This window comes from Thermobia domestica, chromosome 18, assembly GCF_964235325.1.
Source record: "Thermobia domestica chromosome 18, izTheDome1.hap1.1, whole genome shotgun sequence".
Classification (NCBI taxonomy): domain Eukaryota; kingdom Metazoa; phylum Arthropoda; class Insecta; order Zygentoma; family Lepismatidae; genus Thermobia; species Thermobia domestica.
In genome coordinates, this window is record NC_137471.1 from 52,594,726 (window position 1) to 52,883,083 (window position 288,358).

The 288,358-nt window shown below is 36.9% G+C and overlaps 2 protein-coding genes across 7 annotated transcripts; one reads left to right on the forward strand and one right to left on the reverse strand.

Moving 5' to 3' along the window:
- Window positions 1-29,973: 29,973 nt before the first annotated feature.
- On the reverse strand, window positions 29,974-191,231 carry AP-1gamma (adaptor protein complex 1, gamma subunit). Of its 2 annotated transcripts, XM_081745019.1 has the most exons (19): window positions 191,061-191,231; window positions 186,097-186,190; window positions 159,712-159,773; window positions 104,292-104,475; window positions 76,783-76,929; window positions 74,202-74,440; window positions 70,937-71,013; window positions 66,140-66,235; window positions 63,877-64,056; window positions 62,568-62,714; window positions 57,896-58,114; window positions 55,932-56,144; window positions 51,640-51,767; window positions 46,873-47,137; window positions 45,519-45,633; window positions 43,022-43,141; window positions 38,926-39,086; window positions 32,484-32,576; window positions 29,974-31,056 (listed from the first exon to the last, which is right to left on the reverse strand). In XM_081745019.1, the coding sequence occupies exons 2-19, from the start codon at window positions 186,114-186,116 to the stop codon at window positions 30,955-30,957; spliced, it is 2,568 nt and encodes an 855-aa protein (XP_081601145.1). In that variant the 5' UTR covers window positions 186,117-186,190; window positions 191,061-191,231; the 3' UTR covers window positions 29,974-30,954. The 2 variants fall into 2 exon arrangements, with proteins under 2 accessions (XP_081601145.1, XP_081601146.1); XM_081745020.1 differs by lacking the exon at window positions 186,097-186,190.
- Window positions 191,232-215,446: 24,215 nt separating this feature from the next.
- Window positions 215,447-253,940, forward strand: tral (LSM14 family protein trailer hitch). Of its 5 annotated transcripts, none has more exons than XM_081746874.1 (8): window positions 215,447-215,724; window positions 227,635-227,792; window positions 230,028-230,268; window positions 235,854-236,025; window positions 238,991-239,238; window positions 241,947-242,091; window positions 243,539-243,777; window positions 252,503-253,940. In XM_081746874.1, exons 1-8 carry the CDS (start codon window positions 215,604-215,606, stop codon window positions 252,508-252,510), a joined length of 1,332 nt encoding a protein of 443 aa, XP_081603000.1. In that variant the 5' UTR covers window positions 215,447-215,603; the 3' UTR covers window positions 252,511-253,940. The 5 variants fall into 5 exon arrangements, with proteins under 5 accessions (XP_081603000.1, XP_081602998.1, XP_081603001.1 ...); XM_081746872.1 differs by having other exon boundaries at window positions 215,448-215,724; window positions 252,500-253,940; XM_081746875.1 differs by having other exon boundaries at window positions 215,448-215,724; window positions 235,866-236,025; window positions 252,500-253,940.
- The last annotated feature ends 34,418 nt before the right edge of the window (window positions 253,941-288,358 follow it).

The following is a 288,358-nucleotide window of genomic DNA, read 5'->3' on the forward strand; positions in this document are numbered from 1 at the left end:
TATGGCACTAACCACGCGCCAGAACGACTCTGCATAAGGCCCAGGTTGTTAGTCAAATGCTAGCTCCTACTCTGCTTCGAGCAGAGACCTGCACGGACCGAATTTTTCGGCCCGAGACCAATCCAGCCCGAATGTACCTAGGCCCGGCCCAGCCCGGGCCCGAAAAGTTTTGAAGATTTTCAGCCCGAGCTCGGCCCGGCCCGGCCCGATAAGTTTTTTAAAATTCTTGGCCCAAGCCCGGCCCGGGCCCGATAAATTTTAGAAGTTTCATTTTGTAACATTTTTAACGGGCACACTTCTTCAACGTTTGCCTTTATATTGTAGCAAAGGCTATACGAAGATTATAGCCTCTTAAATCTTAAGAGAATGTAAACATAGTTCTACATCAGATTCAATTGATTTCTTTCATTAAAAGATCAAACTTTCCTATGCTACTGTACCTAATTTTGTACTTATCGATGGAAATTAGTAACAACGAACTCGGTGCTGTGGTTCGCTCATATGGAAAAGTCGTAAACATAGCAATAGAATCTTGGTCAAGTACACTCTCCTTTCCCATTTCCCATGGAAACTGAATTGTACAAATGTGTTTAGGGAAACACTCTCTCTAAATTTGTGCTGCAAGGTTGTCGAACAACTGTTATGTGTTAAGGTCAGCCCCACTTGCTTGATTTGTCTGACTTTTACACACGTTGCAAGCACCTGTCCTCACAAAATAAACGCTCAGGTGCCTTCTGACCCTTCCTAGTTTTAAGGTTATATTTAACGTCCACTAAACCAGGCGATGAAGTCACCGTCACCAATGTTAACATACACAATTAATAAAATTAAAACAAACATAAAATAAACAATTAAAAAAAACTAAACAAATACAGATACAGTCTGGTTAATGGACGTTACAAAATCTAGAGAATGGTGCATGTCGATTGTACATATTGTTGTTAGTTTCATTGTTAGAGGCCACCATTTTAAATAAACTTTATCTGTTACACTTTCTACCAGAAACTGACCAAATTTGACACACCCATTTATGAATGAAATATCTACGGAATGATGTATGTTGATTTCACATATTGTTGTTAGTTTCGTTGTTGGAGGCAACCATTGTTAAATAAACAATGAACTTTATCTGCTACACTTTCTACCAGAAACTGACTAAACTTGGCACACCCATTTACAATTGAAATATCTAAGGAATAGTGCACGTTGATTTCACATATTGGTGTTAATTTCATTGTTGGAGGCCACAATTGTTAAATAATATTCAACTTTCCGCTGGAAAATGCAAACCATTGTTGCTACACAATTTCGATTTGCGGCACCAGTCACAATTTTAGTTCTACCCTAAGGGATGCATTGGTAATTAAATTGATTGGTAAATGCTCGGCAAGGCGACTAACTATGCGTACAATGTAGGCAGTTGATTAGCTTATCTTTTCCCACTGCTCGGCCTACTGTTTGTACTACTAGGGTAGTAAATGACCAAATACTACTTTTATGGTACTGAAGTTTATGGTACGTATTTGATAATACATTTCTAACGTGATTTATATACATAATGAATTACGAAACTCCATCCAAAATATTTTGTCTGGAGTGCTGAATAACCTTTCCTGTTCTTTCTTTTCTTTTTCTAAAGCTATTTTCAAAGAAATCGGTGACAAAAATGGCACTACGTTTTAGCCCAGATCAATAGAGTCCTCGAAGTGAAATCGATTGCAGACATTCAGGATGCAATTCAGGACAAAGAACTAACTCTCGAAATCATTAGCTGCAATCAAAAGATATTTGATTCTCATATAACAATCGAGGAGTTTCTACCTAGGTAAATAAGGATTTCGGGAAAATGTTAATAGTTAAAAGAAAATTTTACGTTCGTAGCTTATCCATAACTCACTTCAAGGATTAGACTGTATTTTCTTTTGTTTTAGAGAAGAGCAGTTCAATACCATAGTTGTATAATTCTGTTGTTGACACAGAAGGAATGTTAGCAACCGATGAATAAATAGTATGTGCATGGTGAGTCAGAAAGATGGAAAGCACCTTCCGCATTGAGTATGCAACTCATCTCAGAATGTCTTTCTTAATTAGTTCCCATGTACGAGAAAATACAGTGTTAACTGGTTATGGAAGCAGCAATCTCTGTGTTCCTTCCTCCTGTTGAACAATTCATTTCTTTTCTTCTGAACAATGGAAATGAAGCATGACTGAAGTTTCCCATTTACAGTAAAACGTGTCTTTAGCGGGATCGAACGGAACTCGCAAAAACTTCGTGAAAGATAGTTTCCGGTCAACAAATATGGACTTATGAAAAAAATGCATGCATATAATGGACATACCGAGATAAAATTAGATGCTGCATCTTAGACAATTTATAGTATTTATTTCTACTGCGAATTAATATACACAAAGCTTCCTGTACATACGTTAACTTTACTTTTTCGCATAGTTGAGGAGGATTTCCTGTACGCATTACTGCTTGTCTGCTCGATTTTCAACAAATACTTCAGGTGAGAAACCACACTACATGTCAGTGTCTTTCGACGTAAGAGAAATAATTACAGTTCTTATAACGTTTTGACAGTGTCTTGATACGTCTTTAGCCTAAACTCTTCTCCCAACTCAATGCCATATTCCTCTGTTTTAACCACCTCACCTTCTTTCATATTTTCCTTAAATTCTCAAGTAAGACATCTATACCCATTGTGTCTGTTTCCGTTAGCACATCACTATGTATTTCCTGACAACGTAATTTAGGAGTTCTCATATGATATGCGACCAATAAAGTATTTAAGAATAAAATCCTAAAAGGAATATTCGGACCCAAGAGGAATAGGAATGGGGAATGGCGGAAACGTCATAAGAGGACTTACATAATTTATACCGTTTACCAAACATTGTTAGGGTCATCAAGTTTAGGAGGCTCAGGTGGCAGATTAGTTATCCAGAATGGAAGAAAATAGGAACGCTTTCAGTTTTGACCGGAAATCAAACCGGAAAACGTCCATTAGTAAGACATAGGTACAAACGGCAGAACGATGGATCTCACAGGTATAGGAATACTAAGTAGAAACTGGATCCAGTTGGCTGAGGACAAAAGTCAAGGGAGAGCTTTTGTGAACGCGGCCATAGAGTTGTTACTACTACTACTACTACTACTACTACTACTACTACTACTACTACTACTACTACTACTAATAATAATAATAATAATAATAATAATAATAATAATAATAATAATAATTATTATTATTATTATTATTATTATTATTATTATTATTATTATTATTATTATTATTATTATTATTATTATTATTATTTGAAACATGAAAGTTTGAAGATGCAAATACATGAAAGGATATACAGAAAAATTTGCAACGCCTTAGTTACATGCAAATTTCTAAAATAGAAGCGAATTCTTGCAGCCAATAAATATCAACCTAAAAGATTTTCTTTTTCCCAAAATGTATCAGAATGCTGTTTCGTGACTAGGATGTTCTGTTTCACTTGTGCTTCATTTCCCATTCCTCAAGAAAGCATTTCATTACTTGCTATTACCACGCCTTTGTGAACCATATTTTATACTCGTGCTTCTTAGTGTTTCTTTCGTCTCCGCCCAGCGTTTGTTTATGATCAGAATACGGTTGCTTAAAAAGAAGAACAAAAGGGAATTATCACTTTGAAGTTCGTAAATAGCTAACGCCAAAGGGAGTACTTGGAGCAAAGGGAATAAGAGTTAAGACAAAATGCGTTTCTAACATTGGCATTTTATTACCGTATAAGAACAAACACGAAGCATTTGCATTTATATTTCTTCTCCTTCTGAAGATCTTCCAGCAGTGTTTATGCGTGCCACTCCTGGTTACCATATTCCAAGGTTTTGAAATTTTCCGTTGCTTTTTCTCCTTCTTTTTATAATGTTTTTATTAGATTACTTTTTCTGTTCGTTAGACTCGAATGTTGCAACTTAAATTTCGCATACTTCTTTCACATTAATAGAGCTCTAAAAGTTCGTACACGTACTTCATTCTGATGATAATACAATATTTTTTCACATAATTTTTCGCTCTAGCTTATAGTTTTACTGTAAAATAAATCAAGTTAATTAGGCTGTGTAGGCAACGCCAGACATTTCCTCAACAAATGGCAGAATCAGTGTTCGTAGGTTACCTTAAGAAAATTTCTCTTGATTAACAAAATTTTCCATTTTCTTATCAAATTTTCCCTAGTTTGTTGAGTGTGCAATTCCTATGACAGAAGTTAGGTGATAAGACTAATTTAGCCAGTGGCGTCTCGTGACATAACTTTTTGGTAGTTCACAGCCATTAGAAAATTCTATCAGAGAATTCTTTAGCATTCTAAATAAGAAAAACTACAAAAATCAATGAACATAACCATATATATATATATATATATATATATATATATATATATATATATATATATATATATATATATATATGAAAAGTACCCATTCATAAACAAATGTTCCATTTCATTCGTATATTAAACCAATTCTGATGTTCTGGGCAACCAACTTGTCAATAACTCTTCTGAAGTTTAGTTTTTACAATTGTTTTCCCTCTTGATAGTATATCTAATTCACTGAGACTATTTTGAGCTAAGGCACCCCTTTAAATGATTTTATATTCTTTAATATGGTAAACAACTTTAAGCTTCTGAAGTCAACATCAGATTATTTACTATGATTTTAATTAATTTTGTTGTATGCCATTCTCTTTCTACAGACTCACCAACAATTTCATGACAATATACTAAATGGAATCTCTAGTAGACTGCAAATATCTGCTGACTTGTATATTTGAATTGAGAGGTATGCTCTTTTGTGAACTGTTAACAATATACACGAAACATGCAATGTATAAAAATATACGCTAGTTGCAGAGGCTCCTTTAATTACTAACATTTTGTCCAAGTATTTTTAGATTGTTGTCTCGAGACACTTCATGACTGTTTATTTTGTATTTACGTTCTCCGTTCGAGGGGTTAGGCTATATAAGACGAGATTTACAGTTTAAAAAAGAGATTATTGTAATGTATTTGATGCTCTCCTACCTGGAATTGAACCCGGGGTCTGTTCACTAAAGACATATACTAGTCACTATAGAAATGAGGAAGGCAGGACACTTCATGAAATTAACCCAACCACGGAAAACACCAGAGCTTAGAATCTTCGGACTTCTAATGAAGACATACAGTATATTCAAACACCCCAAAATCTGATTCAATCAATCAAAAATGAGCAAATGTGACTTTTTTCTACAAGATTGTTATGAGTCTTAATAGAAATGACCATGCGAACGAATCCTGATAGAATATTTCACGTAATTACCAGACGCGCACCCAGAAAACTTTGTTGGATGAATCCAAAGTTTGGGAGGAGGGTCTAAAACTATAAGACACTGCATCTATGTACGATTGATCCGATATAATTATACAGCCGAGAAACGATATCTAATTGTTAAGTTCCGCCATCTATATTTCAAGAAAAAATATAGAATTAGATTTTTTTTAAAAAAAGAAAAGAAACAGTACAGATGAAGTGTAACATCAGATCTTTAGGCTACATCAGTCATTTTTTTGCTAATCAATTATAGCTTTATTATGAAAATGTACAAACGTATGTCGAGTTAGGAAGTTTTGAGGGGGGATTCAAATCCGGTAGATTCTTCGTGTGGGTGCTCCTCTCGTGCTCACACCAATGAAATACAGCATAATTTTAATGTGTTTATTACAGTTCTCATACTTCTTTACTTTTTTCAATCAGATGTCGCAAATATATTACACAATTCAGGTCCTGCTAATTCCCTTCATATAATACACGAGGAAAGCAAAACAATCATATTTTCATTTCATAATCTATCAGCCATTTATTGCATTAAATCAACTTTGAAATTTCGACACAGTTTTGTTTTCACCTCCAAATAATAGTTAACTTTGGTCGAGTATGTTCTAACTTCTTTCTCTGTCAGTGCACTAAAATATATACAGTAGTTTGCAATCACTCAACAGAGTCCTCTACAAAATAGGGTAATGATAAGGTTTTTCTTACAAGAAATTTTTCGAAAAATACTTCCGTATCGAATAGGCATTAGATTCACTAGTATTGAGAAAATATTTTAGGAAAACCTAACATACAAACCTATCGAGGAGGGTATACGCAGTGGCGCAAATCCCGGAGGCATGAGGGGGACGTCCCCCTCAATCTTCGAACTGGGGGAGACTGTCCCCCAATAATCCGATTTGAAATGCGTTTTTTTTTTTTTTTTTGAGAAAGATCATTTCAGTCCGACTGCCACTTTATCTACATCGTCTGATATATAATATACAACAATTTCACCTCAGAAATCAGATTCATCTACCGTAATATGAGTATCCTACCCCCAGAATAAACCTTAAATCTGCCCGCCTCCCAATGTTGAAGACAACTCTGCTCCACTGCTCCTCTACAGCATTGTTTTACAACTTCATAAATATTTTGAACATCGCTTAAATAAAAAGGATTATGGGAACGGTCTTACCTCCCACGTTTTTGTCCATGCGCTGTTTTTGTCCACGCTGTATTTACACGCGCTGTTTTCGCCCATCGCTGTTATTGTTTGCTCGGTTTTGACCTAGAACCGTCTCCCCAATGTTGAAGACAGATTTGCGCCGTTGGTTATACGGGAATATACGGAGTATACCCACCTTAATATCTTTATAATTCAGCATATATTTACTTTAATTGAGAGACGTAATTGAGGTATAAGGATGGAAATAAGCTATAGCTTTGAAAACGGTCGAGAATAGGCTATATCTACCAAAAATTCTAGCTGTACATAGCCGATGGAAATTATGGCCAAGAAATAATAAATACTAGCAAACTCGTTTATAAATCAATCTATATACACTACACAACACGTTTTCACTTTTGCCACTTTGAAATACACTGAGTAGGGATGTGCGATACTTCGATATATCGATCGATCGATCGATATTTTGTGAATATCGAAATTTCGATATTTTGTAAATATCAAAATCGATATATCGATACTTCGATATTATTCGATATTTCGATACTTCGATATTTTCGATATTTTTCGAAACTTCGATATTTCGATATTCTTCGATAATTCGATATTCTTCGATATTTCGATACTTCGATATTTTTCGATACTTAAATATTTCGATATTTTCCTATATTTCGATACTTCGATACCATTCGATATTTTGATAATGGAGGTGGTCTCCATAATTACTAGAAAACATGTTTTAATCACAAAAACTAAACATAAAAATGTTGCGTGCAGTTTGCCCGTAAATAGATGGCTGAGCGCCGCAGATCAATAACTGATATCAAGGCATATTTTGAGTTCTATACTGAAATGGCTGTAACATATTCTGTGTGCCAAACATGATCAAAGCCCAAACAATATAGTCAACATGATGCCAGAATCGAGAAAATGTGGCGATCCATAAGGGCGCATATAATCTGCAAGCCTTATCCTTAGTTTTCTCGAAACTTCCTTGATGTTAGTCAGTTATATGTGGCGCTGAGCCGTTCAAACACGACATTGTGTAACAGGAAAAGAGCTGAATAATGAGTACCTGCTGTGTTTATAATCTCTGGTATAATTGGATAAAATAGATATATTTATACAATATTCCAGATATATTTATACAATTTCTACATACTACTACTCTTATGTTGCCGGAAACGCAAAAATTACGTGAACTACAACTAAACTTGCACACAAACTTTTATAGTATACATACTACGAATCTTTGTTTCTTACAAATGAGTATAACTGGTGAACAGGAAACTTATTGAAGTGAATATACAAGAGAAAATGAGATTTTCGTAAAAATAATTCTCACCATCGTGATAGTAATAAGAATTTAAGTAAATGCTCAAAAGTTGCACTAAATAGGAATTAAGATTAACTTTCTCTTCCTTACACAAATCTCATTAAAAAAAAAAAAAAAAAAAAAAAAACAATAATGTTATACCACCGGACTGAATAAGCGAAATCTTACTTAAATGTTACAGTGCTATCTTTAAAAATTACACAATACTCTTCTGAAATCTAACATGTTTTTGTAAACCTGACAATATTTCAATTCTTTTTTACGAGTAGGTAATAAAACTTTACCAATTTTTATTTTGTAAAGTATCATACAATTATCTATTTGTCATATTCAAAATATGTTATGACGTGTTCACAACTTCAAAAAACAAATATTTTAATATTTATAAAAATGATAGCTACATTTTACTATATACCAAATAATTCAATCAGTTTGCTTAAAGAAATTAGTGATGTAATATAGGCAAATAGACTTGTATGTCAGTATATCCATAAAGTGTATAATTTTACTTATAGGGTGTGACAATGAATCGGGCCATTTTAAAAACGTTATTAAGAAGAAATGATGAAATTTATTTGGGTATAACAAACTGGAATATAAACTAGATATGAAAGCATTTACTTATTTGTGAATTTAAGTCACCAGACAGAAAACAATGTTGCACAAAAAAGAAAAACAGATAGCACTTTCTTCTTTAAGGGGATCTTCTACCTCATCGCTTAGGTTTCTAACTCTCCATTTGATAACACGTAAATTTTAATATGGTAATTTCTAACAAAGTATTACAGGTAATGACCTGAAATTTTTAATACAAATACACAAGACCCATATAAATCCAACCACGGTCTCCAATTTACGTTACATGCGTTAGATTAATTGTAATATATTCTTCAGAAAGTTTGGCAACTATGCTGTATATGCATATGGATAGATCTTTTTGAAGGTATTGAGAGTCCTCTGAACCTCTAGCCCTACTAGTCTTCGCGACAAGTGGTAGTGGTTTATGAGCGCTTCAGGCTAAAAACCAATGTCGCCTCTGTTCCTTTCCTTCTAATTTTCTTTCTTTTTTTCAAAAATTTGTTTTGGGCAGCTTTGCCCTTTTGTCGGCTGTCTATAGAAATAGCAGTCATACTCCCTGGAATTGTTGATTCTCGGTTGGAAGAGTCACTTCCTCACCGTCGTGAACCTCAGTGTTAGATCGACAAACAAAAAGAAACTCGAAGACAGTAAATGTAAAAAGACAACAGCAGCAGTAGTTTGTATTAAAAATTTGGAACGAACAAAAAAATTGTATCTAAATGACGTATTTGTGTTAAATGTACTTTATCATGATAAGAAGTTCTATATTCTTCTCGTATAAGATGCTATAAATGCTCTACTTTGTAATAAAACTTAAAGTAATGTCTTTGAAAGATGGTATTAGACTTGGCAAAAATTGGTTTTGTGGGGTCAATGTAATATTTCACACATACAATATTTTTATTCAATTTTCAGAAATTAGTGTATTGGTAATATACAAAGTGTACAGTACATGTAATCAGTGTACAATATTAAGATATTTTATTGATAATTGTTTTTTGGATGACAACTTCAGGCATATAATCATTCTATTCTTTTCTATAATGTAATTAATATAAATGTGTACACAGAGTATGAATGTTGTTTGACAATAGCAAGGTATTTTGTTGAAAAAAAAAATGCTTTTTGTAGGATCATTTTAATTTTAGATATATAGTCATTCTACCTGTTTTCATAAAGTAATTAATATAAATGTATCAACAGTATAAATGTCGTTAGTGTTAGAAATGTAGTGAAATATTTCGTTGATAATTGTTTTTTGTAGAATCATTTGAATTATAACCTTATAGTCGTTCAATGGGGTTCCATAGTCTAAAAAATGAAATTAAATCTTTAAGTTTTACGTCCCACGGTTATGCCGGTTAGGCTAAAGAAGACTGTGACAATGAGAGATGAGTGAAATGGTGGAATGAAGAAAGTGGGAGGAAACGGGAGATACCCCGATAAAACCCACGAGCATGGTGTTTGTCCACCACAAAGTCCAAACAGCGCGAGCTGGAATCGAACCAGGGACCCAAGCAAAGGGGGTGAACGCTCTACCACTGAGCCACCGCGCCCCCGTTCCATAATCTAGTGGTTAGAGCGTTCGACTCCTGATCGCCTGGTTCTTGGTTCGATTCCCTGCTAGAATACTCAAATTATTGGCGTCTGCCCATCGTCGTGAGGCAAGCTGGGTAGCTATGTGATTAAAAAACATGACAGTCTATATAATTAATATAAATATATACACAGTACAAATGTTGTTTGACAGTAGTGAGGTATTTCGTTGATAATTTATTTTTGTAAGATGTATACTATTTTTAAAATGGTAGAATGTGTGCATACTATTTATAGGATGTAGACTTATACATTTCTTTGTATAGATTTTTATAATGTATAATGAATTTTTATAATCAAGAGCGAAAGTTTAAAACCTTAGAATGGGCAAATCTTGCAACGAAAGCGAGATGTACCCGTAGAAAGATTAATAATAATAATAATAATAATAATAATAATAATAATAATAATAATAATAATAATAATAATAATAATAATAATAATAATAATAATAATAATAGTAATAATAATAATAATAATAATAATAAGGGAAAGAATGAAGACGTACTAAAGGAAGCTAGTGAAGGACGAAGAAACAAAGGTGTAGGCGCCAACAAACAATTTGTGCATTAAAAGATCACTGTTTTGCATTAGGTAGCCTTTAATCAAGTTGGCAGAGACAAATTAAATCATACAACAATAGAGTTGAAGCCAAAATGTTAAACCAGATTCTGAAGTTGTATTGTAATCCACATGTCTTAGTTGTATAACCCTTATCTCTGACCTTTGAAATTTCCCACACAGAAGCAAAATGCCCTATGTGGCAAAGAATAGTAATGATATTGGTTTGCTTCATAGAGAGAGGTTTCCACCTTTGCTGCAAATGTTAAACTTGTCTCTCCCCTCCATAAGGCTAAAGACAAGCAGTGCTTAAATACAGCGGGTGCCTCGAAATGCTGATAACCATGAAGGACCCCGGCACTTTTTTTCGTCGTGAATTTAACAACTATAAAAGTCAATCAGATGCGGTATTGCATTTGTTAAGGAAGGTAGAGAGGCTTATTTCTTATATTTATGTGGAAGAAAAGCAAAAGTTTTTATCACGTAGAGGGAGGTAAAAGAGTGTTTGTTTCATGACTTTTTTGTGTAAGAACAAGAAGAAAGAGCCAAGAAACAACTTGGACTTTAAATACCCAGTGTTTTTATTACATATTCTTTCATCATGATCGAGAGAAAAAAATAAAAAAAAAACAAGAAACAAAGGAGTCTCTTTTTAGCAGTACTGCTGTAGTTTTAAAAGAATCGATTCTCGTTATCAGTAAACAATTTCCCTACTAAAGAATAAAAGGTTTAACAAATGCAGTTCCCCACTCCGGTGATATTTTGCTTCTCTTTTGCCCTTTGAAGTGAGTTTGTGAAGGGAGGGAAGATAAATCTAACAGCCTTTCTATTACCACGATCCCGTCCTACAATCCCTTGATATCTTTAACCCTTAACGAGTTTTCGTAACCATTTGGTTACACATTTTTTGATCTTGCATATTGCGTTTGAAGAGTATTATTTTCAGGAATTGTTTGTTGTGGTTATTTGTGTACATACTTTCCGCGATGGTAGGGCATCTATTGCCCTCTGGTGACAATTCTCATGAATTTTACGCCGGAAGTAGTCTGTGGATATGTTGTTTTGCAAGCAGTGCCGAAAGCAGACTGAAAAGTAGTGAACCGTTAAGGGTTAACCGTCAGATAAGTTAGAAAAATGTCGCGGCAGTAGCGCTGAGCGCTCACTTTACCCAAAATAACACATTAGTACTGTGATCGGTTGTATCATCCCGTTGCCTTATCTGACGGTTAAGAGATATCGAGACATTTTATTAAAACTGGCCCTGAAAGTGGCTGGAAAGCTTAGAAGCAAGCACTGTCATGCCCTACTTTCTAATATCCATAGCATTTTTTCTTTGATATTTTTCGATACTTCGATATTTTTCGACACTTCGATATTTTTCGACACTTCGATATTTTCGATACATCGATATTTCGATACTTCGATATTTTTCGATATTTAGATTTTTCGATATTTTTCGATATTTCGATACTTCGATATTTTTCGATACTTCGATATTTCGATACTTGGATATTTTTCGATATTTCAATATTTTTCGATATTTCGATACTTCGATATTATCGACTGATATATTATCAAACCTTCGATATTTCGATATTCGATATATCGATCGACTTTCGATATTTGGTCGATATCGAAGTTCGATATTCAAAACCGGATATCGCACAGCCCTAACACTGAGAGAATAATGTTTGGAGTTCCTCCCCCCTCCTCCTCCTAAGAAAAACTTTCCGCGTTTCTTAGAAGTGTTATAGCTGACCGAACGTTACTGCAAATACTAATACTTGTCTTTTTCTATTTTGCATGTATTAAAGATGAATGTCGAAAAAAAAATCAGTTCCAAAATTTCCTTCAGGTTCCGACAATATAGAAGGTAAGATTTTATCATTGTAGCAATGTTACCAAGTACGGTATGTTTTGATAAGCTATTCGCTTTTCTTACAAACGTTTAGTTTATTTAGGTAGGAAAATCATAGCCTAAAGAAAAATCAGAGATTATACGTATTTTTAAAAAGTTTTGAAAATAAATTAAAATTTAATTTTGTTCTGGGTTAACTTAGGAATGTCTGGGGAAGGGTTCTAAACCTCACATTCCCCTTGGTACGACCTCTGAAAGACGTGATATTGCTTGTTCCATTAGGTATTTTCATTACAAGAAATTGAGATAAAAAGAAATGTAGGTAACTGATTGAAAGAATGAGTTATATACCACTACTATATTCTTCTATTTTAAATTGCACTTCATTCTTTAATTATGTTTAAAGCGCCACATTACTGGAAATTAGTCAACAATAGCCATAATTTCAGGAGACCACAGTTCCTCCCCTCAGCTGCTCGCTCTTCCCTTCTGTCTACACACAGAGCAATCTATCACGCTCGCTGCTCTGTTGCGAACGTGGTGTAATGATGGACTGCATATACGTAAAGGGTAAAGCAAGCTGAGATTAGAAACGAAACGACAATAGGCCTATAAAAATATTCCAAATATTATTAAATATCTTAGTAAGCAACAAACAATGCACAATATTTGGTGGTTCATGTGCTCCTGCGAACTGCACAAGTCGACGCCACTGAATTTAGTCGTGTTAAAGGAAATACCAACATTTGTTTTATTCATTTACTTTTTTTGCTTCTATTTTTCTTTTTCTTTATGTTTTTTTACTTCTTCCTTCACTTTCTTTTAAGCAAAAAATACAAATACACCCAACCAACAATGTGTTCAAATTGTGTTGTTTTGAACACGCATACAAACTATTCGTGTTGTATCGGTTTATTTATAAAGAACAGCAAGGGCGCCCATGTTGTGGTTTCTAAAGGGGGGCAAGTATAAGTGACATTTCAAATGTAGTCTCAAAATTTGCGGTAACTGTTCTAAAAAAAATGTATTGGGTTTTCGATCTTCCGAAGTATAATTTCCTCTAGAGGGGGCGAGCGCCCCACCTTACCCCCCTCATGGGCGCCCTTGAAGAACAGAGAACAAATTAAAGATTTATATTGGTTAATCAGCCAGCGCTAGAGTTTCCTTGCTTTTTTCAGGTTTTATCGAAAGATTTCCTTTTCCCCTTTTTGATAAATTTACCTATGAAATTTCCCTCAAACTACGAACATTTGGCAGAATAGCTCATTGGTGGTTTGATACTTTTACGTAGCGCCTCTAACGGAGACGTTAGGAATTATCGCGACAAATTTCCTATCAAGCTCCCGGATAGACTAGATACTTTTTTTTTTTTTTAAAGTGAATGAACTGTTGTAAGTTTTGTAGAATAATCTTAGAAAATAAATTACGTATGTAAGCTCACATATTGAAGTCATAGAACACTTTCAAGTTACGACTGAAGATTATACAGGGTGATTCTTTTAAAACTCACGGATTTCATTTGGGTCTAGAATTTCTAACTGAAGTTCGATTTCCATGCGGTTTGTGGTAAATGATAAAGGAAGGATGGAAGATTTATGGGACTATGTTTACTTCTTTAAATTCGTCCGGAGTAATACAAACAATGCCTCAAGAAAAACAGTAAATTTTCGGCAGTGTCCCTCATAATTGGAATGAGGTTTTGGATTTTTGAAGCGAAATTGCAGAATACAAATTAAATGTTAGTGAGAATACAAATTAAGTGTTAGTGGTAACACCCATAAATCACATGTTGAATAGCTATAGCCGGTTTCATGCACATACGACGAGATTTCTTGGGCGACGTAAGAGTTGATATCTGACATCTTCCACAATAGCCGCTTGCGGGGTCCGATGCTTCCCTGTCTCACTCAGAAGCCATCCTGTTTCTTCCAATTTATTCACTTGCGACCACATTATGTTCCTGTATGCAGCAGAACATGAAACAAATTTGTTTGTGAATGTTCTTTGCATACCAACAACAGATCCGTTTCCCAAAACTTTCAACGGAAAACTCAAGTTGTTCCAAAGAGTACACTATTCTCGCTATGCCCTGATCATACTCACACGGTAGCACAGAACAGTACAGCACAATTCCAATGCAGTAGCCCAGTTTCCTGTTTATTATTGACCTTGGCTAGGTTGCCATCTAACGAAGAAAATTTACATCTTAACACCGCACCGCACCTCATTCCAATTGTAAGGCACACTGGCGAAAAATTGCTGATTCTCTTGAGGCGTAATCGATATTACCCCGTAAGAATTTAAACCGTAAACACAGTACCATAAATCTCCCATCCTTTCCTGATCATTTGCCACAAACCTCACGAAAATCGTACTTCAGTTAGAAATTATCTAGACGCAAATGAAATCCGTAAGGTTCAAAAGAATCACCCGTTATAATAACGTTAAGAAACTTGCAAAAAAATTCTTTTTCAAATAAATGCACTTTAAAGATTTATTCTAGTGTAAAATGAGGAAATACCTAGGTATAACTAAGACTTAAAGGATTGGGTGCATAGTAATGTTCATATAAACTGCAGTGACGGCTTTAGCGGATAGGCCGAGTAGGCACGGACCTACTCAAAAAATTTGAAAAATATATAAAGATACACTTAATGGTAGACAATTATTTAACAAATAGCATCAGCCACTACTGTAAAAGTAATTTCCTACTATCATTAATCAATCAAATGTGTATATGTATCTATAAGCGAGGAAGAGGGCCTACCCAAAATTAAAATCCTAAAGCCACCTCTTATAAACTGTTTCATTCATGGTAACGAACTTCTTTCCTAATGTCTATAAAAACTTTGGGCTTCATTTTTAGGAAGAATGCCCAATGCTTTTAGCCTTAGTTCTATTTTCCTTAATTTCTCTTGTCTCACATAAAAAAAGAGAACTTTTCTAGTGTCTTTTATATAAGGATTATTTTTATAAGGACCACGCAAGCGTTAGTAGTGTTAGTACGTACGTCAGTTACTTCACACGATAGCTCTTGAACGAAAGCGAGTTTTTGAATTCTGTTTTCTTCACTAGATAATTAGAGCAATTATTTCGGTTGAGCTCGTTAGTGGAGTCAATTCGTTATCATCTTCGTGGGTAACGATAAATTTAATGGTAGATATCAATATCTCATTTTCTAGTATTGAAACAAAGGTAGTAGAAGTTATACATTTCGCCGTTAGATGACAGAAAACATCCTCCAGCCGTTGTCATCTACCAGATGAAATTAAAATTTCTAGTGCATAATACTTTTTTTTCTGTCTACCAAAGTTTATTTATTTGTTTATTTTTTAAATAAGATTACTAGTAGTCCTTTCAGCTAACTGAAACAAAGGTTTAACACATTTGACCTCAGAACTCTGAACATCAGCCAGGGGCGTAAATAAGAGCCCCGCAGACCCCGCATTGCGGGGAGGCCTCAGGCCATCAGAGGGCCCCCAAATCGTAAAGTGGACGTAAAGAAGGGGCCCCGCTCTATGCTGTCTGCGGGAGGGCCCCCAAGCCTTTAGTTACGCCACTGACATCAGCATATAGCCTACAATAGGAAGGCATGACATCAAATATGATATTTATATTCGGTAAGTTTACGTTGAGAAATAAAGTACTTCAGAGGGGAACGCAATTTTTCTAACACTTACTTTGAAGTCGATATTCAAAATTTCAAATGCCTGTTCAGTGGTAGAGCGCTTACCTCTGGTGCCTGGGAGTTCGATCTCCGGCCAAGTAGTTTGTGCAGGACAACCCCGTGAGTTTTCGCGGGGTACTCCCGTTTCCTGCCTCATTATCATTCCATTAATTCTTCCATCATCATTTACTTGCTTTAATCATAGTTTCCCTTAAAACACTATTGTAGGGTGTTAAATTGAAAGAATTCATTTAATTCTTTTAAATGACCGTATCAAAGTGTTATGACCTTATTCTATTGGTCAATAAGGAAATATGGTGGTAGTAGTAGCAGAGGTAAAAGTGCGGGGGGACGCATTCCCCTCACCTCCAGAAAAAGGTACGGTGTCATACCAGTTCATAAAAAATTACAATGGGCAAAGATAGGCAGGGGGACGGTGTGACTTCATGACGCTGCCTACCGTCCCCTTACCTTTTCAGACTCACTTTTACCCCTGAGTAGTAGTGAAATATGTGTTGAAGCAACATATTTTTTTTTTTGGCAGTTTCTTATTCTTGAGTTACTTTCTATTTTAAGCTTTTTCCCATCTTTGCTTATTTTAGCTCATTAATTTATAAGGGGAGCACCGTAGCTCACACGGGAGGGTCCCACGAGTTGCCGCTAAAATCTGATTGCTACATAGCACATCTGATAGAGCACCATGAGAAATGAACATGAGCAAACTTTAAGGTGCTATGGACCAGAAGGATAGGAGCTAGGGGGCTTCAAAATTTGAATAACCAAAGAATTATATCATGGAATTATGTACGTTTAAAGTATATATCTTGAACACCGTTAAAGCAATCAAAACAAAAGTTGCACAATATAATGAGAACAAAATGTCCTATCGAAAAGCATAAACAGTGTTGCCAACCTAGCATAAAATATTTTATTATAAATTGCACCATATACAAGTGCGCACAGATTTAAAATGCACTATTATTACTAAACATAACAGTGAAGTGTAGTGGTACAGTGTTGCACGCTATTGGAGCTACATGTGCTGAAAATGTAACAATGGAGAAGTCTGATATGTGGGAACAAAGGGTAATAAAAGAATGCATACTTCTGTAGTCCCGATGAATAAGCAGACAACTCCCGGAAACTAAATGATACACGCGAGGAAAGAAACACTTGTTTTCTAATTCCGTAAACTGATTCTCCAGGTTATCTTATCAGTATTTGGAAGAGTACTTTTTGGTTTGGTCTTTCGTATTAAGTAAAATTCTTTTACTTCCTCTCCTACATACCATATAATTATGTTTGTACACCGTAATATTACCATATTAACATTGGAAATATAATTATTTGGTTACTACCTCATTTCGTTTTTAGTCGGACCGGATAGCGGTGTGGTCTAGAAGACTAGACAACCGACATATTAGGTATCGCGGGTTCCAATCCCGCCTCGGACATGTTTTTGTTACATTTCATTGTTATCTTTCTTATTCATAGTGATTCGAATCCCACTTTGCACTCCTATACAGCTTCAAAGCTGACACAGGATGTAAAAATGGCATCACTCAATTTCGTTTTTCAAATGCATCAATATTTTGTGACACTGTTTACATTTTGCTATGTTATACTATCTGTGTTATACATTTGAACTAAATTCATAGTATGAGATCCAGATTCCTTTATTACCATCTGTTGCCACATATCAGACCTCTCCATTGTACACTTTCAGCACACGTAGCTCCAATAGTGTGTAACTCTGTACCACTACACTTCGCTGTTATGTTTAGTGATAGTAGTGCATTTTAAATCTGTGCACACTTGTATATGGTGCAATTTATAAAATATTTTTATGCTGAGTTGGCAACACTGCTTCACCTATGGCAACACTGTTTATGGTTTTCAATGGGGCATTTTGTTCTCATTATATTGTGCAACTTTTGTTTTGATTGCTTTAACGGTTTTCAAGATATATACTTTAAACGTACATAATTCCATGATATACTTCTTTGGTTATTCAAATTTTGAAGCCCCCTAGCTCCTATCCTTCTGGTCCATAGCACCTTAAATTTTGCTCAAGTTCATTTCTTATGATGCTATATCAGATGTGCTATGTAGCAATCAGATTTTAACGACAACTTGTGGGACCCTCCCGTGTCAGTGGTAAAGCGTTAACTCTAGTGTGTGAAATCCTTGGTTAGATTCCCGGTTAAGTAAGTTTGTGATGGGCAACATCGTATACATGGGCTTCCTTGGAGTACTTCCGTTTCCTCCCACTTTTTCATTCCACCAATTCATCTATCATCATTCACTTGCTTTAATCATAGTCTCCCTTAGTCTAATGGGCATAATCCTGGGATGTTGAACTGAAAGAAGAGGTTTTTGATTTATAATGGAAATTATTTTTCTCTTTTCTTTTGAAATGAACCGGAATTCTAACAACACGATTTTACTAATGTCTTCTAGTGTAATTAAATGCCCCTTACGTTTCTCCAAAACGAACTTCTATTATGTATAAATGCAACATTGTTTCAATTATATTATATTAATAAATATCAAAATTACATAATCGCACTAGGAGATATCGGAAAATAAGTTTCTTCTCCTTTGTTTCCCACCAAAGTGTAAATCACTGGGGAAAACAAGACATTGCGAGAATCATCCATACGTCATTTGGTGACGTGAGACAATGATTCTACAAATGGCGCTATCGCAGTACTAGCAGAAAGTAGGTATGAATGGCCTATTTTGTGCCCTGCAAGTGTGAAGATTGGAACAATCAATGTTCAGCGGTATCGCTAGACAAGACTGAAGTGTGCTATTTGCAGGCAGGCTGGCCTTCTCACGTGTGAAGTTCTTGTGGAAAAAAAAAAAAAAAAACTATACTCAGCGGTGGTAACACAAAACCATCTTACCACCCTCAATTAGGAGGGTCTTTCATGTCCACCATACAGCCCAGCGTAATATCTTTCCGGCATTGCAGAAGGCTATCATCGGCATGGACTTAGGAACCAATGATGAAGTGAAGACAGCCGCGAAAGGGTTTTCCGTATGTAGGACACGGACTGTTTTCAAGATTGGTTTTTAAACCCTGTAAAGCTGTACCAGAAATGCATCAATATCCTTGGTTCTCATGTGGAAAAATAAAGTAAGTCTTGTTCTTTATCTTTGCAGTATACTGTTTGTCTTGCATGATTGCCTTGCATGACTGCACTTTGTCCTTGCCACCAAGGGAAACTTACTTTCCTATTTACCATCTTAAAAGAAAATGAAGTTTTCACGAACTAAGGGAAATTTAAATAGGACTAAAGAAAGAATCAGTAGAATCAAATCACTATAATTCCAATTCATTAAAAAAAAAAAAAAAAAGTAGTTTCCCAAATAAACCAAAGTTTATTTAACATCGTTAAACCTTAAATGAAACAGATGTCATGTTCCACGAAAGTTGAAAAGTTCATTGTTGTGAAAATTCTTCCGTTTCCTAACATTGGAGATTGAAATCAGCGCCTACCCTTCCTTGATTACAATATCAATGAATTCGGTAGACTATATATGTATATATAAACCTGTAAAAACAATGTTTAACCAAAATTGAAATACTTATTTTAGATTATAATGGACAATTGTTCTATCATTACTACAGTATATACGTGGGAATCACGGTAGCTCAGAGGTAGAGCGCTCACGTCTTATGTGAAAGCACGACAAAAGACAGGAGAACATTTTCGAATTTGGACCATTGATTTATCATATTTCTGGCCGTGAACTGGGATTTGCAATCAAAGTTTCCATTCTACACTCCAAATTTCCACTCACAGGCAATATATACGATACAGATACTTCCACCACGCTGAATATCTTAGCCCCTATACTTTTTTAGCGCTTTATTAATGAACTACAACAATGCTAACTAAATTAAACTAAACTCCATGGCACAACATCCACGTAGGGCCTTCCAGCGGACTTACTTCAAACTCGGGGATGCGTAATCAGCGCAACGACATCCACAGTCCTTAATGTCGGCTTTCTAGACCAGAGTCCGCTACCTCTTAATTCAAGTAGCTCCCCAATTGTCCTCACGATGCTGGGTCAACGCCAATATTCTTGAATGTCCCCGCTGGAAATCGAACCCGGAACAATGCGCACCGTAGGCACGCATGCCAACCATTCAGCTAAACACAATACTAATCAGCGAAAATACAAAGTTACTTGTAGTTTTCCAACGTTATTTGTATTTCGACTATTGAAAGGCGTTCCCAAAATAGAAAAAATGGTACCAAAATTGCTAGTAATCTAAAATTTCACAATAATTCTTTCTCACATATAAATGAATAACAATAAAGCTGCGCTCTTAGCATCTAGGTTACAGCAGTTGAACCTTCTGGAGGACACAGTTAGGTATCAACTCTACGCGATCGTCAAAGAGATCTTGCAAAATATTTCTACTGCATCGATGAGTTAGTATTTTGCAATGTTGTTCCACGTTTGATGCAGAAACTGAAGATTCCGTACAAAGTAGATTGGAGACTGTTTATAGACGCCTCCAAAACAAGTCTGAAGGCTGTGCTCCTGTACAACAGTAAGGAGACATCAGCATCAATCCCTGTTGCTTATGCACCCCTAGGTAAAGAAAGTTATCCCATGTTGAAACGCGTTCTGGTTCTTATAAAATTTCGTGAACACAACTTGTTAGTTTGTGGTGATTTTAAGGTGATCGCAATTTTGCATGGTCTACAGGGTGGCTATACAAAGTACAGTTGTTACATGGGATAGTCGTGCAAGGAATGTTCCTTACACTCAAAAGGAATGGCCACGACGAACAACTTTGTTGCCACGCGAAATAAATAAATAAATAAATGTACCTCTCGTGAACCCACAAAGCATTGTGCTACCACCATTGCACATCAAACTTGGCCTCATGAAGGCATTTGTGAAGGTCTGAACAGGAATGAACGTGCATTGGCATACTTGTGCCAAAAATTTCTGCGTCTAAGTGCGGAAAAGATTAAGTAGGGAGTTTTTATTGGTCCGCAAATACGCAAGCTATTGCAAGACGAGGGTTTGAATCTATTCTCAGTGCTGATGAGCTCCATGCATGACATTGTTTCCTCAATGTTTGTACCAGATTCTTGGGCAACCACCGAGCCGAAAATTACAAAGAATTAGTAGAAGAATTGCTATCTGTCTACAAGAAACGGGTGCAATATGTCACTCAAAATGCACTTCCTCCATTCCCACCTTGATATCTTTCCAGTGAATTGTGGATCTTTCAGTGGTGAGCAAGGAAAGCGATTTCACCAGGACATTTCTGTGATGGAACATTACAAAGAAAAGTGGTCAGTTTCAATGTTAGTGGATTTCTGCTGGATGATTCCAAGAGATGCTCCAGATGTTCCTCACAAGAAACAAATCAAGAGAAGCCGTGTTTAAAACAGATACTTTAGGTAACTTTTACCAACACAGTTCTTGTCCTGTAGAGCTATATGCAAAATGTTAAGAGTGCTATTACACCGATAGTGTGCCAGGAGGACGTTGTATTTTTGATATTCATATTCAGTGTCCAAACATTTATAAGAGACAGATATTTTTATTTCCGTAATTATGTTAATATTTGTTACTTTTACCTTTACAGTTTTATTATTATAGTGTTATATGCAAAATGTAAATTATGCAATTACTACTAAATCTGTGCTAGGAGCATATTATCATTGTCATTTTATTGTTCGGCGTCCAAGAAATTATAAAGAATAGCTATTTTTATTTCCGTAATCATTTCAATGTTTTGTGACTTTTACCTTTACAATTTCATTACGGTATTATAGCGTTATATGTAACATGTAAATTGTGTAATTACAAGTAAATCCAGGTATGTAGCCAGGAGCACATTTTTATTGTCAGTTTCGTGTTCAGCGCCCAAAAATCAACAAAGGATGACCATTTACATTTCTGTAAAAAATTTCACTGTTGCACAGTGTTATCTTTTATTTTGATTTCAGCAGAATTCCCGGAGTTAAGTTAGTTTTAAAAGAGGTATGTGAAAACCACGTGTCATAATGTTTTAACCAGAAATCCAGAAGTTTTATAGCGACGGGGTTATGGTCTTGCTGGAAAAACGGCAGTCATCGAACAAAATTTTTGCGTGTGCTGTTTCATAATGTTATTTTCAAATGATAAAAAAAGAAAATATTTTCAATTTTGACCTACAAAGACAATACTTTTCAGATAATCTGATATATTTCTTAAAATCCCTACTTAATTACAAAATTAATTAACCAATCAACATACGTTTAGCTGTAAATAAAACAACAGAGGAAAAGGCACCCGGTCTGGCTTATGAATCGCGCACCGGATCGTAAAATCGAACTGTCCGGTTGAAAACCAGATGGTTGATAACACTAGTCAAGGCACAGTTGAAAAAGTATTCATTTAGTAGTAGCAGTATTGCGACAGTGTTAGAAGTACGGATGCTACCAGTTACGATTAGAGAAATAATAAATTAATAGATTCAATCTGTTACTTCACAGGTACTTTTTTACATATACAATACATACACAGGGTATTTCAAAACAACACCGACAACGTTTAAGAGGTGATTCCTGACCAAGATAAGACGAAAAGTATAGACCAACCTGGGTGCACAAATGCTTCCTTTCTAGTTATAGGTTGCCGAAAATATGAAAAAATGAACTTTAAAGGTCCATAGTTCTAAAACTATGGGACTTACCGTAGTCGGGTCAAGACTTTACTTAGGAATTAATATGTGCGCTACCCAAAAATACATGTTTCAGAATCCTAAGGTACTCACGAAGTAACTTTTATAGAGGGGGCATGGCTATAATTTGAAGTACTCACCAACTACCTCTATAAAAATTGTTGCGAAAGTACCGCAGGATTCTGAAACTTGGATATTTGGATAGGGTGCATACTAGTTCCTAAGTGAAGTCTTGACCCGACTACGGTAGGTCCCATAGGTTTGGAGCTATAGACCTTTAAAGTTCATTATCTCATGTTTTCGACAGCCTATAACTTCGAAAGGAAGCATTTGTGCACCCAGGATGGTCTATACTTTTTGTCTTATCTTGGTGTCAGGAATCACCTTCCAAACGTTGTCGGTGTTGTTTTGAAACACCCCGTATAAATAAATAAACAATATACTCCAGGATTAAAAAAACGTCAATTATTATTGAAACGAATGACATTTTTTGACTATAAAATTAAAGTTTTTCTCAATTTTTCGGAAACTATGAATGAGAATTCACCCTCAAGCTGTATTGCAATCTAACTATTATGGTGTATAATTGATATATACGAGGTGTGCTAAGAAAATAATGAGACTGGCAACACTGTACAGGAAGAGACAATGCTGCTGCCTCCACCTTTACACAGTAGTTAAGTTAACCCTTGCTACTGATTCAGTACAAGTTCGAACTTGCTCCAGTTGCCACACGATTGTTGAAAGCGTCTGAAGAGGTGTTTGTGGGGTGCGTTACGAAAATGGACTGGGCAACGTTGTACCATCAAATTTTGTGCATAAACTTGGCGAACCCGCTACTGACTTACGGAGAAAATTCTCTATCCAGGGTTCAAGTCCTCTTTAGAAGACCAAGAACAAGTTGAAAACAAACATCAAGCGAAAGAACTTCGACCACAAAAGGAATGACAATATGGAAAGAGTGAAATCTCTTGTAAGGTTAGATCGTCGATTGACGGTAAGAATGATCAGTAGAAAGTTATAGTTGAACCTGTTTACTGTCCAGCAAATTTCAAGATAGAATATGGACATGAGAAAAGGATGATACGTGTGAGACAAAGCATAGCACGCACTTTAATATTGTATCACGATAACGCACCATGTCACATGGCAGTCTTCATCAATGAGTTTTTTGCAGAAAAAAAGCATTCTTGTGATTCTTCAACTCCTATTCGCTGGATCTCAGTCCCTGTAGCTTCTTTTTATTCTCCTTGCTCAAAACCCATTTGAAAGGGCGCCATTTTGAACTTTGGATGATATCCAGAAGAGTGTAACCGACAAGCTTGGAGGTTCCAGCAGAAGCTTACCAGCGTTGCTACGAAGAATAGAAACATTGACTTTCCATCACATCAGTAGCTACCCAAGGGGACTATTTTGAAGGAGATAATCTTGATTTGTAAATATAATAAAATACATCGTCGTCTCTACTTTTTTTAAACCCATCTCGTATGTACCATCTTTCTTGTATTTTAGTTAAACAAAAATTATAGTTTAAGGGTTTTTCTATTGCACAAGCTTTGCTTTTAGAGTTAAATTGGATGGCCAATATCTTATTAATCATCTGTGTATTGTTACCTTGCAAGTGTCATAATAAAAAGCTTGATGAGGGCGTATACTTCATTATCAGTTTCACCTGAATACGTGCAGTGTTCATTAAAGATTTTTCCTGACCCACTTACTGTTGAGATAAACAAAATTTGGTACAAACATTACAACTTCTCTATATAGGAACCTCCAATGGCCAATACTTTTCAAATTGCTTTATGCACTTGTGAAGATTTTGTTTGTGGAAATCTGTAGAATGTTTCAGCAGACATGACTTCACCCCAGAAATCTGAGTTTCACAGTCTTGGAAATGTTTTCCCTTCAAAAATGACTTCACTATTCGGAAGAGAAGAAATCAGATGGTGCAAAATCAGGAAAGTATGGGATGGAGATTTTTTACCCGCAGGATTGTGCTTCTGTCTGGGCAACATGCGAGTTGTGACCTGCAGCGTTGTCTTAATAGATACAGACACCTTTAGACAGCATTCCACGCCTCTTGGTTTTGATGGAATCCCGTAATTTCTGCAGCAATGAAGCATATTATGTCCCTGCAAATGTAATATCCTTCGCCAAAAAATCCATCATCACTACTCCATGCTGGTCCCAAAAAACCTGTCAGTATAACCTCGCCCGGTGAGAGTTGGACACGTGCCTTCGTTGAAGTTGGTGAGGAAGTATATGTCCATTGTTTTGGACTGGGTCTTAATTTCTGGGCGTCAGTTATGGATCCATATTTAAGTTATTAATCTATCAAAAAATGTCCTCTTAGTGTTCGTGGTATTGGGTTAAGAGTTCCTGGGAGTGACTTGTTTCTGCTTTTAAAAAAGAAGATGTCAGTAGCCGGGAATGTAATCAGGTAGACACTTTATGTGTGTGCAAATGCTCATGAAATCTTTTTCTCACACATCCCGAACTTATCTGGACATTATCAGCTTGTTCGTGAATGGTTAAGCGCTGATCCCGCAAGATTACGGCTTTTATTTGTCCAATGTTTTTAAGATTTAGGATTTCGATTTCTGGGCTTTCGGTATCTATGGCAATGTTAGCCTGCCATGTTTGAGGGATGACGTCCCTCGGCGAACACATTATCTGGGGAAAAGGACGAAAGGAAGCGTCCTGGGGACCTGTATGTTAGGTACCACTCCGACATTTAACTGCTGTGAATGAGGAAAACCCAGGAAAACCTCATTCAGGATGGCTGGTCTGAAAAAGCTTTTGACACTTTTCCGACCAAGTCTTGGCCAAAAATTATGAGAACACCGTCTGAGTCCGCTCAAATCCAAAATACAGTGAATGCCGTGAGGAAAGCAGTAACACAGGACACACTTCAAACACAGAAAAGTTTGGCCATACGACAAGATATTTCAAAAGCCACAGTTTTTTTCAACATTATCCAGAGAACTTATAATTGGAAGCGCGTCACAAAGAGGGCGAACACCGCCTTACAGAGCACCACTCCACGAGAGGTTCACTAACGCCAGAAAACTCTATTAAATGTATCTCTCAGGGAACAAGTGGGAAAGGGTGTGTACTTTGGAAGAGGAGTGGCTACCCTAGTTGAGACCAACTGAGTACGATTCATTTCCCAGCGTTAAACAGATAATAGTCTTTCTGAGTTTGTGCTACAGTGTAAGGAAAAGTTCTCTAAGGCATTTCTGGTGGTGGAGGTAGGATATTGCAGTTGGGGAATGTTACTACTGGTCGATGTGCTTTCAAACAAACAAACAAACAAAAAAAAATCAACTAAGATTACTTTCAGGAGAACGTAATTGATTCTCAGTACGATACACACATTTCCACCTGTACGATAACGAGGTCACAAATTTATGGATCTACATTAATAAGATCTCCAGCCATACTGCTATATCATCCCAGGCGTTCCATCTAAGAGATGGGAATCTCATTTACGTTCAGCCCTGTGAAGTTCTCGAATGCCTTACGGGCACTTGCTCGACTCAATCCCCGTACCTTTGGAAAGTTGCCATTTTTCTTCTCATTTTATGCAAGAGCTTGCTACAGTGAAAACTATGCTGCCGAGTGATGTTCGGATCCTTAGCCATGACATCAAATACAACTCATAATGAAGAAAGGAGGTTTACTAGCCAGGCAAATGGATCAAAGTCGACTATTTTTATCGTGGGCAACTTTCTGTACAACGAATTCAATATAAAGTGTTTTTAATCCATCCACATACAGACAATAATCAGAACTACTGGCAGATAAAAATTGGGAATACTAACATCAAAAATCATGGCACCAGACTCGTATTATCCAGTCTCCATGGAGACCCGATATTTTCGAGCTCTGGTTTCGTTTATCTTCGGTCATTCTACCCCACCCCTCCCCGTTAAACGATAACAATATTGTAAAATTCATGAATGTGAAATGAAATCTTTTAAGTTTTACGTCCCGAGGTTATGCCGGCTGGACTAGAGACGGTGATGATGAGAAATAATGAAATGATGGAATGAAGAAAGTGTGAGGAAACGGGAGAACCCGAGAAAACCCACGCACACGGTGTTTGTAAAATTTATTAACCAGATTCCAAGTACAGCGGAAAAACAGCTTTATCCGGAAAGAAACAACTGAAGATGGGAAGTTGGGCACGACCCATCTTGGAAGTTAATAACTCAATTGCGAAGTAAAAACACAAACCACTGACGTAGCTGTATAGCCTTTACAGTCCATGTGAAGCATTGGGTGACCAAATGGCGAATGTTCATTGGGTTAGTGCATTACCTCCAATGTCCATTGTTTCTAGATTTATTTAAGAAAGTCTTCAATTGCATTACAATTATGGATCAAAACCGAAAATTGTGCTCCTAATGGGAATCAAATCCAGATCATAAGCATAAAATAACCTATCTTCTGTAACTTTAATTATGTAATACCTACACTTCCTGTTAACCACGCTAATACATGTAAGATCACATTATATTTTTCTTTGTAGAACATGTTTGAAAATCTGCTATCTTTCATATTGTTACTTATTGTGATCAATACATTAAAATAATAGGCAAAGAATTGAAAAAGTACTAATATGCACTTTCAAGAAGTTACCCGACACTCCTTACCTAGCACAACGATAAAGTTGCTGACTTATCTAATAAAATGTAGTCTCAATTTGCTTGGATCACAGTATGTGTCCTCTTGGGAAGGCTCTCCACCAGTTTTTGATAAAAAGGCGTTATGGCAAGGTGGGTGAATTGGGACGATTTTGAAGGGACCTGAAGCGCGTTCTAATTCTTCTCACAGGTGCTTGACTGAACTGAAATAGAGTAGGCCAGCCCAGACGTTGCAAAAAATTATCGTCACATCATCTCAGCAATGACAAATCGGAGTCAGGGAGCATTGTCATCTTTCATTTATCCATTTCGTAAAACTGTACTAGTGTGGGAAGCTCTAAAGTATCCAAAATTTCTTCGCACTATTTATGATACCCGGAATGACAAGAAGTGGACCAGTTGATAGCAATAAAAAGAATCTCACATCATAACACAACTACCATCGGATTTCAATGTTTATCTGACTGAAAACACTGTATCTTGATTCATCACTCCATAGCACGGTAATCCATTGATCCACATCCATGTTTTATGGGCGTTACACTACCAGTCAAGCCGTGTTGTTAGGCTTGTGTGTAGCTGTTCTATAGAATCCACAGGCGTTGAGCTCTGTTCTAACAGTATGAAGCGAGAGGTATTTGCCCGTCGCCATTTGGAGTTTCTTATGAATGACATGCACTGGTTGACTGCGATTTGAACGTACCACTTTTCAGCACCTTCCTGTCCGAGTCCGTCTTTGTTGTAGGACGTCCAAATCGTTTCGCGACACTGGTGATAACTGCAAGTGTCCAATTAAAATTTATTCGATTTTTACAACTTAAAACAATCTCAGGAAAAGTATGATAATGAGAAGTATAATTTCTTTCTTATAGTTTTCAAGGACGACATACGGTAAAGAATTAACAGTGGTTTCTTGTATACTTAACGATCGAAGTCGCTATTATGTATATTGATTGTTTCGAAGTTTCACTGTGCACTATTAAACAGTTTTTTTTTTTTATATTAAAGCAAGTGTGAAGAAAGAGATTTAATATATATATATAATTAGTCTTTACAGCAGTCTTTATATTCGATGTCCGTTGTCGTCTTCTATCTCTCAGATCTAATGCAGCACACGACGCCTCCGATGCTATATTGCATATACTTTTATCATTCATTAACGTAAAGGAATCATTCTTTCTGTGTAATTTTAAATATATTCTTGCGAGACAGTAGACTAAATTCCATAATCTAATTACGAATACTTTGTCAGTTACGAATTACAGTTTTTTTTTAAGTATGACTACTTATGACTTCATAATTCTTTGGTAATTCATACAGTTGAGAAATGAGAACCACCACCAATTTTTCCGGGCACCTAACTTTATTACATTGATTTTCAGAGTGAAAATGCATACCAGACCCAAAAATGTTTGACATAAATAGCGATATGGACACACTATGAGCAATCCCTTTGAATAACAAGAGTAAATAAAAACAATGGCATGTCAGTTTTGATTCTGGAGAGATTTCTCCTATAACCATCCTTCAGAGAGTCTTTGCATTATCCAATACCCATGAACCCGGCATATCCCGAAATGACAGGAGTGACCTTAAAATAAATTAATGTTTTCAAAGCATCAAGGCCCTTCCCTAAGACAATTAGATAGTGATGGCAAATTTGGGACGAAAAGGAGGGGCAAGCCGATCGCGTATTCTACAATGATGAATTATACACACATTACTGGCTACACATAGAGCAATTACATACTTGCCACCCCACTCTCACTGCTAATAAGAGTATATATATATATATATATATATATATATATATATATATATATATATATATATATATATATATATATATATATATATATATATATATATATATTGTTATGAATAACACGAAGACAAATAATGAAACGAGTATTGCATCTTTTTAACTGTTATTTTTTAGATTAAGGCCGTTTACTAATTTTTTCCTTGCATCGACGTTTCACTCCCAACCTCCTTGAGTGCTTATATATAAAAGTGAGTCTGACTAGGCCAAGATAGAAAAATGAAATGAAATCTTTTAAGTTTTACGTCTCACGGTTATGCCGGCTAGGCTAAAGGAGACTGTGATGACGAGAAATGGGAGAAAGTGGACAGAAACGGGAGAACCACGAGAAAACCTACGCACACGGTGTTTGTCCACCACAAAGTTCACTTGCCGCGAGCTGGGATTGAATTAAGCACTAGACTAAGATAAAATTCGGCTTACAGTGTAGGTGCATTAACCGTTACGGTATCTACTCCTCCCCCCCCCCCCCCCACTAGCTACATGGTTTGAATTAAAGTGTATGGGTGTGAATCTAAAGGAGTTGCACATTTTCGCTCTTTGAAAGTCAAAGTTTATCTTTCCAAAAAATTTAATGCTGTAAAGCTGGTTGTTACCTTCATATCCAAAAAATAAGTGTCTTCTACATCACTAAACAGACAACAGGTACTACGTAATAAAATAATGTTGTATAAAAGCCATATGCTTTATATTTCAGGCATTAATAATTTCTACAAACTGACAGCTATACATTGGTCACTAAATAATTCATACATGTCATACCAAAAAGGTATACGATGTAATAACCAATGCATTCAGCTTTTACATATTTACATTTATATATATATATATATATATTCATTTATTTATGTATACGCTTACAAAATTCATCTTATTGGTGCTTAAGTTATTTTCCGGGAAATAACCCTGAAAAATTCTCCGAAAGAATTATTCAGAAGATGATTCTCATTACTTTTTTTTAAATTCATTAATACATAATTAAAGCCCAGTCTATTATTAATATAATGGAATGCTGTCAAATGATTGTAAAATTAAAATCGATATTTTTCATGACAGCTGTTTATAACTCTAAATAATAAATTTCTTTTCTTCTTGGAAACAGTTAAAAAATACAATTCAAATTTAAAGATGAAATTACAACAACGAAAGACTTTGGTCTATTTACAATTTAGGGTCGGATATATATATATATTCTCGTATTTACAGAATAAAGAGTAACAGCATGAAAAATACACATACCTTCACCACTTTTTTCATCACACATTTTTACTTTATTTTTACAAATTGTAATTATTAAAGATTGACTCACACTTTATAATAAAAACACAAGTAATTCTCCTCACACAACTTGGACAGTTAAGTAACAGTAGTTCCACTAACCTGTTTTAGTTCTTTAAATATTCGTTAACAGTGCATTTAACCACCTTGTGTTTCTGTTTGTTGCTTGTTTAAAATCACGTCAATCAACTTTTGTCTATTCACTGAACACTGATGATTCTAAGTACGTGAACCGAAAGTAACTGGCGTCCTATCCCACACGCCATAACCACCGTGCACTCTCCCTTTCTCTCTTCCTGTAAGGCAAATGTTACTGGAGCTGATTCTTTCAACATCACGTTACTGAGCTAAAAGCCGCGAAAATCACCATCACTGCCAGGTTTCAGGTGGAAAATTGTTGACTTCCATCTGATCTTGGAATGTGGACCCATTGCTATTGTATGATACACGTATTCGCATCCTTAGGGGGTTCTGCAAAGATTTGTATCATTAAGCATGAGGACATATTAATCTTACATTTATAACAGGCACAATAATCTAATATCTTTTTAAATCTTCATTATCACGCAAACGGAAGTCATTTAGACACCAAACCAAAATAAAATTCCTACCTTTACCTCTTCCAAAATTAATAAAGTTGAATAATAATAATCTCATATTTTGTCTGGTACTACGAGACATCTGAAGTGAAAGAAAGAAAGAAAAAACGATGTAATGGACATTCACTGGTAAGAGCTTCTTTCATGTGTAGTGGAAAGTTGCCGGACTTTTTACTTTTTTTTTTTTTTTTTTTTTAATCTTTTCAAGCCGCTGCATTGCTTTACAAGAAAATCCAACCACCTAACATACCATATATTTTTTTTAACCTACGACCGTCTGGAGATATCAAAACATTAGAAATAAATATGGAATAATGAAACAAATTTGGTCTGCATCAAATCTAAAAACTTATATAGTATTGTAATCACATAAAAACTGAGCGTGATTGGTACGGGCGATCTGAAAACTAAATGAGATTTCTAATTTAATGCCCTACAATTCAGGGGTACAGAAGCAAAACCTGTTAAATCCATTTTTCAATTTTGTCAGGAGATGAAACTAAAGTAACTCCCTTATGTTTCAGAATTGTTGAACAATTTTTTGTTTAGTGCTCACTACTTAATAGAGATGAATGAAATCTACCACTAAAAAAAAAAACAATTCTTAAACAATTCTGAAACATAAGGGAGACACTTCTGTTTCGCCTCCTGACAAAATTGAAAAATGGATTTAGCAGGTTTTGCTTCTATACCCCTGAATTATGCTCTTTCGGCTCAAGGGACAGATGGTTAATGGAAGAGAAAAATGAAATGAAATCATCTTTGAAATAAAAAAGCTTTACATCCCATGGTTATACTGGCTACGAAATAAAGAAAGTGGAAGAACTCCGAGAAAACCCATGAACACGGTGTTTGTCCACCACGAAGCTCACTTGGCGCGAGCTGGAATCGAACAAGGACTCCATGCACCAGACGTGGACGCTCTACCCCTGAGCTACCGTGGCCCGATTATGAAAGGGAATCAATTGGTTTAATGATAATGTGGGAGAAAAAGGAGAATCCCGAGAAAACCCATGATCTCATGACAAACTCTCATGATCTGGGATCTAACATGAAATCCTCGCACTAGAGAAAATAAATCTACCACGTACCCCCTCCCCCTTAAACTATTAGGAAATTCAAACTCAAGTCCTGTTTTCGTTGCCTGAATAGAATGCAAACCAACATTTGAAACTTGAAAAAATCATACCATTATTACTAATATCAGTAGTCGTAGTAACCCTCAGCATGCACCATATGCAGCATTACTATGAAAGAAAAAGCTGAGGTTGTAACAATAATAAATACATAAAAGTATACCTTGTTTGAATTGACAATCTTGACGATTTGTGTGATCTTATCTGCAGGCTGGATAACCGATCCTGACGGCGACATCATTTGTAACTGGAATGTCTATTAAAAAATAAGAAAAATCCAAATTATAAATTTTCACTGTAGTCGAGTTCTTCAGAATAAAAAAATGTAACTAAATAAGTTATCCAAACATAACATAAAATTCCAGCTGAGTAAATAAATAAAAATAACCGCATACGACTTGTAAATTGTTGAGTTCTATACATATAAATAAATAGCTACAAGGAAACTTAAATGACAACATTTTTCAGAAAAAACAATTTCATGAAATATTTGGCAAAATAAATCACATTGCTACTCAATGCTTAATGCTACAAATTTTTTAAATACTGACAAGCTCACGTCTTCTCAATATAGCGAAATGGTATTTCAAGTGCGTAACTCTACAGCAATACAATCGACAGATTGTCTTTCAATTTGCCTTAGTTACCTTAGAACTCTTGTATATTTATTATTTCAACATTCAAACTCTTATCTGCAAACACAGTTATATATCCTCAAATGCAAAAGAAAAATGAAGTTTAGAACGGGCAGAAATGTACCAAATAGGTAAGTTAATACAGGCCGCTGGCAAGTATGCTCCTAGCAATTATGGTCAGGCGTTATTATATCTCTGCCTCTACTTATTTTATCAGTGATATCTAAAGCAGTGGTATTCCGTAAGTACACTGTTCTTTATAACATTAATCTGCATATAAATTGAATAGCGCTGTGACTAGTAACTCGGTTAATTTTGTTGAAAATACATGAAAACAGAATACATGAAAATACATATAAAATTAGAAAAGAAAAATATAAGTCCGTTGAAAGCAATTTTAAATTGAAAACATAATGCTACAACTTATTTAAGATATCTGTATGCTTTATGTAGGACTACCAACGTAGCAAGCGATATAAGAGGTCTGACACTTAAGTTTGCGAACTCATCCATGTAAAAGTGCTACATGTATCATTATTGAGCATCACTACGGTCGCCTTCAAAGTATTCTTCCTCTTGGGAAACAATGCATCAACGCCAGTGCCTATAGTTCATTCATCAAAGCAATTCTGGAACTCTTTCTCTAGAATGGTCATTGAAACTCTAGTTGTATTACCCTTAATGTTTTGAATTTCATCAAAATGTCTTCTTTTATCTACAGTCAGAAAAAGACGTTATTGAGAGTCAGATCAGGTGGGTAGAAAGGATGTTCCAATACAGTTATTTGTTTACTAGCTAAAATCTTCCTTATAGTCAGTGCCGTGAGAGCTGGTGCATGGGACCAATTTTACACACGTACACAGCCTTCTCTTATCAAGATTATCAATTAAGATTTTTCAAACTATTTCTCTATCGATGTTGACTTGATCTTCCATGTTTCTTTCAGTCAGCTGATGATTTTGACGCACTAACTGACGAATGTTTGCCATGTTTTCGTCAATTTTGTTTATTAGTGGGAATACTCAAACTACTTCTTTAGCGACGATTTTTCTCACATCAAAGAAGCGTTTATATACATACATACATACACATATATACATACACACACACACACACACATATATATATATATATATATATATATATATATATATATATATATATATATATATATATACTGCTAGCTTCTGCATGGCATTATCCACATAACTTTGGGCTAACGTGTCTCTACTTTCACTTCTACTCTTGCCAAGCTGAACAACAAATTTAATAATTGTTCATTTCTCCCATTCCAGCTCAGATATTTTTATGACAGCGCAAACAAATAAAAATGCACGCCACTCAGCATCAATCCATCACAAGTCAACGCGAACACTGCTATGGAACACTGAAACAGATAGGTACTGAATTTCTATAGAGCTGCTTGTATAGCTCTGCCCTCAGTGCCACATAGTGGCGATTTCACGAACTTAATTGATACATCTCGTTATTAACAAATAGATCAACTTCTACCTGTTATGCAGGTGCTTCTCATTCCTCTGGCGCATAGTGATCCATAACTGCCAAAAACTCCAATATTGGAATTTCCATTTGGAGTCTTTCAAGATGCTAAATAGTTAGTTCTATCATCTTTATTGATAGAAACAACCGTTTTTGAGGGCTAAATGCATAGCTGGTTGTCAAAATTATTACAATCTGAGTGTGTACTCCTCATATCAGGATTTCGCTCAGAAAGCAAGTAAACGTAGTTTTCAATCGTTCTTCATTTACTTATGTTAGTAGTTATTGTATATTTTACAAACGGAATCAACAACTGAAAGGAAACAAATTTCAACTACCAGGTAACCAAAAAAGTCCTTGCCATTCTAGAGCAGTGACAAAGAACAATACAGTGGACGATACATGTCTTTAAGTTTCGAACTAACCTTCAGCATCTAACCCCCCTTGCAAACGTTTCTGCAGTTGCACAATACCCTAGTGATAAACCTCGGCGGTCGTGGAAGCAAAGAAGTCAGTGAGTGCGTTCTGCAGGTCTTTCTCATTTGCGAAGGATCTCCCATGAAGGTGGTTGTTGAGCGAATGAAACAGGTGGTAACTTGTTGGCGCAAGATCCAGTGAATATGGTGCATGACATAGTGTCTCCCAGTTAAGTTGCTGAAGGATCTCCTGGGTTCTCTTTGAGCAGGAAACATCCCACCCTTGCGATTCACCAATTCTAGATCCTTCTACTGCAATGCACTGTGCACTATTTGCAAATATTGAGAGTAGGTCAGCAGTGATGATCTGATCCGGTGGAAGAAGCTCGTAATGCACCATTTGCTGACAATTCCACCATACAGAGACCATAACCTTTCATGGGCGCAGAAGTATCTTGATATGTGAGGAAAAAGGTCACGTGGCACCAAGCAATGTCTGGTACGCTTACAAGTGACATAGAGGACCTACTTTTCGTCACCAGTGAGCAAGCGATCGAGCATGGGTATGTTTTGCCGAGTGAGCAAGGACAAACAGGCTGTCACTCGTTCATCCTTGTTAGTTGCCAACGTGTAGGGTACCAACTTGCTTAACTTGCATGAATTCCCTATCCCATGCAGGTGCAGACTGACTGTTTCAGCGGAAACCTGGAATCTTTCTGCAAGTTCATCACACGTTAGACCACTGTTCTCCTCGATTGCTGCTTCCAGAGCCTCGTCATCCAACACATGTGGTTGTCCATTGCGAGGTTCATCCGAAAGGCTGTTATCCCCCAAAAGAAATTTCTGGAACCGATGCTTGGCGGTGCGTTCGTTCAGCCATTCTTCCCAAATGCCTGGCATATGCGGCGACTTGATGCGGCAGCTGACAGCCCGACTTTAGTCATACAACAACCACACGCGAACAAGCTGCTTCCATACCTCCATTTCTCTTCGACACTAGACGAGCTATAACTGCTGTATGTGCGAAGTGTTTGCATTACTGAAGGTCGAAGGTCAGACTAACTCCTGATTGCTTGCTAGCCACGTACATCATTTTATTTCTTCTCTGTGAGCGCATGATTAATGGAACGTCAAAAACGACACGAACTTTTTTTTTTTTTTTTTGGTTCCCTGGTACGTAAGTAAAATGCAACAAAATTTGATATATTAAATTACTAACGCATTTATAATACTTTGTTGTTGTTGTTTTGTTTGTTTGCTTCCCGCTTAAATCGCAAAAAAATAATATGAATTCAAAGTCCCACGAGATCGCGCTCTCAAACACTTCTTCCCGACTTTTTAAATAATTCTCCACTATTGTACAACAAAAAGTTGTTGCCGCGGCTTGCTATTTTAATTCGATTTTTTTTTTCTGCGATGCTTGAATTCACTTGTTAGACGCACATTGCACTTTATTCGTGTTAGATGCACAATGAATAAAAATATTCAGTGGAAAGTACTAATGAAATTATTTTGTCTTTAATTTGCAAAATTTAAAATCAGAAATCTAGAAAATGTCAAATGTTTCTTGCAATCGAATTATTTTAATTTAATACCGCCACATTGAGTGGATCCGCAATTTTACGTTTCAACATACATACAGGGGATAGACAAAAAAATCTAAAAACACTTCATACAGGACATATAAGTTTGGCCCTCCACTGTACAATGTGTTGCGGTTGCCGATTGTTTTTTGTTTTCAATGTGTCATGTGGACTTTCCTCTTCCGTCAGCAGTAACCAGTTCACCTGTGAGTGTCGTGGTGTGAAAGTGGTGCTGTAAAATGGGCGACCTGAGACTTCCAAAGAGGCATGATCCTTGGTGCCCGTCTGGTTCGAGCTTCAGTGGCAACAGTGGCAAACATTGTGGGGGTATCGAATGGCACTGTGTCCAATGTCACGAGGGCACACGCAATTCATGGGCAAACGACGTCTGCAAAGCACAACAGTGGTCGAAAGACAATCCTGTCAGATAGGGATTGGAGGGCATTAAAACGGATTGTAGCAGCTAAAAAGAAGACCACTGCAATGAAAATTAAGTCTGAACTCAATTCCGGCCTACAGAACCCAGTTTCATCGGAAACAATGCGACTGGAACTTCATAAAATGAAATTTCATGGCAGGGCCGTTATCGCCAAACCCCTGGTCACAGCAGTAAATGGGAAGAGGCGTATCCAGTGGTGCAAGGACCACAAGACGTGGACTCATGAGCAGTGGAAACACGTAATGTGGTCCGATGAATCGACCTTCACCTTGTTTCCAACAACCGGTCGTGTTTACGTATGGAGAACACCGTCGCAGAGCCATGATACAGACTGTCTGCTCCCAACTGTAAAGCATGGGGGTGGTTCTGTTACAGTATAGGCAGTGATATCGTGGTTTTCTGCAGGTTCCATCATAGTCGTGCATGGAATGATGAATGCTAAGGCGTATGAGGACATTTTGGGGGACCAGGTTCTACCCATGGCCCAAATATTGTTCCCTGATGGTGATGGCATCCACCAAGATGATTTGGCACCCTGTCACGCTGCAAAAACGGTGAAATCATTGTTTGAGAAGCATGCCCAGGAGCTATCACACCTCCCCTGGATCCCGCAATCACCAGATCTGAACATCATTGAGCCTAGTTAGAAAGGCGTGTTCGGTCTCATTAATCTCCACCAGAATCCCTTAAGGAACTGGAGCATGTTTTGGAGAAACAAAATTTCACATACCACGATTCAGGAGCTAATATACGTCCATTCCACGTTGGATCCAAGCTGTTTTGGACGCAAAAGGAGGCCCCACATCATACTAGGTATGATTTTCACACTTTTGCAAACGCTTTTTAGATTTTTTGTCCACCCCCTGTATATATAATTCGAAATCAGTAACCTCGGAATCTACCCAATACCAATTTTTACAGAGAAATCGAATTATATTTCGTTATAAGTCCGCCAACGAAAAAACCTTTATCTACTGATGCTGAGTTTTAGAAAGATTAAATTACATATTCGACATTTAGCCACGTTTACAATAACTAGACCACTATCGGGCGTAGCAATCCCTACAACAACGATATTAATAAGACGTCGATGCTTAACAATCCATACGATCTGAAGTTAATATGATCTTATAGGAGGAAGATATGCATTTACGAAAGGATTATATAATTACGTTTTGAATAGGTACACAATTTACACATTACCACGCTCTGTGTTATATTACAAATTACATTAATTTTATCACAATATTGCGAGCGGTGATTATATTCAATGAGCAAAAATGCTACTACTCACCGCAACTGAGCACGTTCATACCTCGAAATCCGCAACAGTTATCCAGTCTAGCAACGCATTTTAGAGATTATAACCATCATATCGTGGAATTATGTATAATTGAAAAAGCAAAAACAGCAACGGAACGAAAAATTAAAGAATCATATTATATTCACAAAGAAAGGCCCTCACTTAACCTGGCTAGAGAAATAAATATCAATCATTTGGAGTAATCTTTTCACTACTTACTTTCACCACATGGAAAGCAAGAACAGAAAACAGTGAACAGCAGTGTACAATGTCAGTGTGTGTCTATTCCCGTGTGTTTTAACGTTTGACAGAAGATTTGTTTATTACATATCTTAACCTTTTAATCATTTTTTACCCTTCCATGTTTTTTTTTTTTTTATTTTTTATTTTTTTTTTTTTTGGAATCTACCGGAGGCTGAAGAAGGAAATAGCATCTTCCGAAAGCGCTACCTGTTACATGTAGAAGAAAATTCTGCTACATATTTTTTGCGATGAGTAGTAGCCTTTTTGCTTTTTCTCATTGACATTGATTTTGTTTGCTAATTTGTAGTACATGTTTCTACTAATTCCTTAAAAATGCACAAATCAAAGTCACTATTTACTTTTTAATTACCTCCAAGGAAAGGTGCTAATACATTGTGGAAATAAAATATATAAACCCGAAGGTACTCTGCTATTGTAACTTTTTAATTAAGCAAGGTGTGATAATGACTACATTGCATTACTTACTTTAGGCACAGCAGCTTGAAATAGGAAATCACTCATTGGCACAACAGTTTCATTTAAAGCTGTCACAGTGATCGTTAATGTATTCGGGTTATCAACTGGACGATCAAATGAGAAGTTTATTCGCAATCCATTCTTCTCGTACGCTGTGATGCTCGGTAAGTCTGCAAATTAAATATTCACGGTTTAATATTGTATTTCTATGCACTGAAAAGAAACACTATTAATCAAATAATAATAATAATAATAATAATAATAATAATAATAATAATAATAATAATAAAAGAATTACAAGGCACTATCAAAGAAAATTTATATCAGATGAAAATCAAGTGCTTCAAGGGATAATGAACCAATAATTTCCTGATTTCTCAGTCACTAACATTTCATCAATCTCTTGCAGAGACGATAAATCATTTTTACATCATCATCTCCAGACGAGATAGTTTCAACTCTTGCTTCGTAGGCGACCGTATTGTCCCCTAACAATGTCAGACAAAAAGAACATTTTTCTAAGTTCAATCGCTTTTTTTAAACACACAGAGACGCAGTCCTTTATGTATTTTTTTCTTCTACATGTACACCATTTTTTTGTACTGTTATTCATTCGCTTCAGCATTCCTACTTACGTTAGCAAATGGCATAAACTTCCTCAACAGAAAGTAAAAGAGTTTCATTGTATATTTATCACTGTACTGCATATTTGTCTTTTTACTGTACATTTTTGTCATGTTTAGTACATACTTGCATGCATATTTTGACATTCTTCAGAGCATATCGACCCGAAGTCTAGTGAAAACTTTATTTTTATTCGTTGTCTTAAGTGTGTAAATATATAATATGATAACCGTACGAATGGTTTTGTTATTTCACATTCAGCAATCTACTTACTGTCCTTAGAAGACTGAAAGAAAATACTGCCAAAATGATTTAACTCTGACAGGTAAGCACGAGTCTACAACAATGTTGCCCATTCGTCATGATTTTAACCTTACGCACTATATAAACAAGAAATACAAAAGAACACACTTCAGCGGTGAACTAGGTGAGTATCGAATTGCAACAACTCTGGTGTTTAAGGCATCGTAATAATTGAGTGGAACTGGTGGAGATGTGTTAGAATACGAGCGACCCATGCTTTGTTGCTCTTGTATATGACAGGGCTAATAATGGAACGGCCGAAATTTATACATGTCTATTACAAGTAATATATGCATCACTGTTAGCAACATGTCTCCTACTATTAGGAGTATGTGTCACTGTTCGAAGAGAAACAATACACAGAATCAGCTACTTAATTAGTGTTTCTTTTTTCAACTATATAATACAAATATACTCATGTCAAAACTTAAGGGAATGTGCAGAGAACAGTGACGATCATGAACAATTGGTACAAAATGTTTCTGCTCACTCAGAAGCGAAGAACAGATACTTTTGAACATAACGAAAGCTTATCACGAACATGAACACTGAAAACTGACTGAATACACTTATGTGCATCATCATCTGTTGGCCGTCACTAGTTCGAATTTTTGTTGGCAGAAATGTTCTATATGCGGTGTGGTTACCGCGAACAGTTTTACAGGCTGCACAGCGTGCATCTATACTCGATTAGACCATCAAGCAGCTCTTCAATGGAATTAAAATCTGATGACCATGCTCTCTACTAACTGTGCTCTATGAGTACGTCCATTATCAACCATAAAACGAAATTCAGAAAGCCACGATCATATGTACTATGGAACATCGGGCATAATGTTTAAGGATGACGTTCCCGTAGATCTCAGCTATTCCCTTTTGCTGCTGGAACATATGAAGTGGCGTAGGAGTCCAGGGGGTCCCTAGCATGATGCCGCCTCATACCATGACACCAACGCTTCCGTACTTCTCCCTTTCAATATTTCAGAGGTAGTAACACGTTCCTAGTACCATCCAAACAAACAGATGGTGAGATTCACTTTCCAAACTGATTCGTGACTCGTGACTGAGGAGTACACTATTCTACTGTTCTGGGGTTCACTCACTGTGGTCTATACACCACTGTAGGCGAGCCTGAAGCCGCTATTGAGTGAAGAGAATTTACCTGGCGGGTGCGGCGAATATGAATTCGTGTAACCACCGGTACCTGCAGCAGCTGTAAGATCTCGACCTAATGTATCTGCTGTGCTCGTTAATCCTCATCGAACATTTAAAACCAGATATCACGCGGCTTGTTTCATGTTGACGCCTCCACCAGACTGCCTTTTATTGTTTTCTATTGCCACGAAACCATTCTACAGTCGCAAGACAATATTGCGAAGTGCATTCAAGTCCCTGTCTACACATTGTTTACTTTACACTATTTCTAATCTATTGTTGATTCGTTCGACCGCGCATTACATCATTTACATTTGTCACCTGTGCAATTGTGTGTTCTAAGACACGTTCACTATAATCGATTTGCACTACACAGATCGAAAACTGTAACTCACTGATTTACGTATTCCTCCTGCTACAGGCGTTCTTTGTGTTATCGCAGTCATAGAGGGCACCTGTACCTATCAAACCGGCTGCGAAATACATCATTTCAATTAGGCGTCTAGTATTTAGAGCATCAATACACTGAATAGACGGCTAGCCCGATGTCTGGTATTTAGAGTATCAATATGACATAAGTGTTCCAGAAAAATTAAAACTATTTAGCAACGAACGACGTACTTTTTCGCGCAATAAAAATCAATTTTTCTCGGAAACTGTGCTTTGTTTAAATCATTGTGATCTATCCATTGATATGTCTCTCATCTTCGGACAATATTATAGTAAAACAAACAAACAAACAAACAAATCAGGGCTAATCTCATTAACCATACTGTATTCTGTCATAATGAAAAGCTTAAAGACAGTATACTTCATCAATGTCATCTTAATCAGTTGCGTGGCTATCATACATCAATTTTTAGGTCTTAGGAAAACTACATTCAGAACTTGCACTTACCTACATCATTTTGTTTGGCTGAATGGGATCAATTGATATTTCTCCCATCTTTGAACTTTTTTTCGTAACACACTAATAATATCGTAGAACTAATTAATAAAACATTTCAGTGTAACGATTTTATTTACTTTTAAAAAAGAAATATCATGACTAATATTTAGAAAAGAAATATTTCAGTTGATTCCATGACCAAGATTTCGATTTCCCACTAAATAATTAGTTTCACATATAGAGTGTCCCAACAAGAACAGCAGATTTAATATGCCCCAAAAAGTACTTGATTTTTAGAAACTGTTACATACTTACATCACGTAGATGTTCTGATTTAAGAATGTCGGGTGCAAAATCTTTATCCAACCGCTGCATCCTCAAAAATCCATTCGGTGAAGTTTCTTATTTGAAAATGATCTGATTAATTTTAGTTTCTGTGTTACATGAATTTTATTCGCACGCATGTTTAGATCTTCCGTGAAAATAAGATGTAGGGAACTTTTTAGAATGCCCATCTGTTTTGAACGAGGCCAAACAGATATTTTGGGACTTGCAATAACAGAAATAACAATCACGTACAACAGCGGTGTTTTCAACAGGCTAGCTGGATCGAGAACGTGATGATTTAATATTTGCTGTCGAATCTGTGTCCTCAAATTTCTTTACCAATCTGCAAACTGTTGTTTCGTTAAGTGCCCTTTCACGTCCAAAAACTGCACGAAACTTTCAAACAGTCTGTGAATAACACTTATCATTCTGTGGTAAGTTTTCGTAATCAAAACTCGCTGTTCTTTTGTGTAGTACTTCATGTTGACTAAACTGCAATGAAACTGCAAAATGAATTGACGGTGATAAAATTCCAGCGTTACCAGGTCAAATCAAACTCGACATTCTTTAAATCGAAACCTTTACTTGTTGTTAGCAAGTAAAAATAGTTCCAATTTTCTAAATGTATAGCGTCTTTTTGCGTTCTTGTTGGGACTTCCTTTACGTTATGTCGAGAAAAATATATTCACACTTCTTGCACTAACCCTAAACGAAATTGCGTTACATGGACGAGCAATTGTAAATCATAGTACTTCATTTTCTTGCTGACTTACTTTGAAAGAAGTAAAACAGAATAATGATACTCACTATTCTCCACCAGCTGATTATCAAGTATTCCATCCATGAAATCCGATGTTTGGTTTGATGTAAGAATATTGTTTTGTAGCGGAACTGGATACTGACTTGAATTACTTAAATCTGTGCCACCTACAACAGTGAGAGAGAAAATATAAACTATTCCGTACACTCGGACAGTACATATGCAGGGAACTTTAAAAAATTGTTTGTTCGATAAAATAAAATGTTTAGACACTATATATAAAAAATGAATGTACAATAACGTTAAAAAATAAATAAAAAAAAATAAAATAAAAACTCCTTTGAAATCTCTATACCTGCAACATTTGGATTGCACCCAATATTAACGGATACTTTTAGTATTTTTGACGTCTCTCGTGCAAATTAGTGTGCCAATAGATATATCCAGTTTCTGTAGTTGAAAGTGGAGAGCGTATTGCGGTAAGGAGGGTATTCAACTCTTTTCTTTCTTTCTTTTGCAGAACATGACTGCATATTTCCGGTTTCTTTACGTTCCAAGAGTAGGTACAATAAAAACACGTATTTTTTCTCACGTTTCAGCATATTATATATATATATATAGCGCAAGACAAAAGATTGTATATTTTTATTGTAATTATACGCCTTAATTCAATGTACCTTACAGAAGATGGAAAAAAGCGATACTAATTACTGAAAGGACGCAAAATATGAACTTTAATTACTGAACAATCAAAACCAGCTGAATACAATAAATATATATGGATGCGTAGTAGAACTAATTCAAACTCGGTTGCACATGAGGACGAAATCCGACATATCAAAGGTAATCTAGAATAGATAACGCAATTTTATATATAACGTTCGAAATGATCCAGTTGCAGCTGCCATTTCGATTGACGATGGTAGGATCAATCAGCTAAAAAGCACAAATGACTGATACAGAAGATGCAAATGAAAATGAACGAATTCATAAATACAAACTTTTGAAATACTTGTACAAATTTATCTCTTATGGAAAATAGAATACTTAATATAAACCATCACTGTATTACTCTCTACATAACACTTTTTTTTTTTTTTTTTTTTCATTTTTATGCTGATAATGTAAATTGCAGGAAAATGGGTTTAGAAGTAAATGCAGAAAGCTAAATACATGGAAGTGCGTCGGGACCGTAATACAGCAAATTATAGATGCGTTAAAATAATAAATTTGGTAAAGTGGACACTTTCAAATATTTAGGATCAATATTAACAGACGAAAACCATATCCACGAAGAAATTAAATTTCGACGGAAAGTAGGTAATTCATGTTATTATTTAGTTCAAAATCTTTTGTCGTCGCGAATTCTGTCGAGGAATTTGAAGCTTAAAATATATAAAACGATAATCATGCCTGTTGTTCTATATGGTTACGAAATATGGTCGCTTACTCTGAAAGAACATAAACTGAAAGTATCTGAGAACAAGATCCTGAGATGAATATTCAGACCCAAGAGGAACGGGAATAGGGAGTGGCGGAAACTTTATAACGAGGAACTACATAATTTATACGGTTTATTAAACATTGTTAGGGCCACCAAGTCTAGGAGGCTTAGAAGGGAGGTCATGTAGCTAGAATGAAAGAAAGTAGAAACGCTTTCGAAGTCTTGACTGGAAGACCAATCGGAAAACGACCATTAGGAAGACCTAGGCGCAGATGGGAGGACAATATTAAAATGGATCTCGCAGAGATAGGAATACGAAGTAGAAACTGGATCCAGTCGCCTACGGACTGAAGTCAGTGGAGAGCTTTTGTGAACGCGGCTTTGAACCTCTGGGCTCCATAAGACATAGAGTTAGTTAGTTAAATAATAATAACTAGTTATTTTCTCCAAGCCTTCCGTTTGTCTATTGAGAATATCTAAATATTTTACCTACAAGTTCATGCACCCTGTAATTCTTAAATGTTTTGAGATTTGCATAACATTGTAGGAATTAGCGTCACAGACACGTCAAGGTTTTGTAGCACTACTTTATAATCAAGATTGAATTTTCTTCGAAATAACGGAAAAAAATCAATTACTCACATACATAGAACATAGTATGGTATTGTACTAAACTAACTCTAATACATGCGTTAAAGTTTTCACTTTAAATACATTATTTATTTACCTTATTATAATTAATACCATTTCATCAATTGTGTATCTTGCTCTTACTGAAAAAAATTACTTGTTGCTGTTGTTGGGAAAATAACTTACTGCAAACAAAATTTGCTTGCTACTTTTATCAATGATCAATGATATTTCCTACTATTTTGTCTGTGATGACATCTCACACAAATATAATTCATGGAATTCTAACGGATAACATGTCATCGTGACAGTCTAATTATGGAAACACAAGGTGAAGTGAAAATTGAATGAAATTAGTGTGGCAGTTCGAAATATCCTTTGCCGGGTTTCGAAAACCTTTCGGTCCCAAACCACTTTCTTCAAGAAAATTTAATTCTGCATTTACAGTAATTAGCATATATATAACTAACCTAACAAGTCTAGTAAGTCTTGATTATTACTGGTTGTTGACTTCGTTTGCGTTATTGACTGCCCCACGGTATTGTCACTGGTATCTGATCCACCTAGCAGTACAAGCAAGGCATTCTGGAAGAAGAAAGAAAAACATCATTTTTATCTAACCATTACTAATGTATCTAGGTAGAAATGACTTCACAACTGAATCGAAAAGTGTAACACTAGACTTTTCGCGACTGCAATCACATTACGGTAGATACATCAATTATCAAAGGAACAACAGAAGTAGGAGGGGAGAAAGTAACAGGGACGAGTTTTCTATGTGTGAGTGTACAGGGTCCGGCAGAAAAACTTGACGATTTTCAAAATGAAACTGTGACCAGATTGATTATTTCCCATGTGATCTTTCTTGCTTACAACAATTAGTTATGAAACATACCGCACCTATCTTTTGAAAATTACATTTTTCAGATTTTTTTTTCTTCATGTATAAGAGGCATATTCACGACTGATGTAACAAAGCCTTTTTTTTTTCTTTCTTTTGAAGATCAGTTCTGTGTAGACGTGATTGTTGAAGTTGACCGTGAATTGCAAGCTCGATATGACATTTCAGTCGTCATGGAGAATTGGTCAAAAGAACATCGAGCATTTACCTTGGGAGATCTACTCAGCGTGAATTTCGTCGGCAATTCCATTCATCAGGATAGTGCTGCAAGCTGCAACACCATAGTGTTTATGGTTAGGGAATTTTGAGAAACAGCTTGACCCGTAAACAAGAGATCTTTAAAAAAACTGTGTCCCTTTTCGAACTACCAAATCCATGCCGATCTGCAGTAAAATATGCTATTGCCCTTGGAATTTCTAACCATTCCGTACGCAGAATATTTTATATGGACCTTAGCTTCAATCTATACAATAATTAATTAGCTAACTAGCTTCTGCCTCATTCACTAGAAGGCTCTCAAAATACAATTTAGAAATTAAATACTATTTCTTACTGTAGATGTAAGTACTGTTCGTAAATTCGACTTATATCGGAAATTTCTTACGTAAGTATACACGCATAACTTACTTAAAATACGTTCCCATGGAGATGACAGGTATTATGAGGGCATCGAAATTACAGAACATGAATAAAAAAATTATTCGCAATTATGCAAATCAATACTTAAAACACGTTCGCTTCCACACTCAATACTGGGCGGATTTGAATTGAAGTGTGCAGCCTACCATACCAGACTAAAATCAAAGACTTTTCTGATTCATAGTATACGACTAAAACCAACTTCAGTTGAGGAAGTTTCATGGGTGGCCTGTGCATTTAAATAACACGTGTTAAAAAAGATTTAACAGAATCGTGTCACTTACTGAATCGTTCTGTTCCAAGGAATTAATCCTATTATTGTCTAGAGTTGTCGTCTCTTCTTGCTCACTGCTCATATCTAGTTCTCCAATATCTCCATTTTCCAGTACTCCTCCTCCGGTGCTACGCAGTTCCATAGATGGCATACGCTCCAATAACGCTGAGCGAAGATGATCGTATTTTCGGAATAATTGTGAGAATTCTACTCCTCTCTGCTGTAGTTCGATATGTAAATGACTACCGAAGGTATCAATAATTTGTCGAATTTTGCTGGAATAAAACAGATCCAAGATATAAGTAAAGAAACTCCAAAAGTATGTAACTTAGAGAGATACAGCCGAAATTGGCTTTTGGCAAGAGTCAGTCTACGATGGAAGAAAGAAAGAAAGAAAGAAAAAAGGGACTTTACAATACACAGTACTAATTTCGCTATCTTCATTTTCGAAGTGACATTTCTTTACAAGTACAATGCGCTTCATTATTATAAGTATCTGCTTAAGTATACTTTATAACATGCATAATACACAACCAAAGAATCTGTTTCAGCAAAATAGAAACTATCTATTATTACTTGGAAGGGACAATAAACTTTTTAGTGTCATGAAGATTCGCTTTTGTCAATTTTCTTAAAAACTCTTAAAAGCACGAAGGGCACAATTTCCTATTAAAATTAGGCAAAATTGAAAAATGAACGGGTCCTTTGGGTTGTACGCTTAGCATGAAGAAAAGTTATATTCATAATTCTTTCAAGTTTCGAGTCAGAACTATCTACTTATCGAGTCGAAACCTACTTGTAAGTGTACAAATATTCATCCTTCTCAAATTTTGAGAAACACTACATGCTGTATAAACATCTGCTTGGCCCATATTTCTGTTCTTGAAATATGTAGTTAACTGAAATTATAGATCACACTTAAATTTGAAGAATCTACTAACAATAATTCTTGGACAAATTATGACGGTTATACTTATTGTTAACATCAGACTTAATTTTTCGCCTAAGGGACTTTGGTTACTGAATATCACTCAACTACAGAGTACGAAACGAAAAAGTGTTTAGCATTGGAGAACCCACTGCATTCAGAATTCACATTTTATCTCAATAGAATTGCTCATTTTCTTTGATTCTTGCAAAACTTTTGAAGTTTCTACTCCGCCATTTAACAGTAAGACATGTAACATGACCACAGTTTATTAGTTGTTTCTCTTATTTCAAAATAAAAGAGAATCAATGTACACAAAATGAGCTACAATATCTTACGAATCATCATATGGAAAGAAGGAAGGCACAGCCAGTGTACTCAAGAATCTACGAAAAATAGTGGAATACACACGAAGTATCAGTCACAGATTTAAGTATTGCCAAATGAATAGATCTTCGTTTTACATTTTCAGGGTTATTAACGGTAATGGAACCTATTTTTCAATAAGCTGGGCAGAAGCTGAGAGATTTTTCTAATATGAGAGTTGTAGTGAAAATTTCGGAAATTTAGTATGGGGAACTTGTAATATGTTGGATATTGTTATGTTTGTGAAGTATAGTATGTATTCAATATACAAGTAACTTCCCACCTGAGAATGACTGTTTTTGTTTTATAGGAACAGTTTGAAGTGAGGATGTGGTGAAAAAAAGAATGTCCCACAATGATTTGTTATCACTTTCGACAGGGTTTAACTTAACAACAACGTGCTAGTCAAATGATGTGAAGCCCTATCTGAATCAATCATCTGTCATTGTTTTCAGGAATATAAGTTTGGCCGCGACAGCCATAGTGCAAGAGAACATTGACACTATGTGTGAGATAACTGAGCATGACCGACATGTGACATAAGGTGAAATTAAACACATATTGGTGTTGGCATAAGTCAAATACAAACAATTCTTTATGATTGTTTGTGTGTGAAAAAGTTATGTTCTCGTTGTACTCCCCACGATTTAATTCAAGAGCAGGACACCTGAGTGCTCCTGTGCAAGATTATACTCAAACGGTTTAAAGCAGGAGCATAAAATCTTGTGTGCAATATCATCACACGTGATGAAACGAAGATCTAGTCATGTGAACCGAAACTAAACGATAATCGCTGTATGGATGTTAAAACATAAGTTGAACTCAAAACTAACAAAAGTTGTTCGTTCAAGTAATGTTACGAAGCAAATTGTTGTTTCATTCTTCGCGAATTCTGGACACATCTCTACTACTGTCTTGGATTATCGAAGAACAGTTAATGCTGAGTAGTATAGTACCACTTTTTGCTAAAATTAGTCAATACATTTAATTTCTCAACTCCAAACGTCGCATCACTTTGGATCATTGTAATGCACAAACTCCTACACAGCAGCTCAAACACTGGAGTACCTGAACAGTGAATATGTTGAACACCTGTCTCACCCTGCTTACTTAGCAGATTTAGCCCCCAAAGGTTTTTTTTTATTATTATTTACGATCATGAAAAATAAAATGCGTGGGCAGCAATTTCTAAGCTCTAAAGAGGCTGTACAAACATACAAAAATGTATGTTTCTGAGGTTTATTCGAATGGACAAAGCATTGCCATTAATGGTGAATATATATAGGCCCTATATATATTCTAATCTGACTATCATCTTTCCGTCAGTTTCCCGAAACTCAGTGCAATCCTCGTAAAAACCGTTCCTGACTCTGTAATGAAATGTTTTCCGAAAAAAAAATAGGTTCCAGCCCCGAAACGGAAAACGATATTGAAGTGAACGAGAAATTATAGAGAAAACGGTTTTATTTGATTCACCATTCAGGTCCATTAGCATTAACAACCTACTTACTTCCCCAACGTCATTCATTTTCTACTGTTTGTAATCCACAGGCCAGAATCATCATTTTGTTTAGGAAATGAAAGCAGTAACTTGCTTTCAAATTACAGCATTTCTACTTCATTCTTCAAAACACAATTTCCTAAAATTTAGTTTCTGAACTTTTTTTTTTTTAATTCATGCTTAAAGGATTTATACAGTGAAACCTGTGTATGTTGACCACCATCGGTTTCATTGAAAAGTGGCCAACTTAGAGAAAATAAGTGTGATTGCTGTATTTTTTGAATAGGATTTCTAGAATTATTTGATTGTAAAATTTTAATAAGCACTACCAGAACAACTACTTTTAAATAATGTATATAGAGTAATCGTAACAATACACAGTACTAGAAAAAATACTACAGTATATTTAATGTATGTCTTTTTCTTCCTGAAAACTAGTCTGGTACACTGAATTATTCGGACGGAAAACACAATCACACAACCATAAAATCGAAACATATGTACGCAGTTTATTGAAATTGGTATTGTAGCACACTGAGTTATTCAGATTGAAAACAAGAAAAGCGAAATTATAAATTCAATAATTTATATGCAGTTTATATGATTTTTTCGGCAGTGACAAATATTTTCTGTAGATACCTTTCCAAATCAGCTATTAATAACAAATTTATTCATGGTGGTTCATTCTAGACGTATGTCTTTTATATATATATATATATATATATATATATATATATATATTTTTTTTTTTTTTTTTTTTGCATATATGCACATTCTAATTTTGTAGTAACTACCTCTTGTTAATGAGCTACAAGTGTTTCCCTTGGAGCAAAAGATGTTTTGAGAAAATATTAAGGGAATTCATATTTGAAAACCTCCGCTATCTTTCGGCAAGCGGTTAGGTGCCAATAAATGACAACTGAGATGGTTAGTTTTAACCTTGAGAATTTTCCGGAATTACTAAAGCTCCACACTGATAAAAGGAGCCGATATAGCTAATGGTTTTACCTAAAGAGACAGGGTAAACAAATACGTACGACCATTTCCTGAATTCCTGTACGTGCTTTTCCTTATTCGCATCTTCCTTCACCACTCCTTTGTCAGGATAGTGTTCTGGCCATTGATCTCCAGGAACAAATCGTGGGAATTTATGCTTCTCTGTCCCCAGTAACAAATACAGAACATTTGGCTCTCATACGGGAATACGAAAAAAGTTTTTAAAAAATAACAAAACGTATTTGCGTGGCCAAGATACACAGGTAAATTTATCATTATCAACATAGGATAAACATTGCTTCAGTGCGGCCAACTTCCAAGATAGACAGGTGGCCAACTTACTGAGTAATAAGTAACGATTATCTTATGGGAAAATACAGGTTCAAAACGAACCAGGCCAAAATAAGTAGGTGGCCAACTTAGAGAGGTAGTCAAGTTGACAGATTTTACTGTATTTTGTTCTTATACTATTAAATACGCTTCATGTTTCATATATGAAGTATTTTATTCTAAGAATCCTACGAAAATATTTTTATCTAAGTCTTTGTACAGTCCGCAGCAAAAAAAAAAAAAAAACCTGCAACATGAGCATGTAAGTTTATTGTGAAAGTACGGCTAACAGCCCAGGGAATCAACATAACTTCTAAGCGGCACGATCACGCCAGGAGAAACCTCGGTGTCCTCCCCTGCACACTTATTTTGGAGCAAAAGACTTCGTCGTTTTACAATAAATTTACATGCTCATGTTGCAGGTTTTTTGCTGCGGACTGTACAATGAAAATTCGACCAATACTTTTAATAACTTTTTTTTTTTTTTTTTTTTTTTAAAACTTAATCCCTACTCATCTATAGTTAGACTTCGACGAAAACAGCAGTTTAACCCTGTTGAAATATCAACCGAACTTACCTTGAAACATCTAAGGTAAGAAAATTTCTATTTATGAATTACTTTTGCTCACGGAGGAGTAATAAAATTACCAACTTACTCAGTTCCTGACTGGAAGCGAGTACTCAATTTTGTGAGGGATAACAATGCATACTGCTTCGTTACAATACTATTTTGAGGTGACCATAGAAGTCGTTGATAAACGTCGATAACATCATCTTCAGATACCTGAAAGAAAATACGATTCTGATATTACTTAATTATTCAACACAGATTCAATCAAAATAGTATCAGCAAGAAAAATTACACTGAATGCAAATATTATTTTACCACATTTTGTCGTTCCTGCAATTGTGTAAGACCTCCAGAATAATGGAAATTCAAGGAATGAAAATGTGAGGGACTGAGCCAGGAATTCAACCACGGATTCCGGCCTTTCATGCTGCTGTGCTACACCCCACGTTGTTGGAAACTTCCCCAGTCCAAAAATACCTTCTGAGTTTTTTGTGTGGGTAAAATACATATAAAAACCCACAATAACCTCCCCCTCTATTAAAAAAAAAAAAAAAAAAAAAAAACCCTTGAAATGATAACTTTTATGTGATTGTAATTACATTCTTCAATCGGTTTCTCAGTATACGCCTATAGTTTCAAAATTGGTTTAAAATGTTTATCAAGAGATCATGTCCAGAAGAATATATATGTTTGGGAATCATGCATAACGAATTTTGTTCGTGCTCGATCAAGTTCGCTGCACCAGTGTTCAATTGTAATTTTGAACGGAAAGCAATGCGACTACAATCTGATTATTTTTGTAGTACATACTCACGTACTGCAACAAATAAATAATAAAATGTCTTTACGCATGTTTCAATTACAAATTGAAAGCGCTTCAATTAAAAAAGGAAGTCAACGCTACACCTGGGTAGTACTGATCTTGAGGTTCTATTTAAGTATCCACCTGGTGTGTTTAGAGGGAAACTAAAAGAAACCTTCAGTCAGGACGGTTGATCCAAGGATTTGAATTCTGAGTGTAATAAGAGATTTTATTCTTATTTTATACTATTAAGAAGTTAGGTTTACCAAAATTTCTTTATATATTTACTCTGTTCGTGTGTACGTCAGGGAGTAAAAAAACTCCAGAACTACTTGACGGAACACCATCAATTTAGCCAAGAATGTGAATGGTCAGAAATTAGGAACAAAGTTCCTTGATGAAGATGATATTCAAACCAGAAGTGGTAGAAATAAACCATTTTCCGGTATTGATGTTGTTCGCGGTTTTCTGCAATTGATTAAGCGTCCAAAGAATACTTTTCATCTCCATTCTTAACTCTCTATTAAAGCCGGAAGTGATAGAAATCCACTACAATTTCCGGTTTCAATATTTATCTGCATAGATCAAAAACGACGAGAGATAGCAAAAAGCTTTTTCAAAGCTTGATTTAACGTTCTGAAATCTGGTACCATCTCTCTTAACACTACTCAAACCAGAACTGGCAGAAATCAATCATTTCCAGTTTTACGTTGATCGCTATAGACTAAAAACGGTAATATATACTGAGTAAAGATTTTCTGCAATCAATTAAGGTCCAAAGAATACTCTTTCCACTAAAACCAGAAATGAGAGAAAATTAATACCATTTCCGGTTTCAATATTAATTGAAAAAATATCACTCCCCACAAACCAAACTCCTCCTCATTCTGTGTTGTTTGAATAATAGTGTAGTAATATTTATAGGTAAATACACAGCGAGAAAGGATAAACTTTGTTTCTTTTACTTTTTTTTTTAAAAAAAAAGGTTGCATAGTTTAGTATAATAATGACGGACTGTAGACTTACGTTGCAGCAAGGATCTCATTGGTGCCTTAGTTCATTGTATCGCGCTTCCTTGTTGGGCTCCAACGACGGTTCCGACTGGAGAATCATTGTGCATGGGCACCACCCACCAAGTCCATATGGCGTTATGTCGATCAGTTCAATAAGACTGGTAAAGTTATAGGACTTCAAAGACGGGGGAGGGGGGGGCTCCAGATCAATTGTGCGTACAGAACAGCATATTGCAGTAGTGAGAGCATCTGTTGTGAATAGCCTGACTAAACAAATCTCTGCGACGTTTGTCAGCAGAAAACGCAATATCCGTAACATCATGTTGGCGTATTCTCCGAAAAGATCTGCAAATGTTCCCTTACAAAATGAAGGTGCTTCAAAAATTAACAGATACTGCAAAAAGAAGGCGTCTGCATTTTGCAAATCAGTTCAGTGCATTAATTGTTGATGACCCAGGCATTATTGAAAACTTGTGGTGTACAGACCAAGCTTACTTTTGTCAGTTAGGTGAAGTAAACAAATAAAATATAAGATTTTGGGTAACAGAAAAACCGCATGAAGTCTGCAAAAGTTTTTGGTTTGGTGTGCTGTAACAAAACATGGCATAATTGAACTTCTTCTTTGATGGCTGTCACATCAGAAAATTATTTGGAAATGCTTGAGCATTACTTCTATCCTAGTCTTCGTCGTAAAAGGTGCCCACTTCGTCGGCAATGATTCCAGCAGGATGGAGCTAAACCGCACACAACAGAACCTGTCCTTAATTTCCATCACACAAAATCCCGCAATCGTGTGATCTCTAATCGCTATCCATTGTTTTTTCGAACAGGCTTAGAGTGAGTCCATACAGCCCAGACGTTAACCCTTGTGCTATTTTATGGGATTACCTCAAGCAGGAGGTATTCAAGCTTAAACCCCGATATTTAAATGAATTAAGAGCAAACATTGAGCAGACTACGGCAGCAGTTAGTCACTTCACCCTTGGTAAGGGTTTTGATAACATGCACATCAGGGTCAGGAAGGTGTCCAATCGTCAGGGTGGACACTTCGAACATGTGTTACTTTAGTCTTTCACTTATCATACCATGTAAATTTCTCTTACTATGGTCATCAATAAAATACGTTGTTACACTTCAAAATCACGGCTTTTTCACTGAAACACCCTTATTATGAATACTTTATCAAACAGCAACAATAAAATTGGAAGGCACTTAAAGGCAAAAAGAAGTTGTCATTGTTTTCTGTCTCTTCTGAAAATTTAATAAAAATGACTTACTTCCCTCTGCCTTCCAGGTCCAGATATATATATGGTCGTCCAGAAAGTAAAGAACATTGCAAATCGCACGCCGCGCCAACCCACCACCACTGCGACTGCGTGTGGTAGTAGTTAGCACCTTCCTTCACCTCAGTGTTAGCGAAGTCGAAATGCTGTGCGGTCACGCTGCTTGTTTTTACAGCGATTTAAAATGGTGGCGCCGATCGAAAGTCCCGCCAAATGTGAAGTACGAAATGTCAATCGCTTTCTGAACGCGCAAAATGTTAAGCCTACTGAAATGTATAGGTATAAATTAGACAAATAAAGAATGTTTATGGTGACAGTGCAATGAAGGAATCATCAGTTTGGAAACGTTGCATTATGTTTAATCAAGGAAGGACCAGCATGCATGATGAAGATCAGAGTGGAGGCTATCATTTGTTGCGGAAGGACTGAAGGAAAATGTCGAAGAAAAAAATTCAAGAAAACCGACGTTTCACTTATTCTCGAAACTTAAGGAATTTTTGTGTGGAAAAGTTCGCAAACAATGAGGAACTCAAGCAAGCAGTGACAGCCTGGCTCAAATCTTTGGCGGCAGAGGAGTATAACATCGGCATTGAAAAACTGGTCCCACGTTGTAACAAGTGTCTTGACAACTATGGCGATTACATAGAAAGTAGAATGGCTTTGTAAATAAGGTTCTGTGCTGATATCTTTTGTTTTTATTTAATCATGCCAGAATGTTCTATATTTATAAAGGTTTTTACAACCTTGGCTAAATCACTACTCCACCAGTCAGCTCGCTGAACAGTTACACACGAACATTCGTACAGTGCAGCAGGCAAGATTATTTTTTCTTTATTTTAATTTCTTCGAACAGTCATTATTTGATAAAAGAGAGCGTTATTTTTTATTCTTCTTTCTTACGTCTTATTTAAATTTATTCACTTCCTTTACCTCATTAATTCAGGCATTTTCATGGCTTCCTTGAATACGGTCTCTACTTTAACACCTATACACTGCGTCATATTTATATTCATTAAGTAGCTTTGATATCAAGCCAATATTTCAATATAAAATGAAACTATTTTACCTTAGAGGTGTACGTGTTTTTCTATTCGGATCAATTTATGATGCCTATAATTTATCTGCTAAATCTTCTGCGAACTTCTTTGGGGCTTACAGCTTCTTATGGCAGGTAGGGACGAATTTCTTATATCTTCATTTTGTTTTTATTTACTGTCTTTGCTAAGTATGAATTACATTTAGCAAGATCATGCAAGCCAATTTATTACGCATTACTTACCACAACGGAATCCCCTCCTCCGTTCCCACATAATAAAAGGTCTCCATATTCCCCGATGCACCAAGTAGCCACCTGCGTGAGCGGCTGCCTGTCTGCCGTATCCCGTTCCAAGGCACACCAAAGTTGCTCGACAATATACGCTTGCTGAGAAGTGGAATCTGACACAAGTTGGATTGTAGATGACACGACATCATCACGTACGTAATTTCCGGCCTATAAAGAAACAAAAAATAGTATATTGTACATGTTAAACGTGAAACAATCAAGAAAGAAAAAAAATGAAAATTTGGGAAGGAAAACAGCGACAAGACTATCTATATACATTTGCTTTTCTGTCTTGCGTATTGAGATTGGAACCGTTATCACTGGCTAATAAACCTGAATCTCAAAACCTCTTAACTACAGAAAATTTCAATTTGTACGTTACATATACACTAAATTATTGGTAGCTATCTTATACTTTTTCTAAATGTAAGTGAATTATTAAAAAGACAAATGATGATGCATCTGTAAGTTTTCCTGAACGGTTTCAGCCACTTGTGTTGCAATGTTGTTCACGAGCACGAATAATTTCATTCAGTCCTTCACATGAAGATCGAAATCATTTTATAAACACATTTTGCACTTTTAGTATAAGGGTTCAGAATAGAAATAACAAACAGTGTGTGTATGTTAAAAAACTTGTATAGCAGTGCAAAATTGCGTTTATAAAGTGATTCAATCTTTATGTGTATGTCAAAATGGTGAACAAAGCCACAAGGTCATTTAGGAAAACTCACACATGCAATCTACGGAGTAGGTGTTTTCACGTTACACGGTTCCCATTTATTTAGTGAGCACGAATTCCTCGACTTTTCCGAATTTTCCAGGTCACGATTTACAAATTTCCAGATCATGTAAAAAAGCAATTGTATTTTTCCCGACTAGAAGTTTGTCATCTACTATGCATATACAAGTATATACACTGTGTATAGGTACAGAAGTTTCGCAAAAACTAATTTATTTTATAAAATCTCCCCTACCAAATAGCCGGGTAACGCAAAAAGAAAAATCCAGCTGATCTACAGTTCTCAAGTATTCCGAAAGAAAAAAGCAACTATAATTTTTGAATTATAATAAAGTTCATATTAATATCCATTTTGAGACATAAACCTTGCTAGGGCTTCGCTCGCTACAATAATGTTCACAAACTTCTAAAACTCTTGTTGCTAGATCGTAATGCATGTAAAGACTTGTCGCTAGGTTGTAATGAATAAAAAGGCCCAGTAATTATGCTTTCCAAAAACCGAAACATACCAGTTGCAAGAGTTATCATCTCTTCCAGTAGCAAAGTAAAGATTTAAGGTTGGTTTAAAGAGACAAGTTTTGCCAATAGATGGCACTACTGTCCGTATCTCTCCCATGTATTTTTTATCTTTCACGAAAATTCACGATTTCTCTTACAAATTTCAACTTACAGACTTCAAATTTTTAGAAAAGGAACTTCATAATGTATCGAATGCAATAATCCGTGCCGATTTTTTATTTACAATTTTCCTCATTGTTGAAATCGCTTGATTGTTCAAATGGATATCCAAAGCTTTAACAATAAAACTGTTTCAACAATGAAGAAAATTCTAAATAAAAAATCGGCATGGATTGTTCCCTTTAATAGGTTATGAAGTTCCTTCACTAAAAATTTGAAGTCTCTAGGTTCAAATTTATAAAAGAAATTGTAAATTTTCGTGAAAGGTAAAAAATACATGGGAGAGATAGGAAGACTGTAGTGACATCTATCGGCAAAACTTGTCCCTTTACACTAACCTTAAAGTAAATCAATAGGCTCTGAGAAGTAAAATTTAAACTTAAAATTCTCTGACTTTCCATAATTGTGGGAACCGACTTCTTTTTAATAATTTAATCAAAAACGTGTCAATTTCTTTCTACAAATAAATATATGTTATGTAATTAATATCATCATTTACCGCAATGAGTACTTTGAGAAGTGTGTCCAAGTGCCACCGTTTATTTGGTGAATACCGTTCTGCAGCTAAAACAATATTAGAGGAACAGTGGGCCTTGAACTCTGGGTCAGCTTTTTCCAAGAAGGACAGCAATTCCTTCATAACTGTTCGAATATTATTACTGTTTACGAGTGCGAAACTTAGTTCCATAGCTCGTCGACGGATAGATACATCAGGATCCTGAAACAGAATATAAATACATTGGTTAAAAATATATCGAAACCTTATCTTGTCAGCTTCAGAAAATGACACATATACAGTCATTTCGGGAATAAATTATACTACTTTATTTTGAGTTCAATGTAACAAAAGACTGATCACCATACGCAATTTTATTACATTTAAAGGTCTATAACGCAATTTTATTACATTTAAAGGTCTATAATTGCCTACTTGGAGATGCATTTTGGTGGATATCTTCACAAGGAACTGGAAGTTTACTTCAGTACAATATGTCTTCCTATTGTTTGGATCGTCTCTGTACACTCTGTATGTTCTATAACATGATTCACTAAATGACTATCAATCATAGTCGACCTTTATTTTCTTCAATGGGTGCCCACGCTTCGGCACTTCTAACATAAATCACATCTCGAGTCTCGTACTTCTTTTTAATAGATCCAACAGACCAGTAGTTTTCAATCTGGGAAGGGAAAGGGGGATGGTAGGTATGAACAACCATCAAGGGGGTACAGGCTACTGGAATGAAATGAAAGACTAAGGATTTTATTTTAATGTACTTATTTATGTTATGTATTTTTGCCACGATCACTTAAACTTTGTACTGAACAAAATTCAAACACTGAAATTTTGTTTTTCTATTGCAAATGTGTTTAGCAATATTGGTCAAAGGAAGAGAGGAAAATCTAATGGGTGCTCAGCATCCAATAAAAATCTTCAATGGGTGCTTGATCCCCGGAGCATCCATGTACTCGGTGCCTATGCTGTCAATAACAGAGATTGCACATGCGTGCTAAGCAGGTGAAGATTGGATGAGTTTCATCGATTGCATGTAGTGAAATTTCTTTCTTTTACTGAGTCCAAACCCAACTTTGACGCGAATAAACCCGACTAGACATAACTCAGAAACCAAACGTCTACATACACTATGTATACTAAGCCTGTCGAGGTCTATCAGAATGTCCATTTTGGTTAAGATTGGATAAGTGTCATCAATCGCGTATGAGATTTACTATCCTTGCAAATGAAGGACGAATGAAGGAATTCAAAAAACCAAACGACAGACGAAAATTACATGAGGTACCTACAAAGTACACCAAAAAAGCAGTCGTTTTCCACAGTGATTTGTCCGACATAATATGAATAACTACAGTAAATGATAATCTCTTTATTGCAAAACTAAACCAAATCTATTTTTGAACCTCGTGCTGTTGTGACCCAGATAATTAGCGAACAAATTCATCAAACAATGGACCAAACTATTTTTAAAGTAGATTACCTGATGAAAGTTGAATTTTCGTCGTTTTGCTTGTATTATAAATAATAAAATAATAACAAATCTGCTATCAACGATTAGTTTTTGAATGCGTTATTATTTTCACTTCCTGAATTACATGCAACTAAAGTGATATTGAAACACATGAAATCGGCCAATATCCTCTGCAATGGCGTACAAGTTCTATTCTGGTGTGTACGTCGCGATTTGCCATGCACACCAAACTCTATATAACTCTCTCTGCACACACAAACCTCTTCGAACACCTCAGAACGAAATACTGAACCAATAAAAGATCGACACACTGCTTTTACATTTATGAAACTTTCATTCAAGTTGCTGGCTAAGATAAGAGTACCGACAATACCCTGTTGTAATCAGCGTATCATATTCCAATATCCGTTACTAAAATTTTAGTGTCGTAAATCCACCTTAATTCTTCTTTCTTTGTAATTCTTATCGCAACATAACCTGAGTGTCTCAAACAGAAAATTTTCCAATTACTGAACTCCATTTGGATTGAATTCGAGTTTAGCGTCCCTTTCAACAGCAAGACTAAATGAGACATGGACTTACAGCGTAAGCTAGAATCCGAACCACATGAGCTCCCACTGGGAATCGAACTCGGGTATTCCAAGCCACACTGGCCTTAGCAATACAAGGAAGACACTGACCAGGTAAAGTAGTGTTTTGTTGTGTGCCATCTTGAAAGTTGACAAGTCTTTAGTTTTATTTTTTTCAGTTTTTCTGAATTCAAAGTAAACACAGTATAGAAACATCACTGAACTATTTTTTCAATTACAAAGAACAAGCCTTTAATTTTATTTTTCCTGAATTCAACGTAAACAGTATACTAATATGACTGAACCATTTTTTTTTCAATTACAAAGAACAAGCCTTTAGTTTTATTTTTTCTGAATTCAACGTAAACAGTATACTAATATGACTGAACCATTTTTTTTTTTCAATTACAAAGAACAAGCCTTTAGTTTTATTTTTTCTGAATTCAACGTAAACAGTATACTAATATGACTGAACCATTTTTTTTTTTCAATTACAAAGAACAAGCCTTTAGTTTTATTTTTTCTGAATTCAACGTAAACAGTATACTAATATGACTGAACCATTTTTTTTTTTGAATTACAAAGAACAAGCCTTTAGTTTTATTTTTTCTGAATTCAATGTAAACAATACAGTAATATGACAACCATTTTCTCAATTATATATTTGAGTTGTCATTCAACCAGCAACTTAGATACAGTTATTTAGTATGAGACATTTGATAAGAGGCTTTATTCTTTACAGATGAATATTGACAATTTATACTACCCTCAAAATCACAAACCTATTTTTCTCCACATCTGACTATCAGCCAACACTTTCAAATCAATAATCTTGTTTGTTTTAAAATTTCGATTCGAAAAACTTTTTCTTATGTTTGATTTTCTCAATTACAAAGAACAATTTTAAAGTATACTATTGTAAAACTACAATAAGCACAAAGAAAGTGTAGTATTCCACGTAAATACCAAACACTGCAGTTCTGTTCCAGAGTATATCAATCCAGTATTTAATAATTTATGGCAGTTTTACTATGACATAACACTAAAATTTTAGAGAATCTCCCACTTTAACACCGACTAGAAAACAAGTCCAACATTTCTTTTTCATTATCTGCAGAATGGCTTCACACATGAAACGTTTCTCTACTTATTCTATTCAATTTCTGCACAGAAAAAAGTTGAATTAATAGTTCCAGCGTCATTGATCTCATTTATAATCTATCACCTACTATTAGCACAATTCAGTCTTCAAGCATGGAGAGGTAACTACACGAAATTACCGTATCCACTAGTTCCTTAACGAACGCACAATGTTTACTTATTTATAGTGTTAGCAAGGGAGCAAAGTGATTCACAGGGTAGTTAAGTTAAATAAATACATTTTCATTAAATGCCGGAAAGGAATGTAATCAAAATCTATTATCAAGGTGACGACAAAACTTGGAGATCCGTGGCCTGGATCAAAGATCTTGACTGCATTCAAACAAGGAATTATAAAGATCAAATCTACTAAAAAATATGAATAGGCAAAGTAAACACGATGTTGTGTAAGCACTTTTGTTTACTTATCTTTCATACATTTTAATACATTTTTCACTAGCTGTAAGCACCCGTCATAGCTGTGTCTTAATTCAGAACCTGGATGAAAAAAATAAGCCCGTTCTTCTCTGGTCTGAATTCAAGACTTGGATAAAAAGGAAGGCGAATGTTTATAAAACTGCTGCTTTACCCGGGTATTTATCCTGAACGTAATGATGGTTGCATATAGGCCAGGCGTTCTTAGAAAACAAAGGTTTCGTAGCGATTAGATCTAGTGATGATCTATCTGTACAAAATTTGGTGACTCTCAGTGATTATTTTGTATGCGAAAAGAAAAAGCTGATGACAGACATAATATTAATTTATTACTAGCTGAAATAACCATTCTTTGCATGGGTCAGATAAAATATCTATGTACACAAACTGAACAACGAAAGGAAAAAAGTATCGGTCATTCTCAACTACTTTTGCATATCCCGGTAAACGCCTCCTGAAACCCCCTGGCTCGAATTTACAAAAAAACAACCTCTAGTCCCCAGCCGATGGGGGCTGTATTTGGAAGTCAGCGCCTGTGGGAGTATCATCATTCATCCCAGCGACCGCGAAAACTATGGATTTGACACTAGTATCGGTCATTTTCCACTACTTTTACATGTCCCGGTAAACATCCCCCTGGTTCGAATTTTGAAGAAGAAAAAAAAAAAAGCTTAGTCTTGGTCTGGGGCCTGAACCAAGGAACTCGTGACCAAAATTTGGTATATCTCGGCCACACGTCTGGTCTCCAGGCCACACTCACACACACAGACACACACATACAAAAGAACTTTATTTTATTCATATTAGATTATATTATTCCTATAAAATCATTTCTATAAAAAAATTAAAGTTTATATAACGATTCAGATTAAAGTATGTCCACATTTTGGAATTTTAGAATATGATAATCCTACACTAAATTTAATCATATTAAAAATTCACAACAAAATTCCTAAAACTTTGGAAATATCCCTCGTACTACGCCCATTTTGAAACTAAGAAAGGACCACCAGGTAAGCTTCAATATGAAGTGACTCACCTTAAGACATTCCAATATTGTGCTTCTATGCCTCTGTACAGCACTAGTATCAACATATACTGTCTTCAACAACGTATTTAAGGCTACATAACGAATATTTTTGTCATTATTTAACAAGAACCTTCCAAGAATGTTAACTGCTAATACCTGAAAAATGAAATGAATTTTCACTTTACAACGATACATTATGAAGGGAATGAAATAAATGTATTCATGTTATGTACACATGTCTTACAAATCACGAATGGACTTGGAAAAACGACAGTGTGCTACTGAATGATACAACAGCAGCTTTCAAAACAATTCATGGAATTTGAATTTTTTTTTTTTTTTTTTAATACAATGATGAATGATACCGTAGAGTGGTCCGCAGGACATTTTAATAAGGAGAAAATTCCAACTAGAATGGCTGGCCGGAGAAAATCTTCCACATTTTCTATCTAAATTTTTTTTTTAACGGTATCAGAAAAAGTTTTAGTCGAATTTTAATAAAATTCTTAGAACCACTTCTAAGATCTAAATCAGGCATTTGGGAGTTGAGACAGGGAGTGGGCCAAATAGAGGACTTACTAGCGTTGAGGGCCGTACGACACACTGTGTAACTGTTTCACAATTCTATAGTAACATTCAATGGAGAAATTTGTTCATTGTACACTATCGTCACAGGAACACAAAAACTGTTATAGCCGTAACCAAAATATTTACTTACTAAAGAAAAGCAGAAAAAATCACTCTATTTACCATTTTAGGCGGAAACTTGAACCTTCATGTTCTGAACTAGTCTCTCAATGTTTGGTGGTACACTGGACATCAGTTAGCCAGCAAAATTTTTTAATTCAGTTTACGAGGTTACTAAGAAATAGGAAAGGGTTCAGTGGGTCGGAACCGGCTGTTGCACCTAACTTATCTAAATTATGCTATTCCGATCTGTTTCTTAATTCGCCACTGAATGAAATTTTGTAAAATCACTTTTTCCTTTACGGAGACGGGTTTCGAAAAAAATTATAAAAATGTTTACATATTTTTGAGATAAAGTTTACAATCAACCAAGAATTGTTTATATTAGTACAAGAACTGTTTATATTAGTACACTGCATATCAGTATGTGTGATGGCTGGGCGCGCTATGGGTGAAACTCATCCCCGTGAATTAATAATCAATTCACGCACTGAAATCAGTACATGAAATAATTATGACAACTTTGAAAAAAACGTACCAGATCTTTCAACTTTCCTATACGAAGTAGACCTTGCAAACATAAAATAAACACTGAATTAATTATAATAATATAAATTAATAAGAAACTTACCCGCAAACCACTTTCAGACTTTATATCCATTATGGACAAAACAGTTTCATACAGAATTGTATTTCCTACATTTTTGCTAGTTTCTGTATTCGTCGCTACTTGAGCAAGAATATCATTCATTGCTTCTGAAGCTTCCGTATCATTTTTACCTAATATTCGCAACAATCTTAAGATTTTAACCTGAAAAATGTTATAAAAAACACCTTAAACATTTTGTAAAACAAGCAAATATGCACTTAATTATTATTTCTAACATTTGCTTAAATAGTGCTACTGATTAAAGGTATCAAACTCTGAACATCTTTACGAAGAAACAAAAATTATGGATAGTTTTTGAAATAGAAGAAAAATTCAACATCTTTCAGTTTTAAAGTCATTTTGCTACGAACTTTGATAATATTGCAATACCTTTCACAAAATCATATTTATTCACTTTGGTTCTGAATAATAATAAGATTCACGTTTCCCTAGAATAATTTTGGACAACAAAGTTTTATTGCTTTAGAATCAACATTTACTACTATGTTTACTGAAGTTCGATGTAAGAAATCGTGAAGTAAATTAAAATAAGCTCTTGCCACTCTTAACCAATTAATTAATTTTTATAATAATTTCGCAACCAGATCAGGGCGCGAAATTTCAGGTTTGAATCCACTAGCCAGATCAGAGTTTGATCACAAGGCAAACAAAATAAAGGCCAACTGCCAATCGCCAAACTAAAATGTTTAATCGAAATGACGACTACAAATTTTGCGTCCTATTGCTATCTATATTTCAAGTCTTGTTGCGAAAGGAAATTAAATTTTTAGTATAATCTTCTGTAGTGTAATCTAGTAACCTTTAAACCAATTATTACCATTTGATTGCTCTGTAACGTTACAGTTTCCAGCTCCCTTTATAATAAATCACATGGTGAGGGGAAGAGCTGCTAAATAAACTGGCTTATAAAATATAGTGGTGACAAATAACGGTAACATCGATAGCGTAGCCGACAGTTTTGCAGGCATACTACTTGAGGATCTATGACTACACGTACACTGCCAACATCTGCTTATTCATTCTCCTATTTTATCCCCCTCCTTTGCTCATTATATTTCTCTGTTTTTTACAGATTGTAAAAGTTCGCTACTATGTTGTGTTAAACATCAACCAGTTGGAAATGACTGTTTTAAGCTAAAAGAGATGAATGATTAATAAAAATTAATGTGGAAGAATTGATGGAATGGCGAGAAAACTCACGGATAGTTGCAAGATTAAACTAAAGGAAAACCCGAGGACCAACAGCATTTGTGCAATTGGTGAAACAAATTTTTGTAACTCAAGGTTATGGCATGTTATTACCACCGTTATTTCTGACAATTACTGTAACAGCCATTACTACACATTACCATTAGTACTAATTAGCTGTATGCTGTACTGAACTAAACAAAAACAACGCAAACCATTAGCGATTGTAGGCGCCTGCATTATTATTAATAATTTTGGGAGATCCTCGCAGTTGAGCAGTCTTATTTTCCACAGCAGTTTTGTGGAAAAATTGATAGGTCATTTGAAGTTCATCTAAATAAATTTCGACCATCACAAGCTCTGTTGACATTCTGTTCCTATCATCTCATCACTAGACACTCATGATATTCACTTTCATTTGACATGTGAATTACTGACTGGTATAGTGAAAATGTATTGTTTTGGACAGGTTTGGTAGATGTGCTTTCTTAAAAAAAGGCACTCCACACTCTTTTTTTCCTTCCTATCAAGTACTAACATTACAGACTTTGAAATAAGGATTCATTGAAGAGTTTAATTTCATAAACTATTTTTTTTTTTTTTTAATATAAACAGTATTGTTGCCACGTGATAATACTGGCACAACAATGAAAATAATTTAAACTGAGCCTTTCGTTACAATTAAAATAAAATTCTTGTATAAGAAATAAATTATTAATTACACAAATTTAATATTTAAGTCTGTAGATTTAGTTCGTTATCCCGTAGAGCACTAGAATGTATTTCGAACCACTCCCTACTAACGGACATAATACTATCCACCAATGGATCTCTTCAGTCAGAGATAACAGATCTACCACCGAGTTCCATGACGTCCTTCTTAAGAAAATTTGTCGTTTTAAACGCCTGCAATCTTATGCAAAATGGATTAGTCTAAAATTTCACGACTTTTCAATCGAGAACTCGTAAAGTTACTTAAACATATTTACAGGATACATAGCAAGAATATAGATTAATGAATCAATACGACACCTACCTGTAGAAATGGATCACTTACACCAGAAACATCATGTTCAGGAGAATATCCTGCTAGGATTAAGTTTTTCAGAATTCGTACTAGATTCGATACAATCTATAAATTAAAAAAAAAAAAATCACCTTGATTACATACATTATAAAAGAAAACAAAATAGATGCTTTAAAGAAATGTATAAAACCAAATTACATCAGATTTTCGTCAAGAGTTGTACTGCCATCATCTGGAACACAAATTAATTAAATGGGAAAGAAGATAGTAAAACCAGGTTTACACAAAATAAATAAATAAATTTTATATTATATTATATTATATATATATATATATATATGTTTTCTAAAATTGAAGCCTGTTGTGGTTTGCCATGAGAAGTAGTCTCATTCTCTTATAGAATACAACAAAATGTCGCTGTGACGAATGCTAGTATAATGAAATGTTTTGAACCGTGAAATTATTTTTAGATTCCTTTCCTTTTCCCTACTTAATGTACGTTAAACATTTTAAGGAATTTAGAACTTTCAGTATAACGAATTTAGAACTTTCTTCTTTTTGCCATTTATTTTTTTTTCAAAATATAATTAAAATTCATCTTGTTTTACAATATAATTAGTATTGTAATAAGACCGTTAGTCTTTCCTCAACAACCTTCTTTAAGTGGCAGTAGGATCTGCCTTCGTATCGCTATCCACCATTGTTAGAATTTAGTATACCGAACTACACAAATACCTCTTGCAATTGCTATACCTCAAGCTCTCATCTAATGAGTATTAAGCTTATTTTGTCTGTAAATTCGTTTTGAACTAATATAGATCATGCAGTGGATGCAACAATAGGCGAGCTTTCGAAAATTGACTTATATTAGTATAACAAAATTTCATTATAACAAATTAATTTTGGAGGTCCCCAAAATTTCGTTACATTGGTATTCTACTATATAGAACACAAGTATGGGGTGGTCCAAAAATAGGTATACAGTACCGTACTGATCAGTCATTGCATTTTGTATCATTTCTTATTGTTATCCATCAGGTAGACTTAGTTGCTTTATTATCTGTTCTTAATGTGTTTTTACTTACATCTTAAGCTCGGAAGAGCCGAAGCAAACCCATAAACTAGAATGTTATACTTGGTCAATGCAGTGGTGTATACCTACTTTTGGGCCACCCTGTATATGATATTCTGATTGATATTTTCCGATATTAGAAAAAAAAACATGGTGTATACATTTTTAATGTTAATTCAATTAAGTTCGTTACTTGGATCTATATTTAGAAATGATTTTGCACATTTTTTATGAAGTCTCAAATACAAATCTTGCGAGGATTTTTTTTTTCATAATTTTGCTCTATACGATTGCCACTATCTTTCAAATGTTTCGAAAACAACTGTAAAGTCATTATACCTTGCATCCCTGTAATGTTCTTTATTCTGATATTTATGTCTCATTTCGTTACACCAACGTAACACTTCGCACAGCTGGAAGTAGCTTAGTAAACTTCATTTGCATTCAAAGGAGTGGATAAATGTTAACACTCTATGAACGCTGAGTTAACCTGACTTCATCTACTTCGAAGGCTTGTCTATGGTGTGTATTATTTTACTAAAACACATATTGATATCCTCGTGTTTGCTTTATAGTTATTAATTATATACTATTTCGTAACTGGTATAAACAAGCAAATTATACTAAACACAAATAATTCTGAAATTCACAAATGGCCACTAACGAATCGAAGAACACAAGTATGTGGGGGGGGGGGAGGGAAGTCCGAAATATGGTTCTATTTGTATGGTTACAATTTGTGAATTATTGTAAACTCGAGAGGAAAGCAGGAAGAGTAGTTAAAAAACGTGAAATTTCAATATTTACACTTCCGATAAATGATGTGACCGAGCTTGCATCATTAGTCAAGATGATGCTTAAAATACAGCAGCAAGTTGTAGTCGTGTAATTTTTGTATAAGTTATGGTCAAACGGTAAACCTAAAGTACTAACTTTTGCTCCTCCAAAAGATTATAGAAGTTTGTTCTCAACAAAAACAGTTAAATTTCCCTGGCTCCACATTTAACCGCTGTTACGTCGCGATACATTGCAGGCTACACTGGGACTTATATTTGATAATAGGATCAAGTATGATGATCCATTTAAGCACAATCCGTAGAACAATGACAGCTTCCTGGGAAGGATTCATTTGTGGACTTTACGCCGGCCACTAACAATAGCCATTTAACAATAGTGAAGTGGTAAGGAAAAAAAAAAAGTTTATTCGTCAGCAAGGTTGGTGTAGGTTTAATCATCAGACGATAAGCCAACATGTCCCAGAAATACGGGTCGGTTTGAAAGTGTCAAGAATACGGCCTCAGACTGCTCGAACCCAGAGTACAGTGGCAGCGGATGCATGCTACAACACGCCAAAAATATTCTGCACTGGTGAATCGAAAGCGGGCCCTGCTGCAACTGGATAACACAAAACCATACTCAGTTCGAAAGATGCAACACAAAAATGCAGAAACTTGATGGCATCAAACTGATGCTACCCTGCAAATGGCCCTGACTTGCCTCTTCCTACTAGGGATGGCCACAAAGTTCCGGTTCCGGCGGAACCGGTTCCGCGAAGAACCGTTTCTCGGAGATCCGGTTTCGGACCTGCATCCAAAAACCCGGTTCCAGAACCGGATCGACCTGGATCCAAAAACCCGGTTCCAGAACCGGATATTAGGAACCGGTTCCAGACCTGGATCCGAAATCCCGGTTCCAGAACCGGATCTTAAGAACCGGTTTCAGACGTGGATCCGAAATCCCGGTCCCAGAACCGGTTCCAGACGTGGATCCGAAATCCCGGTCCCAGAACCGGATCTTAGGAACCGGTTCCAGACCTGGATCCGAAAGCCCCCAAAGACCCGTAAAGGAGGCACAAAGTTCACCTTAAAAAAAATGCAAAGAGGACCATGCGCTTGTGCCTTCCCCGCCCAGACCCGCTTGTGTCCCCAGAAAAAATTTTGGTCCACCAGTGGGTGTTTAGCCAAATGAGTTGGCCAGTTTGCCTGTTACCCAGTTTATTTAGCCAAATGAGACAAGCTGCCGCCGCCTGCCTATCGCTTCCATTTCATCTAGCATACTGTTCACAGCCTGCCAGCTGCTTGGGTTTAGCGTAGGGATGATCACAAAGTTTCGGTTCCAGCGGAACCGGTTCTTAGAGATCCGGTTCCAGACCTGGATCCGAAGAACCGATTCCAGACCAGGGTCCGAACCGGTTCTAGACTTGGATCCGAAAAAACTGTTCCGGAACCGGATCCGTTCAGACCCGAAAACCGATTCCACCAGGAACCGTTTCTGGCCATCCCTACTTCCTACTACCATCTGTTCGGTCCATGCTTGCACTTCCTGAAATGACGATGCTTCACCAACCAGCAAGAAATGGAAACAGTACTGACTGACTTCTTTGCCTAGAACACGATGTGGTATCGAGACGGAATCCAGAAACTGGCACGAAGTGGATGGAGACAGTCCAACACGAGGGGTTATACTTTGAACGTTAACCTGCTTTCATGGTACTGTAATTAAAGGTATGTTATGTTCCAGAATATTGCAAACCTTGTGACTCATACTTGTAGATAGATAGAAGCGTTTTTTGCAATCAACTAAGCGTTCCAACAACATATTGTATCTTCACTCGAGTCCCTCTACTAAAACTGAAAGTGGTAGCAACCTACTAAGACTTCCGGTATCAATATTGAGAAAATATCACCTACATCAACCAGTATCAATAGAGAAAATATCACCTACATAAACCAAACTCTTTCACGTGGGTACACATAACACCCCTATTGTTTTATTTTTTTCAGAAAAGATCACATGAAGGACAGTGACGTGAAAACGGGATATTACGAAGGTTGATAGTTTTGACTGGATCGAACTGACCCACGATAAGATCAAATGGCGGAGGGATTGTGCTTTGACCCTGAGATTTTTAAAGAATATATACTCTATTTATGGTCTAATTACTTCAAATAAGAAACTATACATATTTTCCTTAGATTGAAAACTAATATCACAGCACGTTCTGATTACTTCAAATAAGGCACAAATTATGCATATTTTCCTTAGATTCAAAACTTATTACAGCAACATTAAATGATTACGCATTTCAACCAAACAAAATAGAATTACTGCTTTACGACGAAAAGCAATCTGAATTTACTCTTTGTACTAGGGCTGTTAACGGTAACGAAACAGAAAATGCTCTAGATTCCGGTTCCGGAAAAAAAGAAAAAAAAATCGATGTGCTTCGGAAGGAGAGCCGAAATGCATTTCGACATATCGGTTCTGTTCATAAAACCGAAAACCACAATCGGATGTTTTCAGAAAGAACTGAAATACATTTTGATATTACCATTTGCAAACATCGTTCTAGTTCGAAATCGTTACAAGCTACAAACGTTGTTGAGAAAATGTAAAATGGTAACTCAAGAGAACCAACCACCTTCAGTGATATTGTTACAAAATCTATTCCCCTTTTCTCTGTAATTTCGCTTCTACTTCAAGAATTCGGTTTCGGTTCCAGAATCTATTTACTCAGAGAAGCAACTCTGGTTCTGGATCCAGAACAGATTTTATCGAAGAACTAGTTTCGTACCGAGACCGAAATCTCTTTTGCGGGAAAATCTGACACAATAAAATTTATTTCCACCAATTGGTCCCGCTACGGTTAACAACCCTGTTATACACTTCTTCACGGCTGTAGAATTTTTTCTCCATGTACTACTTACTTTCATGGATAAATGTGTTGATCTTACCTTCTTAAAATGCTGTAACATATCTGGACTATGCTCACACATTTCTGTTATTAACGTAACACCAGTTATCAAAACACCTGTAATAAATAATTAACTTGTATAATAAATAGAGTTTCAACAAGTCATAATAAATGGTAAAAATCGGTATTACCCGATCGATAAACAAGATATTTTGCGAAAATAGGAATAATATGTGCAAGCACATTAGTCTAGTGTTTTTCTATTGTTTCCGAACTGAAATCTGCCCTTATATATTTTCCAACTCCCAAAACATCCTCCTTAGTTATATAAATTATGACAACTTCTGCTCTCTCTCTCAAATAAGAAACGTGAAACACAATGCTTCAAATTTCAATCAAATTACTTACATGGGCGGATCAATAAGTAATGCACAGCTATTTTTCAAGCGATATTATACTGATCTGGGAGTGAAAACTGAACGAAAAGCACTTTGAAATTCGCACTGTAGTCGGTAGCTGTTCTATCAAGTGTACTTCTAGCGCAAGAAGCGTGAACTACTGAGCACAAATGTGTGTTACAGCCGTCTACTTGTTAAGAGTAGATAAATGTAGTTCGTTTATTTAGGTAAAAGGACAAAACCCGGTTGAAATCCACAGCGAAATGATGTGCATATGGACTGGACCAACATCTCAAGGTAGTCTAAATTCTTTCAAGAGGGCCGTGTGAACCATTGCGAGTGGATTTGTCATATGCCAGGCGACCAGTAATAGTATCAAGCGAGCACAATGTCACTGCTAGTGAAGAGCCAAGTCAAACACAGGCGAATCCATTTTCGAAGACTGTCGAACACGTTTAACATTTCATACAGTAGAGTGTGTGTGCTGCATAACAAACAGAAATTTCATGAACTGGTAGCTTGGTAGGCGCCAAAGAATATCACAGACGTCCATAAGGGCTAGCAACTGATGACATGCCTGGATCACTTTGAACGGTACGCTGGAGAAGGATATGCTTTTACTAGAAGATATCATTATAACTGACAAATACTTGGCGTACCACTACAAGTCTGAAATAAAACGGTCATCCACTAAATGAATATACCGATTCCCTACCAAAAAGAAATTTAAGGTGATTCAATCTGCGAAAAAAAGTGCAAGTGACTGTGTTTTGGGACACAAAGGGTTCTGACTGGATTTGCTAACACGTGGAGCCATTGCGAGTGCTGAATCATATGAAATGATATTGTCAAAGTTGTGTCGTGGGTTTTCTGACAAACACCCTAACATTAATGGTGGAAACGTCAAACTCCTTCAGACAATCCATGTCTCGAACTTGCTGCTTCTATTTGTGAGAAATTCCAAAAGTGTCATTGGGACAAGCTCGAATACACGCTGTACAATCCTGATCTGGCATCATCAGACTACCATCCATTTGGAACGATAAAGAAATTCTTGTCCAGTCGACGTTTCAATTCCAATGACAAAGTCAAATGAGTTATGCGCAGACGGCAATACTCCCAAAAGACGGATTACTATTAACAGAGTATTTTGAAACATGCCACGGTTATGGGAGAAATGTATAGACGGACTTGGCAGCTATGTTCAAATGTACCTTTAATATGAGCCTTCACTTTGTGTAGGTATTATTGATATGTTACCTATTACATTTTTTTTTCTACATAAATTGTGCTTTACTTATTAATCCAATTTCATCATCAATTCGTGATGGAACACACACCATGATTGTTTTTTAGATCCTGTGGCTTCACAAAAATCTTCGTAAACTTTTCCACAACAACAAGGCTATTAAAAGAGCATTCCAGTGCAAGACAAAATTATAAGAAGTGAGATGAGTTGCCTAGATATGAACGAAAGTGCCAGGAAACACCAAAACGGTACATGAAATATTAAACGCAATAAATGAAAGAGTAACTAACTCACTCACTCTATGGCCTATGGAACCCGGAAGTTCAATGCCACGTTCACAAAGGCTCTCCACTGACTTCTATCCTTAGCTAACTGCATTCAGTTTCCACTTTGTATTCCAATCTCTGCGAGATCCATCTTAATATTGTCCTCCCATCTGCACCTAGGTCTTCCTAATGGTCGTTTTCCGATTGGTTTTCCAGTCAAGACTTTGAAAGCGTTTCTACTTTCTTCCATTCTAGCTACATGACCTGCCCACCTAAGCCTCCTAGACTTCACGACCCTAACAATGTTGGGTAAACCGTATAAATTATGTAGTTCCTCATTATGAAGTTTCCGCCATTCCCCATTCCCGTACCTCCTGGGTCCGAATATTCGTCTCAGGATCTTGTTCTCGAATATTTTCAGTTTATGTTCTTCCCTCAGAGTAAGCGACCATGTTTCGCAACTATACAGAACAACAGGCATGATTATCGTTTTGTATATTTTAAGCTTCAAATTCCTCGACAGGATTCGCGACAACAAGAGATTTTGAACCGAATAGTAACACAAATTCCCTGCTTTTAGTTGACATTTAATTTCTTCGTGAATATGATTTTCCTCTGTTAATATTGATCCTAGATATTTGAAACTATCCACTTTATCAAAAGTATTATTTAATATTTTAACGCATCCATAATTTGCTATATTACGATCCCGACGCACTTCCATGTATTTAGTTTTCTCTGCATTTACTTCTAAGCCCATGTCCCTACAAGCGTTTAATAAGATTTCTGCATTTACGAAAAATGATAAAGAGTACGTTTGATAAATGAAAGAGTACGTTTACAAATTATTATAAAGTGTTTTGCTTTGTGATCTTCACAGTTTACCTAGTTGTAAATACAATGTAAAATTACTGATTCTCATAAGCAGTTATGTGTTGCTTAATTAATGTTTAATTTTGCAATGGTTCATACGACTTGGAATCGAAGGCCTACCACAAACTCCTTTTTCGATTAATGGGATAAGACGATAAATGCCAACATAACGTAAATATTTTGCAAACAACCGTGTCTCAGTAACAGTCAATCATTTTTCAATATGGTCTAGGTAATGCTTTCAATTTCGGGGAAGATTTTTATTTACCGAAGAAGTGCATGAAAGATGACAGTTTAGTTGCCTGTAAAAAGCATGCATACAATTCCATGTGTTTTTCCCTCAATAAGTTGGGATAAAATGAATCACTTTGAGCACAGGGTTTAGTGAGATACGTTCTTATAATTCTCGTTGGACTTGTCTGGCATATAAAGTTCAATGCGAAGCTTGTTTCTGAGTAATAATTTTTCGCATTATTATGCTAGGGAGTGCAGTTACTATGCTACATATAGAATACTCACCATGATTCTTCTCAGACAGAAGTGATCTTGTGGCTGGAAGAAAGATTTCCATCAGTTCAGGAACTTTACGGATTATTCTAAATGCACACAAAGCTGCCTTTTTCTTGATGTAGGCATTCGGAGATTTCATTAACCTCTCGACTTCAGAGGCAAGATCACGAGACATTTCAGGAGATGCAATCGCTCCTAACGTACATAACGCAAGGCCAACAACGAACTGGGTTGAACTATTCAAGTCACTGTAAATCAAGAGAAACAAGCACAATTTACTATCATCTGATGGCACTGCTGCGGCTTGGTAATTACTGTTTTTAAATATTTTACACATATGAAATTATTAGGAAAAGCATCTGTTCAGCCTTATGACGTGTTATCACATTCAATACATGCACTCTTAGTTACGAAGTACGAGGTAATAAATTGCTGTAATACCCGACGAAGAGTATCTGGTATTGTGGTCTGCAGGGCACGTGTTATCTGACTACAAAAAGAACACATTATCAACAGAATTACGTGCAAGGTGAACAACTTAACCACAGCAGGTTATACTGGTCATCTGCAGCACAGCTAACGAAGAACAACTTTGAAATATTTGTACATTCCTGCGACAATTAGGGAGGAGGAAGCTCTAAATTGTAACACGTTTCAAACGTGGATAGCTGCTCTTTCTAAAGATAAAGGTTTCATCTGTGTGAAGTGGTAGGGCTTGTTTTGTTCAGTTACGAAACCCAATCATTCATTTATGAATATACAGTGTGTCTCAAAAGTCCGCAGACAGAGGGTAACTCAGTTATTATCAGAGTTACAACATATAAGGGGGGAAAACCGTCTCCAATTATGATATTTTCAATCTAAAGTGAAGGACTTTATATAAATAAATCGGATAAGCCGTTTGGGCTGTCAACATTTACTGTTTGACATGGGAGCTGGCGATCGACACGTTCGCGTAAAAGACAGTAACTTCATTTACTTATGTTGTGGGTTCAGGTAAATGGCAAAGTTGATTTTTTATTTAACATTGAGCGTATAAAGAGTGCACAACCCAAACGGCTCATCAGATTTAAAAAATCTTTCACTTTAGACTGAAAACATCATATTTGGAGACGGTTTTCCCTCTTACATTTTGCTGTAACTCTGATAACAGAGTTACCCTAGGTCAGGGAACTTTTGAGATACCCTAGTAAAACTTTGAAATAATGGACACTAATGGGATATGATTATTTGTTCGTAAATAATAGGTATCTGTTATAGAGAAGTTACACAAATTTAAGTTACTCACAATTCACGGAGTAATTGTGTACAATATACAGTAAATACAGGCTACTGTCGAAATACTGTATTCAGTGTTCGAATTATTGAAGAAATGAAAAGGAAATCCTTCTCTGTGTAAAAACAAAAGTATCGCTGGCAGATGTACTTATACGACCGTGCACTGCAAAATATATGCATGTGTGGTACTGTTCTTCTCAAGTACATGTCATACCCCTGTAAAATCCCTTAATTCGCTTATTAACTATACTAAAAGTGAAAATAGCCCAATATCACGACGGTGTATGACGTTACTGGAACAAAACTGACAGTAGTTCTCTCTCGTGAATATTCTGGAAATACTAGTTTCTGAACGAAATTTGCTTGTAACTGCTGATCAACTGAAAATTCGTTTTCAAATTGCAAAAAGTAATTTTAATTAGCTGAATCTAATTTCTCTCTATTGTGAAGAGGACACAATTTATGTTGGGGGTAAAAGAAGAATGGCCATCTCTGTGTCCATAAGAGAAAGGGTTCTGCCTCATAATAATACATGTATTTTGTAGGGACAAAAAATCCGCAGTATTATGGAAGTATTCATTAAGAGAAGTTTCACTATACTTTATTTTAAGAATATTATATATCAGGATTTTCTTCACAGGAAAATACATCGATTAGCAATTTCAGACTACTACTTTCTCAGTAATATTGACATGAAGACATGTGACAACTGTACACTGGACAACTGTTATACGTGTTGTTTCAGAACTCCTGTAACAACTTGACTTAGAGCGCATCTGACAAATTTGCACTAACAGAAACATTGAAAAGAGCGTACTTATCAAAACTCTGCTCAAAATTCTTATTTACGAAATAAATTTGAAGGCATGACGGTCTCTTGTTCAGTCGTAGAAAAAAAAAATGAGTATTGATAAGTTAACGTTTCTGGCAACATATCTACAATGGACAAAAATTAACTTATAACATATTAACGGTAATTACTGACACAGCCAGTTGTTAGTTACAATAATAACACATAAAACTACTAAAAACTTTCCTAAAACTTAGCTAATAAATGAAAAGCAATCCAATGTACACATTTTCAGGATTTTTCATAACTAGTGTCATATGGGAAGTGTGTTTTTGTGCTACATGGTATCCTATTTGATTAACCCACGAACTGTTGAGCTCATAAACCAGAAACAATACAATTTCGACTTCACATAGACTTTATTATTGTAACACTAATGGTGCAACACCCACAATATATGCTTCAATAGATGAAAGGGTGCCACTGATATATTCAACGAAAAAAGGAAATCAGTTTACTTACTTTTTTAGACAATTGGTAATAAGAAGATGAACGTCTTGTCTCTCATCCAAGAGAAGCATAGCTCCAAGGTAGCCAATGCGTTTATCAGTAAACCTTGGGGACGCTATCAGTTTTAGACATTCCAGTTGGCCAAAATGAGCTGGATACCTAAAATGAAAGAAATGATCTGAGTATCTTGGAAAGTACAAAATTCGGAACTTGTAAGTAATCAACAAAGAAATGAAGTGAGATGTAAAGTTTAATTTTGCTCGGTTATGCAATGAAAATTAACGAAGATGAATAATAAAACAGCCATGACTGGCTATGAAAGGTGAGTTGGAATAAAAACTAATACACCCTCCATTCCAAAAGAAACCGAACGTTTTAAAAAAACAAAAAAGCAATGTACATTTTGGAACAAATCATTTTTATTAATCAATGTATTCCCCTTTTGCATCGATACACATATTTGCACGCTCCAACAAGTTGTCAAACGACTTCTCCATGTCCTTTATTGGAATGATCTTTAGGACGGCGGTCGTCGCCTTCTCAATGGCATCAATCGATGCGTGCCACTTTGCTTTCATCGCCAAATGCAATTTCGGGAACAGATAGAAATTGCACGGAGCGAGATCTGGTGAATAGGGCGGATGATGCAACCGAATAATGTGATTTTTGACCAAAAATTCAGTTACAAGTAGCGAACGATGTGATGGTGCATTATCGTCCAAAAGAGTCCAACTGCCGATTTCGCGATATTCGGGCCGAATACGACGAATTCATGCCAGCAAACGCTTCATGACGCCTAGGTAAAACTCTCCAGTGACTGTCTGGCCGGGCTGAACAAATTCTTAGTGGATAATTCCTTTTGAATCGTAAAAACAAATCAGCATCACCTTAACTTTTGACTTCACCAAGCGACTTTTTTTGGGTGTTCCTTCATCCGGCGCTCTCCATTCAACACTTTGCCGCTTTGTTTCGGGCTCATATTCAAAACACCACGTCACGTCACCAGTTACAATCGATTTCAAGAAGTTTCGATCCTGCCGAGCACTTTTAACGATGTCTTTGCAATGCGCAATTCGATCAACTATTTGGTCTTCGGTGAGTTTGTGTGGTACAAACCACGAATTAACCTTCTTAAGGCCCAAAACTTCGGTCAAAATGCGGTATGCGGTTGTTTGAGGAATGCCTAATTCCATTTCAATAACTTTCACCGACGATTTTTTTGTTATGTTTGATGAATTCACGCACTTTTTCGATGTTTTCTTCCGATAATCCGGTTCTGGGACGGCCTGATCTTTCGTCATCATCCAGTGTCTCTCTACTCGATTTGAATCGCCTGAACCACTCGTAAACTTGCGTACGGGATAGACACTCATCACCATATGCATTTTGTAGCATTTGGTGCGTTTCACTAAAAGTTTTACCCAGTTTAACACAAAACTCAATTGCAGCTCGTTGTTTGAAACTCATTTTCCGACCGATGTACACAACACACTGACAGTTGAAACGCAATAACTTTGTTGCCGTGCATCCAAATATCATGACATTTATACCAGTTGTCAATGAGGGACTACGCCATCTACCGGTAAAATATTACAACAGATGGCACTAGTGGTACTATTTGTTTTCAAAAGTTCGGTTTCTTTTGGAATGGAGGGTGTAGAAATAACAATTACTTAACATGAATTTAAGCGCAAATAATCAATAGATTGCAGTTTGTTTACTCTATCTTTCCAATGTATTTTCTATGGAGCAAATATCGAAATGAAATGAAACTCCCACTTTCCGTATTCCGTCCCACGGTTATGCCGGCTAGGGCAAAGGAGACGGTGAGGATGAGAAAGGAATGAAATGGTGGAATGAAGAAAGTGAGAGGAACCGGGAGCCCGAAAAAACCCACGCACACTGTATCCACCACAAAGTTCACTTGGCACGAGCTGGGATCGAACCAGGGACCCCAAGCACCAGAGGTGAATGCTCCACCACTGAGTCGCCGCGGCCCCGGAGCAAATATTGAATTACGAGGGCTGTCCAGAAAGTAACAGACGTTTTGGACTGTCGCGGCAGTAGGCAGGGCTACAGTCGCCATCTTGGTGTCAAAATGTTGCCACACTCAGTACGCATCCAGCTGTGGTAACGTGAGGACTATGACGGTCTTACTATGGTTTCTGTGACCTGTTACAATGTGAGCTGCAATAGATAATCCCGCCTCTTGTGAGGTGCGTTCTGTGATTAGGTTTTGGTTGGCAAAAATCCAAAAGCCAATTGAAATACATCGTCAACTGTATAAAGTGTACGGACATGGAATAATGAGTGAAGGCAGAGTCCACACACGGTCAAGAGTACCGAGAGCTCTTGGATAGTTTTTGGTGGGAGGTGTTCAATCATCCACCATAAAGCCCGGATTTGGCGCCGAGCGACCTACACCGATGAAAATATGGCTCGCTACACAACGCTTTGATACTGATGCCAAACTGCATATGCCGGTGTATGCTAGTGGTTGAAATCACAGACGACAGATTTCTACCGCGACAATATTAAAAACCTTGTACCACGGTATGATAAAGTGCCTTAATTTGCACGGCGATTATGTGGGAAAATAACTTAAGAGTGTACCTTTCAAATGCATATAACACACTTTGGTTTGTTCATTCTATTACTTTTATTATTTCAAAACGTCTGTTACTTTCTGAACAGTCCTCGTATTAAACAGGAATAATAAGGCAATTTTCTAATATTTGTTTCTTCCATTGTTATGTGAATTCCATTGTTGGAAACTTTTCTGAAAATCAACATTAAATGCTCCCATCGAAGGATGATCAAGATTATTAATAAGTTCATGAATTATCCTCTGTCTCTTACGGAAATGAAATGAATCTCAGTTTTTATGTTCCACGATTATGTCATGTAATGTAAGAAAGGGAATGATGATAAGAATGAATGAAGTGGTAACTGGCGAAAGTGGAATTGAACTTAAGAATCCCGAGAAAATCCGCACACACGATATTTATCCACCATAAAAATAACTTGGCGCGAGCGGGGACCAAACCTGGGAGCCCAGACACCAGATGTGAACGTTTTACCACTGACCCACCGCGGCTTCTATCCTCTGACTTGTCTTTAGACAAAGTTTGCATATTGATATCTTAAATTTGATTAAATTATTGTGAATATTACCACTCCTTAGAAAATATATTGGAAAGATATAGAAAGCCTGTTACTATCTATTGGCGACAGTAGAGTCTTTACACCAAACACTTCAAACTCAGTATCTAAAAACGCGGGTAACAAAAGTCATAATGAAATATATATATATATATATATATATATATATATATATATATATATATATATATATATATAAAAGTAAACAATCTTACATAATGTACCCACTCTTCGTTTTAACAGACTTAAAGGGAGCAATAGCGGTCCGATATTGCATACTGCTCGTAATAGACTGGAATAGTGGTGACGTCATTTCCTCTCCGTTACCATGGTGATCGCCATTTTGTTTTCTATACAAACGTGAGTGTGTAAATGAGGTGTTGAGTAAACAATGGCTGTGAAATTATTTAGAATTTTTAAATACTTTGAGAACGAAGTAAAGTTGGTGGAAAAAGGCGAAAATGCTATTGAATCAAATCACGTGTCTTCCGTAATGCATGATGGTGAATTTAAATACTGTATTTAAAAGACAGAGTGGAGGCAAACATGAAGAACTGAAGTAGAGGTAAGTTCGTATCAATTATTTGTTAATATAAATGCACAGAGAAGGAACAAACTTTATGTAAAAATCGTGTTGATTTGATAAATTTTACGTTTACGATTAAGAATTTTATGCTGCCTACAGAATATCGAAAATCTTTAGTAAAGAATTCTAGGATATTGCTTGTTCCGTTTCTGCTAAATTACATTAATGTTTACAATCAAATACATAACACATCACCATTTATGCGTTATTTCTCAGCCGTCGCTCGTGTTTGTATAGAAAATAAAATGGCGATCACCATGGCAACGAAAAGAATGTGACGTTACACTATTTCAGTCTATTTGTTATGCAAAGTCTGCAATGGTTAACACCCACAATTACATCTCGGAGTTCTCCCGTTTCCTCCCACTTTTTTCATTCCACCATTTCATTCATCTCTCATCATCACCGTCTCCTTTAGCCTGACCGGCATAATCGTGAGACGTAAAACTCATTTTTTTTTTGACAATGAACACCATGTACACTAAAAATTACAATACAATAAATTCAACATATTTAGTTTATAAACGGGATTCTCAGGCTGACTCAGGTGCTCGATTTTGTCCCTTGCTTCAGAAATCCATTAAACAAGGTCCGCAGAGCCGAGGAATGAATGTAATGTAGTCAGTGGCGTATTTACGATTTTGTTTCAGGGGGGCTTTACTAACTTTCGGGGGGGGGGGGGCTTTGCCTGAAAATGTGAAAATTCTGCAAGATATTTCATATACTTTCCTATAGTAAGATTTCGCGGGGGGCTTAAGCCCGGAAGCCCCCCCCTAAATACGCCACTGACTGTAGCCCTTTAAAAAAATAGAAGGAACAGAAGGAAATCATGGTTAAGTGAGTTTACCGTCCCTTTCAGCAGTGAGGCTATATGAGACGGGACCGACTGATTAACGTGGAATCCAAACCACATGAGCTCCCGCCGGGAATTGAACTCGGGTCTCCCACAAAGGCGCGTACAGAAGGAAATCCTAGTAGTACAGTGCTGGAAATTGGTATAAAGGCAGAGGGACATTTCATAATAGAAGGAGGCAAGAATGCCGAAGATGGATAAAGATGATATATTTACAAAGTAACATTGTAGACTGTACAAAATCAAAAGCATATTGTTTGCTAATATGTCACTGGCACGCATAGTTTACACAAAAAGAAAAATGAGACGATTGTCGGGTGGAAATTGGTATAAAGGCACCCAAGATTACTTGTTGTTTGGCGCCCTCTACACGTTCAGCATTACTCCTGATGCCACTTTGAGAATCAGCTGACATATGCGATAAGAGAAGTGCGGGTGCGAAAGCCTTTGAGCTGCTGTCTAGGCCATGCCTCGTGGAAAATTGTTGTCGAGTGAGGAGCAAGCACGTGTCTGTGCGTACAAGGACATGGGCCTGTCAAATAGGCAAATTGCAAAACAACTAAATCGTTCAAGTTGTGTAATTGATAATTACGTTCGACTGGGCTCACAATACGGAAAGAACGGGGAGTATGGTAGAACAAAAAAACTTTCGGAGGCTGCGAAACGATTAATTGTGCGCAAAGCAAGGGCCGGAAATATGTCATCTTCCCAAATTGTTGCTGCTTGCAACTTACCTGTCACATCCAGAAGAGTACGTCAAATTTTGAATCAAGATCCACATCTTATATTCAAGAAACGGAAGTGTAAATCCCCCCTTAGTGTGACGCACAAGCAGGCGCGACTCCAGTTTGCGGAAACACATATGTCGTGGACATCCGAATGCAATCATGTTGTGTTTAGCGATGAGAAGAAGTTCAATTTAGATGGTCCGGATGATTTTCAATACGATTGGCATGACCTTAGGAAAGAGGAGCAAGTGCAAATGAGCAGAAATTTTGGCGGAGGAAGTGTTATGATTTGGGCAGCGTTTTGTGTTAAAGGTACATCCAACATTACATGGCTCAACATCAAAATGAATCCATCTACGTACATAGAGATGTTAGAAATAGAATTGGTGCGGATGTATGAGGAGTCAGACGATCAGAACTTGATTTTCCAGCAGGACAACGCTGCTATCCACAGGGCAGCAGCAACCCGACTGTGGTTTGAAGGTAAGGGCATCAAGGTTATGGAGTGGCCAGCGAGAAGCCCGGATCTTCACGCGATAGAAAACCTGTGGGGAATTCTTGCGCGCAATGTTTATCGCAATGGCCGGCAATTTGGGACGGTTGCTGAGTTGAAAAACGCGATACAAGAAGAGTGGTCAGCTACTCCACTGCAACAACTAACATATCTCATAAACACAATGCCGAAGCGTATATTCCAACTCATTCAGAAGAAAGGAGAGTCAATCAAGTACTGAACATCTATTTTCCTTTCTGTACCGTACACTGTATTTTTATTTTTTTGCCGAAGACAATGGGTGCCTTTATACTAATTTCCACCCGAAAATGATCTAATTTATATTTTTGTATAAACTACGCGTGCCAGTGACGTATTAGCAAACGATATCCCTCTGATTTTGTTCAGTCTACAATGTTACTTTGTAAATATATAATCTTTATCCATCCTTGGCATTCTTGCCTTCTTCTATTTTCGAATATCACTCTGCCTTTATACCAATTTCCAGCACTGTAGATGGATATTTATTGTTTCTTTCCCGCTACTGGCATTTTTTTTTTAATGCAACCAGCTTTCGGATGTTCAGAGACTTGCTGCTCCAACGATTTTCAAAACTGGGATCAGACGAATGTCTGGTCACCTGAATTCTGCTGGGGACTTGTTTCTTTTCGTAAGCGACAAAAGTTATAGATACTTTAAAATATTTTCTGGGGACGTGAGTTGGACATGCCTGCTTTACACTCACTAAAAGAAATAATTTAAACATTTTTTATACTACTTAAAAAGTGACAGCATAGATTTGATTGTTTATTGCGTTTTCAAGATTTCCTGAACGGTTTCCGTTACTTACCTAACTATACTGTGACCTTTCTCAACAGGTAAAGTCACTCACATAAGATAGAATCACTTCATGAAAATATCTTGCTCTTTAGGTACAAGGGCTCTAAAATTAAAAACTGAATAACTGACCTGTTGGTAACTTGTGTTTTTGTAGAAAATTATTTTTACAAAGATTCTTTGGTGAAAGACTGGAGATGATAAAAATCTTTTATAAAACACGAACTATGTGTAAGTAAGTTGGAGATAATACTTCTCTGAGTATGTTCTGGTGTAACAGTATCACAAGTTGTTAACGTAAAAGTCAAATTTGTATGGACTTTTATATAAAATAGTTGTAATAGTGTCAATTAAGCGAAATTACTAACTTTCTTTTAATCTTGTGTAAAAATTCCGGACAAAATTATATCCAAAAGAAATACTGTCCAAGTGACACACACAGTTTGTATTTCGAATTGAAGCAAGATCCTTCGCACCAAAGGTAAGTTATCTACTACTAAATTACCATCCTCTCATTGATGGAAATTTGAAGAAATAGAATACATATATAGAATAGAATACAGAATATAAAAATCAATAGAATAAAGAACGAAACGGAATGAGATTAATGATTATCTTAGTAGTTCCGAATAGCCAGATTGCCTTCAACACGACTAGAACCTGCACTAAAAGGTTTCTTATATTTCTGAAAACATTTTTCAGAATAATTATACTCTCTACCTTAGGCAGTTCTTCCAAGATATATAGCTCACAATTATCAGAGTTCTTGTTTAATTTATATATATACAAAAAAAAGTTTGAATTAAATGAGTTTTTCACCATATTGATTTCTGTACCAATCTTATTTCCATTTTACCGACAAATGGGCTGTTATATGGTGTACGACAAACAAGAAAGAACTGGACAAAGAACATCAATAGGAACTTCCATTGTATATTAGGGTGTATCGAAAAAACTTTTTTTTTTTTTTCGAAATCTTGTTACCCTTAGCGGCCATTTTTGGCCAAATGTGTTTAATATAACACAGAAAAAATGTCAAATCGATACCTCAATTTTTTGAGGTGCCGCCATTGGCTTGAAATTCGGAAAAAATGACAATCGTACACTTTTAAACCAACAAGTGAAATATTTATTACTTTATACAATATTATTCTTAGTAATAATTGCTTTCCAAATAGTCCAAATATAATGAGGAAAGAAATTTAAAATCGTTGGCTCTTGTTTATCATGTGCTGCCACCGCTTTGATTTGGAGGAAACATCGATAAACTTATAATATTTGTGTGTGGCACCTGCCTCCCCTCCAACTCAATTATCTAAACAAATAGACTGACCTTACTCAGACATAACAATCAGTTTCAGATGAGTTATTACACTGAGTGTCGTGCTTCTGCTAGTTTGACAGCGTTGACGCGTGATACTGTTTTCTTGCTTGATCCTATTGTTCATAAGCTTGTGGTTTTCTCCATATATGTTTGTAAGTGCGCAATTTTCTTGCTTGTATCATTGTGGAGTTAGAGAATAAGACTAGATTACGGTAGGAGGACATAAAAACATTCACGATGTTATTGAGTCTCCAGAAGAGTTCAGTTGTGTTAAACTGCCTACAATAAAAAGTGTGCTGAAACAATTCCTATGGAAAAGGGAAAGAAAGAAAAGGATTTCCAGTTCTAGAAAAGGTCCGTTAGCCAGGGACATTGCTTACATAGTTGCTTCTAAAATAATTCAAGTCTGGAAGAAGTCATCTATATGTGGAAAAGCTACTTTAAATCAACAACGAATTGTAGCCTTAATTCTTTAGTATCACAAAAAAAGTTCGTCAGCAGTAGATGGGAGACACCTGACACCCGGTAGCTGAAAAATCGCCTTTTTGTCCAGGGTCTCCTGAGAGCAAGGACTCAATTTTCCAGTGTTTCACGATACGCTATGACCCACGCCCCGTCAACCCACGATCTTTTACGACCTCCATGTTAGGGGTGAATTTGTTCCCTTTTATGAGCACTTTTAAGGGGGTGTATTCGTTCCCTTTTACGAGCACATTTTAGGGGGTGTACTCGTTCCCTTTTATGATCACTTTTCCACCCCCTACGAACATCAGACTACGTAACACATAGAAGAGCAGATAACAGATAAGAATACGTAACATAATAAGGGTGTATTCGTTCCATTTTATGAGCATATTTTCCAACCCCTATTTTAACATATGAGATAACACATAAGATTACGAACACATAGAAGAGCAGATAACACATAAGACTACGTAACACACAGCAGAACAGATAACACATAAGAGTACGTAACATAACAAGGGTGTATTCATTCCCTTTTATGAGGATATTTTTCAACCCTTATTTTACCATAGCAGAAATTACACTGAGACTATGAACACACAGCAGAACAGAAAATACATAGCACAGCTAATAAAAGAGCATGGCTTATTTTCCAACCCCTATTTTAACATAGCAGAGACTATGAACACACAGCATTTTCGGGGTGTACTCGTTCTCTTTTATGAGCATATTTTCCAACCCTTATTATAACATAGCACAGAGCACATAGCAGATCTAACACAAGAGTATGGCTTATTTTTCAACCCTTATTTTACCATATCAGAGACTACGAAACATAGCGGACATAGCACAGGGGGTGTATTCATTTTCTCCACCCCTAATTGAACATAGCAGAAATTACACTGAGACTACGAACACACAGCAGACCAGAGAATACATCAAATTCATTCCCTTTTATGAGTACATTTTAAGGGGTGTACTCGTTCTCTTTTATAATTACTTTTACAACCCCTATTTTACCATAGCAGAAATTACATAAGATTTTTTTCAACCCCTATTTTAAGACAATGAATACCTATGTAACATAGCGATTCGATACGCTCTTTGAACCGATTTGGATGAAACTCAGCATATGTGGGTTTTCGACCATGCTGAGTACGAATATCATACTTATTTTTACCTGGGTCCTTTAGTTTATGTGGCATACGCCCTTTCTATGACAATTTGAACCGATTTGGATGAAACTCGGCATATGGGGGTTTTCGAGCATGCTGAGTACGAATATCATACTTATTTTTACCTGGGTCCTTTAGTTTATGTGACATACGCCCTTTCTATGACAATTTTAACCGATTTGGATGAAACTCGGCATATGGGGGTTTTCAACCATGCTGATTACGAATATCATATCTATTTCTACCTGGGTGTTATAGTTTGTGGGATACGCCCTTTGTATGACACTTAAAACCCAATCACTCATAAACGAAGCAACATATTGAGGTGGTGTTTCCACATTTAGTAATCGACCACCAACTACTGCAAGTTCCAAAATAATGACCATCGAGGTCAAAGGTCAACATACTTAAAACCTAATAACACGAAAACTGAGACACATATTGATTTGCTGTTTCCACATTTAGTAATCGACCACCAACTACTACAAGTTCCAAAATAATGATCACCGAGGTCAAAGGTCAACATACTTAAAACCTAATAACACGAAAACAGCCACATATTGAGGTGGTGTTTCCACATTTAGTAATAGTTCATCAACCACTGCAAGTTCCAAAAATAATGACCATCGAGATCAAAGGTCAAACTCTCAACGGAGCCACATATTGAGGTGCTGTTGCCACATTTAGTAATTGGTCATCAACTACTACAAGTTCCAAAATAGTGACCATCGAGAGCTAATAAACGGAGCAACGGATACATTTTGTACCAAGCAGAAAAAAGTGAAGAATGAATAAATTTTAGTGACTTATTTGCTATTGTACTAACGAGAAAAAAATCAAAACAACGCCATTTTTAACTAGCTCAGAATTTCTGTACAGTTTTGGGTTATTCAAAATAAACGAAAAAAATAATTTGGATGGACTAACGAAAAAGAAAGCAAAGATATGCCATTTTAGCTAGCTGAGAATTTAAAGAAACAAAGGGAACCTACTCAATTTTCTATCAACGAGAAATGCCATTTCAACTACCTCAGTCCAAAAATAATGAACGCCCAATGAACCAATGAACGCGAATAACTCTTAAACAGAGCAACGTTTTGAGGTGCTGTTTCCAAATCTAGTAATAGTCATCAACTAGTACAAGTTCCAAAATCATGACCATCGAGGTCAAAGGTCAACATACTTAAAACCTAATAACTTTAAAATGGATCCACATATTGAGGTGCTGTTTCCAAATCTAGTAATTGGTCATCAGGTACCACAAGTTCCAAAATAGTGGTCATCGAGGTCAAAGGTCAACATACTTAAAACCTAATAACTTGAAAACGGAGCCAAGTATTGAGGTGGTGTTTCCACATTTAGCAATAGGTCATCAGGTACTACATGTCCCAAAATTAGTGGTCATCGGGGTCAAAGGTCAACATACTTAAAACCCAATCACTCGTAAATTGCGCCACATATTGAGATGGTGTTTCCACATCTAGTAACTGGTCATCAACTACTGCAAGTTCCAAAATTAGTGGTCATCGAGGTCAAAGGTCAACATACTTAAAACCTAATAACTCGTAAACGGAGCCACATATTGAGGTCGTGTTTCCAAATCTAGTAATTGGTCATCAGGTACTACAAGTTCCAAAATCATGACCATCGAGGTCAAAGGTCAACATACTTAAAACCTAATAACATGAAAACTGAGCCAAATATCGAGGTGGTGTTTCCACATCTAGTAATTGATCATCAGGTACCACAAGTTCCCAAAATAGTGGCCATCGAAGTCAAAGGTCAACATACTTAAAACCAAATAACTCTTAAATGGATCCACATATTGAGGTGCTGTTTCCAAATCTAGTAACTGGTCATCAACTGCTACAAGTTCCAAAATCATGACCATCGAGGTCAAAGGTCAACATACTTAAAACCTAATAACATGAAAACTGAGCCACATATTGAGATGCTGTTTCCACATTGAGTAATAGGTCATCAGGTACCACAAGTTCCAAAATAGTGGCCATCGAGGTCAAAGGTCAACATACTTAAAACCTAATCACTCGTAAACGGACCCACATATTGAGATGTTGTTTCCACATCTAGTAATTGGTCATCAGGTACTACATGTTCCAAAATAATGATCATCGAGGTCAAAGGTCAACATACTTAAAACCTAATAACACGAAAACTGCGGCAAATATCGAAGTGGTGTTTCCCCATTTACTAATTGGTCATCAGGTACTACATGTTCCAAAATAATGATCATCGAGGTCAAAGGTCAACATACTTAAAACCTACGAAAACTGAGCCAAATATCGAAGTGGTGTTTCCACATCTAGTAATAGGTCATCAGGTACTACATGTTCCGAAATAATGACCATCGAGGTCAAAGGTCATCATACTTAAAACCTAATAACTCGAAAACGGATCCACATATTGAGATGCTGTTTCCAAATCTAGTAATTGGTCATCAGGTACTACAAGTTCCAAAATAATGACCATCGAGGTCAAAGGTCAACATACTTAAAACCTAATAACTCGAAAACGGATCCACATATTGAGATGCTGTTTCCAAGTCTAGTAATTGGTCACCAGTAACTACATGTTCCAAAAATACTGACCATCGAGGTCAAAGGTCAAACTCGAAAACGAAGCAACATATTGAGGGGCGGTTTCCACATTTTAGTGACAGGTCATCAACTACTACTTGTCCTAAAGGTACTTACCACGGAGGTCAAAAATCAGCCTAGTAAACGAAGCAATATATTGAGGTGCTGTTTCCACATTTAGTAATAATTTGTCACCAGCAAATACATGCCCCAAAAAGGTCAAATATTTAAACCAGAATAACTCGTAGATTGAGCGTCGGAAAATTTTTGTACCAAGGAGAAAAAGAGAAGGAGGAATAAATTTGAGTGCCCTATTGAGTATTGTACCAACGAGAAATCTCATTTGCAACTAGCTTAGAATTTCTGTACCTGTTTGGGTTATTCAAAATTTGGATAGACTAAGAAAGCAAAGATATGCCATTTTAGCTAGCTGAGAATTTAAGGAAACAAAGGGAACCTACTCAATTTTCTATCAACAAGAAATGCCATTTCAACTACCTCAGAATTTATGTGCCTTTTTGTGCTACGGTCTGTTTTAACTCTTCTTGACTAATTAAATAAACGAAGGAATATTGTACCAATGAGAAATACCGTTTTTTCTAGACCATGTTCTAATATTTAAACAAACGAAGGGGTGAATTTGAGTGACCTATTCAATTTTGCACCAATGGGAAATAACGTCGTATTTTAAATCACTTTGTACTATTTAAATAAACAAACAATCGGATAAATTTAACCGGCTCAGAAGTGTACTATTTAAACAAACGAAGGACTGTTTTCTAACTCAGAATTTCATTTCATTTTGTAATACTCAAATTTGGATGGAGTGTTTAGTTTTGTTCGAACCAGAAAAATTTGATTGGATTATTTCCTTATGTACCAACTGGAAAAAGTGAAGGGCCATTAATCAAATAAACGAAGGAATAAATTTGGGTGTTCTACAGAAGAAAACGGGGAAGGGCCATTTTATTTAATTTTGTAATACTCAAAATATACAAAGATATAAATTTGTATGACCCATTCAGTTTTGTACTAAGCAGAAAATTTGTTGGCTTTTTTAGAAAGACCATTTTATCTTTTGTATTCAGATTATCCGGCGACTTTTTGTGCTCTACAAATAAACAGAGGAAAAGCAAAGAGAGACCATTTTTAACTAGCTTAGAATTTATGTGCCTTTTGTAACGAAGAAACAAATTTGAAGGAGGTTCATTTTAACTAATCCTGCTGCGAGTAGTTCAATTAGTACATAGTAAAAAAATAAAACAATATGGCATTATTTCGACTTTCATTTTCGAATACATACGGATTAAGCCACTATGGCAAAAAATACTACTCTCTCCTTATGCTTTAGAAACCCGCTAGTAGGGCGTCGATTCGGTAAACCATATTGGAGTATACCTCTTATACAACAAACAAGCTTCTTAGTCCCACTTCAGAAATTAGAAAACAAATTCTTTCTTCTACTGTCTTCGGCACGCATTTTAGACCAAGGGCAGCAAGATTCGATTATCTCGATCTTCTGCTTTACTTGAAAATTATCCTCATCTTAGAATTTATCAGGTTACATCTAGTAAAAGAAAACGAACAAATAATTTTGAGAGAGTTCCATATGAGTAAATACAGTATTAGTAGAAACGATAGTTTTTAATTAAGTAGAGATAAGGAGAGAGTGAAAAAATGGAAAATTAAATTTTAAATCATTATTATTATTATTTTAGAGTGTTGTACCATTGTATCAATTTAAGTATTTTGTACTATTTAGTACCACCGAGAAGGTGTAGAATATTTAGTTTTGTTGGCTTCTTTATTTTGTATTAACGACTAAAACCTTTAACACATACTTGGTTGTGTGCATTACAATGGCCGAAGTTTTTCATTTCCCTGTGGTACAACGTAATGGTCGACCCGCTTATTCTAGGTCTACAGTTAGATATTTTCGATTGGATAATGGTATAAAGCCATGTTTTGTTGAGCACAATGCCCACTATATAACGATGTGGTAGACAATTATTTGATGGTTAGATATTTGTTTAATAGTCGCTATAACAAATGGTATATGGTAGAATTTGTTAAGCATTTATCGCAGGTAGATATTAAGATAGACTTTTTGTCGTTGGTTACTCGTTTAACCTCACACAGTTCTCTTTTCCAATCAGCTACCTTTTTTGCCATGAAAACTAAGGGTAATAGTTATACTGTGATAGCTTTCTTTCGCTATGGGGGAACGCAGGACACTTTGGATGAGTTATTAAAGTTTTGGAATCATGTGTGCGAGTTCAGGCCAAGTATCCAGATTGCGGATTTACTTGGTTGCTTTACACGATGTGGTAAAACTGGCCTTTTTGCGGTATCTCCTGATACCTATCTGTTGGACCTCGCAGTATTTGGAAACTTGGTGAAAAATAATAACAAATGTTTTTTCTCACAATAAAGCTATACATATAGAATTATCCATTATGGCAAAAAAAATACTACTTTCTCCTTATGCTTAGTTGGAGTAGACTTCGATAACAAGAACGATACATTGTGTAAGAATTTCCAATTAATAGCGGTATTGCACTGTACTTATAATAGTCTGTAATAGTGCAGTTTATTGTAGTCTACCAGCAATAATGATCTCTAAGAGAGTTATTAGGTAAAGATAACAATTACACCGCCATTCTGCGAACAAATTTATAAGACCATATTCTGCTACTCAAACAAACGAAGGAATAAGCTCAGAATTTCTATACCTTTTAGTTTTGTACCAACCACAAAAAAAGGGAAGAAGGACCATTATAACAAGCTCACTATTTTTATACCATTTGTATTACTCTATTTCATTTTTGTAACAATCAGAAGAAAACAGCTCAGAATTTTATACCTTTGTGGTGTTACATTTTGTATATTTTTGTGTCATCCAGAGAACAAATTAAATTGACTCTCCCTGACAATTCAGCTGCCAGTGTCCATGTTAGTTATCTATTAAATTCTTAATATCACTGTACTACAAATTGATTCATTTAACAGTTCAAGTTCTTCTATTTTTACACAATCAAATGCATATGCTACAGTGGGCTCAGTGTTCATTTACAGAATTAAATAATTGTTTATCTTTTTCTAAAAACATTTCTACTATTTTGTTGATATAATAATCACACTCTGTAATGTATTCATATACCAGATTAAATTTTTTCTCCAAAGTACAAGTGTTCTTAATATTACAACTTTTAAAATGCTTCTTTATATAAAGTTTATAGATTTTCTCTCTCATTTCACGTTTAATTAAGAGCGTCCACACCTTTTGCAATAATTCGTAATCATACTGCAACAAACAGTTGTGATCTTTTTCATTCTCATTACGTTTAGAACATGCTTCACATAATAATACTGAATTTGGTGTATACTCATTAAATAAATGTATAACACATGTATGACTAATACTTTCACTAGTACACTCGCACTCATTAGCTCCCAGTTCAAAACAGGTAATATTTGATACACTGTCATCATCACTTTCCGGGAGTATTTCATCATTATATCTATTATAGCGTCTAAAAGAATACACTTCTTCTATTTCTTGTGTTGGATATATGATTCTCACTTTATCACGTAATTCATCTGGCAAATCAGGGTCAGACGGCTGGATTAACAGTATAGGTTTTTCGTTTTCACGCTGAATTTCTTTTTCTCTAGGTGAAACATAAACAATTTCCATGCTAGTCATTTTTCTGCTCTTCAGCAAAAACAAATCAAGTGTGACACATCTACAATAAAAGCATTCTATGCATTCTCGGTGTTTAATAATATGTTTCAAGGCAATGCAAAATAATTCGTTAATATAACGCCGTGATGTATGTTCTATTATTTCCAAATATACTCCATAATCTTATATTCCATTATAATAAAATACATAAATGCAAAAATATATATTTGTCTTTTTGGACTTAGACGAGGAAAGAAAGTTTAAAAAATAATTGAATCGTTGAGCAATACAAGTATTAGGTAACGCATTCGTAACGTTGCTTAATTATCTGCAGCACTCTTTATAGATGGTGTGGAACATGGAACATTAAAAACTTTTCTTACTTTGATATGATTTCTTCTGTTGTGATCGAAAATGGCAAAGTATGATGTCATGATTTGTCGTCCTTCATCAGTTTTCTTTAGTACGCTAATTGCTATGGATTAAGTTATAATTGAACTATGACGCAATTTAGTTAGTGACCGGGAAACTTTGGACTTTAGCGTCGCCGTTAGTATTTTGTAAACCTAATTCGCTAAACACACGTCAATTCCCATATAGTGAAGGGAGAGTCAATTTAAATTGTTCTCTGGATGACACAAAAATATACAAAATGTAACACCACAAAGGTATAAAATTCTGAGCTGTTTTCTTCTGATTGTTACAAAAATGAAATAGAGTAATACAAAATGGTATAAAAATAGTGAGCTTGTTATAATGGTCCTTCTTCCCTTTTTTTGTGGTTGGTACAAAACTAAAAGGTATAGAAATTCTGAGCTTATTCCTTCGTTTGTTTGAGTAGCAGAATATGGTCTTATAAATGTGTTCGCAGAATGGCGGTGTAATTGGTTCGCCACTAGCAAATTGTTATCTTTACCTAATAACTCTCTTAGAGATCATTATTGCTGGTAGACTACAATACTCCTTTAAAACCTACTCTCATTCGAAAAATAAACTGCACTATTACAGACTATTATAAGTACAGTGCAACACTGCTATTAGATTTCTCGTTGGTACAATATTCAATAGGGCACTCAAATTTATTCCTCCTTCACTTTTTCTCCTTGGTACAAAAATTTTCCGACGCTCAATCTACGAGTTATTCTGGTTTAAATATTTGACCTTTTTGGGGCATGTATTTGCTGGTGACAAATTACTAAATGTGGAAACAGCACCTCAATATATTGCTTCGTTTACTAGGCTGATTTTTGACCTCCGTGGTAAGTACCTTTAGGACAAGTAGTAGTTGATGACCTGTCACTAAAATATGGAAACCGCCCCTCAATATGTTGCTTCGTTTTCGAGTTTGACCTTTGACCTCGATGGTCAGTATTTTTGGAACATGTAGTTACTGGTGACCAATTACTAGACTTGGAAACAGCATCTCAATATGTGGATCCGTTTTCGAGTTATTAGGTTTTAAGTATGTTGACCTTTGACCTCGATGGTCATTATTTTGGAACTTGTAGTACCTGATGACCAATTACTAGATTTGGAAACAGCATCTCAATATGTGGATCCGTTTTCGAGTTATTAGGTTTTAAGTATGATGACCTTTGACCTCGATGGTCATTATTTCGGAACATGTAGTACCTGATGACCTATTACTAGATGTGGAAACACCACTTCGATATTTGGCTCAGTTTTCGTGTTATTAGGTTTTAAGTATGTTGACCTTTGACCTCGATGATCATGATTTTGGAACATGTAGTACCTGATGACCAATTAGTAAATGGGGAAACACCACTTCGATATTTGGCTCCGTTTACGAGCTATTAGGTTTTAAGTAGGTTGACCTTTGACCTCGATGATCATTATTTTGGAACATGTAGTACCTGATGACCAATTACTAGATGTGGAAACACCACTTCGATATTTGCCGCAGTTTTCGTGTTATTAGGTTTTAAGTATGTTGACCTTTGACCTCGATGACCACTAATTTTGGAACTTGCAGTAGTTGATGACCAGTTACTAGATGTGGAAACACCATCTCAATATGTGGCGCAATTTACGAGTGATTGGGTTTTAAGTATGTTGACCTTTGACCCCGATGACCACTAATTTTGGGACATGTAGTACCTGATGACCTATTGCTAAATGTGGAAACACCACCTCAATACTTGGCTCCGTTTTCAAGTTATTAGGTTTTAAGTATGTTGACCTTTGACCTCGATGGTCATGATTTTGGAACTTGTAGTACCTGATGACCAATTACTCAATGTGGAAACGGCATCTCAATATGTGGATCCATTTAAGAGTTATTAGGTTTTAAGTATGTTGACCTTTGACCTCGATGGCCACTATTTTGGGACTTGTGGTACCTGATGACCTATTACTCAATGTGGAAACGGCATCTCAATATGTGGCTCAGTTTTCGTGTTATTAGGTTTTAAGTATGTTGACCTTTGACCTCGATGGTCATGATTTTGGAACTTGTACTAGTTGATGACTATTACTAGATTTGGAAACAGCACCTCAAAACGTTGCTCTGTTTAAGAGTTATTCGCGTTCATTGGTTCATTGGGCGTTCATTATTTTTGGACTGAGGTAGTTGAAATGGCATTTCTCGTTGATAGAAAATTGAGTAGGTTCCCTTTGTTTCTTTAAATTCTCAGCTAGCTAAAATGGCATATCTTTGCTTTCTTTTTCGTTAGTCCATCCAAATTATTTTTTTCGTTTATTTTGAATAACCCAAAACTGTACAGAAATTCTGAGCTAGTTAAAAATGGCGTTGTTTTGATTTTTTTCTCGTTAGTACAATAGCAAATAAGTCACTAAAATTTATTCATTCTTCACTTTTTTCTGCTTGGTACAAAATGTATCCGTTGCTCCGTTTATTAGCTCTCGATGGTCACTATTTTGGAACTTGTAGTAGTTGATGACCAATTACTAAATGTGGCAACAGCACCTCAATATGTGGCTCCGTTGAGAGTTTGACCTTTGATCTCGATGGTCATTATTTTTGGAACTTGCAGTGGTTGATGAACTATTACTAAATGTGGAAACACCACCTCAATATGTGGCTGTTTTCGTGTTATTAGGTTTTAAGTATGTTGACCTTTGACCTCGGTGATCATTATTTTGGAACTTGTAGTAGTTGGTGGTCGATTACTAAATGTGGAAACAGCAAATCAATATGTGTCTCAGTTTTCGTGTTATTAGGTTTTAAGTATGTTGACCTTTGACCTCGATGGTCATTATTTTGGAACTTGCAGTAGTTGGTGGTCGATTACTAAATGTGGAAACACCACCTCAATATGTTGCTTCGTTTATGAGTGATTGGGTTTTAAGTGTCATACAAAGGGCGTATCCCACAAACTATAACACCCAGGTAGAAATAGATATGATATTCGTAATCAGCATGGTTGAAAACCCCCATATGCCGAGTTTCATCCAAATCGGTTAAAATTGTCATAGAAAGGGCGTATGTCACATAAACTAAAGGACCCAGGTAAAAATAAGTATGATATTCGTACTCAGCATGCTCGAAAACCCCCATATGCCGAGTTTCATCCAAATCGGTTCAAATTGTCATAGAAAGGGCGTATGCCACATAAACTAAAGGACCCAGGTAAAAATAAGTATGATATTCGTACTCAGCATGGTCGAAAACCCACATATGCTGAGTTTCATCCAAATCGGTTCAAAGAGCGTATCGAATCGCTATGTTACATAGGTATTCATTGTCTTAAAATAGGGGTTGAAAAAAATCTTATGTAATTTCTGCTATGGTAAAATAGGGGTTGTAAAAGTAATTATAAAAGAGAACGAGTACACCCCTTAAAATGTACTCATAAAAGGGAATGAATTTGATGTATTCTCTGGTCTGCTGTGTGTTCGTAGTCTCAGTGTAATTTCTGCTATGTTCAATTAGGGGTGGAGAAAATGAATACACCCCCTGTGCTATGTCCGCTATGTTTCGTAGTCTCTGATATGGTAAAATAAGGGTTGAAAAATAAGCCATACTCTTGTGTTAGATCTGCTATGTGCTCTGTGCTATGTTATAATAAGGGTTGGAAAATATGCTCATAAAAGAGAACGAGTACACCCCTAAAATGCTGTGTGTTCATAGTCTCTGCTATGTTAAAATAGGGGTTGGAAAATAAGCCATGCTCTTTTATTAGCTGTGCTATGTATTTTCTGTTCTGCTGTGTGTTCATAGTCTCAGTGTAATTTCTGCTATGGTAAAATAAGGGTTGAAAAATATCCTCATAAAAGGGAATGAATACACCCTTGTTATGTTACGTACTCTTATGTGTTATCTGTTCTGCTGTGTGTTACGTAGTCTTATGTGTTATCTGCTCTTCTATGTGTTCGTAATCTTATGTGTTATCTCATATGTTAAAATAGGGGTTGGAAAATATGCTCATAAAATGGAACGAGTACACCCTTATTATGTTACGTATTCTTATCTGTTATCTGCTCTTCTATGTGTTCGTAGGGGGTGGAAAAGTGATCATAAAAGGGAACGAGTTCACCCCCAAAAATGTGCTCATAAAAGGGAACGAGTACACCCCCTTAAAAGTGCTCATAAAAGGGAACAAATTCACCCCTAACATGGAGGTCGTAAAAGATCGTGGGTGGACGGTGCGTGGGTCATAGCGTATCGTGAGACACTGGAAAATTGAGTCCTTGCTCTCAGGAGACCATGGAAAAAAAGGCGATTTTTCAGCTACCGGGTGTCAGGTGTCTCCCATCTACTGTCAGCTTCTAAAAATCAGTGAAAAAATCAAATCCTACATGTGATACTACAATAATGCATTATCAAAAATTTGCCAGAGAAACATTTGATAATGCTTGGTGTAAATGAGCTGATCAACTAATTCATTCTAAATGTGAAAAAGAAAGACGAGTGTCAAAGTTAGAAGTACCATTTCTTGACATCAAAACTTGTTGTTCTAGGCTGTGATGGAATGCCAGTTAATACTGGGAGAAAAACTGGAGTAATGGCCAATATTGAAAATTATTTAGGAAAGCCAATACAAATTAACTTCCACTTAGAATTTAATCCACGATATCGATGGAAAGACTACGGAGCCCAATTCATACGGACAAATTGGACTGACTTTACAAAACTGCGAGTCCTTACCACTTGTTGATTTTGAACCTGTAGCTGTTCATCGGATTCAGAACTTCAGTGCTTTGAATTTAAGCATGGATCAAAAATATCTTCTGAATATTTGCAAGCTGTTTCGTTGGGCCATTGTTCTACAAGTTCGACTAGTCAAAATCCTGGAAAGCTACATCAGGCAAGATGGGTAACAACTGCTAATAGAATTTTGCTCCTTTACAACGGAACGGAAAATCCGTCAACAAAGTTCAAGATTATGATTTCCTACATAATGAATGTTTATGCTCCTGTATGGTTCTATATTAAAAGCGAACCATTGTGTACTCAAGGAGCTAAACATTTACTGAAACTTGTCATTTTCCAGATTTATGGATTCAAATATTAAATTATACATGGATCGAGTGATAATGCGAAATATGTGACTTAGTCATCCTGACAATTTACTTCTGGCAATGATATCTTACACAGATGCGAACATAAGAAGGCTTGGTTGGAGAAGAACTTTGAAAGTAAGAATATTATCGTTATCTGTCAATGTGAGAGAATGCAAAGTTCCTGGGGTCAAATTAGACGTGAAAACCTACATTAACATGACAAACTTGTCGGTGTGTGTCTTGATGGAGCCACCATTAACAAAACACCAAAGCAAAGATGAGTTGCAACATAACATAAAAATTGCCACAGTTGCTAGTGAATAAATACGTTTTCTTTGCCACATTTAAGCAATAGAGTGCATGATACAATTAGTGACAGAAGCGGCTAGTTTTGTATGTGATGCAGACGCTCGTCGTGGACTTATTTTGGCAACTTTAAAATCTCGGGAGAGGATACCGCCGTTCACAAAGAAATCAGAAAACAAATAAAAAATTAGCTACTGAACGTAAATATTAGACATTTGAGAACCAGTAATCTGCAAAAACAAAAAGTCCAGGAATGAAAGAGTAGGCGAAACTTGAACTGAAGCTAACTCTTCGTGGTGAAATGTGGGTTATTTCGAATGTAATAAATTTCCTTGGAAATAAGCTAAAAGGTACAGGAATTATAATGTTGTATACATCGCGACAAAACATAACCAATTTTTTCCTCGAAGGTCAAGATCTAAGGGTTTACTTGTCCCTACCATAAATCCTTCATTGTAACTAGATTTCGGCGTTGCCGCACCAACTCAGGTAGAACTGTATAAAGCTCTCAGTATGGCTAACCCCATTACGGTTATCATAGTAGCCCGAGTCCGTGCGGACCTCTAAAGACATTACCCCACAGAAATGAGTGCCATAAGTCCAGGTCTTCTAAAGGCTGTTGCGCCAGGAATTTATATGTAATATTAGTAATAGGCTTAATAAAGATTCTGTCTGTTTATCTGCTCTGCTTGTAAGTATATTATTTCTAACTTTAAGATATAGTTATACAGGTCAATATATAATTGATCAGTTTCTTTCTAATCTGATTCTTCACGTGTATAAAAACTGGACAAACTACATATTAGGATACTATACACAGGAAATTAATAATGATAGCTTTATTACTCAGATATTAACCTGCATACATTAATACATGTGAGGTTTTAGGTACTTAATAGAATGGTTTTTAATCATTTCTTTTTTTAAAGAAAAAATTTTAAATTGTCATCATAGACAGATGGTCTGTCGAATAATAATAATAATGTTTTCCCAGGACATTGAACAAAGTTATCGTGTCTTGCAAAATATTTTTGATGGAGACAAAGATCATGTCATCGAGATAGATCAATCGTTCTCAGAAACTGAGGAAAACGAAAACGATGACATATTTTGAACTCTTGAAGTGTTAAGTTCCAATTGTTTATTTTATCTATTTATGTGAGAATTTTCAAAATAATGTTCAATCAGGTCTGATGTAGTGCTTTATGAGATTGATTCTAAGTTCATGAAGGGCATAAACAAATAATAATAATAATAATACTATTTATAAAAGACTAACATTAGTGCATCACGCTAACTCCTAATAATAAATCATGTTGATGCTCATTGCAATAATATAATGCAATAATTTAGATTTGAGCATTTATATTTATGTATCCGCAAGTTCGTTGGTCGGTTAACAAAAAATTTGCAAACAATTAGACTTATACCTATAATTATACCAACTTTAACCTATAATTAGTGCTTGGACTTTTCGGGTAAGCTGTACCCGCCCGATACCCGTTGCGTTTGGTTTACTCGATCCTTAGACCTGATAAACTCGTTTGACCCGTGTTTGGCCTGTTTGGAGCGTTTGACCCGATAGACTCGTTATGAGTTCGTACATGATAATTAGAACAATTTGTATTATGATAATAAAGTGAAACAACACATCATTTACAATAATGACACACGGGATTATCAGGTCATCCCTATTCATACGGTTCAATCGGGCAAACCCGATTCATACGGGTAAAAATACAATATCGGTCCAACGTGCGGTCCAGGATCTATTCTATTTTCCGAGCATTACCGAAAATGCACAGTAGCCCGAAACTGCTCGGACGTAAAAACTATCATATAATTATTATTATTATTATTATTATATTAATAGGAGAGAAAATTACTTGTTGAATGACGTGTACGTATTTTATCCCTATTTTAAATGGTTATTCTGGTTTTATGTATCTGCTTATTGGTTTGCAACACTCAGAAAAAAATAGTTCGAGACTTCATTGTTTACCCTGGCGACAGGGACAGCGGCTAAGCTTTTGTAATACCGGCAACATCCAACTGGTTGACAAACCGCACGTGGCCGCTAACAACCATATGGCAGTTTTACTGCTGATAAGAAAACTTGGTTTAGCTTTGAAAACCACTATATCTCAGCTAGTTTTCTGCAATTTTTAAAATGTTATACGTTTTCCAATTATATAAAGAGTTGAATACATTTCATTTTATTGATTTCTGACTCCATTATGTCTGATATCTGACAGAAAAATCATTAACATGCTTAAATATTTTTTACGGAATTTTTACAAATATACATTAATATATAAGATTTTAAGATTTTTCCTCTCATAGGTGATAGAGATGTCGGTAACTCAAAAAGTTGAAGCAGAGTCTTAAAATTTTTTCACATTATATTGGGACTGTCCGGAGAACAATTGTGGAACATAGTATAAAGTTAGAACTATTTTGCTTACTGTCTTCAAAAAATCTACGATTTCATCATTTTTTAAAAATTTGAAGCCGATGGCGGCATTTCAAAAAAATGACGTATCGATCTGAAAATTTTTTCTGTTTTTTATTAACATTTGCCAAAAATCGCCACTAAGGGTAACAAGATTTCGAAAAAAACATTTTTTCGATACATCCTATTGTATATCTAAATGAAACATTTTTTTTAAAGACATAATTCCGTTGCTGATGTTTACTTTGCGTAAGCTCATTTTATCGTTTCTGATTTATTTATGAAAATCAAGAACAGTATATACCGTATGAGTTCAACTGAACTCATTCGATTTGCATCAAGTTTGGCAAAGTGCCACACCTTGACCTGCTACGCAAGCTTGTGAAATGTTATGGTGAGCAGGATTTTGGTTCCCGAGCTATGGATCATCTAATTTGGCATTTGGACTTAGTAAAATTTCTGCAAAACAACTGTTAATAAAAATATGTTTAAATAAAATTAATGAAGTACGACGTACTTCCCCAATTTGGAAATTTATACCAGTATTAAACTTTATTCCCGTCATAATTGCCTACAACTTTCGTACTGTAACTGTCTCGCGGATAAGTTACACAATCAAAAAGAATGTGTTTGAAATACTTTCTTCGATTCGAATATTTTATCCTTGGCCTATGCATCAAAATTTGCTATTGAAGGGAAAGTGAACAGCTTTCAGACATTGAATGTTTTTGAATAGAAGTATTCAACGTCATTACAAGAAAAAGAACTACGTATTACTAAAGGTAATGTCCACAAATGATTATCAACGCACACATACATTCAAAGTTCTATCAAATGTCAACAACAACATACAAGCAAACACAAAAACTGTGTTGTAAACAGAAGATAATGAAGGTAATTTTCTGTTACATTTCAAAGCAAAAATGAAAACTAAAAGTATCTCAACATAGAATGCAAGTCTTTTTCTTCTTTTCTTTGTTGTCCTAACCATCTACTGTGTAGAAAGAAGAAAAAATGAAAATAAAATACTTCAATTTAACATCCCATGATTATGCACTTGAGACTATGGGAAACGCATGATTTGGGCAAGTGAATGATGGTGGAATAATTGGTACAATGAGAATGTGGGAGGAAACGGGAGTACCCTGAGAAAACCTCCGGACATGATGTAGTCTACTACAAATTGACTTGGCCGGAGATCGAACCACGAACCCCAAGCATCAGAGATAAGCGCTCTATCACTGAGCCACAGTGCCCCTAAGAAAGAAAAAAAAGAGAACTTGACATTTTACTTTCCTTTTAAACTTCCCGTTGAATTCTACCTACTGACAACCAATACGATTATAACAACAAATTTAAACACCGAGTATTTCTAAAATGCACATGTGATAATTTGGATCACTGTTAAGGTATATCATAGAAGATGTTTTAATAATAATATCACAACTGGTTTCAAGCAGAAAATATCTGAAAAGCCGTATACATTTAAAAACGTCAGAACCTTCACCATGTGTATTTAAACAAGGCGTCCTCTTAAAAGCATGCTCTCTCATAGTGGAAAAGAAACTTGATAGCTTAACTTGGAATTGAATGTCCCTGTTCCGTACCTTGACGTGGACCAACCGCTTAACGTGGGAACTGAATCATGTAAGTCCTCACCACGAATCGAAGTGAGTTCTCCCAAGCCAAAGGAACAAATGGCATCATACTGCTACGAAGGAGTTCTATTTACCAATATCATTTCACTGATCTGACCAAGGAAAATCCATACGATCTCTCCTCAACTGAGGTCAACAACTATTCGATTGGTTTGACACAGAGATGTAAACTATTTCATATCCTGAACCAGTCTTTTCATTTACTTGTATTTTTTCTTCCTCATATTGTGTACCATTTAGTCCGTGTACTTTAATCATGTCTCTTCCTACGTATTTCTTCCTTCCTCCAAAACTACCAGCGTGATTTTCCCAATTCTCATACTTAAAATGTATAATCATCCTATCTATTCTTTCCATGAGGCAGCCGTGCCTCAGTGATAAGACACTCACCTCCGGTGCATATGATCTTTGGTTCGATCTCAACATACATAAAGTGAAGTTTTTGTTGGACAAACATTGTGTACATGAGTTTTATTGCGATTCTCCAGTTTTCTCCCACTTTCTTCACTCCACCATTTTCCTTAATTACCATTACTACCGTTTCCTTTTGATTCGGTGCATAATCGTGGGACGTTCAACTTCCTTCTAGCATCATGAGAATGGCCTAGATCTCGAGCTTTCTGTTTCGCATTCCCAAATGAATACCACAAATTTAATTTGTTCAGGAAAATGAACATAAGAGACTTCATACGTTAACCGTACACAACGATACAAGTAAATGAAACTGGAAATCAGATTAACTATCTGCTTGAAACCAAGAATATTCTCGCCTTCTTCCTCGCTCCTTAAACATGCATTTTCGTAATTCTACTGCAGAATTTAAATAAAAGCAAAAAGCTAAAAAGTTACGAGTACGCCACCTGTATTTTCAATTGGTTTTTATTAGGACACTGCTGGCAGCAAAAATGGGTACACTAGTCACTACTTTTGTTAGAAAGTTCATAACGATTTAAACTCTTTGAGTAAATATTTATTACAATTTAAAGAGAACAAGACTATCAAGTTACAGCAAACGGTAACTCAGCTCACACTTTAAAAAGTATTTTTGAAAAACCAACGCGTATAGATCGCCACTTTTACTGGTGAACGTACTAGTATTGTTGAAAACCTTGCCAAAGCATGTAAAAGCACTAGTAGGTTTTTTAAACAACTTACTAGTCCATACAGTCTTTTTAAATACATACTGACTTAACATATATTTCATCGGACTTATTTTCTTTCTTATTCTTACTTTTACATTCATCTCTTCTTTATATCTGAACATCAACAGTTACAGTAATAATAATAATAATAATAATAATAATAATAATAATAATTATAATTATTATTATTATTATTATTATTATTATTATTATTATTATTATTATTATTATTAATGCTTTGTAAGATACAAGAAGATGGTTAATTAATAAAAGTGAATGACTATGAAACGGGAAAACTCCGAGAAAATCCATGGACACGACGTTGCCCACCTCAAATTCACTTAACTTCGAATCGACTCAAGGACCCCTCGCACTAGATCCGCTTGCGCCCCAATTGCTGCAATATTTCTAAGAGTTTTATATATATAAATCACAGGATCACTCAACACAGAATACAAGGATAGTCTTCCACTGCGCGTAAACAGTCATTACAACTGCTTCTGTAAACAAGGTTCTGACTATGTTTAACAAATATTCATACAAGATTAAGAAAGTGTATCCACTTGAAACTTACCCTAGCATATGGATGTAGAGCAACTTGGCCACATTTCTGCAACGCCATACGCTGTCCTCTTCTCGAAAAGTGGAACGGATATATGCACATTCTTTATTAATAACGGCTCTTTCCTCCGCTGCTGTCCTTGCTGCTCGTATCTGCCGAATCAAGTCTCTTAGCCTCATAGGTGTTGGCATCCTAACTGTTGAGTATAAATTATGATAATATTAATACTCAAAATATATAGAAGATTTATGTGACATTAAAAATTTAGTCTAAAGATATCAACATATAAAATACATTTAACAATTTGATTTCGATATTTCCAATCAATATAATACAAATATATACATTTGTTTACAGTACCTGGATAAGGGATATTCATGATTGCTGATACATTGCTCATAAATCTATTTAAGATAAGGGCAACTGTCCATTTAGCTTTCTCTTCAATATATTCTTAAATCAAGCTTCACTAGAAGCAAAATTCGTTCGTCTTACAAAACAGAATCAGAAACATATCATAGCAGTAATAAACCTTCTTGAGTCCCAATATCAGTCTAGTGTAAATTATCTATTACGTGACCGTAACTTAAAGCTTATCTCAAATAGAGGATGGCTTTCAACGTAGTAGTTTTGTTCCACTTCCCTGGAAGAACTTCTGTAAAGTGATTTTTAAACTCAATGCGAAAAAAAAAATTCTCCCACAAAAAGCGAACTTTTGAAAAAAGTTAGGAAATTTCCGGTTTCTCGGCTTTTGGTAACTTTTTATCTTATTACCTTTGTTCTCCTGTAGTGGATTCTGCAATTAAAAAGTGCCTTTAGAACACTCACTACTTGTAAATCCTATCTCAGGAACACAGTGGTAAACACTTACCTCTGGTGTTTAGGGTCGCTGGTTCGATCCACTACCAAGTAAGTTTGTGGTGGACAACATCGTGTGCATGTTTTTTTCCCAGGATACTAGTTTTCTCGCACATTCTCATTCCACCATTTTTTTTCATAATTGTTCACTTGCCTTAATCGTCTATCTCCCTTAGCCGAAGGGGCATAAACTGAAAGACTTCATTTCATTTTTGAATCTTATCTGCATCAGGAGCTGGCCATGGTTTTCGAACTGGTATTTCTTTGGATGCGAGGAAGTATAAGTTATGCAACCCAACAAACCCACGATGTCAACTTAAGCACTTAATCCAGTGCCTGTAAATTATACATCTTGCCATGTGTTTTACGGGTTGTCTAAATTCGAACTGAGCGGCAAGAAAACCGCTCAGGAACTAATACAATACAATATCAAACCAAGTAACTTAATACAATACCATTTCTAATTTCGCTTGCATTTTGCTCTTCGTTGGGAAACATTGTGAGCTTCAATTATACTATTAGAACCTAGAATAATATTTGTTCAGTTTACAAATAATATATGCTAACGGCAATTTTGAGTATATTAGATTAACGGTGGTAAAACTTCATTTTTTACAGAATTACTTCTTTCCTTACTGTTATATCGTGTAAATATGTTTGAGAGAAAACTTTTGAATTTTTAACTGCCCACCCTCGAATTTTAACCTCAATAAACAATATTATATAGTCTTACCATAATACTATCCCGTAAGTACATTGACATAAAATTGTAGATATTTTAATATCCTAATAACATGAGTTACATGGCTGCATTATGAACCAAAATCACAAATAATTATTAAAAATGGCCAGCATTAGCATGCACATAGTTGTTAAGTCTTTGTGGTCACTCATCAATTGCATTACGCAACACATCAAATGGAAAATCTGCAGCTGCCTTCTGAAGAGACTGCTTTAAACTTTTAATATTGGGATGGCTCTTCTTGCAAGCCATCTCCTGAAGCTTGGAGCACATTTTGTCCAAAGGGTTTAGGTTCGGACTTGCAAACGGAAATTCTGAAGTAGCAATGAAGTCCGGAACATTTGCCTCTAGCCTCCTGGGTTGTCTGTGCCTTGTGTGCTGGAGTTGAGTCCTGCTAGAAGCTCCAGTTCTGTCCATGGAAGAGGGTGTCAATGTGATTCTTGACTAGTCTCTCAAGCGCTGTCTCCTGGTACACTTTGCCTGACATTTTGACTCTCTTCTCAGAAATGGGAGCTCAGTTGTGCCCTCATAGCTCACACACCATCACATTATAACTGAGGAAGGAAGCTGACTCCTCTGAATCCTTGGAGCCTTTCCACCAGTTTCTCTAGAGGATGTGTCATATATCCTGTCACTTTGGGCATTAAAAGTCTCCTCAATTCTGAAAATCTTTTCATCAGTGAAAAGGATTCGACGACGCCCATTTGCTGCGTAATGCTTAAGTAAGCGCTTTGCTTTAAGGAGCCTCTGGTGCTTCAGTTTATGTCAGGAGATATCCTTTGCGTTGCTTGTAAGCATGGAGTCCCAGGTCACAACTTAACGTGCGAGACACAGTTTAGATACCCTTAGCTCACGAGTCATAACTGACTGTTTCCTAACTAGATTTCGCCGGACACGTGCCGCTACTGCTTTCACAAGTTCCGATGTTCGTACTGTGCGTGATCTTCCTTGTCGCGGGCGATCTTTCACAGTTCCTGTCTTAACAAAGCACTGGATAGCAGTGGCGGCTGGTACTATATGTTACATGGTTGTGCAACCGGATATTTCTTTAATACTAAAGATATTTTTAAGTATTAAAGTAGGTATCAGTAAAAAATAAACCTTTGCTCTTGAGCGCAAAACAGTATTGATGCATTTCTAAGAAAATAATTTTAAAAAACTGAAAGAAAGAGAGTGATATACAAATCCAGTGGCAGCAAGCGTTGCCACTGGAAGCAGTAACATTGAGCATATGGCAGAGAGCTCCTCTCTCTTAACATAAGGAAGTGGATTTATTCTTGCATCGCTGCTATCCTCCCGTATTACGCGTTTGCAACTGGTATATAGTCAGCTTCTGTAGTAGTTACGAATTCCTCCTTTTGGCAGCGCTTGACTCAATTGATAGGTTGAGTGAGATATAGACGCTTGGAAGAAAGAAGTTAGTCACCAAACAGAAACTCGCAAAGAGCAAATACAGGTGCATCTGGTGGTAGGGGCGGATCCAAGCTGAATATTTGGGGGAGGGCAGTCGTTCGAAGTCAATAGATTTTATTTTTAAAATAAAAAATATCCTATTCTGGGGGGAGGGGGCGATCGAGACTCGAAGAAGAGAATGTCTTACCACTGGTCTAATTCCTAGCTGTGTGTCGCTCGTGCACATGATCCCGTGTTCAATTTCCGGCGGAGAGCATAAAAAATTAATCTCAAATTATTCACTTTCAATACTCATCTGTCTTCTTTAGCCTAAATTGCTGGAATGTTAACTATTATTATTATTTTTTTCATTTTCATTTTTTTCATTTTCATTTTCAATTTCATGCTTCTTTATAATAGAACAGCAGACAAAAATACGTAGTTACTGAAAATGAACTCTGTTCCTTATATTCATACAAAGAAATGCTAACAAAATGCATATTGTCGGAGGAGAGAGGTGTTTCTGTACCTTAAAGAAAATAAGCGGAAAATATTTGCAGTAGCGATGCTTTCTATTCAGAAAAACTTGGCGAGCAGCATTTCAGATTTCAATGAAGTCATAGAAGAATTTGAAGCTCGAAAAGAACGAAGAAAGACCTTCCATTCTAAAATAATGCATAGTTTACTTATTTAAATAATTTTGTTTAACTGTGTGCATGAATGTATGCAATTTTCTTGCTTTTCTTCTTCTTTTTGGGTTAACGATATCATTCATGGCTTACAGCACATGCTATATATTCGATTTATCTCTTGTTCAATAACATGAACGTGGAAGTTTTTGTATATAAATAGTGTATAAACGTACATTGATAGTGGTTGTTTGAAAAAAAAAAAGGAAATAACTTATATATTAAATCAATATTAGAGAATACACTTTAATCAATAAATATACAAATGGAGCTTATAAGGACTTTCCTCTTCATATTTCCTGAATATTTTTTGGATAAGACTCAAGAATGCTGGGGGGAGGGGAACACTTGCGCGTAACTACATACCTTTGATATTGCAACATTGTAACCGGTACTTCTACAGACCACGAACCGCTACTGCTGGATAGTGCAGTAAACATTTTTTTTAAACCAATTTGCAGCTTCTGAAAATCTTTCCTGGTGATTTGCCTACCTTGTGCAATGTTATCACGACCACACGATTTTCATACTCGCCCCATCCCATCTTGAACACTTAGAACTGACGCCTTTACATTTCTTCGGCTCATCCAACAGTGACTCACGCTTCACGATACCACTCTTGACGTCGCTCGCTTGTACGGGTGGAAGTGAAATTTGGGACTCTATATATATATATATACAGTGAAACCTGTCAACTTGGCCACCTCTCTAAGTTGGCCACCTGCTTATCTTGGCCTAGTTCGTCTTGAACCTGCATTTTCCCATAAGACATTCGTTACTTACTACTCTATAAGTTGGCCACCTGTCTATCTTGGAAGTTGGCCACACTGAAGCAATGTTTACACTATGATGGTAATGATAAATTTACCTGCGTATCTTGGCCACGAAAAATAAAGTTTTGTTATTTTTCTTAACTCTTTCGTATTCCCATATGAGAGGCAGATTTTCTGTATTTGTGACTGGGCATAAAGAAGTATAGATTCGCACGATTTGTTCTTGGAGGTCAATGGCCAGAACACTACCCTCATAAAAGGGTGGTGAAGGAAGGTGTGAATAAGAAAAAGCACGTACAGGAATTCAGGAAATGGTTGTACGTATTTGTTTACCCTGTCTGTTTTGGCAAAACCATTAGCTACATCGGCTCCTTTCATCAGTGGGAAGCTTCCGGAAAATTCTCAAGGTTAAAGCTCAATTGTCATTTATTGGCATCTGACTGCATGTCAAAAGGTAGCGGAGGTTTTGAGATATGAATTCCCTCAAGATTTTCTCAAAACATCTTTTGCTCCGAGGGAAACACTTCTAGGTCATTAACAAGAGGTAGTTAACTACAATATTAGAATGTGCATATCTGCCAAAAAGAATAAAGCAAATATGTCTAGAAGGAACCACCATTCAGTAACAACTGAAAAGAAGTCATATAAATTGCATATGAATTTCTCAATGTATAACTTAGCTTTTCCTGTTTTCAATCTGAATAACTCAGTGTGCTATAATATCAATTTCAATAAACTACGAACATACACTTCTATTTCATGGTTGTTTGTGTTATTGTGTTTTCAATCCGAATAATCCAATGTACCAGACTAGTTTTCTGGAAGAGAAATGTATGCATATAGGGGAAGGTAGTACACAGTGGATCATTGTACACAGTGGATCAGAAGGCGTTATTCATTTATTTATTGCACAAATTCACCTAGCGCATGTCAGTTATTCTGTTTTCACATTACACACTTATGAACGATATGTCAACAACAATGGATGCTTCTCATTTGTGGTGAAGTGAAAAATCTGTTTTCCTTATGCTGAAGTAAAAAATGAAGTAATAGGAGTGAATGCTCTGACGCTGTGATTTATCTTGTAATTTAGGATATCACGGACACGGGAGGTAGGTAAGAATGTATTTGTAATATAGCATTGTTTATTTTGTTCTTCTACTTTAATAATTCCTTGTTGTGGGAAACTGTTTGGGTTGACACCAACAAGTACACAGTGGATCACATCGGTGTGGTACACAGTGGATCACATCGGTGTGGTACACAGTGGACTGATCCCTCTGTACCTCATTGTGTTTATAGAAGTCAATGTATTTGGCATACTCGTTTAGAAACAAGTCATACTATTGGCATTTCACGGAGCTTTTAATATCATGTTACACGTTACAGATTAATGGTTTAACCACAAGGAAATATACGCAAGGCAACATGAAAGACATTTATTTAGATGAGAGAAGCAGTGCAATTAGTGGTGGAGCAGGGATATTCTATTAGCAGCGTTGGTAAATTGAAGAACATTGCTTACACAACTTTGAGCAGATGTGTCAAAAAAAAAAAAAAAAAAAAGTACCAGGTGACAATGTTAAAATGACGTCAAATTATTCTGTACGACAAATATTCACTTCAGAGTTGGAGCATTCATTTCCGAAATACATAAAAATGTGCAACAAGATGTCTTAGTCTACGTTGCCGTGAGGCGTTTGGCATATGAAATTGACAAGAACAATATATCGATACCTGCTTAGTGGAAAAAAAGCAAAATTTCAGGTCTAGAGTGAATCGTAATAAAGATCTTAGTATTCGAAATCCCGAAGATGTGTTGAATAGCGTCAATCTTAGACTCTCAAGATTGATGTCATTCAACAAACACAATGTTGAGGCATTCTTTAGTAATTTACGTAACTTATCTACGAAATATCCCAAATTCTGTAGCCTTTCACGTATTTTCAACTTGGACATGAACTAGAACAGGGCAGACATCCAAGAAAGTAATAACAGAGAAAGAAGCCAGTGAATAAAAGGATTCAAATTCAGCAGCAATCTGAAGCAAAACGGATAAAATAAAGAAAATGATTTTTAGATTTCGTTTCTAAGAAGTGAGAAGATACACGAAAGTTTCGTCCACCCAAATAATCCAGATATTTCACCCACACGCAATATTTGAATAGTAAGACGGATTCCAAAACCTCTTATTGTGAAGAATAAAATACTGTCTGTTAATATCAGGTTGCCGGTAGAGTTCCATGGAATTGATCTCCGCTAATCTTTTGAAGTTTCAAAGGATGATATTGTCGAGCTGGACATATATTTTTGTCGTCATAGTGAAGCTAATAATTTGCATAATCAGACTAATTGAACTCAGTACAGAAAGTTAAATTCTCCATTTTATAACAAATTGATTATGCTATTGTGCATAACTACTAAATTTACTAATCCAAAATCAAAGATTCTTCGTACAAGATATCAATTTAATTGTCTAAAAAGTTTGTTTTATAACAGTCGTTTGTATTGTTTATTTTGGTAATCAATTTCTGAAATTAATACTATGCTATTAAGATGCTTGTAATACTTCGATTCTAACTTTTATTTAGAATTTTAAAATTTATTTTGTATTGTGAGTAATAAAGATTTTGACAATAATGTTTACAATTTTATGTAGATTTGGAGATTTTCAGATGATGGGCCCCTATCATACGGTTTCTATTCATTACTTTCAATACATTGTTCCTTTGATCCACTGTGTACGCATGTATGATCCACTGTGTACGATGGTGGTACACAGTGAATCACTTTACAAGCATTAGCGTTAACTGTAACTGTAAAATACAGAGCAGCGCTTCATATTAATAAATTACTTACGAATGTAGTGGAGACATGTGTCCATGTTCTACACTAAACAAATTCCAGTAATAGTTGCATTAAATGGATTTATGCTGAAAGTTTTAAAAATTGATCCACTGTGTACTACCTTCCCCTATATTAAACATACTATCAAGAGAGCCGACCCTTGGGGGGAACCGAGGGGGCCCGGGCCCCCAAAGCTCATGTGGCCCCTATTTTATTTATGAGTATACAATATTTGGTATAATTTGAGTGCAATTTGTCTTAAAATCTTCATATATATACCTTTTGCATCTGAATGCCCCCCCCCCCAATTTACAGAGAAATCGGCGCTCTTGCATACTATAGTAATATTTTCTAGTACTGTATATTTTTATTATTACTCTATATACATTATTTATAAGTAGCTGTCGTGCCAATGCTTATTAAAATTTTACAATCAAGTAATACTAGAAATTCTATTCTAAAAATACACAAATCACACTTATTTTCTGTAAGTTGGCCACCTGTCTAAGTTAGCCACTTTTCGATGGAACCGATGGTGGCCAACATAGACAGGTTTCACTGTATATATATATATATATATATATATATATTTATAGGGTGACTGGTAATTCGATGCATTCCTTCATTCCTTGCAAGAGGATATTCTACAAGTACTTTGGAACATTTTCACCTATATGAACCAGGGGGTCGGAAATCAATAGTTTGAGTAATTTGCACATGTGTGATACCTTTGAAATTTGCCGAGGTGCGCGAAACTTTTACCTTGAACCCACTTCCAAAGATTGTAGAGCGATGAAATTTTACATGTGTAATCCTGCATACCTATGTAGGTAATGTGGTAATGTACAGCTCGTAACTCTGCACCGTTGCTGTGTTATAAGTCCGCACGTGAAGTAAGGTGTAGTGGTCCAAAATCCATTATTCCTCCTCAAAAGTAAAATGGCTAAACGTCGTAGAAATACTTGCCCCTAGGAAATGACTGAATGGTTGAGAAGAGGCGGAATGAAGCCGGTGTGTGGTCAAGAGAAAACGCGAACTATAAAGGATTTCATATTCAGGGTCATGCATCTGTTTGACCAGCATTCGAGCAGTGAACGGGTGCGTTGTTTTCCGGGAGGCGGACACCCTTCGTCAGCATGCCACGCTCCAGGATTTCACAGAATCTTGCAACGGACCCAGCAATGATGCATAGTATATCCTGGTAATTGTGGTACCCTTTGCCTGGAAATCAAGTAGTAATACCCCTTGCTAATCCCAAATAAACGTTATCATCACTTTGGTCGATCAGAGTTGCACACGGATTTCCGCGTTTTGAGTTATTAAAGCGATGTATTCGATTGTCATTCCTCTCTTTCCTTCTTTCTTTCTTTATGCAATGGAATGACTCAGGGAAGGATTCAGACTTCCAATTTCGTGGTCACATCGGTATTTTATGAGGATCTAGGATTTGAGAAGGAACCGGCCTTGGCCTCCTAGAAGGTACCACCCCTTCCTTCGCCTAGTAGGAGTGAAGAAAACTAAGGGAAACGTAGTCAAACCAACGACAGCGTGCAGACATACCACCACCAAAGACATTCTATGTTCAACTCTGAACGACTAAAGTGATGATCACGTTTATTTGGGATTAGCATGGGGTATTACTACTTGATTTCCAGGATATACTATGCATCACTGCCGGGTCCGTTGCAAAATTCTGTGAAATCCCAGAGCGTGGCATGCTAACGAAAGGTGTTCGCCTCCTGGAAAGCAATGCACCCGATCGCTCTCGAATGCTGGTCAAACAGATGCATGAACCTGGATATGAAATCCTTCATAGTTCGCGTTTTCTCTTGACCGCACACCGGCTTCATTCCACCTCTTCTCAATCACCCAGTCATTTCTTAGGAGCAATTATTTATGCGATGCTGCCACGCTGCTTTCTGAGGTGGAGTAATGGATTTTGGACCACTACACCTTACTTCACGTTCGGACCTACAACACGGCAACGGTGAAGAGTTACGAGCTGTACGTTACAACATTACCTAAAAGTTCCTCGCGCACCTCTCGTTAGCCGGCAAATTTCAAAGAAATCACACATGTGCAAATTACTTAGAAATTATTGATTTGCGATCCCCAGTTCATATAGGTGAAAATATTCCAAAGTACTTATAGTATATAACCTTGCAAGGAATGCATCGAATTACCAGTTACCCTATATATATATTTGTTCCGTGCAATCTCCTACATAGAACGTATCTTTAGCTCCTAAAACTTGACTAACTGATGTTTTAATTTATGCCTAAACTGTCGACCATAATAATGTTCCACATAATCCAACTACTACATTTTCAAAATAGGTATTGATAACATCATTAAGATATTTACTAAAACACTTTTGCCGTTGTGAGTTATTCTTTAAAGCTCTACAAGCAATTCGTTGGAATTAAAAAACCACTGCGTCCACTGAGTTTGACTTTCTCCTTTCCTATCGAATACGGTAACTGATATTTCTTCGATTCTTGAATTTTTCGGTTATTTTTTTTCTTTCTTTTTCTTTCTTCAAAACACAGTAATTAAATGTTACTTTCTGTTATAATGAGAAAAGAAAAGAACATCATGTTATTTCTTCATCAAAATCGAAATCTTTAAAATAGTCAAAAATTTCTATCAAAAAAAATCACACAAACTTCCAACATTAGTTCCGAAAACAACTGATACTAGTATTGAATACATAGTTTTCGGGGTCGCTGAGATGAATAGTATCACTCCAAATGCCGGGAAGTCCAAGTTTAGCTCCATCATCACGGATTGAGAAGAGGTTAAAAATAAAATATTAAAAATAAACTAAATTAATGCCGAATCCACAGCTTTCGGGATTACTAGGCTGATTGCTGAAGCAACATTGTCTGTGATCGCATCACGTGAAAAGGTCTGACCCGTTTAAAATTAATTTTGAAACACAGTTAACCTTGAGCTAGGTTATCATGTCACTTTTGATTAAAAGGTGTATGCTAAGGAAGCGTGTGCTTCTGAATTTGTGACCACAATGAACTATATATTATTATACTTTTATTGAAATGCTTACACTAAATTGGGGAAGAGGAGGGGGTCACATTTTGCATAAACTTATTCACCCCATACAACAAACGGGCATTTTAGCTAGTGAAATCATAGAAACTTCCCTCCGGCCAAGTCCCAATTATATTCATAAATCCATTTCAAACGGTGCATCCGTTATTATTATTCTTTGCGAAAATTTAAAATATTCGTTGTTCCCTTACGGCATATATTTCAATCAAAATATAATGATAAACTCAGGAAGACCAAGCTGCTAATTGTTGCAGAAATTTATTTTACACAAATTCCTTACTTTTGCTATCTTATGAATATAAAATGGGAAATTAAAATACAGAACTGCCTCCCTTAGGAACAGAATTTTCGGGGGGGGGGGGAAAGCTGGGATACATGTCCATTTTTTTAAATTCATGAAACGAGCTTCATCTCTGTAACATTTCCAACATACTTTATTTTGACATACATATTGAACCCCCCTCCCTTCCTTAAGAAAACACATTTTAATCAAAATGACATGACAAAAAAAAGTTACAGGTAGGTACTATTCCAAAATACTTTTCAAACGGTTCCACGCTGTGAATTTGTACAGCTGATAAACAAACAAAACACTACCAACTATTTAATTATATACTGATTATTTGCTATGTTCCTTCCATCTAGGATTGAATGTACAACTCACTGTAGAACTCAAATCAGCATCTGCAAAAACGACGTGTTTGTACAATTCATCCGAAAAGAGCGCTGCATATCTCAACGTGAGCGGTCGGGTTATGAAACGTCAACGCGGTAGAACAAAAATGATGCTATGAATATAAAACGTGGGTTACTGATGATTCGAAGAGAACTGATGATTCGAAGTCAGATTTCATCTTGTTTCCAACAACAGGTCATGTCGATATGGCGTATGCCCAAAAAGGTTCCCTCTTCTTACTGTTAAACAGAGCTTTATGTTGGTGTTTCGCAATTTTACTATATTCCATCAGTCTAATTATGACTCTCAAAGGTAGAAGTACTATCAATGTTTACTGGATATTTTCGGTGACCAGGTGCACTTTATGATACAGATGTTACACTCTCACAATGACGCAGTGTTCCAAAATAATAATGGCCTAGATACACAGATGTAGTCTGAAAAACATCAAGATTAACAAAAAGACATTTTCTGATTTGCTCAATCCTGAATGTTATGTATTTATTAGAAATTCTTTGTAACACATGGTCATAGAATTCAACAATAATGTAATGTGAATGAAGTTAATTGGTAAAGGGTAAATGATATTTTATTAACCTTGATATTATTTTGTATATTTTCATATTTTAAATGGAAATAAAAATAATTCCCAATCTGGTGCTGTTAGGTCGTTCACATGTGTAGAACAATTAAGGAAGTCTCGTAACAATTCAAAACTATGTCTGGATAAAAAACATTCCTTTTAATAGGAAATATAACTTACGTTATGGGCAGTGTGTCAACTCAATAACAAACACTTCCTACTTCGAGTCATGAGGAAATTCTTGTAAATGTAATTGTAAGCGGAAGAAATGACGATACCAAAAACTAGGAATAAAAGATGGACAACAAGAGTAGTGAACTCGAGAGAGTTTTGAAGTAACCATCACAGAAGGACGTTCGACCTCTTAATTCTTCTCCGATCAAATCTCGGTGAGTACATGCTGGTTACGAATCGATAACACACTTCTATTATTTGACTTCATTACCAATTTCACTCATATCAAAGTTCTAACTCCTAATTTAATATGACAGTCATTATTAATTTTGTCATAAGGCCACAGCACCAGTTTTGGGTAATTATCTAGTCTGATGTCTCCAGTTTTATTATTCAATTAAGACACTACTATCTTAACAAATTATTGCTCTACCTAAATTAAATGGTTAAGTTCGTTATGAGACTGCACTCTAAACTGCCCTCATGCTAACATGTTTATTATATGAGCCAAGTGTGGATATAATCTCGTATGTTGACGTCCAGTTTTCGATCCAGTAAGTTGGCATACGTTATGATGGAGGCGTCGGATATCGATCCCGGTACCTCTCGAATACCACCTCGTAATGTGCACTGTCACGTTTGTTTCACTTGCGCTATTAGTATCGTAGAGAGCTTCAAAATTACGATGCTTGTGCTACTGTAGCATCCTTAGTTTGTAACACTGAGTAACAAATGTAGAACTGCAAATTTTCGTTTGGTATGTAGATTTAAAGTGTAATAATCTGACGTAGTAGCATTTGAAAACATACAACTTTATGTTAGATTGCAACAATGTTAATCTGGCAGAGTACACGGTGATTCTAAAATCCTATCCATTTCTACGAAATTTTGGATTTTTTTTCTTCAGATAATGCGACAGAATACTAACCAAAGAAGAATGAATCGCCGTATTCTTTGCCTGTCTGTGTGGAATGACTTATCCACAGGTGGGGAACGACTTCACCCGTAGTTTTGAAAACCCGTCTTCGCCATGTTGGCTATCAAGCATCTTGTCCAATTTCAGTGCACTCAAGGTGTTTGAAACGAAGAACGTCCTGGAAGACCGCTTATTACGCTAGTCGCTCTGTCTATTTCTGTTTATTCACATCCCCACAGTAAAATTTTGCCTCTTCACTGAGCGAGATGTGCTCCATCAAATTATCAAATTCATAATGCTCAGTTTCAAGCCCGTACATAACTGGATGTGGTACGCACGTTTGTGCAGCTTATAATGGAGAGTTCTTCACACAGTGCTTTGGGAAATGTCAAGCTTCCTCCTAAGTCTCCTGTAAATGCGGTTGGTCTAAGTGTCATCACTTCCTCTTACATTTTGCACAGTTTCTACAATTCTGGACGTTCTCTGTCTGCAACATTACCAGTACTGGAATTTGTTGACAAGGTTCTTGATAGCCAACTTGAGACTGGGTTTTCGAACTCTCCGGGTAAAATCGTTCCGGGTCTGCGTATACGTCATTCCACGCAGACGAGCAGGAACAACAGCGATTTGTTCTTTGGTTAGGATTCTGTCACATTACCTGCAACACGGAACAAACAAAAAGTCCATCAATATTTCAGAAATGTGTACTGATTTTACACGACTTCCGCAGCCGATATTTGCGTGCTGCAAAATTACAGCGACTTCTACTTATTAGTTTAAAAGTCACAATGGCGTATCAAGATAAATTATTCACCCTGTACATGACGGAGGGAATAACTATAACTTTCTTAAGTTTTATTATTACTACTACTTTCACTATTACACTTATGAATCTCGGAGTTGTTATTCTACCTTAGAATAACGAGAACCCACATGTAGCTTAGATTACCAGTATCCGACTTGATTATGAAACGCTAATGCACTTTTCCCTGACGATGCATTGTCAGATTATCATTTGTTCCATTCAATCCACACTGAAATTATGGTATCCACTAACTACGTAGTATCATTTATAGTTAGGTTTAGAAAAATGATTATCATAATCGACCTCCACCATCTCCATAGCTGGTCAATACACTTTTTATTTTTTAAATACAACGTAAGTTTACTCCCTTATTGTCAATACTTACTATAAATCAAACTTCCTCTATCTGAAATACAAATAAACACTAAACAATAATTGAGGAGTTTGATGTAAAAAGGGCATAACAGAGTTTACGCCCTTTTTGCATCAAACGCATTTGTGGCTTTTGCCACGCTTCTTTAGCCTCCTGGTAACATTTCAATTCAATATCGGAATAAAATGCTGCATATTACATTGTTTTATGTAAGAAAAAAAACTACTTAAATTTTCAACATCGTTTTTCTCCAAAAGCATGTTTCAGACTTACGCCCTTATTGTATGAAACTCCTCAATTATACCCGAACGATATCTTCTGTATTTTCGCGTTCTGAATACATTTATAAACATAAAGATCTACCATAATTTGGAATATCTCTGATTATTTACAACCAATGAACATTGAATTTTTTAAAATTTCATTTGTCCTTTTTCTTTTAAAACTAGGGTTCTAACACCTTTCAGAGGTCCTTAAGCTTCTTTATTCCTAAAGCTAATTTCTTTCTTTCTTTTTTTTTCGGGCTGCTCCTTATCACCTTCCTTTCGGGCTGCTTCTTATCATCTTCCTGTCGAATGTCTTGATTCTTTACGGGGTTCTTCGTATCTTCTGTAGGCATCTAGAAAACAAAATCCCTGATTCTTCTGTGAAATATAGCGGATTTCCTGGACTTTCCTCATATTTTGAAGTGTTTCTCTGACACATTTTGGTTTTCCTGACATTCAGGTCAGTGTGAGTCCTAGAAAGCTTGCATCCTGAACGATCTCTTTAGTGTACGCTCCGCTACGCCCATTGTCTGCGTGCGTTAGAGATAGGTTATTGCTGGTGATTAGGACAATTTCTGATTTCCCAGGTATTTTTTTTTTTTTTTTTTTTTCATGTAATCGCCTCTATCTTTGTAGATTCAAAGTCCGACAGAACCTTAATGGGCAGTGTTGGGTGGAAAACGTTATTGTATGCAACATATCCTTGTAATACGTGGAGCTGATACAAGGGTATTTTCAAGTTTCCAACCTGACGCTCACATATCGCATCACTAGTAGTAACTCGTTTACGGCGTATACTGCTATCTATGGAAGAAATAATGTACCAGTTTCTAATGTCTGGCTGTGTCAGTTCATTAGAAATAGTAATGTGAATTAGTCGCTCTGTGTTGAGCTTGGATACTGCATGACAATGCTCCTGTCCACACGGCTGTCGTTACCAAGGCTACAGTGCTAAGTTTGGGTTGTAGGGTGAGTGCTGAATCTCCTGGAACCCAGTCTTTTAATGCAACCTTCGTAACAACACATAGTGTGGACTGGACCATTGTTATGCAGTACGCAAGCTCACCACATAGTAACTGATTCAAATGATAGCCTGTGGCCCCGCGTAGCGTAGTCACTAACGTTCTCGCCTTCGGTGCGAGCGGTCCCGGGTTCAATTCCCGGTGAGGGCACTGTAAAACGCTTTTTCAGGCCAGCCACCCTGAATGAGGTTTTCCTGGGTTTTCCTCATTCACACCAGGTAAATGCCGGGGTGGTACCTAACTTATAGGTCCCAGGCCGCTTCCTTCCTTCCCCAATCCTTTCTTCCTTCCCTTTCCCCGGATTGTGTGCTCGCCGAGGGACGTCATCCCTCAAAACGTGAAGGGCTAAATGGCCTTAGATGCCGAAAGCCCAGAAATCTAAATCCTAATCAAATGATAACCTCCAAGGAACTGACAAAGCTAACAGTTGAAATTGATTTTATTTCTTTCATAGACGGCACTATACGAAGGGTATCAAAAAGTTCGTGCAATCACCTGGAAGGTGACAAACTACGAACCCCTATTTCATGGTTAGGTCTTTTTGTATGTTGACCATGCAAATTACAGACTCGTTAGAACATTTTTTTTTTGGGGGGGGGGAAGGGTAAATCACTGAAGGTATGATGATTGACAAACTTGAGAGACGGAGTGTCATTAAGTTCCTCCGTCTTCAGGGAAATTCAGCAAAACAGATCCTCGAAAAGTTGAAAGAAGATTATGGGGATGAATGGCCATCATATGAGATGGTATCCAAGTGGAAACGGCAATTCCAAACTGGATACACGATGACCACGGGCGCCTCTAGATCTAAAAGAACATCTTTCCTTGATAATGCCGCCTTGACGGAGAAAGTTGAGATCATAATGGAAGACAGGATAGATCATAATGAAAGAGAACGATACAGGTCTGTCTGAAATATCGTTCACAGCCAGCTGCATCTTCAGAAAGTATAACCAGAAAGTGGGTACCACGACTGCTTTCAAAAAGAGAAATCGCGAAGATGCTGCAAGAGAAATGTGCATCGCTGTAAGGTGGATGAAGAGGACTTTCTCGGCAGACTAGTGACAATGGATAAAAGTTGGGTTTTTCTTTATGACCCAGAAACAAAGGAAACACCCCTCCTCCCCTAAAACAACAACGAATACAGACGTCTCTCGCCAAGGTAATGCTTTCCGTTTTCTGGAACTGTGAAGGGGTCACCATGACAAATTACCTTCCACAAAGGAAAACTGTTACTAGAACCTATTATTCCCCATCTCTTGACTACATTACGAGAGGAACTGAAGAAGAAAGAACAAAGGGGGTGCTGCTGTTGGCAGACAATGCATCAGCTAATTCCGCCCATGCATCCATGATGAAGACAGTAAAATTAGGATATGAAATAGTGCCCCAACACCATACTCACCAGACACAGCACCAAGTGACTTCTTTCTCTTTCCAGAAATCAAATGTCCACTAAATAGGACGCAATTGTGACAGTAGGAATGACATCATTTCTGAGATTTAACTGCAGTTTCCAAGCCAAACTGCAGACTTTTACAAAACGGGCTACAGAAAGTGAAGAACTAACAGGGGAAAATGTATCGCTAGGCACGGTGACTACGAAGAGAAGAACTAATACAATCATGGTGTCAGAGTTCTCCAGGAAAGAGTTAGTAGCTTGGAAGTGATGCTCTGATTGACCTATCAAGATCGTCAAGTGTGTTTCTGTTCAAACATAGAGGCCCATCTTGACAAAAAGATACTTAAAAAAAGGGTTTGGTATATACAAGAGTAGAAACGAGTGATTCATCATCGGCCAGACCACATTACTATAGGTAGAGGTTTGAAATGTGTCACGAATAGTCCTCTTGTAACGAAAGCAAAGGTTTTCTGAAATATCTTAAGTGAATTCGTTCTGGCAAGAATTGAGTATCTCCAGAATCCCTAAAGTTAGAGAGATGAAACTCGACACAAACTCATTAAAAATAAAGGGATACACAATTCAGAGTTTTCGAGAACTCCGTCGTAAGGGAAATAGGGGTATATTTCTAAAATACTAAATTTCAAACTGTTTATACAGAAAGTACCAAAGATTAGCTTAGTCTGGAAATGTAAAACTCGGTACACAGACTTTTAATTAAAAGGTGAATTCCAAATGTAGACAGGCAGGGTGTGTCAAGATGATGTCACAAATATTCATCATATTGAAATATAGTGTTCTAGATACAAAATGATGAGACCCATATTTTTTTGTTTCGGAGAAAAAAAATGTTGAGCCGACTTAGGCTGCTTCAAAGTTCGAGGGCCATTTTGTCATAAGTTTTGGCGCCAAAAAATATAAATGGCGGTTTCTCAGGAACTATGAAAGATATTTTAGTCGGGTTTTTTGTATTTGAAAGGTAATGTAAAGGCCTTGCAAATGCATGTACAACAGACCTCATATGCAGCGTTTGGGATGTGCTATTAATGAAAATACAAAAAAATAGCCCCCTTTTGGAGCCCCAAAATCTCGAAAAGGCCACCCTCAAAAATCATGTAATTTGCAGGACAGTTACAACAATACCTCATGTTGCACATCTATAAATTTCAGAGGGTGTATATTTCTGGTTTCAGTTTTACAAACGATTTGCATAAGCACATTTACAGGCCGAAACGTAAACAGAATCACAATTTATCAGCACGCGATTGCAGCAGATTGTTAATGGATAAACAATACCCGAAGTGTAAATTGAAACCAAACAAAACGTAAAGAACAGCATTATATAGATTATAAGAACCCATAACGAAAATACAATCATAGATGTTTATGTAACATGTTAGTTGGTGGAAAAATAATTGCGGTTTTTCCCATTGGAAACTTTGAGGGGTATCGGGTCATATACCGTTGTTCAGAGCGTATTTCACTCTACTGAAGCAAAGTAATGGTTTGGGTTAACTGATTTTTTTGGATGTCTTAGGCTTTCCAACCAATGATGGACAGAAAGCAAATACGAGCGATGTTATTGTATGAGTTTAAACTGAGACAAAAAGCAACAGAAACTGCTCTCAATATCAACCATGCATTTGGGCAGGGGACTGTCAACAAACATACAATTCAACTTTCGTTCCTAACATTTCGCCAAAGAGATGAGAGCCTTAAAGCTGAAAAGTGTCACAGACGTCGCACTGCGATTGACGATAACCAATTTGAGGACCATAATTGAAGCGGATCCAGGCAAAACAACGCTCGAGGTTGTAAAGGAACTACACGTGGATTATTCAACAGCTGTTCGACATTTGCACTTAATGAGAAAAAAAATATCGACAAATGGGTGATTCATAAGCTGAATAAAAAAAAATAAATTTCGCCGATTCGAAGTGTGCTGCACGATTCTTATTCGCAACAAAACTGATCCCTTTCTTGATCGTATTGTGACCTGCAACGAAAAATGGATGGACAACTGATTTCGTTCCGCGCAGTGGCTGGGCCAAGATGAAGCACCAAAACACATTCCCAAACGCAAGCTGCATCCACAGAAGGTTTTGGTTACTGTTCGGTGGTCTTCACGTGGAATTATTCACTACAACGTCTTGAATCCCGGCGAAAACATCACATCAGCTAGGTATTGCCAGAAACTCGACAGAATGCACCGAAAACTGCACCAGTTATGCCCAGCATTGGTCAATCGCAAAGGACCAATTATGCTCCATGACAACACCAGACCTCTTGTCTCAAAAATGATTCTGCAGAAATTGACTGGATTCGGATATGAAACTATATCGCCCCTAGCGTACTCCCCAGACCTCTCAGCAACTAACTACCACTTTTTCAGACACCTCGAGAACTTGGAATAAATTCACTTGTGCCTTGTTGGCAAAAATGCATATAGATTGTAATGGTTCTAATTTTTGATGAATACACTTCATTGTAAGCTAAGATAGACTGATTTAATGTTGATACTCCAAACCCTCAATTATCTTTACAGCAACCTAGACATATTCACAAAATATTTTATTCCTTTTCATTGCAGATTGCTGGTAATTAAGTCTGTGGGTCAGTTGTGAGTTGTTATAAAGATGTCTACAGGTGGAAAAACAGTGTTTTCTGAGAAAAGAAGAAAGTGTCCTGACTTCGAGAAGAGGCATAAAAAATGTGTGTATCAAAGCAAGACCTGGAAGTTCAGACAACTCGAACAGATGGCAGCGTTGCTCAGAATGGATTTCAAACGTGAGGACATTAATGATGATACCTTAGTTTGTTTTAACTGTTACCGTCGATACTCGAACATGTACTCTGTGCGGACTGACATCGACGTTAGGGAAACTGAAGTATGTGGAGAATCCTCGGAAAGTGCAGTGAGTGAAGAAGAAAGAGGAGGTGTAGGAAGAGAATTACGAGTGTTGGATGATGATAAACTGTACAATGATAGTCAGGAAGAGACAGACATATTGAATGCAACAATATCTAACCTTGCAATGAATATGAGTCCTTTGAAAACACCACGTCTTGTGAGGGCAGAAAGAAGGAAAGCCTACGCAAGTCGGAAACGTCAGCAGTTGGCAACAGAATTTGCGACTAGTACTGGTGCAAAGTTAACGAAACTTTATGATATTAATGTTGGGCCAACTACAGACAATAATTTGGGATCGGCAGAATGTGGGCAATGTGCAGAATGGTTACAGAATATCACAGAATCCTTTGGTGCATGCAAGTCGTATCATGACAAAGTGCGGCTACTAACAATTGTCCCAACAGGAATATCAAAAAACCAGGTACTAACTACAATACCACACACTACAAAATACATGATAGACAAATCACGGCAAATCAGGAGAACGAAAGGAATGTATCACACACCAGATCCTTACCAAGGACACCCACTCCCATCTTCAAGTATTGATTTGGCAAGAAGCTACTTCCTAAGTGATGATGTCGACTGTTCTGTTCAAAGTCCCAATGCAAAAGATGTAATTTCAATCCGTGAAAATGGTGTGAAAATTCCGAAACCAAAACGTTATCTCTCTCGGACTATAAAGGAAGTGTACAGCAAATTTCGCGAAGACCACCCAGATGTTAAAATAGGTCGTTCCAAGTTTTATTCAGGGCTTGCTAACTTAACATAACTATAACATAACGAAATAGACGGAAGTAACGTAATATATTTGTTAACACATTATGTTATGTACCAATTGTAAATTCATATATTTGTTACGAAACACTAATGTTACTATACTTATCAAATAACTATAATGGTACCGTCTTAAAGGAGCAAACTACTTTCTGTTTATCACTAAATAACTTTATGAAGAGATTGATAGGTATATAGTATATTGTAATAACGTTATTATTTTATACGTTAATCCCAAGGCTTGCTGATTTAACTTAACTTTAAAATAACGAAAAAGATGGAAGTACAGCCAAGTATAGCAATATATTTGTTAAATATTTTGTTATGTACCAATTGTAACTTTATATATTTGCTTCGAAACAATTATGTTACTATACTTATCAGATAACTATAGAGTAACGAATTACATGATCAATCTACTTTCTGTTACCACTAAATAACTTTATGAAAAGATTGATAGGAATATAGTATATTGTAATAACGTTATTACTTTATACGTTATTCCCAAGGCTTGCTGATTTAACTTAACGTTAAAATAACGAAAAAGATGGAAATCCAGCCAAGTATAGCAATATATTTGTTAAATGTTTTGTTATGTACCAATTGTAACTTTATATATTTGCTTCGGAACAATAGTGTTACTATACTTATCAGATAACTATAGAGTAACGGATTGCAGGATCATTGTGCTTTCTGTTACCACTAAATAACCTTATGAAAAGCTTGATAGGAATATAGTATATTGTAATAACGTTATTATTTTATAGGTTATTCACAAGGCTTGCTCATTTAACTTAACGTTAAAATGACGAAAAAGATGGAAATCCAGCCAAATATAACAATATATTTATTAAATTTTTCGTTATGTACCATTTATAACTTTTATATTTGTTATGAAACAATAATGTTACTATACTTTTCAGATAACTATATAGCGACGAATTAGAAAAAATGAAATACTTTTTGCTATCACTAAATAACGTTAAGAAAAGATCAACTGAAATATAGTACATTTCAATAACGTTATTATTGTATAGCTTATTCTCAGGACTTTCTAACTTAACGGTATCATAACTAATAATTACCGGAACAAAATGTTTTTTTGTTATGAGTGTTTTATCCAGGCATGTGAGAAGAGGAAAATGTCCTCTCCAAAGTTGTAGAATTCCCGTCCCCCCCCCCCCCGCGTATTTTAAAACAACACTTTCAAGGTTTGGGAGGTGATTCCTAACACCAAGATAAGACAAAAAATATAGACGAAAATGTGTCCAAAAATGATTCCTTTCGAAGTTATAGGCTGCCGAAAACATGAAAAAATAATCCTCCAAAACAATGGGAAGTACCCTAGTCGGGTCAGGACTTCACTTATGAACTAGTATCTGCCCTATCCAAATATCGATGTTTCATAATTTGTGGTACTACCTTAACAATTTTTAGAGAGATAGTTGGTAAGTACTTCAAATTATATGCCCATAGCCAAACACCCTCTATAAAAAATGTTGCATGAGTATTTTAGGATTTTGAAACATTGATGTTTGGATATGACACATATTAGTTCCTAAGTGAAGTCTGGGGCCGCGGTAGCTCAGTGGTAGAGCGTTCACCTCTGGTGCTAGGGGTCCCGGGGTTCGATCCCAGCCCCCGCCAAGTGAACTTTGTGGTGGACAAACACCGTGTGCGTGGGTTATCTCGGGGTTCTCTCGTTTCCTCCCACTTTCTTCATTCCACCATTTCACTCATTACTCATCATCACCGTCTCCTTTAGCCTAACCGGCATAACCCTGGGACGTAAAACTCAAAGATTTCATTTTTCATTTCCTAAGTGAAGTCTTGACCCGACTAGGGTAAGCCCCTAGTTTTGGAGCTATGGACCTTTAAAGTTCATTTTTCATGCCTTTGACAGCCTCTAGCTCCGAAAGTATGTATTTGTGAACTCAGGTTGGTCTATACTTTTTGTCTTATCTTGGTGTCAGGAATCACCTCCCAAAAGTTGTCAGTGTTTTTTAGAAAAACCTTGTATATATAGCTAGTTTCAAATTTAACGTTCAGTTTATGTTTTTCCAATTTGCGAGGTTTCAGTCAATGTCCTTTTCCATATTCCCCAAAAAGTCACATATGTTTTCATGGTACCATTTTTATGTGTTCAATATTATAATCCGAAAAACTTACTGTTAGTGGTTTACTGATGAAAGTGTCAGTAGCAACCTCTCGTTTGAAGGATAATTATGAGTGACTAATCGAGTTATTTGGAAGCATTTCATAGGTATCACAAGAAAGTGATGAAAGAAAGCCTGTAAGCATTCCTGAAGGCAGATTTTGAAGACTATGATAAGCTCCATAATGAAGTTGTGCGACCATATGTGATAACATTGTTAGAAAATTTTGATAGATTTGGGGATACCGTTCGAAAAGTTTCTTTATCGTCCCAAGTGTTCAACTGTGGTGACATTATGCTTATGGAGTGGCCCCGTGTAGCGTAGTCGCTAACTCTCGCCTTCGGTGCGAGCGGTCTCGGGTTCGATTCCTGGTGGGGACACTCGGTCGAAAATGAGGTTTTCCTCATTCACATGAGGCAAATGCCAGGGTGGTACCTAACTTATATGACTCAGGCCACTTCCTTCCTTCCCTTTAGTTGGATAGTGTGCTCGACGAGTGACGAAATCCCTCAAACGTGACGAGCTAAATGCATTGATGCCGAAAGCACAGAAATCTAAATCCTAAAATCCATTTCTATTATGCCTATGGATAACGCAATACAAGAACTCAAATCTTTGTGTGATTTTCTTTCTTTGAATTTTGAGGAGTGTGTACCTGAATATAAGTGTTTTCATTAAATTTTAAAGAAGTGTGCAGAGAAGAATATGAAGTTGAGTGAAATGTTACGCACACTTCAAGCGGATAATATTGGGGACGGTTTTCTACACTAAGACATCTAGCTGCCATATTAAGTGTGTGTCCTATAGGTAATTGCGAACTTGAAAGATAATTCTCAAGTATGGAACGAATTTGTACTAAATTAGGACAGCTTAGACCATGTCGCTTAAGTTCACTTGTGCTTACGCGCTTTTGGCGTGGGAGACCCGGGTTCGATTCCAGCAGGAGCTCATGTGGGTTGGATTCCACGTTAATCAGTAGGTCCACGTCTCATATAGCATCGCTGCTGAACAGGACGTTAAACTCAAAATCAGCTCATTAAGTTCACTTGTGTTAATATTCATGAAAAATCCTCGTGAACTGGAACTTTTCCATGTAAGAAATTGTATCAAAATTTGATATAATCCATCCCCACAAAGAATTGCACTGCCTTTTCTAAAACTTCAAATGTAAACTACGTTGGCTTAATAAAAATGTGTCTTTAAATATTTAGTTCATGGAAAGTTAAGAACCTCTAGATTAATCCTAATATTTTAATAATTGAATAAATATGAATATTTATCTAATCAAAATATTATTAGTAATAATTCTTGTATATGGAGAAGCTTTATATTTCAATACTTCAAAATTAATGTATAGCAGTAAAGAAGAAAGATACAATTCTCTTAAAGGATACTGACGGTTTCTTTACACACAGTATATGAAGGTATGGGTTGCATAAGGTACATGGATACTTTCCACATTTTTAATTAGTTCTCCTCTAGAACTTAAAATTACCCCCCCCCCCAAAAAAAAAAAAAACGAGACGACTGTATAAAATTGTTGTTACTACTAAAAAGGCATCATTAAAATACTGGCTAAATATTTTGTAATATCGTTATCAGTGTTTCTTCCAGACATGTTTTAGGGGAGCACCGCCCCCCCTGGAGGAGACCAAAATAATACATCTATAATACAATAATAAATAGAATACTACCAACAGTGCCCCCCCGGAATACTAAGTATGCCCCCCTAGAATATTGATGCATTTGAAAAACGAAATTGAGTGATACCATTTTTATGTTCTATGTCAGCTTGGAATCTATATAGGAGTGTAAACTGGGATCCGAATCACTATGAAAGAGAAAGATTACAATGAAATGTAAGGTGAAAAGTACACTTTGATGCTAGCGGTCTGCTGGTCTACGCTTAGTTGCATGCATGGAGAGCATACCCGCGACCGTTCGGTCTATTTGATGGACGGGTACCGCTCAAATGTATCGCACCCCGCCCGTAGTTCCTCAATACGCTATTGAATGCTCTTGCACATGCTGCACCGTCAGAATTTGTCCCCTAATTCTGACTCGCCTAAACGATGTAACCCCCATTCTCTGAGGGAGTGGGATACGCCCACTGCGCGGCCGGACCGAAGTCCTGAGTGCCTACCAGTTGACCTACTGGTTGAGGCAGACTGCTAGCGAATCAGTCCTACTATGCTCTGCAGGCATGGCGCCCGAGCGTTATAAGGCAAGCTAACCTCCCGCCCGTGTTCACCGTTACCCAGATTCCTGGGATTGGATCCCACAAGCTACTGAATCCCACGGTATGACCGCAGCCCGACAGAGTCCAACCAAATCCGGGGCCCCAGGCAATGCCCGAGGGGGCTTGTTCAATGCCGGCCCTGCCTGCCTCGTTCAACTGGCAACCGCCTTGTCGTGTAGAGGTACCACGCACACGTCGAGATACTCCCGTATCTCATCCCGGACCAAATGGTACGTGTTAAGTCACCATTTGAGTTTGGTCCCAGCCCATACCCACAGAATTTCCTCCCTTTAGCAGGATCAAAACCGTTACCCAGATTCCTGGGATTGGGCCCTCCCCACCTCCGTTTGGTCTCCCCGCAGGCAAGAATCCGACCCCCCGGTAGGGTCGTGCAAGCAATACTGGACTTCCTCTAATTACGGTAGAGGTACACCGTACATTACCAGAACCAATGACTGATGTAGACCGTTTGCTGAAAGGCAGACATTGTCATTTGGGAGCCGTGTCTCCCCTGGTAGGCCCGCTCAAACAATACGGGGCTACCTATCTTTTACGTGTTTAGGTACCACGTACACGTTTTAGCTAAGCTACTTGTCCGAATCCCAATGGTACGTGTAACCCACCATTAGAAGGGACACCCACACCCTTCCTTCCTTAGGGCCGTTCGAACAATACGGAACCACCTCTAATTACGGTAGAGGTACACCGTATATTACCAGACCCAATGGCTGATGTAGACTGTCTACCTTTAAAGACAATGGCCATTTAAGAGCGGCGGCTCCTCTAGTAGGGCCGTGTATTGCTCCTGAGGTACGAGTATGAGTTAGGATACTAAGTATCCCATCTCGGACCCAAGAGAACGCATTACACTCTCCTTGAGGGCAGTACCTACATCATCCTCCCGGTAGGGCGCTGGATCCGCCGACACTCTTGGACACATCAGCTACCCACTCTTTTTTAGCGTGTTAGGGTACCACGCAGCCTTCTCTCCCAGACCCAAGGTACGGCCTAGTTGTCCATTTCAGGGGATACCTGCATAGACACCTGGATCAGCGCTAGTAACTGCTGTTAGTGTACAGAAAAGTTTCGTGTAAGTTGGGTTGCATCTGTCCAGGCGTTTTACAAAGTGCAAATTATCTGGACCCCAAGGAATGGAATTAGAACACTTAGGAGGGAGATACTTTTGCTGGTGACTGTACATTTAAAAGAATAATATCACACCAGCGACCCTTAAGAGTAATAAAAGAAAGTCTATTAGTAATAAATTCAACGCGCTTAGTTGCTGATACTCTTCGGTTGTGAACGAAAAACCCTGTTCCTAATTGGTGAATTTTATTTCCTTCCCCGTAAAAGAACATAAAATTTCCGGAATTCACAGATCCATTTCCTTCCAACCTAACTTAATGAACTCCTACTAGTTCCATCCTGTATTCCTCTAGCTCATTCGTTACGTATTTTAATGCACCTGCCCTATAAAGACTTCTAATATTCCATGTTCGAAATCTCATGTCAATTTTCTTTTGCTAGGGACGTGCAAAGTTATCAGTTCCGGTCCAAGGCTTCTGTGAGTGTTTCTGAACACATACATGTTTTTTACATGTAATATTTTTAAGTAGTCATATCATTTTAAAGTATAATATGTTTTGTCCTTACAAACATTCAGTAAATATAATCATCGCAAACTTCTGTCTACACACTCTCTTTGTAAGATATCAAGGGTGACTTACTGATAAGGTGGCACTATTATAAGGACATTGTTGATAAGGGCAAGAGTAAACTGACATTTTTTAACATAGGGCGAAAGCATACATGCCCATGAGACATGACGCGAAATACGGAAGGCGCGAATAGAAATGATGAATATGACTTCGCAACTTGTCATCAGTTTTTATTTACATTACGATATCCTTCCACACCAAACCCCGTTAAGTTTTTTTCTTTTATCTTATGACGTAATTTTTAGCCCTTTTCTCAAAACTCTTGTCTGAAGGGGATTTGGCCTATAATTTTTTCGTCTTACGAAGTCTTTTGGTGATTGACACATGGAAAGGAACAAGACGGCGAGAGAAATTTTCTTGTACCATACATGACATAAAGTTTGGAACTTTTTCAAACCTTCGGGGTCTTACTGTAACCAAAAGCACCCGGTTTGACGCGCAAGACTTTTTCTTACGTTCCCGCCGACCTGCACCAGATATAGGGGTGAAACAATTTGTACCTCATGACGTGATTTTTTCATGTGCTAGCTCCCTGTCCAATACTAACTCCAAAGGATAGATAGTTTTTTTTGTTCCCTTCGTGTAACGTTTCCTTTTTCTCGGTAGTGGTAAACACAACACTCGAAACATTCTGCTCGATCGCCTGAAGGCAAGACAACACAGAGCAGCAAGCAAGCAAGGGCTACCTCTCTTAGAACGATTGGGTGCTGCCAAGTTTCAAGCTACGTCTTATCAGCAACATGCAAAGTTGAGTAACAGTAGCGAGACAGGTGCAATTATTCCGGTGCAATTACCGGGGTATAAAATCATATGATAGCACAATAATATTTTACGTTTCACTTCTAGATAGTACTTTCTGTGAATCGAAGCAAAATAGAAAAATCTATTATTAACAATAGTCAGGGCCGGCTTTAAGCCGATTGGACCGATTGCTCCTAACCGGGCCCTGCGCCTAAGGGTGCCCCGTGCTATTGCCGTCTACTCTACCCTCCAGTCTAACCTACTCTCTAGTAACGTTTTAACAACGTATTGGGCCGCAGAGTAAACAAGTGTGTTGTGGTCCCTATGACTAAATTTTGTTCCTAGTACATGTACTTAATACATGGCATTTTGCTCGCGGGGCCCCGGCCAAGTGGTCATGGTACCGTTAAGACGGCACTGCTACTCTCGGTTTTCAAGTACACAACATACGTATTGCAATACATGTACATCCGTGGACTCCACAAGGGAGGGTATGGCCTCTGCCTAACAAGTAAATGAATAGTTTGTATTAAGTTACCGGGCATAAGCAAAAATTTTCTGAATTAAATGCTATAGTAGTTTATTTTTTTACGCTTACAACTTTTGTTGTAAAAATAGATATTACGTCCAGGGAGTATTCTGCAGTGTTTCTACAAGAAAAAATGTTTCTCTGCCACTTTGGTTGTAAACCCTTAATTACGGAGAGAGCTAATTAAAAAGTAATTACTGGAATCAGTCATCCTCCTTGCCCTTTTATTATCCCTATCTCCGTAATTAAGCGTTTTCGATCAAAGTTGCTGATTTTTTCTAGCATTGAAGTTCTTAACACACATGCGAAGTTAGAGCTCCTTCGTGGCTAAGCGGTTAGCGTATGCACCTTTGGCGTGGGAGACCCGGATTCCATTCCCGTTGGGAGCTCACGTGGTTCGGATTCCACGTTACTCAGTAGGTCCATGTCTCATATAGCCTAGCTGCTTAACAGGACGTTAAACTCAAAATCAACTCACTCAACATAAGCGAAGTTTTGAGGTTTTTCCTGGAACATCCTGTATATGAATACGTTATTGCATATATGAATACGTTTACACATACATTTGTAAATTATGTGTTTGAATGTTTAGTATCACACACATGTATTTCTTTAATTAAAACTTAGAATTTATCTTATTAACAACTTTTTACTTTAAATCTCAAATTACATTTACTCCTGTCAGCCAAGGGCGCACATTAGGGGGGCAACGTGAGGCGCTCGCCCGCTAGAAGAAATCGTACTTCAGAATATCGAAAACTTAATTGAATTTTTAAAATAGTTACAACAAAATTTGAAACTATATCTAAATGTCCATATACGTGCCCCCCCTTGGAAACTACAACATGGGCGCCCTTGCTGTCAGCAGTTAATCACCATAATTATCATAGCAGAAAATCTGAGGGTGATATCGGTGCGAAAAAACGGATTGTATTTTCGTTTTCAGGATATGTGAGTTAGTAACGATTGTGTTGTTTTATCTCTGCATATTTTTGAAACTTGAAATTTGTAGATACTGTAGTCTATGTGTTGTCAGTGCTTTAAAGCTTATTACTGAAACTATATGTAAAAATATATAAGTAAATAAATATATAAATAAATAAATTGAATCCGGGGCTGCTATTACTTACGTTATAGAGAGTTTTAAATTTAGGTTTCGCCCTACATTTCTTGCTTCCTCGCTAACCTTACTAATCAACAAAAATAATTGAAAGAGGGAGCTAATCTAAGTTATGTGCAGAACGATACTGAAGTACACCCGTCGCGTCGACAGATTTACATTTGTTTGTGTCATAAAATTAAAAAAAAAAAAAAGTGTCACTCGTGTGCGTTTTCGTGTTGTAAACACATTTGATTGTACTCATGCCCAGTGAAAGGAATAACTCAAATCCTAGGACAACAGTTTAACTGACGTGAAACCTAATGCATAAATTGTCATTGAACCCAGCAGCGTTGCCAGGTTTCGGAGGGGGTTCGGGAGTCCTCCAGGAAATTTTTTTTGTCAGTGTGTGGATTCGAAACGCAATTTTCGGCTTTATTGTAATGACTTAAATCTTTCGGGGGTCCGGGGTTTCTCCCCTAGAAACTTTTAGCAATATTTAGACTGGAAACGGAATTTAAGGCTTTATTTTAACAGCTTTTTACAATTTCCGGGAGGTGGTAAACAGACTCCATGACCCTCCAGCTGGCTTCGCCATTGCATTGAACTCAGTGTCTACTAAATATTAAATTGAACTATTACTCATTTGAGTAATTTGTGCGTGTAGTAAAGTTGTGAATTTATTTGTTTTGAAGTGATGTGAACAACATGGCAGGTTTTCCAAAGAATCTGATTTTACTTGAGACAGTGTTGTAAATAGATAGTAATAGGACATTGACCATAAGAGCTCCGAAAAACCCACTCGGACTTCCAGTAATTTCTGTTTTGAGAACTGAACAAAGGATAATATCACAATTTCATTCCACTATTTTATTCATTCTCTCATCATCACCGTTTCTTTTAGCCTACCCGGCATAACCATAGAATTTAAAACTCAAATATTTCATTTCATTCTGTTACCTTTATTTCATCTTTTGGCAAACGCTCACAAGTTATTTCGCCCAAAACCTTGCTTTCCTTGTAGCTTTTGAACTAATAGTTATATCTGTTTTCAGCTAGTGTATTTTATATTTGCAACTTGTAAAACATTTCTTCCTAACACAATTTGAAAGGAAATGAGATGAAAAATAGTTACATTAAAGTGTTCTCAGTCTCGGGGTGAAGTTAAAAGAACATGACACAAATCACAGCTCAGAAATAAATTAGTGTTAGCGTATTACTCGAAACCACTTGACTTTTCCTCATTGCAAGTGACACTTTTGGGTCACTTGCTGGTTTTTATGTTTAAATAATGCTTTTAATTTATATATTGTTTTATATCAGTATATTGGTATTGATTTATATATTTTAAGTTATTATTATTATTAGGTTAAGAAATCCAGATCTGGTCATTGGTGATTAATTATTGTTATTATTAATTGTATGTAAATGTAATTGTTGTATTTGCTATGTATATTTATATTATTTCTATTTTCTGCTATTACAAAAAATACCTCTAGTAAAAAGAATAGTTAGATAGCAACTCTGTTTCAGAGAATAACATATTTAAAGTTTTCAGAGAAAGCTTCTTTTTGGTAGAACACCCTCCTCCCTACCACTCGTTTTTTTTACATAGCTTATGATATGATAACATTCCTATATAAACGGAAGATTTTTACAGGGAAGGGTGTCAGTTGACCGTCAGTCTTGGGGAAGACTTCGAACAGTTTTCAAAAATGTAGTCTATAGGAAGGACTCGGTTCGGTGAGCCGAGTGGGAGCTTTTTTCTACCCGTAAGAGAATATCATACTTCAAGTAAATGAAGGGGGAGTATTACGGAGGTCTTGCTTAGACTCGTTAGGTTCTCCGAGTCTTAAATAGGGCAGAAGGCATGAGCTATATTAGGTTCTAACTTCTAGTAGGTTTTCATTTTTAAGGGACTTCTTTCTTGGACTAAAATGAGGTTCTGTGAGAAGAAGGGATATAGAAAAATAATTCTAATACTAATTCAAGAAACAGAATGTTACTAGGGAATTAGGCCCCGTAAAATAGGGACAGGATTTGATCCTTGAAATGCTACATTCCATATTTAGGTGGATATGGCATTTAGATTAACAATTCCCTGATACTAGAATTTTTGAGTACATGTTCAAAACTGAAGCTGTATACGGTTTTGGTCGGTTATAAGGTAATTTGTTCCTCTTGCAGGACACAATAGTTTTTTTTATGAATACTCTGAACACAGATTCCTGGGTTCGATCCCTCGCAGTAGACTCGTAAGAGGCTACTGATAGAGCTTTTAGATTTTTTAAAATCACATCTCCTAATTCAGGGAGTATGGTTCTTACCTAACCTTTACATCCCAGATCTATTTAAGGATCTTTCGTTACTATAAGGCGAACTCATTCTCCTTACCTACCTATCCCTATAATAAATTTTTAGATAGATATCCTTCTAGTGCATCTCCTAGTTAAGGGAGTACACGAAATAGGGTCGTAGGCCAGGGCTTTTGATGTAGTGAGTCAATGCCCTTTATAAGTTAAGGTTGACAGAGGACGCTTTTAGTGAGGGCTAACCCTTCTGTCTGCCACATGCACATAATTAGAGAAACCTTAGCTTTATAAAGAGTACTAAAACTAGAGGAATTAGAGAAGAGGATACCCAACAGGTATTTCTCATGCGCTTTCAAAGATATTTCATAGAATTATCAACTTTTTCTAAATAAAATTTTAATAGAGGTAACTCATGTGTTATGATTTCATATGTAGATAAGATCCTGAGTTATAAACCTGTTTATTAAGTTAATTACCCTAGAAATTGCTAATTTTGTTTTAAGATACGAGTCTGAATATAATTTATTATATTCTATTTTATTTTTTAAAGTTTGTCGAAAATTTTGTGATAGAGACACGAATAGCTATAGCTCACAGTCTGACGGATTTCAGCGTTACATATAATAAGTAACTTGAATCATTTATTATAATTTTTTTCCCCACAAACATCATGCTCACTCTTTTTTTCACTTTTGTGTTAATTCTTTGCTTCACAAACGAGATTCGACTCAGGTCACGGCGAATGATTGGAAGCTAAATCTCTTGCAATGTTTGAATATATTTTTCGAAGAAATCAAATGCTCCGTTTTAGTCATAATATCTTACAAGGTTGAATTCACGTTTAATATACACCGTGATCAAAAGTACCCGGACACCTGTCTGAAAATGACTTAAAGTTCGTGGCGCTCTGCATCGGTACTGCTGGAATTAAATATGGTGTTGACCCACCCTTAGCCTTGATTACGGCTTCCACTCTCGCAGGCATACTTTCAATCAGGTGCTGGAAGGTTTCTTGGGGAATGGCAGCCCATTCTTTACGGAGTGCTGAACTGAGGAGAGGTATCGATGTAGGTCGGTGAGGCCTGGCACGAAGTCGGCTTCCAAAACATTCCAAAGGTGTTCTATAGGATTTAAGACAGGACTCTGTGCAGGCCAGTCCATTACAGGAATGTTACGGCCGTGTAACCACTCCGCCACAGGCCGTGCAGTATGAACAGGTTCTCGATAGTGTTGAAAGATGCAATCGCCATCCCAGAATTTCTCTTCAACAGTGGGAAGCAAGAAGGTGCTTAAAACATCAATGTAGGCTTGCACTGTGAAAGTGCCACGCAAAACAACGAGGAGTGCAAGCCTCCTCCAAGAAAAACACGACCACACCATAACACCACCACCTCAGAATTTTACTGTTGGCACTACACACGCTGACAGATGACGTTCACCGGGCATTCACCATACCCACATACTGCCATCAGATCGCCACATTGTGTACCGTGATTCGTCACTCCACACAACGTTTTTCCACTGTTCAATTATCCAATGTTTACGCCCCTTACACCAAACGAGGCGTCGTTTGACATTTACCTGCGTGATGTGTGTGGCTTATGAGCAGCCCTCGACCATGAAATACAAGTTTTTTTCACCTCACGCCTAACTGTCATAGTACTTGGAGTGGATCCTGATGCAGTTTGGAATTCCTGTGTGATGGTCTGGATAGATGTCTGCCTATTACACTTTACGACCCTCTTCAACTGTCGGCGGTCTGTGTCAGTCAACAGACGAGGTCCGCCTGTACGCTTTTGTGCTGTACGTGTCCCTTCACGTTTCCGCTTCACTATCACATCAGACACAGTGGACCTAGGGATGTTTAGGAGTGTGGAAATCTCGCATGCAGACTTCTGACACAAGTGACACCCAATCACCTGACCACGTTCGAAGTCCGTGAGTTCCGCGGAGCGCCAATTCTGCTTTCTCACGATGTCTAATGACTACTGAGGTCGCTGATAATGACTACATGGCAGTAGGTAGCAGCACACTGCACCTAATATAAAAACGTATGTTTTTCGGGGTGTCCGGATACTTTTGATCACATAGTGTAGTTTCTGATACGAAATGGACGCAAGACACTAGTCCAACCAACCAATCTCACATCCAGTAAGTGTTTAGATAATACATTAAAGACGCAAAGAGTTCCAATGCCATTAATATATGATATTAAACAACACGCTCAAAATAATAGAGGCCGTGTCCAAAAGATACAAGTGTGCATTCGAAGTACGTTTATTTCCGGAACTGACGTCACCTAGTGTGCGTCAAAAGGTCCAAGTTCACAAGTCTGCGAGTGCATAGTACGTAGTGTGCGAGGATGTACACTACGTTAGCACACTTGCGTACTTAAGATGGGAGTTATTCGTAGTAGGAACAACAATAATGTCAAAGTGACTTAATAAAATTTTAAAAGACATAGTTTTAATATTTTTGTTCAGGTGAATATTTTTATGGGCTGATCTAATAACAGTTTACTTGATAAAAATACAAATTAGTGATTTTACAAGTGGAATATAAAAATGTTACCCAAATAACAAACGTATTTACCTGTGTTCTTTGAGTATGCAATGGAATTTTAAAAAAGTATAGGGAAAGCAACCAAATAGTTTCTTTAATAATGCTATAAATTCATTTATGTTTAAATATTGCATGGTTTATGTAGCTTAATTGAAATGATTATACTATCGGTACTATCGGCTATTTGCACGTAAATGACATTTTAAGGGCGTATGAATTAAAATGTTAAGCTCTATCATAGAATAATGAATACCTAGATTATTCATTTCTCTATACCTACAGCTAGAGCTGCAGCTGCAAATATTAATTTGTAGGTAGATAGGCCTAATTTTCTAGTTTTGATTCTAAACAAATTCCTTTCAAAGCTACCATAAGTCCTTGCACTTAAGAAACTGTAATATACCAATTACCATACATTTTGCATTTTTGACAGCTGCCAAAAAGTGAAATACAGATCAAAAATTTCTTTCTCCATATTTATCAAAGATTTCACAAATTCCTCTTGGTAAGTCTTTACTTTGGCCATTTCATTTTTTTTATTCTTCGATTCAGCGATTTGATCTTTCGGTTCCGGTTTTGGGAACTTGCCTGTTAGCTCATATATATAGATATATAGATATAGATATGGAAAGTTAGTAACTAGGTTCCTTTCTATACCAAAGTTTAATACTTAATTCACATATTATTGCCGTGCGAGCGTCAGCGAGTGAAGGCAGGTTAGAGGCTCGCAGGGGATGTTCTTTTCAGTCTTGGTTACGAATCGGTTCATTGAACGATTCATTGAATGAAATGGCCAAAGTAAAGACTTGCTTTCCTTTTAATTTATATAATCCCATTACGGTACCCATTATGAATTGAATATGAACAAATAATTCCTTCCGTATAGTTGAGCAATGAGAACCACTACATTGCATACTGTATTTTTTCATAAAACCGTCTCTTAATTATCATAAAATTCTTATTAAATTGACAGTAGCTTTTTATGATTATATTTGGACGAGGGGATTTGTTTCGTTACTGAGTAACCATTTTCGTAGTGGGAAGCATATAGGAGAGACAGCGGGTATATTTCAAGAAAGATGTAAGGCGCCGAAAGCATAGTGAAATGCACGCAAATGTTGAAGTGTATACAATGTACAGAACTCATTTAAGCGGGCTTATAAGATAGTAATCTTATATTTTTTAACATATTATTTTAATTAGGGTTATCCACCTTATAAATTGGTATTTCATAGTGACATAATAGCTTTTTCCTGTAAATTTTGGTCCTCATGTTCAAATCCACCACTTCTTTCCTTGTGTAGATTACAAATATGGAGGCACTATTTTGAAGATTTACGGGTAAAATCTATATATTAACAAAGAAAGAGTAACATATAAGGAACTTCAACATTAGCACAATATGGTAAAAATAGTCTAATCAGTATGCCGGTAACAAGCAATACAGTAGAACGACGACAATTATAATGTCATTGTTATGTATTTACCGTACATAAAGGAATTATACTCAATATGAACTCTCTTCCAAAGTAGTTTTGAAACACATTATTGTAAATAGCGCTCTCCTCGGTACCTTCGGTGTCCTAACGCTCTTGCAAATTGCCTACTTTCACCTGCAATAAAATTTCTAAGCTACTTCGCAACCGTGTCATCAGCGCCCTAACCACCAGTGCTACTTTTCTTCTGAGGGATTAATAAATATTCCCTCGCGCAAGCATGCCTAATAAAACAGAACATTGCCAATAGTTTAGTGGTTTTTATGCTGATAAATATTTGCAGATACGACAAAGCTGAAGCTCTTGGCATACATGAAACTCTTAAGTCATTTTATGGTTACCCCATATTGTCAATCTGTACGATATATTTATTCATCTAAAAAAGTCATTCATCTAAGAAAAAAAAAGCATGTTAATTTTTTCTAGAACTCGAAATTCCCCCTTCTTTTGTTATCAATGTTCAACATTCCACCACGATGAGACGCTGTAAACAAGTGTGGATCAAAAGCTAATTTGACGAAGTGTACACTATTTAGTGTGCACTCCATTTGTAGACTTCGAGTGTGCGTCCTCGAAGTGTGCACTATGCGCTTTTGGACACGGCCAGAGATTCATCTTACCGTTAGAATGGAGAAATGTTTCTTTCTTAGGTCCAGGGTCTTAAGGAAGTGGCTGTACCAGTGATCACAACATAATGTACCTTGGATCACTCACTTCATGTAGGCGGAATTATAAGAAAAGAAACAATAAATTCGGCTTTTTGTAAACATTTTACATTACACACCTTATTGCAAATTTTGCATTACTTTTTGCATGACTATCTTTTAGATATGTATGTTTTGTATCAGGTGATATGAAACTGTTTGAATGGCATTCTTCATGACTTTAAGGTCTACAGTATTTCGTTTTCCCTTGTTTTACTTCGTGATATTGTTCTGCAATAAAATTTATCAATAAATATAGCATTATATACAGGGCCGCAATTCCGATTAGGCCAAATAAGTTCGTGCCTAGAGCGCAAACTCTTTTAAGGGCGTGAAATTTAGTAGTTATAACCTTTTCCAAACCACTTTGAGTTACAAACTTAAAAAGAGCAAATTAAGGATCTTTTACGTTAGATAGAAGCCAGTGCCCTTCAAATCTATGTTGTAATAAATACAAAAACAGTCATCTACATTAACAAAGAAGCACCCCGCATCTCCTCAGTAACGATACAACACGCTTCTTTTCCTATACCAGGAATGGTCTCCACGCCCCTTCAATTAATCTGGAATCAAAGGAAGGGGGTGGGTGCCAGCATATTTGTTGGGGGAAGGGGTCGCCGAGGTTCTAAATGCGGAACTGACCGTGTACCTGTAGCCCCGATGAACACGGGCAATAAATGTCGCACGATCAATCCGCGACTATGTCCTGTGTTGTTGATGCGAGGTCGTGTAGGCATTGCAGTGACAGTTGGCATTATTGGCAGCAGAAACAAATCTATGGATAGCTAGTGATGGCCAGACGAATCCGGATCTCGAATATCCGGATTCTATAAGATCCGGATCTCGGATACGGATCCGAAATTTCGGATCTTGGATCCGGATCTTGGATAAGGATCCAGAATTTCGGATCTTGGATCCGGATCAGGATATCCGGATCTTGGATCCGGATTAGGAATTTCGGATCTTGGATCCGGATCCGAAGTTTTGGATCTTGGATCCGGATCCGAAGTTTTGGATCTTGGATCCGGATATCCGGTTCCTGGATCCACACCCGAAATTTCGAAGTTCAGATTTCGACTCCTGTTTTGAATATTTTAGGGCTTAGATTGAGAACCAGAACTAAAATATCCATATGTATAAAATTTACTAGGTGAATTTTATCTAACTCTGTGGGAAGACAATTCAATTTAAATGACAAAAGATTACATCAAAATCTCATTTTCACATTTTTCGGGATTAGACCACTGTTGCGCACACCCCATCATTTAGCCTTTAGTAGGCCTATATCTTTAAACGTACTACAAGTATGCCACTTTCATCTTAAGTCAGTAGTTGTATAGATCTGCCTTATATTAATCGAGTTAGGATTAAAATTCGATTGTTTGTGAGACCTATGATAATATTTTCAGACTGAGTTATAACGTTGAAAAACTGCATAGTAATGTTGCATATTTTCTTTGTGCCACATTGGAATTTAATGTAGTCTATCTTATACAGTCGGCTCTTATGATTAATTCAATGATCTGAACTCCTGCAGCATTACGCTAAAATCATGGATGTCTGAATATTCGCCATCATTTCTATTTTTTTTTATTACGAGCAAAATAAATATCATAAGCGGTATTTTACATAATACATATAGACGCGGATCAGTCAGTTGATTGCTTAAAGTTTATAGCAAAGCTATTACATTTCTAAGACACTGGCGGCCTTAGGACAAAATCCATGGCTTTCCCATAAAATCTTAAATCTCTCTCTATATAAAGGGCGAAGTCCTGAGTGACTGAGTGAGTGAGTGATAGATCACCGTACAGGCCAAATCGCTTAAGCTACAAACTTGAAATTTGGACAGTTTATAGGCTTTGTGACGTAGGATACCACTAAGGAAAGACTTTGGGAAATTCGACGAGGAAGGGGGGAAATGGGGTGGAAAATATTGATGATTCTTGACGTTAGATACTTCAAATTTGGTATTTGGGTTTCTCTGTGAAAATAATTTGATACTTGTTTAAGTGTTTTTTGATATTTAAATTAGAAGGGGCAGGGAAGATGTAGAAAGTAAAAGAAGGGGTGGTAATTGCAATTATTGCAATTAGTATAATAATATGCCTATATCTCGGAAACTTAAAGGATTAGAAACATGGAATTTGGTATTTGGACTTCTCACTTAAAATAATTAGATACGTGTTTCAACGTTTTTTCATATATGTGGCCCAGAAGGGAAGAAAAAGGGCAAGAAGAAAATTAAGTATGGATTACAATTATTGTATTAATATGTTCAATCATTTAAGGTTAGAGACTTGAAATTTGGTATTTGCATTTCTCATTGAAAATAATTTGACATATGCTTCAGTGTTTTTTGACGTTTTAGTAAAAAGGAAAAGAAAAGAGATGGAAAGGAAAGAGGGTGGGGATTGTAATTTTTATAATAACATGTCGATATCTGGGAACCTCTGAAGGTTAGGAGCATAGAATTTGGTATTTGGACTTTACATTTGAAATAATTAGGTATGTACTTAAGCGTTTTTTTATGTATGTCTTAGAGGGGAAGAAAAGGGGCGGGGAGAAAAGACTTTTATATCTCGGAATCCTGGAATGTTAGAGAAATGAAACTTCTTATTTGAACAAAAATTCGTTATGAAATGAAATCCTTGAGTTCTATGTCCTACGCTTAATCCGGTTAGGCTAAAGGAGACGGTGATTATGAGGAATAAATGAAATGAAGAAAGTGGAAGGAAACGGAAAACCCCGAGAAAACCCACGAGCACGGTGTTTGTCCACCACAAAGTCCACACGGCGCGAGCTGGGATCGAACCAGGGACCCCAAGCACCGGAGGTGAACGCTCTACCACTGAGCCACCATCCTCCGACTTTTCGCCCTCCCCCTGCATCCGCCTGTGTGTTTACATGAATGATATAGCTCCTTATACAACCTGTGCAGAGTTAACAGTAGTGGATTACTAATTACAAAGATACATGTTACTGCTCGAGGCTCCATATGGTATTTTGTATACACATACAGTACATTAATACATTGATTTTGATACATTAATTGCCATTTAGAACTTCATCTCTACTACAATTCTTAATTCTAACTGGAGTGGTACGGTCACAGAGAAACGTATTTTTAAAGAAAGAAAAAAAAGCTCATCAAGAGCAAGAAAAGGTAGTTGCTCCTTAATTTGATATGATCTATATTTTATGGGCTGTTCTATTAGCAATGGCCTAGCCCATCACGACTAGGAAATGGCCTCATTCAGTGACCACAATAACTCAGAAAGAATTAGAAAAGTAAGCAGCCTGAGTCTAATGAAGAAGCTTGGGCTTGAGACTAAGGTTTCATCCCAGCATTTGACTAGTGTTACAGAAAACAAAGGACAAATTTCCATGAGGACGACCGCTTTAAAAAAGATTTACTACCTTTTCGGTCAAGTATTTCCACTAGAATCGAATCTGACAGTGAGATTGCTCTCACCTAAATCGACAGTTTTACTCAATCAAATTTGGAGTAATTGTGACATATTAAGGCACGAAAACCAAATGTCAACAGAATGAAGAGAACGCAAGGCTGTCACACGATCAGATACCAAAAGTGTCTTAAAATCTTATTTTAAGCATAGGAATGAAAATCACTTTGTCAATAATGTCGAAAATTTTGCTGATTCGGAACACCCGAATTTTCTGACACGGAGTTTCGAATCCGAATCCAAGATCCGGTTTTTCAGGTCCGGATCCAAGATCCAAAATTTCGGATCCGGATTTTCGGATCCGGAACCAAGATTCGGTTTCCCGAATCCGGATTCAAGATCCGAAATTTCGGATCCGGATCCAAGATCCTGATTTTCGAATCCGGGTCTAAGATCCGTTTTTTCGGATCCGGATCCAAGATCCGAAATTTCGGATCCGGATCCAAGATCCTGATTTTCGGATCCGGATCCAAGATTCGGATTTTCGGATCCGGATCCAAGATCCGAAATCTCGGATCCGGATCTGGCCATCCCTAATGGATACGCATTCAAGATCGAATTTCACAGGAAACTAGTTGCTTTCGTATAGTTAGTTTATAACTTTGTAAAGAAGAAAAGGAATTAATTCCCATTCCTTTATGTTCGAAAAGCAATGGGAATACAACACTCGGGTACATCAGCTTATTGATTTTAGATAGGCCTACCACTTGGGAAATATTGTACAATATTCTTACCGAACTCGGCATATACCAAAATAGGTAATTAGATTAGTAAAGATATGTTTAAATAAAACTCAAAGAAAAGTCCGGGTAGGAAAATATTTTGCCATGATCTTTCACATACAGAAGGGACTAAAACAATGAGATGCACTGAGAAAGGGAGGAAATAATGAGAGAGGGACTAAAACAATTATTATTCAAATTTGTTCTGGAATATGCTATAAGGAGAATTAAATATAGCAACAAGGCCTTAGAGCTTAATGGCATTCAGCAGGTTATGGCTTATGCTGATCATGTCAAACTGATAGAAGATGATGTGAGGACAATTGAAAGACATGCAGAGGTTTTATTAAATGCCTGCAGGGATATGGACTTAGAAGTAAATACAGAATAAAACTAAATACATGAAAATGCACCGTGATCACAATACTCAAGTAATGGATACGTTAAAATATCAAACAATACTTTCGACATAGTAGACCTTTTCAAATATCTAGGATCCACATTATCAGACCAGAATCATATCCGTGAAGAAGTTAAATGTCGATTGAAAGCATTGAATTCAGTCCAAACTCTTTTGTCTTCGTGAATTCTCTAAAAAGAAAAACAAGTTGAAGCTTAAAATATATAAAACAGTTATTATGCCTCTTGGACTGTATGGTTGCAAAACTTGCTCAATTACTGTGAGGAAAGAACGCAGACTGAAAGTATTCGAAAATAAAATCCTGTGGCGAATATTCGGACCAAGAGGGATGAAAATGGTGAATGGCGGAAACTTCATAACGATTAACATAATTTATACCATTTACCTAACATTGTTAGAGTCATTAAGGCTAGGAAGTTCAGGTGGGCAGGTCATGTAGCGAGAATGGAAGAAAGTAGAACCACTTTAAAGATATTAATTGGAAAGCAAATCAGGAAAAGACCATTAGGAAGACCTAGGCGTATGTGGAAGGACAAAATTAAGATGGATCTCACAGAAATAGGAGTACAAAGGACAATTGGCTAAAGACAGAACTCAATGAAGAGCTTTTTTGAATACGGCTTCGAATCTCCGGGTTCCATAGGCCACAGAATTCGTCAAGTCAGTTAGTTATGAAGAAGAAAATGAGGCGTTACTGGAGTAATCCTTAAGTAAACTTCACCTGCCTGAAAGACGTTCACATCTATATTTATAGAATTGAAATAGCAGTGAACCAAAATGTTTCATATTTTTTCACATAAACGTAAATTCATTGGATGAACTGTTGTTGGTAAACTACACTGGAAGATAACTTTACTTGAAAGGTTTCATAGTGCTGTTGCAATTGATGGATCTGAAGTCCGAGTGCTTTGTTTTTTTTTCTATTATTTTTTATGCTATTGTTTAAAAATAAACGCCCTCCATCGTAAGCAGGCACAAATTTTAAAGTACTACACTTCATATTTTCGTGGCTATATGATTACTGTACAAACCTTTGGTGTGGGAGAGCAGGATTTGATTCCTGGCAGAAAATCAAGTCCTCATAATTCTACGTAAACTATAGAACCACGTCTCACATAGCTTCAGTGCTTAATACGGGTAAACTCCAGACCAATCAATTAACCAATCATAAACAATGGAAAATATGACATTGAAGAGTGATTAAAACAAGCTTACATGTCTGGAGTTTAATGTAATTTTTACTGTCAAAACTTTGTGTGATGTGTCCTACGTAGGATCCAAATCACATGAGCTCATGGCGGAAATCAACCCCAGGCGTCCCGCACAAAAGACAAGTGCCCAGAAGAAGTAAAACGCTGTTTATAATTTAATCGTTTGGATTCAAAATTGAAATAGTTCACTTTCCTGTAACATTTACGAGTTAGGATAATAATTCATCAAAATTTCTTCAATTTCCGTGCTTAACATTTTCTGAAGCGTCTATGGATGGAATTCCAATACTCTGTCCCTTTGGGAGAACGTATTCGTAAATTTAACAAATATTGGATATTGGTAAAGTTTTAATATACTTTTCTTTAATTACATAAAGGATATTAGTCGTGCATGAAAAAGGAATGAGGCCGCGGTAGTTCAGTCGTAGAGCGTTCACCAATGCAACGTGGGGTTTCCGGTTCGATGCCAGCTTGCGCCAAGTGGCTTTATGGAGGACAAACACAATGTGTGTGGTTTTTCTTAGGGTTATCACGTCTCTTCCCACTTTCTTCAATCACTTCATTTATTCTTACCATCGTCATGCACTTTATCCTATCCGGCATAAGTATGGGACGTAAAATTCAAATATTTTATTTTCATTATCTTTTTAGCAAGTCTTCTTCTTTACGACTTACCACACTAATATTCAATAACATTAATACAACTGTACGCAACTGATTCTTAATCGTAGTAACGAAATGCTGTTTTTTTTCTGTCAATAACATTATTTTTTTATACAAATGGAATTGGTAATAACGTATATTTTAATGAAATTATATTACGTTTAAAAGTTCTGTCTTTTAAATTATAATCCAATCTATTAAGTTAGCATTCAATAAGTTATTGCAACTGTACGATACATGTGCGCCGACTACGTGGGTGCTCCGAGGCTCTAGCACCCACACAAATAATCTTATGGGCGAGCCGCAGCCACGAGATTTTTAATTTGATAGAAATAAAATAAAATAAACATTTCTCACTTGATTGCCATTACCAAAAAATAATAAGCAATTAAAACATTGAGATGGAAGTTAAAATTTCTAACCTCTAAAACATAATTGTTTGTTTCAAATGTGTTTGTGCAAAGGCAACCAAACAGCACACTTAAGGGCAGGACATGCCGAAGAAACCTTGCGATCGACGTCGAGGTTTAAGTCGCGGTCGCACCCTCGATACTAGCACATAAACATGGATTCAAATGGGTAAGCGCATGCCGATGACGTACGCTACATGACGACCTAGAGGTCGACCGCGAGAGTGAATTAGTGGTCGCGATGATGAACAGCTGAGTTTGTTTTGACATCGATGTTCAGCGGAAGCATTACTGTGGCTCGTATTTTCATTGGTTCTCCCTGAAGCGCTGCACTGAATAAAGTCTTCATTTGTTTAGAAGTTCGTCTGTAGCGGATTGAGTGTGTCTATGCTCAAGGTTTTGCTGCACTATTATATTTGATTAGGGCCAGTCCTACAATATCCTGATATTCTTTCTGATTACTATCAGTCAGAATTAGATATCAGGAAGTTGTCAGTTACTTTAACCCGTGGTTCGTTCTACAATATGCTGTGCCTGATATATACTCTGTCAGATAGTTAACCCGAATCAAGGTTTTAACGGACCATTTGATTGGTTGGTTTTCTGTTGCTCATACAGAAAACAATTGAAACGTCAAGTGTGTTTTCAGTATGCTTGTTTAAATTATCCTATTGAAAACATGGGAAACAGAAATGAGTACCGGTATTTTTTCTTATGCACGTTATTGTCCAGGGGTACACTATCGTAAAGGCAAACACAAACTTAAGTAATAAACACTTTTTAGGCTACACTTACATATGTATTGGTACTATATACATAGAAATATTGCTGTTCGTCCTTACAACCTAAGAAGCATTACTAAAATATATAACGTTATATATTACACTCGTTATATATTACACTCCATTTTCGTTATATATTACACTCCATTTTATAATACTACACGCATGGGCGGCGATTAGGGGGGCAAAGGGGGGCAGTTGCCCCCCCACTTTTTTGAAGTGACCCATTAATGTATATATCTAGTTTCATTTGGAAATGTAAAGTTATTGTATGTATTACTGGTTCATAGGAAAAAATGATGCCATATAATATCTGCTGTTGTGTGAGTACGTATTGATTGTCTCCCCGTGGAATTAAGGAAGCTACAGGAACTGCATTGTGATTGCCACGGATAATGGCACAAAAATTAATGTATTGGAGCGCAATTCCAGTGTACTTTAGTTTCTTCTTACAAGGGCTCGATATGTTAGTCAGCCGCTTTGAAACTAATTGAGATAACATTTCACACACACACGCGCACACACAGAAAAACATCTCTTATAAATTTATTCTTTAAATGAACAAAAATTGACAATACCTAAAATGTCTTTTCTTCTTTCTAATACTAAGGATTAAAAACAGAGTCATAAGAACCAACTTCTACCTTTTCCATTGTTTTGCAGTGTAAATACGAGTGAAGTGGTGTGTTTAGGGGTGTACGAGTGCATATACAATTAAATTCAGTGAATTTAACATAATTCTAGGTTTTAGGATTATTTTGTATAACTGCAGTATGGAGTGATTTTAAGTATTGTTGAGTTTTGATGTATCCCAAGAAAGTGAAAACTGCACCTAATAGCAACGAATATGTTTCGGAAGGGCCGCGGTGGCTCAGTAGTAGAGCGTTCATCTTCGGTGTGTGGGATCCTTATTTCGATCTCCGTTCAAGCCAAGTGAACTTTGTAATGGACAAACACCGCCTGCGTGAGTTTTCTCTTCCGTTTCCTCCCACTTTCTTCAATCGACCATTTCATTCATTTCTTTTCATCACCGTCTCCTTTAGCCTGGCCGGTATAACTGTGGGACGTAAAACTGAAAGATTTCATTTTCATTTTAACATGTTTCGGGAAGCTGCAAAAGTACTTCTTTAAATGTCATGTCATATGCTTGTAATATTTACTGTCTTTCAAAGAGTAATAACATACATTTAATAGCATGTGTTTAATTAAAATTATAAACTGTTCATTAATCCCAAGTTCAATATAACTTTTGCAAAACAAACCTCGTTATTCATTACTATGATTAATATTATCCTTTCTATTTATTTGTTTTGCAAATTTGTTACTAAATAATCCGATCACACAATTTTCCAGACAGAATTTTAAGGTGTTCATAAGCAAGAAATCAAATCTCTTCTTACACCTTCGTTGTTTAAGAGTACACACGGAAAAGAAAATATTTGACAGTTAACAAATTTTCTTTTGCCAATAACTCGGGAACAAATGAATTAATTTGGATCTTTTTGTTGTTATCCTTAGAATAGTTATAACTTGACAGCTTGCCAAAGTCAGTACTCTAATAGGTTAATTTATTGTGAGTTGTTAGGAAAAGAAATTTAGTCACCTGAAGAATACTGTCTTTCGTGACTGTACAAAGACTAGTATCTACTTGCGTTGCTTTTGTCAATTTCCTTAATAAAATGTGAAGTACGATATACGGTATTTTAACTGAAAAAGATAGTATCCTATTAGTTATGCAACCTTTCGTCAAAAAAGGTTAGCATCAACCAGGGAAACTAACATTGATATATAAATATTCAGATCATGTCTTGCCCCCCCACTTTTAACATCCAATCGCCGCCACTGACTACACGTAATAACATAATCTGAGCTTTTAATTAATTCATTTATTTGATATTCTACCTCTAAAAATATGTAAATTAGATTAATAATTTAGATATTATTTTATAGATCATTCAGTTTCAATAATTAAATTCTATATTTTATATAGAATATATTTCTTCATCTTCTAACTATACAAATTACATGGCGCTTATGTGCGGGCACTTGTAGCCAACGGGTACTACTTATCGTTATAAATTGGCATATATTCGAGCTAAAATGGTCTTCTAGGCCTCGCTATATATCGAACAATCTCCTCATCGTCCTCGGACAACATCAACAATTCTTCGATTTCGTCCATGATTCACTACACGACAACTAACAAGTAGCTGATAGCTGTTAACAGGCAATTGAACTTCCTGTCAAAGTACCAACCAGCCGAAAGGGTTTATCAACCACCTGATTGTTATCAGGACATTGTAGAACACTTATCGGAAAAATGTCAGGAGGATATTTATATCAGACAGATATCAGAAGATGGTAGGATTGGCCCTATGAAAGATATATTAATAGAACTAATAATGTTCCAGCAATATGGAATAAGAAATACAAACAACTTCATAATAGGCACGTTTTAAATACAGAATGGAAGAAAATAGCAACTGAAATGGGAATGTCAGATAAGTTATTTATTTGAGAATTATATTGTAGCTTATTATTATATAAGGCAGTGGCGGTCACAGGGAGGGGGTTTTCGGACTGAAGTCCATAAATTGTAGAATTTTTAAAGAAAAAAAGAAGCTACTGTTAATCATATCTATGCTTAAAAACTCCACGCCGCCCCCATTTCGAGTATTAACCCTTTCCGGATCCTGGCTTTTTGGGCTATTTTTTAGACTTTCAGTCAAGCAGCTACTGTATCCTCACTATTTATCCTAGGATCATGGTTCATACCTCATTCTCTTCAGAATAAAGCTGGCTTTCGAATGGTACCACTTGCATGCTCATACCATATACCAGAAGCGGGGAAAAATGTCAAAGTGAAAATTTCGGAGGGAAAAATTGTTTCTCGAACTTTGGCCCCCCTGGACCCCCCTGTGTGATCATAGCCATCAAAAAAATCTGATAAATAGTACTTGGTATACTGAATGTGTGTGCCAAATTTCAAGTTTCTATCTTGAATAGTAAGGGCGGGAGAATTTTTATCAAAAATTCCCACAATGCCCCTAAGTACCATAAAACACTATGATCTCAGGGAAAAAATTCCTGAGACATCCCTAATTACCCTAGGACTATAATCCGCCAATCATTCTCTTCAGAATAGAACTGTCTTTCAGGCGGTACCATTCATATGTCTCCATCATGTATCTAAGGCGGGAAATTCCTGAAAAAAGGGATTTTGGGGGGCAAATTTTCCCTTTTTTCAACTTTTGCCCCTCTGGACCCCCCTGTTTTTACGCAGAAATCGAAAAAAAAAACTTCTGGTAAATACTACTCGGTGGACTGAATGTTTGTGCAAAATTTCAATCTTCTATGTGAAAAAATAGGCCCACCAGAAAAAAATCCCTACCATGCCCCACTTTTACCCTATACAGAAGTACGAGGGTCGTTCAGAAAGTAAAGAACGTTTTAGCATTATTAAATAAAAACAAAAGATATCAACACAAAACTTCATTTACAAAGCCACAGGACTCTACTTTGCTTTTCTATATAATCGCCATAGTTGTAGAGATACTTGTTATAATGTGGGACCAGTTTTTTAATGCCGATATTATACTCATCTGCCGCCAAAGATTTCAACCAGGCTGTCAGTGCTTGCTTGAGTTCTTCATCGTTTGCGAACTGTTTTCCACCCAAAATTGTCGGGAATAAGTGAGAATCACTTGGTACCAAGTCAGGACTATAAGAAGGATGACAAAAGATTTTCCCTTCAGTTCTTCCGTAACAAGTGATGGCCTCCCACTCCAATTTTCATCATGCACGCTGATTCTTTCTTGATTAAACATAATGCACCATTTCCTCAGTGATGACTCGTTCATTGCACTATCGCCATAAACATTCTTTATTTGCCTATAAATTTCAACAGGCTTAACTTTTTTGCTCCTTCAGAAAACGAATGACACTCCGTACTTCACATTTGGCGGGATTTTCGATTGGCGCTGCCATTTTGAATCGCTGTAAAAACAAGTAGCGTGACCGCACAGCATTGAGGCTCGGCTCACACTGAGATAAAGGAAGGAGCTACTGCCACGCACGCGACCGCAGTGGTAGGGGGTCGGAGCCGCGCCCAATACGCAATCGTTCCTTACTTTCTGAACGACCATCGTATATTTGGATAAAAATTCACTGAGACGGCCCTAATTATCCTAGAATAATAATTCGACCGTTGTTCTCTTCAGAATGGAACTGCCTTTCAGACGGTATGACTCACGTGGTCCTATCATGTATGTAAGGCGGGAAAATGACGAAAACCGGGATTTTTTGGGTAAAAAATCCCTATTTTTACCGTTTTGCCCCTCTGGTTTCCCCCTGTTTTAGCACTGACATCGGAACAAAAAATCTGGTAAATACTACTCCGTGGACTGAATGCTTGTGCAAAATTTCAGTCTTCTACGTTCAAAAATAAGTCCGCCAAAAATATATACACCGACAATGCACCATATTACCCTATATAGAAGTATATTTTTTTTAAAATTCCCTGAGACATCCCTAATTACCCTAGGATAATAATTCAACCGTCGTTCTTTTCAGAATGGAACTGTCTTTCAGACGGTATGACTCACGTGGTCCTATCATGTATGTAAGGCGGGAAAATGACGAAAAACGGGATTTTTGGGGTAAAAATCCCTATTTTTACCCTTTCGCCCCTCTGGTTCCCCCCCTGTTTTAGCACTGACACCGGAACAAAAAATCTGGTACATACTACTCCGTGGACTGAATGTTTGTGCAAAATTTCAATCTTCTACGTAGAAAAATAAGCCCGCCAAAAAATATTGAACATACGCTTAGAAAATGAGAAAATAAATTTTTGACTTATGACGTCATCACCTCCTATGTCTGGACGCAGGACGGTCTGAAACCATACGTAATGTCTTCTGCAAGACCTCTGAACTTGGAAAAAAAAGAACCCGGACGAAAAAGCTCAAATAGAAGAGAAATAACGCAATGTACCATGAAAAGTGCATATGGTACAAATTGTACCATAGGATCCCGAAGGGGTTAAACGTATATAGTGCCTTATATAATAATAACCTACAGTATAATTCTCAAATAAATAACTTATCTGACATTCCCATTTCAGTTGCTAAGAAGCTATTGTAAATAATATCTATGCTTAAAAACTCCACGCCCTCCCCCAATTCCGAGATGAATAAAAAGGGTTTCTTCTAAATTCGTTATTGACGTAAGGCAAAGAAATACCTGTAAAGACGGGCACGCATCCATAGGGAGGAAATGTCGAATAATGGAATTGCAGTGCTGAAATTTCATTTGCTGCAGTTAATACCACCTCCACCCCAAAATCTGAAGACATACCTGATTGATTTATTTATTAAATTTTACTGGGAAACGACTTCTCGCCTGAGTGCTGAAAGAGGACATTTTCTTCACAGAAAATTGAATAAAATGTAAAAGTCTTTGATTTAGACTATTGATAGAGATGAACAAGAGGTGAGACTCAAATATTTTTGCGAAACAAGAGATGAGACTTTGGTATTTCTCATATCCCGTCTCGCGTCCATCCCTATTTATAAACTGTTTGGTGTTTTCAATTTCAAACTCTGGTTTTGCAGTGATTTTTGTGCACTGACGGAATAATTTCACATGCGTCACAGCAATATTTTCCCTTAAACTGAGAACTTAACAGCGAGGGTGCGACCTCCTCGCTATGTGCGCCCTTCATCATCGCGACCTAAACATCGAGGTAGCGACCGCGACTTAAATCTCGATTTCGATCGCAAGGTATCTTCGGCATGCATTTGCTGTAAGTCAGTTATTTTGTAGTTTATGTTCACAACAAAACCCTTATACAGTTCTTTCTGCAATACCATTAAAATTATTTGTTTTTATGAAGATTTTTTCACTTTAATATGTATGAATGTGGTGTTGTCTTTTAGTAACGTGGTGATAATATCATTGCCTCTTGCGATCATTGTGCATCATATAAGTTATTTTAAAGTATACACTTAATGGTACGATTACATATGTTGAGGATATTCATTACAGTAACTTATCCTTAACCTTGGACCCGGGTTTGAACCCGTTTCTCTTGCGTTTAAATCAGACGTGTTAAGGCAGCCCCAACTTGTCCTTATAGTACCGATATGTTTTATTTTATCACACCACAGCCCTTTATGACAGTGTTCAGAAAATCTTTTAACTAAAAGGAAATCAATGAAAAAATATCGAGACTCCCCTGAAAACGCATAACAAGTCCTGCCATTGATATGCACCCACATAAGTTTTGGAAAGTCGGCACCGTTGGTACGATAACCTCAACAACGAAATGCTTTCTTCGCCTGCTAATAACGTTATTTTTAATAAGTACCGTAAATGTGAGAGTAACGTTTGAAATTATAACTATGACAATAACGTTACTAAATTGGTTTCGTTTTTCGTTACGATACAGGAAGTGTAACAAATAACGAATATATTTGATGCAATTAAATACAATTATATTAAGTTAAACAGTTATGTCTTTAACATTATAATTTTGTTGCAACTTATTACGTTATCATACTTTAACGCTATTGCAGCATAACTCAACGTTAGTAACGAAATGCTCTCTTCGCCTGCCAATAACGTTAGTTGTAATAAGTACCGTGATTGTGAGAGTAACATTTGAAATGATACCCATAGCAATAACGTTACTGAATTGGTTTCGTTATTTGTTACGATATACGAACGGTAACAAATAACGAATATATTTACTGCAATTAAATGCAATGATATTAAGTTAAACAGTTATGTCTTTAACGTTATCATTTTAATGAAACCTATTACGTTACCATACATTAATTTGATTGCAGCAGTAACCCAACCTTAATAACGAAATGCTCTCTCCTCCTGCCAATAACGTTATTTTTAATAAGTACCGTAATTGTGAGAGTAACATTTGAAATAATACTCGTGGCAATAACGTTACTGAATTGGTTTCGTTATTTGTTAGGATATAGGAACGGTAACAAATAACGAATACATTTACTGCAATTAAATGCAATGATATTAAGTTAAACAGTTATGTCTTTAACGTTATCATTTTTATGAGACCTACTACGGTACCATATATTAACTTTATTACAGTACTAACCCAATCTTAATAACGAAATGCTCTCTTCGCCTGGCAATAACGTTATTTTTAATAAGTACCGTAATTGTGTCGGTAACAGCTAAAACGGTATTTAACGCAGTAACGTTATTCATTTAGTCTTAGTTTTTGTTATCATATAGGTATGGTAACAAATAACGAATTAAAAATAACGCACATTATGTTAAGTTAGCAAGCCCTGGTTTTATTCCCTACGGCCCAGATGGGTTATTCCCCATCCTGCACGGAACGTGTGTGTATGCATATACTGTGCCAATTTCGATCTTTGTTCCATAGCAGTGGCAAACTACGGTAAGTTATCAACCAATGTCCGTGACGTAATGCAACATTTACAAAGGCTTGTAGTGTGTTCTCCACCAACAGAGTCCTGTCGTCTTGGTGAATGTGGCGAATGTCCCAGGAGTGCTGGAATCACGTTAGAGTCTTTGGGATTACCTGATGAAGAGGACCGTGAAGATATATCGTTTGCAATCTGGGAGAATGGGGACCTAATCAAAAAGACAGTTCCAGTAGGTCTATTCATTCGCGACATTGCTAAATGGACAGTCAAAGCTATTCCACACTTGCATGTGAAAGACATTCAACGAAAAGCAGTGACAGAAGAAAAAAACAAAGCAAAGAGAGACAGTCAACATGTAGTGCTTCATGTTGATTTCGCTGAAAATTGGGCAGTTCTCCTACAAAATGAGATTCAAAGCTACCACTGGAAAAACGACCAGGTGTCTATATTCACTGCAGTAGCATATAAGGGAGACTGTACAAAAAGTTTTGCTATTGTCAGTGATGACACTACCCATGACTCTGCGCATGCTCTTCTGGCTATTAAGAAAATCGTTAGTTGCATTACTGAGAATGGAAGTGGAATTGCAGCACTAACGGTTATATCAGATGGAGCTGCAAGTCACTTTAAAAATCGTTACCAACTCCATGAACTTGGAACATTCAACATTCCAATCAGGAAATGGATTTTCACAGCCACTGGGCATGGAAAATCAGCATGTGACGGTGTTGGCGGTACAGTTAAGCATCTTGCTACACGACACAATTTATCAACTGGACATATGAAGTGCATTCAGACTGCAGCAGAATTTCAGACTGTTGTTCAGACATATACATCAGGTATTACACTGCTCTACATTCCATTTGCAGAGATTCAAACATTCCGTGACGCAAAACACATGGAGTGGGAACATGTTCCGCCAGTGAAAATGATTCAAAAAAGTCATGTGTGGCATGCAGAGGGAACTGGCAATGATGTTGTGGTTTCCATTGCAAGAACTGCCCATCATGAGAAACAACAGGTGAAACTTACTATTAGCAACAGCACTCGTGTTATGCGGCACTGTCGACTTCGCGACATAAACGTGGGAACGTTTCTGGCTGTTATTTATGACGACTGCTGGTGGGTTGCAAAAGCAAGTGCATGTAAATTTTATGCTTCCACATGGGCCCGCAAAGGGCTATAAATTTCCTGATAGCATTCAGCAACATGAACATCAGTGCGTCATACCTTTGCGAAATATTCTGCAAGTTCTTTCTCCACCACATCCTCTTGGACAATCTGGAAGACTGCATGCTATCCGTAATACTGAAACAGCCAGTGTAGAAGAAGCTTTCATGCACCGATACTGCTAGTTCGCATTGTCTATCTTGCACATTAAATGTGAGGATCAGGTTTTCAGCTTGTAAATTTGCTTACGCAGATCATTTGTAAAATTGAAACCAGAAATATACACCCTCTGAAATTTATAGATGTGCAACATGAGGTACTGCTGTAACTGTCCTGCAAATTACATAATTTTTGAGGGTGGCCTTTTCGAGATTTTGGGGCTCCAAAAGGGGGCTATTTTTCTGTATTTTCATTAATAGCACATCCCAAACGCTGCATATGAGGTTTGTTGTACATGCATTTGCAAGGCCTTTACATTACCTTTCAAATACAAAAAACCCGACTAAAATATCTTTCATAGTTCCTGAGAAACCGCCATTTATATTTTTTGGCGCCAAAACTTATGACAAAATGGCCCTCGAACTTTGAAGCAGCCTAAGTCGGCTCAACATTTTTTTTCTCCGAAACAAAAAAATATGGGTCTCATCATTTTGTATCTAGAACACTATATTTCAGTATGATGGATATCTGTGACATCACCCTGACAGATTTTCTAAAATCTGCCTGAATTGAAATGGACGGGGCCAAAAACAAGGAATTATCTATTTCAGTTTTCAAAAATTCCCCTACTAAGGGAAAAACTTAGTATCATTTCTATATTATCCTTATTTCCCTTTCTTAAGTCAGAAACTCAAGAATGTGGGGGATTCGTATTCCAGCGCTTTCGCAAATTCCGCTCCTGAAAGGAGAAAAGCTATACTATTATATGAATGAATGGAAGTGGCTCAATCATAGACACTCACGGCATACTAATATAAAGTTTAAAATGATTTTTGGAACATAGCTTATTTACAAAGCTAAGTTTTTATCATCTCACTTTGATTAAATGGGGTATTCTAAGAGAATAAGGGAGCGCAAAATTCACACAAGAAATAGAATGTCTTATGAATTTTTATACTTACACTTTCATTCAAATGCGTATCCTATGGGAAAGGCAAGAGGGTTCTAATATATAAATATATTTTCCCCGTGCGAAGAGCGAGTATTTCACCTAGTGTATTAATAATTATATTTTGTATGTTAGTAGATGAACATAGTGGAAACCGCACTTGTTCATCATAACGAACTGTAGTACTTAAAATTAATTCTTTAAAAAGCTCTATCAGTATCTGGTATCAAAAAGTTTCGACACTAGTTTTATAACATGTCAACAGATGGTGGCGCACGGCTGCATGCTCAGACACAGGGAGTACTGACCTTCATAAGTCAGTGTCCCAAGAGACATCCTCTTGTGTACATCAGGAGCTGTACAGCTGGTGCTATTTTAACCACGTGCGTTACAATGTATGGGATTTCATCATGGACAGCAAGTTACAACGAACGAACGTGAAATTGTGTGTGAAACTAGGTAAATCTGCTACAGAGACGGTTGTGACATGATTCGGCACGTGATGATGCAATGAGTTGTTCGAAGAAGGTCCTCCTCAAACTCCTTAAACCTTGGCAACAGAATTCGCTATTGACCGTCTGCCCCCTGGGGACGAATTCGTGATGCCCAATGATGCGAATATCGACAAAGACTATAAGCATGCGCTTGGTTGAGTTGCGGACCTGCCTCACCTCTTCCGGTCGCGGAGATGGGCTCTTCCACAGTGCTTTGTCTCAGGGTGGTACAGTGTCACAAGTTTCGTCACCGGTAATGATCCTCGACATGAAGGACAGGTCAGCCCCGGCACGCTGACGGAGTTCTTGGCAAACTTGGACGCCGTGTTCGTTCAGCAGCTTGGGGACAAACTTGGCAGCAACACAGCGCATGTTCAAATCACACGAAGGATTGCCTACACTGTTCCGTATGACAAACCGACAATGAAAGCAATGCTGTAGATTGTTCTCCGACGATCCCCATGTACAAGCTGCTGAACGGTTTCAAAATTTTCGGGTGTTGTACTCGCTGAAGGTCGTTCTGATCTCTTGTCTTCTACAACTCACTGCAGCATTGCCGTACACTTGCCGAATCATATCAGTCGTCTCTGTGGCGGATCTGCGCAGTTTCATACACAATTTCACGTTCACTCTTTGTTCTAACTCGCTGTCCATGATAAAATCACAGACGTGGTAACGCATGTGGTCGGAACAGCACCAGTTCCACAGCTCCCGATGTACACAAGAAGATGTCTCTTCGCATACTGACTTATGAAGGTCGGTGCTAATTGTGCTTGTGCGTGCAGCATGCGCTGTCATTGGTTCGAGTGTTACAGAACTAGTCTTGAAACTTGTTAATACTACTTCGTATATCAAACAGCAGCACCATTTCAGATTTCGCTTGTTGGGAGGTGAACAAGATGCTCCACCCTATACAGATGTTGCATTTTATTATTTTGTTTTTATCAACATATTACTATACAATTGATTAAAATATACGTTATTTGAAAAGCTCAGCAGGGGGAACTGTCCCCTGCCCTCCCCAAATGACACTTCTGAGATCAAACTAGATATGCATATTTTTGTAAAAAAAAAAAAACAGAATGTTGGTTTGGTTCCTTACTGTTTGGAACTCTAGCAAGTAGTTTAGTTGGACGGGGTCTGGAACATACATAGTTAAAAATTAGGGAGTAGATTAACCAGTTCTTTTCCTACGGGTAATAGAGGGAATACTGGTATAGTTAGTAGAAAAAAGATGATGGTGAAGAGAAAAAAAAAGATGTTGATAACTAGGCAATCACTACTGAGTTACTTAATTATGGAATTCAATCTTAAATTTGCCAGAGATAAAATGTCGATTCGTTGGTAATTAGTGCTTCAGTTAGAGGATATCCAAATATTCACAAACAAAAATACCAATTTTGGACAAATACCAAAGTATTTACCTGCTGAAATGAGTACCTAGGCATTTTAGAACACTAATTCTGAGTAAGGACATTAGCCTGTTTTCTCAAAATGTTTGTAACGTTGTACACGTGACCTCATCCATCGATTCGTTGTGTTATAGGGGTTGGTTTCTCACCAAACGTAAAATCAGACATTTTAATAGCAGCAACCCACTATTTGACCGAATGAAAGGTCAAGGAAAGTAAGTACAAAGAAAGTAACTAACTGATCAGTTTGTATAACTAACTGATCAGAAACAAAAAAATCAGAAATGTTTATAATAAAACCATGCTATACGTACCCCTTTCAACGGCTTCGTTAATAGCCTGCTTGATGGCAGCCATGTTGAATGCAGGGTTAAACCTGGAATCAAGACATCATGCTGTTAGTTTGTTACTTAGGCTTAAAACGATTATGTAAACACACAGGGAGATGGGAAACAACGGCAGAACGAAGTAACTACATAATAAGCTTAAAACACATTTTTGTTATGAGGCAGAAGCAAGGCAAATTCTATTATATATAAAATATATACACGTTATATAAATCTGGTTTACTTTTCAAACATCGTGACTTCATATTTATTAGAAAAACACAGTAAGTTTACGCGCCATAAAATAAACAGAGGCCTTAACAAATGTACTGTGTATCTGTATACCTAAAATCATCCACACTGTTCAAATCCTCGTTGTCTTTTGTTTTCTCTTTTTAAAGGTGATAAACTAGGGGACGTTAATGCATTTTGAAGAAAAGAAGATTCACTCTTCACTGAATTCAACAATTTAAAAAAATAAAAAAAGATTTATTAATAAGAACGTCAGAATTTTGAAAACTCGTTCTGGCAACATTGACTGCATTGGTGAAGTCAAACTATGTGACAGTTGGCTGCAGAAGTCTGTGGCAAATTAGCATATGAACACACAGAATTCAGCATCGCATAAATATTATTCGAATTCATCATATTGCTCTGGACTTCAGTTTAAGGTGTAAGAAAGTTCCCTGAACGCATTCTGTTGATAGATGGTGACGTGAATTGGCCGCCCCAGATCATGTAATCTCTCCCCCTGGATTATTTTCTATGCCACAAACAATTCAATGAACTAAAAAAATACTAAACATACCACTGTGAATTTACCGTGCAATGTGCGTGCAAAATTGAACCTTCAAAATTTATTCCATCCTGACTTCTTGTGCAGAGGACGTATCTCAAAAACACATAGTCACTGATTATTTTTCACTATATATATATAGTGCATGTTCATTGGGGGGAGGGGGAGTGCCCAAGCAACAGGTGCATAAATAACCCAGACAGCAACACTTGTCGGATGTGTCCGTTCCAGTACAGTGGAAGGAATGGCAAGAAAATGAGGTAACGACATCCAAGAGATGGAACTATAGGGGCATATGGAAAGTCACACCGCGAAACGAACGTCGCTTCAAACTGCTTGCAACAGCCAAACGAACTATCAGTGTCCGCATTTAGGGATTTAGATTTCTGGGCTTTCGGCATCTATGGCCATTTAGCCCGTCACGTTTGAGGGATGACGCTCCTCGGCGAGCACACTATCTGAGAAAAGGGAAGGAAGAAGGGATTGGGGAAGGACGGAAGCGGACTGGGACCTGTAAGTTAGGTACCACCGCGGCATTTACCTGGTGTGAATGAGGAAAACCCAGGGAAACCTAATTCAAGGTGGCTGGCCTTTTGCACTTTTTCGACCGAGTGCCTTTACCGAGAATCGAACCCGGGACCGCTCGCACTGAAGGCGAAATGTTAGCGACTACGCTACGCGGGGTCACATCGATGTTCTGGAATTATGTAACCAATATAATAGTAGATGCACAACATTCATATCACGCAACTATGCGGCGTACACTGGCACGGAAGAAGTTCTATAGCAAAGACTTACTTATCACGACTTCGTTGCGCTTGGGCACAGGAGCACGTTAATTGGACCGTGGGTGACTGGAAAACTGTGTTGGTCCGATAAATCAGGGTTTGTGATACACCACTTGGACGAGTGCGTGCATGAGTAGCGCCAAGAGCATGAAGCTATGGACCCCTCGTGCATAGTGCTTACTGCACAGGCAGGTGGGGTGGTTGTATGGTTTGGGGATGCTTCTGTTGGCATGGACTAGAACCGCTGGTTGGCATGAACCATAGCGTGATAACACTGTTCAACAAATTTTGATCGAAAGTATGTAAATTTTTTGAAATTGCGATTTTTACATTCATTTAAACATAATATGAAAGGAAATGATAATAGAAGAATTTTTTAGCTCAGGTTGTGAAAAAAACGCCCTTGTACAACAGTAGCTGTATATATACAAATGTATTAATATTTATAGGACATTTAAGCAAAATCCTTGTAAAAACCTACATTTCACTTTTTTTTTTTTTTTATCTATTTCACTGTGATGTGATAAGCTGGGGAGTTAAGAAGTACCCTAACCTATACCTTTCTATACCCTTGTACTTCCTTTTTCAAAATTGCGCAAATAACAGTTTCACAGCGATACAGAAAATAAAGTAACCGTGGTCAAGTTAAACATTAACAATTCCGTAATAAAAATCAGTATTAACATCAAAACATGAAAAATATGTACAAATACCTTTTTGTGCAAGAACTACACTGCAATGTAGACAAAAGTTTCAAGTGATCCCTAGTACAGGAATATGTTTATTTTATTTTGAGCGTCTTCGCTTGGCTTGCCTTTTGTAGGTTACATCTGGAGCATCCCTTGCAATAGTCCAACAGTAGTCGGCCAATATGTTAGAACTCCACTTTCCCTCATATCTCTTCTCCATGGCTGCAATATCTTGATGGAAACGCTCACCATGTTCGTCACTTACTGCTCCACAATCTTCGGGAAAGAAGTCTAGATGTGAATGAAGAAAGTGGAGCTTCAGAGACATATTGCAACCAAGATTTTCGTAGCACAATAACAACTTTGCTACCAGTTGTTTGTAATTTGTTGCTCGGTGTCTTCCCAAGAACTGTGAACAAACACTCTTCAAGCTTTCCCACGCAGCTTTCTCCTCACCTTGAAGAATTTCGTCGAACTTGTGATCTTTGAATAGTTGCCTAATCTGTGGCCCTATGAAAACACCCTCTTTAACTTTGGCATCACTTAATCGAGGGAATTGTCCTCTTAGGTACTTATAGGCCTCATCCTCTTGGTTCATGCTCTTAACAAAACTTTTCATAAGACCTAACTTAATATGTAGAGGGGGAAGCAAAATTCGGTTACGAGCTACCAGTGGTTCATGCTGCACATTTTTCACTCCCGGCTGAAGAGTTTCTCTGGTACTCCAATCACTTTTGCGGTAATGAGATCCACGATCTCTACTGTCCCATTCATATATAAAGCAACAATACTTTGTATACCCTAACTGCATACCTAGCAACAGTGCTATTACTTGATTCAAGGTCACCACAAATGAGCCACTGAAAATCATAATATTTAATGGCTTGAAGTAAACGTTTCAAGTTTTTATAAGATTCCTTCATATGAACTGCGTAACCTACAGGAATTGAAGGAAGTTCATTTCCAATATGTAAAAGCACTGCCTTTAAACTCACCTTGGACGAATCTATAAAGAGCCTCCACTCCGTAGGTTCGGAATTAATTTTAAGTGTCCTCATGAGACCATTTACATCTGTACATGCCACAAGTGTGTCTTCCATAGTAAAAAAATGAAGTGAACATCTTCTCCCTATTCCGATACACTGAAATATTTACTTTTTCCTGCAATAAATTCCATTGCTTTAAGCGTGACGCTAAAATTTCGGCTTTGCTTTTCGAGAGGTCCAAGTCTCAGGTTAGATCACTTAGTTCCTCTTGAGTAAGTCTATGTGGTTCACATGGAGGTTCTTCTACAACAAACGTCGGGTCCTTCGAAGTACTTGATTCAGGAGCTTCAACTTCTTGATCATCATCAGAAAAAAGATCGTATTCTTTAGGTGGGTCAGGAACAGGTAGTCCTTCTTCATGTGGAACAGGGCGCATTGCAGAAGGAATGTTAGGATAGATCAAGGCCCGCTTCTTCTTCGTGGAAATTCCCTTCTTGACGGAAGGAACCATACAAAAATAACAGTCTCTGATGTGGTCGCTTGGCTCCCTCCAAATCATGGGCACTGCAAAAGGCATTAAGCGCCCCTTTCCAATAATCCAATTTCTTAGATTGCTGGCACAAGTGTTACACACAATGTGGGGTGCCCAAGATTTATCTTGGTCTCCAATTTTACAACCAAAGTAATATTGATAGGCTTTTCTTATTAGTGGTGTTATAGTCTGCTTTTGTGAGGAAAATGTCACTTGCCCACACACGTAGCACAAGCTATTAGCACTGTTTACACAATTTCGCGGCATTTTTGTTTATTGAAATCCTCAAAATGTCACTTGAAATAGTTCCGACAACTATTTAAAAATATACATTCGAAATACCAGTACTTTTGCGTACTTGTAGTTGTATTTTTATGCCCTGCACTACACAAACGTCACACCCAAAACGCTGATAACTGCACTAAATCTGTATTTTCTAACAATAGCAGAACACTACTGAGATAAGGAACACAATGAAACCAAGCGTTCATATAGTTTCTCCAGTGTTGCCGGATCAGTGTAACATTTTACCCCAAACGAAGCGAATATATTTATTTTTAAAGCGTTATTATTAGACATGCCTGTAACGAAAAGTAGAGCTAATATTCGAAAATAACTTTCAAATTCGTGATCAGCACCACAAAATCAATAAGAATTAGCTGATTTTGTTCAATTTACATTTTCGTTGTTGAACAGTGTAATCGTTGTGTATCTGCAGGTAATAGGGTATCACGTAATCCTACGATGCAGCATTTTTTATCCGCACGGGTACGACATTTTTCAGGACGACAATGTACAGTGCTACCGAGTCAGAACTGTACTTGCTTGGTTTGGGGAACATTCTACGGAGCTGCAGCATATGAACTAGCCCCCTAACTCACCGGAACTTAATCCTATAGAACACCTATGGGATGTCATGGAACAAACTCGTCGCACCGACATTTGTGGAATGCTATCAGGAATATGTGGTATCCAGATTCTCGTGGAAATCTATATCAGTAACTTGCAGAACCCATGCCATGCATGTTTAAACCGTTCTTCGAACAAAAGATGGACCAACGAAGTATTAGGTAGGTGGCCGCAATTCAGTGAGCACTCAGTGCTCATATATATCATTATCACTTGTTCTGACGTTCTTATTAGTGTATCTTTTACATCAAAGCACGCAATAAGAACCAATCTCCAAGTTCTTTTACATGTTTAATAGTAAATTTTCTTGTCACAGGATATCTACTGGAGTTCACTTGAATATTTCCACTGTCCTTTTAGGAAAATTCCCAGCGAACTACGGTGAACTGAAAAAGAGTTCATGACGATATTTAAGTCTGTAAAGTATGTTGAAGAAGCAGCCTTCTTCAACATTCTGATCGAAGTAATGCACAGAAACTAGTGCGTTAAAACTTAAATATCCATTTTCTTTCCCGAACTAGCTAGTTTTTCAATGGTTGTCCAATTAGCCCTATCACCACCTACACCAGATGATGGGCTGCCATCTTCAAGGGTCTCAAAGGGAAGGGTCTTTACATCTCTCCATTAATACATAACAATTTCCAATATATTCTCAGTATCTAGATTTCCAGTATTTCAAGTATGAGTAGGCACTCTGTGTAAGCACAAATTAATACACTCATAAAAATAAAATAAAATAAAAATAAAGAGGAAAGAAAAATTAGTAATTATCTGTGTTAGACAGTTTCACATCACTATCCAAATTCTCTCTAGCATTTCAAGCTTCACTTCATTTATGTATGCTATTTTTCTATTCATTAACACATGACATGCACATAACTAGTACAGCGTTTCTCAATCTGTGGTCTGCGGACCACAAAAATCCTTGAGGTCCTCTTAGATTGAACATTAGTCAAAAAAATCGAAAAAATAAAATTAAAATGAAACATTAGGTTTGTATAAAAGTTCTATCTGTTCCTGTGTGCTGCTAGAAGTGCAAACAATATAAAATGTGTTTCACCTAGAACTGTGAATCTTCATTATGGCTGATATCTTGCCATCTTCCTGATAAGACAGAAGGTCCGTGTCGATAAAAGTTCGATAAAGATAATATGTATTATTTCCTAATTATACCAATACAAAATTAATAGAATTTTAGTTAATACTATTTTTAAATATAGGTATAATGGTATGTATAATGGCATGGACTAATACAAAATTGGTCCTCCATTTGAAAAAAAAGTTTGAGAAACGCTGAATTGGAAGATTGGTAAGAGAATAAAAACAACTAAAACCTTATATTCACACTAATAAACTTTTTGTTGTTCTTCACAAAAGTCAAATTCAATATTTAAGGAACATTTCAGCTTACCTAAACAGACTTTCACTCCGATATACTCAGGAACTCCGTGATTAAAAAGGATTTACAAATTCTTATTTTACACAATAGTTATTATGAATACTAAATGCAAAATATGTGGGACACTGTGGCTCAGTGTTTTAATAATAATAATAATAATAATAATAATAATAATAATAATAATAATAATAATCATCATCATCATCATCATCATCTCTGATGAGAAAGGCGACTTATCTAATCACAGCCCATAAGAATTTGCATCATGTATCTTCTGAAGTTTCTCAATTTTTTTCCCATTATCTTCCAACCCCACTCCATCGCTTCTTCTATCATTCTTCAATTATGTTAACCACAAGTCTCTTTTACATTTCTTCTTGTTTTTGTTTGAAGTTTAACACCCCATTTCAGTACATGAGACGTAGACTTATGTACAATTTAAGGTGGAATCCGAACCAACATAGTCCGTGCGAATGTTCTTCCATGGGGAATCGAACTCGACACTGTGTGCAAAGGCGCGCGTGCGTTAGCCACTATACCAGCGAAGAAAGGTTCGTTTCCTTCAGCATAATGGCTTAATTGTGAATCGTATTAATTTTCACTTAAAGTCACGGTTGTAGGAATTTTCTTCAGCCCATTTTTTTTTTTTTTTTTTTTAATATAGGCCACAATACACACATCCCCGAAAAAAATACTTCCAAACATATACTTCATAACCTGGATTGAAATAATAATTTTAATGTATTTATAATTACTTTCTTTAATCGTGTTTCTTAGTACATGCCTAATTTCAGAATTGACTTAAAATATGTAGCAAGGTAACACCATCAGAACAGAATATCTCTGGAAAAAATACATAAAGAATTTTATTTGCAATCGATCAAATTCACTGTAACAGTGTTCCACTGTAATCTATTATATAAAAAGGGAAAGGATCTTATTTATGATCGCATCACAGGGAAACTGCTAAAGCGTTTAGAATGAATTTTTGGAAGTAGTTATCACGTACCTCGAACTAGGTTTTTTTTTAAAAAAAAAAAAAAATAAAGTTTACTCTGATAAAATTTTTTATTCCAATGTAAAGGGAAGAGAAAGGTTAAACTATATGCGAAAAATTGAGTATCCAACAATCCTGTCAAGTTAGGAAAATGAAACTTCTCATGAGATGAGGTATATAACCTTATTATAAATAAGTGGACTCATGTACCAGCGTTTTTGAGAACTCCCGTTTTGAGGACAAAGGACTTCTTTCTTCACATTAAAAGTGATGCTGCCTGTTTGCAAACGCGCCCCGGGAAACGGTTGAACAGTCTGAAGTGAATTTTGGAAGATAGATAATAACTACTTTAAGCTTGGTTTGTATTATGATACTCCGATTAAAATGCGCACGCTAATGGAAGTAGAAAGGATTCAAAATTTCACCGCCAGCCAAATTAGAAAGACGAAACTCGATATATAAAACTCCTCATTAAAAGGAAGAGGACAAATCACTTCCAGTTTTTGAAAATTTTCGTTTTAAGGGGAGAAAAAAGAACTTCTACAATTTGTTTCTTCATATTTAAATCGATGTTGCCTGTTTGCGATTGCGCCATAGAGTGGTTGATCAGTTTGAAATGAATTTTTGAACAAAGTAATTAACTCAACCTGGGAGTTTATCATGTAATTGCTTAAAGGGTATATCCTAAGAGAGAAGGAGGTTCAAAACTTATAGCAAAAATAGACTCTTATGAAACTTTTACAATTATACTTTTACTGATACATGTATCCTAAGAGGAGAGAGGGGCTCAAATATTTTCCAGGAACCTAATTTTCCCCATGCAAAGAACAGTCATTTCAGCTAGTCTGAATAAAACGAAATGCGACTATATTCTCTTTGTTTTTGTAGTACATACTACTGGCGCCTTAGTATAAACAGATAATAAAGTGTACTTCTCTATGTGCCAGTTAATTAAAAATCGAAAACACTTGTTTAAAAAAATACTAGCCAAACACTAACGGTAATCAGATTGTGAAATTCTTGAATTTTTCTTGCGTACTGGTGGAGTATGTGACGTATAGTATAACTATCGCATTTTACACAAAGCCTTTCTAGACGTAAAATCTATTGTAAGAAAAAATCTTTCAGTTTTATGCCAAACGGTTATGCTGTGTAGGCTAAAGGAAACTATGATTATGATAAATGAATGAAATGGTGGAAAAAAGAAAGTGAGATGAAACGGGAGAACCTCGAAAAACCACGCACACGGTGTTTATCCACCACACCACAATGTTCACTTGGCGTGAGCGAGGATAAAACCAGGGACCTCACGTACCAAATGGGAACACACTACCACTTCTATTGTGAGAGAGCAAACTGGCCACTGAAAAAGAGAATTTTAAAGAAATCTATTCTTTTTATTTAAAAATACCCATTTAATAAGTCGTTCATTACTCTGACTCATAAACTTGAAGTAACATCTCAGTATTATTTCAGTATCCATCTGGCATCTTTTGATAAAACTAAGAGAATCTTCCGTCAGGACGACTGGCTCAGGGATTTGGATCCTGAGTTTAATGGAGGATTCTTCTTCCTATTCTATATTATATAAAATTACTCAACTCCTTCTTACTCTACAAAATTATCAGCGATTCAGATTATACATCGAGACAAAGGGAGACGGTGTTGATGAGATGGTTGATACAGTGGCATGACGAAAGTGGGAGGAAACGGTAGAGCCCCGAGGAAACTTACTGAAACGGTGTTTGTTCCCTACAAAGTCCAATCGCCGTGAGCTGTGATCGAACTAGGAATCCGTGCCAGAGGTGAGCCATCGCGATTCCACAAGGGAATTCCATAGTTTCATTTGTACAATACAACATGAATATTTAAATGATCTTTTGAGTAGGAATATGACTTTATATATACGCACAAAACTTAATAAAACTCACTTTTACCCTGCTTAAAGCATAATTTTGTAACAGTTATGCAAAAACAAGAAATCTCATCCAACAACTACGCAAAACCGTAAAAACAGAATTTTAGACATTTCAACAGAGGAAGGTACACTTTGATTATGGGGATAAAGTAAAGGAAATTTTGGCTAAGACTGTCGGGATTCGATCTAAACATTCTAAATACATACCACGATTTCTATTATTTTATTCCAGTCAGCAAATTACAAAGATGATTTATGAACTATTTGCAATCAATCCACCAAAATAATAAAATAAAATAATCAATTTAACGTCCCATGGGTATGCCCTGTACGATGAGGAAAGGTATGATTATGCCGAGTTGATGGAATGATAATGTGGGAGGAAACGGAAGAATCCTTAAAACATGGACACTATGTTATCCACCATAAACTCTAATGGCCTGAGATCAAATCAGGAACCCCTTGCACCAAAGGCAAACACTCTACCACTGAGCTACTGTGTACATTCCTCACAATCACTTTGAAGGTCCAGTGTATTACCGATAAATGAATAACAAACGGAATTAGAAGTTTCAATTCCCACTCACAGTATTCAATTCTCTGAACGAAAAAGTGAAAAGAAGTTTAACATTAGTTTTACCTAACGATAATTATGCAATCTCTGCTGTGCTTAGTTAAGAAACAGAAAGAATGAAATAATGGAGAAATGCGCACACTACTGAATGGTGAATTTCGATGGACGTAAGGAGACCGGAACAAACAAAAGTGAACCAAATCATCACCAGAACAAAATCAACTCAAATGTGCATTCCTTAAAAGATAGTCAACAACAATAACGCAGTAGCCTTGAGAGCACATAAAGAATGACAATAAAAAGAAAGAAAGCAATAGTCACTATTAATCTTCTCAATAACTAGATGAAGATCAAGAAGAAATACGTTTTAGCTTTCTAAAGACGTTCAGACTTTCTATACCACAATAAGCACATGTAAGAAAATGCCTTACCAAGTTCTTCGCCCTCTCGTTCTTAAAATAATAATAATAATAATAATAATAATAATAATAATAATAATAATAATAATAATAATAATAATTTTTATGTTCCATGGTGATGGCCTATTGGGTAAAGGGACGGATAATTAACTAAAGTGAATGATCGTGAACGAATTGATGGAATGAGAATGTTGGAAAGAGTGGAGAACTTCGTGAAAACCCATGGATATAATGTTGTTTACTACAAAATTACATGGCCTGGGATAGAACCAGAGACCCTTCGTATAAAAAAAAAGCACTTTACCACTGAGCCACCGTGCGCACTCTCGTTCTTCAAGTATAGTGTTTCGAAAACTTGCTATCAAATATTTTATCGGATCATTAAAAGAAAACGGGGTAGAATGAACACCCTTCTTTTATCAGAACATTATTGTATTCTGTATAAGCATATACACAAGAATAAATCAACCGATATAAGTCTTCTGTAATGTAGACACTGTACTGCTTATGCACAGCAGGAGCTGTGGTACAGTCCATGCGGTCTGAAATGTAGTGCATCGATTTCAACAGTGAAAGAATGTATGTATGTTCACGGAACGGACCAAGTAGTGTAGTGGTAAACGCATCGGTACATGAAGTCGGAGACCCTCATTCGAATCCCGGTAAACATGTGCATTTTTTAAATTTTACTTTGTTGTATATCACTGAATTTACACCTGTAGATGAATTGGTGTGATATATATACTTGCCACGTTCAAATTGTCCCCAACCGGCTTCATTTGTACTCAAGCAGAAAGTTTACCCTAACCACATTCATAAATAACACACTAAACTAGGCATAAACGACACAAGTATCGTGTTGACGAGACGCGTTGTTGCCAACGTTGAAGTTATATTAAAAATGGGTACATTTTGCTAATATGTATCAGTAATAATAATATCACTCACATAAAAAAAGAAACACTGAAATAGTGCTTTTAAAGTAACCCAAGATCTTAATATGGAATTATAAAGAACAACGTGTTGGCTAAGTTCGTACATCGCTTTCTGTATAAGAGGGAGAAAAATGCAACCTCTTTTCTTTTTTCGCAGGTCAATGAGAAGAACACTCTCAATTAGGGCTTGTTGAAATAGTAGTCATAACAAAAAATCAGGTGGGTTACTTCAATGCTGTTCCGCTTCCTTTGAAAAAAAAATTAAATAAAATCGTTAAGTTTAACGTCCCACGGTTTTGCCGGTTAGGCTAAAGGAGACGGTGATAATGAGAAATGAGTGAAAATGGTGGAATAAAGAAAGTGGGAGGAAACGGGAGAACCCCGAGAAAACCCACGAGCACGGTGTTTGTCCACCACAAAATCCACACGGCGCGAGCTGGGATCGAACCAGGGACCCCAAGCACCGGAGGTGAACACACTACCACTGAGCCACCGCACCCCCCTCCGCTACCTTTGAAGCCGCCTGATGATGATTTGGTCGCGCCGACTTTAACTTCGGTTATTTCCTCGATTTACAACATTACAGGTTACTTTCTCAAGTTCCGAAAGGGTGTGTCAAAAACTCGGTTCTCCCGCTCCTTACTGTAGCTAGCGTCAACGGCGCCAATTTCTCTGTAACTTTGGGGGGAGGGGGGCATTCATAAAAAATACATATAACAATAAAAATACATGGGTGCCCACATAAGCTTTGGGGGGGGCCGTGTCCCCCCACCCCCAGGATCGGCGCCCTTGGCTAGCGTACACACCGACTAGCTTCTTTTCTTATCTTTTTAGTACAAGTTCCCGCGATTATGCACCAAAGGGTGATAATGAGACAAGTGATTATGGTGAAATGAAAAAGTGAGAGGAAATGGGAGAACCCCGAAAAGCCCATGCACATGGTGTTTGTCCACCGCAAAGCCCAGCTGGCAGGAACTAGGATCGAACCACGGACCCTACGCAACAGAAATGAACGCTGCTTCATTGAGCTACCGCAGCCATTGATTTCTTTGCTGCAGCAAATTGTCAACCATCTCGAAAATTAAAGAGAGAAAAAAAAATTGAGCCAAGCATTAGTCAAATTTCTACTATTTGACTCGACGGGTATTTGTGTCTCTGTCTGTCTATCTGTTCCACGATAACTTGTGAAAATAAAATACCTGATTTTGATGAATCTTGATATGTGCAGGACTGTATTCGAGGGTACACGGCCGTACACGCCGTATACCCTCTGCTTAATCTCAGTCATTAGAGTGTACCTTCTACTTCAAAGCGTATAGTTGGCCTACTTTCTACTTTTGTTTCGTTTATATTTCTTTATTTTATTGGGCCATGACTTCAATGATAACGTGACTATGGTTATGGTGGGTGTTCAAATTAATTTGTTCAAACTTTCTATATTTCGTGTTGTTATTGGTGGTATTAAAAAGTGCTCTAGTGACAAGTGTAAGGAAAATTAAAAGGTGCACTTTCGAGTTTTACTGAACAAACGGGCGCAAATAGCTTCCGGAGAAGACTTTATTAAGATCAGTGTCACGTCTTATATTTTATCGAAGGTTTTCATTCTTACTGTTTGTTGTTAGTAGCTATTATTTGGATGTTATTATACGGGAAGGAACCAAAACTCAAAATTGTTAATTTTAGGATGAGGGGATAGATCGATGCAAAATGGGACATCTTTTGTACTAAGAAGATGCCCAAGCGTTTTAAAGGTCGATGGCTGTGATATTTCAATTGCTTAAAACATTGTTCTCTGCTGAAGAGGACCAAACTTGTTCAATATTTTAAAACTAAGGTATGAATATTTTCAATATCACGTCAAATACACAACTTTGAGTAATTCAGAACCAATTAATTGAAAAAAAAAAATCTTAAAGAGATTCTGTCGAGTTAAAATTGGGCAAAATATTCATACTTCTGGCACATCGGCGCGATTTTTTCTGTTCCTTCTCAAAAAATGAAATGAAATCGTTAAGTTTTATGTCTCATGGTTATGCCGGCTAGGCTAAAGGAGACGATGACGATGAGAAATTAATGAAATGGTGGAATGAAGAAAGTGGGAGGAAACAGGAGAACCCGAGGAAATCCACGCACATGGTGTATGTCCACCACAAAGTTCACTTGGCGCAAGTTGGGATCGAACTAGGGACCCCATGCACCAGAGGTGAACGCTCTACCACTGAGCCACTGCGGCTCCTTGTTACTCCTCTAGTTGGCTCTTTCTCCATACCTGCATCCACTTATGTTATTAATTGTGTGATTTAAGTAAGGAGTGTCGTCAATAGCATGAAATGCTTTTAGACTATAAAACAGTAATGCATCCTTTATATTTTAATTGAATTAATAACATGTGTTTTACAATGTTCATTAAAAATGCCTTCTATACCTTTTATTACAATAATAGATTATCACAAAAGAGCGTCTACCTTCTGAAAACATTAGGACTACAGTACTGTATATGTGCCTTCCTTCCACATTCAAAAATAATCCTATTATTTGAGGTTGCAAAATGTCAAGTATCTGGGGAGTGAAAGGGGGTAAGATCAACATCGTGTGTGAAGTTTAAACATGCACACACTAAACAATTTTCCAATATGAATAGCGTACACATTTTTTCTTTTATTATGACAAAATTTAATGTATATTTTCTTTATGGCTTTGGCATTGTTCTGCCAAGAATGAAAGTGTAAATTCACCCCTTCCCCTAATTTCAAAAATGTGTTACACGATAATTTTCGTTAAAAAGTGTTTGATTTTGGAATATGTTGTGTATTTTCTTCGATGCTTCTCGATCCCTACAAGAAATTAAAATCAGTAAAGAATGAAGTAGTGGACTTACCCTCCTAGCCTTCACCTTCTCACTTTCTTCTAGAGTTGGGCGATAAATTTTCTAAAGAACTGGTGGAATGAGAATGTTGAAGGAAATGGAACACAATATACATACAATATAATGCAATACACTATAATGTACATTTCTTAAATTTTTTTTGTAATCCTCGGTGCTTGGGATTTAAAATCAGGAAAGAATGAGCAGTGAATTCAGTCCCATCATGAGGTTTAAATTATTCTCTCCCCCAATTTAAAGAAGCAAGTTCCTCGATAATTTCTGTTAGTGTAGTATGCGTAAATTTTCTTTACTCCTTCCCAATCATTTACTCTACATGGTGCTAAAACGAGCAAAGAATGGACGTAGCGGTATTACTCCCCCTCCCCCAGATTTTTTTGTTTTCTTTTCTAGATTCACGATAACTTATATAAAACTCGATTTTGATACAGCAGTATGTATATTTTCTTTGACTCTTCCATAATCCCCTGTGCCTGAGAGAGTAAAGATTGAGCGGTGAATTTAGTCCCATAATGTGGTATGGATTACTCCCCTTTGGCAACACGTCAGATATATGGGTTGGCAGTGGTGTCGTGGCGCTCGCAGCGCCGGACCGCTGGTGGTGGTGTGTTAGGTCGGTCTCCATACTACGTCAGGCGCAGTGGAACAGCAGTGTCCAGTGGCTGCAGCAGACGGAGGTAGTGTAAAATGGGAGACCTCTCAGAGTTTCAAAGAGGGCAAATTGTTGGTGCGCTGTTATGTGGATTGAGTGTGGCGGCAGTGGCTACTGTGTTAGGTGTGTCGCGTGGGACAGTGTCGAAGGTGATGGCCTACACAACACACGGGAAAACCTCATCGGGGAAGTGGAACAGTGAGCGGAAGAAAATCATGAGTGGCAGGTCACGCCGGGTATTAAAGCGCATTGTCACGCAGAACCGTCGTGCCACTGCGGAGCAAGTGACGGAGGAACTCAATCAGCACCTCCCCCACCCTGTTTCGATAATCACAATCCGCCGCGAATAGGGATGCACGCGAGACGAGACGAGCCGAGAAATGGAAAAGTCTCGTCTCGTAGCCTCAAATGTTGGTCTCGTCTCGCGTCTCGTCTCGTCTCGCAAATGTGAAGTCTCGTCTCGCGTCTCGCATAAAATTTTGAGTCTCGTCTCGCGTGAGACTTTCTCGCATGGTCTCGCATATATTCTGGTCAAAATTTTGCAATGTGTTATTCTATGGCTGTTAATGAATGATGTGATATTCTGTCCGAAGGCAGGTATTTGACCTAAAAGTCCCTTGGCAAGCTGAATCCTTGGTGGTTTGCCATTGCTTTCCATGGGATGAATGTTCATAACATCCTAAGGAGACGAAAACTAAAGTTCAACATGGTATCCGAACTTGTGTCTCCTCCGCTCCAAATTAAAAGAAAAGTTGTGCTGGAATTTGATTCCTGGACCATTAATTTTTGTCAAATTAATCCTTTACGGTACCCGGCTTTTTGGGCTATTTTTTAGACTTTCAGTCAAGCAGCTACTGCATCGTCACTATTTATCCTAGGATCATGGTTCATACCTCATTCTCTTTAGAATGAAGCTGGCTTTCAAATGGTACCACTTGCGTGCTCATACCATATACCAGGAGCGGGAAAAATGATGTAAAAGAGAAAATTACGGAGGGAATTTTTTTCTCGCACTTTGGGCCCCTCTGGAGCGGCCGTGTGAACGTACAAAAAATCTGATAAATAGTACTTGGTATACTAAATGTGTGCCAAATTTCAAGTTTCTATCTTGAATAGTAAGGGCGGAAGAAATTTTATCAGGAATTCCCACCATGCCGCAAATTACCGTAAAACACCATGATCTCAGGTAAAAAATTTCCTGAGACATCCCTAATTACCCTAGGGTCATGTTTCGCCCATCATTCTCTTCAGCTTAGAACTGCCTTTCAGGCGATATGACTCACATGTCTCCATCATGTATCTAAGGCGGGAAAATCCCGAAAAAAGGGATTTTTTGGGTCTAAATATCCTATTTTTCAACTTTTAGCCCCTCTGGACCCCCATGTTTTAACGCAGAGATCTAAAAAATCTGATAAATACTACTAGGTGGGCTGAATGTTTATGCACAATTCCAATTTTCCAGGTGCAAAAGTAAGCCCGCCAAAAAAATACATACCGACAATGTCCCATATTCCCGTATACAAAGGGAAATTTTTAAACATTCCCTGAGACATCCCTAATTACCCTAGGATCATGGTTTGCACATCATTCTCTTCAGAATGGAACTGCCTTTCAGGCGGTACCATTCACTTGTCTCCATCATATATCTAAGGCGAGAAAATCCCGTGAAAGGGATTTTTTGGTAAAAATTTCCCTTTTTCAACGTTTAGCCCCTTTGTACACCCATGTTTTAACACAGAAGTACGAAAAAATCTCGTAAATACTCCTCGGTGGACTGAATGTTTGTGCACAATTTCAATCTTCTAGGTGCAAAAATAAGCCCGCAAAAAATAATACCCAAAATATCCAAAATTCCCCTATACAGAAGTATATTTTCATAAAAATTCCCTGACAATTCTCTAATTACCCTAGGGTCATGTGTCGCACATCATTCTCTTCAGAATAGAACTGCCTTTCAGGCGGCCATTCATGTCTCCATCATGTATCTAAGGCGGGAAAATTAGGAAAAACGGGATTTTTGGGTAAAAATATCCCTTTTTTCAACTTTTTGACCCTCTGGATCCCCCCCTGTTTTTAACGCAGAAATCTGAAAAAAAATCTGGTAAATACTCCTCGGTGGACTGAATGTTTGTGCAAAATTTCAATCTTCTACGTGTAAAAATAAGCCAGCCAAAAAATAATGAACATAGACCAGCCCCGTAATATTAAAAGAAAATATATATTTTAGAATTATGGCGTTATCACCTCCTATGTCTCGACGCAGGAAGGTGTGAAACCATACGTAAGGTCTTCTACAATGCCTCTGGACTTGAGAGAAAAAGAAAAAGACGAAAAATAGGAGAGTTGTAACGCAATGTACCAGGAAACACCCCGTATGGTACAGATTGTACCATGGGATCCCTAAAGGGTTAATAGCATAATTTACAGCAAAACCAGCATAAATTGTTGCTGGATCCAACATTGTTTTCCAGCTTAGAGGTCTCCAGCAATATTTGGCTCTTCTAAAATATCGTCGCCACTATCAACACTTACACGTTTTGGTCGTTTCCTTGAAGGGTGATTTTCCATTATAAAGATGTTTTTATACCACCAAAAGCGCTTGTAGACAACAAAAGAACTCCTCACAACACAATACGACCCAATTCTTTTGGTTCGTTCGCGCTTGCCAGATCTAGAAAATAAAATTACTGACAGATATAGGGCCATTCCTACCATCTCGCATCAAACCTATAGGGCCATCCTACCAAACCAGTGTTTGAATTAAACTTCCGAACTAGAGGGGGATGTTTTTGATAAATATATAGAAAGAAAATACTTATTCCAGGTAAAAATATCATGTTATTTCTGAGAGCCGGACCCGGGATAAACTTTGACGAGAGGGGACTTCCCCGCCATCCCCCAACATAAATCGCTAGTAGTAATGTGAAAAAGACAGAAACAACAGAAATATCGCATTTTGCAGCAATAGAGAGTCTTATTCGCTTTTCAGACCAAAAACAGAAGTTCATGTATTCGTGCGCGCCCGCGTGTATGTGTTTGTGTCGCAAAATAAAGTCCTAAATCCATGTTGTTGTAATAAATTTCCAATTTACAAAGCTTTTCTTTTTTAATGATGTTTAGAAACTAAAGAAGGCTTTAATTCTGAAAATCAACCTTGAATAATAATAAATCTCATAAAATGTCTATTGCCCCAATCACTTTTTTGTTCCTGGAGGCATTAACGCTCAACTTAGAATATTCAATAAATGGAAAATCACTAAATATATAATTACATGTAATTCATAAATGTCGCGAGACTGCGAGAAGTCTCGCGAGACTTCTCGTGCGAGACTTAACTGAGTCTCGTCTCGCGTCTCGTCTCGCATGGTTTAGTCTCGTCTCGCATAAAATTTTCAGTCTCGTCTCGCAAATGCGAGACGAGACTTCTCGCGTCTCGCGTGCATCTCTAGCCGCGAATTACATGACATGAACTTACGGGGTCGTGTTGCACGGGCCAAACCGCTCATCAGGGACCATAACGCTTTCGCACGCCGCAAATGGTGCCGCGACCATGCAACTTGGACCGTTGAGGACTGGAAACGTGTGATATGGTCGGATGAGTCATCCTTCACCCTATTCCCAACCACGGACCGTGTTTATGTGTGGAGAACGCCCAAAGAAGCTTATGATCTGCAGTGTCTCCGCCCAACTCGGAAACATGGCGGCGGCTCGGTGATGCTGTGGGCCGCCATATCATGGTTTTCATTGGGTCCTGTGGTCACACTTAGCGGACGAATCACTGCCAACGATTATGTCGCAATTTTAGGAGACAACTTGCATCCTATGGTCCGGATGTTGTTCCCGGACAATGACGCCATCTTCCAGTATGATAATGCACCCATTCACATAGCTGGCGTTGTTGCAGCGTGGTTTGAGGAACATTGGGATGAAGTTCAACACATCCCCTGGCCCGCCCAATCCCCAGATCTCAACATAATTGAACATCTGTGGTGCGTCTTGCACACACGACTCTGGCGACGATTTCCAACCTCCATCCTCTCTCACAGAACTGGCTGATGCTCTGCACGAGGAATGGTGTAAAATTCCATTTGTTACCATTCACGACCTCTATGCCTCCGTCCCACGTCGCATCAAGGCTGTTCTGAAGGCGAAATGTGGCCCGACACTATATTAATCTGGTAAATTGCAATTTCGTTCAGGTGTTTCCATTTTTCTGATCACCATCTCTACATATATATATATATATATATATATATATATATATATATATATATATATATATATATATATATATATATATATATATATATATATATATATATATATACTGTCACAAGTCTGAATGTGAATAACAGAGTATTAACACCAAGGCAATTTATTTTGGTCATGTTTTACATTGATATGCTGTACACCTGAAGCACGCATCATTTTTCGAAATGTCCCCCCTTGGCCTTGATGCAGGCACGAAGTCTGTCCGGCCACTGGTCAACAGCATTACGCACCACGTCCATGCGAAAATTTTTCATTGCTCGAGTCAAGGATTGTTTCAGACTGTCGACAGATGGATGCAGTTTATGGCAGACCTTTGCCTGAAGGACTGCCCAAAGTTTGTAGTCCAACAGGTTAAAGTCCGGGGTTCTACAAGGCCAATCAGCGGTAGAAATGAAGTCGGGGACCTTCCGTGCCAGCCACTCCTGGGTTGTTTTCGCTTTGGACCTGGAGCGGAATCCTGCTGGAAGGTCCACTTTTCTCCAAGGAACACGGTAGCAGGCAGCGGTTTCACTATAGGTGTTAGTATTGTGTCCTGGTACACCTTGGCAGATGTTTTAATACCTTTTTCGCAAAACTGCAGCCTGAGTAGCTCACTTCCCACCAAACCATCACCGAGGCAGGATGATGTGCCCTCTGAACCCTTGGAATTGCCTCAGCAGTTGCAGTAGATGACGTGGCATACACACGGTCATTTTGGGTGTTGTAGGCCTGCTCAATTGTGAACACCTTTTCGTCAGTGAACAGAACTTTTCTGTGCAGATTATTGGCGTAACGCCGCAACAGTCTCTTTGATTTAAGGACCCTCTGCGACATTAATATTTGGGTCAGAAAGTGACCAGTCCGCCTGTTATACGCCGTAGATGTAGGTCACTCCTAAGCACACGAGACATGGAATTTCTGCTGATGTTCATCTCAGCAGCCATCACATTTTGTGTTCGAACAGGATTTCTTGGAATTCTTGCTGCGACTGCTTTCTGGACCTGCGGGGTTCGTACCGTTCGTGGACTGCCATTTCTTGCGCGATCAGCTGCCGTTCCTGTATAACTGTATGGCGCGATACACGAATCTCTTGCTGATTTGTTGGGGTCTCAGGAGGTTAAAAATCGTACCTGCTGTCTTCCCGACCTTGTGAAGTGCAATTACTGCCACACGATTTTCGTAATCGTCCCACTCCATCAGAACTCAGTACAATATCAATGTATGTCATGAACAGTTAAACACACACTACATGCATCTTCCGCTTATACACAGATGGCAGCACTGTGCCACTCCGGATGATTACAGCGCCACTCCAAACTTTGTGACAGTATTGATGATATAACTAGGTATTCCAAAATATATTTCGTAAAAATATCAACTTTACATGAATATGTCATATACTTCGTAATGCTTCACAATTGTTTCCACTACTTAATTTAAAATCACTCGAAAACTGAAATCCCCCTCTTCATAGCTTTAAAGAATATGTTCTATACCAACTTTTAAAAATATTCAATTTTATCACAATATGATATATGTGTTTAGTGAGATTTTTACATAATTTGTACTCTTGCAGTTGAAGTCTACCAAATATCACGACTCGCTTAGCCACGCCCAAGATTTAAATAAAAATTCTATAATAACTTTCGTAAAATATACAATTTTATCCAATATGGTCTATTTTTCTGGGACTTTCCAGTTATCTCAACTGCTTGCACTTGAAATGGCTTAATAATGAAGGAACGCGTTCTCTCAACTTTAAATAGCGTATTTTCCTAAATATTTATTAATCATATTTAGCTATTTATACATAGAGACACGATTTTGTGGTAAATAAGAATTCGTAATTTTGTTATAAAATATGTGTAAAGCGGGATAAAATCGGTAAATAAAAATTCAATGTAAGAACACCATTTTCCTTGGCAATTACAATTAGTTACCTTTTATTTCACCTTAATTTACACTCAATTATCATGCCATGAGAGTATGCATGACTATGTTAAACAATGTTTAAAAAAAAAAAACACTAAGCATCCTCACTAAATAAAAGTACCATTTAAAAACACACACATACACAGAAAACATTAATAGAAAAAAGAAATTTACTGTTTACAGTTTTCTTATGTAAATAACACATAAGTATCGTTTCAATGTTTTCTGGTGTTAAATTTGTTTTGTCGGTATGTATGTCATCGTAAGAAGAGAGCCCTCTTCACAACATTCAAAACTGATACGTACAGTACATCAGTAGGAGATACTTTCCAGAGATTTCTGAATGCTCATCTAACATACCCCGCAACATTCCTTCCACACTATCCACTTCACCAGTAGATACAGTTTGCAGCTCATTTTGTAACTGCATGTAAAATTTCAAAAAGTCATGGTCTATTTTCTCAAAAATCGGGAGTTTTCATCACATTGCTAGAAAACTTACCATCAGGTTTTGTAAATTTGAGCTGGGGAAGATGAAATAATGACGTTAATGTCTTAACAAAATTTCACTAGCTGGATCCTTTTAAAGCCTGTCAGCCAGTTTGCTGCTGCATGCCACTTCCTTGAACTTGTTTTCGGCACTCTTCTTTCTCTCTTCACTCAATTCATTAATTTTTGTGGTTTCTCCCTTAAACATAAGTTGTACCACAAGTTTATATTCGGACATCAATTTACTTTTGGAATAACTTTATGGGTCAAGGGATGCTGGAATTTTCGATGCACGTTATCAAGTCAGAAGTGGAAACACAATGTTCTTCGACAAATGTAGCCTCACAATGCATAGACTTGACACTACCTTCTGACAAATTGTGAAAATAATTGTCACTTTTGCGTACATTTCGTGGAATATCGAGACGTGTTGCAAATTTCACTGATACGATAGAACTTCGCGTTTAATCACAAGCGTTATATGGCCTAACAAATAGTGAAAAAATATATGTTAGGTATACAATATTTTCATACAAAACTGATGTTTCGAGTTTTCACCTGTCACTAAAAAATCATGTCTCTATATAACGTTGTGGTGCTTTGCGGGAAACTGGAGATTTACTAGTCTAGATTTGAAATTAGGAGGAGGATCACTCGCTTCACCAATGTCGAGCAACACCAGGGTGTCTATTAAAATTCCACAATGAAATTTCGTGACTTTTTCGTGACCTTTTCTTTACCAAATCATAAAATTTTCTAACATTTTCAAGAGCGAATTTGGGTGCCAATTAGGCCGAATTTTTATCCATGCGATACAAACGTACTTTGCTTGCAAATTGGTAGCGTCTAAAGCCGACCATAGACATTTTGGTGTTGAATTCTGATGTTTTATAGAACAAAATTTTCCCATCTGTACTTAAATTTGCAGTTAAAAAAAATCGTGACCCAAAAGCTAAATTTCGTGACTTTCATGGCCGTTTTCTGATTTCGTGACTTTTTCGTGACTTTCATGACCGATAGACACCCTGAACACTAGTAATAATAAGCGAAGAGTATGTTAGCGAAGCTTCTACCATTCGTCCCAACTGACATTTGTATGTATGTTCATCTGTCCCACGGTAATTCTCGTAAACCTTACGCGATTCTAACGAAACTTGGTGAGAGCCTTCCTTCAACATGCAAAAATAACTATTGTTTAGGAACGCAAAAAAACAAAAACCGGCAAAGGGGATAAAATTAACCCTGATCATTGCCTTCTTCAGTTGCTTTTCTCGAACCATTCCCAGACAATTATGACCACTTTCTATATTACCCGAATAAAAACATTCTACTGCTTCCGATTAATAATTCCAAACCTAAAATTGCGAAAATTAATTACTTTCGCTTCTTTTCAAAATTCTCTACTTCCTTCCTGCAGATGTGCACTTACACAGAATGTGAATATATAACTATTTGGGTGATCAAAAACTGCAAGAATCGAAAAGAAGGTATAACACAGGGTGATACTAGTTCTCAGAAACTTTTAACAAATGTACATGACTATGGATTTAGATTTCTGAACTTGCAGCCAATATAAACAGTTACGATGATGGAATCATTCTTTCTGCGAACATTAAAGGATTCAATGGAAAAGCTTAATTTGGAGAGTATCGAAATCGGGTTAAATTGAAACCGAATAAAATTCAACTACTTCATCAAAAAGTCGAAGGATAGAAGTTAAAAATATGGTATTAGAAAAGGTCAAGCACTCGCTCATGGCTAAGCGGTTAGCGTACGTGCTTCTCGCGTGAAGGACTCGGCCTGAATTCCCGGCTGAAGCTCATGTGGTTCGGATCCCATGTTAAGCTATAGATCCACGTCTCATATAGCCTCGCTACTTAAAGAGATGTTAAATCACATTATACTATACAAGAGGTCAATAAGTGGTGTGATTGGAAAGTTTTAAGACAGTTGGCAACACTGCTCAGGAGGAGTAGATATACTCGCCCGTTAGCATAAAAGTGGTGGCTTGGTGTGTCCTTGAGACATATTGAAACATGCACCGAGATATCTATTCAGTATGGCGTAGCAACCAGTTCAGTGCGGGCATGTGTGTGTGTGTCGGCGGAATATTCAAGTTTTTTAAGTTTGCAAAATGGATGAAAAACTGGAACAACGCGTTTGTGTGAAATTTTGTTTTAAAACTCGAAAATCTGCTTAAAAACAGCTTTTGGTGACAAATGTCTGAGCCGGTCAAACATGTTTATCTGGTTTCAGAGATTCAAAGATGGACGCGAGTCAGTACAGGATGACCCCTGGTCTGGCCGGCCTTCAACATCAAAAATTAACGAAATCATTGCGAAAGTTGGCGATTTAGTGCGCTCGAAGCGTAGACTTACAATTAGGGAGATTGGTGAAGACCTGAATTTAAGTTTCTATGCGGTTCAGTCAATTTTCACGGATGATTTAAACATGCGTCGAGTGTCCGCGAAATTCATTAAAAAGTGTTGTCACACGAGCAGAAACGACACAGACTTGAAGTGTCCCAAGAACTGTTTAATCGAGCCGAAATGGACTCAGATTTCCTGAACAGGGTAATAACAGGTGATGAATCATGGGTTTATGGGTATGACGCAGAAACAAAGGCCCAATCTTCAAAGTGGAAAAGCCCAGATTCACCAAGACCAAAGAAAGCGCGACAAAATCGGTCGAATGTGAAGACAATGTTCATGTTTTTTTCGCTTCTAAGGGTATTGTGCATCATGAATTGCCCCCTAGGGAGCAGACAGTCAACCAGGAATACTACAAAAGTGTCCTTTAGCGTCTGCGCGAAAATGTGCGGCGGAAAGGGTCTCCGGAAGAAAAGAATTGGACTCTCCACCATGACAATGCACCAGCGCATTGTGCGTTCTCGATCCAGGAATTTTTGGCCAAATTCAACATTCCTGTGCTTCCGCATCCCCGCATTCCCCAGATTTTGGCCCCGGCCGACTCCTACCTCTTTCCTAACTAAAAATTGTCATTGAAAGAGAAGAGATTTGACTCAATTGAGGACATTCAAGCAAATACGGAGAGTGTGCTTCACACTATCACGGTAAATAATTTTCAGGAATTCTTCCAGAAGTGGAAACACCGTTGGAATCGGTGTTCATTCAGCAGGGGATTACTTTGAAGAAGATCCATCACAATAGCCTGTAAGTACTGCCATTTTTAAATTACAAGCCCAGTCTTAAAACTTTCCAATCACACCTCGTACTTGATTTTTATCTGAAACAGAATATTTTTCTGGTGAAGTACGAATCGAACCCGGGATTCCGTTCACCAAAGGCGCGAGCAGTAGCCACTAGAGCAGTGAATGTCAGATATTTCTATGGATAGCAGATATAAAGATTAAGTTAAATGGTTTTAAGTTTGACTGGAGTGAAGTTGGAAAGAACAACTTTACATTAAAATTTGAAGTGTTGATGTGCATGAAGAGGAAAACTTTTAACGAATACATTCTACTTTTTTCGATCTAAATGACACCAACAAAATCAGACTACATCGTCTTCACCCACCATATCATTATTATGAATTACAAACACGAAATGTACAGTGAAAATACAGGCACGTAAGTGGCAGTGGGCCGAACATATTGAATTTTAATCGTGAATAAAAGCTAACGTTAACTGGATACCAAGAGACAACAAGCGACTAGGAAAACAACTCATACCAGGTGGAGTAATAAAACTGGGTACTGCGGTGTAACACACACCTAGATTAATAGCTTTCCTTTTCTAAATTTATTTTGTAGTGCGCTTCCAAATAACTTCGTGCTATTAATAAAAATTATAAGTGTTAAAGAGTTAAAGGGAATTATCGGACAAGCTGTTAATGTTAAGAGACTGGAGAATAGTGTATTGTTTGTTGAGTTAGGAATTTCAAACACAGAGAAACTGAATATTGATATTAGCCATATATGCCTGTATCATTAGTATTGATACTTTATGGACAGTGGGAAACAAGTATTGGAATACAGTGTGTCAGGTTCAGTAAGCTGAATTAATTGTTAAATAAATAAAGGTAATATTCTTGAATCCGAATACTTGATATTTCAGGTGTTGTACTGTGCACAGATGGTCAAACTGTTTTAATGGATTTGGTTACGCTTGTAGAGTTTTACGTTAGAAAAATTTTGCTTGAACTGTAAGTTACAGGAGCTAAATACTCATATTTTGCTTAAAAGAAAAATCGCGATTAAAATACACCTAACATAATAGCGCAGTACACTTGAAACGAAGCTATGCTCTAAGCACAGAACAATCTGTTCAGAAGTGACTTTAATCTTTGGATTCTAGAAGAACTTGAGAAAAGAAATACATAATTTAGCTAAAGCAGGAACGGAGACGACAGAACTAAAAAAAAAAAAAAATAAACGAGCGGTAATGAACAATACTGTGAAGACTATTTACAAATGAAGTTGGGCCCTCAAATTAGATCTGAAAATATGTAATAGCTGTTTTCTCTTCCATACAGTGAATAAATGTCCTATGAAGGATAGTCACTGCTTCTCTTGCTCCTTAGTAGGCCAGCTTGCATGTGTTTGCAATAAGTGTGCAACAGATACGTCCTTAAAAACTCTAAATAAATGGCCAGAGCGTTCATCTTGTACCTCAGGATACTTCTTTGGCTAATAACAGTAAGAAATAACCCTAAAGTTGCGGTGCAGCATAACATGCTATTGTGCAACCTCTTACAATAGCAATCTGTCCGATAATTTCCAGAAACATTCAAGTAATTATCTTAAAACAAGTATTGAACTTGAATACTTATTTTTATTTCTAATATGTGTTCCCATTTTAATCATAACGATAATAATATTATATGCAGGGACTTATCAGCTCCGAGAAATTTAGGTTACAAATAGCTTTATATTGTTACATATATTTCTTTTTACATAATCAAGAGATAACAATGAATTTGCATAGTTATAGTACAAAATACCGCCCATCACCAAAAAAATAAAATTAAAAAAATCATGCGACGAAGCTTTAAGTAGTTAATTTAAAAAAATCTGCAAAATCCCATTATACTAGAATGAGTTTCAGCCGCCAGGATATAAACCCACCATGTCCTAATTACTACAATTATACTGAGCGTTCAAAGTAAAACCGCCACCAATACCATCACCAAACAATTACTGACGTCCGTGCAACGCAAGAATAAACAGAAAAACATCTGTGAAAAAAATATATAAATATATACCCATGATCTGCTGGGTTCATGACTCCTCCTCTTCTGAACGGCTAATATTGTGACTCAGATATTCACAGTGCGCAGACTGTCGATAAAGTTTTGCCTAAATAGTAATAAAAATCTCGTCAATTCATCTAATTTTATTTGCTACTACGTTATTCGGACATTAGGTAATAAACTGAATCAAAACAGTAACTATAAATAGGCTTCTGAATACAAATATGCACTACAATTTAAACAACAACAAAGTGTTTTCTCGATTAATACATCCATAAGCATTCAAGTCACTTTCTGGTCTACACAGCGTGTTGAGGTTTCAACACGTTGTCAGGTATCGTAATATTATATACTCTCCTGCAAAGGAACATACTAACAATAAGGTAACTCTCAATGAAACAATTTTTTTTCTTTATTAGTACAAAACATCTTTTCTACCCGTAAGATTTTTCAGAATATAGTCCTTCAAGCAGCATGAGCTCCTTTAAACTGCACTGATAATGGTGACAGAACGTCACTGAAACGTATGTATATACCAAATGTAAATTTGAACTAACCATGGTGAAGTTTGACATTTTTACTTACCGAAATTTTCAATGGTAATTCACATCTTCATCAGCGGTGTTTTCTTAAATTTTATATTTCAAACTCAGTATCACAATGATTGATACAGATTCATGTGATGAATTTTCAGTATAAGATCTAAGATAACGCTGCTGATGAAGATACTAGTATTTACATGAGAGTTCCGATTAAAAATTTCCAAGATTACCCTAAGTTAATAAATGTAATCAAGCGTCAGTTTAGTTCCTTCACTTGTGTGCAGGTATCATTTGTTCACACGGATGCTTTAGATTGAAATGCATGTTTCTCTATCAAGTACAAAAGACAATTTTGAACTACCTGCAACAACCACGACGTAATGTTTCTCCAAGTAACTAACACTCCACCAGTATATTTCGTGCAAGATGTGTCTTTCAATTATATTTCCTACACATTTTAACCCATAAGGTTTCAAGCGCGATCATTCACGTGGTGGATAGTTGTATTTTCTTGAAAGATTTTGTAAAATAGTACGATAATTTCGTACTATGAATAATTCTTATGCAATTTTTGTCCACGAGCTTTCATGTCGAAAATGGCCTGAAACAAGGAGATGCATTGTCGCCATTATTATTTAACTTCGTTCTGGAATACGCTATAAGAAAAATCAAAGATAGCAACCAGGGCTTACAGTTGAACGGTATTCACCAGGTTATGGCATATGCTGATGATATAAATTTAATAGGTGATGATAGAACAATAGAAAGAAATGCAGAGATCTTATTAAACGCTTGCAGGGACATGGGTTTAGAAGTAAATGCAGAGAAAACTAAATACATGGAAGTGCGTCGGGACCGAATACAGCAAATTATGGATGCGTTAAAATATATTAAATAATACTTTTGATAAAGGGGATAGTTTCAAATATCTAGGATCAATATTAACAGAGGAAAATCATATTCACGAAGAAATTAAATGTCGACTAAAAGCAGGGAATTCGTGTTACTATTCGGTTCAAAATCTCTTGTCGTCGCGAATTCTGTCGAGGTATTTGAAGCTTAAAATATACAAAACGGTAATCATGCCTGTTGTTTTGTATGGCTGCGAAACATGGTCACTTACTCTGAGGGAAGAACATAGACTGAAAGTATTTGAGAACAAGATCCTGAGATGAATATTCGGACCCAAGAGGAACGGGAATGGCGGAAACTTCATAACGAGGAACTACATAATTTATATGGTTTACCGAACATTGTTAGGGTCGTGAAGTCTAGGAGGCTTAGGTGGGCGGGTCATGTAGCTAGAATGGAAGAAAGTAGAAACGCTTTCAAAGTCTTGACTGGAAGACCAATCGGAAAACGACCATTAGGAAGACCTAGGCGCAGATGGGGGGACAATATTAAAATGGATCTCGCAGAGATTGGAATACAAAGTAGAAACTGGATGCAGTTAGCTAAGGATAGAAGTCAGTGGAGAGCTTTTGTGAACGCGGCATTAAACCTCTGGGTTCCATAGGTCATAGAGTGAGTTAGTTAAATACAACGTAGGTGACATATGCCGTACAAAATTCTGTGGCGAAAAGCACGAACTAACTTGTGCTACGTTTCCACTAAGCACGAATTGCATCTAACCATGTCAACGCAGGGGCGAGAGAGAGAGAGAAAATCGAGATCATGTATCAAGAAATATTTTTTCTGGATGTAAGGTTAGTATTTATTTTTAATAGCTATATAAATATGTACACTCATGTCCAAAATGATTGTCGCATATCTATAACTGTCTTCTTGTAAGAATATAATTTGATAATGATTTTACAGGGTATTTTTAATACTGGTACTACGTGCATAATCGGGAAATGTATATTTGTGGTAATTTCATAGGAAAAGAATTATAAATACGAAAATTAAAATGAGTAAAACAAAATGTTGCTAAATTGTCAAAAAATTTTATTGTTCTTAATTATTGCTCTTTGGACATGAAATTTGCTACATACATGTCTTTGCCGATTATACATACACTAACATTATAAGAAATACCGGGCGAATTTGTTAATCAAATTATATTCCTACAACAACATGTTTATAGACTTGCGACAATAATTTTGGACATGAATGTACCTTACAGCGCCCATTAGCAAGTATCCTTGAATACAATTTACGTCATCTTACATTTCGATATATGATATGGCAAAAATCATGGCTTTTATTGAAAAAAAAACTTTCTTTTGTTTAAACCCGTTTTTTTTTTTAAACCAGTTTTTGTTTAAATAATTTGCTCTATGTATTTATATCATATGGACAGAAATAAATTTATTTCGCTTTGGTGTTATTATGCTACAACCGGGTTATGCTGGAAGGGGTCACATAAGCTTCAAGTGGAATTCAAACCGCTTCTCGGCTTACATCCGAGAGAAATTGTCCTCCATTTAAACTCGAAACCGGGACTAATTGGCCACAAATGCGATACGTCTGCCCACTCACTCACGAAGAACTCCTGATAAAAATAAGTTGTACTGATCTTTACATACTTGTTAATATAATTGTCAAGAGTCATTTAAGAAAGACAAAAAGATAAACAATTGCACAAGTGAAACCAGTATACAGAATTATATACAGACAATTTCAAAGTACTGCAGGGTACAAAAGAACTAATTCAGTGCAAGTTAGTTCACTAAGACTTTTATTAGTCCACGTTAAAGAAATACAACGACTTACCTTGCATATTAGTAAGAAAAGTGAATAAAGATACGAATTACTTCTGCCTACTTTGGCTCTGACCCATTTATACATAAATAGATACCAAAGATACTTCTAATTTCAATAAATGCCTCTCGTGGGATTTGTATGACACCCCTCCCAAAAAAGTACGGCATGTCGATGTATTTTATTAATAATAAACACTATTGAAACGAAACAATATTTAGAATTTTCCTTTGGTTGTAATTACATAACAATAATAACAAACTATAAAAAATCACAAAAGAAACATTCATAAACTTATAATAATAATAATAAAAAAGTAGCTTTTGTAGAATAATCTCTTTGAGTAATGAATGGGGAATTTAGGTCTGAATATAATACGAATAATATACGGGTGTGAAACGTGATAAACCACAAATGTGTGTTCACCAAGATTTTATGAATCTTGTTCGTTACACTTTTACGAACATTTTTCGTTTTTTTTTTTTTTTTTTTTTTTTTTTTTTTTTTTTTTTTTTTTTTTTTTGTTTTGTTTTTTTTTTTATTAAACTTTTTTTTAACAGTTGGTTTAAACCACCTTTGTTTAAACTAGCCAACCCTGCGATATAGTGAGTTTGATATTTCATAATTGAAAAAGGACTTGGTTTAAACTAGCCAACCCTGCGATATAGTAAGTTTGATATTTCATAATTGAAAAAGAAGGAAGCTCTTATTAAAAATACTCCTCCGTTTGTTTCTTTGGCCCCTTAGTCAAATGAACGTGATAAGGAAAATCATCTAATTCAAGACACACAGTAAAGCGCAAGGAAAGAACAATAAAAGTTCCGCCCACTTTCCACACGTTTTTAAATACTTATTATTACAAGCGGTAAATGATGGAAATATTCTGTTTACAGAAGAAAAAGTACCGAATAGATAAGAGGACACATAATGGGTTATGCTATTTTGCTTCTCTTCTAATTCTGGCAATCCTGTACGCTTCCAGTACAAGAGGAATTTAGCATTTGTAGCACTTCGTAACAAAATTTGTTCCTCATTATATGACGTCCGATACATATAGTAGGCAAGATTTATATCTAAGACATACCTACTATAGTGAATATTACCTACCTTCTGTCTCATACTACTATCTTTGCAAGTAGTGCCTATTTGAACCTGCCCTGTTGTCAATTAAGAGTAGCTTCTTACGAACACAAATTACGTTATAGAAAATTTACCACACGCCTAAAAGATATCCTACCATGTGAATAACTGACTTTATAACTAGTCTTTATGGCAACAAACGATATGCTACATTATCTTGAAGATATATCTACCTCTTTCATTTTGCATGCTAAATAACTACTTTATCAAGATTTTGATCTGATGTTTGCCAACAAATTTAACTTTTGTTGAAAGAACATCTAAGTCTGTCGCAAAACAGCCATCAAAAACGTTGATTCATTTGTTAAAATGAAAAATATCGCATGCCATTAACCATATCGATACTAAGGCAAATTATTTCATATTGTCTTATTCACCTCATCGTATACAAACATGCGATTACAAAATATATATTTAACCGTTGCTGAATATCGTAACACGATCCATAAATTTTTGATTTTTGCATGTTTTAGAAATACTTCCTAAATTTTGCACACCGGCAGTATTTTCTGCGAATATACTTTACTGACTTAATAATATACTTCAATCTTAGGCACGTCATCAGTTCGGAGGAAGAAATATATACCTTACCTTTAACTTAAAATTCCAAACAACCACACTATTACTCTGCATTACACAATTAAAACTTCATTTTGATTAAAACTTAAGTAGCACAATCTACCTAAACCATTTTCATTTCTTTCGTTCTCTTCTGTTACAATCCAACATGGCAGCTGTACTGACGTCAACTTAGGAGGCTCAGTGTTGCCAAGACCATAGATGATATCGACGAATCAAATCTAAGAGTAATTTTAACACCAAAATGATTCTTGGCGATTCAAGAAAAACAAGACGGCACCCAAGGATACTTTCAAAACGTGGATTGTAAAATATAGTACGGAAAACACCAGTAATACATCTTGAGCACAACTGGAGATATAGCTCGAAAGAGAAATATGTAACTCCTGGATAACCCCTCACTCGGATTCACCCCTTCCCAAATCATCGCCCCTCAGAAGCACATCGGTTCTCATTGTCATTTCTATCTTTGACGATTTGAGTTCCTTCCTTCATAATTGAACTAACTCATGATGTTAGATTAACATAATCGAATTTTTTTTTTTGCAACCTTCAATAGATATTATTGAAATAATGTTACATTACTAATATTATTGAACATATTTAAAATGCATATGAACATTGTTAACCAACTACAACATTTGACAATGTAATTGAATAATTAAAAAATAATAATAATAAAAGAAGAAATTTGAAACAGAAAAAAAAGAGAAGAAATTATTATAACACAACAACTGAAAACATGTCACGCTCATCGACAACGCTTTATTATTTTGACAAATCTGACATTTATTTTAGAGTTATTGTATTGGCCTAAACTGAGTCGCCACCACGTTTACGCAAAACGTGGAAAAAAGTATTTTAGTTCCAGATCCTTGATTTCAGAAGCAAATAACCATGAAGATCTATACGATCACATTGCACGGTACAGTATGAGAATAAACCGTGACTAACTGACGGAATGTATGTAAGTTTTCAAGTAAAATACGAATTTCCAACACTAAACTTAATACAAATCAATAATACCGTTTGGTTACCGAACTTAGTCAAGAATTCCGCATCTAGCATTTCCATGATCAGAACTTCCCTTGTTATAACTCTAAAATTACTATTTATATATCCAGCATTCGCCACAGCTCCTTAATTCTACAAAGGCAACGTATATTAACTATAAATTATATCATATTTCAAATACATTCTTAATTCTTCCATTAATACATTTATCTTTAAATATTCATATTCATAATTATATCTTTTATTCCTTTTATATATAGCCTCTGTATAAATGATCATCGTTCCGGCGTTGCTGTATATGCTACTTAACTTCATAATTCAATATTTAAATTTCATGGATTAACTCAGTCTCACACAAAGGAATAGATTATATCTAATGATATGCGGATTCATATGTCATTCAATCATGTGGATAACGATTCAGTAACAAAATAGGCATTACGATTATTATAAAGTCGTACCGAAACAGATAAATATTTTCAAAAGATTTATATTGATTAAATTGTAGAAGGTTACTAAAATTTGGATTTTATACTTGTAGATTACACAATAGTTTACATTAGAACCATTTTACGGTGATGTGGCGGTAGGGAAGAGTAAGGGCCTAAGCCCTAGAAGAAAGTATTTAACTCTGCATATTCATTATTTTCTTAGCACCTTTAAAATATACACCAAAAGTTCGAAACTTAAATAATTATAAATTAAATTATGTAACTTTTGGCCGATGACAATTTAAACACATTAATCACTTCTGAAGATTATTATTTTAATTAAATTTTCCGTTAAAAGTAACAGATGGACAATTTTCAATCACAATTACAATTCTTTCACTTAATATTCTTCTGTTTCTTAATATTCTTTCTTCTTCATTTTATATTTAAATAAATTAATTTCTGGTACCGACCAAAATTAAGTTGACATATGACAAAACATATAACAAATAAAATTTACATACTGAACAACACGAATATAAACACAGAAAGCAAAGACACAAATAAACAAACAACATGACAAGCAAAAGGAATAAACAAGGTATAAACAAGAATAGTTGTGGGGCATAACAACTTTCCCCCTCTTCAAGAAAAAAAAAATTATCAGTGATAATTTTTTTTTTAAGTCGCCTCTATAGCATATTTTTCCACTAGTTTAATTTTCTGTTCAGGTGAACATTTGAAAAGCTTCTTGAATTGCAAAATTATTTGGCTTCGTCAAGTTTTAGGTTTCAAAAGCAGCATAATTTCTTCAGAATTCAGTTATTATATAGGGACCAGTCAACTAAGATATCAGTGTGTAATTAGAAATTCAATAAACAAAATAGCAAACAGAACAATGGCAATAACATATAACAACAAGAACGAAAAACAACCGTCATCCATTTATCGTTGTGTTTTCTCTTTCTTTTCCATCTTCTCCCATCACTTATTCTTTCCTTATATTTCTGTTTCTTTTTTCTCTTTATATGCTTGTTTCTCCCTCTTATTTCTTTTTTCCCTTTGTTGTCTTTCCTCCTATGATGTTTCCATCTCTTGTCCAGTTCAAATTTCTTTCTTCTCTTCCTCTTTTTCTGGAGGTTCCATAGTTTTTCTTGGGATTTTGTGCTCCTCTTCTTCCAGTACTTCTCTCTAGGCTTCTTTCTAGATTTCTTTCTGTTCGAACATCCTGTTCTTCGTTTCTTCTTCTTCGGCCTGTTCATCAAATATCTTTTCTTATTTGAATTCTTTCTCTTCCTTTTCTGATTTCTGATGTCGATTTCCGCCATTGTGATTTTTCTTCTTTTTCTTTTCCTGCTTCTGCTTTGCCTTTTCTTCTTTCTTTTTCTCCAGTTTCTATCTTTGCATATTCTCATAGTTGGTTTTCCCAGCTGTCGTATTTTGATCTCTTCTTTCGATTCTCTTAACTTCTTAGGAGGTTTCTCAATTAGCCCATTCGAAGTTTTCGAACTTCTACATGAGACAGTTTCATACTCGATTCTTTCATCACACATACTAATATCTTCCATAAATTTTGTTACTCCCTCAGTGGTATTCTTCTGACTATTTTCTATCAAACTGTCACATGGTTGATGCTCTTCTTGATCTTCTACAATTTCTTTCTTTAAATCTCCTACTGCTGATTTTATGTCATTTCGGATTTCTTCTTTCAATTCCTTCCCGAAAGTTTGCATATTATTATCCAATGTTGTTAGATTATTGGTAACTTCTAATCGAAATAGGGATAATTGTTGCATAAGCAGTTTGAACATTTCTTGGTTATTTAGCTCTGATGATGACACATTCGGTTGTTCCTTGGCTTCGTGTAAAACAACTGACTCCATCAGAATACAAATATCTTTTGTTTTGTCTGCCTGCGCTTTTTCTTCAATTTCTCCTCCCTCCTTCGAATTCTGCAATTCTTCCTGTCTAGTTTCTTCGTTTGGCACTTCTTCTTCTTTTGAATTTTGTATTTCTTTCCGTTGAGCTTCTTCTTTTCCCAGCTCTCTCTCCTTTTCTTTTTCTTTGTCTTCTTCTGTATCTTCAAAATCATTTTCAACTTCAATACTGGACATATTAATATTTGTAGTTTCTAGAACGTAGCACCTTTTCTTCTTTCTCGCCACACTCACCATATTTACTTTCTCACATTCACAGTTAATATTTAGGGGGGATTTCAACAACATTCCTTCATATATCATATATTCGCTATAGCAATTTATTAAAATCTTCACGACGACTTGCCTTCTTTATCCAATCCTGGCTGAAAGGTCGCCAAATTCTTTGTCACGCTCATCGACAACGCTTTATTATTTTGACAAATCTGACATTTATTTTAGAGTTATTGTATTGGCCTAAACTGAGTCGCCACCACGTTTACGCAAAACGTGGAAAAAAGTATTTTAGTTCCAGATCCTTGATTTCAGAAGCAAATAACCATGAAGATCTATACGATCACATTGCACGGTACAGTATGAGAATAAACCGTGACTAACTGACGGAATGTATGTAAGTTTTCAAGTAAAATACGAATTTCCAACACTAAACTTAATACAAATCAATAATACCGTTTGGTTACCGAACTTAGTCAAGAATTCCGCATCTAGCATTTCCATGATCAGAACTTCCCTTGTTATAACTCTAAAATTACTATTTATATATCCAGCATTCGCCACAGCTCCTTAATTCTACAAAGGCAACGTATATTAACTATAAATTATATCATATTTCAAATACATTCTTAATTCTTCCATTAATACATTTATCTTTAAATATTCATATTCATAATTATATCTTTTATTCCTTTTATATATAGCCTCTGTATAAATGATCATCGTTCCGGCGTTGCTGTATATGCTACTTAACTTCATAATTCAATATTTAAATTTCATGGATTAACTCAGTCTCACACAAAGGAATAGATTATATCTAATGATATGCGGATTCATATGTCATTCAATCATGTGGATAACGATTCAGTAACAAAATAGGCATTACGATTATTATAAAGTCGTACCGAAACAGATAAATATTTTCAAAAGATTTATATTGATTAAATTGTAGAAGGTTACTAAAATTTGGATTTTATACTTGTAGATTACACAATAGTTTACATTAGAACCATTTTACGGTGATGTGGCGGTAGGGAAGAGTAAGGGCCTAAGCCCTAGAAGAAAGTATTTAACTCTGCATATTCATTATTTTCTTAGCACCTTTAAAATATACACCAAAAGTTCGAAACTTAAATAATTATAAATTAAATTATGTAACTTTTGGCCGATGACAATTTAAACACATTAATCACTTCTGAAGATTATTATTTTAATTAAATTTTCCGTTAAAAGTAACAGATGGACAATTTTCAATCACAATTACAATTCTTTCACTTAATATTCTTCTGTTTCTTAATATTCTTTCTTCTTCATTTTATATTTAAATAAATTAATTTCTGGTACCGACCAAAATTAAGTTGACATATGACAAAACATATAACAAATAAAATTTACATACTGAACAACACGAATATAAACACAGAAAGCAAAGACACAAATAAACAAACAACATGACAAGCAAAAGGAATAAACAAGGTATAAACAAGAATAGTTGTGGGGCATAACAAACACAAAAGCTAGAAAACTGACAAAAAAAATGGCTAATTTTTTTCAGGATCGAATTTGAATTCTGATCGAAAGTGAGACTTAGACAATTCACATAGCAAACAAACATTCTTAACCCTTAGAATTAATGCGCCTTACGCAGAGCCATTCTCAAAACGACTCTGCATAGGGCTGAATATGTCTACAAAATGAAGACATGGGGCGGTATTCAGAGAGAATGTGTTAATCGAAGTTTAGACACAGAGGGCCTTATGCAGAATCGTTTTGAAGCGCGATTAGTGCCATACTAAAGAGTTCGACTAACATGTTTCCTGCAGTAGTCAGTGTTTTAGTATGATGCTAATCATACGTCGAAACGACTCTGCATAAGGCGGAGACTAGTTAAAGTCATTCTAGCTCTTGACTAAGGAAGATACAGTTTTTGGTATTCAAAGTCTACTTTCAGTACTAATAAACGTTGATTAGGGTATGATTAACTAATATAACCTCAATGCATCGGGTGAGAAAAATAAACGTGGCAACTACGGAAAAGTAGATGTTCGCATGCATAGTCTGTAAAAATGAAAATACATGAAATGCGAAATGTTGTGTCCCACGCTAAACCGTGGGTAAAAGATTAGCCTCTGCTCTAGATTAATTCATCAGATATGATTAACTTCGTTACATACTACGTCCTAATCAGAGACTCTTTATACTATTTAGATAACCATCCTTTAGTCAACCATATAGTACGGTGTTAATCAGACTTCAAAACGACTTTGCATAAGGCCCATGGACTCTAGAATTTATTGCATAGGTTGTAACGCCAGGACGAATGTTTCGTTGGTTTCTTATCAAATAGGTTTCTGGCAACGTGTAGATTTTTTTTTTTTTTTTGCACTTCTATTTCAGTAATCTGCGAAGTGTTGCCAGCTATATGAATTTATTCAAAAAATAATTGTAGTGATATTTTTCACAACGAAGATTGAATGCATTTGTACTTAGATTCGTATTATGTGTATTTTTTCGTGAAATCCTGTGCTTGGCTTTCATCTACAAAAGAGAAGAAACCCATTACAGTTCTTCTATAACCTTATCTACCGAAGGAACGTTTTAGAAAAAACAAGTTAGTGTAAAGTAATTTATATTTTCCCTTCTCGTTGGTGAAAAGAAAACAACCAAGTAAGTGAGGAAAGAGACCTTCTTTGTTCGCGTTTGCGGGCAGGAAGAGTGTTGCCAACAACCTCTGAAGAAAATAGGCTAAATGGTCCTCAGAAATAAGCTTTTTTACGGAAAAAAATTGGCTAAATTTGAACTGCTAACCTAAAACCCAAATTGTAGATTTTAAACCTCTTTTTTTGTGTGTAGGATTATAAGTGAGTTATAGTAAAAACTTGAAATGTTGAATTTTATTCGCTGAAGACTAACAAGCAACATACATGACTTTAATTACAATAAAATCCATCAATAACTTAACTGATTTGTGAAAGTCAGAGGCCATATTATCAGTTGAATTGAAATAAGTCATTGTCGATGATGACGCAGCTAGCTGAGGCGCTCGAACTGGATGCACTATTGTTGGATAGGGATTGTGTATTGGGTATGTTTCTATAGACTAACATTGTCCCAATTTTCAGTACTTTCGACAGCAGCGTTGCCAATGTGTGTGTATTTGCACAAAATGTGTGCAATTTTGACCTGTTTGTGCATTTTGTGTGTAATGCCACTCTGTGTGCATTTTGTGTGTAATTTGGCACAATTAAAAATTTTGATCATTAATGACTTTTACAAAGTTCCTTTCATTCAAATATTCATTATTTCCACCATTTTTTTCTGAAAATTGCCTTCTAGAAACTACGAGCTCCAACGCCTGACTCCAGGTCAGCGCAATAAAACCACAGAGAAAATAACAAGTTATTTGTTATTATTGTTAATCTCTTGTTATTTTCTCTACAGTATGATAAAACCTATGTTACTTCCTTGGTACCTATCCCCTTTGATGAGGTGTTATTATCCTATATAATTATATGGTCATGTATAGGGGTCCATTACCTTTCATAAGATATGGGTATATTTGTGCACTCCTTTAAAAATTTGGGAGGGGTACTTTGGCCCACCCCTTAAATTTTGGAAATTGCCCATTTTATATATTTGGTATTATAGTATTGGACCCTAACATGTATTATAATAAATTTGGGTGGTCCACCTCGTTCCCTTCTAGGGCTACAAAATTGCCAAAATATAAACGTAAGCAATACGTTGTACCACGTGTTTGTTCTTTTGGCCCAATTTATCCTCTTGGATGAGGTTCTATTACCTTATATGGTTATGTATAGGGGTCTATTCCCTATCATAAGACATAGGTACATTTGTGCACTCCTTTAAAAATTTGGTAGGGGTACTTTGGCCCACCCCTTAAATTTTGGAAATTGCCCATTTTATATATGTGGTATTATAGTATTGGACCCTAACATGTATTATAATAAATTTGGGTGGTCCACCTCGTTCCCTTCTAGGGCTACAAAATTGCCAAAATATAAACGTAAGCAATACGTTGTACCACGTGTTTGTTCTTTTGGCCCAATTTATCCTCTTGGATGAGGTTCTATTACCTTATATGGTTATGTATAGGGGTCTATTCCCTATCATAAGACATAGGTACATTTGTGCACTCCTTTAAAAATTTGGGAGGGGTCCTTTGGCCCACCCCTTAAATTTTAGAAATTGCTCATTTTATATATGTGGTATTATAGTACTGGACCCTAACATGTATTATGATAAATTTGGGTGGTCCACCTCGTTCTCTTTTAGGGGTACAAAATTGCCAAAATATAAACGTAAGCAATACGTTGTACCACGTGTTTGGTTTTGACCTAAGTTATCCCCTTGGATGAGGTCCTATTACCTTATATGATTATATGGTTATGTATATTGGTCTATTCCCTATCATAAGACATAGATACATTTGTGCACTCCTTTAAAAATTTGGGAGGGGTACCTTGGCCCACCCCTTAAATTTTAGAAATTGCTCATTTTATATATTTGGTATTATAGTACTGGACCCTAACATCTATTATGATAAATTTGGGTGGTCCACCTCGTTCCCTTTTAGGGGTACAAAATTGTCAAAATATAAACGTAAGCAATACGTTGTACCACGTGTTTGTTTTGGCTCAATTTATCCCCTTGGATGAGGTCCTATTACCTTATATGATTATATGGTTATATATATTGGTCCATTTCCTATTATAAGACATGGGTATATTGATGCACCCTTTAAAAATTTGGGAGGGGTACCTTGGCCCACCTCTTTATTTTGGAAATTGCCCAATTTAAACATTTGGTATAATAGTATAAGACCCTAATATATATATATATATATATATATATATATATATATATATATATATATATATATATATATTACTATAAATTTGGGTGGTCCATCTCGTTCCCTTTCATGGGTACGAAATTGCCAAATTTTAGTACAACCACGTGTTTCGTTTTTCACCTAATTTATTCCCTTGGATGAGGTCCTATTACCTAATATGATTATATGGTCATGTATAGGGGTCCATTTTCTATCATAAGACATAGGTACATTGATGCACCCCGGGAGGGGTACCATAGCCAATCCCTTAAATTTTGGAAATTTTTCAATTTAAGCATTCGCTATCATAGTACATGACCTCAATATGTATCATGATAAATTTGGGTGGTCCACCTTGTTCCCTTTCATGAGTAAAAAAAAAAATGCCAAAATATAAACATAAGCAATATGTTGTATCACGTGTTTGGTTTTTGGCCCAATTTATTCCGTTTGAAGCGGTCTTATACCGTATATGGTCATATGGTCATGTATATAGGTTCATTCCCTATCATAAGACATGAGTACATTGATGCACCCTTTAAAAAATTTGGGAGGGGTATCTTGACTCATCCACTCAGTTTTAGAAATTGTTTAATATAAGCATTTGGTATCTTCGTACAGGTCTTCAATATGTACCACTATAAATTTGAATGGTCCACATCGTTCCCTTTCATGGGCAAAGAACTACCAAAAATCAAATTTCGGAGGTTATTGACCCCTATTTAGCACGTTATATGGTTTATTACCTTTATATGTTTATGTTCTCTTTTAAATTTGGGAATTATAAAATAACATAATTTGGTAAACGTTTTCTAGGACCCGTTGGTGTTCCTCTTATGGCCAAATATTCAAAATTTAAAGGTTATTGACCGGCTTTATTATTGAATAACTACAGGATTTATTACTTTTTCATAAGACACAGGTGTATTTGTGTACCAATCTTAAATTTTGGGAGGGGTACATTTCTTATTGTCATATCAATAATTGGTAATTGTTCTTAAAATTGGATAGTATTTCATTCATTGGGTAAATCATTATGATCACGTGATCAGTTATTGACCTATGATGGGATTAGGAGTCCAGGACATTGGTACATTGAAACTTTGTAGGATAATTTGAGAATGCGTCATTGGTATTGATTATTACAGCCAAATATAAACGTAAGCAATACGATGTACCACGTGATTGTCCTTGATGAGGTAGTGTACAGGGATACATAGCTAACCTTATTGAATCTTATGACTCATAGTCTTAAGGGAATACATGCTACAACACTGGCAAAGTTATTGTTGATGTAATTTGATTGGTTGATCACTATCTTTCGTGCAATCTGATTGGCTGATCACTATCTTTCGTGCAATCTGATTGGTTGCTGAGTTTCAAATCTTTGCTGCATTCAGTTTTAAGTTTTATTTAACATTTAAAAATCTTGGTTTCGTTCAACATTTTGCACTCACTGATAAATATGATCAAAACCGTTTATTTGTTAATCGAATAGTTAAAAACCGGATAAAGTTTTGACGGTTAACCGTGAAACGTAAAATTTTTAGTTTGAAATTTTTTTTGCTTGAAAGTTTTTGTTTGAAAACTCTTGTTTCAAATTTGTGTTTGAATTTTTTGTTTCAGAATTTTGTTTGAAATTTGTTTCAAAATTTTTTGTTTGAAAATTTTCGTTTGAAATTTTTGTTTGAAAATTTTGTTTAAAATTTTCGTTTGAAATTTTTCGTTTGAAATTTTTCGTTTCCAAATTTTTTTGTTTAATTTTTTTTCGTTTGAAATTTTTCGTTTTAAAATTTTGTTTGAATTTTTCGTTTCAAAAATTTTGTTTCAAAGTTTGGTTTGACATTTTTAAAAGTTTGTGTCATAACATCCCCAAGCAAAGACGCTTTGTTCAAGCAAGCAATGTGAATGAATGTTCACCCTCATTGTTGGCCAAAACATGAGGCGGAGGTGCTAAGAAGTCTTGTCTTCTCACCACTTGTTAACAAAATGCCATTTTGCAAACAGATGAACGACAGAGTGGCCGATGTCCAATTAAAAACATTAAGTACGTTGAAAGCAATGGCGCAGACTTTCCAACATTTATGTGGGTGCATATCGATGGCGGGTCATATTAGCCTATATGTTTTCAGGGAAGTCTCGATGTTTGATTGATTTAGTTAAAATATTTTATGAACATTGTCATAAATACCTGTGCTGTGAGAAAGTAAAATATATCGGTACTATAAGGATAAATTGGGGCTGCCCTAGCTAAGTCGGTAACACGACTGATTTAAACGCAAGAGAAACTGGTTCAAACCGGAGTTCAAGCTAAAAATCTTGTGGGTGTGCCGGAGCCCTGGAGCACCCGCGTAGTCGGCACGCATGGTTGAATGTAAAATGAAAGTGACAATGGGCAGAAAGTGACGGTTTTTAAATAATAACAATAATAATAATAATAATAATAATAATAATAGTAAATCAAGCGCTGAATCCCTGAACAATGGCTGGTCAATGTACACTCATGTCCAAAATGATTGTCGCATATCTATGACGGTCGTGTTGTGCGAATATAATTGGATAATAAACTCGCAAGGTATTCTAGTACTGTTACTATGTGTATAATCGGGAAATGTATATTTGTGCTAAATTTCATAGAAACAAATTATAAATACGAAAATTAGAATGAGTAGGCCTACATCAAAATGTTGCTAAATGTACAAGAAAAGTTTTTTTTTTAGTTATATTGTTCTTATTTGCAGATCTTTTGACATGAAATTTACCACATACACGTCTCTGCTGATTATACATATAGTAAGAGTGTTAAATGTACCCTGCGATATCATCCAAATATATTCGCACAACAAGCCTGTTATAGATATGCGACAATCATTTTGGACATGGGTGTACGTATAGGTATGTACGTCATTAAACATAATATACATATAGATAGGTAGTTATGTATTGTGTAATGTTGTGTGCACTGACTTCCAGCTTGTGTGTAGAATTGTGCAATTTTTACGGAAGGTGTGTGTAATTTCGCTTGCCGTGTCTGGCAACACTGTTCGACAGATCATAGTCCTTACAAACACACTTGTTTCTCCGTACATCCACATTTATCATCATGATTACATTGAGAGTTTTCAAGCTAATTAGATTTCCTTTTCTTCCCTTTAATTGATAAAAACAATCTCTGTTGCTTCAAGAACCGAACAGTTTACTAAATTTGTATCAGACAACTTACAGTCTTGCAGTTTAATGTGAAAATTAAAGTAGGGTTGCCATATTTTAAAATTAGAAAAGCGGGGTATTCTAAACGGTAAGTACTGATGTGAACTTGTGTATTACAAATACTGGCCTGGGATCCTTCGGACCATTTTTTAATGATTTCTTTGTTAAGTGACACTTCCAATGATTAGACTACTTTTCTAAAGACACTAAATTAAAACAAATTTAGTTTTTGGCTTTGTTTTATTGAGTTCAACAAATGTAAATCTCGAATTGTAAAGTAAGTAGTAAGTAAGTATTACAGTAAGATATCTGTAATTGTAAGGATATCTGTAAGTTTTCAAAACAAAAAAAGCGATGTATGACAGTTATTGTTCACACGGTTTTCTCTCTAAGAAACACAAAATAATTTCTAAATTTTTATCAGAAGAAAGGTAAAACATATTTAGGAGTCTTGGTCCATCTCTTATAAAATTTCTAATCATTTTTAAAGATTGCTACTTGAAATCGTATTAACATAAAAAATTACCACGATTTCACACTATGTGAAATACAGCATAAACATTTTAAAAGAAAAAAATATTAATAATGAATCTAATGTAAACAAAATGCTAAGGATACCGTAATTCAATTTGCAATAATTTCTGAATATACATATAAAGACTAGGTAAAAACATAGACTTCTTCAGCCTGAGTCTGAGTGCGAGTCCAAATTTAACTCAATCGCGATTGAGATTGACACAGAGATGTAACTGTTTACGTTGAATATAACAACACTTTATCAACAAACTCATCTGAGATTTTTCTCCAATCCAAAAGTGGGTGTTTTTTCGTGATTAAGAGATGATTAAGCGGGGGACGAACATAGGACCTAAACATCGGGTAGTACCAGCTAAAATCGAGTAATATGGCAACCCTAAATTAAAATAATTAAATGTAGCAAAAGTGGCCATTACGTTAGCGACATTAAAATTCGTTCTGAATCGATAACTATTGGAAGTAGTTGTGAATTTGCGTGGGAGAGGGAAGAAGAATGAAAAACAAGTGTTTGTTACGTAATAAAACTCCCACTTGTCTAGAGAAATCAATTGATACGATAATATATAGTGACAAATAGGCTTAGTTTTAAAAATTACACTTTATTTTTTTAAAAGTATTTTTAGAATTAATTTTGCGGCTAATAAAAAGGCCAAAATGGCAAAAGAGTTTCATAAAATAAGCTATATTTAAGGCTATAAGGATTTTGTAGATTTGTATGGCTAAGTGCCTATCGCAATATGCTAGATTTAGCCAAAAATAGGACAAATGCTAGGTAAGAACACATTATCACCCTTGAATCCAAGCATCCCCTCGTCTTCTCCCCCTCTAAATTTGGGGTTCACCAGGCCAAACGGTCATTGTTGATTAGGTAAAAATAAACTTGTGACTCATTTCTTATACACAGGCTTTTACGCAGATCAAAACAGAAAAAATGAGGACTTTCAGTTAATCCTCGTTTTACGATACAGCAATGTTTATTTCATATCTTCTATTTTCAGTGTTACCAAACTGTGAAATAAGTAATCCCAGTACTGACAGCCATTTGTTTTATGTGTTTTTCGTAACGATAGGTGATTTTTCGCTACTTTTGGCAACACTGCTTTTCTCAGAGACCTCATACAAGTATCGATGTTACGGAATATGAATCCATAGTTCCTGACGAATCAAGCAAGGTATCCATTATTACTCTGTTACAATATCTCGAGTTACACATAAGCATTCATTGCAACATAATTTATGTGAAAATAACCCTATAATATAACGGTTTCACGTATTATTTTTTTCTTCGTACGTGCTCACTAGAGTTTTGCGATACCTGCAGGATATGTTAGCAATAGTCCAGCAAACATTGTCCGTTATATTTCTAGAACATGAAAGTAGTGTTGCCAGTCATTTGTTGTTTACATTATTTTTTCTTAAAACGCTATTTTCCCTAATTTTGGCAACACTGCTTTCTTAAGGGATCTTATATAAGTCTCGATTTTTACGGAATATGAAAGAACGGTGCCAGAAGAATTAACTGACGTTTAAATTATTGTTCTACTACAATTATGAACCAAGATATACTTGCCTAAGTAAAACTATTGAATTTTCCCCTAAAATACCCATTTTCGCCTGAGAACTTGAGAAAAGACATATGAATAGATTCTAAGACCATTTCTTCAGATGTTTAGCATCTCAGGCAGTCATTCACCCAGTGGCGGCCGGTGGATTGTAGTTTCGTGTGTTGCAGTACGAACGATAAGAGACAGAAGATATAAAGTTGACTCATTTACTAATCAGCATAACTTTAGATTCAAATGCTATGTGACATGTTAAATTAAATAAAATTCTGTTTTTTTAAAAAATAAAAAATGCAGAATATTTAATCCGATTAATCACCTTATTTAATTAGTAAGTTCATTCTTCTCTCTTTGATTGGAACAAATCTGCCTAATACATGCTGGTTGAACTCTAGTATTCTTATTGTCAGGTCTTTTTCGATGGAAAGCATAACCAATGGTGATAACCTTTCTTGGGACATTCAGTTCCTCGAAAGTGTGAATTCTTTCTCATGTGGGAAAAAAACTTTTCGTCTTTTGCTGACGCCATAGGTACAATTAATATTAATTTCAGAAGCTTTGTAGATTCACTAAATATTTTTTTCTAGATTATTACGAAAGATTCATTTTAGCAAACTCAGCCCCTGGCAGTGATCCGAATTCCTCTTCAGCGTTGATTGAAGAGAACTCGTAGCAGAGAATGTTATAAAAAATGTACATTGAACACACTTTATTCACAGTTTATCCTGGAAAATTTAAAATAAATTGAGAAAATGTATCTGGTGCAAACAACACTACTGCCATAAGACATCCCGTAAATTTAAACTGGATTTTTTTTTTCGAACACTCTCCTGAATTGCCCTTTGCTTATTTTGTCTAAGCCTTAATTGCAAATTTTTTCTCAGTTGAAAGCTGGTCAATGTTTTTTGTAAGTTATTTACAGAAGTCATGGTATACAATTCATTCAGAATTTGTAGGTTATTTACAGAATTAAAGCACACACAATAAAATTAAACCTAATAATTAAAAACCAAACCAGCTGATACAAAAGAGGTACTGGTATATGAACTCCGAATGTCACATATTCATACATCAACACACACACATGTGCGTAAAAGAAAAGAAAAACTACATTCCAAATCATCCGTCTTGGTTGTTACGCAATGCACGATGAACACAATATACGTCCACATGAGGCGAAGTAACGCTTACCAATGTGATATGTTCTGGAAAGGAAACCTCGAAACCCGCCAGATGAAGGATCCGCATGTAGCAGAAGCCAAAAATCAAAGAACATAAAAACAAACATCACTGCCAGTTCTACACCCAGAAATGTTAACTGGGAGGGGTCCAAAGTATTTGAGGGAGGTCCAATACGTCTACATAATATGGAACCTGTCTTATACTGCATCCGAAAAGACGATAAATAATTCTTACTTACTGTCACCTATATTTTTAGAAAAAATGAAAGAACGATTATTTTTATAAGAAAAGAAGAGTACATGATGACGCGTAAAATAAAATATTTAGCCTACATCAATCGTTTCTCTATTAAACAAGTATAGTTCGTTAAGAAAGTCTACAAATGTTAGTCAAGTTTCGAAATTTTTGGGAGTTTGAAATTTTCGTGGCTACGCCCCTGAGCATTCCTAACTAGTCCCAAATTCAATGTGGCGTTCTCCATCATACAGTTTTATGTTGAAATTTTCAAGAGTATAAAATATAATTATTTTATAAAAAGAAATATGTTTATACTAAAATACTATCCACAGACGAGGAGGGGGATTCTACATACTGACTTATTAATACAGGGTGCGGCACGTAAAACCGGCCCGTCGTAATATTCTGGTATATTGTGTTTTTGGCAACACTTAAATAATCTACCTTCCTACCAAGAGATGGCGTGTCGAGGTCGGGTCGACTTACGTGCAGCCGCAGTCATGTGCAGCCGCAGCCAGTGAAACTTGTCGGAACCAGTTGAGAAAAAGGCCTCGTTGTGTTAAGCCGGGTGAGTGTCATTGTGTGATAATGCCGTATTCGATACCCGAGCGTGTTGCCATGGTTGAAGGGTTCATTCTCACTGGATCTTTTGTGAAAACAAAGAATTTGTTTCGGGAGAAATTTCCAGGACGTTCTGTGCCAGCAAAAAACACCATTCAGGAATTGATTGAAAAATGGCGGCGTACAGGATCGGTTGAAAATGCTCCCAGGAACAGACGACCATCTGTCTGCACACCTGAATTAAAGATGCAGGTGGAGGAGATAATGACAAGAAGTCCTTGAAAGTCAACCAGGAGATTGAGTCAACAGGTTCATGCGAGTGAGAGAAGTTGCAGACGTGTTTTAAGGGGACTGAAGTTACACACATCAGCTGCATCATTGTCCCTTGTGCATGAAATGTTTACACCAGAGAGGACAATCAGCAACGGCTTGTGGCCTCCTCGGTCACCAGACTTGTCCCCGTGTGACTTTTACTTATGGGGACTGTTAAAGGGAAGAGTATCCGAAACAAATCCACACACAATTGAAGAACTCAAGACCAGGATCCAGGATGTCACCAATAGCATTACAACACAAGAACTGACAAGGGTATATATGAATCTCCTCAATCGTGCTCACATGTGTGTTGAAGTGGGCGGAGGACACTTTCAGCACCTGCTGTGAAGGCTGCTGTGAAGGTGAGTAGTCATATTCAATACAGTACATTTCATTTTATGTGTTCACTTTACGGGCCGGTTTTACGTGCCGCACCCTGTATTTGATTCACACATTACTGTAGCCCTCATTATCAATATAAACTAAGAATTAACTTGTAAATGTGAGTCTACTTTCATTTGTTTTCTCCTCTACTAGATATTTTCTTTCTTATTTTGTAATTCTGCAATCACTTTTTTTTTAAATTGTCATGATATTGATTTGCTTCAGTATGGTCCCGTAATTTAAAAATATGAATGAATAAAAACAAATTCCGTTTGTAATTGCTAGTAGTAGTAAGGGGGTCACTTCAGGACACTTTTTGGCCCCTGGGTCCCTGCCTCAGGACCCATGGTCCCTGGCCGGGGTCAATGACCTAGGGGTACATAGGACCACCCCCTCTAAATTTTGGCAGGGGTACCATGGCCCACCCCCTAAATTTTGGCAGGGGTACATAGGACCACCACCCCTTAAATTTTGGAAATTGCCAAATCTAAAAATTTGGTATGGTAGCCTAGGACCATAGTATGTACCTCTATCAGTATTGAGTGTCTATGTCGTTCCCTTTCATGGGTAAAAAATTGCCAAAAAGTCAAATTTTGGGGGTTTTTGACCTAATTTATCCCCTTGGATGAGGTGTTATTACCCTATATGGTTATATGGGCGTATATAGGGGTCCATTACCTTTCATAAGACATGGGTATATTAATGCACCCCTTGAAAAATTTGGGAGGGGTACCTTGGCCCACCCCTTAAATTTTGGAAATTGCCCAATTTAAACATTGGGTATTATAGTACAGGACCCTAATAGGGAATAGACCCCTATACATAACCATATAAGGTAATAGAACCTCATCCAAGAGGATAAATTGGGCCAAAAGAACAAACACGTGGTACAACGTATTGCTTACGTTTATATTTTGGCAATTTTGTAGCCCTAGAAGGGAACGAGGTGGACCACCCAAATTTATTATAATACATGTTAGGGTCCAATACTATAATACCAAATATATAAAATGGGCAATTTCCAAAATTTAAGGGGTGGGCCAAAGTACCCCTCCCAAATTTTTAAAGGAGTGCACAAATATACCCATATCTTATGAAAGGTAATGGACCCCTATACATGACCATATAATTATATAGGATAATAACACCTCATCAAAGGGGATAAAATCGACCAAAAACCAAACACGTGGTACTACGTATTGCTTACGTTTATATTTTGGCAATTTTGTACCCCTAGAAGGGAACAAGGTGGACCATCCAAATTTATCATAATACATATTAGGGTCCTGTACTATAATACCCAATGTTTAAATTGGGCAATTTCCAAAATTTAAGGGGTGGGCCAAGGTACCCCTCCCAAATTTTTCAAGGGGTGCATTAATATACCCATGTCTTATGAAAGGGAATGGACCCCTATATACGCCCATATAACCATATAGGGTAATAACACCTCATCCAAGGGGATAAATTAGGTCAAAAACCCCCAAAATTTGACTTTTTGGCAATTTTTTACCCATGAAAGGGAACGACATAGACACCCAATACTGATAGAGGTACATACTATGGTCCTAGGCTACCATACCAAATTTTTAGATTTGGCAATTTCCAAAATTTAAGGGGTGGTGGTCCTATGTACCCCTGCCAAAATTTAGGGGGTGGGCCATGGTACCCCTGCCAAAATTTAGAGGGGGTGGTCCTATGTACCCCTAGGTCATTGACCCCGGCCAGGGACCATGGGTCCTGAGGCAGGGACCCAGGGGCCAAAAAGTGTCCTGAAGTGACCCCCTTACTACTCTAGTGAAAGAAAGTTCAGAAATCTTCATTCAGAACGAGCGCGAAAAACCTTCTCGTTCACTGGAAACCGTGCTATGTTGCAGAAGCACTGCAACGACCAGTCCATTTAACTTCTGAGATAGGGGAAAGGAGACTTAACTAACTAACTAATATCCGCATCTCAGGAGGTTGCAAGTCTACGGAATTCGATCTTCGTGACCCTTCCAGCTGAGTTTCTCCACCTACTCCCGGCTGTGAAGATTTTCTTCAGGGTGGCCAGTCTTATATATACAAATACACGACTAACTCTATTTCTTGAAATGGAAGCGTCTTGGAGAAAACGAAGCAAAGGAAGGGCAGATAGTGTTAGTTGTGTGCATTGTCCATTCTCAACATGGCACTTGACACAATCTGTTTCACATTTATCACATGGCTACTGGTTCACATTTGTAAAGAATGCTCTCATTTCACGATAATTTAGAACTCGTTTTAAGTCCTCCCAGTGAACTTTTTTAAGTGTGCATCCATTCGTGCTTCAAGATAAAGGATTATCTTCTCACTTATTGACAATTCATCCATAGAAAGTATCCTACAATATAGAAAAAACTAAGAATACTAACTGCAACTTTTTCGTTTCATTTGACCGAGATCCCGCCTCTATGTTGGATACCAAATGCCCAAACTCTTCCTGTTTTCCTTTTTCATATCAGACAAATACTGGGACCGACACTTAGAAAAGCTTGAACCACTTTCTTCCTCATTTTATATCATAAAATGTAAGCAGGTATTTAGACTTGAGATAAAAGTATACGTGCAAGATGCCAACAAAGGAAACAATATGAAGTTTAGTTTAGTGGCATTTTGGCGTCCAACAATCGCAAGTTTTCTCACCTTTCTACATATGAACTTATACATAAGAATATTAATTAATAATAATGTCCTCAGCTAAATCTATTATCCATAAAAGTATTATGACGCAATTGAAATAGATAAATGCAAAACATTTTCTAAGACACCCCCTCCCCAAAAAAAGTATATCTTGATCCCGGTCGTGTGGTAAGAAAGTTCTTTAGAGAACTCTTTTTATTGCACTTATTAGACATAGCTGTCCGTCAGATCGTTGCACGGGTTTTGCTCTATTGTAAGTTCCTCTTAGTTATTTTATACTTATCCAAGCGGGTCTAGGAGGGCCGGACCCCTAAAATGTTCACGGTAGGTTTGCAAATGAGCTATAATATAGATGAACTATAATATGGTTGGATCGGGCCTCCGTAATTTCCACCCCCACCCCCTACATTTTTGGTCTGGCTACTGGCCTGGCCTTTCCCTTTAGTTATGATTTAGTCTAGAGTTGAAGAATTCTTTGGTTTTATGTGAGCCGCAAACTGAAACAACATAACCTAAAAAGATGAACTCCAAAAAGTTTTCTAATTACTTTTCGTTAATCATCAACAAAGCACCACTCCATAATCGAAAAAAGTAGTGTATATTATATTTAAGATAAAGAGGCATATATTTAAGATATGATGGCTGAAATTAAAGAAAGATTTTTTTATTGCTGCGGGTGGGGTGGTTATAATGTATGTAATTGCTTGCATTGTATTCCATTCTTAATCCTTCTTTGTTCATCCTTTAAAAAGTGAGCATTTTTAAAAAGTACTCTTAATTTGTAATTTATTTCTTATATCCGAATGGTTATAAATATATAGTTTGTACGTTAAAGGGTATATATTTAGAGTATGAACAGAAATATCGTTTGATTGTTACCTTTCTGTTTCTGCTCGAGGTTTTTAATTTCTGTTTTTCACTAATCTTTCAGAATGTCTCATTCCGTTTATTAGTAAATTCTACTGCTTGTTTGTATGTCTGATAAGTACCGTATTTCTATTAATATGTATATAATTTTAATCAGTGTGAAATTTGTTCAGATTCCGAGTCAAATCTGATCAAGTGCCCTTAAATTTGCCCTTATTAGCCAAGCATAACTGCAACTGAAATGGATAATTTTGGATCAAATCGCTCACGTTGGTAAGTTGTTGGATAGTTGTTTCATAACCGTAATTACAGGTATCTCGATACGATACTAAAAAAGAAAGGAAGTTATATTTTGAGTAACCATTGACAATTAGTTATTGAAATTTTAACAAAACTAAAACTATTTTTTAAAAAAAATGTTTGGAAAAACTTCCTTTAAAAACTGTAGGCAGCTGTTACTCCGACAAGATAAACATTTGTTGACAATTTCCTGGTTTGACCAATCAAAAGCAAACATTTGCATTCATATTTCAACTACATACTATATGTATCCCAGTAACTACCCTTCAGTTTTGTATAAATTATCCCGATTTACATTTCCATCATTAATGTTCGTAAGTGCTGTAAGAAAGTTTTGGGAACTGTAAGAATAACAGCTAATTCCTTTAGATAATAAACCATGATGATATTCTTCTTCAGGAAGAAAGCTACGAAATTAACAAACGGGTAATCACCAAGAAGGACAGTAATCACAGATCCTGTCAATTTTTTAAGTTTGAAACTACTTTAAACCAAAATATGAGATAATAATAATAATACTAATAATAATAATAATAATAATAATAATAATAATAATAATAATAATAATAATAATAATAATAATAATAATAATAATAATAAAGTTGTTCGAGTCGATAATGAATGCTAGCTGCAAGAAGTATAAATTCAATGGTGATGCGAGGTAAATTGATTTATAATTTTATTTTCTACCTATGGAAGTATCGAGACTGAAAAAAAGTGTCAAATAATTTGTATTTATTTTTTCAAACAATCTCTCCAGACTCTCCCTGTACTGTAATAAATTAAACTAGTGAAATGAGTAGGATATTTACTCTCAAATACAATATATTCATTGATGTTTTCAAACGCTTTTTTTCTCTCCTTCATTTTAAAGACTAACAGGAAGACGGAATTTCTCTGCTCTTTAACTGCTGGCTAGCCATGTGTCAGGTGTCACTGAAGCTTGATTTACAGCATCTCCTCCCTCCAAATGATCAAAAGGGAACATTTCTTTGGATTTCTACACAAACATGGCATTCACCATATACCTGGCAACTCTGAAAAAAGTTTGCTTTTGGAGAATAATAAACTATCGTAAAACTTTTCAGAGAGCAACAACTATACCCTCTGCTCCCCGCTTCCTCACCCCGCACTTGTATTCTCCTCTGAAGGGGACAGTAACTAACTAACTCTATGGCCTATGGAACCCGGAGGTTCAATGCCGCGTTCACAAAAGCTCTTCACTGACTTCTGTCCTTAGCTAACTGCATCCAGTTTCTACTTTGTATTCCAATCTCTGCGAGGTCCATCTTAATATTGTCCTCCCATCTGCGCCTAAGGCCAGTTTTAGACGAAAGCATTTATCGTAGCATTTCTCGTAGCAGATGTGCTGCCAAAAATCTCGTATATTATTCTATGGCATCAAAAGTATATTGTGGTTTTACACGGTAGCATTTTGATAAACATTTTGTGGTGACGTAGCAAACAAATCACTGGAGAAGAGCGCAATTATGGCTCCAAAACTAAAAACAGATATTTCAGTCACTATTTCTTCTAAAACCCTTTTTCGCACATCTTATTATGATACAAAGGACTTTTAACGGTGCAGTTATACTATTCAGATCCATAGATTTTAAAATTTACAGAAGAAAATTCTAATATTTTAATAGAGTAGTGTATAAATAATGGAAATATGGTGTGCACTTACATATGAGATGCGTATTTACGTGGAAATATAGAAATTAAAGTCGAACCTGAAATGCACGTAATCTTCAATAAGCTGCCATAAAATTTTGGCAAGTCTGTAATTTCCACATTTTGCATCGAGAACAGAACCCAACCAACCCTTTGGGGGCTTCTAACCCGTTCCCACTACTGCTACTACTACTACTACTACTACCACTACTTTTCCTACTCCTATTCCAACTACTACTACTATCCGTTCCTACTCCTACTCCTATTCCTACTACTGCTACTACTACTACTCTTACTATTACTACACCCACTGCTACTGTTACTATTACTAAGTACTCCTACTTCTACTCTTACTACTACTTACTCCTCCTACAACTACTACTTACTTCTACTACTATTACTCTTACTACTACTACTAATAATAATAATACACCTACTACTACTTACTCCTCCTCCTCCTACTACTACTACTATCACTACTTATACTATAGATCTGTATAGTAAAACTACATGTTGCCACCTGTTAAAGTGAACCTGCACCGGAGAATGCAAGAGCACCCCTCAGAAAAGATTGCTGAAGGTACAATAAATGAAACGAAAAGTATTTTTTAAAAATGAATTTGTGTGTGGATCCGTATAGTGAAACTGCACGCTTTTAATTTTGTACAAACAAGGATGTTCCTCATATTTTTTTAATCAACATAATAATAATATCCCTACTCCAACTCATCTTTCTTTACTATAATTCAATTTCCCAAACAAAACAGACAGCATGGATATTTGACAAGAAAATCTTTCGCTTCCTTTTAACACACCACGGCGCTACAATCGGAACAGATGTGCTGGGGAAAATGCTACGAAATAGAGCAGGTTCTATCAACAAGGAATGCCATAGGATATGCTATGGTATGGGAAATGCTATAGCATTTCTTACTTTACACGGTAGGATATCGATGATACGATTTTTGCTACGAGAAATGCTACGATAAATGCTTCCGTCTAAAACCAGCCTTAGTCTTCCTAATGGTCGTTTTCCGATTGGTCTTCCAGTCAAGACTTTGAAAGCGTTTCTACTTTCTTCCATTCTAGCTACGTACATGACCCGCCCACCTAAGCCTCCTAGACTTGACGACCCTAACAATGTTGGGTAAACCGTATAAATTATGTAGTTCTCCGCCATTCCCCATTCCCGTTCCTCTTGGGTCCGAATATTCGTCGCAGGATCTTGTTCTCAAATACTTTCAGTCAATGTTCTTCCCTTAGAGTAAGTGACCCTGTTTCGCAGCCATACAAAACAACAGACATTATTATCGTTTTGTATATTTTAAGCTTCAAATACCTCGACAGAATTCGCGACGACAAGAGATTTTGAACCGAATAGTAACACGAATTCCCTGTTTTTAGTCGACATTTAATTTCTTCGTGGGAAAGGAGACTTAACATTTGCTCCAATTGCCGCGCTGAAGGAATCTGGTCGTTGTGTGCTCGCTGCAAGACAATATAAATTAGGGACTCTGTGACGGATTATTTTTCGCTTTTTGAAACGGATTAACGGAACGGACAGTTACAGAAGTAAAAAAAATTGTTGTTTAAAGTGTATATATACGAGTATTAAAAAGTTTTTTTTTCTGTTTTTCACTACTATTGATAATATATTTTTTCTTGAAATACTTTGGACGTTGCGCAACGCTGCAACACTAACATTAGCCGCCACTGCATTCAACTATCTTACATATACGTGTGTAATGTGTTCAAAGCTAATAATTAAAATAAAAAGGATCGAAAAATAACTGTGCTTGAATTATCCAATCACCTTTCCACTTCAAAGGAAATAAGAATTCCATCCTCTTGGAATTTGAGTTACGGAGTATCAACTTATCTCATGTATATTCATTACTTACTAGTCTCCTCAAAATTCTGCCTACAGCAAGGCAATGAAAAACGAATAAGTCGTTATAATGGTAATGTCGATTTTTGGAAAATAAATTGCAAACATTGCTTTGTGTTGACGCAAAACGTTACGGAAAGTGCCCATATTTGAATTGATCTGATTAGGATGGTTTATTATTTTTAAAAAAATATCTAAAGAAACAAGGACTTAAATTTAACCTATATTTAAAATGTATATTGTAAGAAATAAATAGCAAGGCACAACTTCAAGTATATTAACAAAAGTGGTCTACTAGTATAAAGTAGTTCATATATTAGGTACAGAATGCGCAATAAAAATACGTAATAAAATTAAGGTTATAGTTTCGTTGTGATAACTTTTTTTAAAAATTCGTTTCTTTCGTTTACTTTCTTATATTCATGTCAATGTTGTTTGTGGCGTAACATTTTTGTTCAGTACATTAATGTACGCATTTTCACTTAGTTCAGTGTTTCAATCAGAATCATAATGGTCAGAATCATAAATACGATTCAGTTGTGACGTAAAATTGAGGGCGCTAGTGTCTATGTTGTAGATATGCATACTTCATACATGACCTCTGGAAAGGAAAGGTATAGATGATTGTGTTTAATGCGCAATGGGGCAGTGAGAAGTATCGCGGTGAAAGAAAGTTTAATATCGGTTGAGTATTTTATAATCTTATGTTCGGAGTGAAGGAGACAGGATGAGTGGTGGAATACCGGAGTTAGGAAGCAAGATCAGTCTAATATCGAAGGCAGATATTAGATATGAAGGTCGACTTTTTACAGTTGACCCACAGGAATGTACAATAGCTTTAGCTAACGGTGAGTGTTTTTCTCGTCAAACTGTGATGTATCTGTTAACATAATAAGCTTGCAAGTTTCGTAATTTGAAGTTAAAATATACTCTTAATAGGACTTGGAAATTTTAAATAGCAGAATATCGAGGTTAATTTGTGAAATTTTAATACAGAGGATCTTTTGGCTAGTCAACTGACAATAGTTCCGGTGTTGAATGTAAAGCTAGTAATGCTTGTGATCTAGGCTTTTTTCCAGCATTAAAAACTCACTTTGTCTAATTTACATGTTCAAGTTTTCTATTTATCAGAAAGACCAAATATTAGTGGAAAAGTATAACTGAAGCACATCAGTAACTTACTTTTTTAGTTCTGTACGAAAACTAATTTATTTAGAAAGTTACTTGGTCTTATTTGACGTTTTAATGAAATAATTAGAAACTGGAAAAACTGTTTTATTAGTCTCCTATATAGGATACATTGAGAATTTTTTCATATACTCTGTGTATGCTGTAGAAAATCGTATATTTTAGAGTAAATTGGTAAACTAAAGTATTTGCATGTCGAATGGTAAATGTTACGATTTGTGGTTTTACTAATTACAGCAAATGTTAATTTTATTAAGATTTTATATACCGGTATTATTATTCCCTGTATCAAGGAGTGAAGTTTGTCACTGTCGAAGGTAGTAGCTTAGTTACACCAGGGTGCAAAATCTCCAGTCGCCAGGTCGCCATTGGCGACTAGAAATAACTGACGATCAGTGTTCAGTAGGTCACTGGATGCTTTGCAAACAGTTCCCATCAATGGCCCTTCAGTTAAGGACTTTTGATCCGAAAACTGCAATTGACAACTGGTACTCCATGTAAAGAGTGAGCGTTACAGAAACGTGAACTCTTAAGGTAGGATTTTTAAACATTTATATGAATTGTACAATTCAAAATCGATTATCCTGAATCTAATTGCCTGGTTTTGAAGTTTTATGCTCTTTCGCAATCTCTTTGTCAAGCCAAAGGCCGGGGGGTGGTGGCTGTCATAATTTGTACATGAGATACTGGCGACCATCATTTTTGGATTGGCGAGTGCGTCTGACTTCGAAATTTTGCGCTGTGGTTACACCATGCACGTTTTTCAGGAAACTTCATATAACGTAATGCCACGGCTTGCAAAGAATAATGATTTAAGTCAGCCTTCTTGCGCCTTACGTTCTCTTGGAGGTTGACATCAATTTCATCCAATATGATCCCGAGCACTGGAATAACTCGGACAAATTCCAAAAGGAGAAACTAATCGTCGAGTCACAGAGAAAGTGAAATGCAGAGTCTAATGCAGGTTGTTGAGGACCAGACGCTCGAAAGAGCACTTTGAAAAATTACAAAATTCGTTAATCTTATTTTGTTTAGAATGAACAGCAGCTGCATATTTAGAAGTATCTCACTTAATTTGAAATCAATAAATGGTAATTTTGGTAATGGCTGTTTGCAAGTTTAGTAATAATAATAATAATAATAATAATAATAATCAATTCATTTTGTAGGGCAAAAAGTACAATTTACTTTATAAGGATTGAATTTTTAAACCTCCAATATGTCTAATGTACGACAATTGTATGCGTCCTGTGGCACAACTTCGTGTCGGCAAGGTTCTAGAACACAGGTCCTCCTTCCCGTCTAGTTGTAATAAAGGCAGAAAACTTGCCCTGCGGGGGTCTAACCCACCTTCTCGCTAACGTTCGTTCGGCAATACTATGTGATTTAAAAGTTAAACTTTGGTACAGAAATTAACCAACCTAGCTACTAACCTACATTGGGGGACCTGTGTTGTAGAACCTTCCCCTTCGTGTCGCTTGAGCGGCCCCTAAATATTATCCATTGAGTTGATTTTTTTGCAGTGGAATATACTTGTAGGAAAGGAACAGTATTAGCAATTACGCGCAATTAAATTCGCAAGAAAAATTGGACCACCCTAAAACAAATATATATATATATATATATATATATATATATATATATATATATATATATATATATATATATATATATATATATATATATATATATATCAGGGTTGGCAAAAACCATGGTTTTTATTAAAAAAACCAAAAAAAAACGGTTTTTTGGTTTAAACCAGGTTTTTTTGGTTTAAATGATTTGCTCTATATATTCATATCATATATGGACAGAAATAAGTTTGTTTCGCCTTGATGTTATTATGCAACAACCGAGTTATGCTGGAAGGGGTCACATAAGCTTAAAGCGAAATAAAAACAGCTTCTCGAGTTACATCCGAGAGAAATTTTCCTCCATTTGAACTATGAACCAGGACTAATTGGCCACAAATGCGATACGTCTGCCGACTCACTCATGAATGAATCCTGATAAAAAAAAAAAAAAAAAAAACGTTGTACTGATCTTTACATGCTTCTTAATATAACTGTCAAGAGTCATTTCAGAAGGACAAAAAGATAAACAGTTGCACGAGTGAAACCATTACACAGAATTACATATGAACAATTTCAAAGTACGATGGAGTACAGAAGAACTAATTTAGTTCAAGTTAGTTAACGACTTTTATTGGTCCAAATTAAAGAAATACACCGACTTAATCTGCATATCAATAAGAAAAGTGAATAAAGATAAGAATTATTTGAGTCCACTTTAGCTCACTCAGTTATACATAAATAGATACCAAAGATACTTATTTCACTAAATGCCTCTCGTGGGGTCTGTATGACCCCCCCACACACACACACAAAGTACGGCATTTTCGATGTATTTTATCAATAGTAAACATTGAAACGAAACCATATTTAGAATTTTTCTTCGATTGCAATTACATAATAATAACTACAAAAAAAATCACAAAATAAACATTTATAAACTTGTAAAAAAAAAAAAAAAAAAAAAAAAAAAGTTGCTTTTGTAGTATAATCTTTTTGAGTAATGAATGGGGAATTTGGATGTGAATATAATACGAATAATATACGGGAGTGAAACGTGATAACCCACATGTGTGTGTTTATCAAGATTTTACAAACACTTACACTTTTACGAATATTTTTCGTTTTTTGGTTTAAACCAGTTGGTTTTTTGAAAAAAACCAGCTGGTTTAAACCATCCAACCCTGATATATATCAAGAGTTCTTCGTGGGTGATTCGGCAATCGCTTTTGTGACCAATTAGTCCCGGTTTCGTGTCGAAATGGACAATTTCTCTTGGATGTAAGCCGACAAGCGGTTTGGATTCCGTTTTAAGCTTATGCGTCTCCCTCGAGCATAACCTTGTTGTTGCATAATAGCACAAAGGTGAAACAAACTAATTTCTGTCCATATCTAATATAAATACATAGAGCAAATTATTTAAACCAAAAAAACCGGGTTTAAAACAAAAAACCTGTTTTTTTGGTTTTTTTAAAATAAAAACCATGTTTTTTGCCAACCCTGTTTTGTGATGTTTTTGCACAACATCTCTTGAGATAGGGGCCATTCATATTACGTACAGGTAACGCTATTTTTGAAATTTTTGCCCCCCATGTCACTTCGTAGGTAGGTTTGGAACCACTCCCCTCATTTGTCATGTGACGCTGTTTTTCAATTAATTTTTCGTTAATTCTGATTTTTTTCCTCCAACAAATTAAAATATTAGAAAATGATAGTACTGTAATATTTTAACCCCATAAGGTTGTTCAGTTAACCAATCTTATTTCTCCGAGTAGATAGTACCCATTCTTGTAGTTTTTCCGAGGAGATAGCACCCATTCTTTTAGGTCACAGATTGGCAAGGAGGAAGTACTACCAGATGATGCTGGTAAAACAGGAGCTAAAGAACTGACATTGACACTTCCGGGATCTAGGATGCTTGCTGTGTTTGAAATTTACCAGTATCGATGATGCAAAGAAGTTCTCTTCTCGTCGACCAGATTCGGCGTGGCTGTTATTATTTGTGAACCTTTCGAGCATTATCTTTACCAGTTTTGATATTCTTGTCCTAAATGTCAGAATGCGAATAAGCTCGATTTCTCCAGAATTCAAATTCAATGGGCCAAATATGGCAAGGTTCTAGAACACAAGTCCCCCCTTCCTATTTAGCTGTAATAATGGCCGAAAACAACGTACCCTGCGGGGCTCTAACCATTCTTCATTCTCTAACGCTCGCTCGGCAATGCTATGTGAATTAAACTTCGGTAGAGGAAGGAACCAACCTAGCTACTAACCTATTATGGAGGGACCTGTGTTCTAGAACCTTCACCCAAATATTCAGTAAGAGATGAATATCTGACGAATTCAGTTTCTAATATCTTGCTTTGCTCGCCAAATCATGGATAGTTTCATTGCGGAACATTGTTTTACGAAAAAGTTCCTTCTATTTCACACACGGAACTCCTTAGAATAGTGAGGGGCCGCGGTGGCTCAGTGGTAGAGCGTTCACCTCTGGTGCTTGGGGTCCCGGGTTCGATCCCAGCTCCCGCCAAGTGAGCTTTGTGGTGGACAAACACCGTGTGCGTGGGTTTTCTCGGGGTTCTCCCGTTTCCTCCCACTTTCTTCATTCCACCATTTCATTCATCACTCATCATCACCGTCTCCTTTAGCCTAACCGGCATAAACGTGGGACGTAAAACTCAGATTTCATTTCATTTCCTTAGAATAGTGAATGATTCAATTCAATAGTTTTGTATCATTCTCAGAAATAGCGATGCGAGGTCATTTTTAAGCAGTGGTTACGATCACTAATAACTGATTCCAGAAAAAGCTAGTCATCTGGAAATAGATTTCCTCTCATCCTACTCTAACGAATGCGAGTTTCTGAGGATGACTTACAGATTGTGCTAAACTTAACTCCGAACCACTATGTTAGAATGAAGGCCCCTACGAGTTTTGAACGCCAGTCCACGCTCTACAAGAACAAATTTCCGATAAGTGGAGCCACTGAAACAAGATCTGAAATAGATTTGCTTTCATTGAGGTGTGACCGCGCAGTCTTGAGTCTGTAATAAATAAATTGAACCCAAATTTAAAATCAGCGTCTTTCAATTAGGTGTAAGGATAAATTCTTAAAATGGAGAAAGGTAACCAAACTGAAAAGATTGCTAGTTTGTGATATAGTGCGGCCTCTTTCTCTGGCTCTGACAGTTCTGCACGTGGACAAAATGTCAATATGCCGTGGGTTTAATCCCACACACCAAGAATAAACAGAAAAATCAAGCAAGTACAATCAAAATGAATTGCTTAATAAATGCTGAATTTTAATGGATTTTGCACTTCCCGCGTAAGGAAACAAAAATAGCCAGAATTAAACTGACCTTCTCTGCCTACATGTATTCGTCACTATCGAAAGGTTGAACTTCACAATCTTGAAATAATTTCAGTTTACGGCCTCGTCCTTCATCGACGCTGTTATCGCTGGTATTGTCACCATCACCCAATGTTATGATTAAATCTTCTACAGTTTATTCGAAGAAATCTTCAGCTTCGCAAACTTGCTGCGTAACTTTCCACGTGTGCTTAACAATGTTTTTCCATTTATTCGGAGACACGTTCTGGTTCTCTATTACTAAATTTCCACGTCACCTACACGAAATGTTTTATGGTCAGCCACATAACCCATGAGCCCAAATTAGCTCAGTTGGGTTAAAATGGCAATGATATACTGAAAGTCGAATAACTGTCCGGGTCTCAGCAATTGCATAGATTTCATATGGTGGCTGTCTTGGCTTATCGATTTTTGTTAATGCCCTTAATTCTTATTTTTTCATATCTGGTGATACTCCAGGAACATTATTTCTTTCAGACCACCTATGACCTTTATGCTCTTCGTATTTGGAGGTTTATTCGTTTGAACGGAGTAAGCCGCGTTATCAAGCACGATTAAGAAATTCTCGTTAATATTTGGAAGTAGACTATTAACAAACCAGTCTTTGAAAGTTGTGGAATTAGTTTCTTCATGATCACGAGTGCTCATTGATTTACAAATCAACATTGCCTCAGGTACGAATCCGCGCAGTCCTAGCAAAATAAGTAACTTCCCTTGCCAATAGGTGTCTTCATTGTCTCTTCGGATGTTTCGTCTGTCCACGCACTACTTCTGTGTCCTGCATTCACTCATACTAAGTTTTTCGGGTTCATTTTCATCACTTTCAAAAATTTGCAACGACCCGCAACAATATCGTTTCATTCCATAAGAACTTTTCTTCCACCTAAAACCAGTTTGCCTTAACACTCCAAGCTTTTTCCCCTCCCTCGAAAAGCCCTGCGTGTTTCAGACTTGAAGTTTACCGCGAATCGGGAATTTTTTCTTTATATGATATTGATGTATGTTGCCTTATTGTGTAATCCTGGAAACTATAGAGAAGTTTTATCTTTTTTTTTTGGGGGGGGGGGAAATGGTAAGCTAAACTGCAAATAGAGAATTCAGTTCTTCAGGACATTTTTCATATTCTTAGCAGTGAAATTGCCCACACGTAGGGCTTCAGCCACCCTGTCCGCCACCCTGGTCACAGGAAGAGGACCACCATTATCGCGCTTTCTCGAAATGTTCACGAAGTCTGTATATCACTTCACGGCTTTGTCCTTTGTACACTCTATTTTCTTTGACTTCGTTCTGAAGAACTAGCCATTGTCACTAATTACAACAGTATTCTTAACAGCACACACAGAAAGTCTCAATGACCGAACACAATGCGAAAACACTTTTTACTCAACTATGCATAAACAAAAGGAAGAATACGGAGCGGCAAAATCTAGTTTCCATGCCAGCCTGTGACAGCTCAGTCGCTCATTGGATCTTATGGGGGGAAGGGGGAGTGTCAGTGTAGTATCAACCCGTTTTCTTTTTCGCTTAGCTGTCACAGCCAGATACAGCGGCCGTACTATAAGTGGAATCATAATTAAGATACATACAGTCTTCTGTCACTACATCAAAACAGACCAGCTTCATTGTTCCTAATTAAGTTTCCAGGAGGTGTTAGGTTTGATATCCGGTAGGGACAAGTGTTTCCACGTTAAAATGTCTTGACTAACTCGCTCTGGACAGGACACTTATCCCATTATTCACACAATAAATTACAATGCTAAGCATTGCGTGGTTTCGGTGTCTAATGAAAGTTTGCAACCCTCCTTGTTGGGTAAATCGGCTACTTGTCCTTACGTGCTAGAATTGCATTTCAGTAATTATCAACCGGCGTTCCGCGGCACACTAGTGTCTGGATGACTAGTCCAAGCCACGAATCAAACTGTCAGTGGTATGCCGTTGAATTCTCGTGGTACAGCTAGCTTTTCTGCCATACAAATACAGGGTGCGGCAAAAGTCTAGAATTACCAATTTATTTTTGAAGCTACTTGAGGAAAGATAACGAAGCTTTGGATGTAGATAATTGAGGTGCCAGTTCAGGTGGTGCCATTTGGCGGCATGGTGGCCATCTTGAAATCCACCATTTTGAGTTCGTCCAATATTTCAAATGGGAAGGGGAACACGCAATACATGATTTTAGACTAGAATTTCACCAGAAATACGAATCTGGAGTTTTCACCTAACTTTAATCAGTAATTTTGAAGTTTCCCGTTGTGTGCTAGACATAATGCGAGACTTTTCCAGTCCTGATGGACATGTAATAACTAGGGTGTCCTGATTCTGATAAGCGAAAAGCAGGACACAAATATAATAGTAAAATAGTTTACCGCGTCAGCAGTACTCATGTCATTTCATTTAACGTTAACCTTGTTTGTTAAAAAGCAAGTTCTGAACAAAAGTATTGAAGGAATTCAACACAACTGGAAATACTTTGAATGACTGGTTTTTAATGAACGTACAGTAAAATTTCGTGTAGGGCCAAAGACTTTATTATCGATTTTCGGCGCGTGGGATTATTTTAAGAAACGAGGGAAAATTTAGACCGGCACGGCACGAGGGAATTTCTACTTGGCTAGCGTCACTGTCGTAAGTTGAAAAATTTTTCCTACCTTACAGATACTGGCCCTTCCGCTTCCAGTAATAACATTGTATTGCAAAACAGTGGTTTTGATCTCTCTCCTAATCTTTAGAGGAGTGTTAAGAAACAGCGGTTCGTCATTCAGGAAAAGTGCCTGTGATTTAAAATATTGTGAATAAAGATTGAAACATTAAAATATTGCAAATAACTTAGGGCGTTTTCGCAACACACAGGACAGCTCTTTGAAAAACAGTAGTACTTCTGGTCGGCCTAGTAATAACACTCCTGCATCATAGTCGTGCCCGATTCGTTATTCGAGGTATCGGAGGTGAGGGAATTTTCTTGAAAAGGAAAGAAAAAAAAAAATTAGCCCCATAGATAAGTCTGCTAGATCGGGCGAACTCAATTGGCCCTCCATGACCAATCCAGTGGTCCCAGAATTCTGTCGCATGAATAAGCGCACCATTTTGAAAGCTCAGGGAATTCGCCTGGATTCATGTGATGGGAACACCTGTTACTGCAACATATTAAGATACTTGTTCCCATTAATGAAGAACGGCTCAATAAGTGTTTTCCATATCCACACCATACTATCACCTTTCTCGCACCAATTAGCCTTGGGGCATCTGTCCGTACTAGATTGGTCTGACCAATAACTGACAGTTTGACCTCACCATTCACACGGAACAGCCTCATCACTAATCAGCATTTTGTGAATGTCGACGGTGTCCATTTTGTGAAGTGTAATACATCCCATAGAAGGTTAATCTCTGTACCTCCCGGACACGTATTTTTTTGTCGCCTTCCTAATGCACACGAGTCATTAGCAGCTAATATTTTTTCCTGTCATTGTTCACACTATACTTTCAAATGAGCCTAACTAGAGATTGCACCTCGCACTCAAAGGGTTCCTTGTGAGAGGAAACTTGAAACCCTCGTTACATTTCGATACAGCCCATTCTGCAAATTGCATTCTATCTGGGTGATTCTCCGTTATGTATTGCTGCAGTTGGAGTTTGTATGGGTGCCATGTTTTTGTGCAACACACGGAGTATCGATCTGACTTACACTTGAAACCAGCTGAACGTTTGGTTCTGTTTTGGGCTTTTCACCAAGGATGCAACAACTGTCGTTGCAGTCTTCAGGCGTTCATTGCATTGTCATGTACAGATCCCAGAAACTGAATTTCCGCAAAATACGTGACACTGGAATGTGCAATGTTGTCTCCTGGATGCCGGACATTGAAGTCATCAGCGATGGCTCTGGCACTGCGTTCCACACTGATAATTTCTTTCCTTGATGGGTAAGAGCCAAAATAACACAAACAATAGTATCCAAAATTTACTTCAAATGAAGTTCCTGCACTTACCACTTGAAGAATAAAAAACAGGTGTGGGAACTATAGACAACTCGCACCCAAATTTCACAGGCAGCACGGAGGTCAGTGGTAGTGAGTGCACTTGTCATATTAGGCGCTTCCGGTTGGGTCTAGGCCATGTGTGTACCCATGGATTTTCTGAGTTCCCATTTTCTCCAACATTTTCATTCTACAAATTCATCAGTCTCCTTAGTCTACAATTTATAAGCATGGAACGTAGAGCTTGATTTTTTTCATTTTTCTTGATCAAAGTGTAAATTCTTTTTACTTCATTAACACTATTGAATAGAAATAAATGAACAGTTCCCCCCTCATTGAGTGATTTGTTCCTAGCTGTTTAGTCATGAAAATAGTCTCCAGAATTTTTCAATACTAACAAATGTTTAGTACTTAATCAGCCAGCTAAAACTTTTAATAGAATAGTATTCTTTTCTGATCAATGTTCATCCTCCTCAAACTGTTTCTATCTGTGTGTATTATCTTCTTGCAGTCTTCTTGGAACTTTTTGTAGTCAAATACCATGTATTTCTTTTAATATCTTTCGTTAATAAGAGTAAACTATTGTGAATAATCATATGCAAAACCATCCTTATAAAGTAGAAAACATTTTTCTATATATGAAGGTTGCACTGAAAGTTTCTGGAATCACGTACTGGGAACAATGTAATCTGTTAGATTTTGTTGTGGTTATACTCTTTGTTCACTAAATGCAAAACTGTGTGTAACTTGTAATCTTCGTCGTTGCAAGGCACCAGTTTGAAGTGAGGTGATCGTGATAAAAAAATGGACCTGAGGAGAGACCATTTCTGTGCCATGATTACGATTTTCACAAAGGGTTGATGAAGCCCCATTCCAGACGATTTACTTGGTTTCAGGAATTCAGATGTGGTTGGGTCAACCTGAGTGAATATCTTTAGTTCGTCCAACGACAGGCATTGTGTCCGAAAACATTGATAGACGCATCGCGAAATTCAGAGGATCTTGGGCATTGGCATGAGCCAAATATAAATATTGCATGGTCATTTAGGTATGAAAGATCTTAGCGTTCGTTGGATCCCCCACAATTGAACTCAAGCACAAAAAGAAGCCTGTGTGAAGTGGTGCAAAGGTATGACGAAGCGGTTCACGGAAACAGCGGCAATCTGCTGTGGGTATTCTGCGATGAACTTAATAAAACAAGGTTGTTCATGCAAGCAGTGTCTCCAAACAAGTGATTGCATAATTTTTTTGATAAATCAGGTCATCATGTAATTGTCCCACTGGAGAGCCTTAGAACAGTCAATGTAGAATGGTACACAACCGTATGTCTACCAGAAGTAGTGAATGAGAGCACACAGTTCAAACCCAACGTCGAATCATTCTGCATCACAATGCGAGCTCTCACACAGCAGCTGCCACAAGTGATTTTCTGGACCAGGAAAAATGTAGGTCACGACAATTTCGGCTTATTCCCCTGATCACCTTAGCCCAGTGATATTTGTTCTCAAGTCATGTTGTGTGGGAAGCGCTTTTGCACTCCAGAAGCCATAGAGGCATAGAAACTTTCACGAGTACAAACTTCAGAGTGGCGTAACTGTTTCAACATGTGGTTCTATCGCAAGTAACAATGCATTGTTGTACAGGGGGAGTACTTTGGAAAGTAATAAAACTTACTGTACTTTGATGTTTTTGCGTTCTATCATTTTTCCGAAACTTTCAGTGTAACCCTCGTATTCTTGGATACAATTTATCAATTATCTCCGAGTGTAGATCTTTATAAGGCAAGTTTTTAATTGGATGGACTCCTATTATAGAGTAAACTGATAATTATTGAGTTCTAGCACAGTTCCTTCGTGGTTAAGCAGTTAGCGTACGCGCCTTTGGCGTGGAAGACTCGGGTTCGATTCCCGGCGAGAACTCATGTGGTTCGGATTCCACTGAAAGGGATGTTAAAATCAACTCAGTTTTAGCACGTTTGTGATCATTGTACCCATTAAGTTCTCTAAGATAACAAAACTGTTGTTGAGCTGTTAGAACCTATTAGGATCCTTATATACTGGATGTTTCAGAGGAAATTTCCAGTGGTTGTAAATCATGAACTGCTGGAGATAAAAAGTTGAAACACAAATGGAAATAGGAAAACGTTGCATCGAGTGGAACACTGCTTGTTAAACAAATCTCGATAATCTGACACCGGGATGTCAGCTTTTAAATTGGAAGGTGTGTAATTTGATGTGCCATTGAAGATCCTAGAAATGTAAAGCATTTTTGAGTTCTCGTTTAGGCTAAATTTCAAAACTAACATTTATCTGGAGTTTTATCTGATTGTGCCAGAATTCAGTTAAATGTTGGCCATTTAGTGAACTGTGCCTCCCACTTCATACAACGGTTTGTCAAATTACTTTCCTTGCCACTTAAAATTTTTGGACAATCCTCGGGGCCCCATTATAAGGGACCATGTGGAGGCAGTTAATTCCACTTGATGCATCCTTACAATTTCCTCATCCCACTTTTTATTTAATCCTTTTTATCTCCAGTCGTTTATAATCTGCAAACTCTTATCTGAAACACCCGTGCATTACATGTCAAATTGCATTTATAATTTGTATATTAGAATTTCAGTTAATTTTATTCAGATATTAAATATTTCTTTTACAGTTCGTTCTTTTGGTACTGAAGACAGAGCAACACAATTTCCTGTAGCTGCCCAGAATCAGATATATGACTACATATTATTTCGAGGATCAGATATCAAAGATATCAGAGTTGTTCCTAGTCAAGAAGGAGGGCTACCAAATGACCCTGCAATCGTTCAGGTTTGTACATATATAGAATATAGTTATTTCTTAATGTAATTATGTTGTATAATAGCTAGTAATTCGTATCTTTGAATAAGCTATTCTAAAACTATTTTTATATTCCTTTGCAGCCTGTCATAAGCCCTGTAATTTAATTTTTAATTTCCTTGCTTCCTCCGTTCAGTTCGTTTAATTTCTTAGCACAAGATTAAATATTTATTTGGCAACACTTCTGCATTGCAGACTGCATTTTGTTTACAAAGGGTGCAGAGCTTTGTGAAAGATAACTGTAGTCTTCGATAACTGTTGTAATTGGAGAAAACCGAATTAAAGATGATAAAGATCACTTGTTTAAATTATAAGACCTCAGAGTTCCTGATAATCTAGTGATTTGAATTTCTCTGAAAGTTTCTGAAGATTTTACTTTCTTTATTCAGCAGAACAAGGCCTCTAGTTCTCTTATTTAATTTAGATTTTTATAAATGCATATAACGTCTGGTGCAAAAACGTACTCAGAAAATTTAAATAATTCTAATGTGTTAATCACCAAATCATGACAATAAGAAAAACCATTAAGTATTCTGAAATATTCAGAGCTGAAATTCAAACTACTGAATTATCAAATTTAAAGGGAACTACTTCTTTCGAAGTGTTGATAAAAGAATGAATTGGATATGCATTTCAATAACACTATAAACTTACAATGTTTTCATGCCATTCTATAGGTAAAGTTCATTCCTCTATTGCTGTGAACTAAAGTGACCGCGCGAGGCGTAATCGCTAACGCTCTCCCATTTGGTGCGAGCAGTCTCGGGTAAGATTCCCAGTAAGGACACTTGATCATAAGTAAGCTTTGCAGGCCAGCCATTCTGAAGTTTTCCTGGATTTCTTATTCACACAAGGCAAATGCCGAGATTGTACCTCATAAAATGGTCCCAGGCCGCTTTATTTCCTCCCCGATTCTCCGGGCAGTTTGATCGCCGAGGGGTCATTCCTCATATGTGATGGAGGCAGTCTATGCTGATAAGCTCAGAAGTCGAATTCCTAATCCTACAGATAATTTTTAACTTTCCGACTGTGAAATTGAAATATTCTGGACCGTGAATTTGATTACTTAGTTTGTGGGAGAAGCTTATTACAAACTACGAGCCCGTATGATGAAAAAAAAAAAAAAAAACTCACTTATCAGTGTTGTTTAGTCTGCAGAATGTAACTTGCCGCGTTAATTTCAAACTGGAGTGCAAGTAAATCTAAACTATAGTGTAGCGTGGTTGATTGTATTAAGTTGCGTGTCAACAATTCAACGTCTGTAATTGAGTTACATTTTTTGGTAACCACTTCAGGACTATAACATAATGCCTAGAATGAATATTGAAGACAAATTAAGTACATTGTATTCTGGTATTCATTTATTTTATTTTATTTTTATTTTTTTTCCTAATTTGATATTGACGGACGAGTGACTTACTAAAAACTTCCATTTTTGTAGGTTAGTTTTCTTGTTCTTTAAGATTCATTAAATATTACCTTATTCACTAAGAACTCCTTCGTAGTTATGTGGTTAATGTACGCGCCTTTCGCACGGGGGAACCCAGATTCTATTTCCAGTAGCTCATGTTCAAATCCCACGTTAAGCTGTAGTGACATTTCATGGCCTCGGTGCTGAAAAGTACGTTTTACTTTAAACCAACTAGTCTTTGGCTAACTCGACTTCTCCCTCAGATCCCATCATTCGCTCGGCCTACGTCCTCCCACCTCTTATTTCACTTGGAAAAAGTCTCACATCAAGTATTAAGAGATTTGAAAATATGGAATCTTATTTCAAAACTGAAACACGTCTCTAATTATTTTAAATAAAAATTCTACATACCAAAGTTAGTATAACTTTGAAGGATTTCGAGATAGGGTCATACCGTTATAACAATCGTAACTCCTTTTCCTTTCACTCTAGAGGAAGTGTCAGAAAAAGGTAAAACATCTATTTTAAATGGGAAGTCCATATACCTAATTTCATATGTTTGATTCAGATACGGACATTTTACTGCAATAGTCGCAATCATCCCCCTCCCTCTTTCCAGTTAAATTTCCAGTGGTACCTTACGTCACAAATCCTATGCCGTGTCAAGTTTCTAGCTTAAGCGGTTTGACCTGGGCGTTGAAGTCAGTACTCTTACACTAGCAAATAAATTTGCAAAGGTGTGTAAATCATAAACATAATCTTTAACAGTAACGAAGTATTCTTTTTTCTTTCAGCTGTCTGCACAGTCCAGTTTGGGGACTGCATCATATCAACCTCAACCATTTTCTCATCCCGTGTTGAGTCACCTGGGTCCAAGTCTCACCCAGTATCCAGGGTATGCACCGATAGGCACATTGCAGGGACTACCTGGAGCGGTCGGCCCTGGTTTGAATTTAACACGTGAGCCAAGAGGTCTGCCTAAGCAGCCAAGTGAGTTAAACAGTGTAGACATCGGCAGTGCAAATAAAGACCAAGGTGCGAGGCAACTGTTGTATTTTTTTTAGCTTTTTTAAAACTTGCATGATTTGGCATGATCTCAAAGCTTTTAAGTTCTTACCCATCCTATTTTTTCAAATGCTTAATGTTATATGAGTGGGCCTGCTTTAATATGCATGTCTCTACTTGTATTAACTGGAATGAGTTATTGGTAGTTTGTGAAATGTGGAACTGTAGTAACACGTAATTTGTCAACATTTCGCTGAGAAAAGCTGAATTGCAAACTGTTTGCCTTTCATTAGTTTTAATTAATTCTACCGCTTGGCTTTTTCTTTGCCGGATAGGTTATAAAACTCAAAATTAGGTAATTTAAATTACCTCTAGTAGTTGTATAATAAAACAATCATGAAACAATAAGAGCTGTCAACTGGCCGCTGATCTGGTAATGACTCGGATTTCCGTCTTTATTGCCTTCTAGGCAGTCATCATTCAAGAATGTTTCGTCTGTTTGGCATAACTGATGATAGTAGTAGGGCAGCGTAGATTGCTAGTGTTTCCTGCTTTAGTGCGGGTGGCCCTGATTAGATTCCTAGAAGAAACTTGTGGTTCGGTTCCCTTCTTACCGTAGGTTACGACGTACAGGTTCAATGCTAAACTAGGAAAGAAGAGAATCTTCAACAGTAAGCGTAACCACAGGATCGGAGGAAGCTTTAAATGTAACACCGATCCACAATTCACAAATTTGTGTTTAACTTGTTCTGTTAAAGTTAAGTTTTATACCTAGTCTGGCCATAAATTGTCACACACTTTTTTGTGAATATATGAAATACGGTTTGAGATTTTTCAATTTTCTTTTAATATGTTATACCCACATACATTCTTTACAATTGGCACCTATCACTTCAAAATGTCCACCATTGGCACGCACACAGGCTTTCTCTTGGGCCAGTTATCTATTGCAGTACGGAGTGTCAATCGGAAAATCCGCCACTGCTGCCACCAAGGAACGCTTCAAACTTTCAAGTGAAGGGCGTCTTTTCTTGCAGACAATGTCCTCTAACACTGCCCAGCTTGTAGTCCAGAGGGTTTAAATCGGGGCTACCAGAAGGCCACTCAGCACTGGAGATGAAATCTGGTACATTGTCCTCCAACCACTGTTGTTATCCTTGCCTTATGAGCTGGCGCAGAATCCTGCTGGAAGGTCCAATGATCATTGTTAAACATGGTTTCACTCAAGTCCTTCACATTAGGCTCCAGAACAGTTTCCACTGGTGTGGCCTTCATAGCTCACCCCCCACCAAACCATGACTGAGGAGGGGTGATGACCTGTCTGAACCTTAGGAACTCTCCCACGAGCTTCTCGAGAGCTTTCCGCATATATTCTATCATTTTAGCCGTTAAAGCTCTCTTCAATAGTAAAGATTTTCTCGTCAGTAAAGGATTTGCTGATGTCCATTGTTGGCGTACCGCTGTAGGAGCTGTCTTGTTTCCTCTTCTACTTCAGCTGTGGTGTCAAGAAATGTCCCGTGCTCCGCCGATAAGCTCTGACCTTCAGTTCTTCAGAAAGTAACCTGGATATTGATCTTGGGGGCCATGTTGAGCTCCCGTGCCATGATCTGCTTCCGGAGTGAATTTCGCCGCACAAGAGCTGCCACTGTTCTCACTGCGAGGACAATCCCTTGGCCGGTCACTTACACTGCCAGTCTCAGTAAACCGCTGGATTATCCGGTAAACAAATCTTTTGCTGATTTTTAGATGTTTCAGCAGCTTGAAAATCTCACGTGGTGAATTTCCACCCTTATGCAAGGTAATCACTGCAACTCTATTTGCGAACTCACCCCACTCCATGCTTAAGCGAAGCAGATCCACCCGTTCTTTCCCTGTTCGACACACACTGACCAGGGCTAATCTTGAGCTAAATTGTACCTTGCCACGTGCACAACAGGTTCTACAGTCAAAGCCAAAAGTTTGTGACAGTATTTATGGCTAGACTAGGTAGTTGCTTGTTGCATGTTAACAATTTTCGTGCATGGTAAGACGGCTTCAAATTTATAGTGTCAATTTCTCTTGCTTTTCAGGGTAAGTGTTTACTGACCTGCTTTATACCTTCCTTTGTCTACATGCTTTAAGCGATTTTCCTCTAGTTTTATTTTGGTCAAGATGTTACAAAAACGAGCGTTTGAACAATTGTATTACCCAAAATCTTTCCAAACCATTCCCAGATTCTTCTTAAACAATAATCAATAATAATGTTGAATACTTAGGACTCCCTTCTAATTCAAAATTGCCATTGGAATAGGAAAGCATGGTATACAAAAACTCTTCCCTCAGTTTCTAGTACAAATTGACAAGTCTTTTCCAGCATTATGCTTACGATAAAGTTAATTACGAATATGACCAATATTTAAATTGGAGTAGTCTCCAAATGTATAGGTAACTTTGTTACGAGAAAGTTTCGTAATCCTATTAACATGCTCTGGTAAGACATTTTACAGCGACCGATGTTCGGCTTTTTCTTAAATATTGATATAGTGCTAGTCTAAAAATCGTGCTACTATTACATTGCTTTTATGAAATCGTCAGTTTCGAAGTTCTATTTCGATTTTAAGTCACATGATGGTAGGATCTAATTTATAGTTTGTGAATTTTGCGTAACTAATTGGGCGAATGATTGATCAGTTGGAACTATAGCAACGTATACTTGGGAAAATACCAGTATTTACGTGTTCTTCAGTACCACTAGTTTGTGGCTGTGCTGATATTGGAGCGCATACTGAGCAGCGATTTTCTCATTGCACAGTTGGAATAACAGGGTGTCTATCGGTCACGAAAGTCATGAAAGTCACGAAATCAGAAAACGGTCATGAAAGTCAAGAAATAGCTTTTGGGTCATGATTTTTTATCTGTACAAATATAAGTATAGACTGGAAAATTTTGTTTTATAAAACGTCAAAACTCGAGACCAAAAATGGCTGGTCGGCTTTAGATGCTACCAAATCACAAGCAAAGCACTCTTCTATCGCATGCATGAAAATTCGCTCTTAAGAATGTGAGTTACTTTTATGGTTTGGAAAAGAGATCACGAAATTTCATTTTGGAATTTTAGTAGACACCCTGAATAAGAATTACTTCTTCGTATTGTCAGATATTGCGGAAATTTGTTTGTACAACCTCAAACAATTTATGGTAGTTATCTTCTGAACGGGAGCTTTTGTTTCCGGCAAGTTACAAAATTTTCTCCAGTTTCAGTAAGTGTACTTATACGTTCCATTTTCGACAAAAGAATACATAGGAAGAGAACTTTGCACTTCACCAGTGTATAAAGAGAGAGAGGGGAGAGAGATTTCAAATAGGATATCAGTGGTGATGAGAATATCATAGAGGATAAGACGAAACTTCGTGTAAATTGTACTCACAAAACTGAAATACCTACGTGTAGGGTAGATACATTCAGTTTGGTTCCCATTTATTTCCTTTTCTTTTACTCTTTTGAAAATTGAATCCCCATGTAGGTTCGAAACTTTATACACATGAATGGTTAGAGAAAATGTAATTGTAGTTGATACGAATTGTCGCCTGTACATATATTAAATGTAGTTGGATTTAGTTACATCTACATATCCTTCGAAATACTAATTTCTTGAACCTTTACAGTGTAGAATAGGAATGAAATTATCCTGCTACTAGTATGCATGAATCAGTGTTTCCAGTAAAAATCGTGGTGTGCACTTTTATCTGGTATGTATCATTTTTGCTGCTTATATTTCTTTGAGGGATGACTTGCATGGGGAAAAAGCTTTACATTGTAACAATTTAACAGTAATGCCATATGGTACAATATTTGGTTCTAAGCAACGAAAAAGATTCAGTGGCCAATACTAACCCTGCGAAAATTCGGGATTTCAAATTTTGTAATTTTCTAATTACTAGTCGTGTGGTTTTCACAAATAATCTGTACCCTGAAAATACATTGGTTATTCGGAAAGGAAAGAGCATCTGGCTATGTATTGGCAACCATACAAAAACAGTATACATATTGACACATGCTTGTATCTGCTTCTCCACAAAGTTGCCATGGACATTCAGCAGTGCCCATTCAACGTGAATAAGCCGGGGTTTTTGTATACCGTGAAAAACCTGGAATAATCCTTGAATTTAGTTGTCAAACCTTGAACAACTTAATAGAAAAAATCAGAAGGAAATCGAAAGAAATTCTAATTTGTTTTCTTGTAGGTACAGTTGACCTCGTATGGTTGAAGGAGGGTGAGTTTAATTATTCCATGACAATTGAAAGATCTGAATTCCATTATTGTGGACTATTCAGGTATGTAATGTATCACAAGTGTCACGTGACAGCTTCTCCAGCAATTCTGAATATCCCGTCGGAGACTAGTTCAGTAGGCATCAGTTTTAGTGGTTACGAGACAAAAACAGAGAAGCCCTGATCTCAGAAAACCATGACGGTCAGTTTTGGAATGATTCTGAACTTGTATGACTTAACGGTGAATGGGCATGATGCCACTGACTAGTTTTCTTGTGGGTGTGTTGTGCGAAGTCAGTTTAGTCACCTGTGACAATCTGATGAACACGTTGCCATCCTGTTCGTAAAAGCTGCAGGCATGTCAATTTAGTACCCGTTCTTGCAGTTTTGATATCGGAGCATCCTTGGTACCCATCGTACACATTTTGTAGAGCTTCAATGTTCGGTGATTAACTTCGTGTAAAACTGGCTGCGATACTTCAGAACATTGTTCATATTCACTAATCGTGAATAATAGATTCTTTCGAACGACAGGGTCTAACTTTGTCACAACATCCATGAGAATAGTCACCCGACCTCCGCGTCGTACACGTCAGTTTTGTTACTCTTAAAACATTAAGCACAACTTTCTGACACGCCTCGTTCATTATACCTTCACCATAGGCCGCAGCAAGTCTCCCGTTGAATGTCACAAAGCTTTTTCATTCTGTAAGAATTGAATCACACCTTTTATCTCTATCCTATCGGCGCGGACAAGCTAGTCACTCACGTCAACTGCTGCTTAGCGCAGACTAACGAGATTCCTGTCCACATCAACTCTGGAAGCAGCGAATGAATAACTTGACTCCCATGAAGCAAATCCACAGGCTGTACGAGCAAACTTTTTTTCTCGATATGATTCACGTACATCCATCCTTTGAGAACTGATAAAATTGTGGTGTGCACCGGATTTCATATTAAGAATTTCTTTAACATCGCTTAGAACCAGATATATCCTGATATCTTGGGAATGAAAGTTGTTTACAGTAGGTACTTGCAAAATACAGCATAATATAAAAATCTTAAGTTTACTGAAAACCTACAAATATAATTTTATGTAAAAGTTTTCGTTCCTAACAGCGTTTTCTAAATTTATACTCAAAAGTGAAGATTCTGTGCACTCACTTTAAATAGAAAACTAAATTTGAAAGTTAGGTAACTTTCGATGCTAATGTTCTATTGAGTTTTATAGACAATATATAATCTATGGATATTCCAAAGGATAAGAACTTAAGTGTTTTCTCAGATTGTCTTGCTCCTTGGTCAGCGCTTGATTCTCAGTGTAGAATTCCGCTGAAGTCGCATTCTTCATAGTCCAGTGTAGCTTCTGTTTTAGACTTGATAGGTGGTTCCCGATCTGCTACTTCGACGCCTACTGGCTCCCGAAAATCTCCAACCATAGACCAAGGTGTTCAGGTGAGTCAACCAGGAAGCACGCCGGGGAAGGAAGAGAAGAAAGCCCCTGCGAGACCAACACAGCAAGTTCCCAGGACTAAGTAAGTACTTCAAAATTTTCTGATAAAATACCATGGCCAAAACAACCTGGAAACTCATGATAAAATGTCTAGAGGCATGAATTGTCCAAATTCTAAAATGAGTGTTGTAAGATATAAAAGTTGATCGCTGCTCGCAGGGAACCTAAGCTGAGAGAGTTTGAAAATAGTTTTGATAAATTTGCAGAGAAGGAAACTGTAATTAGGGAAAGTTGCAAAACGTCGTTCATAATAGTGTACTGTGTGGAAAATATAGAAACGGGCGAGGCATGTAAAAAGTGTAAATGAGACTGGCAACACTGCGCACGAACCGGCAACGCTAATGATATGCGACTTGGAGGGAAGCTGGATGAACATAATACACAGTGTAAGTGGAACTCACTAGCATCATGTGTTCATAGCGATTGTTTTATTAAAGCAAGTTTTTCTTGCACGTTCTGACAGTAAATGACATGAATATCAAGCAACGGTATGCAATCAATTTTGCTTCAGTATTGGATATAGTGCAGTAAAAAAAAAAAAAAAAATCTGAAGGCCTTCGGTTGCAAGAACTAATGCAAATGTCGAGAGTCCGAGAGCTTATGCGTTCCTACCATCGGTTGACAGTCGGAATGATCGGAAGAATTAAATTTGTCACCAGTCAATTGGTAACGCGAAAAATCTGCTCCAAACTGATTCCGAGAATCTTTATGTAGAAGCAAACGAACATGCGGAGGGACAGGTGCCTTGATTTTATTTATTTATTCAACTACAAATGATTCCCATATTCTGGAAGGTGTCATTACGGAATACGAGAATTGGGTGTTCCAATACGACCCGGAAACCGAACGCCAGAGCATGGACTGACCTAATCAAAGATCTCAGACCAAGAAAACCAAGAATGACCAAGGCAAAGATCAGAAGCATGCTGGTTTGCTTCACGCACTCGCTCTCAGGCTCTCTATATTTGGATCAGTTCTTGCAACCGAAGACCTGCCACTGCAAGATTCGTCTCCAGTTAACTCTTCCTTTTTGCAAATGCCTTAAACCAACGAAACACCCGAGTCCTTGACGTGAATCTCCGTAGATCTGGCAAAGTTTTGAAAAATTTGTCATTGCACTAAGTCCGAAGCAAAACCTGTTTGCATGCCATTGCTTGATATTCGAGTCAATCATTGTCAGAACGCACGAGCAAAACGTGCTTCACTGAAACACTACACACAATCAACGCGACGCTAGCGAGTTCCCACTTATGGTGTATCATATGTTCTCTTCTTCCTTGTCCTGCGTCACCAGCGTTGTCGGTTAGTGCAGTTTTCCTCAAACCACATTGCAAAAGCTTCAACTGTGAATAGGCGCATTATCATTGTGGAAGTGTCACTACCTGGAAAAATCTGGTGGGTCCGGACTGTAGGATGCAGTCCCCTAAAATGCTGACATAATCACGGGCAGTGACGCGATTGGTATGTCATCACAGAACCCAGTGAAAGCCAGGATATGGCAACCCACAACTTCATAGGACCGCCACCATATTTCGTGGCGGAAGCCTTGCTGATCATAAGCTTCTTTGGATGTCTGCCATATACAATCATGATCCGTGGTTTGAAATAAGATGGATGAGGACTCATTCGACATTATCACTAATCAACTGCCCATGTGTTATATTCGCGGCACCATTGTGCTAAAGCGTTAGTACCTTGTTAGCAGTTTCACCCTTGCGACCCGACCCTGTATGTTCGTCAGGTAACCAGCGGTCGACTCGACACAAGAGGCTGCGGAAGGTGTTGCTTCAGGTTCCCTGTTAATTGCACTGCAGTTCCTTGGATCCAGTTTCTCCCAGCCAATTGGATCCAGTTTCTACTTTGTATTCCTGTTTCTGCGAGATCCATCTTAATTTTGTAGGAGACAATAGAAGTAAAAAGTTTAATTTTAGCTTAAGACTAATTGATAATTTAAGTTTTTTTTTCTTTCTTCAAAAACCTTCTAATATTGGCTTAGAAAACAATTGCAGATTGCTAGAAGCTGAAAGATTACTAGCAAATGATACAGAATATTGGAGTAAAGCTCGAAATATTAAGAAGTCATTTGACTCATTAGTATTTTTTTCCCTAAATTATTTTAGTAAGTTAGATAGTAAAATTAATAGAATTACTTAGTGTGTGTTTCTGTTTGGGTCAATTTCGATTTAACTAATTTCCTACATCAATGACTCACTGTTTTGGAAGAAAAACACTTTTAAAATACCACATTTTTAATAGCTAGAATTTAACTGAAATGACATACACTGCATTCATATAAATTACAATTTAAATAGAATATTTTTATCTATAAATTGGAACATATGACATTTTTTGGGTCTCTTCTGACTTGAGGTTTTATGTTCTGTCTGTACGGTCTTGAATTTCATATTTAAAAGATATCAAAATTACAGTTTAAACTTAATATTTTACTAATATTTAACACTCAAGCATCAGCAGAAGTAAGCAGTCTTTAGCTTAATGTTGCAAATACGAATTCTATCTACATACCTTTGATGTACGGTGATATTCCTATTTTGAATCTTGCAGTAATAAGTTTTAGTATAAAAAAACACGTGGTTGAACTCGCCATTTTTTTGTTTTGTAGACTTCATGTAGGATCTGATACACAAAGTAAAGATATTGAACAAAATTGATCTTAGGAAAGATTCATAACCTTGTTTCTGCGTACGAGAAAAATACGAATGTATCAAAAGGATTAAAAATACTAATCTAAGGGTTAGCCATGTTAATGTTTGTGCAAACAGAAAAATTTGAGATTTGGAGTCTTGGATTTCTTTACTAAGTTAAGAAAAGGGGTAGCTGATCGTAAATATTCTGACTTCTGCAAAAATTGGAAATGGGAATAGCAAAAGTTGCGAAAGGGATAAATTTGAGCGAGATCGAAAATACTGTACTAAATCTTTTGTAAATTTTATTGTAAGTTAATCCATTTGTATATCTCTGTTTAGTCAAGGGAACAAGCCAGTTTCGTCACAGCCTCAACAGAAACAGCCACCACCACAGCCACAAAGGACCCAAGAACGTCCTCAGCGAGGTTGGTCAAACCGAGGACTTAGGAGGCCGCGAGGACGTGCAGGCTTTAACAGACAAACGCAGCCACCAAAGCCTAGAATTAAGTTCGAGAGTGAATATGATTTCGAACAAGCCAATGAAGAATTTGTGAAAATAAGAAACCAACTAGCCAAAACGAAAATTGGTAAGTGCAGGTTTAGTAGTTTTGTATCTTGAATTGTAATAACAGAAAAGCCTTTGAAAGCAGAAGTACTAACCCCGTTTCTGGAGTACAGTTCCATCCATCCACCTCCACTGTTAAATAAGATTGAAATGTTATTGCCACCTAAGCAACAAGGAAATTTTTCATAGTTGTATTCTAGTACAAAAATGTAGTTCTTACACCGCCGAAACTAATCCAATGTTCTAAATATTTAATTTCTTTTGGGTATTATATAGATTTTCAATTTTACTTTAAAGATTACCTGTTTGAAATGATCACAACCATAATAAAAATAAACTTTCTAGTAAGATGGTAATTGAGAAGTTATGGACAAATTTTGGACTTGATAAGAGATGAAAAACGTATTGTTAGGTGGCAGGAAGTCAGATATGTGCCGCTCTTGGCAGTGCATTCTTGTTGGCATTTTAACATAGGATCAGCTTTGAGAACTCTTAGCGGAAAAGGATGGGATTAATTTATTGCAATATCACATGGTGGGCATTGTTTTGACTTAATACCCATTAAATGAAAGATATCACGTAAATATTTGTAGGTATATGCTCTACACCGAATAGCTTCCATAGAGATTCCATTTCAAATCGTTCAGGCAAGGCATAATTGGACCCCATCAGTCTGATTTTATTTTTTATATGGGATCTACATGCAATATTATTAGACCCATATTTTTTCTTTCTGCTTAAAAATTTCTCCTTCGATATAGAGCCTTCCAAAATGGCGCCCCTCCTCTCGGATTGCTCGAAAAACTGAAAAACATGTCAAATTAAAGTTTTATTGTAGAGAAGTGTTTTATTGTGGTTTTACTAATCATATTAAAAATCAAGTGAATTTCACACTCAATGTTTCAAACTATCGATAATGCAAGAGAGAAAACCTTTTAATGAAATAAGTGAAGGTTTTCGGAAACTGTGGTGACGTGGGGAAAATTGTGCTTCGTGATCTTTACAATAATTAATGAATACCAAATATAAAAAACCACGTAGTTTCACTCGGAAACAAATAAAATTCTACCAAGTTGGCAACACTGCCAATCGAGTTGCATCACACGTAAATATCATATTGAAACAAATCAACTTTCTGAATTTCATCATAACTTTAACGCATAGTTTCTGATTTAACGCGAAATGTATATATTTTATTTTCCATTGTCGCGAGCCGATTTTGGGTCCCGAGTTGGAAACTAACTCGAAAACTAAACGGAATTAAGACATGTTCATAGGAACTTTTCTACTTGATTTTATGTCAGGATTCAGATGTTTTCATACTCCCATTCAAATCCTGTGTACAGGACCTAAATGCCAATAGGAAATATTTACACCCCAAGTACAAAAATCCAAATTTCAGTAATTGCGAACGTTAGGGGCTGCAGCCGCATGAACGGTTAACGGATATTACTTAGGTACTTCTTCAATAGTTGTAAGAAATTGATTTTTAAAAGGTGGGGTTTTTGAGAAAATGGCGGCCAAACATGGCGTCTTAATGAAATTTTCAGCTTTTCATCATAGTATAACGTAGGATGTAATAATCAGAAACGTAAGTCCTTTACATTTTCAAGAGACCTTATCGAGTAGATTTCGATAGTAGAAGCAGAGGTTGATATGGCTCGTGAGGACGGAAATAAAAATGTTTGAAGTTACGAAAATTTTCAGCAAAGTTGGCAAAATTGCGAGTGAATTGCGCGATTCCTATTGGACCAACAGACAAATTTTTACCTTCCACCGAAACACACTTTGTATTCTTCCTATTATTGAGATTGTTACTAAGTACACTCGTCTCTACAATAGAGGTTTCAATTTGATATTTTCAGTTTTTTTCGAGCAATCAGAGAGGAAGGCTGTATATCGGAGAAATTTTTTTCAGCAGAAAGAAAAAATACGGGTCTAATAATTTTGTATGTAGTTTCTAATTTTAAAAAATAAACTAAATCAGATAGTCGTGTGGACCAGCCTGGACGATTTGAAATGGAATATCTCTATATCAGTATCACATTTTGAGCAAAACCCGCACACATTGGTGCATCTATTGTATGTTGCTAAAAAGTAACTTTATATCAGGTTGTCTAAAATATATTAAGCCTTTGTATGATGAAGTAGATAATTTATTGTGATTTGAAAATAACCTTATGAAACCACATATGCATAATTTTGTTCCAAGACCTGTCATTTTTCTGGCAGTACCATGAATCCCATCGCTATGGAACTTTAAGATTTCTAGTTAAAAAAAAAAAACCAGTATGGTTCTCACAGGCCTCTTTTAAAATTCTTTCAGAAGTTCTACAGACCGAAACAAATTAGTTTCACGGTGCCATGTCCGGGCTATACGGTGGATGCATGGATTGATATTCTTTGATTTCATGTAAATTCATGAAATACAAATATACAAAATTTCAGTGAAAATGTAATTTCATTTTAACTTTCTAAAAGTAGTCATTGAAGTAACAGATTTGAACTTGTTTTTTCTTCATACTTATCTGGGGTGATTATTTAAAATAAATCAGGCCTACTCCTCACCATCCTCATTTTACTTTCCAGTACAATAATGAATGAACGTGTACACTAACCTAAATCTGGTAACATCACGACTAGAGTATCTTAGTCACTGCTACTATTCCTAACAGTATAGTAAAGCGTTGCGTAAAATTTCCGAAGTTTCTAATCCAAAATTGTTTCCAGGTAATGGTGACGAAAAGAAAGATGACTCTGGAAATGAGACTGGCGTTGGTGAAGGTGAGCAGGAAGAGGAGGAAGTCATATATTACGATAAAAATAAATCCTTCTTCGATAATATAAGTTGTGAAGCTGTGGAGCGTAGTAAAGGGTAAGTAGAAACTTGGAATTAATTACTACCTATATTAAAATAATATTTGATAAGTAGTGGCGGCGTGTACATAGGATAAACCGAGGCCCCGCGATCCCGACGTTTACATAGGATAAACCGAGGCCCCGCGATCCAGAATAGTACGCTTGATGATGGGGATGATAATGGTGATGGTGATGATTCTTCTTCTTATTATTAAGATTATTATGGCCAACAGATTGAGTCATTCAATAAAATTTTGGAACTTGAAAAATACGAATAGTCAGATTAGTTCCAAAAGTAACTGACAAGTAAACCTTACGTTTGGGTGAATCGAGTTGCTGACTGAGATACATATTAGAAAGTAGTACTAATTGTGGTCAGTATTTCAGTGAAGTTATAAGTGCGAAGCTCCAGGGGTTTAGGAGATATAGCTACCAGAACATCACATGGAAGTACAGAATAGTCTTCATACAGTTGGAGGTAAAAGCTCTGTAAGACCTCTTGTAACGACAAAAGGTGAATAAAAAATATATGGGTACATATTAGGACTAAGGGAAGTCATATAGTAAGGGTATACCTGACGGCGGCCATTTTGAATTAAGGTTACGTTTTTAAAATAGGAATAGGGTCATGTGATACATGATTTAAGGTGCAAATTTAATCAGAAGAACAATGGTGACGTTAATTTCGATTTACGCGCAGTTGGTAGAGTTACAGGGAAATTATTGTTGCAGCATATGTATTAGACCTTTACCCCACCTTGTAAATTTTGTGTTAATGATAATTAAATAAAAAGCAGGTGGATAAATATTAGGTCTATGGTAAGAGTTGCCTTGATGGCGGCCATGTTCAAATCCGCCATTTTGAATCAGACAAAAGTTTTAAGCAAAACGCATAACATTGACACCTTATTAATAGCAAATTTTACCATAAATCCAACGGTATAACAATTTTTGCTTGATTAGATTTCGAAAACTAACTGAAAATTGGAGCAACTCTAGATTTCATATCTCCAAATTCGAGCAGAATAATAGTGCTGGTAATATTTAGAGATGCTATTTATTAGCCAGTATTTATTGTATTATAGATTCATACAATTTAGTATTCAGAAATCCTCTCGGAAGAAATATTCAAAATCAGTTTACAAAACTAATCTGAAAATAATTTACTATACTCCATTATTGTGTATTGCTCATGTTAAGTAATTCCGGATATTACCGTTTGTAAACTAAGATGCCACTGAAATAAAGAATATTGTGTATTTTCTTACCTTCAAGCCAGATACTGAACAATTTACGTAGTAGCAAAGATTTAGTTCTACAGACTGTAAAAGATTTAATAAAAAGGTCGACAAAATTTAATAATTTTCCTTTCTTCGAAATTAACACTTGGTTCTGATTAATTTCTGGTTGTAGGTAATTTACTTTCTTATATACAGTTACTTACAACCATTATTATCTTGCAGAAGGTCTCAACGAACAGATTGGAGACAAGAAAGAAAGCTGAATTCTGAGACTTTCGGCGTAGCTACAGCTCGACGTGGTGGATACAGAGGCCGAGGATACTACGGCAACCGTGGAGGCATGTTTGGACGAGGTGGTTATCGTGGAAGTTACCGCGGGGGAGGTGGTGGTGGCGGTGGACGAGGAAGAGGAGGAAACATGGCTGGTGCCAACAGTAATCCCAGTGGGACTTCTCGAATAGGTAAATTTAGTTAAGATTATTGACAAGAACATAAGGAGCAAATGTTTAAATATTACTTACCTCCATGTTCAGATAATCCAGTGGCTTTAATTTTCTAAACATTTCGGGAAACTTAACAGTCTCTTCTACTCAGCAGAACAAGTCCTTTGTTTTGTATTAGTGATATTTAAATGTTTAAATTTCCATAAGATGTTATATTCATAAAGATCTAAATATTACCAGTACAAGATAGAGGCCATGTTGTGTCGAGCAAAGGAAGCTTTAAAGTTTTCCGAAACGCTTGGAAACTGAATTCAAACCACTAAACTTCAGAATCTCGAGATCAGTGGAAAGCTTTGACTTTATCAGTAAGTAACGTAATAATACAACGATAAACTGTATTTAACGTTGTTTTTCATTTAATACGTAGGGCAAAACTGTTTACGTATGCACTCACTATACAATAGAAGAAAATGTCATGAATAGTCTTATTTTGTAGATGTTTTATTTTGTCAATAAATAACAATGTTCGTTGACTTAAGGACAATAGTACAGTTACTATAACAATTCGGTTGCCAGACTTATCTATGCTTGTTAAAAAATAGAATGCAAGAGGACGCCATATTATGCAGAAGTGTATTAAATCATTGTGAAACATATATTCTAACATTGGATTTTTAAGTGATTGAAAAATAGTATGTAGTCATTACATAGTTATCGTAGTATTGTCCATTTACTGTATCTTGGCGCTGTGTTTTGACACAACCGGGCTAGCGAATCTTAGCAGTCCTTCCCCTACTTTTTCCTTCTAGCAGTGGTAACAGTGGCACTAACTCATCAATTTTAGCACTAGTAGGGTTTGGTATTTCCAAGTTGCGTAAATTCCGAAAGAGTTCTTCTCTAATCAGGACCGTAACTTGTGTGGGGCAGGGGAGGGGCAACTGCCCCCCCCCGGTAGGTGCCCCGCCGTTTGAAGGGGCCCATTTGGAGACAAAATTTTCTTAATCCATATACAATACGAACATGAACTTATAAATGAAGCATCACAGTTTCACTACATTACATAAAGCAGCGCACAAAAGGTAAATAAAACAAGTGAGTCGTAGGCCCACTTCAGTAAGAAACGCCTAGAAATAACATTTATTCGTATGGCTTTGAGATTTGTCAATATTGTCCCCTTAATTTGTCATGTATGGAACGGGCCCAGGGGCGTAAGTAACGACCCCACAGACCTTGCAGTGAGGGAGGGCCCAGAGGCTACGGGGTGGCATAAATAGTAAAAGAAAGACAGAAAGAGGGAGCCCAAGAATGAGAAAAAAAAAAACTTTTTTTCTAGGAGGCCCAAATGCACGTATTAATGCTTGTCCCCCAGAAAAAAGTGTTACGGCGCTCTCTAATGTGAATTTATTGGTACAGTTCTGCTAATAGTTAACTATATCAGGTTGGTCTCTTTGAACCTTGGGCCGTGGAGAGAAATAATCTTACAGGAGGATAGTATTCAAATTTTAAGAAGGTGGGGAAAGGAGAGCGAGGATGGAAAAGATTAGAAGAAAGAGAATAAAAGAAACACTCCTACATTTACTTCATAATGAATTTAAGCACATAAACGAAAAGGGGATATCGGAACCCACCACCATAATATTTGTGGAAGTGTTGGCAACATATTCTGAAGGAATATATTTCCCGCCAATTCTGGGGCCTCAGTGTTTGGCCTAATTCTGGCCTTACAGCAGTGGCGGATCCAGGGGGCGATCGTGGCGATTGCCCTCCCCAGGATAGGAAACTTTCTTATTTTAAATAAAACCCATCCCTGAGTTTGGAGCTCTTAAAAGTAGCTCTAAGTAGCAGTATTAAAACTCACCGACCCCCCTCCCCAGTAGTCCATCCTGGATCCGCCCCTGCTTTACAGAAGCTACCATGTAGGCATTCACCGAGTGGGACTGAGGAAAACCTTAATGAGGAATACCGGCCAGATTCGGATTCATGCCCACGCTCGATCTACCTATTTTAATGCCTATTTTTGTGTTGCACAGTGTCTGGTAAGGGCACCCAAACAGGGCAAATGTGTACAACTTTAAAATGTTTACATGTTAAAATTAGCTTTATACTGTACTTTGAATACGTCATTCAATGTGTATTATATTCCTCTTACAGCAGCATGCTTTATTTCCTAATACTTTGTCTATGGTTGTTAGTATTTATAATTATTGCATCATACTAATCTTTCTCAAAGCTCGTTCAATTAGTATAAAATTCTAGACTTAGCAGTTTGCAACATTGAAAACCTTCAACAGGCAATATGTAGCGAGAATATTTCCACCTATACCCGCATCGAAATTCCCAGCCCGTATTTACAATCAGTACAATATTTCTGTCGCCTTATGAAAACAACGCTGTCCAGCGAACCTAACGGTCTTCGTTCCCTGTGTTTATTGTTTATAACACAAACTACAATCTTCCAATATTGCCAGGCGTACAAGGTTTTTGCTCACTTTCGAACAAGAACACTTGTACAAAATTGAGTGTGCATTATATGTAAGATTGTATTACATAACGAACTCGATTTGTCATAACGTTAGTATCTGTCATCTCAAAAGCAGCAATTTATGTAGTAATAGCACTTGGTCCATGACTGCAGAAGTGGTACATTCGGTTCGGCGATTCATGTGCCTGGCAGCTATGAATTAACCATGTAAGGGTTAGAAGCAAGAGACGCTCACACTAAAATTGTAAACAATTTTCCATCCTAGAGTGAACGGACAAGTAGCAGACATGTTTTATGAGTTACACTGCAAAATTACAACTGAACTGAGGCAAAATATAGTAACGCATTTGCCAGCGAAAACGTGTTCACTTGACACCTTTCTGAGCCTATTCTTCAGGATGATTAAAATAAAATGGGAAAATAGATAAATAGCTAATTACTTTAACGCTCTTCGCTCTGTTTTAGTGAATAACTTGGTCAATGAACATCAAAAATATAGAAGCAACCAGGTAGTACCTTAAACTATTAGTAAATTTCCAACTCTTTCCTTATAGAACAAAGTTGGATGCTCAATTAGTTCAGTTATTAGGCACTCAAATTGCTAGTTCTTGATAAGTTATTAGTTTATGTAATAAGATTTTTCAGATTGTGTTTCACTTTTTAATTTTTTTATCTCACTTTAAAAAAATCATCTTAGCGAAAATCCTTAATGCAAAGTATGCTTCACATGTCTAACATTGTTCTCAGCAAATTTTCTCAATGATTTTTCGAAGTTTAACATGTGAGGCGTTTCATGTTAGTCTAGCTTTCAGCGTGCACGCGCTTTCGGGGCACAAGGTCCTGGATCAGACTCCCGATGGAAAGGTAAACCTATCCACGTTTTATGTAGAAAACTTCTTTCAGGTGGTCGTGGTGCACATACTATCCCCCAATCCTTCAACCCCTTTCCATTTTAACTTACCGATTAACCTTACCACTCAAATGGAATATCAATGTCGCTTCGTCCATAAAAAGCAGGTCAAGAAAGTCAGTTTCTCCGTAACGTTCTGCATAAAATTACAAAGTATTTGGTCTAGGAATTAATTCGTGCGGGTGGACAAGAGATGGCGCAACGAACGGAGCGTCCCACAGTTCCGTGTATCCACACATGTGTTGCAAACCCCTGTCATCGCGTATCGTTCGTAGTATAGGGCAGTGGATTAAAGCGTCAACACCAGTTTGTAGTTAAGTGAACATGGCGCAATTTGTGCCTGATAGTGTTTTTGCGGGGTGTCCTGCTGCATTACTTTAACATGCAGAAAAGTGCGACTGAAAGTCATCGTATTTTGGTGGAAGTGTATGGTGACCATGCTCTAGCTGAGCGAACGTGTCAGAAGTGGTTTGCACGGTTTAGAAGTGGTGATTTCGGCTTGGCAGACCAAGAGCGAGCTGGACAGCCAAAAAAATTTCAAGACGAAGAATTGACAGCATTGCTCGAGCAGGATTCGTGTCAAACGCAGGAACAACTTGCAGCAGCATTAGGCGTTGATCAAACAACAGTCTCCAAACGCTTGAAAGCCATGGGAATGATTCAAAAGATGTCACATTGGGTTCCACATGAATTGAAAGACAGAGACGTTGAAAGACGAAAAACCATTTGCGAATTGCTGCTTCAACGACAGAGCAGAAAGGGGTTTCTGCATCGAATTATTACGGGTGATGAGAAGTGGATCCATTACGAGAACCCTAAACGAAAAAAGGCCTGGGTGAAACCAGGTGAACCAGGTCCATCACAACCAAAACGAGATATTCACTGTGCATATGGTGGGATATGAAAGGTGTGGTGTACTATGAGCTGCTGCAACCGGGTGAAACTATGAATGGAGAACGTTATCGACGACAATTAATGCGTTTGAAGCAAGCTCTGGCCAGAACACAACCAGAATGGGAGAACAGACATGATAAACTTATTGTTCAACATAATAACGCTCGCCCACATGTCGCAAAACCGGTCAAAACCTATTTAGAAAATGTCGGATGGGAAGTTTTACCCCACCCGCCGTATTCACCAGACGTTGCTCCTTCGGACTACTACTTGTTCGATTGCATGAACAACGATTTGATTGGACAGCGGTTTACTTCTTCAGAAGATATCGAAACATGGATCTCTGACTGGATCGCTTCCAAGGATGAGGACTTCTTTCGCCACGGAATCCGTACATTGCCTGACAGATGGGCGAAAGTGGTGGCTAGCGATGGACAATATTTTTCTTAAGGTATTTTGTGTTTGTACTACAGCTTCAATGTGTGCGTACCAACCGCACGAATTAATTCCTAGACCAAATACATATTGCTTGACAAGGTTGCCCAGTTCTAACTTACACAATAACTATGCGGTACGGTTTTAGTCGCAATCGAGATAGCAAAATCTTCGACAGTTCGTTGAAGAATATTGTTACAATTGATACGTCATGGTAACTTGTGTGGACATCGTACGAAACTCGACACTTTCATCAAACGCTTGCGGACCCTTTTATACGTAAGTGGTGTAAATTGCAATGTTTTTTATTACTATGTATGCACATGACGGCAGGTACAAAAATAGCGATGTTCCTACCCTCATTTCGCAGACCCCGAAAAAGAATAGTTTAAGAATGACGTAAAATTATCAGCTGTTATTTTTTTCCTAAAAAGTAACTGTCAAACCATGGTAACATCATTACCATAGAATTTGATTTTCTGCATGAGAAATTTCAGTGCAGTGGTAGTAGTAGTAGTGCAAAAATACTTGAGCACGGTGAGATATGCCCTGGGGGAATAGCTCAGAGGGATTTTTCTAGGGTTTGCCCAAGCTGGCATAAGATCTACTTCGTATATTTAAGTAGATTCTAAAACCATCGTGAAATTCTGAATGAACTGGATGTATGTTTTTTTTTCTTTTTTTTTTCTTCGAGATCAAACGACTAACATGGACTATGTGCAATTTCGTATAACGTAAAGCAACTGAACTTTCGAGAACTTACCTGCCTAGAACGTAGGGAATTTCGATTGGACCATTCTTGGCATCTGGGAATATTTCTTTATATTACTAGTTGGTAATATATTAATAGTTGATTACTCTTCTTACTGCGGATATTCCACATAAGTGATTTTGAAACTTGTTCGAGAATCGGACCTAATCTTGGAGTTCGCAAACTCAACGACGAGAAACTAGGAGTATTACCAGTGAATAGTCGTTATATGTTGAGGTACACGGAAAGTTCTAAGCTCTAATTGAAGTTACAGGGGAAATACAGTGCATCCCACTAGCTTTCGAACCCGAAAAAAACTTTATAATTTCCGAACAAATGTGCATAAGAAAATGAAATTCACAATACACGTACCTTGTTTCATGCTAAACACGAGAAAGGGTTGAACAGAAGTGCACACATCAAAACAAAGACGATAGGTGGGCGCCAGGGGAAGTGCTGCTTGGCGTGGTGCGCATGCGTTAGTGTGACTCGAGTCGCTGCATCGCGAGGATGGTTCTGTACACAGTACAGGAACGCATGTTCATTGTTAAATATTGGATATCGGGATCGTATCAGACCGTTCAACGTGAATTTGGATGCCGTAAGGACCATTGAAATCATCAATACATCATTTGGTGAACAAGTTCGAAACAACAGGAAGGTTGCTTACGGGACATAGAGGCGCGCGTCCACGGATGTCAGAGGAGACAGTACAGAATGTGTGGCAACGTCTTTTGCAGTCCCCTAAGAGCCTGCGTCGATTATTACAAGAGGTAGGGATGTCAGTAAACTGTACAAAGAGCCGCCAAAAGATCAAAGCTGTTTCATCCAGGAGTTCAAGACTACAGATTGGGAAAAGCGCGTGATGTATTGTCGTTGGTTGCAAGCTTTGTTGCATGACAATCCAGGAATCCTAGACTATACTTGGTTCACAGATGAAACTTGGTTCCATCTCTCCGATTATGTGAACTCGCAGAATACTCTGCTGTGGGCCGCCGAAAATGCGCTTGTGTACCATGAGATCCACTTCATCCCTTGAAGGTGGGAGTTTGGTGTGCAATTTCCCGACAGCATATCATTGGACCCATCTTCTTTGAAGATACAGTAAACACACAAGTTTACTTACACATCTTCAGTGAATTTGTGAATCAGCTGGATGATCAAGAACTGCGTCGCGGTTATTTCCAACAAGACGGAGCAACATGCCATACTTACAACGTGGCCATGGCAGAAATTGAGTCCTTTTTTGGTGACAGGATAATCTCCAAAAGATTGTGGCCGCCAAGATCCCCGAATTTGACACCACCTGATTTCTTCTTATGGGATTTTCTTAAAGGTTGTGTCTACAGAAACAACCCACGAAAATTGCAAGAGTTGCGAAACAACATTGAGAATGCGATTCATGAGATCACACCGGAGACTCTACATCGGACTTCTCACAATATGGAACGCCGTGTACAAACATGTCTTGACGTCCAGGGAGGACACTTTCAGCACCTGCTGTGACGGTCATGTATTCAGCATGAAACAAGGTACGTGTATTGTGAATTTAATTTTCCTATGTATATTTGTTCGGAAATTATAACTTTTTTTCGGGTTCGAAAGCTAGTGGGACGCACTGTAGATGCAAAGAGCTTCTTGTGTTGAGGAAATTAATTTTATTCAAGGTGAAAAATCTTGTCCTCATTGGCGTCTACGATGGCTCTACGTCATGTTGGAGTTGACTAAGGTTGCCACATCGTGGTCCGTGTGCCACTTCTCAAGCATTAAGAACTAAGTCTCTCAGCTCGTCAGATCTCCTTGGTAGGTTCTCAGGACAGTGTTCTTGTAGAGTTGCAATAACTTCTGCCCATAGATTTTCCATTGAATTGTCAGGTGTTCTAGGAACCCAGTCGACTAATTAATCATTGGGTATCTGTAGAAACTAGGTTTGAACCAAATGGGAATCATGAATTGAGCTGTGATCTTGAACATCTGTCTTTCTGTAAATTCATTTCTTACAACTGGGAATAATTCATATTGGAAAATATCCAGGTACTTCAGACCATTCAATCGGACCTCTATACGATGTAACTCAGACTGCGACCTTACAAACCCCCTCACCCCAGCAGTGAACAGTGACATGTTCCATTCGAGGTGTTCGATGTATGTACTGCGGATCATATAATTTCCCTATATGCTTATAAACTAGTGGACAATCATTTGCCGAGGAAAATATCTTGTGTGAATATTACGCGATCAATTTACTCTGAATGTTTGCTTCAGCAAATGTTAATGGGTCTATTTTATGGATGTCAGTTGCTCCTTGTGTACACAACTGATCTCAATGGTGAAAAAAAACAAAGTAGTTGTAATTTTGATATTTGATTGATATTTGATATTTCATAATACTTGGCGTTGATTAAATGGAAATTTTAGTCCTTCATTGATGTTTTTTCTCTTGAAAATCAGTATATCGACGGCGAAAGTGCAAAACTTTATATCTCCCCTTTTTATGGAATTTTAGATTTTGGTTGCATTCAGTTTCCTACATCTGAATGTGCATGTGTGCAAAAGCTCGTAAATAAAAACCCAATAGAAAACGTGAAAAATTAACTTTCTGAAACCTCGTATCGCATTTCTTGTGGTAAAAGCAGAACTGTTTTATTGCTCTCCTGAAAAGTTTGGTTTTGAGTTGCGAGGTTTTGCACTTTCGCCGTCGATATAGCGTACGAATTCTACCGAACTCATCCGATCTGCATCAAACTTGGCATGGTGGTAGACCTTGAACTTAGTATGCATATGAAAGTGCAAGCTTTTGATTCCAGTCAGACCATCAAATTTAAGGACAAAGGAAATCTGTGCTATAAAAGTTGGTGAAATACTGTTATAGGCTTTTGTTTCCCGAGTTACGTGCAATCTAATTTGATGTTCTAAATTACTGACGTTTTCACAAAATCTTATTTTGCTTAACATCAATGCAGGATGATTTTCCGCAATTGGGAACTTACGATAATCGTACAGTCCGCACCAAAAAACTTGCAACATGAGCATGCAAGTTTGTGAAACTACGCCTAACAGCGCAGGTTAAATCACAGCTAAGTGACACGAATCACGCCGGGAGAAACCTCGGCGTCCTCTGCACACTTATTTTGGAGCAAAAGACTTCGTCGTTTCACGAACTTACGAGTACATACTCATGTTGCAGGTTTTTTGCTGCAGACTAAAAGTAAGATGTGAACCCATGTTTCTCTTTTCTATCGACTTAATTACTCTTTCTTTTCATCAGCAGGCAAGTAAGAACCACCAACAGAAGAATCCGAAACGAGTTTTCATGATTGCCTCAGGAAAGCTTAATTTCCCTCCATCAGTCTTGAAGTTTAAGATGTCTCTGAACTAGACAAGTTATACAAAGTATTAGCAGAGATGGCTTCTTTTCATGTATTGTTTGTGCAAGGAGTAATAATCCATGTGATACATTGGTGCAGGCGAAAGAATGGATTTTTTTTTTAATGTTCCCACAAAAGAAGGAATCGAAGAAATGAAATCTTCAATATAATTTTTAAGTAAACTTGAGTTTAATAGTATGGAATTACATGTACTTCTAGTGGACCTGCATGTGTATCTTTTGGTGTCAGTATCAATATTATTACAACATTTATCTGGTTAAATAATTATTGTAGAGGAAGCTTAGTAATTTCTCTTGTTTTTTCTTTCTTTTTCTTCTGTGGCCATATGGCAAAGTTCGTTCGAAAAAAAAAAAAGGCAATGCACGAAACAAGTTCAGGAGTTTGAAGAAAAAGCTGTTTTTGTTATGTTTTGGGAGGGGTTTAAAAAAAGCTTAGGAATTAATCGATCAATTTGTTTTTAATACAATTGTGAAAAGCTAAACTACAGTGGCATTGTAAGGATACGATAACATAATTTAATGCTGCTGCCGAATCTTTAGTTTATTACAGAGACATTAAAAAAGTATCAGATTATGAGACACGTGAATGAACTACATATTCCTGTACTTTACCAGTGACTTTGTAAATGGAGGTAAGACTATATATATACTAGATATTTTTTTCTTCAGAAGGAAGTACAAAATACGTGGATGAGGTTAATCTTCCTATTTTTGTATTAAGTTTCGTGGAATATTTAAATGCACAGAAGATAGTGGTTTGGACAAAACAAAGCAGCATGTTGTTCTAAAAATGCACAAGATAATTTTTAGACTTAAGATTTGTGTGTAGTTTCAGATTTAAGTCTTCATAATTTGTGCTCAGTGATGTTTTGTTTTCAAGATCGTCAAAATTTACTGCTGAAGATTTAATTTGAACAAGAAGCTTGTGCTGAGAAAGTGTTCAATAGAATATTGACGGGATTAGTATAATTTCATATACGCCTGCAGCGTACGAATGTGACGCTGTACCATCATATTTATTTACTACAAATTTATTCATAAGTATTTTCCATATATTAATTGTCCTTTTTCTTTCCAACAATTAAATGCTTCATAAGACAAGAAATTTTTAAGTTTGCCTAACCTTTGATTTCATTTGACACGATTGTGTTATTATAACATTCCCCGATTTTTTTCTTTCGAGCATGAGTAAATTTTCTGCTAAAAATTGTGATGTACTTACTGGAATATGTTTCGTAAACATGACTGAACATATTCTTAACATGAGGGAAATTCTGTGCATATTTGTAGGATATCTCAAATAAATCATATGAAAATATAATTCTTTTTTATTTACATGCAAATTATTTGATACTTCCATGTTAATTTTCTAGTGTGATCTTTAAAGGAGCAGTTCCAGTTAAAAACAAGTTTGGTGCAATAAAGAGTAACAAAAAATAAGACCCGTATTTTTTTTATCTTGATAGGCCGTCTCGTTCACCTTCTACAGGCATTTGTTTTTGATGAATCGTAAATGCTGACGTCACTGGTAGGATACGCGAGAAACTCAATGTGAGTCAGCAACCACTCCCTTGTACGCAGCTGATAAACCTTTAATAGTGCATTGGATTTAATAGATTGTGTTTTGGATTTGTTAGCAGTCTTGCTCTGTTGAATTCTTGAGGGACGTTTTTGTTGTTTTTCCTAAAGCATTAGTATAAAAAAAAGAGCAGTAATTAAGTTTGTTGTGCGAAACAGTTTCTTCCAGACATGTTTTTAGGGTGGCACTGTCTCCCGGAGCTCTGAGATATTCCGCCGGAGAAGACCAAAATAATACGTCTATAAGATAATAGTACTGGGTAAAAATAATGTGCCTCTCCGAATACTGTGTCCCCCCCCCCGATTTTTTTTGGAAAGAGAAACTAGTGTGAAGTAGAAAACGTGTTAGTACAGCGCGTGCTGTGTCTGTGAAGTAGAAATGCCTAACACCTGCTGTTTTCGGTTGTAATTCTTGTGCAGTTAAAGCTGAGGACAAAGTATCTTTCCGTACGTTTCTAAGTCGTGAAAAATCACCAGATCGATATAAATTATGGCTCAAGAAAATCAATGGGGAAAAAAATGTACCAAATAAAATCACTCGTGTTTCAAACATCTTGAGCCTGCCTTCGAGAAGTCAAGTTTACTGAAAGAAAAGTTAATGCCAGTGGCAGATCTAGGCTGGGGCCGGGGGCCTAGGCCCCCAGTTTTTGAGTGACAAAATTGATTTAAGCTATTATTTAGACATTTTTGAAAGTTTTTAGTAAACATAATATACGTATCATAGTCTAGGTTCTGACTCCCCCCCCAAGTTTTTAGTCTAGATCCACTTTTGGCTAATGCCAGAAGAATTATTTACACGCAAACTGAGAAAAAATGCTGTTCCAAGTATATTATTGAAAGGTTTAAAATCCGAGCCATTGAACAAGCACCGATCTATGTCCAGTTACCAACGTACAAATATCGTACAAGACGCAATTGACTGTTGTAGTCAAGACAGGCATTAGAGGGTAATAGAGACGATGTCACTCATGATTCTGAAGATACTGCTTTAGAATAAGCTATACAATGTGAATTAGGGAGTGAAATATACCGGCTTGTAGAAGGAATCAGTGACGATGACTGTTCCTCAAGACATTGATTCATCGTTTAATTTCTTTGTATCATGTGACAATGAAGAAACGGGTGATCGCGAGTTGTTCCGCGGACAGCTATGCGAATAAAATAAATTTAACCGGTTTTTCGTATTCTGACAAATTTTACAGATGTTATTTCATTTTTGCCTCATATGTTGCGCTCCTGTACATACCTTGAAGCACAAAATTATAGGGTCAGCGTTAAAAATTGCAACAAAACTTGAAAATGAACATACTAATGTTTGGGAATCGGAAGAACGATTAAAGAAAAGGTACTTAGGTGTTGCAGCAATCTCGTCCGCAATCTATTTAGATATTGGTTTCGTTTTTTGTTCGAAACTTTGAACTCATGCTTTATAGGATACGTTTTATAATATAAAAACGTTTGTACAGCCCACCATCAGATATCATTTTCTACATGTAGATTATATTTGTAAGTCTTTGCAATCAGTTCTGGAAAAGGAAACCGCACTTAGAACGTGCCACCGCACCTCTCTCAAACTAAATGCTTGGCACTGTGTAGTATGTAATATAAGCCTGCTCTCGCTCCTTGACCACCTATGACGTCATCACAATCTTTCTAACGACTGAACGTATCGCGATCACACACCATTCCTTTTAGAATTTTCAACTCGACAAATGGAAATAAATTGTAAAAAATGCATTTCTAAGTCGAACTGCTCATTTAAGTGCGTTAAATATAGATGGCAATGTAAAAGATGTCTAGTTAATACGAGGAACGTTCTTAGTTCTACAATAGCGTTTATTGAAAAAATGCCCAAAGATAACTCATACCAATCAGAGCACATCGAAGTGAAGAAAATTACATATTTAAGGGTAAATTTACGTGTATAATTGTGGCGTTATAAAGTACGGTACTGTACGGTAAGTTTACGCAATCAGTGTCTAGCAAGTATTGATAACGTAGTAACGTAGAATGAGATAGCGGTTCCCATTCACTTAGTTCTGAAAACTTAAAGCTTAGGTTGAAAGGGAGTTGCGCAGCTTAACATTGGTCCAACACAGGATTTACGTGAGGTTGTGACGAGTGATTTTTCAGTCGCGAAGTGTTGTATAATAGTAGCTTATGTCAGTGTTACATTCTCTTCGGTTTAGAAAATAGGAGTGTGGAGTTACTAATGTAAGAAGATTGAAGAAAAGGACAGCGTGTGTTGCTGTTGGTTGCAATATAACAAGAAATAAGCTGCCTCCTGTTTTCTTACAATTAAATACATATTTAGGGTGGCCCAAACGTAGGTATACACTCCTGCATTAATCAAGTATAACATTCTAGCTTATAGGTTTATTTGCTTCGGCTGTACCGAGCTTAAGATAAAAGTAAAAACACATTAAGAGCAAATAATAAAGCAAGTCTACCTGATAGATAACAATAAGAAATGATTAAAAAGCAGAGAGTTGATCAGTACGGGAATGTATGCCTACTTTAGATCACCCTAAGACTGAATCACTCAGAGGCCTATCTACTTCCCTACTGATATTTTTTTTTTTTTCAAAACATTCCACGTAAATGTAGACAAAATTGAGTTTGATGCAATAAGGGCGTAAGTTTGAAACTTGCAGTTAGTGAAAAACTGTTGAAAATTTAAGTAGCAGTTATATATAACAATGTAATGTGTAGCATTTTATTCTGATATTGAATTGAAATGTTACCAGGAAGCTAAACAAGCCTGGCAAAAGCCACAAATGCGTTTGTTGCAAAAAGGGCGTAAACTCTGTTACGTCCTTTACATCAAACTCCTCAATCTTGAAATATAAGCGCTCACCACCACCACATTCTCTTAAATTACAAAGAAAATATCAATTTTCGTGAATGTCCTACAAAGATTACATAGCATTTTTTTCTACAAGGACTGTAATAGGGGGAACAGTTGCTCAGTGATTGGGCGCTCACCCCTGGTGTGAGGGATTCCTAATCTCCAGGTATGGGAGTTGATCTGAGTTACTGTGAATATAAAGGACAACGCTGTTACTTATTTTAATTTGCAGAGGTTTATTTCAGCAATGCTTAGGAGTTGACGAAAACAGCTGATCAAGTTGCACATCAGCGTATGCATTGGGTTAATACTCATCACTGAATAGCCGGACTAAATTATTTGGATTCCTGATATATAAGTATGGAAACGTCTATAGGTACCGAAGTATACTTTCTACTTTATGCTTAATGCAATATTTATTAATTCCTATACATTTATAAATATATAATCATTTAAATCAATAATTATAAATTTGAAATGATTGCGTCGCATAGCCTTTAATAAAAAGTTTCTCTAAAAGTCTGAAATCAAAAATGATAGTAATTTGCAAACAGCATATGGTACAGAAGTTCAAACAAAATTTTCTATTGAAAAAATAAACTACTTTCAGCCAAACTTCTTTTTCAACACCAATACGAAAAAGATTACATCAGGCTAGACTTAAAATAATTTCTAACTGGAATGCAGTTTTTGAGAGGGGGCACTAAAACTGTTCTGGGGTTAATGTGCCCATGGGGACACCCCTCTACAAAAGTACGTAACAAATATTTGACTTTTAAATTTAGCAATTCGCAGTGAAATAAAAAGGGATGATGAGAATTTGCGATTTAAATTATAGTAAAATAATGCTAATTTTTCAATTACATTTTTGGAGGTAACTAAGTTTCGTGATGTGCAATTCGTGTTGACATTTTTAGATCTTTTTACTGTAGGAAAAACTCAATCTCCATCGTGTTCATATGTTGGTATTCAACATTGTTTTTCACCAAAATCGTTCGGTTTTGGAACTAGAGAAGCAAACAGCTTAGTTCCTTCTGTCTGTTCATCATCACATGCTATTTACATGGAATAAAGGAATATTGGAGCATCTCAGATGTCATGCGGTTTTTTTAAAGTATTTTGCATGTTTATACTAACACATTCGGTGGCATAGTCGGTAGACCTTTAACTTCTGGCGCCAAACTTTCTGTGTTTACATCTTGGGTGCGCGAGATTGGTTTATTACAAACAGTGGTGGCGGGGTTCTTCAGTTTTCTCCGCCATTCGCATTCTTCATTTTTACAAAATTCTATAATTACTATCTCGTGCAACGTTAAACTAATGATTTGATACGAAGTATTAGGAACAGTTAGTGTCTTTCTGAATCAAGAAAACAATCCAGTACCTTCTAAGTGTCACCGCATTGTACAGAAGTTAAGGGCTTCTGGTGGTTGCATGCTCAAATGTAGATCCTACGATGGAAGTAGGCACGAGTTAGGGGAGGAAACAAAATAGTGTACAATGATTCTTAGAAGACTGAAGAAATAGTATTACAAAAGCAGAATTACTATGATCTAGTATTCGAACTTCTCAGTGAGATTGCCAGAAAAATTCAGATTCAACATGACAACATAGCATATATTTTCGTTTATGGGTTATTACCAGGGTCCGGATCTTATCGACAAGTCAACTTTTTTCTGTTATGCATAGGACAAGACAAGTTCAAATATAAACGTTATCCATCGACTCTAGGTTCTAAAAATATATATTTTTAGGGTCAACTTTTGGTCACTTTTTGCAGTTTTCAAGTTTCATGTCATTTTTTAATATTTTATGGTTACTTTTAGGTCACTTACGGTCTTTTTATTCTTTTTTCTTCTACATAAGGAAATCTTAAAATAAACTGTTTAGGGATTTGGAAAACACGAAGTTAAATAATCTCTTTCTCTGCTTCCCCATTATTGGGTAAAAAAAAGTATCAGGTGATGTTAGCAACAGCGTTCTGTGTAAATTGAAACGTATGCTGGAAAGAAACTGATACAATACTTCGTGTGCAATTTCAAGTATACTGCAAGGTGAAACGTTATCCCAATGTCATAGTTCATTTCAAGTATGCTCCCATAGCTTCTGTTGAAGTTGAAAGGAGCTTTCCCAAATATAAGAATGTGCTAGCGGACAACAGGCGCTCATTCCCTAGTGCATGTTTACAGTTATCTACTGTAATGCTGAATAAGGTATTGCCTAAATTTTGTGACGATTACAAAGTAAGTTCCTGAATTAATTTGTTGTCACAGCTTACAAAATGTTTATATGTTGCTGAACTGGACATAGGCCTATATATCTGTAGGGGGCGCGGTGGCTCAGTGGTAGAGCGTTCACCTCCGGTGCTTGGGGTCCCTGGTTCGATCCCAGCTCGCGCCGTGTGGACTTTGTGGTGGACATTGTGCTCGTGGGTTTTCTCGGGGTTCTCCCGTTTCCTCCCACTTTCTTCATTCCACCATTTCTCATTATCACCGTCTCCTTTAGCCTAACCGCCATAACCGTGGGACGTTAAACTTAAAGATTTCATTTTTTTATATATCTGTAATGAAAAGAAATGCTTAACTTTTTACTAAATTGGGCAAAGTTTAGTTTTAATAATATTGCTTACTTTCTTTTAAAACCAAAGACACAAATGATCAATGGAATGCAACTAACAGAAACAAAACTTTTGAAAATGAGTGAGAAATGGTATAATCCAATAGATTTTAAAAAATGTCAATGTTTAAAGTAATAAACGTTTTTAAAAAGTCAATTTTAAGGACAACTTTTCTGAATTTAGTGTCATTTCATAGGTCACTTTTTAGAAAATTTTAGGTCAACAAGATCCGGGCCCTGGTTATCACCAAACTTTAGAATTGATCTAATTCAGTTGTAGAAGACGACCTAGATGTGCAATTGTAAAGTACCGTAAAAGGGCAACTGTGCACGCGTTATTTTACAGCTTCTGACCTTTAAGTTGGATGGATGGCCCTATTATACTTTGGGTAAATAAAGTTGGCCATATGTTGAGTTTGTCCTTACTATTTGAAATGTTTCATACTGTATGTAGTAACTTTGTATGAAATTATAGTTGTTGAAAATAATCTAGTCTTTTTTCGATTCTTGAAGATTATTTGTAAGTGCTGTTTTCTTAAGACACTCAATGCTCCAAATATGTTCTGAAATTCAAAGTAAACTTGCTCTATAATATTGTAGTACCTATCCTCATCACTCCGTCAACGTAGAAAAATGTTCTCAACTTTGCAACACAATTTTTCCACTTACAAGAAAGTGTCAACCAATAGTGGCAAACACACTACCCACCCCCAACACGACTATCAACAGAGCTGAGTTGCCACATTTAACATGAAGATATCGTACACGGCTGTCGAAGAAAGAAGAAACCATGTGCGTCACAGACTAGAATATACAGACCGCAAACTCAGCGAAAAACTGGCAACTTGGCGACAGTAGCACTTCTAACACTCGACGACGGAATTAACAAGTCCATCTGACGTCACCTACGCCATAGTTCCGAAGATAACTATTACTCGTTCGCTCCTTTAGTTATATCTGGGGAACATCTTTTCCTCTTGACGTACTTCGCGGAACTTAGATATTTTCAAAATGAACTCTCTAAAAGAAAGAAAAAATCTGTTAATATAAAAAAAGCTGGAAGGGAACGTCCAGTCCAGAGACTATGTATTCTAGTCTGTGATGTGCGTGGTGTTTTTCTCAGTTTCTCTTCGAAGTCCGTAGCGCTCAGATGACACGTTTGCCTGAAACGTGTACGATTCATTTTGAGTTGATTTTGAGTTTAACGTCCCGTTTCAGTAGCGAGGCTATATGAGACGTGGACCTACTGATTAACGTGGAATCCAAACCACATGAGCTCCCGCCGGGAATCGAACCCGGGTCTCCCGCGCCACAGGCGCGTACGCTAACGATTCATTTTGTCCTCAACAAAGAGGGGAAAGAAAAGAACTCCGTAACTATAAATGTTATTGCAAAGAATGAATATATATATATATATATATATATATATATATATATATAAAATATGGTTATGTGAATGTGTGTCGGTAAGATACAGATGAACACGTAATTAAAATATAATTACTATTATTATTACTAAATAAAGAAAACTAACCATGGCGAAAAAAGTACTTGATGTACAGAACATAATATTCGTTTCCCCTATCTCATCATCATTGCCTCCTAACTGTAATAAGTATGTTGAAATTTTTTGAAAATCCCGCCTTTAGTCCAGGCCTTTTGTATTATATCACATGCATATTTCACTATAGACCCCTATTATTCGATATTAAAATAGCCCTTCCCTCTGATCTAGTAGCTACCGCGTGTGGCTTTGTTGCACATAGTCCCGGGTTCGATTTCCAGTGAAAGCACAAAAGTACATGTAATTTTATAATTCACTTTTATCGATCATCCGTTTCATTTAGCGTAAAGGACACAGTCGTGGGACATTTTTTTCATAATAAATTGTCCACTTTGTCTATTGCGAGGTTTTTCAACCTTGGACTCGCTAGAATATGAAGGTTAAAAAAAAAAATGAAATCTTAAGTTTACGTCCTACGTTCATGCCGGCTAGACTAAATGAGATGGTGATGATGAGAAATTAATTAAATGGTGGAATGAAGTAGGAGGAAACGGAAGAACCTCAAGGAAACACATGCACACGATATTTGTACCACAAAGCTCACTTGGCCCAAGATGGGATCGAACTAAGGACCCCATGCACCATAGGTGAACGCTCTACCACTTTTTCTTTTTTAAAGTTCGTCCCAACCGGATAGTGTTCGCCATGGACAGTTCGTGTAATTTCTGCGTAATCCAAACACGACAGGGGCACAAACACAGAAAGGTCCAAGACAGTTAAAAATCCGACCATACTCTTCAAAGGGACTCGAACCCCCAGTGGATTGCGACTCATGATCCGAAGCCGAATGCCCGAGACCACTCAGCTATTGCCACCTGCTTACCACTGAACCAACGCGGCCCGATGCAGGGTTGCCACACTCGAGACTCGCGATGATGCCAAACACGGGTATTAATTATGCTAGATTTTTTAAAAATTATGCCAGATTTTCAAATAATACTTCCTAACTAATTTTAAAGACCCGCTCCTACTTACCTTTATTATTTTAATGAAGTGTTTTAACTATATTCATGTACAAAGTTAATATGACGCTGTCAGGAATGATAATGAAATAAATTGGTAAATGACACAGTATAGTTGTATAGGGGGAGGAAGGTCGATATTTTTTATGAATGGATAACATTTCAAGAAACATATATACAACATGCCGCTTCCGATACAGCCCTGAAGCATTTTTTTTAGTATATTACTAGCTGTCCCCTGATGCGCATATCCCTCCCCTCTCAAGTTGTAAATTGAAAGGGACAGAAACATCCCATTCCCAGATAACCAAACATTCAGGTTTCAATTGACAGTAATAAAACTATGGGTAAGTAAATATGTTTTGTAGAGTCACGTTCTGCTATTTTTGAACATTTCTCTGAATTCAACAACAAATTACAACCGCGGAAATACTGACTGGTTTCATTGCTCCAACCATCGCTTCAACTAAAAAGAATAATTCCAGACAGTCCTTGAACTACCGATATTTTCGTTCTTTTTCTGTTCACCAGTGAGAAGAATGAAATTATGCTAGATTTTGCCAGGATGCTAAAGTCGAGATGCTAGATGCTAAATGCATGCGGATTATGCTAGATTTAGCACCAAGATGCTAGATATGGCTGCACTGGCACGAAGTGAGGGTGCGAAGGGAAATGTAAATGATGTGTAATTAGGGTCTAGTAGCAGAAAAATATTTTTAAAAATATTTTGAACTTCTTCTTTTGATAGATATATTTTTGTTTGTACACTTGTTTCCAAATACAAAAAAGAAGAAGAAGAAACATTGAAAAAATTAGCTACGAGAATCGTTTTAAAACGAATTGGAATAAAAGAGGGATGAAACTCATTAAAATCGGCAGATTTAAATACAAGGAAAATACAAATAGAACTTACAACCGTAAGCAATGAACAGCAATTATATATATATATATATATATATATATATATATATATATATATATATATATATATATATATATATATATATATATATATATATATATATATATATATATATAGATAGATAGATATATTGGGGAATCCCTTGCGCGTGCATGGTAAGATTGTGAAACATGCAAAATTCAATACAGCAGGTTTGACTTCTTCAGTGAATTTTTTACCCGCCCTATTTACGTTGGATAGTTTCAGAACTATTGGCGTCCGAAAGTCATTTTACTACGCTTTCGGCACCTTGTAGATCCGAAAATATGTCCGATAGCCAAATTTTCTTGTCTCAGTGGCAGGAGTTACCTCCCAAGAGTTTTAACTTATTTTGCAACACCCGATATATATATACGGGGTACGTCATTTATAATGTCAAACATTGATGACGGAGAAACCAAAAGAGAGAGAGAAGCGAAACTTTCACGAAGCAACTATATATACAAAGGGGCACATTGGTAGACGTATTACTTGACATCACCGGATGGACAGTGTTGCCAACCCAATATAAAGTTATGATTTTTTAAATGGAACGACCTAAATCGTATTTCATAATTAAATTCAGCACTAAAAAGGAAGACAAAAGATATGCCACCCGCAGGTCAGTGTTGCAAACTTCTCGAGAAATAACGTTAAATACGTGTCATTTAAACGCCCTTTGCACATACAGGGAGTGAGGTACACACTAGTTTTGCACAATAATATAAATATTGGCCAGAATGGTTTAAATTGGCACCAAGTCTATATGGGCCCGTTAAACAGTGTTGACATAACATAAAAGAGAAAAGTCGAGTTTGGATATGGTGCAATAACTCGAAAAAGGCCATAAGTACATTACGGTTTAAAATTTATAGGACAATTTGTTATGTCATAAGATAGCCTTCTCACATTTATTTGAAGTCGATAAGTCAAGTACTTATCGAGATATTCGGAATTTTGTAAAAGCTGAGAATTTTGCGCTGTAGAAGTTGATAACGCTGTCAGCTTTTACAAAATTTCAAATATCTCGATAAGTACTTGACTTATCGACATCATATAAACGTGAGAATGCTTCTTATGACATACCAAATTGTCCTATAAATGTTAAACCGTCATGTACTTATGGACTTTTTCGAGTTATTGCACCATATCCAAACTCGACTTTTGCCTTTTCTGTTATGTCAACACTGTTTAACGGACCCATCTAGACTTGGTGTCAATTTAAACCGTTCTGGCCAATATTTATATTATTGTGCAAAACGAGTGTATACCTCACTCCCTGTGTGTGCAAAAGGCGTTTAAATGTGACACATATTTAACGTTATTTCTCGAGAAGTTTGGAACACTGACTTGCGGGTGGCATATCTTTCGTCTTCCTTTTTAGTGTTGAATTCAATTATGAAATACAATTTAGGTCGTTCCATTTAAAAAATCATAACTTTATATTGGGTTGGCAACACTGTTCATCCGGTGATGTCAAATAATACGTCTACCAATGTGCCCCTTTGTATAGTTGCTTCGGAAAGTGTGTGTTGAGCGTTGGCTTGTTCGAGTGCGGTTCAAATTTTTCTGTCGTGCTAGTGCTACGAGTGCTGAACTTTTGACATTGTGTATTATATACCTTGGTGTCTCTTGTATCTGTGCCTTGTGTTCCCTTGTCAGTTTTTTGTGTAGTGTTCTTATCTATTCTTTAAATCCTTGTTTTCCGCCTTGATGGCGGCAACATCCGACGGTTCTGAGCCTAACCAGGCCACTTTGACGACGACAACTTCTACTTCTTCTAATGCTATGGTGATCGATTCTACAGAAACTCATTCAACCTCTGCACCTACTGTTTCTAATAATGTTTATGCTGCTCATCATTTGGGCCCTTATATTGTTCATGTTACGGATTCCGGCAGTATTGGTAGACAGCATCCTATGAAATTGGGTCGCTTATTACATACACATGGTGTTGCAGATGTCTTGGATTTAAAACAAGTAGGTCGTAGCTTACTTAAAGTTTATTTTCGTACTGGTTCTGCAGCGAACCAATTCCTTACAAATCCGTTATTACAGGCAAACAACTGGAAAGCCTATGTGCCTAACTATCAAGTTTCCCGCAAGGGAGTTATCCGCAATGTGGACCCGTCTCTTAGTGAAGCCGATCTTCTGTCCCATATCAAAAGTTCCGCTACAATCACGCATGTGAGGCGTATATTTCGTAACACTTCTTCTCCTGTTCCGAGTTCTCACCCTCCCTCTACAGCGGTCGAGGGGGCTCCATCCCCCACGCTTCCTCCCCGTTCCCCGTCTACACCTCCTTCTTCCTCTCCGAAAACGCCTACTGGTATAGTTGTTTTAACCTTCAATACCAATATTCTGCCCGACTCTTGTACTCTTTTTTACATGCGCCTTCCAGTGGCCACTTATATACCCCAACTGAAACAATGTTACAAATGCTTCTATTTTGGTCATTTTTCACAAAATTGTAAAGGGCGCCCCCATTGCGCCAATTGTGGCTTAGAAGGGCATGCCTCATCTGTCTGCAAAGCTCAACCTCACTGTCTCCATTGTTCTGGTGCGCATGTTGCCACATCCCGTACCTGTCCCGAACGGACCTTCCAAACCCAAATCAATCAGTTAATGGCTCTGGAAAACCTCTCTTTTCACGAAGCCAAACGTCGCGTGCATACTACCTCACCATCTTCTGTTCCTTCGCCTCAACCCCCTACACATTTCTCAACTTCTCCTTCCCCTCCTCCTCGCCGCCCGTTATCCTTTGCAGATACTGCCAAACTACCTCCTCCCGTTTTTACCGTTGGATCTACTTCTCCTGATACACCCCGAAAGAAACGCTCTTTTGCTCATGTCCCTTCTAATCCTTCTAAGGATCGGGTCCAACCTGTTTCACGGCCTTCGTCGCCCGCGCACACTTCTATTAAATCAGATGTTACTCTACATTCACCTTTTCGAGTCTCCTCTTCTTCTTCTTCTTCTTCTACCAAATTGAGTGGTATTCAACCTCATTTCTCTAGTGCTCTTAAGACTATTCTTCAAGTTCTGGAAACACGTCCGACACAGTTTACTTCTCATGAATTGAATACCTGTTTACAAGTCCTAAAATCCCTACCTTCACTCTCAATATGCAACCCTTAACTGTATCCTTTCCCTCCTTACTCCAATGGAACTTGCGTAGTTGTACTCACAAGATTTATGCTCTCCAAAAACTCTGTTCCTACTTTCACCCTGATATATTCCTACAGGAAACATGGCTCAAAACTCCTTCTCCCCGTCTCCTTTCTAATTATCATTGGCTTCATGAAATTCGAGTGATGGCTACGGCGGTAGTTCCATCGGAATCCGTAAATCGCTTCCGTATTTTCTTCTTCCCTCTCCCTTTAAACACTCCGAGATACATTGTCAGGCCATTCGAGTTGGCTCTGTCACCTTCATTAATATGTATGTACCTCCTCATCTTCACCTGTTAGCTTCTGATTGGACCTCTCTTTTTCAATCTTTACCCTCTCCATGGTACCTTGGTGGAGACCTTAATTGTAATCATCCCCTCTGGGGGGCTACATTCGCTAATACGGCTGGTAATGAATTTTATGATGCTTACTTTCATTCCTCTTGTTATATTCTAAATGATGGCACCCCTACTCGTATTCCCCGTCCTTCTGAATCTCCTTCTGCTCCTGATTTGTCTGTTTGCTCTCCTTCTCTCAGTCGACTCCTCCGTTGGGAAGTCTTCGCTGATGCTTTCGGCAGTGATCATTTCCCACTTGTTATCCATGCCTCCTCCCCCCACACTCCTTCTCCGTTTTTGTCATCGGCTTTCCCTCCCCCCTCCCTCCTTTACTCGCCTATCTACCTCTTTAGACTGGTCCCACTATCAATCCATCCTCCAACATCTACCATCTACACCGCCTTCTACCTCTTCCCACGATCAAGCAATCCATTTTCGCCATAAAATTGCTGTAAGCACCCGTACATCACGCCTACACCCTTCTGTTACTCCTTCTCCTACTCGCCGTTCCGCTCCTCCGTGGTGGACCCCTGAATGTCAAAAATGGATAAATCACCGTTTCCATGCTCAGCAAACCTATCTCCGCACCCGCTCCACAGCTAATTTTCTTCTTTACCAACGTGCCCAAGCTCTTGCGAAACGTCTTCTCCGCCTCTCTCGTCGATTAGCCTGGGGACGCTTCTGTTCTACCCTTACTTCCGGCACCAAACCCTCTAAACTTTGGTCCTTTTACCGCTCCCTTAATCGTCCGATTCGTTCTCTTACATCTGGGATACATATTTCTTCCTTATGGGTTTTCCAATTTCATGCCCAATTAGCCCCGGCTACGACTATGTTACCTCCCATTTGGTTTTCTCCTTTGTTTCAAGATCCTACTGTTACGCTGGATTCACCCTTTTCTCTACGTGAATTAACCATAGCCCTTTTAAAACCTAAATCTACCGCTCCCGGTAAAGATGGCGTGTCGTTTACTCACCTTCAACATCTGCCTCCTCCCCTTCTATCCGAGCTTTTACATCTATATAATACCGTCTGGACCACAGAACATATTCCTCCCCACTGGAAGGAATATGTCGTTCTTCCCATCTTAAAGCCAAATAAAACCCCTGGGGTAGCTAATCATTACCGTCCTATAGCTCTTTCTTCCTGTTTTCTAAAAGTTTTTGAGCATCTTCTCAAAAATCGACTGCAATGGTTTGTGGAACATCATAATCTACTGTCCCAATATCAGTTTGGATTTCGTGTGGGGCGCTGTACTTACGACTGTCTCACTACTTTGGTTTCCGATATCTGGTTGGCTTTCACTCAACGTAAATCCCTATTTGCAGTATTTTTAGATCTTGAACGTGCCTACGATACTGTTTCCTTTTATTCTCTTTTAGACGAACTCTGGCAACTAGGTCTTCCTCCTAAATTTATTCCTGTCATACATAATTTACTCATCACTCGTACTATTTACATCCGCATTGGTCATCAGTATACTTCTCCCAGACTTACTTCCCAAGGCCTTCCTCAAGGTTCTGTTTTAGCCCGCCTTTTATTCAATTTATATATTGCCCGGCAGATCCGTCATCTCAGTAATACTGTTCGTGTTTTGTGCTTTGCAGATGATATTGTCGTGTATACTACAGCCTCATCTCCTTCCATAGCCTCAAACCTTCTTACTATGGCTCTCACATCCTTCGCCCTCTGGTGTGATAAATATAATTTTTCAGTTAATTGGTTTAAAACTCATCTTGTGGAATTAACCCGGAAACGTTCTACTTCTCCTCTCCAATTAGTCATCCGTGGAGTTTCTATACCTCAGGTCACCTCTGTTAAATATTTGAGCATGTATTTGGATTCCTCTTTACGTTGGACTCCTCATTTTCGATAGCTACAAACTAAAACTGACCGTTATACTCATCTCCTACGACTGATCAGTAATTCCCGTTGGAGTGTTGACATTCGTCACCTTCTTACCCTATTTCGTCAAGTTTACCTCCCTATGATTACCTATGGCCTTTTTCTCCTTTCCCCGAAACCTGTCAAACGTATTAAAACCATCCAATCCCTCCAATATCGCACCCTTTGTCGTTCCCTCTTACTCCCTCCCACTACTGCCGCCACAGCTCTCTTTACGGAAGCACGTGTTCCTCCCCTCATAATATATGTTAAATTCCTCAGTGATACCTTCTGTCTTTCTCGCTTCCCCAGTACCTCCACTGTTTTTCTACCCAAACTCCAATTATTGTCATACCTACATACCTCATCTCATCATCGTCCCTATCATTCTTCTCTTCCCTTTATTTATTACAGTTATACCGCTCTCCCCTCTCCTTCCCCTACTTTCCCGATCTCGGACTCCTTTGCCTTATTTGTATGATTATTTTCTTTCACCTTTCGATCTTAATATCGAACTTCCCCCTTACCCTCCCTCTTCGATTGGTCTCCGATACCCTAGCATTTATGTTTCTATTTTCCATTCCTGGCTCTCGCACTTCCCCTCCAACACCCACTATTTATATACAGATGGCTCTAAATCACGTGTGTGTCGGTTCGGGTTTCTACGATTCTTTTCTCAATCAACAATTCAGTTACAAATTGCCCCCTTCTACTACTATCTTTCAAGCCGAAGCTTACTCTGTAGCTGCTGCCCTCCGCCACTCTCTGCACAATTCTTATGCTATAGTATGTCTCGTTACTGATTCCAAATCCCTTCTTTTCACATTGCAATCATACCCTTGGACTTCTACTACTGACCGTATTATTTTAGAGATCAAATCGTTGGTAGCTTTACGTACCACTCATGGCTATTCTACTTTCTTTTTACTAGTGAAAAGTCACGTGGGTGTCGTGGGCAATGAATCAGCGGACCGCGCTGCACGTGTTGGAAGTTTGTTTGGTCACCTGATTTCTCTCAAACTCACCCCCTCCTCTTACCGCTCCCATTCCCTCTCTCGTCATATACAGCGTTGGCAACATTATAACTCCCAAAGTCCTACAGCTACTTGGTATCGGCATCACCCGTCTCCCCTCACCTCCCCTCCTTGGTTTCTTTCCACCTTTCTCTCCACCTTTCAAATCCGTATCTTACTCCAACTCCGTCTTCATGTCGCACCTACTCCCGTTCGCCTTTATCGCCTACGTCAACGTCCCTCTCCCCGCTGTGACTGTGGGGTGGACCTTGGTACAGGTAATCATTTGGTTTTTTCATGTTCTCTTTGCTCTATCGTTCCCAGTTCTACTCTCTCTTGTATGCAACTTATGGTTTGGGACCTTTCGATTTGGATTCCATTATATTTACGGCGCCGATTTCTCTTCTCAAATTTTTTCTCTTTTACATCTCTGCCAATCGCATGTTTTCCTGTAGTTCATAGTGCTCTTCCTTGACAACCGCTTATCTTTTAACTTTTGAGAGTTTACCTCTCTGACCTCTTTGACTACATCTGTAAATTGCCACAAGGTCTTCTTCAAGACGGAGGCAACTCTGTGTGCCACATTTGGCGCAGTGTGAACTGAAGTATAGTTGCTTCGTGCAAATTTTCGCTTCTCTCTCTCTTTTGGTTTCTCCGTCATCAATGTTTGACATTATAAATGACGCACCCGGTATATATATATATATATATGTATGTATGTAAAAATATGTGTGTGTTTAGACTGGTGTGAATGTATATTATTACGTGCTAGCTCTGTACTTCAGGAACATAAGGTTAAACACTACAGACGAAAATCCCACCCGTGGAATGTTATCAATCTTTGGCAATTTATTCAGTCAGGGCTAGTGCTCTCAACGGGTCCGTGACCCGACCCGTGACCCGAATTGACTGACCCGAACCGTAATCCGATTTGATTGACCTGACCCGATAACCCGACCCGAGCTGACCCGGTTGACCCAACCCGACCCGAGCTGACCCGACAACCCGACCCGAGCTGACCCGATTGACCCGACCCGAACTGACCGGACCCGACCCGATCCGAGTCGGGTCGGGTCGGGTCAACCCGACCCGTTTGAGAGCACTATGGTCACGACACTGGGTGAACGCCAAAGTGCACTCACATTGGGAAACTAGTTTTAAAAGCATAATTTTAGAAAATAAAGCATAAAGCATAATTTAAAATATATAGCACAATTCTTGGAAAATTCTCTTTAACTGAAAGTTTAACATAGTGTATTAATATTTTTTAAAGCCAATATTTACAATGCAAAATCATTGAGAACATAACAATGCAACAATGAAAAGCTTATTTTCATTTCTGTAAACTTTTCGGTGTAATCCTTTGATGTGGAGAGAAGAAAGTAAAAGAAGAATTTTTTCCGCCAACAATGAATAGTATGCAAGAACTCCATACTATATTGTTACAGTGACGACGCCAGCTTTAAGTTCTTAGGGGGGCAAAGGAGGGGTAGATACATTTTCGGGGGGCGGCTATTTGCCATACCAAAAATGACATATTTATTACGTTTGACTTATTTTACATTACATTGTGTATTTCGTTGCTGTTTTTATGTTAGATCTATATGATTATAAATTAAACTTATTTCAAATAAAATTTGTAACTAACAAATAAGTAACGTCTGCACATGAAATATTTTTCAATGAAACTTTTGAAGCCTAAACATAAATTGAATTCGGCCATTCCATCGTAACGGGTGTTACATTTGGACGAATAGAAAGTGTTATAAAAATGTCCTTACTGGGTCAAGATAAATCAATCTGCCTCGAAATATCACCGTTTGTCTGTGTATTTTAGTAAACACTTAATTTGTTACATATACATGATACCACAACTCAGTGAGAGTGAAAAATGTGGCGTAACGGGTGTTACAGCAATTGGACATGCACTTTCGGATGCATGCAAAGTTAAGCCAAACTCTGCGAATGTCCAGATCAGAATTTGTTTCCAATTATGTGTGCACTTTTCTGAAGGTATGATGATGCGAATATTAGAATCAGAAATTCCATTAAGTGTAATGGCTTTTATTTAAAAAAATGTTCAATACCGTAACGGGTGTTACACAAATTGTAACGGGTGTTACACAGTGCGAATAAACTTAAACCAACTTCACTTTTAATGAACATATTATGTAAAGAACAAAATATTACAATGTTAATAGATAAAAAATACACATGTAGTACAGTGTAGGAAATAAAAACACAAAATAATAAACATATAAATCAGAAGAAAATAGGAAGTTTCAGTATTAAATATATAGGTCTGTTGATACACTGATCATCAACAAAAGTTTATTTTTCTTTTGCTTCAGTGACATTAACTCTGGAACTAAACTGCTACACAACTTTGTTATTCTTTAATTTTCATAATCGGATTTGCCAGTAAACCAATCACGTCATGAAAATGTATTATATTGTGCCGTGCTGGGAAAATCAGCGCCCGGGGCGAGAGTATACGACGGCGACCCCGTACATATTAGTCAGGTCGACAGACCAGCCGCGAAGCGTCACTATGGTTGGGGCAAACCATAAGAAACTTTTCCAAAATAAACCCTCCTTTTCCTTGATTTCGAGGATTTTTTATTACTTTTTTCCTTCCATTTTATATATGTGCACATGCACTTTCTATTAGTAACATGAGTAACATTATAGGACCAATTCTAAAACAGAAAGAGGATTTAAGTGCCTACTAATTTGTACTGATATGTGAAGTATTTTTTCTCTTTTTTCTTTTCTTTTCCTACTGAATTTTTTGCCCCTTACTTCGGCGCCCGGGGCCGTCGCCCCGCTAAACCCTCCTTACGGCACGTCACTAGTATACTTTCTAAACTTCGGCGTAGTTCGAATTCCTTTTCGCCACAAGATTTCAAGAACATAACTAATAATATCACAATTTTCGTCCGAAAATCCTTGACGGATTCCAACTTGACGATAACCTTTGTTACTTATTTCATCTTTCATTGCCAGCAAGACAACATTCCAACACAAACATCTTTCCGCAAAGGGCTGATCACAACTTCATTCGGAGTCTGCGTACACATCATTGTAGTGTAGGGTTTTTCTGGTTTCTTAATGAAAATCTGTCGCGCTGCAACCTCTAATGATTTGCTAAACGAAGACTTCCAAAGCACCGTATTGGGCTTCTGATAAAGAAGTAGACTTCTGGTTTGTAATGAGTACTCAATTAAAATACGGCACTTTTATGCTATTTAATCACTACCCTGAGTATGCGACTTAACGGGGGAATGAGAAGGAGTCCCCCATTGTACGATATATCCTAGATATTATATTCTCTGGAGTGCATTTCATCACCTCCGGTATAATGTCCCTTAATTTCGCCCACTGCTCATCCTTACCATAATTTATGTCTTCAGAAGAGGACCCTCTATAACTTTACTAACTTCAAATTCCCTATTTAGAGCCTTAGAGCTAGCCTAAGTGCACAAAATATCATTTTTAAACCAAGCTAACAATTCACGTGTAATACCCATTACATTGGCAATGTAACACCCGTTACGCAGTTTTTGCCTATTAAATTATAAATATAATGATATTCATTTTCTTGTTGTATTGCCTATGTGCTCATTTTTACTTTTGCAAAAGATAGACTACTTCTGACTTTTAGTACAAGTTGTATAGAAAAAAATATATCTTTTTTGTAACGGGCGTTACATAATTACATTGGTACCAAAAGTAGTCAAATAGTAGACTACTTAATATACTAACAGCTTTAAAACTTCTGAGCTTCAGTTCCTAAGGTGTACGTGCTTCTCTACATCACAGTGCAACTGAATCAAATGCTTATCATGTGTTGTTTAGGGGTGTTCAATATTGTTGGTAAATTCTCCCTTCGACTGGCTTTATACAGCATAGAATTTCAATCGCTCAAAAAGACAAAAACTAAAACGTTTTAACAAGATATCGATCTGCATAGTAAATTTTGAACCTTTCTGGTCATTTTTATATAAATAACGAGCGAAATATATTTAAAACAATTTTCTGTCCTTAGGCTCATATTTACGTGGAATGGCCGAATTACTTTCGCGTATGCTACAAGTAACACATTCGTCTATATGCTACGTCTCTCTCTCTCTCTCTCTCTCTCTCTCTATATATATATATATATATATATATATATATATATATATATATATATATATATATATATATATATATATATATATATATATATATGTATGTATGTAGAGAGAGAGAGAGAATTTACGAGGAGCTGCTGAAAATGTAGTCCAATCCAGAAGGAGTAGGTACTAGGTAGAAAAATGAAACCGTAGTTTAGAAAAACATATCTCTGTATGTACAAATATAAATTTTCATATTAATAATGAAATTCTTATTGTTTCTCAGGCCTGTGAAGTGATTATGTGTGCCCAAACAGATAATTTCACGAACATCCAGATCCTTACTGTTATAACATTTTTGTTCCACCAAGGAAAGTCACCGAAGTAAATTAATTAGGAAATTAGTGAAACACCAAGGGACTCTCCTCCGTTATATATAGTGGTGAAGAAGTAAGTGGCTTAGTATAAACGTAGCAATTTCTCAACAAATTATGCTTTACATCCAGGATGATTAAAAGCAATGACTCTTCCTGGAATCATGGATGCAATTTGTGACATTATTCTTGAAAATTGCAGCATTTCAGTCAGTGGCCTAGGCCACCCCAGTTTTTGTGTGACAAAAATAATTTAAGCTATTTATATTTATTATAGTCTGAGGTCTGCACCCCGCTTTTTCAGTTTTTTACCTTCTCAGCAAAACTTGTGTCAGGAATTCTGGGCATTTCTTTGGAACTCGTCGGTAGCATAATTCAGAATGGCTTGGGTATGCGCAAGTTCTCGGCATAATGGGTTCCCAAAATATATGTCAGGAGAATAAAAGGGTAACGGCATTAAGAGAAGTATTCTTCCAATTTGACCGTAATGCTGATCAATTTCGCTGACGAATAGTAACCATAGATGAAATATGGTTGTACCACTATGATCCTTAATCGGAACAACAGTCAATGGAGTAGTAGCACTCATTTCTCCATCGCCCCAAGAAGTTCAAGACACAGAAGTAGGTTGAGAAACTGTTTGGAACATTATTCTGGTATAAGTATGGAGTGGTAGACTACCTCCTCAATGGTCAGATATTTAATCCAGAATCTCTACATTACTTACAATACTGAAAGAAAAATTCAAAGTTCAACGCTGCGGAAAATGAAAAGAGAGGAATTCTGTTCCTTCAGGAGAATGCACCTGTCCATCAAGCCCCTGCGAACATAACTGACATTGCATAATCTAGGATTTCAATGTCTAGATCATCATTCTTATTCCGCAGATTTAGCTCCGTCTAACTCTTACGTGTACTTATTTCCCAAACTTAAATAACACTTGAAAGACGACATTTTAGATCTGATAGGGGTAGTGCTACGAACAGTGATGCGAGGAAATCTAGATTTTTTAAAACTTTTCTGCAAAAGCTGGAGCACTGTACAAGGTAGTATATTGACTCTCGGGGGAAGAGAAGAAGAAGTAAAACTTCACCAATCCACGTGCACTCCTTCTGGGTTGGGCTACGAATTTTTCAGCAGTTCCTAGTCAATATGGTAGACGTCACGTCAGTACTTGGAAATAAAATAAGTAAAGGAGCACTAGTATAAACCAATTACTAACTAAAGATCCGCACTCTGACAATACATTTTATTGGGAATCAATTTCATTCCATAATTTTATTATTATCATTTGCAGGAAGGGAAAACACAACTCTTTTTATCTCCTTCAAAAAATTAAGCCCTGGTAGTTGCAAACTAAGCTGTTATAAGCACATCCTATGAATATTGGAAGCCGAGAATAATGTTTCAGAAAAAAAAGTTTTAAATAAGACAAAATATGAAACTGAAAACTTCAAACCTGGACAAATACAAACAAGTTACGTAACTGGTTTTGCCTTTCTTTTGTTTCCAATCGAAGTTGATTCAATGTGAAGAAAACAAGTCGACAAAATCTACTATTGTTCGCTAGGCACAATTATTAAAAATCATAAGAAAGAAGTATAACTAAAATTTACCTCAAAAGGGACTAAATTAGAAAACAGAAATATGCGTGCATACCCAGACGCTCAAAGAAGAAAGCTTGAGGATTAATCTGCCACATAGTAAATTCATGGAAAGTAGACTACAATTTGTCAATGAGATTGATTATGATACTGATATATAATACTACATGAAGAATGTTTAAAGATTGTACGAGTCTGGGGGGGCAGTCTAGGTGGCAGTCAGGGGGGCAGAAGTAATTACTAGTGGGGCGCTCGCCCCCTTGCCCCTCTCTGGCGTTATCACTGTATTGCTATGTTTACTTTTTGAACTTAAGCACTTTCTGTACTTTTTGGTGGCATCTTTTACTTTCCCTTTCTGTATATATGTACCTGTAAGGCGCACACAAATGATAGAAAAAATTTATTCGAGCAAAGCACATCTCTTTACAATGAATTAAGTAGAAAGTTCATTAAATATGAGAGAAACTAGTTGCAAAAAAATATCAATAAATAGATCAAGATATTTAGAATATTTGATGTATAATGAATATACATTATACACGATTAATGTAAAATAATCATTGAAATTAACAATAAAGCATAATTAAAAAAAGCATAATTAAACAAGAAATAAAGCATAACGTGGATTGCTCTAACAATTAAGTTGTATGAAGACGAGAAGAAAACGAAAGCTGATTCCTTAACGAATTTCGTTGATCTTCTTTGTGTCTACAAAAACGCATTCCTAGAAACCTACAAGCTAGGTATCATCTCTATGATTATATCAGTTTCTAGTGCTACATGTGAAAGGTCATTCTCTTCTTTGAAAAGATTAAAAACTTGTATACGCAAGTCAATGACTCATGATAGGTTGAAAAACTTAGTGTTACTTTATATTGTGAAGAAAATTGCTAAATCGTTAGATCTTTAACAAGTTGTGGATATGTTTGCTGCTGCCCACACGAATAGAAAGATCCTCTTCAAGTAGAGGCATGAACCTATAAGTTATTTTCTTAACCTGTAAAAGTGTATTTGCTTCCACTTAAGTCAACCAGCTACACATATTTTAAACGCCATGATTAAATAACTATTTACTTATACTAGAAATCAATTGCATTAATGAATCCTAGTTGTTTGAGGTACTAAATTCTTATATTTTCACTGTTTTCCAAAGAGTAAAATCATGAACAATAAAGATGGAAACATTCACCTTGAATACACACACACACACACACACACATATATATATATATATATATATATATATATATATATTGGAAATGTCCCCCTCAAAATCCTCTTGGGCCCTTCATTGTCCCCCCTGAAAAAACTCTAGCTACGCTACTGGACACCATGCACCAGAGATGAATTCTCTACCACTGAGCCACCGCGGCCCTGCTTGGGCTTGGTCGTCCATATCCAATCTCTCTTTTGGCGTTGCTTCTAGTTTTGTTCTAAATCCAGACTCCATATTGGCGTAGATATTAATATTGGTAAAATCAATCTTCCACATTTAAAAATTAAAGTACACACAAGTAGAAAAATAAGCATTTACACTCTGTAAAGAAAAAATAGCGACACTTGCTCTAATATGGTTTTCTCAACATACTTTAATCAATATGAATTTTTACATGTATTCCTGATAATATTACAAGGCATATTACTGATGAGCAGTTCATTCTTAATACTTGCGCCAGAGTTTCAGGCTTTTGACATGAATTTGGTCAATTTATATGCATATATAAGTAGCTAGTGTTGCCACGAGACGAGACGAGATGAGACTTCAGGGTGTCTCGTCTCGTCTCGTGCAAAGCATGTCTCGTGTCTCGTCTCGAAAAAATGTGCTCGTCCCGTCTCGTGTCTCGTCTCGAGAGGTTCTGTCCCGTCTCGTCTTGTCTCGTCTTGTCTCGTAAAAATATAGCAGCATACCATGGTAACGAAAGTAAAATGTAGCAGGCTGCACAATGCTAATCAAGATACAACTAAGTTACAAGAGTTACCCAGAACACACAAGACAAGAAATGTCACGGTAGCTACACCGTGAAGCCTTCACCTCTGGTGTATCTGGTAGTCGGTTCGATCTCGGTTAGTGTCATGTGAGCTTTGTGGTGGACAAACATTGAATGTGTGTGGGGACCGCGGTGACTCAGTGGTAGAGCGTTCACCTCTGGTGCTTGGGGTCTCGGGTTCGATCCCAGCCCCGCCAAGTGAACTTTGTGGTGGACAAACACCGTGTGCGTGGGTTTTCTCGGGGTTTTCCCGTTTCCTCCCACTTTCTTCATTCCACCATTTCATTCATTACTCATCATCACTGTCTCCTTTAGCATAACCGTGGGACGTAAAACTCAAAGATTTCATTTAATTTCATTTCATTTTTCGAATGTGTGTGTTTTCTCGAAGTTGTCCAGTATCCTACTACTTTCTTCATTCCACTAATTTCCCCATCATCATCCATTCGGCCAAAGTTGCCTAAAGGTCTTAAAAATAAATTCAAATAAGCTCACAAGGCAAGGACAAATAGTTTACAACATAATATATCTCTGCTGTTAGTTGTCTGAGGCTTCTCGACCTTGGCTTCTTTTTTTTTTTTTTTTTTTTTAACATTCTGAAACTGAAATTTGTTTCACCAGTTTCAATACACGAATATACAGTAAAATGCTCATAGGTACGTCGAAGATGAAGACACTAATGTCAAATAATGTTTACACGACAAGCACAGTTCGATGTAAAGGTGCCACCATCCCCGATACTACCGTATACTATCAACCCACTTGCTTTATAGTGCCTGTATCTATCTATCTATCTATATCTATATCTATCTATCTATCTATCTATCTATATCTATATCTATATCTATATCTATCTATCTATCTATCTATCTATCTATCTATATATATATATATATATATATATATATATATATATATATATATATATATACAGTGAAACCTCTCTAAAGCGGACAGCCGTGGGGAATCAAAAACTGTCCGCTATAGAGAGGTGTCCGTCTTAGAGAGGTTTGAATACTTTCTTACTTAAATTAATAAACAAGGTAATATGCAATTAAAAAATATTTTTGCATGAATCATATATTTTCGAATATTGCAAAAATATTAGTATCCATCCGACCTACATTATCCATCCGGCATTCGAGGCACAACATGGAAATAAGATTTATAGTTTTCTGCACTTTACACTTATCGCTACTTATTACATTTTCAGTATGTCGCTGTAATTTGTGGATTAATTGCAGTCCAGTAGTGTCTTTTTTGAGACAATATGCGTACCCGCGGGCAAAAAGTACCGACCTTGTCTTCTACTTGGTTAGAGATTCTAGCGGGAAGTAGAATAACGTGTCATCCCAAACGGCGGGAAACTGTGAATCACTTTTATGTCTAAAACAGCTTGAGTGGGAGTAGGATGCAAGCAAAGGACGTTTCGTTTGGGTTGCTGCGCAGACACTTGAGGAGGCGAAATGTTGTCACAATGCTTCCTTGGTTACACATTTATGAATTACTAAAAATGTATTTTTACTATACTTTTCAACTTGTTTCTAGAGAAAGTGTCCGTAATACGGAGGTAAATAATACCTATAAAAGATAGAAAAGACTGTCCGTGTCCGTACTAGAGAGTGTCCGTTTTAGAGAGGTTTCTCAATGTGTTTTTTCCTATTACAGTGTTTGGGGATTATAAAATATGTCCGTTACGGGAGGTGTCCGCTTTATAGAGGTGTCCGTTAGTAGAGGTTTCACTGTAATATATAATATATATCAGAGAAAGAGAGAGAGATGGAAAGATACCGTATTTATCCGTGTATGCCGTGCACCTTTTCTGCACAAAAACGAAGTCAAAAAACAGGGTGCGCGGCATACACGAGGAAATGTAGAATGACTGAGCCACCAAGCATTTAAAATCACGGGGAGTGTTTATTAGCCTAATACTAGAATATTGTGAGTAATTTTACAAGAGTAGAAGAGTTTTAATATAAAATGACAAGTTGCAGCTCATCTTTCCTCTTTGTATTAACCGGCCTTTCAAGAACTACTTGCGGCGACTGTACACTGAATGGATGGCAACTGCAGTACACGAAACTACGCCAACTGGCCGAATTAAGAAACCTGCACTCCGCCTTTTGTGCGAATGGATTATTGAAGCATGGAATTCAATTCCAGAGGATCTTGTCGTCAGCAGCTTTAAAAAATGCTGCATTTCCAAAGCCAGCGATGGAAGCGAAGACTTTGTTTAGTTCGATGGTGGTACGTGCTCCAGCTCCTCGGCGACGAAGAAAGCTAGGAACGGGAGTGATTTCTGTTAATAATCACAGTATTGTTGGATTGTCTCTGTGTATAACAATTTTAATGATTAAAAGTAGGATGAAAAATACATTGTACTTTTTTTTTTTTTCAGAAAATTGATGTGCGCTGCTTACATTAGTTTTTATTTATTTATTTATTTATTTTCAATTTTAACGTTCCAGAAATTGGGGGTGCGCGTCTTACACGGGGACGCGCTATACACGCGTAAATACGGTATATAGATAAATAGAGAGATAGATATGTGTGTACACTTTGATTTCATATATTCCAGCCTTTAGGTTTCACAGTGTTAACCCATACCAATCAAAAAACTACTTTCCATTTTAGCGTGTTTAAATTTGTTGCAATTATTATTATTTTTTTTTTTAAAAAAAAAGCTCGGAACCAAATAATTTTATTGATCAATGGAAAGTATTTGATTGAAATTTTATATGTTAATGCACAGTAAGCTCTACTTAAAGTGCCATAGTAATGGGAGCTGAACGACACATCGGACGAAAGAATGCTTGGAGCCAGTCTTCACCTCCATGGTTCAAATCTGTTCCCATAACCGCGGGATGTGTGATACCATATGGTGGTTGCCCCGTTTGTGTAACAAACTCATGACAGTACACCCAGATTAGCTAGTGGTTTAAAAAAAAGTTGATTTTTGGTGGCCATTTTGGATTAAAGTTTCTTATATTGTCGTGATCTATTCGCAATCATACAACGTACATCTTCATACTAAACCGAGCGGTCTGCGGCGATAGACCATCGGCTTGAAGTCCCCGAGTTGAGTCCCGGAAGGGTCATGTGTATGGATTTTAACAGCATTTGTTTTTTCGTATTGTGTCAGGGGGTGGGGGTAAGTCGTACGGAATAAAAGGATTTCAGTCTGAAAAAATTGGAGAGAATATCCTCCCCCAAGATACTTTCATGGGAGTAAAGAATTAGTAAAATGATAGGATATACATTTTACAGCAGGTTTAAAAATATGGTTTGGGTATCCTATTTCTTTTCTGTTAATTATGTTCTTCAATGTTCGAATTTTGATCATTCTCATGATATTTTCTGCTTTCAACGGAGTTCCATGAATATTATACCAAATGTTCTTTACATTTATCAAGTTCGAAAGGTTTTATGCGCCTGTAAGAAACCATTTTTGAAGATAATTTAGGTCCTAATGAATATTATTCACTAGGAAAGGGAAGTATTCCAGTCCTCTCAACATGGAAGCAGAGGGCAATTTCGCACTCTGGTCAGATCAAACATTCCCGCGCATCAAAAGGAAGGCCCCCCTGTAAAACTTCTTCACCTCCAGTGGTATTGTTAGTACCATAAATTTGCTGAAAGCAAACAATTTGAAGGGTTCGTCGACAGTATCTTTGCTTTCCTTTGTCCTTCGACCGGCTTCCAAACAAAGAGGTGAATTTTACAACATGACTGCTGTATAATAAGCGAGCGATTGGTAAAATGGTATAAGTGTGTTTTTATGTGTATGTGTGTGTGTGTGTGTGTGTGTGTGAGAGAGAGAGAGAGAGAGAGAGAGAGAGAAGACAAAATTCTAGTTGCAAGATGACATACCTCAATTGCCGTTTTCGGTTCATATAGCAAAAAGAATACCGCAACTACAGCCTGTGATGAATGTAGACCTTACCCAGTTTTCCAATTGAATAGCTGGTCGTGGTAGTTCGGTTTCTTGACCTTGTAAAAATCTTCCCTGTCTTTGATTTTGTTTGTCACCATTCCAGCCAGAAATGAAAAAAATGAGAATTCCTCAGTTTACAGCAAGGGGAGTTGGGGACAAGACATTAAGGATGATATTCCTGGAAGCTCATGTATCACGATTGTTTCATTCAATAGACAGAGGACACTTTTTTATGAAGGCTTTTCAACATGTTTTCTCACAAAGGGGATTTTCCTTTTGCAATCTATATGACCACTGGAAATTTCAATCTTGGCCATTTCCGCCAGAGTTTTCATTTTCGAGACACGAGACGAGACGAGACATTTCACGAGACGTCCCGTCTCGTCTCGTTTTCGAGACGGGACAAGTAGCCTGTCTCGTCTCGTGTCTCGTCTAAAAGGGTTCTGTCCCGTCTCGTGTCTCGTCTCGTTTACGAGACGAGACGAGACGAGACACGAGAAATGTCTCGTCTCGTGGCAACACTATAAGTAGCTATGTGTGTTTTGAGCAAAATCGTTTGTAGGAAGAGTAATTCATAAAACTGAAAAAGATCAACAACAATAGCAGAAAACAAGAAATGGAATTTCTTTAGGGTAAGACATATTGTGTGCAAACATCGAGAAGTACGATACACCAAACTAGTATTTTGTATGTGCACCATGGGCTTCCCGCATTGGTAACAAAGCTATTGCAAAATGCAACCTCGATATCACGGAACAACACCCGGATTATCTGTTCCTTGAATACCATTCTATTTGAGATAGTTGTCTATTGAAATTTCTACTCATATTGATCCACAAATTTTAAACTGGATTCATGTCGGGTGAGTTTGTAGGCCACACGAGTCTCTAAATAGTCATATTCTTGAACCACGTATTAACAATTTTGGCTCGGTGACATGAAGCATTATCGTCCTGGGAAAGGAAGTAGTCCATATCTTCTTCAGAAAAGTCATCTTTAGCTGTTGTAAGAACTTTACGTGCCAGAATTTGATGATATTTTCGTGCATCAAACGATCCTTCACATATATCCGTCGTTCTGACGTCTTTAACGGTGAACCATGCCCATATCATCACTCAGTAACTGAATATTTGAATCTCTTAAACAAAATCCTTGTCAAGTTCCTTGCTTGTTCGTATCCACAACTTCACACCACTATCGTTTCCCACTATTCTAAACTTCTTTTCAATGAAGAAAACGACATGCTTTCAGTTGTCATAAGTCCAAGTTGTATATCGACTCACAAAACTACATGTTGAAGTCCTCTGTGTTTTGTCAGTTTCGACTTTCTACGCGGTTTTTTCTTTGTAATATCCTCTTCATACAGTCAAGACAATACAGTTGTACAAGTAACTGCAGTTCCAAGATCATGTCAAACTACAAAAGCGATTTTTTGGGAAATCACTCATTAAATCTGCAGTGCTATTGATTTCATTTAGCAATCTGCTCTGGGTGATGCTTTCTTTTTTCTTTCACACTGTTGACGAAGGGACGATTTGTTATGCTGTTTGCACTTGTGAATTACTCTTCCTGCCGTAGAATGATGGATTTTCAGAATTCCATCTATTCTTTTAGAGATTTGCCACAACTCACATTTCTTACCCATCTTATTTGTTTACAGTCCACATGTAGCAACAATATCACACACAAACAACACTGCACAACAAAAATTTTGCCACTTGACACACTGTCCAAACAATGAGAAAGCAAAGAACAATCATAAAATGCTATTTACCTCAGCCTACACATTACAAATGCAAAGCAGAATTCTTACTACAATAATTTACGAGACGCACTCAGTGCCATCTATCGAAAATACTACTGATACACAAACAATTGACAAGCGATGTCCTACACCATAGGTGTCACAGATAACGCAAATGAACTATCCCACTCTTCATTTCCTTCTATTCCTCTTCTAACGGGCTGCAACTATGGTTTTCTGTGTAAGTTAGTTTAAGAATTGAGGTGTCGCTATTTTTTCTTTACAGAGTGTATCATAAAAACACTAGCTGCAAGTGTTCAAAATAGATTTATGGTTTCTATAAAATCAATTGAAAATTGCTATTTTTAATTAGGCAGCTAGTGAAAAACAGCAGCTTTCGACTCCAGCCGAGTTTAAACTCAACCTAAACTCAGTTGACGAAAGTGAACTGACCCGACCCGACAACCCGACCCGATAACCCGACTGACCCGACCCGACAACCCGACCCGAGCTGACTCGATTGACCCGACCCGACAACCCGACCCGAGCTGATCCGATTGACCCGACCCGACAACCCGACCCGAGTTGACCCGATTGACCCGACCCGACCCGAATAACCCGACCGGACAACCCGACCCGAGTTGACCTGACCCGACCCGACCCGTAACCCGACCCGTTTGAGAGCACTAGTCAGGGCTTTTATTATTTTCTTCCTCAGTTCCTTCTTTATATTGCACTTTCATCTTCTTGTGAGGCTCGCAGGCAAGAAGGTGTGATAAAAAGGGGTCGTGATATGAAATAAATAGATTGAGGAAGCTTAGTCTATTGCATCATTATATAGTAAGTCTTTCGTAGTCTTTTATCTTCCGTTTAACGATGTGCAAGAGAATTTACGTAAATCAATTATAACAATGGAACGGCAGGATGCATACCTAAACGAAAACGTGCCGGTATATAGGCCTAAAACGAGTAAAGAACTCATACAAGTGCGTACACGGAAGCTAGATACTAATAGACATGCGGTAGTCTGAAAATAGTTTAACAAAATAAGCACATTTTGTGATCCTGAGTAAAAAGACTTTTTCGTCCTTCTACTTTTTTACGCTTAGGTAAAATGAAGAAGGAAGGGACGGAGAAGAGGGGTAGCGTGAAAACGTGGCAACAGCGACTCGTCAAATAGAAAGCGGAAAATGTTCTGACTGCCTAGTTGATCCTAGCGCCACCACTGAAATTGGAGTTCAGACATTGCGTCATCTGTGTCTTGCTATAGCTGTGAATTGCGGTAAGGGTCGAAAACTAATTTCTCCAGTAAGTATCCTAGAAAAATTCAATGATTACTTCCTTTTTTTTTTTAAATCTGGCATCAGTAAACACTCGACACTATCTGACAACACCACGCTATTCAAGCAGCGTTTAGCATAGCACCGAGAACACCTAGTAATCCACCTTAATGAAGGGAAAATACGAATTTCTGCTATGAGCATACAATTCACAAAATGAAATGAAATCTGTAAGTTTTACGTCTCACGAATATGTCGCCTAGGCTAAAGAAACTCTGATGATGAGAAATGAATGAAAATTGTCATAGGCGGCGCCAGGATTTTGGTAATGTGGGTACGGGCTAGGATGGGACAACACATCCTAACATTGTTGCCAGAACGCCCTGCACTATTGAGACTTAAGATCTAAAAAAAATAATTCCTAAGTTTTACTCAAAGAGAAACACTGTATGATAGCAAGCAACTTATAAGAGACTTAAGAAGTCACTCAAATATATCCAAACATAGGAAACAAGAAATATACAAAAAGGATTATTGTAAGAAATCTGAAAATCGAAGTTAATGTGTGTGCAGCTGCACCCACTGCACCGCCTATGAAAATGGTGGAATGAAGAAAGTGAGAGAACTCCGAGAAAATCAACGCCCACGATGTTTGTTCACCACAAAGCCCACTTGGCGCGAGCTGGGATCGAACTAAGGACTCCATGCAACAGAGGTGAACGCTCTACCACTGAACCACCACGGCCCCTCATACAATTCACACTTCATGCACAGTTCCAATATGCAAAATCAATCAATATCTTCAATTGAAATTACTGAAAAAAAAAGAAACAGAAGATGGCTATTTAAAACTCCAAGCGTAAACCTGCACTTGGAGCGATTCTATTAACAATATTACAACGCATTCTCTTATACGTTGCCTACGTGTTCAAGAGAGTTTATAGACCAGTAAAATTAGCACAAATTTTGAGAAACATTGAAGTAATTTATATAAAGCTGAAACTTTGTGTGGTTGTTTATTGGTCGATTCTCATCTCTCCGTGAAAAGTCCCCAAAAATCCGATGACGAGTTTGGAGTTATGACGTCATCAATATGGCCTCCGCCAGAAGTTGCAGCGTTATCTTTAAACATGCGTAATTTCTCAAAGAATAAAGATAAACTCTTCGTTTTTGCACTAAAATGTAGAGAATTAATTGAAAAACACACAACATAAAAGATATTGCACGTACCTCACTGATGTTGGGGGAAGTTATTGAGTGAAAAATGTAGTTCTGCTAAATTAATAAATTCTGTTCTGTTCAGCTAAATTAATAAATCATAAAGGAAAATCATATAAAGTTGACACTTTATGGGATTGTTCATTGGTCTGTCCTCAACTCTCCGTGAAAAGTCTCCAACAATCCGGGGACAGGTTTGGCCGCCATATTGGAAAATGGCAGCAACCTTTATTTCTACGCTAGTTACCCTTTATAAGGGTAAAATGTAAACCATTCGGTGTAAATATGAAAATAAGGTATCATTTTGTCCGCAAAAAAATATTCTCGTTCATGCTTGATATGTAATGTACTTCATGTGATACAATGGAGGAAGAAATGTTGACAAATATTTAACATATAATAAAGATTTTTTTAAAGTTTCTGTATATCCCGTGGCTCTTCTCGATGAGAATCTATGTATATCCAAATTGTGTATATTTGAGGTAGCGTGATGATATTTCAAATTCATGGTAGAATCAAGTAATGCTAAAAGCTGACAAGTAAGTTACAAATTACTTTAGGTTAATTTTGGCAGAAATCTGTACTGTTTTTTTAATGTAGTATTTCACAAAAGTTGATAGCATTACCATCATGGTACTGAGGTTTATAAACAGAAACACTGTATTTACATATGTATTTTACTGTTTAGTCTTCATTATCTCAGGAATGAATAGCACATTCTCGCATGCTGTACCCTTGCAATGAAGACACATTAGCGAACATGTGAGACCTGCCTGCTTACATCCACATTTACTGTAACCACTTTTACAACCACAATTGATTAGATTAAGGAAATCTTCTGGGGCAGGAGGTGCAGTCGTAGCATTTGGGAATAAAGTATTCACAACATTTACCCATCCCCAATCTCTAGTACAGTATTAACTTTTTTACCAACCCATTGTTGTACCTGGTCGTAAGTTCTGAATGCATGCTGATGTGCTGCGTCTCTGGTTGGCGTAAGAGAAGCGATTTCAAACTTGTCACCAAGAGTCTGACGTGCTACAACTTTAGTAAAAATAGAATGCCTCAATTCGTTCAAGTTTTGCGATTCTCCTCCACCATAGAGTGCCAAGAAAAACTACTCTGCAGCAGCAGCAATATCATCCACCGTTGCATTAGTATGTTTGAAAACACTCACTGAGTCTCGACTAATTTGCTGCTTTTTTTTCGCAAACCGTAAATTGTTTTTTCTCTGTTTTCTGTATATAACTGAGGTGGTGTCGAAGCCGGAGATAACGTAATAGAAAAAAAAAGTCATCAGCTATCTCTCCCAAAAGTGGTCGTAATTTTGCTATATTAATAATTTGGTATTTTGGTTAGTTGCATATCCAGGCATTAGCATGGTTATGAATGCACCTGGACACGATCTAGCAATAAGCATGATCAGTATATCTGTGTCATTTGCTACAACTGTCACTTTTGTGTTTACATAATTTTCAGATGCACTTCATGCTGTAGACAATAACTTCATCTGCATCACCATCAGCTTGAATTATATTTACCCCTGCGTTCTGTAATCGGTCAGAAAGAAAACCTATTATGCGAGATTTGTTGGCGTCGTTGAAAAGAAAAGCTTCCTGGGAGACAGTAGTATGCAGTGGTGCTATTCAGCCGGTTCGCACCGGCTCGTTAGAACCGGTTGTTAAAATATTTCGAGTTCGCAGAACCGATTGTTATACCCAGGCATAACAGTAAATTTTACTCAGTTATACCCAGGAACAGTAAATTTTAGTTTAACTATCTTTGTTTTGAGAATTTTTACATCTAGAGGGTGAAACATATGATCTCTCAGAACAAGGTATATGCGTTTATTTCTTAATCTCAAATGCTCAAATATCAAGAATGAGAACTGGGTTCACATGAGTGTAGCGGTGAGGGTTATTTATATTTCAAACGCATACATCATCAACAATTGTCGATCCATTCCTGGATTAAGATATTACCAACACTTTTTGACAACTATCTATCTTGGATAATTCGTTTCCAAGATATTCGCAGTGCTACCTAATTTCGTCACACCACCTTGTATTAGGATGTTGTGTAGCTGTATGGTTTATTTCCTAAGATACTTATATTATCTACCTACCTATCCATCTATTCTCTCTCTCTGTCTCTATCTATCTATCTATCTATCTATCTATTATATATATATATATATATATATATATATATATATATATATATATATATATATATATATATACTAGCAGCGTTCACCCCGCTTCGCTGCGGTCACCCCGGAACGCAATAAACTTTGTTACTTAGATAATTTTTACTTTTTCGCTTTCAAGTGATATGATAAAAACCATAGAAGATTGCAGTAAATCTTAACATTATATCGCCTGTCATTTATGTTAACCCGCCCCGCTTCGCTGCGGTCATCCCGGTGCTGGCATATTGTAAAAGTGTCTGTAAAAATAAGCAAATCAATTAAAAAATTTTAAACAGAAGATTCAAGCTATTTTCCGCTGTATATCGCCTGTCATTTATGTTAACCCGCCGAGTGACACGGTCATGCGGGTTGCAT

What these genes read in the sequence shown, in the direction of transcription:
- AP-1gamma (XM_081745019.1), bottom strand. Translation starts at nt 186,116, where the DNA reads ATGAACCCAGCAGATCATGG. An exon ending in ATTACCAATTGTCTAAAAAA is followed by an intron (nt 74,441 to 76,782) that starts GTAAGTAAACTG and finishes CTTGATTTACAG; the next exon opens with TGACTTGAATAGTTCAACCC. An exon ending in TCTGTCTGAGAAGAATCATG is followed by an intron (nt 71,014 to 74,201) that starts GTGAGTATTCTA and finishes TATTTATTACAG; the next exon opens with GTGTTTTGATAACTGGTGTT.
- tral (XM_081746872.1), top strand. Translation starts at nt 215,604, where the DNA reads ATGAGTGGTGGAATACCGGAGTTAGGAAGCAAGATCAGTCTAATATCG. An exon ending in ATGACCCTGCAATCGTTCAG is followed by an intron (nt 227,793 to 230,027) that starts GTTTGTACATAT and finishes TTTTTCTTTCAG; the next exon opens with CTGTCTGCACAGTCCAGTTT. An exon ending in CAGTGCAAATAAAGACCAAG is followed by an intron (nt 230,269 to 235,853) that starts GTGCGAGGCAAC and finishes AGTCCAGTGTAG; the next exon opens with CTTCTGTTTTAGACTTGATA.